We start from the raw sequence: 255,716 nt of genomic DNA on the forward strand, positions 1-255,716 counted from the left end.
ATGGATACAGTCTGGTCCTGAGTGTGAGTTATGGATACAGTCTGGCCCTGAGTGTGAGTTATGGATACAGTCTGGTCCTGAGTGTGAGTTATGGATACAGTCTGGCCCTGAGTGTGAGTTATTGATACAGTCTGGTCCTGAGTGTGAGTTATGGATACAGTCTGGTCCTGAGTGTGAGTTATGGATACAGTCTGGCCCTGAGTGTGAGTTATGGATACAGTCTGGCCCTGAGTGTGAGTTCATGATTTATCACACTCAAAATGTTCTACAGTTTCTTCTGGTTATCTATGATCTACTGGTACAGAAGAACAGGAACAGCACCTCTTGTCTTTGTAGATTAAAATGCCTTTATTGCAAAGTTTTTTGGAGCAAACAACAACAACAGGCTGCTGTTGTTGTTTGCCCCAAAAAACTTTGCAATAAAGGCATTTTAATCTACAAAGACAAGAGGTGCTGTTCCTGTTCTTCTGTACCAGGATATGCCGATGGAAAGTGGCCATTGGGGAACCTGCACTACTTCTAACTAATCACAAGGCTTGGTGCTGACTACTACTCTCCAAAATATCTATGATCTACTGACACACCTTTGTAATAAATGTAGAATTAGATATCCAAGGTTTGTATTTATCCAAAGCTCAGTTATTTTTTTTTAAAGGTCACCTGACTCCTCAAATGAGTAAAGACTGCATGGAGTGCTGGGAGTCAATGAAATGACTGAACATTCAACTATAATTTCTTAGATCAAATGTTATTGAGATTAACTAATTTTAGATCTTTCTAATATGCCGTCATATTTGAGGAAAATTGAGATTAAAATAAAGCGACAGTGCACAAAATTGTATGAGATTAAGCTTACAAATCCCCAAATGCTCCATTTTTTATGTAAGTGCCCCTTAGTATCAGCAGGTGTTACTTCTTCTTCCAACACTGCAAGTAGTTGTTGGTAGGAAATGTTTCCACCCCCACCAATAAAGCATAAATATTTGCTCACAGAATCATTTTGTTAATTCTAAGTCACATAACCAACAACCACCTTTCACTGACAGACACATCAGGCCACACTGATGAAGTTAGTCCAAAAGTTTATTGAAAACAACTACAGTGTTTCACTTGGGATTAAAACGTAAATAACATTCAGGTCTCTCAAACTGACAAAGGTTTGCTGTCTCATCTCTCCGAAACAAACCCACAAAATGACAGCATGATCTAGATTCAAGTACTGAGCAGTTGCAAACAAACGCTGAAAGCCTTTTACAAGCCCCTTGTGTCTTAGTAAGGAATGTCTTCCCCAGGGATATACCCTTTATAGAAAGCATTCATATGACTGATGTTATTTTCTGTTTCAATGCCTTGCAGTAACCCCAGCAGTAAAGGGCAGAATCAAAATGATTCCATAAAACCTCTTTACAAGTGTTTATATCGCCAAACAGCATATAGAAGAGGATCTTTTACGTCACAGATACAGGAGAGTCCACATTGTTACCTAGGCAATAGCTGACCCTCAAATCTTATCAACCTCAGCTGGCTACGGGTGGTCAGTAACAAACTATTAAAGATAATTTCCAGGGACAGCTGGAGTTCCTAAGGGTATGCATCCCCGTTTTATTCCTTTGGGTACCAGTATGTAAAGCAGTGTGTTTTCTTTTCAACCCCTATTGTCTGTGATTGCTGCAGCTAATTAGCATTGTTCACAGAAGTATGGGGTGATCTAATTAAGAGCCATTTTATATTAATACATGTAAAGATTTATTGTAACGCATTTTTTTAAATCTTTACTCAGACTATAGGGGGCACATTTATCAAATCGTATTTTTTCTGTTTTCATACTGTGCGTATTTTTTGGGACTTTTTAGTTAATTTGCATGACTTTTTCGTACTTTGCGACAATTTGTGCGACAGTCGTATTTGTCAGGCCGAGTACAAAGGTTTCGAATTCATTAAAGCTTCAGTTTGGTGACTTTCCTTGGAGCTGCAGAGTGCCATTGAGTCCTATGGGAGGCTTCTAAAGTCAGTAAGGTTTTCCCGCAGTTTACGATCGTTCAGATACGAAAATTGTGTGACTTTCAGATCCAATACGATATTATCGTGACTATTATGATTTTTTTGTAAGCATATTCGTGACATTTCCAATCACCAGAAATTATCGTATCTAATCCAAATTTTACCCATTTCGGGATTCAAACTCTTACTGATGAATCTGCCCCTAGGGATTCTCATCAAATTAATCTGCCAGGGTGTTTTGGAATGTTAACTAACCATTAGATATTTTAATTGTCTAAACTGTGGTCTTGTAGCTGTTAAAGGAAAAGTATACCCCCTGAACAATGAAGGTCTCTATAAAAATAAATCACATAAAACAGCTCTTATGCAAAACCCTGCTTAATCTACATAAACTGTTTTCATAAAAATACACTTTTTTAATAGTATGCGGCATTGGGTAATACTAAATAACAAAAATTGGCATTTTAAGTACTAAGGGCCACACAAACAAACCAAGGGCACACATACATGCTATGCCACATTAGCCAATTAATTGACTAAGTCTTTTACTTCCATACTTCTTCCTGTTACAGTTAGAGCTGCATTATTTCCTGTCAGGTGATCTCTGAGGGAGCACACAGCCCATCACTAAATGGCGGCTCAAAGGAAAAGGGGGAAAAGGGCAATATTTACTGATATAGATATTCCAGTTTGATGAGATTCTTTAGTAGGCCACTTAACATAAGAATCTGTTGGTTAAATATTCATTCTGGGGGTATAGTTTTCCTTTAAGGTGCAAATCCCAGCACCCAGCTTACAAACAAAAGTTTCAGTTTTGCTTTAGATGGATACCCCAGTGGTCCTGCAATTACAGGGGGTCTCTCAGACATTGTATTCACTCTTGCCTTGTTGCCGAGGAGGTGTGTGTAATTAGCTATTGATACACCTGTGGTTGGTCATATCTACCTTGGGCTTAAGTCTATATAATAAAGAGTTTTTGGGGCTTCCTTACCATTGCAAAGTGATTTAGACACTCAGTAACAGTCACAGATTTATTGTAAATATAAAGGTTTTAGGAGAGTATCAGAAGAAAATACCTGTATATCTGCAACAAGTATTGGACTATAGATGAGGCCATTTTTTATAGGCATAAGAGAGTTCCTTTTAAATCTAAGTACAAATGGGCTGGTAGATATGCAAGAAGATACACATGGGCACTGATGAATTTATTGGACTCATCGCCTGGATAATCACAAGTGTTCTTGTGCAGCACCTTGCCCCAAAAGCACAAATAGGTCATCAGGTAACAAGATTTTCACAAGTAATAATGATGTGACACTGACTGCCATCAGAATAGTAAGCTAATGATCCTATTTAGTTTCATAACTGATCAGTAAACATGAAGCAACCAAACTGACCATATTCCATCTCACTATGGGTGTGGCTAATGTTAGCCTTTTAGAAGTCATATAATGAAGAATGGCTGATACCAGAGGACAAGGCCACAAGCAATGTTCTGGCAAGTTCTGGGAGCATTTCCTTTAGTGACTTTTACAAACACATTTCCATGGTGGCTCAGATGCTACACTGATTTTTATCCTGGAAACATGATAAATGCCACTTGTAATTTGCAGTCGGGAGGTTCACTGGCCTTCTCTGAGTCAGCCAGAAGGGATCTTTCTGTTTACAGTTAAGCCCCTGGAGTACATGCTGCCAAATGTTTTACTATTCTTAAAATGTAATTTTAGCATTCATTTAAATTCAAATCATCATTGGGTTTGCTTCTGCATTTCTACTCCAATGCCAATGTTAGTGTCACTTGCCAGTAAACCAGCACCAGTATTGATGAACATGGTATGTTATGTTATTGTATGGCAATGTATATTTTGTGCAATATTTATTCCTAAAGCTTGACTTCAATGTCAGCCTCAGAACTTCACTAAGGCAAAATGGCTGCAAAGTGGATGTGGTATATCAGGCGCAGAGGCGCCATGTAATGCATTTACTGTGAGCACAATGAGAGTACCTGGACATAGAAGTTCAATTTCAGTGTAAATTTCAAAGCAAAAAGTATACAAATAGGCTTTCCTGCTAGTATCAGTAATTGTCTTGCTGCATTTGGGCATGGGTTAGAAATGGAACGCATATTTGTTATATAAACATGTGCGTCAGGCTGGTCTCATACATTATTTCAGGACACTGCCATATCTCACACATTCCGGAAACACATTAACTCCAAACTACAAATCCCTGCTTTTCAAGGAATCTAATATCTGAAATGCAAGGAGCTTTAACTACCACAAACTGGTAGATTCCATTTCCAGACCTGTTTGAGGAATTTCATGTCATTCAACTGCAATTAAACCAGTAAAAAACAGAGGGGTCTCACTGGCATCCCTCCAGTGACTTCTGAATTGCACCCCCCCCAACTTCAACTTTGGCATGGATTCTGTAGAGGTGCAGAATGTTGTAATGCAACAAGAGGGATGCAGGCTGTCTATCCTAGGCAGAAGACATTAGTAAAGGTCATGGTAATGGTGAAGCATAATGTTACAGGTACATCGTAAAAATGTGGAAACAGAAAATGTATTGATATTGACTAAAATACCCTGATTTGTCCAATTTCACTACAGCACAAAACCAGTTGGGTAAGTGCACGCCCTGCTTCACATAAAAATGGTGTACTTTTGACCAGTAGATGGTATTTTTGCTGATATATATATGCTGATATATATTACAGCCCCAACACAAATACCTGAATGCAAATAAGCAATGAAGGAAAATTTGTGCAACTTTAAAATTAATTTTTCTCTAACAACTCTGTGAAACCTTACACACTTTTGTTGACCCTGAGTAGTTTTAACAGGCTAAGGCTGGCGCATTCCTTCCCACAGGTAACTATACTGTTCCATCCTACTTTTGAAAACACCACTGTGTCTATGGATGGCGTGAACAGTGAACTTATTTTTTCAACAAAAAATGCCTATGGTATTTTGTGCTCCCCTGCATCTCAGATCATGGGAACTCTAGGGAATGTACTGCAGCAGTGGAGAACACACTGATCACGGAACTCTTTAGATTATCATTTTGGCCTTGGCACAGATGCCCATGACAGCATTTAATGCCATACATGAGTTAAAAAGGAAAAGCTGTGGAGTAGTTGTTAGCAATCGTTGTTAGCCTATGGGCTTTGATTTAGAATGGGCCCCATGCACCCCCAGTCTCTTCCACAATAGTCAAAATTCACTAAAAGGAGACAGGTAATAACTCCTATACTTAAACATGGTCCCCAGGTAAATTTATCTGGTGCCAACCACAAAAAAGCCTTATTATAGCGGTCTGCCAGTGTAAATTTTGGTACAAGCACACTATAACAGTATAAAGAACATCTAAAACACACAGAATACTGTGCTATGTGCTAGGTAATGCAGAGTAACATTTGCTAATGAATTAAAAATGCTGCTTCATAATTAATCCTGATCCACTTTGACTGGATCACTATAAATAGAGCCTGTATCTCCTTGAATGTTTTCACTGTTACTTGTGGAAATATAAAGTGCTACTAAAAAGATAGAAAAAATGCAGCAAAAAGGAATATGAATTAAGCATAGGAGAATTACTTTAGGAGGTTACTGTTTTTTTTTTAAAAAAATGTCAAATATTGGTTCATAGAAGGTGGCTTGAAAAGATTGCAGAAAAGTCCTCTTACATCCCAGACACCCACTAAGTGCAGTATTTTCTAGCTTAAGGGTGACAGCACACAGGGTGCTTTTGTCACCCGCACAAAATCACATTCTTAAATCACATAATCGTGTGACAATGCCTTCATGTAGCACAGATATTCAAGTTCTAGTTTTTGTAGTTTCACACAGTTGGTAGGCCCAGTTGGCAAAGCCACCTAAGCGGTGAATAGGAAACCTAACATGCTGCTATATTTTTTAGTTTAATTTTAGTGCTTGACCTTTGCAGCTATAAGACCTGACCACACGGGTTACTTTGTAGGTTGCAATTTGTTGCGGGCAGTTATGCAAGAATGCATTTTTTTCCACCACACAACTTACAGACATGGTGAGTGCAGTTCATTACAGGGATAAAGTCTCCAGTGTGAACAGGGCCTTTTCCAAAAGGGCCTAGACTGAAATCATATTGTTTTATTTTTCATGCACAAACAATGCCTTCCAAAAAATCACAAAAATAGGTATCAAAAGTACAGCACATGACATGCCTTCCCATTAGACTAAAAAAAACAAACAGAACAATTAAAAACATTGTGGTCAATGCTTTCCTAGAATACAAATAACCTTAGCAGAGTAAACTGGTTCTGAGTTCTGGCTAGCTCCCTATTACACACTGCGAGTGTTGGTTATAGTTCTACACTTCCTGCTGAGAAGATTATCCTTGTGCTACCCTAATGTAACAATGCACAATAATAAGAACACCATGGCAAATATATCCTGCAGCTAGAAATGACAATTTCATTTAAATTAAATATTATGCCCAAAATCCTTAAATATATGCATCAGAAACGGTTTGTCTCAAAAACAAAAGGAAAAAAAAAAGGGAAACAGTTTTAGAACTTAAAAATGACATAGCTTTTACTGTACATAATCTCCCTTCTCTAGTATGTATTATCATGATGTATTTCATGGTCTTTAACCTCCATGGTGACACATTTCTTTGGACATGTGTGCAAATGCAGCTCCCAGGCTTATCTTTATAAATGAATTCTCTAATAAATCTGCAGACTGCATGGGTCCATTGATGTTCCAAATTCTACATCAGTTTTCGGGGAGCCTGATCGCACAAAAGGTAGCTTCCGTTCTACAGGATGGCACAGAAAAACTTCTTCTCTCTAAATGGATTTTCTGATGCAGGCACTGGGGTAAGAAGTGGGTCTTCCTTGGCGTGAGCTTCACAGTAAGCCATCAAGTCAGCTGCTGCTTTCGATACCTTAAAAGACAAAGTGATAAACAGTTCAAATAACCTTTCAGATTTTAAAATGCACTTAAATCAAAAACCGATAGAGTACAATGGTAGCTGGGATAATAACACAGAACCCCTTCTTGTGATGACACAATAGCCTGTCTCTCTTTATCCCTCCTATTAATCCAATGTGTGTGCCATGAGTACAGTTTGCCATACACCATGAGATTTAAGGCTGAGACCAAAGGGGAGACATTTCTCTGGTTTAAAGGCCACAAATGCCAAGCCAGCCAATTTCCATGAATATACAATGGGGAGAGGATCAGGGGAATACACCTGTGATTACATAAGAAATGTGGCAAGCCATAAATCAGGGTTACATGGAGGAGCGATACCACTGGTGAATTTCTAACATACTGTAGGTGCTAAACTGCACCAATAGCAAGTAATCATTACAAGCTACGTAGGTAGAGAAAATAAAATCAAAGATCTGACATGTGGCTCTGGGCAACTACACTAATGTAGTGTAGCCCCTCTCCAAGATCTGTATATAAATTCAGTGTATTTGGGGGGGGGGGGGGGGGCATAGCACAGTATGTTTTGGGACAGCTAGTGAACTAGCTATAATCGTTTTTATACAGTCGTTTTTTAAACAGTTTTGTTCATTTAAGGGTAGAATTTACGATTGTTTGAACCTTTTTGGCTCAAGCAATCATAAAGAGAAAACCCTCATGAGTTAAGGAACTCACGCAGGGTTTTGGGTAAAAATATCTTGTTTTTCCCTGAGCGGGCTTTCCTAAATAATAAAATTTGTATCTATATAGGCACAAAGCTCATAGGGCCTAATTCTCTGGTAAATTTTGGCTGAACTAACACTGTTGGCAGAAAATAAAGTCAATGAAAAGTCATCTGACATTTCTCTGGTCAATTCTAAGCAGAGCAATACTTCACCAAATGCATGATTTGGCTATTCATGTTTGGCGGATTATAATGTAGGACTATGCAGACGTGTTGGGAGAGGGCCCAACAACTCTCTGATATAATCCTGGCCCAATGGTATTTTCTTACCTGTCTGATAGATATCTCCCTGATTTTCAGGAGCTAGTTGGGAGAACCCCCATGCACACTTGGTCTAAAGGGGTTGAGTTGGTGGCCTATATAAGTCTGTGTAGGACAAGCAGGTGAGGGAGGGCTAAAAAGGATTGTGCTCATAAGTTTTTATGAGTCAGATTTTGCTGTTCTAAGAAGTTTTCAGTTGATTTAAAGAGCCAAGTGAGAGATGAAAAGGGTAATTTGGTGATCTTATATTACTCATTTGATTTGTTTTTAACCCCTTTTAAATTAGACATACTTAAATGTGAGGTGAGAAGGCATATGCCCTATGTAAACCTCATTTCTTTGTGTTTTGTATGAGGCATATTTTATACTTCAATCTGACTGCAAAGTAATAAACTGAATTTAATATTATTGTAGTCTTTGATCATTTTTGCTTTACTGCCTCTCTACACTGGAAAGGTAATTCTTAGTGACTGCCTGTAAAACGATTTGCAGTCAATCATATGGGAGCACTAAAAGATTTCTGTGAGGTCTTTGTTCTACATGTAAATGGGTGTTATCAGTTTCACTTTAGGCTGATGCCACATGGGCTGATCTCGCCCCAGCAGAAAAAGCCAGGACTAGAATTATCCCCTACGCTGGCAGCCTTCTTCCTGGCTGATGCAATGCTTCTAGGTGCAGGAACAGGGAAAGGCTGATGCCAACATAGGGGCTGATTCTCGGTCAGTATTTTCGAGTGTCCAGTATGTAGCATTATCCTGGTTTAATATAGAATATATACAATATGAGTTTCCCTCCTGCAACCTCTTAAAATGTACATATTTCACAGTGTATATGTTGACAAGTGCAAAGTTATGCACTTTGGTAGAAATAATATAAACGCGAACTATCTACTGAAGTAGATGTTTTGGGGGCATCCTTAATGGAGAAGGATCTAGGGGTTTTTGTAGATCACAAGTTGTCTAATTCCAGGCAGTGTCATTCTGTGGCTACTACAGCAAATAAAGTGCTGTCTTGTATAAAAAAGGGCATTGACTCAAGGGATGAGAACATAATTTTGCCTCTTTATAGGTCCCTGGTAAGGCCTCACCTTGAGTATGCAGTGCAGTTTTGGGCTCCAGTCCTTAAGAAGGATATTAATGAGCTGGAGAAAGTGCAGAGACGTGCAACTAAACTGGTTAAGGGGATGGAAGATTTAAACTATGAGGTTAGACTGTCGAGGTTGGGGTTGTTTTCTCTGGAAAAGAGGCGCTTGCGAGGGGACATGATTACTCTGTACAAGTACATTAGAGGGGATTATAGGCAGTTGGGGGATGTTCTTTTTTCCCATAAAAACAATCAGAGGTCACCCCTATAGATTAGAGGAACGGAGCTTCCATTTGAAGCAGCGTAGGTGGTTTTTCACGGTGAGGGCAGTGAGGTTGTGGAATGCCCTTCCTAGTGATGTGGTAATGGCAGATTCTGTTAATGCCTTTAAGAGGGGCCTGGATGAGTTTTTGAACAAGCAGAATATCCAAGGCTATTGTGATACTAATATCTACAGTTAGTATTACTGGTTGTATATATATAGTTTATGTATGTGAGTGTATAGATTGGTTAGTATAGGTTGTGTGCTGGGTTTACTCGGATGGGTTGAACTTGATGGACAATGGTCTTTTTTCAACCCTATGTAACTATGTAACTATAAGATTAGAAATTGCTTGTTTAAAATAGTCTAATAATTCATAAATACTCTCCATGTCTTATTGACAAGAGCAAGGATATGCACAGCCTGTTGGGCATACCTGGAGAATGGCAAAAGCTGACATATGCTGTATGTCACTGGTACAGGATGAATTAAACATGCCACATTTTTTCCTTCATCTTTTATGTAAAATGTATGATTAACCCTGAAAACAGAGGCAGCGTTTGTCCATAGTTATGTTGGCCTTGCATAGTTGAATAGTTCAACAAATACAGAATCCGTGTCAGCAAAATGAAGAATTTTAAATCTTCCAAAAAAATACCAAAAATCCACAAATCTGAGTTCTCCAATAGGTGCCAGCTATTTTAAATTAAAATTTACCCCAGTTTTATTTAAGGTTTAAATGTTCCTACACATGCTCAGTAAAACATACTTCAGACATGTCAGAGTCACCCAGTTTTGACTTTGTTCCCACTGGTCTCCTTCTCCCTGTCATTTGCACCCAGATAGAATGAAACAAGTGCAGGCCTTGTAGCTGGATCAAATAATTTTGATATCAGCTTAAGCTGGCCATACACGTGGCGATCGGTCAGACAAAACATCGTCAGATCCGCCACACACCGTCAGGGCTGAAACAGCAGATAAGGAGGTAGAAACAATAGGATTTCTACCTCCTTCTGCCGATTCAGCCCTGACGGCAGATTTTGGTCAGGCGCCTTCTATGGCGCCCGATCAAAATTTTCTAACCTGGCCGATCGGCGAGTTGTCCGATATCAGCAGCTTCCTGCGATATCGGTCGACTTGCCGACATGCCATACACGCACCGAATATCGTACGAAACGAGGTTTCGTACGATAGTATCGGTGCGTGTATGGCCAGCTTTAGCCAAATAATCCTGCTCTTTTAGTGATTTGAATTCTGATACATTCCCTGCCCTTCTCTAAGTATTCATTATGATATCCAGGGCTTACTTTGAATAAGATTTAGAAAATGCATGGTTAGCGCATGCTTGAACCAAGCAAAATTACAGTTATTGAAAGTATATTCAATGGCTAACAATAGATCACCATAGCTGCCTTTCAGGAAACAAAGGCCATACAAACTAGAAAAGACACCTATATCTTTATCTTACTCCTGCAAAGAATTGGTTTGTGCCAGCCTATCTAACACAGCCCCAAGAGTTAAGCAGCTGCCTAATTACATTAATAGCTGCTAGCATGATGGCAGTGGGGGTGTGTTGCTGTGCAATGAATGCTGCAGAGCTAAGGACTAAATTCGCATCTGCATTGCTTTATATGATAAATAGTTCCTGTCTTTCACTGTTTGATGTACGTATCTCCGTTATTCCAGAAGCCATAGGTGGAAGACCTCTTACTGACAATGCACTCATTTTCTTCCTTATCATATTGTGTGGGAGTATTATATGTGTAATGCTCATTAGGCGTCATTGTGACTGTCCCAATAAAGCAAAATCAATGAATTTATTTATACACTGCTATTGCATTCTCCATTTATTTCTCACTAAGAAGTAGTACAGTTGTGGGATTGGACTACTATGTCTACAGAGCAATCATTTTGCTGCATATTTCAATGTATTTTCAAGATCTGCACACTTTCCACCACAGACCCTAAAGGGATACATCCACAATTAAGTGTTCAAAAGCTGAATGGGTATAGTAAAATGGACAGTAAACACCTAAAAAGACATTTGCTAAAGGTACTTGTGTTGAAATTACATCCTGCCTATTGTTTTAATTAAAAACATCCATATTTTTCGCCATTATAAAGCAAGTTGGTCTGTGTTTACTGATCTTACTGATCCCCCTTCCTTTATAAACAGGGCAATTTGTTCAAAGCTCCCTATCTACCATTAAACATACAAACCCCACCCTTGTCTAAGCAGCAGCTTTTAAGCAGCTCATTATTAGGGGCTTGCCAGTGCACCCAGCACCCAGTAAATATCAGAATAGTGCTCAATAGTAAGAAATCCAAGTCTGGCTTGGGACTCCTCCAGTTACATGGGAGTAGGAGAAACAATAGGTAACCTGAAAGCGGTTCTAATGTGTAGCACTGTCTCTTTCTGAAAGCTCAGACTCAGACACAATGCACTAAAATGGCTGCCTACACACCAATATTATAACTAAAAAAAAAAAAATTTGTTGGTTCAAGAATAAAATTTTAAATGGTGAATTATTTGCTATGCAAACAGTGTAATTTAGAAACAAAAAGAATATCATAAAAATTATGACAGTATTCTTTTACTAAAAATGCTGTTAAATGCAGAAAAACACTGTGTAAAATACAGAAAATATACCCACTGAAATTAGAATTGAAGGGGATTGCAAAAAATGGTGTACAATCTGGGAAAGCATAAGAGGAGGGAGCATAAAATTAAGGTTTCAATATATTGGAAACTAGGCACAGACCTAGCACACAGTTAAGAAAAGGTGCCAATTGTGGTACAGGGGAGCAGAACTACCTAGCAGGCAGAGACATGTATGTATATGTATGTATAACTTTATTTATAAAGCGCCACAAGGGTACGCAGCGCTGTACAATCTCCACCAAGGACAGGGTTGAGTAGACACAATCTATACTCCATCCATAATAGCAATATCATCATAAAGAAAAGAGTAAATAGTCTGAAAAATCATCAAAAAGAAATACACTCATTCATGAAATTTTTTTAGAACAAGATAAATGTAAATACAGGTATGGGACCTGTTATCCAGAATGCTCGGGCCTGGGGTTTTCCAGAGAAGGGATATTTCTGTAATTTGGATCTCCAGACCTTAAGTCTGCTAAAAAATCATTAATTAAATTCAATAGGGTTGTTTTGCCTCCATTAAGGTTTAAATATATCTCAGTTAGGATCATATACAAGGTACTGATTTATTATAACAGAGAAAAAGGGAATCTTTTTTTTTAAATTTAATTATTTAAATTAAATGGAGTCTATGGGAGATGGCCTTTCTATAATTCAGAGCTTTCTGGATAATGGGTTTCCAGATATTGGATCCTATACCTGTATATGTGTCTATTAATATTTCTGCCCAGCTTTTCATAGAGAAGTAGCTACCATTAAAATATTAACATTAGTACATTAGAATTCTAAACACTGGAATTTGTTACCTTTATTCTGTCAATATTGGCTTCCATTTTTAGCTGTTCCACCAGCTTTCTGGCTTGAGCTATACTGGCTGTGTTATTGCTGGCCATTAGAACTCTAAGGGGATTTGCTGAAAGAAACAAAATTGCAAAGTTCATTAGTTAATCTAGTGCATCATTAACATAACCAGCACATACCATAGTGCAAGATGTGCCACAAACAAACAGCATATGATTGCAATGATTTTAATAACCTGAACTGGTCCGTTAATGGTTCCTTTCTTAAACATAGATCAAGGTTGTGAAATAAGTTAATATGTTAATAATATATGATATAAGTGATTTTATTAGATGGATTGTGATTAATGGGAATATCTCAGGATGATGAGGAAGGTGCTCTGTATCAAATGTTACAAATGGACCTAGCCTTATGATGTTGATAACACCTACGGTACATAGGGTTCACATCCTCGTTTTCCAGGGACTTACCCCATTTTAGGACCTAGGTCCCCAGGAAGAAGTGTCCCTGTACAAAGTCCCTACTTGCAGCAAGAATGATCCTATTATTTGGCTCACCTACCCCCCAATTCTGATGAAGAATGGCGCTTTTGCCAGTAACAGCTGACAGTAACAGCATTGGTAACAGCAGCTGCAAAGTATAACATGCAACCATATTTATTATCTTATATGTTTTATATTATATGGGGGCGGGACCTGAAAAGGTAGCAGTGCAGGTATAGGTGTCTATAAATCTGGGAACCTTAAAATATCCAACAACTTTATTGGAGAGGTACAATAACATTTTTATATACAAGCAAAAATTTGAGAACAACAACAAGGCAGTAAACAAATATATGTAATGCAGCACATTATGAAGCAATCACATTGTGCTGCTTACATCTGAGTGTAAATATAAAATGGACTGTAATAAAAACTGAATCATGATAGTTTCCTTTTAAGCAGATTTATGGCAAGACGTCAATAGCACATTATAGCAAGAGTAATCTATCTGCCCTCGTACTCCACAGCAATATTATTCAGACCACAGGGCATTGATCCTTCGCAGGTCAGTTGTCAGTTGTATGCATAATCAGTTCTATATATAATCTTCTTTGTCAGATATTTATCTTTGATTCCTTATATTCATCACAGTGGAAATGACAAAGAATAGTCCATCTCAAATTTGTTTTTGAGGATTTATTTATCAAAGAGTCTTAGTTGTGGATCAGGATGTAGGCATTTAGCTCCCATCTATCAAGCTTGCCATCTACCCAGCTCACCATCTTTCCAGATTACTATCTACCAAGCTCGCCATCTATATCAGCAGTTTCTACACTTATGGGTTGCCGTTTCTCCTACAGAAGCTCAAAAGTAGTGGATGAGGTGACCTGCCCTAAAGGCCATGTAAGGAGAGATCTGGGGTGAACATAATTGTGGAAGCTCAGCTTGAATCCTATCTAGGGTTTGACCAAGGATGAACATAGAATACAATAATAGCTAGATGTAAGATGACTAATGGAATGTCTTTATATGTATCCATGTTATTGGCTAAAGGCAATGGTACATGGGGCAATATGGAGTATATCAACCTAGGGCTTTTTAGCCATGTAGGAAACATTGCCACTATTTGTTTGAAAAGAAAGTTATCTTAAAGTAATCAGTGCAAATTCATGCAGAAGAATATTGCTCAGGTGATTTCCATCCATAGTGAATCTAACCTTTATAAACTCAATGGTTTCAAAAGTTCCTATGTCCTGTTATTTAGGTGCCCATCATTACCTAATTATTGACCCCCCGCCCTGTACTATGTGTCTCCATCGATCTTTGGCCAGAACTCAGCTTGACTCCAACCCTTGACATTTCCTAGGCTTGACTGCTCTCTTTGTATTGCTCTTCCTAGCCCACTAGCCAACTGGGACTTAGCACTTCTACTAGCCATGGGGAAAGCAGCTGTCCCTGTCCCCAGAAGGCATAGAACTTATAGACAGTCAGCTGTAGGCCCCTAAATGAGTCTGAGATGCAGTATAACAGCACAAACCATCCTTAAGAGGCCTTCTGGTTTTTACATTTTTTGATTTACCATACAGCTCTAAACAGCTGTATGATTATGGTAACAACTATGCCAACATGGTGCAATTAAACAGCAGTTAAACCTCAATAAACCTCACAAAGGAAACCTGACCACTCAATTAAACAAATATTTCATTATAATTTATGAAAATTGTCATCTGTTTGCCATAAGATGATTTGCAATGAAAAAAAACATCTATCATACAATGTATTCCTTCATCTTCACAGTTCCATTCTGCCTGCTGCTGCCCAGCCCCCTACTAAATGCCAGATGCCAGAGGCAGACTTGCCATTGTGAGCAAGAGATCAATGCATTAGATCATCACAGAGAGTGAAACAACAGGGAGTCATACAATTAGTTTAGAATGGAGAAGAATATAATCAGTGCTGTGCTCTGCCACTGGGTTTTCTTAGGAATTTTCCCCTGTAATGATTAAATATTTAATAGAATTCTGCAATAAGCACTTATTTACTAGGTCAACATTTCAGCCTTAATCATGGTACTCACTAGAAGATCTCACTGAGCCATGATAGAGGATTTACAATACTTATATCAGCAAACCCGCGTGCTTGCAAACAAACATCTGATTGGTTGCTATGAGTTACTAAATGTGGGCAAAAGTAAGACTTTTTATCACCCCCTTAGCACTTAATCTTTGATGCAATTAATTGTATTTTGTATTTAATAAGTACTAACCACTGTTTGTTCTATTAATGTATTGCTCTACTCTACAAGTAGCACTTCATAAATAAAATATTACATGTATACATACATACATACATAGTTTGCCTTGTCAGCTAGAGCTGAGCTTTATGTCCCATGTGAAGGCTGTCAGGGGTTGCTGGAAATAGTAAGTCAGTAACAGCTGGAAGGTGACAGGTTGGACATTCCTAGTATAGACCTTCTGCACATGCACACTCTGCATGAATTACTGGAGCATGCTCTTCTTTCAACATGATGCTGCCATTATATATTATGTGTGCATGACATCAAGTAAGTTTTATCCAAGTACAACTTAAGCTTTTCTGTATGGTTTATCCATCCCATTATACTTGGCATTAACAAAGAAAATGGCTGAAATAGCAAAGAGGAAAATACTGAGGCATAGATGTTGGTATATTTGAAAAACCCATTCAATGCTTTTGTACAATAAATGAAAACAACATAAAATACCATCAGCCAGAAAAGCCAATTAGGTTTTGATACTGGGGCCTCTTCCTTTAAAAATACTCATTTTAAAAATGAGTATTTGATGAGAAAAGATCTCATTCAATTCCAGATTTTCCCATAGACTTCAATTGAGTTTTCTGGTGAAGAACCATGATGACATACGTTTTCTCATCAAATTGAATCTGGCCCTTTATCTGATGAATGATTAGAACCCACATACTATATGTATGTAGAACTATTTCTAAATTCAGGTATGGGATCGGTTATCCGGAAACCCGTTATCCAGAAAGCTCTGAATTACGGAAAGCCCGTCTTCCATAGAATCCATTTTAATCAAATGGTTCCGAATTTTAAAACTGGTTTGCTTTTTCTCTGTAGTAATAAAACAGTACTGTGTAATTGATCCCAACTAAGATATAATTAATCCTTTTTGGGTGTAAAACCATCCTATTAAGTTTAATCAATGTTTTATTGATTTTTTAGTAGACTATGGAGATCCAAATTACGGAAAGACCCCTTATCTGGAATAGCCTTGGTCCCGAGCATTCTGGATAATGGGTCCTATACCTGTATAGTTTTGTGCAGAACTATTTCTTTTTTCTTTTGAAGGTTATAGCTCCAATTTCAGTGGCTGTAAATGTTATAATTTCTTTTTATAGCTGCGATTACAAAAAATGAATGGCCAAAGATCACTTTACGGACCAGGATTTAATTTATGTGCTTTCCTTTTTTCCCATTTAGTGAGTCAACTAACTAAAAAATATGGCAAGTTGGCTTTTGTCAGAAAATAAGGTAAGTCCAAAAAGTCTTCAAGAAATAAGAGAATTTTAATTTAATGTATCAAAGCTTGAGATCAGGACCTTTCCGTTACTGCAATATGCAATAGGTCAAACAGGAAAAATGACCACCCATTGTACTATAAATTACAGCTCCCAGAATCCCCAGCACGTCTACTGATGCCCCTGCCCACCGCAGGTAATATTTAGCCAAAACCACAGACACTGTTACGGTGCTAAATGGAGCTTGGGTTAGATGCTACTAAAATATATTTTAAAAATTAAATACAGGTATGGGACCTGTTATCCAGAATGCTCGGGACCTGGGGTTTTCGGGATAATCTTTCTGCAATTCGGATCTCCATGCCTTAAGTCTACTAAAATATCATATAAACATTAATTAAACCCAAAAAGATTGTTTTGCCTCTAATAAGGATTAATTATATCTTAGTTGGGATCAAGTACAAGGCACTGTTTTATTATTACAGAGAAAGGAAATCATTTTCAAAAATTTGATGTATTTAATTAAAATGGAGTCTATGGGAGATTACCTCAGAGCTACTGGATAACGGGTTTCTGGATTACAGATGCTATACCTCTACAACTAAACAAAACTTACCCATTGCTAACTGTTATGGCTAAACTACACAGGAGATTTTGATCAGATTTTGTGGTTCAGATTTTATTTTGGGGCCCCTACATGCCACACATTCTACCATATTTTGAAAGCTTAGGTTGTCCGGAAAAAAAAACTAAATGTAGGCAATAAAAGTATGAAAAGCTCCCGAATCCTCTTGTATTGAAAGCGTTAACTCCTAGCTATCTCAGAGGAAGGCAAACAACTAATGGTAGACCCAATTTGTCTTAAAATGCTAAAATAAAGAGGTTTTCAGATGGCTATTAATGGCTTTAAAATAAAAAGCATTCTGCTTAAACACTTATATTTCCTAGAAACTGCAGTAACATTCATAGGCAAACGCTGCCCAGCAAGTTAGATTTAATGGCTGTGGGGATCAAAGTCATTAAAAGACAAAAACATTAAAACAATGTTAAAGTCATTGCTGATCATTAGAATCAGACTACAGCTGCTTACAGGAACTCTTAGCAGAAAGTATAAACACATTTGAGATTATTTGTGATGAATTACCCTTGCAGTGTGTGTGTACCTTTCTACATTAATGTGTGGATAATAAATCAGTAACACTTCAGCAGACAGAGACTATGCTCGCCAACGATGTATCTGCAAATTAACTCAGCCTGCACATGCCAAACCAGCAATATCTCATGCTCTTACTAATGACAGTCAGGGTAATGTCCCACGGAGAGATAAGTCGCCCCTGGTAGATCTCTGCTACTGTGGGGACTAATCTCTCTGAAATGCCTTTCCACCGGCAACAAAAGGAATCGCCATTGGAAAGGCCTATGTTTCACTTTGGTTTTCCGATGTTGTGTGACGTTTACCTGCAGTAGGAAACTTTGCAGCGATTCCCTTTGTTGCCAGTGAAAAGACATTTTGAAGAAATTAGTCATTTGTGGTAACAAATATCTATTGCGGTGACTAATCTCTCCATGGGACATTACCCTAACCCATACAGTTATCTACCTAATTCCCTTTAAATGCACATAGATAAGCAGATGAACAGACTTTCACACTAGCTGTCCGGTTCAAAACTGTCTGTCTGGGTCATTACAGCACACCCCTAAATATTGTTGCTTTGTCCCCAACCTTGTCAACTGCTCCAACACCCATGGCCAGACTGTGCAAAGAAAGATGCCAACCCTGGGTATGACAGTCCTCCAGAATCCATCCGAAAACACAATAACCATCCATTATTCTAGGGCACAAGGTTTCTGTTAAGAATCCTGTGCACATACAAGGAATAAGGAAGATTTAGAACCTTCCCAAAAAGAGACCAACTGCTATCTTTTAATATATAATTATATGTTCACCAAAGGTATGCCTTCTGTTGGAAGCCTCCCTAATCATACAGTTTACCCTCCTGAATTACTTCTGGGCCCCAGTTCTTCTCCAGTTGTGCAGTAGCTATACTGATAATATTTTCTTTTTTTAAAAGAAGAAAAGATACAAATGGTAGGGGTGCCTGTGTTCGGCAGCTCTGTATCTATGAGGGGCTGGCTGTGGGCGACATGTAGGCATTCTCTCTCTTGTCCTCACCCACTCCTTAGCTTGCACATCATTCAAGTGCTCAAGTTAGGGAGTACTAGCAGGTACAAGGGTCACTAGAGCACTGTATTTACAGCCCGCCTTTGATAACTTTGCACCACTTAATACTCCTGCACTTCTGTCCAGGACAGAAGTGACAGGTAAACTAGTAAATACTACTAACGTTTTATAATCCAGATGAACAGCTCTAGTGTAGGCAAGCTGTTTTTTTTTGTTTCAATATTTTTATGTCTATCTTGGGGCAGGTAAGTTAATTTAACTAAGCAAACTTGAGCATACAGTTACAAGAAAAAGGAAAGCTTTATTTACTAGGAGGTGCCAAAATCAATCACCTCCTAGTGCAAACCGGTGCTCTTGCGGTTGTAAATGATCCCTTAAGTCTATGAAGTAATGCAGGGAAAAATTAAGCCAGATGGTGGTGTAGCGCTACTTTTTTCCCCAGGCCAGTGCATTTTTTCCTATCAGCACCCCAAGTGAATAAGACTTTCCTTCTAGACTTTTGGAGTTGTAGATCAACAACAGGCTGATCATCTGTAGCAAGCAAAGAGAATCACAAGCTTGTATATATGTGGTGCCCCCTTCACACATTTACTGAGCAGTTGAAGACTGAACCACTAATTATGAAAGGAGACAGATGAGTAACAATATCTGAGTTGGAGAGCCGCCACACGCCCCCACCCATACAGACATCAAAAGTGGCCAAAAAGCAGTCAGTGTAGATGTACTAATTTCTTACAAAACAGCTCTCAGGCTCTTGTTCCGCTGTGAGAAATGCACAATTTGAGATGATTTTATAAGTCACACAAAATTTGCTAGTAAGGCACACATAGAACTCAGTTTATATACTAGTTGTTCTAGCAATTATGTGCAAACTGGAAGGAAAATATATTCTATGCAGAAGCATAGTTTCCTTAGACAGTAATGCATGACAGTAGTTTATTATGTGCACAGAATATATTTTCTGCATTCATAGATATATTTAAAAGCTGTCTTATTGCTTTCCTCAACCGAGGCATGCTCTGCAGCTATCAAATTAGTGGTACTGCTACTCCTGCTATCTGGTGACAATATAGTGCAGGTATGAGATACATCACTCATTGCTTCTAGGCAAGGATATCTATTTATATTTTAATCATAGTGTCCATTAAACTTATGAGTGCAAACAGGACCTGGCACACTCGCTCTATAGGGAATAGTGACACAAGTTAGCAGAGAATGGGGTAATAAAAGATGTAAACCTTGAATTAGATCTAGCAACCGACAGCAGTCATTAAGGTGTTTGCTTTTATTCAAGTGGCCATAAGGTGCTACCTCCTGATGGATAGGTGTTTTTTTACTAGACCTGGAGTAACCTTGGTTATATTACCCTCAAAGTATTCTAGCTTTTGGCGTTCTTATATGAAAGATTATAATTGGCGATGGTTCTGTGCCAACAGATGGGACTTGCAAAATTCTGACTCATTATCCAGTTACATGAATAAGATTTCCTCTGGGATCATTCATGCTTTACTGATTCTTCTGGGTTGCAACAAGATGTTAGAGCTTTCTCCTGCGTATTCAAACATTTTATTTTCCATTTTACACTCAGCAGGGAATATGAAGATTAATTGCTTTTAAAAAATTAAGATTCATGCTTCTTATACTTTTTTTTTAAGAAATTTAGATTCATGCTTCTTATTATCTCATTCATGTTGGCAGTGACAGGCTTGGATGGCCAATAGGGTAGTGCTTAGTTTTCTAGCTAGTAGTTCTTTGGTTTGTTCCCAAGGCAGACATCTTTATAGTGTTTTAAAATTGCTGAGTTTTTGCAGTGATAAAATAGCTTGTATGTTGTGTTCTTTTAAACAATTTGGAAATACATTAGCATATAAAAGGAACATTAAAACTGTGTCTCGGTGCTTCCAAAACTCCAAGCCAGAATTGTAAAAATGGGGACCTACTTTGAGGTCACTGGGAGCAACATTAAAAAGTGTGGTGAGCAATATGTTGCACATGAGCTACTGGTTGTAGATCACTGCTGTATATACCCTTTTTTGAATATTGGAATTAAATCACTTTTCCAATCTGAGAAGATAGAAAACTACTGCCTGGCTAAAACTGAACTAAGATTCTGAATCTTGTGTGTATTCAGTCTATACTGTTGGATTTAAATTTGTCTAAATATGTCTTTTCAAAGGTAAAAAATAGTCTTCTATAATACTAGAGCACAAGCACTCTAATATTGGTTGCTCTGTTGCATATGCTGAGCAAATTATTAGGAACACTTATTCCTATAATTCAGTTGGACCAACATTGTCCACTTGCTGTTTTTATTGCAGAAGAAGAGGTTAGGCAGACTGAAAGGTTTTAAAGTGCTTGGCTTAGATAGAGGTGCTTTTAACTTGCCTGAGGTATTACTCATTAACTTCTGGATATCTGGAATAGTTCTACAGGAACATGCTTAAATTGGGACCATTGATCTGAAGGAGATGCTATTTTAAGGAAGACAACACTTGCTTAGGTTAATAAAATGCACTTGTCTGATTTTTGTGTGCATTACGTTTGCAATTGCAGGAGACTGTGTTACTAGAACTATAGACTGATGCACAAAATGGGTTTTCTTTGCATCATAAAAAAATTCCAGCCTTTTTTGCACTTAGTACACTGTGTGGGGCACTGGAAACAGCCTATAGTGGTATAATGTTTTTATTAACTCCTTTCCATTATTACTCGTGGCATTTTTCAGTTGGACAGAGGTAGATGGCAGTTACTGGTAAATGCAGAACTAAAGTAAAAAATAGGCAATTTTGCCTTCATGAATTAAATTGGAAGGAAGGCCCTGCCAACAAGTAAAATAGGGGCCCCAATGAAAAAAACCCTCATATATAACAGCCATGCCCCTGATCTTCCCCAACCACACCACAATTCCACAATTTTGCCAACAACTCCACCCATCCCTTCCATAAACCCCAACCCTTTCGTGGTCCACATATCACATTTCTCAGGGCCCCTATCTGCCATAGGTCCCTGACTGCAGTACCATCAGTATATCTGATTTTTTCAGTTGCAGGTTGTTGCAATTATGTGCAAACTGGAAAGAAAATATATTCTATGCAGAAGCATAGTTTCCTTAGACAGTAATGCATGACAGTAGTTTATTATGTGCACAGAATATATTTTCTGCATTCATAGATATATTTAAAAGCTGTCTTATTGCTTTCCTCAACCGAGGCATGCTTTGCAGCTATCAAATTAGTGGTACTGCTACTCCTGCTATCTGGTGACAATATAGTGCAGGTATGAGATACATCACTCATTGCTTTTAGGCAAGGATATCTGTTTATATTTTAATCATAGTGTCCATTAAACTTATGAGTGCAAACAGGACCTGGCACACTCGCTCTATAGGGAATAGTGACACAAGTTAGCAGAGAATGGGGTAATAAAAGATGTAAACCTTGAATTAGATCTAGCAACCGACAGCAGCCATTAAGGTGTTTGCTTTTATTCAAGTGGCCATAAGGTGCTACCTCCTGATGGATAGGTGTTTTTTTACTAGACCTGGAGTAACCTTGGTGATATTACCCTCAAAGTATTCTAGCTTTTGGCGTTCTTATATGAAAGATTATAATTGGCGATGGTTCTGTGCCAACAGATGGGACTTGCAGAATTCTGACTCATTATCCAGTTACATGAATAAGATTTCCTCTGGGATCATTCATGCTTTACTGATTCTTCTGGGTTGCAACAAGATGTTAGAGCTTTCTCCTGCGTATTTGAACATTTTATTTTCCATTTTACACTCAGCAGGGAATATGAAGATTAATTGCTTTTAAAAAATTAAGATTCATGCTTCTTATACTTTGTTTTTAAGAAATTTAGATTCATGCTTCTTATGCTGATGGACTTGATTCCTTTATGTGTAGAAATCAGAAAACATTTCCTGTGCTAGGGATGTTGTATTGGCTGTGATCCTACCAGGTTTTATCTTACTTGAAAAAAGTATTTGTGTAATATATAAGTTTTGAGGACAATGGCACTACATTGAGTAACAAAATACAGCCACGGTATATGTTGCTCCTATATGATAGACCAATCACATGATTGTAGTATGCACAGATGCTTCTGACACCTTGACAGATTAGAAATGACATGAGCTCAAACGACATGCCACATTCTGACAACACTCTCAGCTGTAGGACTTCCTCTACATTTTTATTTTTGACTGCACCGAGGGCAGTTGCCTTTTGTGCATGGCATGCTCCTCTCTGTTTACTATATATATGTGTGGGTGTGGAGCTTCTCCTCCAAGAAAAAAATAAGAATTCACTTAATTTAGATAAACTAAAGGTATAAATATCATGATTATTCAGTTCTACATGCATAACCTTACATTAACCTAAATCAAATACCATCTGCCAATTAAATTGCTGGTTTGTCCTGATCCCCTACACAGGTTGTACACAAAACCACTGCTTTCAACACACAGATGTCGTCAATACCAGAGCTGTGGAGTCAGAAGCAATTTTGGGTACCTGAAGTTGGAGTCGGCAAAAATTGTATTTTACAATGTCCTATTTCACATATAATAGTCATAACTGTAAGTCATATGCTGTAAAAATAGAGCCCAGTGCATAGTTGTTTCACTAGTGTGAAGTCCAGCTAAGCTATTAGAACCTTATTGTACAGTACATTTTTTGTCTTTTGTTTAAACTTTAGGTATAAGGAATGTTTGTAATTAAAATAAATAAATAAAAAGCCACAATGACATAGGTTTAGTTGTAGATTTAGACTCAAACTTGAACAGTATCCTCATTCATGTTGGCAGTGACAGGCTTGGATGGCCAATAGGGTAGTGCTTAGTTTTCTAGCTAGTAGTTCTTTGGTTTGTTCCCAAGGCAGACATCTTTATAGTGTTTTAAAATTGCTGAGTTTTTGCAGTGATAAAATAGCTTGTATGTTGTGTTCTTTTAAACAATTTGGAAATACATTAGCATATAAAAGGAACATTAAAACTGTGTCTCGGTGCTTCCAAAACTCCAAGCCAGAATTGTAAAAATGGGGACCTACTTTGAGGTCATTGGGAGCAACATTAAAAAGTGTGGTGAGCAATATGTTGCACATGAGCTACTGGTTGTAGATCACTGCTGTATATACCCTTTTTTGAATATTGGAATTAAATCACTTTTCCAATCTGAGAAGATAGAAAACTACTGCCTGGCTAAAACTGAACTAAGATTCTAAATCTTGTGTGTATTCAGTCTATACTGTTGGATTTAAATTTGTCTAAATATGTCTTTTCAAAGGTAAAATATAGTCTTCTATAATACTAGAGCACAAGCACTCTAATATTGGTTGCTCTGCTGCATATGCTGAGCAAATTATTAGGAACACTTATGCCTATAATTCAGTTGGACCAACATTGTCCACTTGCTGTTTTTATTGCAGAAGAAGAGGTTAGGCAGACTGAAAGGTTTTAAAGTGCTTGGCTTAGATAGAGGTGCTTTTAACTTGCCTGAGGTATTACTCATTAACTTCTGGATATCTGGAATAGTTCTATAGGAACATGCTTAAATTGGGACCATTGATCTGAAGGAGATGCTATTTTAGGGCTCTGGCACACGGGGAGATTAGTCGCCTGCGGCAAAACTCCCTGTTCGCGGGCAAATAATCTCCCCGAGTTGCCTTCCCCTGCCATCCCATCGGCGACAATGTAAGTCGCCGGTGGGATGGCAGACGCAGCGGGCGATTTGCGCGAAATCACGCCGCCGCGTGTGCCATCCCGCCGGCGACTTACATGTTCGCCGGTGGGATGGCAGGGGAAGGCAACTCGGGGAGATTAGTCGCCCGCGAACAGGGAGTTTTGCCGCGGGCGACTAATCTCCCTGTGTGCCAGAGCCCTTAAGGAAGACAACACTTGCTTAGGTTAATAAAATGCACTTGTCTGATTTTTGTGTGCATTACGTTTATAATTGCAGGAGACTGTGTTACTAGAACTATAGACTGATGCACAAAATGGGTTTTCTTTGCATCATAAAAAAATTCCAGCCTTTTTTGCACTTAGTACACTGGAAACAGCCTATAGTGGTTATAATGTTTTTATTAACCCCTTTCCATTATTACTCATGGCATTTTTCAGTTGGACAGAGGTAAATGGCAGTTACTGGTAAATGCAGAACTGAAGTAAAAAATAGGCAATTTTGCCTTCATTTAAGCTGTCATTAAGGAATTAAATTGGAAGGAAGGCCCTGCCAACAAGTAAAATAGGGGCCCCAAAGAAAAAACCCTCATATATAACAGCCATGCCCCTGATCTTCCCCAACCACACCACAATTCCACAATTTTACCAACAACTCCACCCATCCCTTCCATAAACCCCAACCCTTTCGTGGTCCACATATCACATTTCTCAGGGCCCCTATCTGCCATAGGTCCCTGACTGCAGTACCATCAGTATATCTGATTTTTTCAGTTGCAGGTTGTTTTCAATGCCTTAGTGACAAGGGTATTACTTTTTAAAATAAATTTAAATTGAGAAGTTTTTCGGATCAGCGATGTTCTGCTTCAGTAGAATTAATATTGACAAAACATTTTAAAAAATGAACAATTGCAAAAATCATCACCTTTAATCACTGCTAGCTCTCTCTCTGGCATATTTTACATTACATTACATTAACATTTATTTATAAAGCGCCAACATATTCCGCAGCGCTGTACAATAAGTCATAGAATTTACAAATCCATATTACCCCAGCACTCCTTTAAGCCAGACCAGAGACTTGCCTTACCATGGTACAATATGCTTCACTTTTTTTTCTATTCAGATATTTCCCCAAACATTTTAAGTGTTGAGGTCTGGTGAGTGCTGAAGGAAAGCCAACACATTTTGCTTTTCCTTGGAAGAAAATAGACTTGGCACAGCTTTAATGTCTGTTTAGAATCATTGTTCTGCTGGAAAAATAAACCTTGTCTACACAACATGAAGTCAGATGGAATGGCATGCCTCAGCAGGACAGAGTTATACTTCTTTTTGTGTAGTTGATCCTGCACAAGTCACTAGCATTACAGAATAGTCAAAATATTGCCATTACATTTCCACCACCTTGTCTTATAAGCTCTTCAGCTGCAAACATTCTTCCTATCTTTAGCAATGACATTTCAGTTGGTCACCAGTGATGTTGGCTTACACACTATAATATATATGCCCCATGTATTTTTGCTATTGGTGGTGCAGCCTAATAATAAAACATACCTGTCTGAGGGAAAATGTGCTCAAGCACTTCTGGTCCTGGTTAGCTGATTGTATTGCTCTGTGGAAACAGAGAACAGCACAGGGTTATTCTGATGTGTAGAAATACAGACGGAGATCATATGGTTGCATAATAGCCCAGGAGTAAGAAGAGCTACTATGAAGTGATGCAATATATTAATATAAAGTATGTGTGCAAAACAATGAGAATGTTATCTCACTACTCATTAAATATCAGGCATTTTTACTGTATATTTGCATTTTAATGATACATTGTATGTTTAATGCTCTCCTGGATTGTCATAAATAACTACACATTTAGTTTTCCTGTTTAGGAAAACTATACCCCCAAACAATGTAGGTCTAAACAAACTCCTATGTAAAAACTGTTTCATCGAAATAAACAATTTTCATAAAAATATACTTTTTTAGTAGTATGTGCTATTGGGTAATCCTAAATAGAAAATTGTCATGTGGGATCATAAGATTCACAGTGCATTCAAACAAGCCAAGGCACACATACATGCTAGGCCACATCTGCCAATTAATGGACAGAGTTCTGTCTTTTGCTTTCACACTACTTCCTGTTACAGTTAAAGCTGCATTATGGTCATGTAATATCTGAGAGAACACATGACCATGGGAAAGGGTGTAATATTTACTGATATATATATATATATATATATATATATCTATATATATATATATATAGGATATTTATTGATATATATATTCCAGTTTGCCCAAATTCTTTAATAGGCCACTTAACATGATATAAACTATCTGTTGTTCATTCTGGGAGTATAGTTTTCCTTTAAATATAACATTGTAAGCCTTGCAAAAATAATGAATTGTATCAAATAAAATGTTATTTTCAAACTGTTTTTTAAAAGTTGTAACAATGATGTGTGAGCAGCCATCTGATTTTATTATGAATTATCCAGAGCTGCAGCCATTGCCTTAGCTATTCAATTCATGTCTCCAGGCTGTAAATGACACAGCTTCTCCTAGTTCTCCTGCTGGGTGCTATTTCCTTACCTACCACTGAGAGCATTTTTAGCAGTTCAGATTTTTTTAAGCAAATTATGACCCACAGTATGGTGAAACCTGCTCCAGCCCCATATGTGATACTCCTAATGGGAGGCAGTGAGGCCAGTTTTGATAATTTCTGTGCTAAAATATGACACAGTTTTACTAGCAGTGTTATGTGAAGCAGCACAGAAATATGGAACGCTTATCAGTTTAGGTAGCTTGGCTGAATCCTTCAATAGAGGTGTCAGAGAGAGCTGTTATTCAGAAACATGTTCTGTTGATAGCCTGAACAGACTCTATTTTGGAGCGAGACCTGTGACAAATGAGAAATGCGCTGGCTGGTTTTGGGCCTGTTTCACTTTCTATCCTGCCCTGCATTATTATATATATAATATATGATGTTTATCAACCAGAGCTTTCATGGAGCATGCACACTGTGATTCATCCACTTTTACACCTACTAACTGGTTCTATAAATAAGACTGATTTCTTTATATATAGAATAAAGTACATTTCCTGCTTGTAAAAAACAATTTGTATCACCTGACCACCATGTAGATTCTTGGCAAAATCCATGTGTAAAGCACACCGAGAATAATGCCTCATTTTCAGTAACATCATCTCTGCACAGATCACAATAAACCTCAGTAACATCATTATTACACAGTACACAATAAACCACAAAAACATATTGGTGAAGCCCAATTAATTTTTGGGACATATCTTTAAAGAAATTATTTAAAATTCCTCACTTATTTCCTGTGTTGTACTCTGATTTTCTTTGTCAGCAAGCAGAACTTGAATTTAAACACATGTGAACACTTACGAAAATAGCCAAAGTAGGAAAAATACATCAGAGTAAATGAATTTAGTATTATTAGGGGCTGATTTACTAACCCACGAACGGGTTGAAATGAGTCCGATTGCGTTTTTTTCGTAAAGATCGGTATTTTGCGATTTTTTCGTATGTTTTGCGATTTTTTCGGCGTCTTTACGAATTTTTCGTTACCAATACGATTTTTGCGTAAAAACGCGAGTTTTTCGTAGCCATTACGAAAGTTGCGTAAAATCTTGCGATTTTTCGTAGCGTTAAAACTTGTGCAAAAAGTTGCGCTTTTTTCGTAGCGTTAAAACTTACGCGAAACTTCGCACCTTTTAAGTTTTAACGCTACGAAAAAGGCGCAACTTTTCGCGTAAGTTTTAACGCTACGGAAAAATCGCAAGATTTTACGCAACTTTCGTAAAGGCTACGAAAAACTCGCGTTTTTACGCAAAAATCGTATTGGTAATGAAAAATTTGTAAAGACGCCGAAAAAGTTGCAAAACATACGAAGAAGTCGCAAAATGTTCGTTTTGAAGTCGGAACTTTTCCAATTCGGGTCGGATTCGTGGGTTAGTAAATCAGCCCCTAAGTATTGCAGACTCAACCCTCTAGTGGCCAAAAGAGGGAAAAAATTTAAATATTTAAAGATCAAGTCTGCAAAAGAGTCAAAGCTTAAAAATATGAATCTTTATTATAAATCCATTAAAACATTATACCCCATGTATGCAGCCTAACGCATTTCATGCTAATCTAGCACTTAATCATAGGCTCTATGATTGTGTAAGCACTTCCCACACTTAATACTATGAATAATTATTCTTTATGTGTTAACATAACATTGTTAAACAGATATTTTCATAATATTCTTTAGGAATGTCCAACCTACAGCCCTCCAACTGTTGTTGCAACAGCTGGGTTTGATATCCCTCATTTATGTAACTTTTCTGATGAAGCCTCAGCCTTCATACATTGCTAGGATAACCCCTCTTCTCTGTGGAACTGTGCAGCCGAAGGGAACACAAAAGGCCGGATCATAACATCAACTTTTAATGCACGTTAGCCAGCTTAAACCATCAGTAGCACCTTGAAATCTATAGTGGAGCAAGGTATTGGAAAGAGAATGCCCTGCTGTAATTACAAGCTTTTCTTTATTCTCAAAGGACTAGTCATTCATCCCTCTAAATTTAATCTCTAATCTGTATATTTGCATTTTAACAATCACATGGGAGCCCCCATACAGCTTATGCTAGCCAACTGGGTCATATTTGTGCATAACCCTGTCAATCTCTTCTAACCTAGTCTATTTCTCGAAATATGTGTATAAAATGTCCTGCACACCTAGGGCTACATTCATCAAATCACGAGTTTGAATCCCGACTGGGAAAAATTCGGATTGGATACAATAATTTCTGAAGATCGCAAATATCACGAAAATGCTTACAAAAAAATCGCATTAGTCACGATAATATCGTATTGGTGATCAGAAATTTTCGTACCGAACGATTGTAAACAGCGGGAAAACCTTTCCGACTTTGATCCTTCTGTGCATGATTTTGGAAGCCTCCCATAGGAATCAATGGCACTCTGCAGCTCCAACCTGGCCCAAGGAAAGTCATGATAAAGAAGCTTGAATGAATCCGAAACGTTTGCACTCGGCGCAACAATACGATTTTGTCACAAAAAATTTGTAGCAAGGTACGAAATTGTCGCACAAGGTACGAAATTGTCACGCAAAATACGCTCAGAGCGTTTGTGCCTTAATAAATGTCCCCCATAGTGTAGCTATATGGTTTAGGGGCATACATAATAACAGTACATGCCCCTAGTGTGTAATGCACTATAATCTCATCAGTATGGCTCGGTTTGGAGGATGGATACTCCAGCAGGAGAGTTTAGGATAGCTAATCCAGGTGTGTAAAACAAGGTCTGTAATGGGTTGTGGTCCATTGGATACAGCAGAGTCATGTGACCCCCCTAAAGGTATATGAGGGAAGATGTGTGTGTAAAGCCCAGGGTGATATAAGACCCAAAAGAGGTAAAAGTGGGAAGGTTATATAGTAAGGTACTAGCTAGTGCAGTTATTACAATTCTGCAATAGGTGCTACTTGGTAGAAAGTTTGCATCTGAGATTCCAACAAGAAGTGGTGGGGAGGTTTGTCCCCCCACTTTTTTTTACAGGGAAGCACATGAATTGCAATACTTCTGGGACATCTGTTCTCCCTCTTTCTGCATATATACAAAGCAAGAATACACCCGATCTTGCTGGCATTCATAAATGACAGCTTATTTACTGGGTAATCATTGAGTCAGGCATTTATCCCAAGCCATACTGCAAAATAATCACTTATGCCTGGGTATGATCATTAACAACAGCTTAATGGTCTCATGAAGTTATTTTGAGTTTCTCGTTTAGTGTGAATACTGAACTGAGATATATTAAATGGCATATAAAACACTGTGATTATTCATAAATGCAAAAACAGCACTATGGGAACCAAACTATACATCTGTGCTTTTACTTAACAGCTCATTGCAATCAGAACTCATTTATTATCAAGCTACTGTAGTTCTGTCTAATCACTGAATGCCAAAATACTGTACAGATAATGGGAAAGATAGAAGAGATGCAAAATCATATAAGACATTTTGTTATCAGAAGTCAACTCTGATTATCATTCTAGGGTATCTGCTAGTCATCTGCTCGCTTGACGAGATCGCCAAGCGAGCGGATCTGCACCCGATATCCCCACCTACGGGTGGGCGATATCGGGGAGCGTGTAGTTAAAAAAAAAATAATTCGATCATTTGGCCCTGGGGCCAAACGATCAAATTATACTGGCGGCAAGGGGCAGTCGGTTTGGGGACTGCATCAACGAGCCGATGCGGTCCCCGATCCGACTGAATTTTCTACCCTGGCCGATCGAGATCTGGACCGATATCGGCAGCTACAATCTGCCCGTGTATGGGGACCTTAGGGTAAGGACCCACAAGGCAGATTGCCAACCTGCGAATAAAGATCCCCATACATGCCGAGATCCACTCGCTTGCCCGTGTATGGGGACCTTAAGCGCACATTGGCAATCTACCTGTATGCTTCTTCAGCCAACATCCACCAACAAACACAAGACTCAAGTTTAACGGCAAAGGATAAAGGAGTAAAGTCATAAAGATCAGGATAAATGTTATTGTGGTCTCACTGTACTCCTGTACTTAAAAAAGTATCAGGATTGTTATAAGTTACTGCACTGGGGCAGATTTTGCCCTGTTACTACATAAACCCTAACACTACCAATATGAAACCCACAGACGAATTATTTTCGAATCTTAGGAATATGGTTACTGCACACTGACTCATTTAACCCCTTATAGTTATAACCCCACCATCTCTATAAATAGACCCTTCTCTTCTCGTGTCACTTTTAAGGCACAACTGAAACCTGCTAAGCCTGGGCTGATAAATATACATACTTAATAATACAGCTAATAATAGCAGAAAGCCCTTCTAGAAAGTTGTCTTTCTATTCTTTATTTTATAGAAGGCCTTGCCCAAATCAATTTTAGGCTTGTTGCTTCACCTGGCCTCATTAGAATAGATGTCCTATTTCATCTAAAATTAGCCACAACCTCTATGCTCTTCACATCGTTAACTGAGAAATTAATGAAATGAAGTCATTACAAAGATTCACATGGGTCTTTTTTCCTCTTTAATTGAATTAAGGGAAACATAGCAACATCACGATTCCACAGAAGAATAACTCAGACCACTTAACTGGGACAAAATTATCCCATGAGCTTTATCAGAGGTGAGCTGGTGAGGGTGAGTGATATTAAAATTATGTCCACAATCAGCTTTTGATAGCTCTTTCCAATAAGCTTTACAGCTGTACGGATTTCTAGAAATGATACAGCACAGGCTGAAATGGTGTATAACTAGAATCTCACATTCCTCACCATCAGTGCTGGAATTGGGGAGGGATGCCGGGGGATACCATCCCTCAACTTCTTTATTTCCGTAAAAAAGCATCTCCTCAGGGGGGAAGCAATGTTTTGAATCCCGGTACTTTTTATTTAATTGTAATTACGGAACTTTCTTTTGCTCCTCTCTATTTCTGCATGCAAATAAAATGGAGAGGTTAAAAAGTGCAATGGAGAAAAGTTTGCTGGGAGAGAAGTAGAAAAGAGATTGAGAAGTATTATAACTGGGAAATATTGGTGAGCGAGGTTTATTATTACAGTGGGTGTGGCTTCCAAATGTGGGAGATGCTTCTTTTGGCATGCTGCGCTATGCACAGCACACATAGGAGAAGACTTATTATGCTGTATAAAAAATGCAGACAAAATTCACATAAAATCTGCGTAATTTTTTGCGTGGTTTTCTTTGCAGGAACGTAAAATAGCAGCAAAAAATCTGGTGTTTGGACACCGAACTTGTACATTTATTTTACATAGCTTTTTACACCGGTTTTTCAACGTACACAGCATAATAAATAGGCCCCATGGCATCCCTCCAATCCCCCCCCCATCAATGTGAAATGACTTCCCTGGCATTGTATATACTTATCAAAAACTCTGTGCTACACCTATTAGCTTCAGTAAAGACAATGACAGCCAATGCCTAAATTTGATCAGGATCTAACTCTTTTTCAAATCCAATGGGTCTGATTATAGGGCAATCAATGAAAAGGGAAAAAGTTGAAGCAAAAGTGACATCTACCTAGTCAGGGTTTTAACAAACTGACATGCTGTGCCAAATAAGATGTATTTCTCTGGAGCCAAAGAACCTAATGTCTTGGGTTCAGAAGTTCCTGTGGTATAGGACAGGCTGTTTGAGACACATGATATGAAAATAGAATTGAAAAACCTCTGTGAAATGAATTTCAGAAATTCCACTTGTTTCTTTAGGTCAGATATTCTTAATGGGTCACCATGCCATTTAGGCTGGGTTTTCAGCAGAATTCAGATTTGGCCGAATCCACGCACCCTAGATTCTGCAACCTAACTTGGGTCATCTTTGTAATTTCTTCCCGTATTTTGTTGTCAGGTTTCTCTGACCTTAGCAATGGTCTCATTTACTGCAAACTAATTGACCCACCCCATTGCATCAAATTACTAGAGATAATCTATGTCCTGGTATTTGGTACACAAAACACTACATAGTGTTCAGATTGACAAAGCAAAATATTATTCCACCAGGAAGCCAATACACTACCACCCAATAGCACTTTAATACTGTTCCAAATCTCTGCCCTGTGCCAACAGCTTCTCATGCAATATCACCCAATCCTCACATTTTCAGTTCAGATACCTTCATTTCACTGACAAAATTATAAGGGGCCAATTACGTATTATATTGTTGAGAGACACAAAGGTATAAGGTAGCACTAATTTAATTTGCTGGGCAGGGGATTTCTTGGGAACTAAATATGTTTAAATTAACTGTAGAAATGCAGACTGGTCACCCCTAATTAGGGTGCCACCTTTTCTTTGGACCTGTACCAGCTGATGATATAAGGGATGGTGGGTGGGTGAGTCCGAGAAAGGGCGGAGCTGTGATGTCATGAGGCAGAGCCATGACGTCATGGGGTGGGAATCTGATGCAAATTCAGTAAGAAGGCAGGATTTAGGGGCATACAGGGGGAGGGAAGCAAGGGTATTGGTGTGGTTTGTAGGCGGGCCACAGGCAAAATTACCAACCAGGTGGCAACCCTGTCCCTGATATATATGCTTACAAATATCTAACAATTGTTATACCATGTAATATCCCATTTAGTAATTATTTTCTAAATTACTGCCCAAGAATTACTGTGATGCTTGGGGTCCCAGAATAAACACTACACTACAGAACTTATACACATTGTATTATACACTTTCCTACACTCTAAATGCAGCAAGAATAGAGATTATTTTGCACAAAATATTAATAACAGAGGAACACCGATATCAGAATCCAAATAGTACCCCAGAAATCAGGGGCAGAAGACACATTAAGGGGCATGTGGGTGCCTGGTTTGTACAGTTAATCAGCTATATATTCCAAAGGAAATGTAGAGTTAATTTTATCTGTAAACAAGCCTGGAATGTGACTAGGATATTGGCTGGAGAACAATTTACAAGAACACCAAATGTTGTTTTTGTGCATGTTTGGCAAAAATAATGTGTAGAGCTGTTGCTGGGATAAATATAATATAACGTCCTCAAGAGCAGTCAGATTTTTAATTAAAGAACATGCAGACAAATTAAGAAGGATTAATGCTGTTAGCGAATAACAAAGTCTTCCCACAAACACTGCCCGGAATAATATTCCAACTACTGTGTATAATAAAACCACACAGGTCAGAGTCAAGACCATAAACCTTAGATCGAAACTACTTTAAAGAGTCCCAAAGAACCATTTCATTAATGGCTTGTTTGTTTAACAGATGCATTTAAAGCAGAAAATATTTCCTGTATTAGCCAGGCGAGCATATAATCAATATGAATATGTAAGCAGAACCGTTTGGAGGACAAACACTACACTGTGATGCTGTTACACATAAGCACTTGTCTAAATTAAAGCTTTCTCTGTTTGTGCCTTATTGACCCCTGAAGGAACTTTTAGTGACCCAAATTCTAAGATGCTTCTATTTACACAGGCAGGAGAAAAGAGGCGATCTAAAAAAGCAGTTCATGGATAGCTGCAACTGCCCCTTCCTGACAGCGATGGGGAGGATTTTGCCTTCTGGTAATAGTAAATCTGCCCATTAAAGCAAGTGACAGAAAGCACTAATTTTCTAATACTGGGAAACTTGAGTAAACTTGGCTATAACAAGCAATGCCAGGCAGCAGGCAAGGTTTTGTGCTGTATTAAAAGGGGCATTGATTAGTGGGAGAAGGGGGTTATTCTTTCATTTTACTTTTTTACATTTTACTATTTACTTTCATTTTACTCTGGTAAGGCCCCATCTAGATATGCCATCCAGTTTTAATCTCCAGTGCTCAAAAGGGATATTATTGAATTAGAGAGAGTACAAAGAAGGGCAACTAAGCTAGTAAAGGGTATGAGAAGTCATAAAAAAAGACTTGCCAAGTTTGGGATGTTTATGGGCACTTTATGTAATAATAATAATAATATAATAACTATATATACATACATAAGGGGATAATATAATGAAGGATTTTTCAGCAGACACAAGGGCATCCATTCCAGTTGGAATGAAGACGGTTCCATCTTAATATTTGGAAAGGGTTTTCTACAGTGAGAGCTGTGAAGTTGTGGAATTCTCTCCCTGAATCAGTCCTACTGGATGATACATTATATAGCTTCAAGAAGGGGTTTGATGGCTGTTTTTTAGCAAATGAGGGAATACAGGGTTATGGGAGATAGCTCTTACTAGTACAAGTTGATCCAGGGACTGGCCCGATTGCCATCTTGGAGTCAGGAAGGAATTTTTTGCTGTAGTACTTCAGGAAGGGTTTTTGACAGTGGATCAACTAGCAGTTAGGCAGGTTTTCATATATAAAAGTTGAACTTAATATGTTACTATGCTTCCCATGGAAGTGTAGCAAGCTATTTTGTGAGTACATAGAGAAGTTCTGAAATGTAGGGTGGAGAAGTATTGTGAACTGCTTTGAATGACATTCGTTTAAATTGTATTCTGAAATGCACTGGAAGCCAGTGCAGAGATCGGGAGAATGGCTTAGTAGTGGTTTGTTAGGAGGATTTTGTTAATGGATATATTTCTGATTCTGAGTGTTAATTTTGCTTCCTTAGTTCTCCTGTTTCTTCACTGTTGCTTGCAGAAAATGTAGTGACTTGTGCCCTGTATCTGCCCTCTCAAACTGTCATTTTTCTACCACTTGAGAAATAATAGCACTACCTTGCTTAACTGCCATTTCCCTAGCACTTGTAAGATATTAGCACTGAGGAAATGTTAGCACTACTGCCTTCCCCATGCTAGGACTGAATATTTATGCAGCTGATTGAGAAAACCACAGCTTGGTTAACTAGTTAACCAGTTAGTCAGTGATCAAAGTAAGCAAGCAGTACAGGAAAGTGAAGTTTTATGACACCAGAAACACAATATGGGTATGTAAAATATTTCACAAAAGAGTGGCCACAGATGAAATGTGGAAATGTCTATTACAAATTCTAAATCAAAATGTGTGTAACAAATTGTCACTTAGGGTGGGGGGTAGATCCAAGCTAGAATAATATTAGTAGAAATTAAGTAGGTTTAGAGAGGGGCTGAAATACAATGGAGTATATAACAGTTTACAGCAGAGGGTTTAGAAAAGCAAAGGAAAATCCCAAGTTGTAATGATATGAAAATTGGGTATCATTTGTAACTACCAAACGCTAATTAGAAATGCACAAAGAATAAATGTAATATATATTTAAAAAGGAAACATGTTGATTTTAGAATCCCTACAAGCTAATTGGATTAGGCTGCTGATAAGATGGGTGTTTTTGCAGGGACAGCAATAAAAAACCTAAACAAAAATAAACTAGTAACCAATAAAGACCATATCATTCTGAACAGAGCCAAATAATCTTGTATCACGTGCTGTTTACCTGCTAATAAACCAGACAGATTCCTGTGACAATTAGGATTCCAATTATCTATTGAGTAAGAACGCCTGCCCAATGCAGACATGACTAACACATCCCTGGGCACCATTTACCTGGAGAGAATGCCTCAACATGCAAGACAGAACTTTTCAGGTTTAATGAGGTTTGGGATTAGAGGATCTCCCAGAAGGATTCCTTAGAGGGATCATGATGATACCTGGAAACAAAGTCTCAATTTATTGGCATGAGAACAACAGGAATAACAATTAGCAACCATGCCTGCATATTATGGGTAGCACATTTTGCTGTATACAATACTAGTACTATTGTCTGACAAATTAAAAACAAAATTTCTTTGGAAAATACCTATATTCATGTAGCACTCTAGCTATGAATTCCCTCATAAGCTTTTAATTGACACAAGCCTTCTCCTTTCAGCCCCAGCTAGATTCTGTAAGTTTCTCCTTACCTTTTCTTCAAATGCTCAGGCGTCTCATAGAGATCTGTTCCTTTCACCCCAAGCTACTCTAACCAGTCATCCCTACTAATTATTTGCTTGTTCCCTAGCCCTCTAAACTCAAACACATGGCCACTTTTTCCAGAGAGCCTCACAGGACTGCAGATAAATTGGTAAGTGGATGAATCATTCTGACAGATTTTCCTGCGCTGCTTATTAACCCGACGGTGCTCCTAGGAGGATACTTGCAAAACAGCCATGATTTCTCTGTGCGTGAGAGTGTTTTTTTATTCTGAGGGTTATCCCAGTTTGAACAACGGCTTGAGTATGTTTTTTCTTACCAAAATAATATACCTTTATTGTTCTTTTTAATATCATTTCAAATAGCAATGAAAGTCAATTTTTAAATTGTACCTTAGTCACTAGGGGCTCATTTTCCTACAGTGTAGAAATTTGCTCCTGGATAGTAACCCATATTAACCAACCAGTAATCAGCATTTGTAAAACACTTTTCAGGTAGAACAATAAAAAGCAAAAATTTGATTTGTTACCATGCTGTATTGCCCAGGTGCAAATAAGTGAGCCCCAGAATTTTAATTTCTTTTTTGCTACTTTCGACTCCCTTCATTGTGCAACATTGTAACGAGTCAATTCATGCTCTGCAGCAGTGTTTTTCAACCTTTTTTGGGCAAAGGCACACTTGTTTCATGAAAAAAATCACGAGGCACACCACCATTAGAAAATGTTAAAAAATGTAACTCTGTGCCCAGCAGCAGTGCCCCTCTAGTACATTGGTGCCCAGCAGCAGTGCCCCCTAGTACATTGGTGCCAAGAGCAGTGCCCCCCTAGTACATTGGTGCCCAGCAGCAGTGCCCCCCTAGTACATTGGTGCCAAGAGCAGTGCCCCCCTAGTACATTGGTGCCCTGCCTACGGCACACCAGGCAACATCTCGCGGCACACTAGTGTGCCGCGGAACAGTGGTTGAAAAACGCTGCTCTGCAGTACAGCTATTAAACTTCAATTCTCACAATCCCTTGCTCCATGGCCATAACTAGAGGGCGTCCCAGTAAGGACACCCATTACCTCCCCTGCTCCCTCCCTGCCTGTATGCAGGGGGGTGGGGGTGGGAGAATACAGGTTGCAGAATGCTGTGTTGTAGTCAAAACAGCCCTCACTGTACTAACACCATGAGAACACGTAGACTAACATTTACTATAAGCGCTTCACAAGTGCTTATGTTAGTACAGCATACATTTTTTTGCCACTGTATACAGAGCAGCCCTCTGCAACCCATGCTACCCCCCAAGGGTGGCCCCCAGGGTCATATAGTTATAGCCATAGAGCAGCGAGTCTGCTATCCTTGCTCTTGCCTATAAGCCAAACAGCCTTACCAACAAGTTTGGCAATTTCCCTCAGTATTTATTCATTGCCAGGAAGTCATCTTCTGTGACATCCCTGTTGTCAGCACCGCATCAGTAATCAGGGTGCTCCATAATATGATAACAGCCCCCCCAGGGGGGCACAAGTATAAATGCCCACTGGTAACCTAGACCCTAAGGATGGTGGGCCCTGCCAAGTAAAATGAGTACCCCCCCCAAAAAAATTGCATGCATGATATATGCCTGATCCCAATTATGCCAAATCACTGCCCAGGACACACCGGTACCGCACCAACTTCAGCCCCACCCCATTTGGAATGCAAAGATCACAGTTTTTCCATCTGGGACCTCTGACTGCCCCTCTACCCCCACCCCAATAGTGGTCATTGGCAATGACTATGGTAAGCATATTGTCCTGGTGACCAGATGGTTCTAAACCATTTAAACATGCCGTTAGCAGAGAGTGTTACCCATTTAATAAATCTGTGTTTCACAAACACTATTTTTCCTCACCATTTTCCTATGCATGGAGACACATAGCAGGCACATTTTCATTAGAGCAGTTATGTCAGCTAAGAACATTTTAACATTCATTGTACTCCCTGCAGCTGGCTGAAGAAAGCCAGTCACTGATTTGTTGTAATGGTTTACTATGCAGGTGCAAATTTGTGTTAGCTAATGAGCCCCAATGTTTTTTTCTATTGCAACTTGTCCTAGCCAAAGTCACAAGACACATTATCCTCATTCAATAAGCCTTAAGCTGATTTAACATACAGTGCAATGGTTTCTACAGGTCACCAAATATAGTTTATCTATAGGACAAGTATATCTGTGCCCAGTTTGGCCATTCAAGCCATGTGGTTTTAAAGTATAGTAACTTTTTTTTTAATATTTTTATTTTATTTTGAAAACAAAAGCTCATGCATTTGTACACTAGTGGAAGACTAATAGAATTCTACAAATTCAATTTTAACTTGTTAGCCCTGTGCTTTCATTTCAGAGCAATAGCAAATAATAACCCCCTTCTCCATTCACAGACTAATGCACTGATCTGACCTGCTTGGGTGTGGGACCAATATTTTTTCTATTTCTATTTTTTCATTCTTTGTTTGTTCTTTATTAGATGCTGTGCAAAATCATCCCATTGTGCAAACTTGTTTGGAAACATTCACTGCATATTGACTTATGAACTAATGTGACAATGTAAAGTATGTAATATCTAAATATAATACTGTACTTTCTGTATACACCACATAGTTTCTGCTAGTGTGCCAATATGTGCACATGGGAACACCCAGGAAAACATTTCATGACTACCAGCTAGGTGTAGTGGAGTGATGTACAACAAGTTATATGTTTCACCAAAATGCCGACTGCCAGTTGCCCATGTTTACAATGGTTTTCTCTGTTTAACATGGATAAGCAGACTGAGCAGGCTACAAATGAACTCTAACACAATGTTTTTTACACTTTTGTCTTCAAGTCTTCCTTTATGGTTCAAAATGTATTGTTTTAAATTTGACAACAATGTCAAATCAGTTATCCTACTATTATCATAAGAATATCTAGGATAGAAGATATTTATTATTAACCACACTGAAAGTGACCTTTGGACTGAACACCCCATTTTACTGCTTGGTGCCTTCCACTTCATCCAAGAAAAACAAGCCTTTACATTTAAACATAATGAATTATTTAGAAGTTATATTTACATTTTAATTTTTTCAAAGATCTGCAATATTAATGTATCAGAAACAAAGTTGCTTACTAGTTATTCTTGCAGTGATTGAAACCTGAGTCTTGCAAACACAGACCTGTATGCTTTACAAATTCGGGAAGTTTAAGTTACATTCGGCACAGTTGTAGGGTAAACACAGACAGTCAGATCAGGTGGCAAGTACTTGCAAGCAAGTACTTAATTAAGCTGACCATACATTATAAGATCTGCTTATGTGGTCACCAAACAAGTGGATCTTCCACCAATATGCCCACCTCAAGTGTTTGGCTCTCAGGCCAATGATTGGATAACAATTGCCCATCAGATTGAGGACCGCATCAACGCACAGATGCGCTCCTTGATCCAATGTGAAAGTCAAACCTGCCTGATTGACATATTGGTCACTTAGGCCCATCTGGTGCAGAAGGACAAAGTTGGCAGCTTGTATTGGCCCATGTATGGCCACCTTTATAAGAAGCCATTGCAATATGATATATTTGGATTTTGATAATGTATTTGACAAAATGACGACAGTTAATTGTAGTTGCATTTGTGTGATAACCACATTGTTTATTCAAAATTGGATTCATGACCTTTAGAATATCTTTTGGCCTGAGGACTTGCGCAATTCCTTTGAGTATTCCGGTATCCCAGGGTTCTGCAAGGGCCAATTTATGCCATCTATATTACATGAGAGCACAGTAGGGGGAACTTAAAACCATCTATAATTCAATGCGGACTGTAGAAAGTACTTCATCCTATCCTACATATAAACGACAAACATGGGCTGCAGACACAAGCAAAATTATGCCTAAAAAGCTCATCTTAATAATTGCAACAACAACATTTTAATATACACTTTATCCTCATGCGTAGACAGTACAAACCGTGCTTTTCTGGCTCTTTGCATTCGTAACTGCCGTATTACTACATTATTGCCATATTACTGCCATATTAGCTACAGTATTCTCTACACACTGTAAAAAATCAGCATCCCAAATGCTAATAAATAGACAGTAGGTAATGTGGCCATCACTAACCATAAAACATATTTATATTTAACTAAGCTGAACTAAAATAAGCTCTTCTGGGCACAGCCCACGTCACCTCTTGTATCGATTATTATTTGGTTGTAATAAAATGTGTATGTTTAATATGTTCACCCATTTATTGTACAGTGTTGCAGGATATGTTGGTGCTTTATAAATACATGTTAAAAATAATATAAAATAAAATATGTTCTAATGGACTGTACAGTAAGAGTAACAAATTGTAGACATAAGATGAACTTTTGCAATGTTCTAGACAAAATAGAGTGGACTATAATTTATGAGCACGTGGCATGAGTCGGACAAGAAGAGTATATCTAGTATAAATAAATTTGAAGCAACTGGACTTGTTTAGTAATCATTGAAGACGTTTCACTACTCATCCGAGCAGCTTCTTCAGTTCAACTGACTGGTATGGGAAGTCCTCAGCATATGTACTCTTCCACTAATCCAATCACAATGGCACTATGTAACTCTTCAAAAAGGTGACATCTGAAACTCACAGAGGTGTGAATGCTGTGGAGTTACTTTGAAAGGATTACCAAAGTATCATGCAACTCTTCAAACAGGTGTTACTTGTTAGAGTTGCATGAATGGATGTGTGAAGAGTTCTGAAACTGCCAAACTCAAGAAGAGTAACTGGAAAGGGAAGTTTGAGAACAAACTTCATGTTGGGTTGTAAAGGGTGAAGTCACTGAATTAAATCTGATCTATTGTTGGCTCCACCCATTTTTTCTAACCTTAGACCACAGTTATACAGTAAAAAACACTGTGCAAAGTTTGGGGACCCTGGTTTTAATAGTGTCTGAATGGCAGCAATTTAAATTTCCCCAAGTCAACGAGTGACATCTGATTGGTGGTTGGTGGCTCTGCCCACTTTTTCTAACCTGGAACTGCAGTTACCCAGTGATTAACTCTGCAAAGTTTAGGGACCCTAGGATTAATAGTTAAAGAACGGCAGTAGTTTAAATTTAAACCAGTAAAAGTCATTAGGTAAGTTGTGATTGGTGGTTGGTGGGTGTGCCCACTTTTTCTAACCTTTAGTTGAAGTTACCCTGGCATACATAGTGAGAGAATGACAGCATTTTAAATTTAAACCAATAAAATTCAATGGATGAAATCTGATTGGCTATTATTGGCTCAACCCACTTTTCCTATTTTTGAACTGCAGTCCCCCAGTGACCAACTTTGCAAACTTTGGGGATCTAGGCATAAAAATTGTGAGACTGATAGCATTTTACACTTCACCATTGAACGTAAATATGTAAATAGGCTCCACCCACTTTTTTCTAACTTTAAATGGCAAATACCCAGTGACTAACTCTGGAAAGTCTAACAACCCTGGAATTTATACTTAAATAATAACATCAGTTTAAATATAAACCAATTAAATTTAATGAGTGGAAATGGATTGGCTGTTGGCGCCTCTGCCCACTTTTTCTAACCCTGAGTACATAGTCAGCCAGTGACTGACTGTGCAAAGTTTGGGAACCCTGACATAAATAGTGTGAGAAAGGCAGCATTTTAAATTTAAACTAAAAAAATTCAATAAGTGAAGTCTGATTGGCTGTAGGTGACTCCACCCACCTTTTAAAACCTAAAAATGCAGTCCCCTAGTGACTCTGCTGCTAATACTGTGAGAATGGCAGCAGGTTGAATTTCCCCATTGAAAATCAATAGTTAAAATCTGATTGGCTGTTGGTGGCTCCACCTACTTTTTCTAACTCTGAACTGCAGTTACCTGGTGACTAGCTCTGCAAGTTTGGGGACCTTAGTATTAATATTTACAGAATGGCAGAAGTTTAAATTTAAATATATGAAGTCTATAGATGAAATCTGTTTGGCTGTTGTTGGCCCCGCCCACTTTTCTAAACTTGGATGTAGTCACCCAGTGACAAACTTCCCCACTGGAAACAATAAAAGAAATGTGATTGGCTTTTGGCGGCCCTGCCCATCCAGTGACTGACTGTGCAAAGTGTTGGGAACCCTGGCATCAAACCAATAGAATTCAATAGGTGAAATCTGATTGGTTGTTGGTGGCTCCGCCCACTTTTTCTAACCTTGAATCGCAGTTACCTAATCCTGCAAAGTTTGGGGACCCCGGTGTTATTGCTGAGAGAATGGCAGCAGGTTAAATTTCCGCGAAGTCAATTGGTAAAATCTGATTGGCTGTTCACAGCTCCGCCCACTTTTGGGCATCCAACAATCATCATATTTTCATTCAGGCTGACCCCATGACTATGTGATTCAAGTTTGGGGAGTGCAGCCTCAAAGCTGTAAGATTGGCAGCAGTTTCAATTTCCCCGTAAAAGTCAATGGGTGATATTTGATTTGCTGTTGTTGGCCCCTCCTACTTTGGGGTCATCCAACAAATGTTGCTGTTTCATTCAGGGTGACACCATTATTATGTTATTCAAGTTTGGGGGGTGTAGCTTCAAAGCTGTAAGTGTGGCAGCAGTTTGAAAATCTTCCCTGTCAAAGTCAAAGGGAAAATTGGGGTGTTTCAACCCAACATAATAAGCAGAGTGTTCGGTCAGTGATAACAACATTTACTTTAGAAAATTCCTATTATGGATATCATTCCTATTATGAACTAAAATATTTCTTACTGAAGAACATACTTCTTCTAAAAACATCCATATAAACTTGCATATTCTTACTCGTTACTTATATATATATATATATATATATATATATATATATAGGTGTAGGACACTACACCTATTAATTAAACTTTGATTTAACCGATTAATCAAAGTTGAGGCTCAGCAGAAACGCTCAGTTCTAGTATCATACATTCAGCACAAAGCTACAGTAAAATTGTTATGTTATCTAATAACCATGGACTTATTTCAAAGACATTATGCACTAATCTGCTTTTGGTAATAAATAAAACCAAATGCTAGTATAAGGCTTTATTCAAAATCTACAAAGTATAATTGTTGACACGTTCTATTTCAGTGTATTCGAAAAGGCTTCTTGGGCTTCAGACATACCTCCCAACTGTCCCGCTTTACGCAGAACAGTCCTAATTTCTCCACCCTGTCCCGCAGTCACGGATTTTTCTTTTTTAAATGTCCTGCTTTATTTCCCCTCTCTCTGCTCTTCTCCTCGTGACGTCACACTCATGTCTCTCAGGAGCGCTGCAGCTTCTACACCGCTCTGTTCCATTCTAACATTTTGAATGCTGTGCAGAAGCTGCGGTCCTCACGAGAGACGTGAGTGTGACGTCATGGAGAGAAGAAGAGTCGGGGGACACAGCCGGAGGAAGCAGGCGGACACAGCAGGTGGTGGGAGGAGCAGGGGGAGCCGCAGGAAGCAGGGGGATGCTGGAGAGGACATTGCGGGGGAGCTGAAGGATGTTTGGGAGGATGCTGGGGGGGAGCTGGAGGATACTAGGGGGGAGCTGGGGGAGATTAAGGGGGAGCTGGGGGATGCTGGAGAGGACGCTGGGAGGGAGCTGGAGGATGTAAGGGAGGAGGCTGGGGGGAGCTGAAGAATACTAGGGGGGAGCTGGAGGAAGTGCTGGGGGATGCTGGGGAGGATGCTGGGAGGGAGCTGGAGGATGTTGGGGAGAATACTAGGGGGGAGCTGGAGGATAATAGCGGGGAGCTGGAGCAAGTTAAGGGGGAGCTGGGGGATGCTTGGGAGGGAGCTGGAGGATGTTGGGGAGGATGCTGGGGGTAGCTGGAGGACACGGGTGTGGTTTTGTAAAATGGGCCTGTTTGGGGGAGTGGTCATAAAGTTGGCGTGGCTACGCACAGCAGATATTCTTGTCCCTCCTTCTACTTTTCAAATGTTGGGAGGTATGGACTATACAATGTGCATCTTACATCAATATTTGCATCTATATAGCTCATCATATTGAGAATACTTTAACCATGTCTTTGATCTGCTGCAATCACACCCCCATCGCACCTATCTAATAATACCACCAACACTTTCTAGTGAGACCAAATCCATTTTAGCTCCCTTACCTTGACTTTCTGGACTTTCCAAAAAAATAAAACAAGAAAATACAGGACACTTGGCAATGTCCAACTTACATTCCAGTACATGCTACTTACATACAGTTTCCAGGATCAATATTTTTACAACCCTCATATATTAAAATGGCCTGGTGAATATTACAGTTAAATGCAAGTGAGTCCAACCATCAGGACTTTAGACATTGCTGAACTATGAGAATGGAAAATGTATAGGTCAGCAAAATCTAGAGAGCTGTAGTGATACAAGATGTCACAGCAGAATACCCAAGATGAAGTTATTATGGATACATTATAGTACAGGTATAGGATCTGTTATCCAGAATGCTCGGGACCTGGGGTCTTCTGGAGAAGGGATCTTTCCGTAGTTTGGATCTCCGTGCTTTAAGTTTACTAAAAAATCATTTAAACATTAAATAAACCCGATAGGATTAATTATATCTTAGTTTGGATCAAGTACAAGGTACTGTTTTAATACTACAGAGATAAAGGAAATTATTTAAAAATTGGAATCATTTGTTTAAAATAGAGTCTATGGGAGATGGTCTTTTCCGTAATTCGGAACGTTGTGGATAATGAGTTTCTGGATAAAGGATCCTATACCTGTATTTATAAATGCTATAGTATGATCCAGTAGACTAATATTTGTTTACAAGAATAAATAGTTATGGGGCTTTGTGAGGACTGGGAAGGAGGTTACAATAAAACATTTATTTCTGTAATTGTTCTGGCTGCTCTGTCTCATGGTGTACACCACAAATAATACTTTGCACGCACTCCTGCCCAGACTGCTTTCTCCCAGACCCAATGCATGGCTAAAAGTCAACTAGAAACAGGTTCATAGTCAGCTGCATTAAACATGTATAAAGATTAAAACTTATAGCTTTAACCTTTTGCCCTAAAAGTACTGTAAACTGCAACTCCCACCTGCTGACCGTAGTTCTGAGAACATGACCAAATGCAGGACGCTATCACTTTTTCAGGTCAGCTTGGCCATTCATCATTATCATCACTTATCATAGAAACAATGACTTTATTGTTATTTCTGTACAGAGAAGCCCAATAATATCTGCTTCAGAACCATGGGGTGCAATGCAACAGTCTCTTCAACTTCTAGCCCTACTTGTAAACATGGGATATTATATAGCAGCCTCTTCAACTTTACCCCCACTGCTCCTATTGGTCTGCAACTCCTGAGAAAAGGAAATCAAGGATATCCAGGAGGTGCAATGCAGCAACTACAGCTGCTGAAGGTCCTTTAAAACTTTATCAACAAACTTGGTGACTGTCTATGAAGATTTTCATTCATCCAGGTCATGGTATATCTAGTATAAATAAATTTAAAGCAACTGGACTTGTTTGGTAATCATTGAAGACGTTTCACTACTCATCCGAGCAGCTTCTTCAGTTCAACTGACTGGTATGGGAAGTCCTCAGCATATATACTCTTCCACTAATCCAATCACAATGGCACTTTGTAACTCTTCAGAAAGGTGACATCTGAAACTCACAGAGGTGTGAATGCTGTGGAGTTACTTTCAAAGGATTACCAAAGTATCATGCAACTCTTCAAACAGTGTGTCAATTGCATGAATGGATGTGTGAAGAGTTTTTTCAGAGCACATTAACTCAGTGGACAATAACATCAAGTTCACAAGGGAGGATGTCCATGAGAACAAACTTGCTTTTTTGGACTGTTTGATATCCATCCAAGAGGGGGTATCTTGAAAACAGAAGTATACAGGAAACCCACTCATACGGATCAATATCTGTTGTTCGATTCCCACCATCTGCTGGAACACAAACTGGGTGTCATTAGAACTCTACCCCACAGGGCGGAAAGTGTGACAACCGAAACAGAGTCCAAGGACAAGGAATGTAAACATCTCAGAGGAGCACTGAAAGCTTGTGGCTAACCAGACTGGGCCTTTGTCAAAACAAGAGCAACTAAGCCGAACAGGAACACCAAAAGGAATAACCGTCCTGAGGCAGAGAGAAGGCACAATATAGTCATCCCATATGTAGCAGGAGTGTCGGAGAAACTCAGGAGAATTTTCAACAAACACCACATCCCAGTGTTTTTTAAACCTAGCAACACACTGAGACAAAAACTTGTACACGCAAAGGATCCAACACCAAAGGAAAAACAAAGCAATGTTGTATACGCAGTCCAGTGTAGCAAGGAGTGCACAGACCTTTACATTGGTGAGACAAAGCAACTGCTCTCCAAGCGAATGGCTCAGCATAGGAGGGCGAACACTACAGGCCAGGACTCTGCTGTATTTCTACACCTAAAAGACAAGGGACACTCCTTTGAAAATAGCAACGTCCACATTTTGGACAAAGAAGACCGCTGGTTTGAAAGAGGTGTAAAAGGAGGCCATTCATGTCAAAGTGGAGAAACCATCCCTAAACAGAGGCGGGGGACTTCGACACCATCTGTCTGCTTCATACAATGCTGTTCTAAAATCTGTACCCCGGCAGTTTCAAAACTCTCCACACATCCATTCATGCAACTCTAACAAGTAACACCTGTTTGAAGAGTTGCATGATACTTTGGTAATCCTTTCAAAGTAACTGCACAGCATTAACCCCTCTGTGAGTTTCAGATGATTACCAAACAAGTCCAATTGCTTTAAATTTATTTATACTAGATAAACTTGGTGACTGTTTAATATAGTGGTTTTGTGTGTGATTACATTCATTTATTATCTATTATCAACTAGGTGTATCACACAAAGCATTTAGGGCAAAAAAAATGTCACCAAAGACTTCTGTTATAATAATGGAAGAGGTGCCTATTGTGCATGCCTGACTGATTTCCACTGGAGCAGAGACAGCAAGCATGCCCAGTAGACACCTCATCGACAGTCACAGAGAGAAGAATAGTTCAGCAAAGAAAAGGGGAGGAGATTTACGCTAGACAAGGAAGTAGCTGAGAGAGCTAAAGTTGAGCTGCTTGTGATACAGAATCTTCATGAAACAGTGCAGGGAGAAAGGTATTCTATTTGGGGGGCTGTATAGAAATGGTTTACTTACTCTTTAAGGACAAATGTGTAGCAGGCAGTATACCCCTCTATGCCCACACAGGCACAGCATATACTAATCGATAAAGTCTTATCTTCAGGATCAGTTTTAAGGAAGCACTGTGAGGGCATTTATCTGGGTCCTCAATTTGAGAACTGAATTGTTATTATTCATAAAAGTGACCAACAACTGGGAGAATATTAAAATTATCAGCATGGATATGTATTTACGGCATGCACATTCCACATTTTATACTGATTTTAATTTCTGAAATATACTGTACTGTTATTAGCCTTATTAATATTAGGTTTACACATAAAGACCTTGCTGATTTCCACATATATAAAATAAGAAGGAAATTTCTCAAAAGGGAACTGAGATAGATTTACTCAACTGGAACGAGGACAAAACACAGATCCACCCAGTGACAGCGCTAACTGATGTCACAATGTAACAATTATCTCCAGTCAGGGTATACAATGAGGAGCGATTAATTCACAGTGCATCTCCAGAAACAAGTGTGACTTCTACTACATAGGAGACTTGCCCCCCGTGGCACTGAGTCTGATACAGCACATGCACTGCTGTATAACCCTTAAACAGAAAAAGTGATGTAGATTCAACTGTAATAAAACCTATACCTATGTTCTTCTGTTTCAGGCCTCAACTGCTTTATACAAAGGAATGAAACGTTAATGATTTCATTCAGTTCATTTACATACCAGATGGCAGGAAAGGGGATTACAATTTTAGCCTCAAAACATATTTACTGATGATCTGGCCAATAAACTGAATTATAACTGTAACCTTTTCAATGGCTTGTGATATATGATATCTGTATTAATAGAGTGAGAATCTATTTTGAGTCTGTTTCATGTTTAGATCAATAAGATTTGCTCCTCGAAACTGTAAGGATATATAGTTCACAAATAACTGAATTTCCGGTTCATGCTACTGTTACTGACTGCAAATGTTAGCTACAAAATTGTTTTAGCTGATTGAAAGTGAACATTTGTAACATTAAGATGCCAATTTAGGCTTATACTAATTCCCTTATACACATGATATCTCCGAATATGCCAGTTGGAGGGTCATGATGTATAAAAAACATGACATATCCCTGTGTTTCATGGGATCTTAAAGTTCCACCCTTCCTTTAGAAAATGTGTGTGAACTAAGGAAAATGCAAGAGAAGTGCCAATATTAAATCACACAAAGAGAAACTCTGAAGACTTTTTGTATCGAAAGTAAAATTAAGAAGACAAATACATGATTTATATAAGCAGCTTACTTTCCAATGCAGAATTAACACCCTTACACCTGTGCACACACAGGATATCCAAAAAAAGATGTGTAGACCACAGACTTAAACAAAAGCTGAAATGGAATATCTGGTATGTTAAAATGTGGCCCATCACACACCGTTGCCATGGCAATAACACCAAAGCAGATGAAGTTTAATGTAAAGGGACAATGCAGCTGATATGTAATGTAATTTTCTATTTTATTGGATATTGTCAATGCATTAATCACAGTGATATGGATCTGAATGCATATGTCTCCTTAGGAACAGTGCATTTCCAACTCCACCTTGAACAAAATTATCATCTGAAGGATTTTCTTGCAAATTTGCCCCATTGCAAGATTGTTGTCACATATTAGTTCTATTTCAACAAAAATTGTACCTCACTGTTCTCTGAATTCAGTGTAAATCTCATTCTTACAACAAGATGTCTGCTATGCAAACAAATCTCACAGAGAGAACATTGTACTAATGAATGGGAGTAGAATGAGAAAAAACTGAAATAAATGGGGGGTTTAGAGTGTAAGCCATTTACCATTCTTAGCTTGAATTTCTCACAATTACATTCTGCAAATATATACATAGGAACAAATATAAATATAAAACACCAAGCTTTTTCTGTTACTGAAATAGAGAATAGTGGGAGTGTTTATCTATTTATAAATTACACATTATAGGGCAAAATACTATGTACACCCCTTGGTAATATATAACATTATTTTCAATTAACCGGTTGTATTATAGCCCATAGGCTATTCATTTGTAACAATATATGGAAGAATTATTGTGTTGACATCTTGAAATTGCTGGTCACAGAGAATGAGGTTTCCAGTATCAACAGGGGAACTAACCGTCTACACAACACTCAGAATCAGAGTCTGGGCAAACAAAGCAACAAAGCATAACTACCACACCCACACACTTTAAATATATATATGTATGTTTTATATATATATATATATATATATATATATATATATATATATATATATATGTTTATATATATATATATAGTGTATATATATATATATATATATATAGTGTATATACATATGTAAGTAGGTTATGTTTTCGTTGAAAATGAAGAATGAATATTGACTAATAATATCAGAATAACAAGACAAGCAAATGACATTAAATGAAAGAATGGCAAGTAATAATAGTTATCTTACCGTGCTGATGTGAGGGTGCACAGATGCACAAGGCAGGCGGGTAGCCCTTAGAGCTGTGTGTGAGACTCTCCCAGCTCAGCAGCTGGAAGGGAAGCAGAAGCTTTAGAGAGCAGACTCCGCCCACAAGCATCGCACTCAATCTGCAGGAAACTACACATCGCCCACTTCCTCTGGCTATACTGGGGGGCTTCTGCAACATCATTCGTGTCTCTTTAAGTCAGTACCAGCTGGGCTTTTGCTGCTTCTCCCCGTGTGTGAGCTTGGCATTTATAATAACATGATGCCTCTCAGCCATGTGGCAGCAGCACATGATGTGGGAGAAAGCTACAGCATGGAGAAGTGTCAGGGAGCTTTTCCTCCCCAAAAGGACCCAATGATGAATGATTAACCCGCTGTTGGGGGCTGGCTTGTGCTCCTCACAGAGAAGCATATGGGCTTTGTTAGGCTGGCTGTTCCTTGCTAGTTAGCTAAGCGGCAGCAGCAGTGATTAAGGATCACTGCAACATCTGCTCAGATGGAATCTTTAAAGCTCTAGAACTGATTAATAAAACTGCTGCCCATTCTGAAACCCTGACTGGATAAAAGAACTGCTGTGCATTGTGAAAGTGTGGCCTAATTATAGCACTGCTCTGCTGTGCCTGGCAAAACCCTGACTGTATAATAATACTGCTTCCCATTCTGAAACCCTGACTGTATAATAATACTGCTTCCCATTCTGAAACCCTGACTGTATAATAATACTGCTTCCCATTCTGAAACCCTGACTGTATAATAATACTGCTTCCCATTCTGAAACCCTGACTGTATAATAATACTGCTTCCCATTCTGAAACCCTGACTGTATAATAGCACTTCTGTTCATTCACAAACTCTGACTGTATTATAGAACTGCTGTGTAATCTGAAACCCTGGTGATATAATAGCACTGCTCTGCTGTGCCTGTCAAAACCCTGGGTGTGTAATAATACTGCTTCCCATTCTGAAACCCTGACTGTATAATAGCACTCCTGTCCATTCACAAACCCTGACTGTATAATAGCACTCCTGTCCATTCACAAACCCTGACTGTATAATAGCACTCCTGTCCATTCACAAACCCTGACTGTATAATAGCACTCCTGTCCATTCACAAACTCTGACTGTATAATAGAACTGCTGTGCAATCTGAAACCCTGAAGGTTTAATAGCTGTGCCTGTCAAACCCCTGGCTGTATAATAAAGCTACTTCCCCCTGTGGAACCCTGGTAATATCACTGCTGTCTGTTCTAAAACCTTGACTGTATAATAGCACTGCTGGGTATTTGGAAATCTTTACTGTATAGAACTTCTGCCTCCCCCCAGGGCTGGCCTTAGGCCCAATAGGGCCCCGCACCCAGGGGAATAAAGAACATAAAGCTGTCCAGCCCACCCCCAGCAATGATTTCCCAATAATGTCGCTATGTGTTCTGGGACATTAAAGGAGAAGGAAAGGCAAAGTCACTTGGTGCCAAAATGTTAGGCACCCCCAAGTGACTTGAATCGCTTACCTTTTCCCCTGGGCTGGTGCCCCTGTTCGGAGAGAACAGCACCAGCCCAGGGTAGCTGCAGCTCTTCCGCCATCCTGCTTCGCTTGGGCGCGCATGCGCAGTAGAGTGAATAGTGGAACTTTAACAAATAAGTCGTCTTTTCACTCTACTGCGCATGCGCCTATTGTGTAGTCGCAGCGAAACGAAGCCGGAAAGAGGAAGCGCTCGCTACAGGTGCCCCGGGCTGGTGCTGTTCTCTCCTAACAGGGGCACCAGACTGGGGTACAAGGTAAGCGATTAAAGTCACTTGGGGGTGCCTAACATTTTAGCACCCCCAAGTGACTTAGCCTTTCCTTCTCCTTTAAGCACAAAGTGGGCACTGCACTCGTAGTGCTACCCCAGGGCACTGTCTGTCATTGTGTATAGTGTGCTTGGTGTGTCAGTGCCCAGTGCTTGGGGGCCACATTGTGCCATGAAATGTTGGGGCCAATGGAACAAGTGAAAGAGAGGTGAAAAGGCAGGGTTACACCATCAGTTACAGAGCGAGAGGCAGGTACTATTTGCCCAGGCAGGCAGAAGTACGTGCCTGATTACCCTCCACCTTTGCGCCCTAGGCATGTGCCTCTTTTGCCTACTCCTAATTCCAGATCTGCCATCAAAACTCTGGCTGTATAACATAGCTGCTTTCCTTTCTAAAAACCCTGGCTGTATAATAGCACTCCTTAATAGCTATCTGACCTAATAAAGCTTTGTCTAATAGATTAGCAGTCCTTCTGATATTGTTGAACATTCCATATGGCCAGGCCAGTGTTGTTCATGTTGTGCAGGATGGCTGACTTTCTCTACATGTAAATATGTTCTTTTATAAAGGTTTAAGACAGACTGGTTGTGGAGGATATTTGAGCCTCTGCCTGGGTGCTACAGTCTGCCTCTATGGCTCATGTTATTGCCTTTTGAGCTTCACTTGGTTATCTTTTGACCTGGAATCCTCCATGGGTAATGGGGTATTCTTGCTATGTTCTGCCATCTTGCAAGGGCCCTGTTTCCTTAGGTAGTCGCTATGGTTTCCCAAGGGTTTATCTTCCCAGGAGAGGAATTTGATTATGGTGTTAGTTGGGTTTCTTCTATATATACTATATAAGTGCTTTTGACCCTGGGAGGTTTTAGGTGCCCCTAACTCTGTTGTTTGGGGATCAATTTTCTGTTTGAACAAATCTGATTACACTAGGCATCTTTGTCTGCTTTCAATAGGGGTTTGTGGTACATGTCTTATGGGTACATCATAGTGCTTTAGCTACCTTGTGCTGATGAAAGTTCTGTTTAGATGGGTCATACCTGCAAAGGGTCTGTTTGGGGGTTTTGCACTCCTGCTTACTGTGCCTTACAGGCTCCTTGAGATCTGCACTGAGATAGGGCATTACATGAGGTATACTTTCTGGTGAGTAGGGGAGTAAGTATTTCACACTTTGTTACATTTCACTATGTCACTTGCTGTCTCCAGCTTTTTGGGAGTGTCAAGCTGTTATGTTTATGAGTATGAGTACTGACATGGAGTTCATCAGGTAAAAGGAAAGATTGTTTCATACTTACCCTGATCTTACCTTTCCATGACAAACTCTGTCAGCCCTTTTCTGGTAGTTTTTAGAAGCTTGGGCTGACCTTTTAAACATTAGGATATGGGAGAATCTTTCTGATGGAAGCAGGGGGGGAAAGCTATCCCCATGAGTATGGAGTTGGTCATGGAAAGGAAGATCAGGGGCAGTATGAAACAATCTTCCCTTATTCTGATTTCCCCCATTCATACCTTCCTTCTATTGTTGGAGAATTCTTCTCTACCACACCTTTCTGTCTTTTTTTGGTTAAATTTACTCAAAAATCTTTTCCCCATTCACTTTCTTTCAGCAGAAGTGTGTGTATCAATAGCCACCTTCTTAAGTACTTTGCCAACTTTGCCATATTTTTCACTCTCAGGTTGGGTTGTTAATTATATTAGCGATAAGTAACCTTAGACTACTGTACCTATCCCAGATGAACCCTCTTAAAGGAGAATGCAAGTCAAAATTTAAAAAGCACACTGCCCAATAGTCCTACTATTGTTTAGTAAAAACGCCACACTTTTGGCTCACCTAATCAAATATTTACTCAGTCACTTACTTCACATTTCTAGAACAGGCAGCCATCTCTAAAAAGGTATTCTCCCTTCCTTTCCCTCCTTGCTTCATACTGCACATGTGTTTCATTCCCTTCCCCCCCTCCCCTCTGCCAGATCCGCTTCTGATTGGCTGGAGGGCATGTGTAGCTCAGAACAGGAGACAGGATCAGGTTACACACATGCTCAGAGAATAGGAAGGCTGCCGCTGGCACCTACAGGAAGGGAAGAGAGATTTCAGTGATGTCACTGTAGTCTTCACACTGCTGTAGGCTGCCAGCACCATATCTCAGAGAAGCAAGCAGGGATCTGGGAATTCAGATATGCAGTAAGTACTTAATAAGAATGCCTTTAGATTTACTTTTAATTTATATTAACCTTTCATTGTCCTTTAAGGTAGTTTCCGATGGAATGAGCTAATCCCATCTCTTGATGAACTGGAGTAAGTCAAATATAACTATGTCCCTTCTTTGTCGCTACAAGAGATCGCCTTATACAGTTTAAAGTTATACATCAGATAGTGTACCAGGGCTGAGGAGAAGAGAGGAAGAAAGCTGAGACTGCCCAACAGACAGACACCCCAGAGAAGTACCCAAAGAGAAGAAATAGAAATCTACTGTATTACGTTGGTACATTTCTATTCTCTTCTCTTTTAAGGCCTGTGTGAAGCGGCCCGTTTGTTCGAATAGATTTATATACATATATATAACTGGATTTATGTTCTTTTAGATACCTTAGATACCCAGAACCCCAGTTCAGATCATTCTTCAAGGATTTTATTGTGTACAAAAATTAAAAAACGTATCGTTTTGTGTATTTTCCTGACAAAGATGCATAGCTTTCAATAGATTTCAGTTACATTCATGAATAAACAACTGAAATGGAGTGGACACAGAACAAAGCATGCCACTTGAAAACCTATACTATTTAGATAATGTTCCAGAACCTCCAGAGATCTAGTCCAGTGATTTGTTTGGTCAATGCCCATCTTACACCAGACCATGCTCTATTTATGCTCCTACCATGTCCCATGATGTTCCCTTGGGAGGGTTATGAACACAGGAGGAGAATTCCAGGACAACTTCAGACATGTTAGCCTCCTAGGAACCAGATCTGACCGATTTCTATCCATGCCCTGTTTCTCCCTGATACTTTTATACCCCCAGCTGTGTCTTTATGTGTCACTGTGAGCATTACCAAAGAAAAGTTGCTTTTGATTCTAAAGTATTTTAGAAGATGGACCAGCACGAAAATAACTCCACAAATTATATATTTAACATTGTAGAAAACATTGTTTACTTTCTTGTATTGTATTTCTTTTTACATGTGCAATGCTGTCCAACTTCTGTGGTACCGATGGCCGGAATTTTTCCGGCCTCCGTGGTGGAGGGCCGAAAATGGAACCTAGTTTTGACCACTCCCCTTTTTAATACCACACCCACTTGAAACCACACCCATGTTATCGCATGACCATAGCCATATTAATGGTGGTAGTACAGCAAAAACCTGCATACTCTGCCTTCCCTATCCTGCCTGTGTGTGCCATACTCTGCCTGCCCTACCCGGCCTGTGTGTGCCCTACCCGGCCTGTGTGTGCCATACTCTGCCTGTCCTATGCTGCCTGTGTGTATGGCACATACAGGCAGCATATGGCAGGCAGAGTATGGCACACACTGGCAGCATACAGTGACACAATACTGGCACTGCTCCTACAGTCTGCACTATAGCTATATTAAAAAAAAAATTTAATTGCAGTACCACCACAGTATATGTTCTTTTTATAGTGTGCAGGGTTTATTTGTGGGTTTCTACAGGAGAGGTGTGAACAGGAGAACAATGTGGGTGATTACAGCCTGAGCCTGAGGTGTGAAATGAGCCTGAGGTGTGAACACTGCAGGGGGTGAACAATGTAGGGATTAAAAGGTGTGAACAACACAGATTACATTTTTAAACAATACAGGGGGTTTACAGCCTGAATCTGAGGTGTTAACCATGCAGGGGGCCAGTACTGATACCATTTAAAGCTTACACAAAGGTAAGCCATCAAAGCAGCCAGACAGGTGGGGGGCCACACAGAGCGGGGTTGCAGGCCGCCAGTTGGACAGCACTGGTGTAGAGTAATGTGTTCATATTAGGATGGTTTTTAGCTATAAATTGAGTAAGGTTCTTGGAAATTATGCAGTTAGTGGTGATAAAATGGCTGTACACCACATTGCTATGGTAACCAAGGATGACTACTTTCCTGTGTTACCATATAAGAGTCATGTGATGTCTGCAATGAGCAAATGGTGATCACAATGATATCTTATTATCCTTTCACACGAGCACAAGTCTTATAACAATTCCTACAAAAGCATGTGCTTTTATATAACAGCACACATGAATAAATTTGTATTTAGACTTTGTGACGCTTTGTTTGCATATCGGAATTAAGGTCTAATTAAAAATAATATAAAGAAAAAATACATATAAAAAAAATATAGGTGTGCAGTGTGGTTTGTGGGCCCCATTTTTTACTTGATCACTTCTATTCCTTGGTTCCCTGGCAGTAATCACCAAACATAAGTATGCTCACTGGAATCAGAACTGCTCCTGGCAGCCAGAGCACATTCTCCTTGTTGGCAATCACTGAGAGAGCAAGGGATCAGAATGTCAGCTTCTTGAATCACCCCCTCTGTACAGGAGTCCAAAATCTCATATAGACGTAGTAGAACTACAGGACGCACACATTAAATAAAAACTATATAGTGCAGTAAGTTGATATAGATGTATTGATTGTGACATATGGAACGTCATATCCTCAGAAATAAAAATATTCCCTTTTGGTTCATTAGTAGTAATTTACTTAGAAGTCTATGCATTTATTCCTCTAAAGAGGGAGATCAGGAACACTAATATTTGTGATTTTTTTATTCTTATAATTTCTGTGTGTGTATATATATATATATATATATATATATATATATATATATATATATATATATATATATATATATATATATATATATAAATATACTGAATCAAACAGAACCAGCACCAAGGGTCTTGTGGTTCAAATAAATATTAGAGCATTATTATTGCATGTACAACCGACGTTTCGGTCCCTTTTGGGACCTGTTTCAAGGGGACCGAAACATCGGTTGTACATGCAATTATAATACACTAATATTTATTTGAACCACAAGACCCTTGGTGCTGGTTGTGTTTGATTCGGTGAAAAATCATTAGCAAGGTTCCTAATATATATATATATATATATATATATATATATTAGGAACCTTGCTAATGATTTTTCACTATTTCATAAGTCGAATGATTGCAACCCAGGTGGGGGATTTCTTTTCACTTCCCTTATCTCTTGCTCCCATTCTCATCAAGGTGGGATGAGTGGGATGCTGGCAATGGGAAGGGGCACACAACAGCTGTATTTGTACTGTTTACTTGCATAAAAGATTGGCAGTTCCTTGCTGCCATCTAATGGCAAATTGTTATATTTTTTTTAAAATACAGATTCTGAAGGAACTACTTGCGCAGGAGATTAGTAGTATTTTTTCACTAAAGCAAAACTTTGAGGTGTACTCTAGTCTGTGGATAGACTATTTGGTCTACTTCTGATAATAAGTTCTGAGGAAAGAAAGTACTGCTGAGTTTAATATTCACATACTCAATAGCATCATTCTAAACAAAGCTGATTGTAGGACGTTTTAAACACACAACGCAGTTCTGCTTACCTCACATACACAAGGCTCCTTTTGGCTTATTGTGTACTAGCAGTGGACCCAGGAGAAGCATAAAGATCCCCCATATAGAGAAGAAGTGCTAATTCAATGGAGCTGACCAACTTTACTCACATCAAATCAGTAAACAATGGTACAATTGTACATTTCCTTTGCTTTTTTCCCTTGGTAAAGACCCCATATGGGGCTGAAATATGTAGGACTATTTGTATAGCACTTTGATGATTTAAATAAACTGTTCTATTGTAATGAGTGTGCATTTTTACCATTATTTACAGGAGAAACCAGGGGTCAGGCATCCAAATACCATCTTTTACACCTCTTTGTAACGGTCTTTGTAGCAGGAACCCTGGGGACTGCTTGTAAGAGCACATCCCTGCCGGGACTGGTCTTAACCGATGCCCTTTTAGGGCCTGGAAAGAGTTAAAATCTGAAGTCAAGGCAGGAAGATAGTCAGGGCAGGCAATGAACAATCAAAGTCAGGAAACAGGCATGAGTCAAAAACCAAAAGATCAAATAGCCTAAATGGCTATAGTAGTAATAAGACTAAGATTTTATCCTTTTTCTTTTTTTACTAGAAATTTTGAATACCTTGCATATATATATCATGTTTGTCTTTTTGGTTGATGATAATTCTCTTTTTAAAGGAAAAATAAAGTCAAAGTCACTTGGGGGTGCCAAAATGTTAGGCACCCCCAAGTGACTTTGACCGCCTACCTTTTACCCCGGGCTGGTGCCCCTGTGAGGAAGGAACAGCACCAGCCCGGGGTAGCTGCCGGCGCTTCCTTTTCCTGATTCGCTGCGCGCGCATGCGCAGTAGAGTGAAAAGCCGAACTTTAAATGTTAAAGTCGGCTTTTCACTCTACTGCGCATGCGCCCACCGCTGGCACTCAGGAAAAGGAAGCGAGGAAGACGGAAGTGCTGCGCTCCAGGTGCCCCGGGCTGGTGCTGTTTTCTCCTAACAGGGGCACCAGCCCGGGGTACGAGGTAAGCGGTTAAAGTCACTTGGGGGTGCCTAACATTTTGGCACCCCCAAGTGACTTTGACTTTCGTTTCCCTTTAAAGGGTGTCCTTAAAAGGATGAGCTATGGCTGGTTTAAAGGAAAACTATACCCCCAAACAATGTAGGTCTCTTTAAAAATATATTGCATAAACAAGCTCATATGTAAAACCCTGCTTCATCTAAATAAGCCATTTTCATAAAAATTTACTTTTTAGTAGTATGTGCTATTGGGTAATTCTAAATAGAATACTGGCACTTTAAGAATGGGATCATAGGATTCAAAGTGCACACAAACAAGCCAAGGCACAGATACATGCTAGGCCCCATCAGTCAATTAATGGTCAGAGTTCTGCCTTTTGCTTCCACACTTCTTCCTGTTACAGTTAGAGCTGCATTATTTCATATTTCATTGGTCATATCATCTCTGAGGGAGCACCCAGCCCATCACTAAATGGTGGATCAAAGAAAAGGGCAAAACTTAGAGACTAAATTACACAAGTGCAGTTGTCACTAGCAACCAATCAGATCTTTGTTTCTGTCTTACAACAGTAGTTCACTGCTCAAAACTAATTGCTTATTGGTTGCTCTTGACAATTTAATTTGTGTAATTTAGCACCCATGTTTGTAAATTAACCATAGTCCATATGCTTTTTGCTACTTCCTAATGACCAATTAAGCCTGGCTCTTTACAACAGCAGTTGTACAGCAATACTAATAGATGATTAGGATGAGGAAGACTCCTCTGGGCTTGAATGATTCCTAGTAGGTCTGCTAGGACCTGTCTATCTGCTTAAACAGTGTACTGCCCTTATCACCTGACCTATGGGAATATATTTGTAATCCCTGTATTCGTTTCTGTGCATACATTTATACTGTGCACCTCTATTTTCTGCTTGCCCAAGGGGTGCTATAATAACATTGTCGTACAGTTGTAACTCTGGCCTCCGCCCTAGCTGGTGATTTACTGACTGGGCGGGACAAATACCAGTTGGTTGGTAACCCAAGGTGTAGCTACAGCTGCACAGGCCCTGGAGCAAAACAAGGTGGTATTGTTTGTTAAAGCCGTTGGGTAGATTTAACCATCAGACAACCATAGCAGGTCCTTCTACTCTTAATAAAGAAAGTATCTTTAATGGAGGCAAATAAGGTTTCATTACAAAATAGGAATGTGTCTTATCACACAGCAGTAGCAGAGTTAAATAATAACTGTTTACTTAGTTGTATCCCAGCTCACTGCATTTAAGGGACTAGCAAAGACTGGAACTACAAGCACCACAAGATAGACACTGTTTGTATTGTTAAGTGTTGGTCATTTAAAAGGCTCTTGAATGTTTACATTACAGTTGCCTAGGGTGGCTTTTGTTTCCCAGAGCTAGTATACCACCATGTAGAGGAGATTGCCTGGGGGGCACAGGTGGCATAGCTGATAGTTGAGCACCTTGTACTGAACTGTTATCACAGCTTAGGGTGAAACACATTCAAGGCACAATTGCACTGATATGGTCAAATGGGCAGGGCATTTCTTAGTGGCAGGAGGTCCACTATCAACCAAACTGTGGCTCACCAATGATTGTTGGACAGAAACTCCCATGTATAAGTTGGGCCCCTTAGTTCTCCAGCACTTGCACCCCTGCATGTAGTAAATGAAGCAATGACTGTTACTTAATTAGTTATAAAAATTGTTATGAACACTACTCTACTACCTTATATGAGACTATTCTCTCATTGCTACAGAGGAGCAAAAAGGATTTTCCTTTATGCTCCTACTGCATACGTTGGCTGCACTTCTAGGCCCCGTAGAAACTGCACAATTGTCTTGACTACAGGAGGAGCACAGCCCCAGCTAAAAGGTTGTCATTGCCTGATCAGTCAGTTCTCAGCCTTCACAACTAATACTTGGTTATTATTATTATAATTAACATTTATTTATAAAGCGCCAACTACCCCACATACCAGCCAAGCATCAAGCAATTTGGTTGATCCACCACACTGAGAAGGAATGCTTTTCTATATATTTATAATAACTGAAAAGAAATAGATACGGTTTGTATTTAAATATATTTTATACTTTTTTTTTTATTAATGCCCCATTCTGTCATATACTGAATCAGTGAATTCTTTTGCAGTGCATTATGGGGAAACACTAGATATCTCCTGTTACTTTCAATCCATCAATGTATGCATCATTCCTATTTGCAAGTGACAGAAGCATCATTCCTAGTCTGTATCCAGGGCTAATGACAAATGACGCAGGCTATGCCTGTCCATAGCTCTACTGGCTAAACATGATAGGAGTTGACATTCTCTGAAAGCAGCGGGTGAAGAGTTCAACCCTGATTAAAAATACTAAAGCAATTTTTTTGCTTGTGAAGGCAGATGCATAGCCACATCTGTGCCACCAAGGGCATATTCTCTAGCTATATAAGCTCTGTAGCTAAATAATGCCTTTCTATATAAAATCTGTGCCTATGTATATACATAGACAGAACAGTCCAACTGGCAGCCTGAAGCTGCCTGATAAGTTTAAAAACCTGGATTGTTCATACCTGTAAGATCTTTAGACTGTATGCTCCCACGTTGTTCACACCTCAGACTGGAGGAGCAGTGCCGGCATTGTGTCACTGTCACTGTATGTACTGCAGTACAAACTGTTCATCTTGGAGTGCTCATGATTACCTGCATAGTCATGATAACTTTCCCTGTCTCACTCCCTACTCTGCCTGTCCTGCCCTATGCTGCCTGTGTGTGCCATACTCTGCCTGCCCTATGCTGCCTGTGTGTGCCATACTCTAACCTGCATTATGCTGCCTGTGTGGGCCATACTGTCTGCGCTATGCCACCTGTCTGTGCCATACTCTGCCTGCCCTATCCTGCTTGTGTGCGCCATACTGAGCCTGCCTTATGCTGCCTGTGTATGCCATACTGTCTGTCCTTTGCCGCCTGTGTGTGCCATACGCTGCCTGCCCTATGCTGCCTGTGTGTCATACTCTGTCTGCCCTATGCTGCCTGTGTGTGCCATACTATACATGCATTATGCGGCCTGTGTGTGCCATATTTTGCCTGCCATACCCTGACTGTGTGTGCCATACTCTTTCTGCCCTATGCTGCCTGTGTGTGCACCATACTCTGCCTACCCTGTGGTGCCTGTGCAGGTGAACCTAGTGAGGGTTTGTTCTGGGAGATTGATAGCACTTGGAAATAGTTGTTAGGGGGTCCCTAAGGTGTGTAATTATTATGTGCTGGGGGTTGCTGTTCTACCCACAGGGAGGGAGAGAAGGCATATGCATTTAAGGGTGTGGCTTAATATGACTTAATAAACTTCTTTCATATATGAGTGATGGGGAATATCCCTGCCTGCTGGAGCCATGATTTTCATTTCCTTGCATATATTTACACAGTTATTCTGTATATGGTAATAAACACAAGAAGAAAGGACTCAAGACATGTTGTTACAGTACAGATCTGCCAGAATGTATTTGTTATAGATACACAATAAATAACAGCTTTATACACTGTAAAATCTTATACAAATATTTCAGCCATAAGAAATCATAGCATGGTACAAGTGTGTGTATGTATATATATATATATACACACACACACACACTTTTTTTCATCCAGAAACAATGGCAACATCTTTATCATTATTTCTGCTGTACTATATGAAATGGGGGGAGGGAGGACTATTTACTAAGATATTGTTGTAAACTCTGGAATATAATTCACTGGAAAAGTGATTGACTGTAAGATTCTGTAGCAGCAACTCTCCTTACGGGTGACTTTTAATCATAAGATTGTGCAGACTTTGCATATTAGCAGGGTGGTGCCAGCAGTTTAATGCACAGATCTTTCAAACTATTCCTGGCACATACTAGTTGTTATACACACTAGTTGTGACAATAACTAGTTGTTATACACACTCACACAGGCGTTCTACAACACACACTAAACTGGCTGAACATAGAGTTTGTCCCAAATCACACTTTCCAGGGCACCCTTTGGTGTTAGTACCAAATCTCCAACTTCATTAGGTGGCATGCACTCCCTTACTGGCACCACATGATGGGATACCTCCCCTTGAGGACAACATATACCACTGGTGAATCTTGCCTTCAATTACTTTTTTTAGCTGTGAGCTTTAGAAAACATATTTGATATGTGTGGGCAGCACAAATCTGTGCTGGTTTTATTTTGAGGCAGAGGGACACTCAATCCTAGGGCCCCAGTTTCAGTTGTGCAATAACCAATACATTGCAGAAATGTCCAACCTCATAGTTCTTTACAAGAAGGTTTTGATTCTCATGGCTGAAAGGGGACTCAATAATTGTGGTTTAGAGGCATGATGGGAAAGTGGCTGTGCTGACTGATGTCTGAGCTGGGTATATGGGCAGAATGCTTGTTTCATGAAACCTTAAACAACAGCACCACAACCTGTAACTGGCTACAGTCAGCAGAAAATTAATTCCCCAAGAAAAGGAACATGTGTAGTGATGAGCAAGGTTTTGCTGCAAAAAAACCCCCTATCAACTCCAATTGGCTGTAAAAAACATGTAGAACGGTAAAAAAATAATTGTCGCCATTTCAGTGCAATGCATTTTGCAGATTTTTGCCATTTTCGTAAAACGGGACAGATTCGCCCATCACTAGTCTTGCTCTGCCAAGTGACCACCAGGTTGCACTGTTGTTTCAAAGTCCATTATATTAATAGTTTTAAACACAAGGGTGAATTGCAAAAGTGCTTAGAAATGTACTTTGAGCAGTTTTACATTAGTTATGAGGCTTTACGTTCCATTGACTTAAATAAAAATGGGTGTGGTGTGTGATATTCTTGACAAATGTACAGGTTGATCTGTTCATCAGCAAGAATGTAGGAAGTCATCTTGCTTTTTTCCTGAACTCGAATACCAGTGATATAGTGAAGTTAGCCAACTGTTGTTCAAAATCCAAATTAAAGGTTAAGGAGAGACACATCTACAGAAAATCCACAGCAGCAGCATATAGTACTCACAATGCCATTTGGTTGGAAAGTGCTCTTTACTCTAGGAAACAGGTTAAACTGATTGGTTTCCTGCTTGTGGCGGCACCATGCGTGTAATTATAGAACAAAGAAATCCTATTTCACTGGTTTCCAGTTTTACTGAGTCTCCATGGGGAAGCAATGGCCTGCCGAAAAAATGTAGCAATTTGCCTAATATTCTATATACCAAACAATCAGCAGCCCCAAAAATACTGTACATATTGTACATATAGCCAAGGCTTTAAAATACACAAATCACTCGCCCATACAACCTGAGGAACTATATACATATATATATCTATATATATATATATCTATATATATATATATATATATATATATATATCTATCTATATATCTATATATATATCTATATATATATCTATATATATATATATATATATATATATATATATATATATATATATATATATATATAATCCTATGCAAACATCACTCTTAGTTACCTAAGCATTCCCACCTATTTACAAAGCTGTGTAGCTTCATTTATACCAGATACAGAATGACAAGAACAGCATGTACAAAGAAGTGTTGGTAGCAATATCCCACACTATACATAATCCTGCTTTTAACAGAACACTGTATTAACACTGATTATATGCAATGAATGATGTAAAAAAGCACTTGATACAAAACAATACAAAAATAGTTTTTTTTCCTTGTAAAAGACTGAAATTTAGAAAATGACAAAACTTAAGCATTTAGAAAAGACATTTAGTAAAAAAAAATATATATGAAATAGGTACTGTGCTGTAATTGGTTACATATGCTGCAGCTCTTAACAAGCACATTAATCAAAGTGATGATTTTTTTCTCCAGGCACAATTTCCATGAATCAGATTGGCCAATGGCAGTGCTACTAATGTCCCAGCCAGTCTAATAAACTAGCAGGCAGACCCAGACAGCGGCACAAAGACACATTTGCTGAAAAACAGCAGATCATTGGATGAAAGTACTCATACAAATGCGTCCACATGTATTGTCCCTATCCACCCCATTATATGCTGTCTCTCTCTCGCCTTCAGAAGGTACATATGCCAAAATGAATAGATCTGAACAGTTTTATCATTGCCCCACTATGCACCATGACAAAATAACACATGGATCATGTAGAAATATGTATCATCTGTCGTGCAATGCTTTAATAAATGACTCTTTAAAGAATTTTCACATAATGCTTTTAAAACTGGGGTGGAAGTGCATAAGGTTGTTAAAATACCTATGAAATGGAATTTCTAAATACGTGGAAAAATAGTTAATTTGCCTTTCTCTACACCAGGAAAGCACAAGTTCTGGCCCAACCAACTTTTGCTGAACTGAAATCCTCAGCATTCTTAGATATCTGGGGTTTGTGGTGCATTAAGGGCTACACAGCTAAATCATGAGTGGCCAGCACAAGTACTGATGGAGAATTTGTTAAGCCCTTCAATGTATCATTGTACTAACAAGCTAAAACTAGCATTTGAATAAAGAGCCTATAAGACCTATAGATGTATATATACAAGTAAAAATTCATATATTTTACAGGATATTTAATATATATAAAAATATTTAATGAGATCAAATGTCAAAAACTAAAAAAATTGATGTGTACCATTCATTCAGCACATACAATTTAGCACTGGCCAAAGCCAATGTTTGAGAATGATTGCCACTTAAAGGAAAACTTTCAGCTAGTTTGGTAGTTATTCATTCAAATGTTATTCTATATTCATAATATTAACTTCAGACCAAATCCAAGCTGGCACCACTCTTCTCTTGCAGCCTACTTCAGTAACTACATTTCAGCAATGTAGTCATTGTAATGTATCTGAAAATAGCTTTCTACTACTGAAATAACTTCTGGATGGAATATCTACCAGCAATCGAGAGAGCTAATGTTTTAATCAGCAGCAAAATATGTACAACATAAATAATTGTATATATTTTTATAAGAGCAAGAGTCATATAAGAGAGCTCTTCTGAGCACTTATGCAATTTACATTACCATTTTTTCTAGATTCCACGATAGTGTATTAGCAGTTTTTACACAGCCAAAATCATGTCTGCGTAACAAAAGCACCCTTTGCAGTTCTGTCTGGACAGGGACAGGAGAGACAGAACTGAGCAGGGAAGCATCAGGAGATGCTTCCTTAATCTTAATTTAAGCTTCTGCCTCTTTACAGCTCTTGCCTAAACAGAACAGCAGAGGGCTTAAAAGAGCACCCTGAGAAATGTACATTAGATTATACATTAGGTATATGACTCCTTTAAAGACGCAGTGCATCATATTTTTAACATATGTTCAATGACTAGGGCTTGTGCTGAACATACTTTTTGCCCATTGATAGATGAAACATCTATTGTTTTCTTGAGCTAAACAGGAAAACTAAAGCCACTCCATGTGTGATTAGTTTGCCTTAGATAATTAGATTACCACTGAACAGATAATAGCCTAGGATAATGGGCTCCCGCATGTCTGTTCACTGGGAATCAAATTATCTACCGTGCATGAACCCAACAAGGAGTTGCTTCCATTTCTCTGTTGGAGTTTTCATTATTAAAATGGTAGGCAGAATGTATGCTAAGCATAAGTCCTATTCATTAAAATCATGATGCATATTTAAGTGTCCAGAGTGCATTGGAGAATGTACAGATGAAGAATAAACACAAATCTATACCCTTCTCTGAACACATACAGTGATTATTCTAATTCTGCAAAGACACCAACAGAATAACCACAGCAAAGATTGGTGATAAATTCCTTTTTCCTATGATGACAACAAAGTAATTCCAAATATGCCTTCAAAGCTATTCAAGCTGCTGTATGCACAAATGAAAAGGCGTGAGAAGCATGTCTCTTCAGAAGAAAATAGGCTTCCATTGACAGGGCATTATTATTCCTTGGGTTTCACATAATGCACATGAGAAGCTTGACATGGCATTATTGCTGCTAGACTGGGATTACAAAAAATCATGTCCATTCTTCCTATAAGTGTGAAACATTTAACCACTCCTTTCTTCCTCCTGTTATTGGCAAGAGTTTTTCTTAGCTTTGGCTTCCATGTATTTCCAATGGCACTGAACTTCAGACATCTCACTTCTGATGTACATAAGATAAAAATATTCTGGATGCAAAAGTCACAAAAAATATGGTACCTTGGCTTTTCCAAATGTAAAAGAACATCATTTATGTTATTCAAAATAGGTCTGTACAAGTTTTAGAAGTCTGATTATTTATATCAAAGTTATTACAGAGATATTGCTCTTCCTATATTCTGTTTGGCAAAGCAGGCAGCCAGGCCTGGATATATAAAATCTGGGTTACACTACAAACTCTGGGAAGTCATCATGTGTGAGATCAAGTGAAAAATATTTACTTGCTTTCTTGCTTGAAAGAGGTTCTTTAATGTTGATGCATTGCTGAGCAAGACAGCCATTGCAGTAAAGGCCTCTCTCATGCAGGTCATGACCGCAGCCAAATGTATAGCTCTGTGCTGTTTCCTGATTGAGGCCCGCAATTTGTAAGAAGTCCTTCTGGTACAAACGGATGTCATCCAGACTTAAACTGTGCCGGTCTGTAGAAGTCTTTGGTTTTCTGCAAGCCGTCTGTAAAATAATGTCTGTATATTACCAATTACAATTGAAAATTAGATTCTAAGATAACATTGGTTAGGTGCAGTATAGGGGAGCTCCTGTGCAAGTCACTCATAAATGGAAATATAAAAAGTATAAACATAAATATTAGGCCAACAGCGGGTCTTCAGTGGAGTTTTTTTTTTATCAAACTGAATCTGGCCTATTATTCATATTGTTTCATTTACCAAGTAGCTTGTGTGTTGTTTATGTATGAATGTGTGTATGTAGGGACAATAGAAGAAAGAGGAATGGCACTAATAAGGAATAATACTAGCTGCTAGTTTGTGCTAATAGGGCTGGGGGTGCAACTGCCACCAATTGGGAGACTAAGATAAACACTTTAAAGCTGCAGGTCTCCCATAATAAAAAGTGCTACCCAAGAAAAGTGACACATCAAAAATCCCACAAAAAATGTACCTGTGGTATAGAGTCAATACTTTGGCCACGCAGCTTCACTACTGTTTCTGAGGAACTAGAAGTTGACGAGTTTACCTCTTTAACAACCAGACCTTAAAAAAGAAAAAAAAATATATATTATAGGGGGCAGTTGCCTCCTTCCTTTTCAGTTGTGTAACAATAGAGAAAGCAGACCCATGGCTGCGGGGGGAGGTTGACATTGATTGCAGATAGGTAGGAGAGTGGCCCAGGAGCAGGGATTTATATGCAAGCAAGCAAGCAGGGGTAAATGGGCAGGGTAGGATTATAAGGATACTAGAGTAGGGTAGAGTAGTTATGCCACTGTTCTGCATCCGCTTGTGAATTTTAAAACACTTCTCTTCATTTTTGTATAATAAATACTGAGGCTGGTTACCCCTGACAAGTACTTGAGAACTATAGCCCTGTGCAACGTCACTAACTGTACTGAATGAATGTAATACTTATTACTGTACTCTATGCTTGCTTAAATCTATGTAAATGTATTGTATGCAGTACAATACAGTTAAATACATGTATACCATTCTAATGGAACAGGGATTTACACCCTTTGCAAAGCTTTTCCTTTGCAGAAGCTTTATAGGTCATTAAGTAGCTTCACTGTGGATTGCTTTTATGTAAACCTACATCATTGGAATGTATGTTGACCACTTGGAATTTGACATTTAGTCAGTGACGTACAAAACAGTTATGACTATGGGGCCCCTTAATACCACTAGGACCCAGGGTGGTTACAACTCCCTCAGAAACTTTATTGCTGTACTATCTCAAATATTTTGCACAGTAAAGTTGGCTATAAGTTTACTTGAAATGATGCACCAAAGTCTACCCAGCCCACCCACAAACAATATTGTCATTTTTTTCATTAAACTGAGAATCTCTGCTCTACATGGCCAAAAACAAGAATAAAAGTGTGGCTACAACCCTAGGCACCCTACAGAGGCACCTGTACCACTGGGACACACAAAATGGCCCTATTTGCTTTACCTGGTTAAAAAAATGCAGTGTAGGGTAGTGCAGTTGGCAAGTGACAATTTGGTGCTGCTTAAGGTTCTCTACTTTGGTTTTTGATTTATTAGCAGTTTTAATACCAGGCTTTTGGCAAAAGAACCAGAGAGTTAGTGACACTATGTACTTTCTTCTCACTGCCTCTCTCTACTTTTTTTTGAAACAAAAGCAGTGTAAAACTGCTAATACCTTAAAAATATAAAATAAATGTAAATTGCAAAATGTTTACATTGCACTGCATGCATGCCAGATTCTATAGTAGTGCAATCTATAATATCAATCTGAAGATCTACATGATATATGTCTATATTTCTATCTGTCCTCAGACATGGGATAGGCTGAATATGCATGGGACCTAAATATATTTTTCTAAACCAATAAAACACCCACTAGATACATTCTGGGAATCCTTATGCAAGTTAAGTAACAAGGAAAATAAAGCAAAATACGGATACCTTGGTATGCCTAAAGCTAACTGGTGAATCAGAATATAGCAGCAACTTACCTGAATGTCCATTTAGTTGTTGGGAAACCAGCATGTCTTCTGTTATGTAAATACACAAGTCGGGGCTGATGTCCAGGGGCAGGTCAAGATCTTTTGGATCATCAACCAACATCTCTATTTCTATAAATAAAAGTTTTAGTTACACTCGTTAATATTCATCCATTGTACATACACTGATATCAATATGGTTGAAATATAATAACATTTCTGAAATAAATATTCTGTTTATGTACAAATTAAAATGTGGTTACTAGAGCTTCTGAATTATTTAATTAACCATATTTAAGTGTTTATTACAGTGTTCCCTAATGAAGAAAATCATTTATACAATGCAGTTGCTTTAGGGAACGGTTGGCAGGCTTAAGCAGTTTCCTAATACACAGCATATTTCCTCCCCACTGAAATCTAATAGGGCAAATTAACAACACTAGCGGATGAATGGAATGGAAAAGGCTCTTTGCACTATACAAAAGGATATTGTTTTTTGAAACTAGAGAAGTCTTTTTAATGAAAGAATATTAAATGTTCATTTAAATGGAATATACTGTACACAGAGGCACCGTTGCAGCTGCAGGAGCTGGGGGAGACAAAACTATACAAGTAAACATTCTTGCCAACAAGCTCTTCTGTCTACAGTTAAGTGAATCTGGGGCAAAAAGGGTTAAATTTAGTTCTGAATTTAGATGCCTAAACTTATTACTAAAGGACCAGCGTAAGGTAAAAATTGATTTTAGTGCTAAAAGCTAAAAGCAGTAAATATGGCAGTAAACCCTTAGCTATTTGTAAATCCTACTGTCAATAACATACCAAGATTTCAGAAAAAAAGAACTAAACTTATAGATAGATTTTGAATGGGTTTCTAAACCCAACTGTAAAATGTTGTAAATGTTATTCTGATCAAGTTACTAAAACAGAATCTGTATTTCCTTTATATTCTCTGCAAGGCTAGTTCTGAAATGATAAAGCAGTAGTGAACCGGAATCTTGGCTGGTGGAGAGCTCATGACTGTAAATTTGTTTTAATTGTCAAACCCAGTATTGCATTTATAAATAACATTCAATTATTAAAATTTGGAATTAATGTATCTTGGAATGTTATTTTGAAATACATTATGCAAAACTTTATATTTGGGTTTACAAACCTTTAAATCAATCAATATTCTAGACCTTCTAATTCTAACCTGCAGTTGGCAAGGGACAGAAGAAAGCTCAAGCAGCTTCCATAAAGCCATAGCAGATGGGAGAATAATTCTTCCTTCCCCCCTACTTAGCTTGACATCTCAGATTTGACCTAATTTTGTTTTCAGGACAGCAGATTTACTATGGATGGTCCAAGCACCACTTGGAGATCTAACAATACAATTAGTTATGGTTGGATGGACAGATTAAAGCCATTAACTGTCAAAGAAAAAAATACATCCTTTATTTGTTTATGTTTTCCATAGCACATATTTAATATGATCAATCAAATGATAGTAATGCTGCTATGGAGGGGAGGACAAGCATAACAAGCTGGCAGCTCCATCTACTGAAATTACCATCTTCTTGAGAGTCATCTTCCAGTCTGTCCTTGCCAGCACTCTCAGCCCCAGAAGTATGGGAGCTGCTGTTGCTCGTCATTGAGCTACAGGTTTTCAGCTTTCTGTGAAGCGATGTCCCCGAGAAACTGTCTTCTGGTCCAATGTCCCTGTGCTTGGTATCTGCCTCTATCCCTGAGGTGTGCGAGCTGCTGTGGCTTGCCGTCGAGTGCCTGGAGAGGCGTTTGTGCTTGACACTGCCTGCACTGCTGCCACTGGCACGAGAACGCTTCTCTAACTGATCCATGTCCTGATCAAGAGTGTCACTGATGTATGACTCCCTGTACTGTTTCTTTTCTGAAAGCCAAAGGGAGTAGTTTACTAGCAAATTTTTAACATTTAAGAAAATAAAAAAACATAAATCACTATTTCCCCAAAAAAAGCAAGCAGTCTGTAACTAATGGGACAACGGTGTTCCTTAAAACAATATCTCTAAACCCTAGGGGAAGACTGTTGAGACCCTATAGCAGTCATGTCGGCTACAAATCATATATCTGTATTTTATAGGGATGCAGCGAATCGATGATTTGGCTTTTTTAACCAGGGTTCGGTTTTCTGCAATTTTTATCCCTTCCCGATCCTAATTAGCATATGCTAATTAGGATTCGGGTTTGGTTCAGTATTTGGCAGAATCCATCGGGGTTGGTTCGGGGGTTCGACCGAACCCAAAAAAACTGGGTTTGGTGCATTCCTAGTATTTTACTAGACTACTGTGGATAATGTGCCCTTAACTGCAATTAATAAGGATATCGGCAGTATGAGGAGTTCCTTGACTATATAGTAGCATGGGGCTACTTTTATCCAGGGAACTGAACTTGTAGTTGAGTGCTAATAGCCTTTAGTACTTATAAATTTTAGTAATCCACACATTATTTGCACTCCAAAAAAAACTAGTGCAGTTACCCCAATCCCCCATTCTGCAGCCATCCTCAAACAAAAACTGCTCTCTCCCACAAACAACTTTTGTCATTACTTGCTAGTGCTGGCATTGCTTCACACAAAACATTGTGCTCCCTGGCACCGTGGGCAACTCAAAAAGCCAATCAGATCTTGCTCCTGCCATCGCATCACTTACATATGTTGGTTTTTGCATTTAATCCTTTTAGCGATGCTAGTTCAGACATGTTCAGTGTCTCACTGATGAATGTCCCTTTAGTTTGAGAACTGACCTAATAAATGCTTGCTATCACATCTGTAAAATCCTTGATTGCACCCACAGTTGACAAAAAAGTTATTAAAAGCAATCCTATGCGCCTAGCTAGTTGCCTGGGCACAAACCTTTCTTCTAGAAATATAAATCAACCACCTAAATTCTGAGAAGCAAGCTCACCTTAATGGCATGGTGTAAAGAAAGTAAATAAAAGCTGGCCAAAGCGAAGTCAAGTTCTTGGGTCCCTTAAGGACAAGATCAGAACAATATTATATGTGTATATAAATGAGTAAATTATATATATTATATATATATATATATATATATATATATATATATATATATATATATATATATATATATATATATATTACTATAAGGGGAATAAGACAGATCTAGGCACTTATCTCATTGGGTTACCTAAGGGAAAAAAACTGCTGTTCTTTCCTTTGAGCAGCAAAATACCCACGCACTCTTTTAGATTTCCATTCAGGCCTGGAATGGTAGGGTAGCCCTATGGGGATCTTACACTGCAATTTTATTCCTAACGAAGCTTACATTCCCTGCTGATGCCTGTTCTTCCACGGCCCTGCCATTCTCCTATTGCTATTTAATTTAAATAACTGCCTTCAATAAACAGAATGTACTTGTACTTTAGCTATACTGTATTGCAGGGAGGCCAGGAATATTTGGCTCCTTCTTAAAGAAAAATATCCTTTTTTTTGCTCTTTAAAAATGCAACCTACAAAACTGTGTTTTGTGTTGTTTTTAAACAAACACACCTTTTCTCCCTCCCTTATTTATACTATTAAAAAATCCCCATGCACATCATGGAGTAAAAACTGTTGCAGATAGCATAAATGCCCTGATCTAGGAGAACACAAAACCTTTATGAGCTAAGAAGGCACCTTGTGCCGATTCTCGTGACTCTTGGGGTGAAGACACACAGAGCTACTACAGGTATGGGACCTATTATCCAGAATGCTCGGGACCTGGGGTTTTCCGGATAAGGGATCTTTCCCTAATTTGGATCTCCATAACTTAAGTCTGATAAAAATCATTTAAATATTGAATAAACACAATAGGACTGTTCTGCCTCCAAATAGGATTAATTATATCTTAGTTGGGATCAAGTACAAGGTACTGTTTTCTAATTACAGGAAAAAAGGAAATCATTTTTATAAATTAGAATTATTTGCTTATAATGGAGTTTATGGGAGATGGCCTTTCTGTAATTCAGAACTTTCTGGATAATGGGTTTCCATATAAGGGATCCCATACCTGTAGTAGCATCTACTTGTTGTGCCTACTTGTGTTTTAGCAGAGGGAATTCTCAGTACTGTCTATAGCAGGGTATTTTCTGGCGTTTAGTAGCCCTAAAAAGTAGCTGCTACTAGTAGCTCCATATGTCTTCACCCTTATCAATGTCAAATAGCCACTCAACAAAATCATTTTTCTCTGCACTTACATCTCCGCTCTTCAGTAGCAGCTTCTCTTGTATGCTACATCCATTACTACATAACTCCACAGAAAGCTATATATCACCATGAACTATGCTTGATATCCTCTGCCAGAGCTACATTGTACAGCACCTGCAGATTTTATGACTGCACAGCAAATTGCACGAACAAGATTTTATGAACAAGATTACATAGCTTCTGGCACATCTTGTGGGAATATAATTCTATGAGCAAGATAAGTGCCATGACACCAGCCAAAATCCTAAACACTGTGAACACAAAAACAACTAATTAGCTGTTCTCCAGTGATTATAATCGCTTCCCTGATACCCCTGGTCGATGCTCCTGTTCGGTAAAAACTGAACCAGCCCAGGATATTTCTGTAGAACTCTCTTGCAAGTGGCAGATTAAGGGCTCTGGCACACGGGGGAGATTAGTCGCCCGCGACAAAACTCCCTGTTCGCGGACGACTAATCTCCCCGAGTTGCCTACCCCTGCCATCCCGCCGGCGAACATGTAAGTCACCGGCGGAATGGCAGACGCGGCGGCGCGATTTCGTTCAAATCGCCGAAAAAGACTCGTGAGTCTTTTTCGCCGATTTCCTGAAATCGCGCCGCCGCGTCTGCCATTCCGCCGGTGACTTACATGTTCGCCGGTGGGATGGCAGGGATAGGCAACTCGGGGAGATTAGTCGCCCACGAACAGGGAGTTTTGTCGCGGGCGACTAATCTCCCCCGTGTGCCAGAGCCCTAACTAGTAGGACAACAATATACAAATCAAATACCTTCATGTTCTTCTAACTTCCGGACTTGCCGCAGAACAGGTTGCAAGTTCATATAAAGGCGGTGGCTATTGCTAAGCAACTGAAGAAGATGCCGCGAGCGGACAGAGCAGCCAGTGTAGTAGATCAACTTCCTGGCTGAGGGTAAGCCATCTGGTAAAATTTCAAATTTCTTCCCCTATTTAAAACAAGGAAAGTAAAAACTAAAAAGAGGGAAATGATTTGTGAATGCACAGGAGAACCCCCCATCAGAAAAATTATATTAATAAACGATTCTACCATACTCCTGCTGCATGTTCTATCATAAAGCTAGTTTGAACATTTAATAATAATTATTATAGCATTATAATGAATAATATATTAAGGACAAAGTATTTATTATTTTTCCTAGAACCAAAGTACTGACTGAGTTTTGTACACATAACATTTAGAGTACTGATATATAAGGTCAGTGACAGCATATGGATCTTCTTCCTAGCTGTATGCTTTATTAAGGTGGCCAATGGCCATACATCTTAATCACACATGGATAATGTACAGTGAACCATACATGGTATCAATAATTCATTCATTTGTGCAGACACTCTAAACAATCTCCTGTATTTCCCCTTTACTTCTTTATGTTGATGTGCCATACAGTGGCAGATACGGTTCAACGACTATAAAACCTTCCCAATCTTTAAACTGACTGATATACAATGAGATATTTAATTGTAAGAAAACTCTGTTTGTGCAGTTTTATAGGTGTGTGTCTGGCCAGATTTACTGTTTAAAAGCAGCAGGAGGCATTCCTCCAAGAATGGCAGTGCTAATTTCAACAATGCTGTTTGCTTTGAAGTCATGTTTTCCACCAGAAATTTCCAGAATGTTTCTTTTTTTTTTTTTCAACAAGAAGTAACAGCAAAAAGTTGGAAGGTTTAGGGGTTACCTGTTGAAAAAGCCTCTTATTATGCTGTGAAAATAAGACCCTCTGTCATTTCTTTTTCTGATGGTTTTTATTTAACTTACCACAAATACTAGTTTTCCTACATTTGTCCAAGGGAAGTCATACAGCAATTGCTTCTCATCATCTGAACTCTGTAAAAAATTAAAGTAAGTGAGAATGACTTCTCCCATAAAAAAGCAGATCCAACTGCTCACATGGAGAACTAAAGCTTAACAAAAAAGTAGGGTAGAAATGCTACTTGGTTATGCTTTGGGCTTCTGTACCAGCCCAAAGCTAACACAAATTTGCAGCATACCCTAGTCTGATGTAAAATCCAACTGTGATTCCATTCACATAAATCCATTAAGGGGTTTTTAGCAATCTTTTGTCATCTTGCATTGAGATGCCCACTTCAAAACATGAATAACTTATCGGTTGTGTTTGCATTGCATAGGAAGTGACCCATTCTCAGTGTTGTGAGAATGGTAAGATCCTTGTGGATGTATTATACATCAGTATTTTGTGATGTGGGACACATATGGAGCCCAGCTGTGACATTTTTAAGAATTTGCCTGCTTGATTCCAAAATCACTTTCCAGTTTTCTAAGCCACTCACTAATAAATGCATGCATGTGCTCCCAATCTGTTTTTAAAAGTCATTGGATGTGTAAACAACCAAATACAGTATGACATGGCCTTATTTATCTGAATATTACATTTGAAACTGTATTCTGAACAAGCTCTTATCATAGGTAAACACAGGCAAATAATTTAATAATTCAAGTCAATGTGGCCAATTTTCATTCACACATCTCAACATTATCTGCGTGTTTGTGCCCAAAGCTCTAACGTCTAACTGAAATCTCATATGTTGGTAAATCCATTTGTCTGTATGTGTATAAGGCTTGGTGGCACACAGGGAAATTAGTTGCCCATGATAAATCTTTGCTACTGCGGCTGACTAATCTACCCAAAATGCCTTCTCACTAGTTGGATGCCTTGCGAGGAAACTTCTGGCGACTTCAGAAAACTGTGTATGCCATTCTACCGTACCGGCCATTTATATTCTTGACGGTGGAAAGGTATTGCGGGAAGATTAGTGTAAAGATTTATCGCGGGTGACTAAACTCCCCATGTGCCACTAGCCTAAACTCACTTTCCTGATCATTCGGGCAACTGTTGAATGATTGCAAGCAGGCCTGCATTGGGTACTTTAGCCTTCAAATTGACCCTCAACCATAATTCAATCAAATTAACTCAGTTCACTGATTTTACTATAACTTGTTACTGGTAAGTGAAGGAGTCACCTGGACAGCAGTTAATTCTGATATAAAGAGCGAGCCTGTAGAAGAGTCATGTCCTAAACTAAAAACCTCAACAGACTATCACAGCACTGACTGCACAAACCCTGTGCTGATGTGGATGATTTCTTTTATCAGAAATATACCTTTTTGGGATATTGTGCTGAGACAGTTAAGCCTTTCCTAAAGATGGACAGAGACGCGGTTTTGTTAAAACAAGGCAACATTTTGTCCGTGGGTGAGAATCATATATCCCTAGTAGAGGATCATATTTGAAGACTAGTACACGAACCCAACATATCTAACATGAAAATGACATAGTACACATACATTTCATAACATATATGAAAAGTAGAGGAGCAAACCTGAAAAATTTGGATTCCTCTTAATGTCAGCCCAAGCATCAGTGATGCTTCCATTTCTTTTTTATCCTTTGGAAAGAAAAATACATACTAAATATGTTATATATATCTGCAAGAGTACTTAGAGAATAGGGCCACTAGGTCAGAAAGGATATTGCCCCCACTCCCTTGACTGTAAAATATATTTCCTTTAAGTCAACACTGTATGTTATTTACTATGTGTGTGAAGTCTGTCCAGCCTCCAGCACTGGAAGCTAGGGGATTGCTCATGTGAGAGAGCACATGTGATCATCTACTCTATTATCTTGTCAATTTGTAAATAGCAATAACGTAGAGCACCATGGTTTAGGCTGGCCATACACAGAGAGATCCACTCATTTGGTGTCCTCTGCCCAATTTGGCCATCCATGCCCAAAGGTAAGGGTAAGGATATCCATTCACTACCACACACAAATTCATTGGCATATGCTAAATAGCAATACCGTAGGCTTAGTTACTATAACTTAACTATTAAACTGTCCTTATTACTGTGTCCATTTAATATTGCCGTTCATTTCTAAATGCCTATTCTTATATCAGAGCTGCAGAATATAGTGCCCCAAAGACCAGTTAAATCTTGTCTCTGTTAAATAAGCTGAAATTTCAAAGTCCTTTTGTAAAAACCATTCCCTTACTCAGTAAAATCCTACCAGTGCTCTCAATCTGTCACTTACCTTATACAATTTGTAGTAATGCACAGCAACATCATCAAGCCGGGCTGCCTCTTTAATATACATAAGGTGTGCTTCTGACACGGTCAGTGCAAATTGGTCACGATGTATGTTTGGAATGTGCTTTAGGATGTAGTCCTTCCCTCTCTTCTTTATTACCTGTAAGAAGAATCAGACCAATATAGTAACTATGCATACTTCTGCCAGAGAAAGTAATGAAGAAGGCGGTATTCTCACTAACGCAGTGATGGCTAAGGTTTGTTGATCTACACCAGTGACAACAGAACCTTGACAGTAACAGTATAATGTCACTGTAAGAGCAGGAGACCACTGTAGTTGTGACAAACAGAATGACAAGTAAAGAATTATCTACATATTCTGATTTATATTTATGGGCTGCTATATTTTAAATGTCTTTTTTTGCCAGGAATGATTCTATATTTTTCCCAGTTACGGTTTAGTATTTACCAGGGTTCTGATGCCTCAATGGACTGTGTGTCAAACACAAGAAGCTGTCAGCATCAGCTAATCTCCAAGGCCCTGTGTGTAGCTGTAACATTAATATTGTGAGACTATCCTCACGGATGTGAATATAGACACTGGCAGAGACACACTCCCTGCAGTTTGAATGCTGAAATTACTGGAGGTGATTGGGTAGAAATATATTCCAAACATATAGTATTTTTCTGCTGTGTTATTACTTCAGTTCCAGAATCTTCCCTTTAGCCTGAATTTACTAAATTCACATAATTGCATACATAAAAAACCAAAGCAGTTTTTGGATCAAGTTCCCATCATCCCAACGATAAAACTTCTGTACTCCTTATAAGAAACACATTGTCCCACTCACAGTGGGAGTGATACACAGAATATTACACTTTATGCAGAACAATGTTATTTACAGTGGGTGGCTCAGTAGGAGGACTGCTAAAGAAGCAAATACTGGAATCTATTTCCTTATGTACTGTTTTCTCATTGTGAAGGAGTAATATAGTCCTGAACACCTCTTTCTTGATCAATTAGCTACTGCCTGGCACCAAGAAACGACCCAGAAATTATAGGGTTCACCACATGCAGAGTTATGTGCACCTCACATTAAGTTATCTTCTTCTTGACATTGCCTTCTTGTTCATATGTCATTTACAAGCACAAGGGCAAAGCACAAAATGTGCAAACCTGTATGTCATTGCACCCAGCACTTTCCAATTGTCTTACTTAATAAGGAATATTTTCATTATGACGTTTTAAAAAATTCCTGCCTAAATTCACCAGTGTATTTTTCCATACATTTGTAGTTAGGATTTACTCCATAAAGAAATTATGTATATATTAACATCGAGAATATGACTGATAATGAATAGATCACCTTCCTGAACCTAGCAAAACTTCTTTTGGCAAAATTCAAAAAGCTTTTAAAGGTTAAGTATTCCGTGCAATATTAAAATGAGGATTAAAATGTGAAAATGCCATAAATCTAAGTTATATATTTCTGTAGCGCTATGCAGAAGAAACACTTCCAAGAAAACCCATCCCAGTGAAAATAACATGACTTGGCAGAGAAAAAGAAATACTTGCATGGAGCCTTACCCAAGAAGGGAAGTAGGCTTCTGGCTCAAAATATTTTCCGTAGTGCTTGTTCCTTTTGAAGTTGCCGAGATCAGCCTGAAGAGCAAAGGCAGCCAGTAGGAAGTAGGCCTCTTCTCTCTGCATGCACTGGGAGTGTAGCACTTGTTTTCTCAGGTGGCAGTAATAGTAATATCTCGCTGTTCTGTCACTGAAAAAAAGAAAGAGGAATAACTGGGAGTGAATTCATGGAGCGCTGTCAGTGAAATTCAGGCTACGCATGGAAAGACTCAAACTAAATACACTGGCCCTAGTACTGCAGTACTGACTCCGGACAGGTACTGCTATAAATCAGTTTATATATTAGGCCTGGCTCTTTATCTCATTGCATGTGTAATGGACAATCTTTCATAGATGATATTTGGACACCAGGCAGCTCTTTAAAAAATCATAATGTAGGAGTCTAGAGCAACAGCATAGCATATATTAGAATTTGCCTTATTTAATTGGGCAAAACGCTGCTTATGCTCTGGATATTCCTCCTGGTACAGCATTTTTGCTAAATTCACGAATACAGAGAGGTTACTGTAGGATAAAAATCTGCGTTATGTAGCCTACCAGCTGTTACTAAACAGAAGCCCCAGTTTTGCCCTACAGCCAGGACTGGGAGTTGTAGTTTAACAGCAACTGTTGAACCATGTCAGATTCCTGCATTATATGAAATAGATACTGCTCACACTAATCCCCACTTACAGATTGCCAGTTCCTGTTTTAGTAGGTGAAGGGAATACTAATGTGGGTGAGCACCTTGTAAACTGCAGATGGTGTACAATATTACATTGTTCATTTAAGACCTCAGATACAAAATAAACTAAGTTTAGTTTTTTTATTACCCCATGGAGAATAAAAACTTGCAATATAAAAAATAATAACATTGATTTAAAGGAGATGCCTTTATTGGGTAACTGGATAGAAAATAATTGCTACTACTTTACTGAATTCTTGCAGAAGGAATTGACTTATGGTGTCCCCTATAAACTGGGCTGTCTTTAGCAGTAGTGGAGCCTGGAGCAAACCAGACAACTAGGGATCCATTGTTTGATAAAGGTTGCCTACTCCATTGTCCTTCATTAACCACTACAGTAACCCTTGCTTATAACAAGCCAAAATCTGCCTGAAGTGTTCCCTGGCACCCACCTCAAGTGGCCTCGGTCTTACCTGAATAACAGTAAATATATATTTGTCTTAAGTAGCTAAAAGCTGGGAAAAGATTTCATAAGGAAAATGATATTCAATACATCTGTTTCCCTCAAATGAAACGTAGTTACCACATTTCCTGCAGAATATACCTCATTTATTTGATGAAAAACAGATGTTATTTGGAATTGTGCTGATGCCAGTAGCTTTCCAAAAAATGAAAATAGTGGGACTGTGATACAAGAAATGGCTACGCCCAAAGGCAAGAACATCTGCAAGGCACAGGCAGTGATGCACGCAATCATATGCTATATGAGGCTGCAAAGTGCTATCAATGGAAAAGCACAATGCAAACAAAAGCATTAGAAAGTTCTAGGGAATAGGCAACCACACTGCCTGCAACAGCACTAGTGGCACCAGTGTTAACTAAGTGCCTCCTGTAGCTCAGGATGCCGTCTGTGGCTACATACAGAGGCATATTTATTATACCAGTGATGTTGCCTTACACACAATAATAAATATTCCCACTAGTTTGTAGCCAAATTCAAATAGATGCCATTAATTCTGTTCAAGAGTTTCAGCTCATATGTTAGGACAGATTGTGTCTCTATGTAACAGTATCCCTTTAACTGAGTCTGAACACTTGTCACAATAGTAAACTACATGTCTGTGATGTGCAAAGGAAATTTTTTTCCTCCCAACCACTTTCAAGGTTTATGAGCTTTAATTAATCCTCTGTAAAAGTTGCAACATACTTGTTTGTGTGAAAGCAACATGTGTTTGTCTCCTGCCCCTTTAATGTGCCTGTTGGGCCATGATAACGCATTCCAAGCATAGTGTACATATCAGTGTTTGCGAGCACAGGTATGAGGAAATAAAGAGAACTTTAGGGCAGAACGTGTAGGAGAATAAGGGTGGGGGCATGGAAGTGAAAGCATAGTATAGTGCTCCACAGGGCTGCCATCGGAGGGGAGAGGAGGTCCTACTGTACAGGGCCTGGCAAATTGTTCTTTAGTATATGGGCCTGGCCTTGTTGTGAAAGTTACGAAATTGCGTAAGTTATATGTAAAGTTACGGCAAAACTTATGCAGTTTGTGTAAAAAAAAAAAAAAAAAAACCCAGCCGAGAAACTCAGGTAACTTGTGTATGAAGCAAAAGTCAATGCTTGACAGAGGCAAACTCCACTGACCACCTATGAATTACAAAAACTTAAGGTAAATCCCACTGCCCAATACATAAGTTAGCATTGAATTATGCAAACATTTAATGGTTCTACTTAATTACAAAAAATTAAACATACCATACCAAACGACATAAGAGTGAATCCCTATGCCACATGGTCCCCATACTCCGCCCTCCTCCACTGCCCCCAAATGAACTCACTGACTATTTAGAACATTAATTATTCATTTAACCTGAATTATACAAGCATGAACTCCTACATGAGCTTTTCTGCAGTGGGAATGACTGGTTATTGGGCTTAACAGCAACATCATTGGGCTCCTATGCTTACACAATTTAAATTATATACAGAGAACAGTGCTGAACGCAAGTATAGAAAATAAAACAAGGCATAAATTGAAGATTATGTAATAAAAGTCACTGGGGCTGTACGTGGTCACTTGTTTAAAAGTGCAGGTATAAAAGTCTGAAAAGAGGTCACCAAATGAGCGGAACTTTCCTTGGATTGCCCATCTTGAGGTGGGCGATGTCGTTTCACAGGATACAGGACTGTATCAACAAGCTGATGTACTCCCAACTTCTGGGGGGAATATTCAAACCTGCCTGATCAACATCTGTTCAATTTTTCCCAGATATCAGTTGGGTACACCCATCAGAGGGCCCCATACATGCTGACGATGCCCACTTTATTATACTGCAATATGTGTGTGTTTATTCACACATATGTGCTTTAGCGGGGCACAAAAAGAGTAAAATAGCATGGCTGGGCCTCTCTGTGGTAAACCTTTGTTTCTACACAAACCGGTGTGTGCAGGGATAGCAAGCATGAATGGCATTGACAAAAGAACATAGTGGTGTTCCAGTGCAGTGGCTTTCTGTTGCTTTGCACTGTACAAATAAGTTAATGGAACCCATTCTACATAAATCTAGAAACATTTTAGGGTAGAGTAAGAAAACCTACACTTTTCTCCAACTTAACTCCAAATTCATCATAACTACACCTTTGTAAATTCCCCTGGTGTAACAGCGACTCTGAAACTGGTAAGCGAAAACTGTGACTCAGTTACTATGTTGCTATTAATGGATGACTACATTTTATGTTTTATCTTTCCTTTGCATTTAAAATTAATGTCTTTCCATGAACTCTCTGCCACCTTGCTGTGAGTGTGACAGACATCTTTCAAAACCACCAGGGACGTGGCAAGTCATGGCAAAGACCAAGCAGAGCAACATCAGGAATAAATACAAAGCATACTCAGAACTTTTACAGAGAGAGTATAAGATTATATTTTGTGTAGGTATTCCTCTGTACTAATTACAGTTCAGCAGGAAAATAATAGCTTTTAGTGCTCCTTTAAAACTCAGTTACCACACAAAAAAACAAAACTAATTAATAGTTGCAAAAAGTTGGGAGAAATGATTATAACTTCTAGGAGGACTATGTCTACATGACTGGTAGCTCTAATCAAGAAAATGTCCCTGTCCACAACAGAGGCTGCAGCTGAGATTTGCTGTTCAAGTCAATTTAATTAAGAGTTGTCCCAACATTAAACATTGCTTGTGACTATTTTATCTTTCTCTTTTCAATCAAAGCATAGGCCAGTATTTTACCTTGACAAAGGAATAATTGTGGAAACCACAAGAATCTGGTATTCCAGAAATGGAGTACAAGAACAGGGTGCTGCACAGCTATAACTGGGACTAATGGGATTAACAAATGATTTCACTTTGGCCATAAAGGTCTCATTATGCTACAAGAAACACATGTGCCTGTTTATTTATCTTAGGCTCCAGGGAGTGTGCAATAATGATTATACATGGACTATCGTTCTTCGTCATGACCTAAACAAAACACTAGTTTGTACAATTACCAGAATTTGCTATGGTGAAATCCATAGGACATTGGTGTAACAGGATCCCACAGACTGCTGTAACCTGTCCACTTTTGAAGTATAAATGATTGGCCTATAAAAAATGGTAGCTTCACATATCACAGACTGTAAGTGTAAGGCAAGTATCTAGCCGGCAGATCCTTCAGCTCTTGTTGAATTACATATCTTGACAGTTCCACATCAGCCTTAAGGTGGCCAATACACTTTGTTTCGTACAACAATGAGTGCGAGTATGGTGGGAGACGGGGCGACCAATATTTGTAAAAGCCTTGGATATCTGTCACCTCATAGGTCTGGCAGGACGTAAAATTTTGACTGGGCATCTTTGCATCTTTGAAGGTGCCTGAACATCTTTATCGACAGATGGGGTAAAGAATACCTTTGTTTGTACCTGCATATCCGACGATTCAGCTCTTAACATTAGTAAAGTGAATGAACAATCTTTCCTATGACCAACTGTAGTGGGAATGATCGTAATTGTAGCGTGTATGGCCACCTTAAGATATTGAAAGACTTTGGTTAACAAACTCAAAAAGATATATAACCTATGCTTCAGCAACTGGCAACCACAGGTTTGCAATCTGTGGGGCTGCTGTGAGATGTCATATTTATGGGGTTTGGGGCGCTGTTTGGGACTCTGGGTACTTGAAATGCAAGTAACTTGCATTGGGCATTTGAGAGTATCTATTACGTTACGGTTGTTATCTCAATGCAGCTAATAAATTGCTCTCAGGTCAACTTACTAAATTCTGGACACCCCCCCACCACCCATCCATCAGAACACTACAATTTCCATAGTTGAATTGGAATGCACAAGTGTCTGCCCCAGGTGTTTATCTAATCCGACCCCTTAAACCCAGGACATTTATTTTAAAGAAGCACCCAGTGAGCAAGCCCTGTATCTCCTGGAGAGCATATTTTTTAAGTTACCCTAGATACACACAACCATGAAATTAAGCATAACAAAGATAAAATGGAAGGATTCCACATGTCTGAAGTGGAACTAAACCTTTCCTTTCTTATTTCTTTAGTAAATATAACAATATTATACTTGCCTCCTGACAGGTGCTGATAATCAAAAGCATTTATATAGTTATGTAAAATATCAGCTCAGCTTTAGGAAATATGAGAATAGTTTATTTATCACAGGGACAATTTACCAGTGTAAATTGATTTATTGGTAAAAGATACATGCACTGTAATGAATGCAACACAAGATATATTCACAACAATTATTTTAGATGAGAAGGTGATTTTGACAGCCTGCCCCTCCTAAATACTGTTATATTTAAAGGAAAAAAAACCTTTTCTCAGAAGCACTGGAGTCAGTAACTTTTCCTGATTTCCAAAGCTTCAAAAAGGCACCAAATTAACTGTTGAAGACTTTCTGTAATGTACCCACAAGCTGCTGCTGCTGCATGTTGCAGGTGGTGCTGGCACAGATGAGGTGGGGCTCATTTATCAACACTGGGCAAATTTGCCCATGGGCAGTAACCCATAGCAACCAATCAATGATTGGCTTTTTTCAGATAGCTGCAGGTAGAACAATGAATGCAAAATGTTGACTGGCTGCCATTGTTTACTGCCCATGGGCAAATATGCCCAGTGTGTCCTCATATGTAAGACAACCAACTATAAGGATCTCTACCGGCAGCAGTTAATCCTCTAAAAATCATTTTGCATCAAATGTCAAAAATATTTCATGGCTTACTTGACATTAATACAGCTGGATACAAATATTGTAACCCTGTAAGGGTACAGTAACTTGACAACACTGGATACCTAATGATGATCAGCATTAACAAAGCTACGGCTGGCCTGGTAATGGATTGCAGCCACCCCAGTGGTGTCAGAACTTTCCCTTGCCTATAAAAGGAAGTGTACGTTGCTACTTTCTAATATGAATATTGGTTGTCAGACTCACAATTCTAAACGTACTAGCTATTAATGATAATTTGCTATATAAATTAAGTTTGGGTTACATCCAACAATGTATTTTAAATACCAGCAATTAGGCATTAAATTGATCTTACACAGTAAAGTATGGGGCACACAGCTTGCCAACAGGAAATGGCTATCTAGAGGTCTATTTGTATAAATGCAAGTATAAAGTAAAGTGCTATTCGGTCAATGTCATTATAAAATAACCTGTAAATAAATTTACTGCCATGTTACATAGCATGTTTTTCGCTATATAGCTGCAGCCTACCCTTGTATTCTAGCTTTAGAAAATGTTTGATATTAAGCCCTTGGGTCCGCCACAGCATGCTGGGAGCTGCATTTCAGCTTTGCTGGATAACAACCAGTTATCCCTAATACAACAGGAAGTGTAATGTGACACTAATTTGTCACTAATTCTATCATAGTACAAAACAGCTAAGGCTTCATTAAAGGGAAAAATTTCCCCCATTTTAACATGTGCTCATTCAGTTGGGCATATGTACAAAAGGTATATAAACATCTAAACTTCCAGATCTAATTATAAATGTATTTTTATACAGGTACTATACAGACATACTTGATTCCAGAGACTGAAAGGAAATCATACTCATATGGTGCATACTCATATGTCCCTCTACTTTTCATTGCAGAGGGACTTCAAGTCATAGAATCCATTATTTTGCAATGGAACAAGGTGAGGTGTTGGGTCACTCTGTGAGCCTAAAGGTGGCCATACACGCACCGATATTATCGTACGAAACCTCGTTTCGTACGATAATCGGTGCGTGTATGGCATGTCGGCGAGTCGACCGATATCGCAGGAAGCTGCTGATATCGGACGACTCGCCGATCGGACCAGTTTGAAAATTTTGATCGGGCGCCATAGAAGGCACCTGACCAAAATTCTCCCTTCAGAGCTGAATCGGCAGAAGGAGGTAGAAATCCTATTGTTTCTACCTCCTTACTTGCCGATTCAGCCCTGAATGGTGTGTGGCGGATCTTACGATGTTTCGTGCGACCGATGGTCGTACGAAACATCGTCAGATCGCCACGTGTATGGCCAGCTTAAGGAGGGTGGGGAATTGGTCCCAGTGAGAACAGAGACAGGCTATCAATTTCCCTTTAATCTGTGAATTCACGTATGTCCTTGTTTTCTAAGCTCAATTTAAAAATTGGTATAATTTCCCTTTAATATCAGGATTAGGATACTATACAAATGCAGCATCTCTCCCTATTGCTTTTGCTCATATTGCTGTGGCATTTTTTCCTGGCCTTCCACCATTTTTAGAGCAATGATTTCCCACCAGCAATCCATGTCATATTCCAGGCTGCTCTCATATTTATAAACCACTTTTTTATTCTCTTGAAAGTCCTCATGAAAGACATTTACTAATGCACATGCAGCAGGTTACACAGAAGATTATTTAGCATACTGTGTGTGCAGCTTTTACTAAAGGCACAGTAAGAATTAGCATGAATGTGTTCTTTTACAAGCTCAAGTTATGACAAGCATTGCTATATAAGAATCCAAAGGAGAATATGCTGTTTGTATTTATGTTAAACAACCGGGGGCAAGAACAGGTGTTTTAGTAATGTTGCAAAATTAAAAGAATGTTACATGACCTGCTCTATGCAATATAAGCATGTCCTCTTGTTTTGAGAAAAATGTTTGCATTAACTACGTGCTAAAACATACAACTCTTCTCACTTGTCTTTAAGACAATGAAACAACAGCTTTTAATAAATGACAATGTGTCAGCTGTCTGTCAAGCATAAACTATTGTAGGAAATATAATTTCCCCTACAGATTTCTGTAACATAGCACAGACAGTTTCCCATATCTTTTGTTATCTTTATCTACATGTGTGTTTTAAAGCAGTCTTCCATGTAAAAACAATTTAAGGCTGTGTGTCTATCATACTGTCCCGACTTCATGCTCAGCCTACACAGATGTATTAGTTATCATCCTTACCTTATTAATCTACCATTTTCCACATAATATTGAACTCGGAAATGAATAATCATCGGTGGGCCAAACTGGTCAATACCCTAAAGGGGAAAAAAAAACAAGTTTTATAAGAACATGCTTGTTATAGGTTACTGATGGAAACTTAAAAAGCATAACGCAGCGGTAACTACACAGACATCAAGCCCCTTTGCCTGGCTGCACCAATTTCTGCACACACACATGCAAAGCCTTCTCCTCCCCCGAGAAAAGGTATTAAGCATCTGTTCCGTTTCTACTATCTGTAGCTCTCTTCAGAAGTCCGTCACTGCAGATTTGAATTATTAACATTGTTGCTAAATTGCACTAGTCCAGTTACCAATGGTTACCGATCAACTTTAAACATTCTCAAAGCAAAGACCTTATTGATTGCTATGGGTAACTACACCGGTTTAATTTAGCGCCCATGTTAGCCCCTGTGTCTCTATTTTACTGTGTAAAGTATTATCTAGACGTTTTATTATAATGGCAATAAAATATACTATTATTATACCAGCAACAAATCTACAGCAAAATCCCAACTTCAAAATGGGCACAATTTGCCAATATTTTTTTTTTTCACAATGCATTTTACACACACATTTTACAGCCCTGTTCACAAACTGCATTGTGTCAATATGGGCACAACACAAAGAGTGTCATGGATATTCTTCTACATGCCTTCCAATTCAGTCAGCACAAAAAAGCAGGACAGTCCCTTGCACTTCAGTCACACTAATAGACACTGAGCTGGCGCAGCAATAATGCCTCTAACTGCTAGAGAGAAATGGCAGAGAGAAAGTACTCACTAAATGCTGTTTATACAGACATAACTTGCACCTGATTTGGTACTTATCATTGCACCCACAGTAAAATGAGGCTGAATATGCCTTTTGGGCTTTGATCAGCATTTCTGAACCTGGGTGAAACTACTTCTACCCCCTATTAAACTGGCCCTGATATAAAAGACAGCACCAGAAGTTTTTAACATAGAAGAACTCATGCAAACCAGTGTCTTTCCCAGTGAGCTTATAACCAGTATTGGTGCCGCGTCTGGCACCGACACATCAAATAACTTGGCAAATAACACCAACTTCAAAGAAAGCTCTTAGTCTGATGGCCATGTGCATACCAACTGTGTTCCTCCCCAAAATCAATGTCACACAGCAGCTGATTTCTTATTGCACCAAGGATATTTCCAAGATTTATGCCTGGGGCTCTGCTGAATAAACAACCTTGGCTTGTAACAGAGGTCCTTAGGCCACAACTCAGTTCTGTACTAACATATTCAAATGTGGTCTGAAAACTCACATGGCAAGAAGCCTGCTCTTTAGATTGTAAGCTCAAATGAGCAGAGCCCTCTTTACATCAAGTATTGGTCAGTATTTATATGTAATCTGCTTATCTTATGTTTACACCTTGATACAGTATACAGTTGCAGAATATGCTGGTGTTTTATAAATGCTTGTTAATAATAATGGCCATGGTACAATAGCCATGTGGTAGTATACAAAGGTATGTACACTACGTGAAATAATTTTTGTACCCTGATTAAAGCTATGCCAGTAGAATATGTAGTAGTGTGACTTATTAGCAACATGCACCCAACTATTCATAACTAAATGCACATTTGGCAGGAATTTACAGGTGCAGTATACAACAATTCAAAAGTAGTTTGCGTACTGAACACATCTATATTAGATGCTCTGAGGAGCGCTATGTGAACTACATGGTTCCCGTTCTTACGGTGTTCTTATCGCTTCCTTGTGCCCCAAGTCGCCAGCCTACCTATGTGTATGAGAGTATTACTTAACAGTATGGATAAACGTATACAAATTACTACGGCGCCCTTCTAATTATAGCGGGTATTGGGAGTTGCATTTCAGTCTCACAGTGATTCCAGCGCCCTTTCTTCCTTTCTTTGCACACTTGTTGCATTTTATTTATTTCACTGGGATTTCCCACTCCTTTTACACAGGGTGATTCACTTCTCTTGCACTTTCTACTCATTTTTTATGGTGTCCTTTGTGTTTGTTTTATTCAAATTGTGTCTGTACAGTGTCTCGTGTTTAGACACGCCCACTATGATGTCATCAAGCCTTGCCACTGCTGGGTTTATCAGGGGGGTTTGATTGCCACATCTGCACTTTGAGAAAGGCTGCTTGTGCGGCCAAAACGTCAGTCCTTGATACAAATAAAACATTTGTTTTGTTTTTTGCATCTAAGACCTGTGTGTGCGGCATATTCTTTCTAGTTTTGTATGCTCACTTTATACTGCACCCAGGCAAATTATTACTTCGTTATACGTGAGTGCCTGCTTTGACCTGTTCCTGCATATCTATATTTGCATATGTTTTGTATTAAACATGACACAATTTGAATATGAAAGTACAGTTACATTCTACTTCCTGGTCTTACCAGCACAATCAAAACATATCAGCAGCCCATCTAAAAGCCCTGTGTATAAACAACCCCCTCCCTTTCCCAGGTGAAGGGGAAGGGAAGCCTTTGTTAGGCTTTCTGATACAGTAGCTCATTATAAAGAGAGCTTCTCAGTAGACTACTGATTTGTTTTGATTGTGCTCAGTAGAATGTGAGTTTAACTAATGTTGAAAAACGGGGAATAATGCCCCTTTAAAAAAAATAATTTACATTCAGTCTCTTTTAACGCCTCCCTGCACACGTCCCATGTTTTTATAATCTGCACATTTACCTGTGCTCATATGCTTTATGAACCAACCTGTGCAAATATAGTCTGTACACCAACCTGTGCTGAATTTGCCTATGTCTATATGGACTGTGCATTTTGTTTGTGCTTTGGCTACTTTCTATATGGCTTACCCAAGGGACTATTGCCCATGTGGTTTAGAAACCAGCCAGTTTGGTTCATGAACTGACCTGTGCTGATGTGGTCTGTGCATTAGGCTGTGACTGTATGGTTTGTTTACTGTTTGGTGCCCATAAAGTTCAAGTGTTGCACTTTTCCTATATGGTTTGTGATCTAACAAGTGTGAATATAGTTTGGAATTTGCCAGCACCTACATGATTCTTGCATTAATATCTGACACTTTAATGAGAGTATTTTACAGCAGTCAAGTTCACTTTCTTCTTAACTTTTTCTCTATCACATTTTGCCATCCACCACTCAAGGCATGATTCTGAAAACAGCTGAGCATCTGACTTCCTACGATACTATCCACACACACATTTCTTTCATTTTATGCCAACAGCAAAATTCCTCAGGAATCCAAGCCAAGAAATTTGTTGAACAAACACAGCTAGATGGACTTACTTTGCTAGCTTCTTTCTTCCACTCCTTGGGGCAGTACTTATAAAGCTTCTGTGAAAGCTCCATATAAACATGCTCATTGTCTGTGCAGAAGAAAAAAAGGGGGGAAGAGATGAATTTAATCTATTTACACAAATACATTTTGCATGAGACACTGTGGCGTCAGTGCAGGGGCCCAATCAAGGTATGAAAACCAAAAATCCTTGCGACAGGCATCACCACACTTTTGCTCTGCAGCTGTTGTTAAACTATAACTCCAACTATTTTCATGTTCAGATACAATTAGGCATGATGATAATTCCGGATTTAACAACTTACGTGTCACAGCTACCCAGGAAGGCAGAGGCCCCTATTTTTAAACATGTTAAACTATGTAAATCAGGAATATCTAACCATACACACAGACACAGATTTTATCTGTTATTGGATACTAGGATTCCAACAACTACTAGGTGGCTGCAGGTTGAATTATTATTAAGATATATTGCATGTTATTTTTTATCTAAAGGAGAACTAGAGCTTAGCTAAAGAAATAAGCTAGAAATGTTGTACATTATGTTTTGGGCTTCTGTCCCAGCCATAGGCAACCATAGCTGTTTAGCAGGGAAGATCTGTGCCTCCAAAAGATGCTCCATAGCTCCCCATCTTCTTTTCTGCTGACTCCCTGTCCATGCTCTGTGCTGCTGTCCGTTACTGAGCTTAGGGACTTATGCACAATATACTGTATATATAGAATATATATGTAACAGTATAAGGCTGATTAGTAATTTATTTGGATTCACATAACGTGGCAGCTCTGAAACCAGTGCAATTAGCATCAGAATTCAATAATTAGACCTGAAGCATCAGCTTATGACAGACCAGCCTCATTATTTTCTTGATAATTTGCAATGACCCCTCAGCTCAGCTGCTCAGAACACAATGAGCATGTACACTGTCCCAGACAGTTCTAATAGAATCCAAGATGGGGTGCTCCTGTGACAAATGTAAAAATGTAAGACCTATATTATTACTACTATAGAGATGCTAAAATTTTTGGCTAGTGCAGTCAGTTTAGTATAGTATATTAAATATGGCATTTCTAGCCACATTCATTTTTAGGGTTTACTTCTCCTTTAAGCAAAAATGTTTGTTGGTCATGAGGTCCCTAAGTGTGTGGGAAGCAACATCAAAACACTCCTTGCTCTTCCTTTAGAAAGTATGCTTGTATGTGAGGTCATCTTTGCTGCCTCTCTAACACCATAGTTACTTATTTAGGGTATTTTAAATGGTACATTATATCCATGCAAAGATGTAAGACAGTCACAATTTACAGTGTAATGAAAGGTGACTTGCTGAAACACAGTAAGAACAGAACTTGTATCTGTGCTGATGAACCTGCACAGGTTACACTGTAAATTGTGACTGTCTAACATCTTTACCTGGATATAATGTACCATTTAAAATACCCAAAAGAAGAACTAAGGTGTTAGGGAGGCAGGAGAGGACAAACCTCCGTCTATGGCAAAGATGACCTTAAAAGCCAACTACTTAGGTATTTGTGCTTAAGTAGTAAAGCTGGCCATACACGTGGCGATCCGACGATGTTTCGTACGACCATCGGTCGCACGAAACATCGTCAGATCCGCCACACACCATTCAGGGCTGAATCGGCAGGTAAGGAGGTAGAAACAATAGGATTTCTACCTCCTTCTGCCGATTCAGCTCTGAAGGGAGAATTTTGGTCAGGCGCCTTCTATGGCGCCCGATCAAAATTTTCTAACCTGGCCTATCGACGAGCCGACCGATTTCAGCAGCTTCCTGCGACATCGGTCGGCTCGCTGACATACCATACACGCACCGATTATCGTACGAAACGAGGTTTCGTACGATAATATCGGTGCGTGTATGGCCACCTTAAGTTCTAAACTAACTTTCAGCGTTTATATATCTTAGTGTTTCAATAAGTGCAATATGTTTAGATACAAAGAAGTTTTGCAGCAGTTGCCATTTTGCCCTCTGGAACATATATTGATGCATGAATGATAGGGGAACATTAGCATTTATACAACCCCCATAGGACGTTTCTTGTCCCCATCGCCTGATCGATTTCACCATGAGTTCAACGTCATGCTTTTTAGGCAAGACAGCTGTTAATTATGTTAAATTGCATACTGTGAGTTGTTTCGGCTGATTGGCATCTTGGGCTTCATTTCATCTATGCCCAGTCCTGTTAGCGAACGTTACAAAGGAGTCACCAGTGTGGCTTGTTTATTGTAGCATTGTGACACCCTTTTGTTTTTTCACATATCTAAAACAAATGTGTGTGTGCGTGCTTGATGTTAATGCCTCACCAGTCTGTCAGGAGGAATGTGTGTGTTGTGAGGAATGTGGCTCCTGCAGAATGCATCTATTGGGGCTGCCTCAGCTGTCCCCACTGCTCACACTGGGCTCAGCATGCTAAAGTCATGGCTTCCAGCATGGCAAGAAGGAAAAGAAGGAGCTGGAAGGACAATTGCAAATTGAAGGTTTTGCTTGTCTGGGCCGTTTGTAGGGCAGGACACCTCTGGTCCATTTATTTTATTAAATTTTATTCTATATTCAAATTCTTTGTAAACCATGTAACTTTCACCTGTAGATCATCTCTAACAGACATCTGTTGTGCCACCATGAAAGCACCAAACTTGTAATTTACTCTCATGATGTATACTGAACAGTTTATTCCCCCACTGACTTTTCATACCACATGATCATATATGCAATTTCTTAATTCCTAGAATACGTGAATGTGATTTGGTGTGTTTTGTGCCAATTACAGTTTATCTGAAAGAGAAAGGCAAGGGGGGATTTAAAGGGGTGAAGTACTTTTGGCATGTTGTTAAATTAATATATTTGTTTTAATATTGAAGTACAGTGTGTTTAAATGTTGACATTATGTACTTGAAACACCACGTTGGTTACATTTTTGATACAGCTTTAAATGTCCCATCTTTTGTGAAGGCATAATGCATATGCAGAAACACCATACTTCAGAAAAATAAATTTATGCCACTGGAAAAATATATGGCTTAAGGATTTACAAGTCCTAACAGTGGTTTGCTAAATCTATTTTGCATAAAGATAATTTTAATATCCTAAAAAAAAAAAATAGATAGATACATAGATAGGTGGATACAGGATAGGAATTTACAGAGAAGGGGTCGTTTTTAGGTTCTAGTCAGGTATTTTAATTCTTTTTAAAATTTTAAACAACAGCAAATTTTATCTCCTAGCAGGCATAACACGAACTAAGACTGCAGTTCCAGGGAATTCTGTTTGACAGAGCACAACTTATAGTAGACAAGCAAAGTATTTATTCATTGTGTGTAAAAAGCATTTCAACTACTCAAATGTCAGTCAGAAATTGTTGGAACTCCTTCTGGTGATGAGAGGTCACGTAAATGATATATCCAGACATGTTCAGATGTGCAAAAATGTGACCCACAGAGAGAGAAGAAAATAACCCACAATGCCTATTTATTTTAGTTTGGCGAGATGTGCAATTGACTGTTGAAATGACAGAAGCTTGAAATTTGTATGACCACTATAACAAGACAATACATATATATATATATATACACATATATCCTATTAGGGCTTTCTGGCTATAGCACATGTGACTTACTTTGTATTACGCTCAGGCCAAAGAGATGACAGTCTCTCAAATGCAGGAGGTCACAGACTTGCTCCAGTAACTCCTGACAAAGTGCTTTAACCTGCAATAGACAACACATACTGAATGGATATCACATACCTATACCTAAGTATTTGGTTTTGTTGATTAGTATTTTAAGGTCCTATGGACACGTAAGAAACAGCCAAACCATTTGCTCCTCCTGTGTCTGCATTAACAGGCACTGTGCTGCCCTGTTTGCAGAAATACAGAGCTGACGTTTGGGTGAAAATGCATACTCACATGTTTCTGCGCCGAAATCCATTTCATGTGTCTGCATGCAAGCCAACTCAGTGTTATGTTAAGGCAGACACAGGAGCGATAGGTTTCACTGTTTCTCACCCTGCCCTCATTCACATACAGCTACACGTTACTGTAGCCTAGGGCTAATGGCGCATGGGGAGATTTGTCACCCGCAGTTAAATCTGGGCAAATCTCCCCAAAATGCTTCTCCATCGGCAATAAAGTAAATCTCCAGTGGGAAAACATTTGCAGTGCTTTGTATTCTAAAGTTGCCTGAGGCTTCAAATCTCCCTGTGTGCAATTAGCCTTAAGGTTGCCCATTTTGAGAACCCAGAAAAGACTATTTTATTTATTTAGAATACTTTGCCCCCACAAAGATTAGTCACTGTGGTAAACAAATTTTAACCCTCTATAAACCAACTGATAATTTTAAATAAACAGTTGATTTTTTTTTTTTTTTTTTTTTACAGGTAGCATTGTTTCTAGGTAGCCAGGTAGTGTTACGACATTGGCTTTAGATAACTATATGGGACTCTAATTAATGAGCAATGTTCCATGGGTGGCAAACATTTATATTAATGAAAATTCCACCCAACTGGGAACATTTGCTGCTGCCATGCCGATCAGCATGCCACTGCTTGTTAGACAGCTAAGATGAGACAAAGCCACCTCCGTTGTTAATAATTTTTAATTATTATTATTATTAGGTCTTCAAGGCCTTTTGGTTAATGGATGTGTCAGTCAACATTTACATTTGAAGTGCTCTGCCTGGGCTTCAATAAGCAAAAGGACTGCTTATAGCTGTGTTTCTCCATAGGTTCTGGAACAGCTGTTGTAGTGTAGTGGTGTACACTACAGAATTACAGCTTCATTGCATATTACTAAAATGCCATTTACACAGGTAGGACCTTATAGCTAGGCAGGCAATCTACATTATAATAAGTTCAAGAATAAAAACTGTTCTTTACTGATAATAGTTTCTAATTGCAGTTTTTTAAGCATTTTGCATTAGCAGTATTTAGTAGGCATGGCTCATTATTAAATACATATATACCAGATCCATAAAAATTCAGATTTGGTTTGGCTAAACACACAATGATGCATACTAATTACGTATAATTGTGGCCAAGAATGTAAATTACTGCCATTCAACAGCCATGACAGTATCTCCTTTGTCTTATCCAGGTACTGATTTTTTCAATTAGCAACCTTTTCAATGCATTTATTTAAACAAGAGTTCTAAACTCTCAGATCTTCAATGACCTAAGCATCATAACAATGGGCCCGGACCACTATACATTTACCCTGGGGATAAGGAACACAAGCATTCATGATAGCAATGTGCGTAAAAAACACCGACCAAAAGTACTGCAGCCTACACAATGTCTAACACTGCATTAAGCTCTTTTAAACTACAATTCCCTGCAGTTGCTGAGAGTCAGTTGTCAAAAGGAGTAGATGATTGCAGCAATGCTATTTTGAGCTCCAGACCTTGGCTATTGGCCTTTAAAGACCCTGCATTCCTCTGGACATACTCACATTTATAATGATATTCAAAGTATCATCATTTGGTAGGAAGACACAAACGCTCCGTCGGTCCTGCATGACTCGATTGTTCTGGAAGTTCAGTTTGCTCATTTTGTTTTGGGCTTCTCTGGGGGTCACTGTGGCGCTCCAAGCCTTCGCAGACACCGCAGACTGGGATTCCCTGATCTCTTGGGGATTCTCATTATTAGGCTGTATCTGGGAGGAGTACTCCTCTATCCAAGAACTATCTCTGCAAGAGAAGCGAACACTAGCATCAGACAAGTGTACCTTTCACAGATTTGCTTTCCTAGAGTTCAGCATTCTCAACTGATATACAGAATGTAGTTTTCAGAGAATTTGCATGCTCCTTTACTATGAAATGAGCTGTAGTTCAGATTAAAAAAAAAAAAGAGTTGCCTATGGATTATTGCTCTGTGTTGTCACTTTACTGGAATTATTACGACAAAACTTAATTGCTCCTTTTAAACAGCCTCGGGGAACAGGTTTTGCACAACTCACTTCCTAACAAATGAGCCATGCTAAAGAGACAACAAAATTATTACAAATTATTAACAAGTTATTTATGTTTGTGCTACTGGCTGCACTTGGTTTTATCTGGCAGGGAGAAACGTTTCTACACTGGTACATGCTTTGCCACAAACAACTTCACGTGACACAAATGCTAGCTTCAGTTTTTGCCACAGCCGATAACAGAATGTTTAACAGGATTATTAATTAAGGAGATGTTCAAACAAAATGCTTAGTACAAAATTAAATATATTTAGAGAATTTAAACTGCCACAATGATTTCCAGAACTCTCTGCCAACAGTCACCTAAATGACTCCAGAAATCCTTAGGAAAATAAAGGCACAGCAGTCAGTCTGTTAGGTGCCAGCTGAGCTCACTTTGGCATGAGCGACAGACTACTTCTAGGAAAAAAGCAGCGGGAAACATAGGCCTGCTTAAATCTAGCAACATATGCCTTTTGGCTGGCATGTAGAACACCTGTAAATGAGGAATCGTTCTTTGTCTGTATGCAACTTTATTTGCAAAATAAGCCCCAGAACAGTATCTTTAATTATTTTCTTTAAATTTTCAGAAACAGGAGTCAGAAAATGTAATCCCTGCTTATCTGCTTATTTTATTTATTAATATGTGTGGAAGCTTTCTTTGACTGGTAAAAATAAATTAATAAAAAATCTCCAAAGAACTCAACGAAACTGTAACTAAATATTCATTTCATTCATTTATTATCTGTTATTTATAAAGCTCTGACACATTTCCACAACAGGTTACAGAGATTATAGGCCATTTACATCAGTCCCTGCCCACAAAGGACTGTACAGTCTAAGGTCCCTATCACATTAACACATAGTAGGGTCATTTTAACCAGGAGCCAATTAACCAGCTTCTATGTTTTTGGAGTGTGGGAGGAAAATGAAGTACCTAGAGGAAACCCACACAGACATGGGGAGAACATAAAATCTGGGAGACCCTGTAACAAAAAGCAATAATACTGTAATTAAAGTAAGCATCTCTCAGACATAGAAAGAAGACAAGTGCTGTCCTTGGTCAAAAAAATGACCCTTAAAGTGTCCTGACTTTCAGGTGATATTTTGGCATGTCATTGTGAAACCTACAGAAATGAGTAGTTCTAAAAACAACCACACGCAGAGTTATATTAAGTCTGACATACATGGAAACCAGCCAAATCAGGTAATCACCAACATCCATGTGTTGGAGCTCCAAGCTAATCTAATGCATTATTCTAAATTACAGTATATTACTTTTCATAAACCATAAACCTGGTGTAACAACTGGTCTAGCCACGTATAGTCTTTTCTTGCCAGGCTCTGTTAGTCATGGTGAAAGTGGCCAGCAGGACAATTTATTTTCCTCAGGCTAATGGTTTCCCAAGTGAGCAAAGCATTTGTCCGACACACCCGTTCAGCAGAGTCTACTGAAATTTATTCCACTAAATAGAAGCAGCCCTTTCCAGTATGAGGGGAAAAAAAACTATATTATATATATATATATATATATATATATATATATATATATATATATATATATATATATATATATTGCAAAAAAAGACCAGCAACACCGGATCTATTGTGAATAGTAGATTATATTAAAAAATGCATGAACAGCCAACGTTACGTTTCGATCCCCATCGGGACCTTTCTCAAGGCAATATATATATATATATATATGTGCATTCTTATACTTTATAGTTACACTTATAGACATACATAAATACGCAGTTCAGTCAGCAGCATGGCATCGCTTCCTCTTTGTATTTTCATTGGTTGATGTTTAGTTTTGAGATCAAAACATCAGTGAATAAATATTAACAATTTATGCACTTTATGAGTATTCACCTATTTTACACAACTCACTCACATGCCCACTTTTGCCATCAGCTAATGATCAATGCAATGAGGGCATGGATGTAGATGTTTAAACCATACAATACATGACACATATAGCCTAAATCAAATTGGTTAAATGCCAGTATATTGCTACCCTTATAGATGCATTAAATCGTTTTAAATATCATAGATGAGCATCTCACCCCATTGTTCCATTGGACCTTCTTCTATAACAGTAGTTATCTAGAGCATATAGGGTTTTACTGTTGCCCCTTTACCATTTACCATGTAGTTCCTTGCCTTGCTAAAGGGCTTTCTCAACAGAACAACCAAGTTAGTGGTTCCTTTAATGTTTTAATAGACAGACTTAATATTTGCAGTTTTCTGCAGGATTACAACCTCTGTTCTTGTATTATTCTAAAAAGATCTTACTTTTAAACTGAGGTCAGGGGTTGGCCGTAAACAGAGCAGGCACTCAGGGAGCAGTATGTATATTTGTTTTCCAGATTTCTTTCGGAGATCACTACTCTGACTTACTCTAGTGCCACCCAAGAATGCCTTTGGCTAATACAGGCATTTTAAGAAACAGTAGTTTGCCAGTAATACTTTCCTATCGCAGCAGGATTTCCATGCTGCATTTTATTTTAAAGTACGGTCATCCAAAACCAACTGAAAGTACATATCAGAATATTCATGACAACCAGTTGAAAGAAGGAGCCCTACCTGCTTATTTTAAGAGAGATTTGTGGATCATCTGTCAAGGCACATTTACACAATATGTCTAAAGCAACACAAAACAAATATGGCACACAGGCCTCTTTTATTGACTGTACCTAGCACATACTACCAAAGTGGCATATGTGTGAGTTACACCTTATAATACTCAGAAAACACCTTTTAATAATTCAAAAGACAAACCTAGAGGCCCAGAAAGATGGAGACATATTAATGAAGCAGGGAGAACAAAGCAAGAGGAAACAGAAGAAAGATACAAGGGCTAAAGAGCAGCAAAGAAACTGTCAAGGGCAGAATGAACTGCAGAGGTCAGGGAGATGAGTGGAAGTAAAAGATGCAGTGCAGGGATGTAAGGGGTTAAGGAAGAGGCGAGAAAACGAACTAGAAAATAATGAGTTACTGGTGGATGAGCTGAAAGAAGGTAGAAAACAGAAATTGGAAACAGGGAGGGGGGTTGAAAGATGATGTAAAAAGAGGCAAAGTGAAAATAGAAATTAAAGGAAAGGTAGGCAATGAAAACCTTAGCCCAGAAAGTTCCAAATACTGCTTTTGGGAGAACTTAACAGTTTGAAAGTTCTACTGTAATTAATAATGAAGGTCTTTATATCAATGGCAGGTGCCATTTTTCTGATCAAATCAATGCACACTAGTGCATGGCTAAACTAAATGATGTGAAGATTAAGCATAACAAATTTTTGTTGCTATTTTTGTATTTGCACAGTCTCCCAAAATGGCAAATTCAGCTTGAATCAAAGCAGCATTTTGATAAGACTACCTCAAAAAATTCCAACCTTGAATGGCAAATATGCCAAAAACACAACTGAGGGCAGAAATGTGTTACTTGTCTTTCTAAGGACGTGTCAGATTCAGCAAGTAGGCACCAAAATGCTTTTTACACTCATTGCATAATACAAAATGTTCTCGGGAAAATGTTCCGAATTCCTGCTGTAACTCCATAAAATAGCTTCCATTCTATCAGAGCCACTGGTTAAAAAACACAATAGATAGAAACAATTTATTTTATGTAAGCCTTCATGCTGTAATCTTTCTGTACATTTAATTCCTTGATTTCAGATTGTTGGCAGATGTGGAAGTAATTACAATGTAGTAAGGCATTTGTAATTCCCTGAGACACACATTGCGGTGTAATTCACTGAACAATACATGCTATGGAAAAGAGCTTTCGACCCGAAAGCTGCAATTCATGTTTTTGCAACAATTACTGAACCTGGAGTTGTACTTATCCTCCTCTGGTGCAGATATGCCTAGAAAAGAATGACTAAAAGTTTCTCTAGAAAGGGAAAGTCATATTACCTACCAGGCTTTAGAACAATGGTTCCCAAACTCTTGGGCTGATGGTTGGGAGCCTGAAGATCAATTAGGGCTCTGGCACACGGGGAGATTAGTCGCCCGCAACAAATCTCCCTGTTCGCGGGTGACTAATCTCCCCGAGTTGCCTTCACCTGCCATCCCACCGGTGACAATGTAAGTTGCCGGTGGGATGGCACATGCGGCGGTGCGATTTCGGGAAATCGCCGAAAAAGACTTGCGAGGCTTTCTCGCCGATTTGCGCAAAATCGCGCCACCGCGTGTGCTATCCCACCGGCAACTTACATTGTCGCCGGTGGGATGGCAGGTGAAGGCAACTCGTAGGCGACTAATCTCCCCCGCGAACAGGGAGTTTTGTCGCGGGCGACTAATCTCCTGGTGTGCCAGAGCCCTTAAGGTAAAAGGGAGAATATCTATTTGCTGTCCCAGTTTCTTTTACAACAGCTAGACTTAGGTGAGATTTGAGACAAGTGATTATTAGCTGTACTACTAATACTAGCTATGGCTAAAGGAATGAGAGAATACTGTTTCATATGAAATATGTTGGGGTTCTTGATCATCTTTTCCAAACTAAAGTTCTTGTTAGAGCTTGTCACTTGTTTTCTGTTAAGCAATCATGAGGTCAGTTGAGTGACGGTTCACACCCGTACCTCACAAGATTAAAACCACTCAAATTTTAAATCAGCCTTGCAGTAAAGGTGATTAGCAGGACCCCAATAGGTGAACACTAGATTACAAAACTTTTTGGGTTCCCTTTTGTTGTTATATTACAATATGATCACCTTGTTAGAGTTATAGGGACAACCAAAGCATTAAACAAAAACTCACCAAAAAAATCACATCACAACAACTCAACAGGTTGCTCCCTCCCCAGCCAATGTTGTATACTGGTTATCTAATTATCTACTTTGCAAGAGCCAAACACGGAGTAGCTTCAGTTTCCCTGTTTGTCCGGGTTAGCTGAAGAAGTAAAAAAACTTTTTTTTACCGAATTAAACTATAGAAAGAAGTATTTTTAACACAAACTCTATTATTTGCGCTCATGTTAAACAAAGGAGTATACTGCCTCCTTTAACCCCATTTTCAAACATCATTTATTCTGAAACACATAATGGGCAATATATAATTATGATGGTTAGTTTATAAAGTGCGCAAACTGGTAGAATATAGAACAGCAAGTGCTGCTGTGCAGTCAACACAAAGGGTAATAAGTAAGCAGACTGAATACAAAAGGGGTTTCTAACAATGACAATAATAGAAACGTTAAGGCACCCCTAACAACCCCAAACTACTGTGACATTGCTACATGATTACTCAGCAATGGAACATTCAACCACTACACCATGTAATAGAGCTTTTAAACTTTTCTAAATGTAACTTTCAAAACACTTACTCAATCCATTTGCTAACAAGTTGTAGTCAGTGGCAAGAAGTGCAACGTTATTCTGCTCCAGGTTGGTCTCTAACCTGATACGTGGGTCATTCGTCAAACAGCTTTTTTATCCAGTAATACACTCCAAAGCAAATGCATCAATATGCGACTGTTCAAAATGAACTTAGCTAAACTTTATGTAACCAGGCCAAAATGAACCAAATGGATTGTACTCATACATGTAAGCATACAAGAACATAAAGGAGGGTTGCTTTATACACACATTACACATTACCTCCCATACTTAAGCATACATACAGTGGATATCAAAAGTCTACACACCCCTGGTAAAATGTCAGGTTCCTGTGCTGTATAAAAATGAGACAAAGAAATAATTTTAGAACTTTTTCCACCTTTAATGTGACCTATAAACTGTACCACTCAATTGAAAAACAAACTGAAATATTTTAGGTGGAGGGAAGAAAACCAAAAAAACTAAAATAATGTGGTTGCTTAAGTGTGCACACCCTCTTCTAACTGGGGATGTAGCTGTATTCAGAATTAAGCAATCACATTCAAAATAATGTTAAATAGGAGTCAGCATACACCTTCCATCATTTAAAGTGCCTCTGATTAACCCCAAATAAAGTTCAGCTGCTCTAGTTGGTCTTTCCTGACATTTTTTTAGTGGCATCCCACAGCAAAGCCATGGTCCACAAAGAGCTTCCAAAGCATCAGAGGGATCTCATTGTTAAAAGATATCAGTCAGGAGAAGGGTAGAAAAGAATTTCCAAGGCATTAGATATACCATGGAACACAGTGAAGACGGTCATCATCAAGTGGAGAAAATATGGTACAACAGTGACATTACCAAGAACTGGACGTCCCTCCAAAATTGATGAAAAGACGAGAAGAAAACTGGTCAGGGAGGCTACTAAGAGGCCTACAGCAACATTAAAGGAGCTGCAGGAATATCTGGCAAGTACTGGCTGTGTGGTACATGTGACAACAATCTCCCGTATTCTTCATATGTCTGGGCTATGGGGTAGAGTGGCAAGACGAAAGCCTTTTCTTACGAAGAAAAACATCCAAGCCAGGCTACATTTTGCAAAAACACATCTGAAGTCTCCCAAAAGCATGTGGGAAAAGGTGTTATGGTCTGATGAAACCAAGGTTGAACTTTTTGGCCATAATTCCAAAAAATATGTTTGGCGCAAAAACAATACTGCACATCACCAAAAGAACACCATACCCACAGTGATGCATGGTGGTGGCAGCATCATGCTTTGGGGCTGTTTTTCTTCAGCTGGAACTGGGGCCTTAGTTAAGATAGAGGGAATTATGAACAGTTCCAAATACCAGTCAATATTGGCACAAAACCCTCAGGCTTCTGCTAGAAAGGTGAACATGAGGAGGAACTTCATCTTTCAGCATGACAACGACCCAAAGGATACATCCAAATCAACAAAGGAATGGCTTCACCGGAAGAAGATTAAAGTTTTGGAATGGCCCAGCCAGAGCCCAGACCTGAATCCGATTGAAAATCTGTGGGTTGATCTGAAGAGGGCTGTGCACAGGAGATGCCCTCACAATCTGACAGATTTGGAGTGTTTCTGCAAAGAAGAGTGTGCAAATCTTGCAAAGTCAAAATGCGCCATGCTGATAGACTCATACCCAAAAAGACTGAGTGCTGTAATAAAATCAAAAGGTGCTTCAACAAAGTATTAGTTTAAGGGTGTGCACACTTATGCAACCACATTATTTTAGTTTTTTTGGTTTTCTTCCCTCCGCCTAAAAGATTTCAGTTTATTTTTCAATTGAGTGGTACAGTTTATAGGTCACATTAAAGGTGGAAAAAGTTCTGAAATTATTTATCTTTGTCTCATTTTTATACAGCACAGGAACCTGACATTTTACCAGGGGTGTGTAGACTTTTTATATCCATTGTACAAATATATCCAGTGGTAACAGTTAAACAAGCCAAACCAAAACAGTTAATCAAGCCAAAACAGGAAATACTTATTTATTACAGTTTTCCCACTTAACATCCAAGACAAATTACAAATTAAATAACGTTTGTATTGATGCATTTTTCCCTTTAATTACTATTTTTTATCCCTCCTAAATCCAGCCCTGAATGCTTGTTTGCACTGAATTATCATTACCCAGAGCATTTTGTCTAAGATTAAGAGACGTTGAGGCTCTTCAGATGTAGCGCTGCCAAATCACTAACAGACTTCCTTTCTTCATCAGCTGACACAAGTCACAAGGACCCAAAGGCACAGTGAAGAAGAAACAACCTGGTGTTTGAGTTAAGGCTATGCTAACCAGGAGATTTATCACCCACCATAAACCTGTGCTACTGTGAGTGACAAGTGTCCTGGAAATGCCTTCCCTTTGTCTAACATACAGATCGCTGCATTTAAAATTTTTTACACACAGCAATCCAGCTTAGTCCTGGGAAAATAAGACTTTCCTGTGATTAAGCTAGCTTGCTGTGTGTTATATGTTTTACATGTGGTGATCCACAGGGGAGGGTATTTCAAGGAAATTTGTCACCCACGGTAACCCAAATTTATCACTGTCAATCAATCTCTTGCCGGCGCAATTTCGCGCAAATCGGCGAAAAAGCCTTGCAAGTCTTTTTCGGCGATTTCCCGAAATCGCGCCGCCGCGTGTGCCATCCCACCGGCCACTTACATTGTTGCCGGTGGGATGGCAGGGTAAGGCAACTCGGGGAGATTAGTCGCCCGCGAACAGGGAGTTTTGTCGCAGGCGACTAATCTCCCCGTGTGCCAGAGCCCTTAGGGCAGTGGTACACAGGGAGATAGTCAACCACAGTTAATCTTGGCTAATCTTATCGAAATGCCTTCCCACTGTCAATAAAGTGAGTCATCGGTGGGAAGGCATACGCATTGCTTTGTTTTCTGAAGTCGCCCAAATTTTCCTGTGCATGAAACTTCAGCAACTTCGAAAATGAAGTGCCACCCACACCTTCCCACTGGCGATTCAACTGATAAAAGAGGCAATTATCTGTTTGTCTCTGAATTCATTACTAAATAGACCCAACCCAAGACAATTACATCCATGTAGTGCATCAGATTAATATATCTGACCATATGGCAGCCTAGGGCATTACAATCTGAAATGTTACCTTTACTGCATTATGGCTTAACTGGCTTTTTGAGGGACACTCTAGGACAGTACAAGCATTACAGTCAGTTCTATCTCCAGTTAAAATACTGAATGCTCTTTAATGAAGATTTTATAAGGTGCTAGACAGTCGTAGTTGGAATTATATTCTGAGAACGTTTGCAGCTTTGCAGTTGGTCTTTCTAAGTTTTCAGTTATTTAGCAATTTGTTTAGCAGCTTTCAAGTTTGATATTTCAGCAGCTATCTAGTTATGCTAGCTATGGTCCTATTACCTAGTAACCAGGCAGTGGTTTAAATAAGAGACTGGAGTAAGTATAGAAAATAAGTAATAAAAAGGAACAATAACAATAAAATTGTAGCCATTACAAGTGACAGTTATTTTGCTTGCTGGAGTCAGTGACCCCCACTTGAAAGCTGGAAAGAGGAAGGCAAATAATAAAAAACTCAAAGAATAAATATTAACAACTAATTGCAAAGTTACAAGGAATAGGACATTCTATAATATACTAAGGGGCTGATTTACTTACCCACGAACGGGTCGAATGGAGTCCGATTGCGTTTTTTTCGTAATGATCGGTATTTTGCGATTTTTTCGTATGTTTTGCGATTTTTTCGGATTCTTTACGAATTTTTCGTTACCAATACGATTTTTGCGTAAAAACGCGAGTTTTTCGTATCCATTACGAAAGTTGCGTAAAAAGTTGCGCATTTTTCGCGTAAGTTTTAACGCTACGAAAAATGCGCAACTTTTTACGCAACTTTCGTAATGGATACGAAAAACTCGCGTTTTTACGCAAAAATCGTATTGGTAACGAAAAATTCGTACAGAATCCGAAAAAATCGCAAAACATACGAAAAAGTCGCAAAATGTTCGTTTTCAAGTCGGAACTTTTCCAATTCGGGTCGGATTCGTGGGTTAGTAAATCAGCCCCTAAGAGTTAACTTCAAGGTAAACCACCCCTATTGTCATTAGTCCTTCTAGGAAGTCACAAACAGGGTTTTCTCCCCCACGCACTGGGTGAATTTCAGCAAGCAAACAAATTTTCTGGTCAAAATCCAGCCCTTGTGCACAGTAACAGGTGGATGTCATTCTGTTCATTGTCTGTACACGTGGGACTGTATCAGGCTATATTGGTATTACAGCTGGAGCTAGTCTTTCTCTTGGTGTGTTGCAGCCTACTGCTGATTACTTGACACGCCATGTTTGAGGCCTGGATTATAATAAAACTATAATATCATTCAGACAAGTCTATAGATCACCATAGCGGACAGGGAGAGCCGTATAAAATCCCAACATCACACGGCCCTGTTTCACAGCAAGAAACTGAATTTAAAGTCTAATGAACAACTATGCTTTGTATTAAGACATTTCCTAACAAAGATGTTGGAGGAGCTAAGTCATTTTCAATCCTTTTTAATAAATTAGCTGAGTAAGTGGATCAGTGCAATTTGTATGTACATATCCAATGTTCATTACCACATACCATGAGTGGTTGGTATGTGGCTGCCTTTAGATTCTCCATCCATCACAAGTTAAATTATTATTATTTATTAGTATATGTTATGTATACAGCACTGACACATTTAAATTACTTATTTAGGTTGTTAATCCTCTAAGAAAAGAAGTGTTTTCAGTGTGCATGATATTTGCAGGGTTTCTTTCTTGATGTTGTTGACTCTCAACTATTGTATAGTACTACAATAGTTGAGAGTCAACAAAATCAAGAAAGAAACCCTGCACATGTAAAACAGGTTGAAAATCTTAAGGTCAATATGAATTAATATATATGCATTGGCTTTTATATATTGTAGAAGTATTGTTCATCTGCAGATGTTAGCTTATCAAAAGTCACACATCTGTGAGAAAAACGGCATCAGGCAGAAAAAAATTCTTCAATTACAGTACAATGTAGACAATTAGAACTCGGTCAGTAAGAAACTGTAGGGTCCACAAAAATGTACTTGACACAGATGCCGCCAGATACAAGCAAATGGAGTGTATACATAATAATAGTAAATTTCTCCTGTCTGATCTTTATTCAGCTAAAGGAAGCCCCTTTCAGCCTCATCATACAGGGGATCTATCACATGACGTAAATCATATTTTAATTACAAAAAGAAATTTATTTTGCGCATATTTAGTACACTGGGGTGCCTTCATGACATAAAGGCTTCCAGCACAGAGTTGCACAGCACTATGTAAGTGCCTGGAGGCACCTAAATAGTACCAAAGCCAGGCAGGCATATGCCTCAGCACTGACTCACTGCAGTTTACTTTAGCAAAACAGCTGACTTAACCTTGTAAGTAATAAAAAAAGCAATAAAAAGCTGGCACATGAGTATGCAAGGATCACTAGTCCCCATGCTGATTACATGCGTTTATATATATATACAGTGGTGTGAAAAACTATTTGCCCCCTTCCTGATTTCTTATTCTTTTGCATGTTTGTCACACAAAATGTTTCTGATCATCAAACACATTTAACTATTAGTCAAAGATAACACAAGTTAACACAAAATGCAGTTTTTAAATGAGGGTTTTTATTATTTAGGGAGAAAAAAATCCAAACCTACATGGCCCTGTGTGAAAAAGTAATTGCCCCCTGAACCTAATAACTGGTTGGGCCACCCTTAGCAGCAATAACTGCAATCAAGCGTTTGCGATAACTTGCAACGAGTCTTTTACAGCGCTCTGGAGGAATTTTGGCCCACTCATCTTTGCAGAATTGTTGTAATTCAGCTTTATTTGAGGGTTTTCTAGCATGAACCACCTTTTTAAGGTCATGCCACAACATCTCAATAGGATTGAGGTCAGGATTTTGACTAGGCCACTCCAAAGTCTTCATTTTGTTTTTCTTCAGCCATTCAGAGGTGGATTTGCTGGTGTGTTTTGGGTCATTGTCCTGCTGCAGCACCCAAGATCGCTTCAGCTTGAGTTGACGAACAAATGGCCGGACATTCTCCTTCAGGATTTTTTGGTAGACAGTAGAATTCATGGTTCCATCTATCACAGCAAGCCTTCCAGGTCCTGAAGCAGCAAAACAACCCCAGACCATCACACTGCCACCACCATATTTTACTGTTGGTATGATGTTTTTTTTCTGAAATGCTGTGTTACTTTTACGCCAGATGTAACGGGACACGCACCTTCCAAAAAGTTCAACTTTTGTCTCGTCGGTCCACAAGGTATTTTCCCAAAAGTCTTGACAATCATTGAGATGTTTTTTAGCAAAATTGAGACGAGCCTTAATGTTCTTTTTGCTTAAAAGTGGTTTGCGCCTTGGAAATCTGCCATGCAGGCCGTTTTTGCCCAGTCTCTTTCTTATGGTGGAGTCGTGAACACTGACCTTAATTGAGGCAAGTGAGGCCTGCAGTTCTTTAGATGTTGTCCTGGGGTCTTTTGTGGCCTCTCAGATGAGTTGTCTCTGCGCTCTTGGGGTAATTTTGGCCGGCCGGCCACTCTTGGGAAGGTTCACCACTGTTCCATGTTTTTGCCATTTGTGGATAATGGCTCTCACTGTGGTTCGCTGGAGTCCCAAAGCTTTAGAAATGGCTTTATAACCTTTACCAGACTGATAGATCTCAATTACTTTTGTTCTCATTTGTTCCTGAATTTCTTTGGATCTTGGCATGATGTCTAGCTTTTGAGGTGCTTTTGGTCTACTTCTCTGTGTCAGGTAGCTCCTATTTAAGTGATTTCTTGATTGAAACAGGTGTGGCAGTAATCAGGCCTGGGGGTGACTACAGAAATTGATATTGAAATTGAAAATTGAAATTGATAAACCACAGTTAAGTTATTTTTTAACAAGGGGGGCAATCACTTTTTCACACAGGGCCATGTAGATTTGGAGTTTTTTTCTCCCTTAATAACGTAAACCTTCATTTATAAACTGCATTTTGTGTTCAATTATGTTATCTTTGACTAATAGTTAACGGTTTTTGATGAGCAGAAACATTTAAGTGTGACAAACATGCAAAAGAATAAGAAATCAGGAAGGGGGCAAATAGTTTTTCACACCACTGTGTATATATATATATATATATATATATATATATATATATACATACTTAAAGGACCCGAAGGGGACCTAAACGTTGGGTAATGCAGTGAAATATATTAGCAATATTGCTGTGCGCTGCTGACCCTCTTTTGCAAGTATTTACAATATTTGGTCAATAGCACCCATTTTTTAAATTTGGTATTAGAATGCAGACACACACTTGGACTATATACACACATACATATATATATTCAGGTTCAAAAGTATTACAGTCTAATAAATCACTTCAAGGTCTATGGCACACAGAGTGGAGCGGTAACGGGGCAGAGTGCCACTTAGAAATGCTCAAGTAAGTGTTATTTGAGTGGAGGTCTAAAATTTAAATCCAGGCCTATGAAATACAGGCATTTTAACCGTGCCGGGCATAAGTATTAGCTGGCATCGTGGCCAATCCTGTCAGTGGGCTGTCTATGGGTCCAAAATAATGGTTGCCCAATATTTATCCATCCAGATATCCAAATGACGATTTGCCCAGCCACACTTATTAAAAATCTAGCACAAGGAGCAGAGTGCAGAATAAAAAGGCACAGCTGAACCCGTGGCAATTTGCACAAAGCAGATTGTGCCCTTTTTTTATTATTTTGTACACTGCTTTCTGCATTGTAAACAACCCTCTTTTTTAATAGGGTGATTTTACAAGACCCTATTAAAAGTATTTAGGTATCTACAATGTACGAGTCAATATAATATTGAATGCATATAAAATTATTACAGATAAGGAAGAAACCAGTGGGGTTGTTTAATTTCATATTTGAACCCATATACAAATACAGTTAGGAAAAAAAAAAAACTCTGCATATTGATGGTCCTTGTAATGGAATGGTATGCTGCTTTAAAAGCTGCAATTAAAGAAAAAGCATCATTATAAGTTTGGCGTGTGTTTGTAATTATTCCGGACGCTCTGCTTTCATGCCTAAAGGAAAGCATTCTTAAGTTTAATCGTTGTGTTCGCAAGTATTTTTATCACTAAATAGACATAAATTCCCCAGAACTCCACTGGTATCATGACTTGGCTATGCTGTAACTTGAGGGCATGCAGAACTGGCAGCAGTTGAGTCTGATGAAGTTAAGATCAGCATTTCTGAACAGTGCAGCAAAAAATAAATCCTTTATTCTGCATGTTTGGTAACCACAGTCTATAATCTGTCTATCCCATCTGGGGTCCCAACGTTACACAAAAAACAGCTGAAATCATCCGTACGTGAAAGTCACATACATCTCTGCATCTGGTACAAATTAGCAATAATGTGGACTTAGCTTTCCATTTTTCCCAAACCTTTGCTTGAAATGCTACATGTCTACATTCATAAAAAGCCAGTTTGTTGCCAGTCTTGTTTCCCTAGGGTGCAGATACAATAAGGTCAGACTCATGGCCCTCTAGCACACTACTACCTAAAACCCAATGCATTGCTAATTGTATATAATCTAAAACAATCCACAGTAACATTCTTGATACTGTAGAAAATAATGTACCCCCCATCCCTTGTAAAATATAAGGATATTAGAAGTCAAGAAGGTTTGTGGCCATATAAAAGCATGAGGCCACATTTATATACAGGTAATGGAACCCCAGGGATATCTTTAAAATCTTGACATTTTAGAACAGGGGTACAATATTTTTTTATAATATACAAGTTACAATGAGTCATGTGACACAAGTTGTAACAGTTACTGATGATACCACAGAGCATCATTAAGAATATCAAATAGGAATAAATAAAATAAAATGCTCTAAAAGGAGGAAAAATATTGTTCTACATTGCCATGTTTCATATCTATGCATTCCTTTCCTCTGATTCTTTCCTGATATTTTTGTGAAAAAGCATTTCAGTAACAATAGCTCAACCTATTCCCTTTCTAGGCTAGAATGCAGTCAACATTTGAAATCAATGCAACAGTGTTCTGACCATCACTAATTTATGTCACAATGGGATCAGTAATCGAGTGATGTATTACTACATACCACTGTTGTCAATGTAAAGCCAATGTTCAGTCAGTTGTATAGGCAGCCAAACACTAGTAATGAGGATTGGCTGGAAAATTGTGCTGACATTGCAATATACACCTGTACCAAAAATAATAATATGAGTACCTATTTGGGTTTATATATAACAGAATCTGTAGAAATTTAGAAAAAAAATAGGGTCAGACTAATAGAATATACTATGTTATTGAAGTTAATTTTATTGTTGATTTATTTGAAATCGTATACAGCAGACTAAACCATATATCCCAAGGGGAGTTCTGAATGGTGATGTAATAATCACAGGTCACAGTGAAAATTACCCTATCCACCTATTATTGTGATGGTGATGACACATGAGAAATGTACTGCGAAAGACAGACATGACTATTCACACTTGTATGTCCAAGGTGGTTGCATGCATAGACAATGATAGTAAAAATAGTAAAATCACAGGAAAATTTTGGTTGCCCACCACCACTGCAGGCTTTGCAATGGCTTTATCTAAAATGTGTTAATGAAGGATATGCAAAGCACTAGGAAATCCGGGATTTCCTGCCTCCTTTCTACAATATATCCGCCAACTGTTTGCTTGTGCACATGCCTTGCTCACTGGTTACATTTAGGCTCCTTGAATTTCAGAATAGCGGGCCCAGGAGTAACCAAACACAATCATACTACAGCAGCCTACAAAAGGTGCCCAAATGGGCAGAGTTGACACAAAAGCAGTGCAGTGCATCACCAGTCCCAAGGTCTTACCATGTTTGTCTGTAATCCCACAAGAACAGGCGGGGATCCTTAATTGCTATAATTATAACCTAACTTAATTTACTTTTTTCTGTTGCATGCCTGAGTGCATGAGTTGGGTAGATGGGAATTTAATGCACTTGTGTACTTTGGTGCTCTAGTGTTCTGCAAAAATGTCTATATACAATGCCATGCCCCAGGTATTACCTGCAGGAATATGTCTATGAAGATTCTCATTCATTCAGGTCATGATATACAGAATCTAGTAGAATTAAGTCTAAAACAACTAAACTTATCATGAGTTTTTCTTGAAAATGTTTCACCACTCATCCAAGTGGCTTCTTCAGTTCCAGTAATATATTTCCAAGTAACATATCTTTTAATTCATATCTTTAAATAATCATAGTTAGTGCTTTCTAGATTTTAGTTGGTTTTGCTCAGTATTTATTTTGTGTGTTTTGTAAGTATCAGCCTTCCAAAATTTCTACCTGCAACTACAATTGCTGTCTGGTAATCATGGTCACTGATCATGTGAATCAATAAAGGCTTGGCTACAAAGTTTGATTTTGTTGTAACTGGATTGTAAGACTTCTCTTTCTATTCAGGTACTACTACTCAGCTTCCAGTTGACTTCCCAAATGCAGCACTGTTAAGGTAGCCACACACGTGGCAATTTGCGATGGTCGCACGAAAGATCGTTAAAACCTTCAGGGCTGAAACGGCAGATAAGGAGGTAGAAACAATAGGATTTCTACCTCCTTCTGCCGATTCAGCCCTGACGGCAGATTTTGCTCAGGCGTCTTCTATGGCGCCCGATCAAAATCTTTTTACCTGTCCAATCGGGGAGTCGACCGATATCAGCAGCGTCCTGCGAGGTTTCGTACAATATTATCGGTGCGTGTATGGCCAGCTTTAGGCTAATGTCCCAGAGATTAGTCATCCGTGATAGGGAATCACTAGTGGGAAGGCCTATGCATCATTTTGGTTTCTCCAAAGTCACATGAAGTTGTCTGCAGGAGGAAACTTTCCATCAGCATTTCAGAGAGATTAGTCATCCACTGTAGCAGAGCTCTATCATGGCCAACTGGTCTCTCCATGGGACAATAGCCTTAGGGTAATTAAGCCCTAGCCACCAGATGGCAGTTTACATTTGAAGGCTTATGCCACACTTATGTTTTTACCACCAGTGGAGATAACAATGATGCTGCCCCAAATGTGTAAAAATATTTAGGGCTGTGGTAGACAAGGAGATTAGTCGCCCCCCTTGTTGCGGGTGACTAATCTCCCTGATATGCCATCCCTTCCTCTCAAGGCAACTTCCGCAATCTCAGGAAATCGCGTTGCCGCATATGCCATCCCACCAGCAATTTACATTCAAGCCGGTGGGATGGCATATTGGGGAGATTAGTTGCGGGCGACTAATCTCCCTGTCTACCACGGCTCTTAAGAATAGGATCTGCCTGGCACTGCACACATGGGCCAAAATTTAAACCACATGCACAGTTATGGCGGCTCAGGGATATGAACTTTGCAGTTCTGGGAGTTTGATTTTAACTATTGGCATGGAGCCGGTATAATCTCCCTGTTTTTGTGTGGGTTACTTGATACAAAGACTACCAAAAAACAAGGTTAAGTGATACTACAGATCGTAGAGTGGATGCGCTGTGCGAATATAATAGGGAACTTACACTGAATGCTTCACTGGGGCAGAAACTGATGTGAACGATAAACATTCATAGTAAAATGTGTTGGTGCTATATAAATTAAGGATAATAAATGCAATTATAATGAAGGCGAAGCTATAATTGCCTAAAGAGCAAGTCAGTACCATTGCTTGATTAGTGGTTTCATAGCAAAAATTGTGTAATACTGAACTGATACTTCTTCTAATGATACTTCTTCTTTGAGTGAAAGGCAGACAGTTGGACAGAATTAGACAGAGACACATTCACCAAGCATTCCAAAGGTCCCCATTATTTTAGCCATAAGCCACATGTAAAATCAAATGTAAAAAGAGTTGGGGAGCAACACAAGCATATAAAAGTTCCCCAGGGTGCCAAATATGAGCCACTGGTTGGGGATCACTGTTCAATTCAATCAGAACAAGGAAAGAAAAGAGCCATAGGACTTTATGGACAACACCAGATCTTAACCCAAATTACATAATTGGTTCATTGGAGGAAGTGGTGCATCCTTATTGTCACTTAGATCCTACTGCTCATTTAGTTGTGAAAATGTTTCAAGCCCAGAACAAGGAATGCCTTGCAAAAACCTAAAATATTTCTGATTTAAAAAGCAATGTTTGTTTAGTAATGTTCAAACATCTTGTAATGACAAACAAAAAACTGTCAAAAAAGAGAAGTTTCAATGAATCCAAAGGGTATAGTTTTGGACTGATGATGTCTGATCCAAATACAGAATATATTTGCCAAGGCGGCCCCTTACCAGAGAACAGAAGAATCCAGCTGTGTCATCTCAAATTTCAGCTGCACAAGCAATTTAGTGACAAGCAGGCATCACAACACAGTGCACATGTACCACAAATGGCTTAGCCATAGATGCAGAATCCCAGGACTACAACCCCCATCAAACTAAGTCAGCAAGGACAGGTAGGAGTAGCAAACAACTGTCCCAAGTTTGGCCATAAAGTCCCGCTAATAAGAATAGTGCATATATAACCACCAGGCATAGTAAATCTAGATCATGTTCCTCATTATTCAGGACTTAACTAGAATATGGCATTTTTTTTTTTTTTTAAATGAATGTCTTGAACCAGAACGGTTTGTAAAAACATTTCAGTATCCCAGATGCACATATGAAAACATTCTGTTTGGATTTAATGCCCTGAAACATCAGTATCCTGAAAGGAAATGACTAACATTCTTGCACAGTGAAATAGTATTCCAGGCCCTTAGTAATCCTACAAACGTCTTCACCCTGTGGCTATTTGAATGCAATAAACGGTAAATGAGAATGCAAAGCACAAGGGGACCAAGGACAGCTAAAAACACAAGGAAATGCCATAACTTTTGTGTATAAACTGGTAATAGTCTTAAATTTTACTTACCACCAAAGGAAAAAATTTAGCTTTTTATTTTACAGAAAATAATAGAAGGCATATGTAAATCTCACTGTGGTTAAACTACAGCTCCCATGAATGGTATTTGACCTATGTGTGAGAGTGTTACACTCTTTCATATGATAATAAACTGTACTTTAGGCCTTAATGACAGAGTATAATTACTTTACAGTGGTGTACAATGGGGATGTACCGAAACTAGGCATACTTCTCTAGAAAGGGAAAGTTGTCCTTAGCCTGACCCATTATAAAAGGAACCCCATGAGGTCTCATTAACAAGAGATAGCTCATCCTGGGAACAAACTGCTGTATGTAGAATTTAAATGAAAATCCTGCAGTGATAATTGTTTACATGATAAATCCTCCTAATTCTTCTTACTTACCTTAAGACACCATATTGTACAGCACACTAGCATATGTTGGAGATGTTGGACAGGGGAGCAGAAGGGGTATAAATAACGTATATAAGTTTCACAGTCTGCACAGCCATAGAATGCACCCACTGCTCAGGCTCCCATAGAGCTTACAATCTAAATTTTGCTGCCTGAGGCTCAGAAAGATGAAGTGATTACCCTAAGATCACAAAGTTTAATCAGATATACAGTACCACCTTAAACAGCCAAAATAGCAGTTCCTTAGAAAAAAAAACTTCAAAAACTCCACAATTACTCTTACAGTTAATCAGGAACAGCAAAGTAAAATGTAAGTGAAATCAGCAATACATACACTGGGACCACAAAGATACAACATATGCCAACACTTTTTGCTAACATTTTCTTAAAACAGTAAAAACATTATTGGGGAGGAAAGTATACTTGCACACAATTTCTTCCTGCAGTTCTCCCATGCACCATCAGTTCAACCCTAGCACCAATGCTAAACACACCAGCAGAGCTGTGCCTCAACATAAACAGAATGACTGAAGTGTTTGGATGAAGCACTCTCCATATTTATAACATTTATATATTGTTGCAGCTGTTTCTTCCAAGACACTAAACTCCTTCAACCCACACAGGGGTTAAACATATTCAAGGTGGAATAATTAGAAAAGCTCCAGGGGCAGGTATAGCCATGCTGGGAGCAGCACTGGTGGGGCAGACTGGGGGCAGCCATTAATGTCACATTCCCATTAGGCACAGCTATGAGGGGAACATTTGTCAGACATCCTTTAATACGGTATTTCACGCCTCAGTGAACTAATCACACTAATAGTGCTCGGAATCCAATGGCTGCCCAGTGAAAATGCCTAGTGATTTTTCACTTACACAAAGCTGCAGCTCAGGGTTCTGGATTGTGATATTGTGTATTTGATAAAGTTCCCTAAAGCACTGCTATAATTATTACCAGAAACACAGTGTATACATTCATGCCTGATATAATTACCCAGCCAGAAGTACTCAGACTCTAAGGCAGACATGTGTTAAGTCACACCATCCCTAATACAGCTTGTCCATAGGAGAAACATACCAACTGTGTGTTAAATGTTTGTAAGTTTTCCCTTACTGACATGTCTGTGACTGAGGTCTGGGAGAGCTGTACAGAGCCAGGCAGATGCTGCCCAATAAGCAATTACAGGGCAGAGCATGTGCAATTCCATACAAGCTGTCAGGGGCACTGCTTGGCATTCCTAAGCAATCTCTGTGCCCATCTCCCATAAGAGGGTAACACATTCCCAGTGTCTGACAGCTCAAGCTCCTTATCCACTAGCAAAGAATTTCCGAATGAGAGAATAAGGACAGCTTCCCGGGATGCCATCGAGAGGCTGTAGAGCAGCAGCTGAGTGCAGAAGTCAGTAGAACACGAAGGAAAGTCACTTACTAGTATCCCTGGGGAGAGCGCAGCACGCTGCATGTCCGTACAGGAGGGAGTTATCCTTAGGGGAAACAGGAGCGACGCGGAGAAGGGAAATCTGATAAAAGTTTCCCACTCACACAGTCTATCCGCGCCTCACTGATGCCGAGTCTCTCTGCCTGGAGCCGACTAAACGCTCCTCACTGGCTGGGTCCTATCGCTGCACATTCCCATCCCCTCCCTGTGCCGAACTCCCACCCCCTGCCCTGCCTCCCCCGGCTGCCTCAGGCTCAGCAGAGACATGTTTTGTTTGGGTTTTTTTTAAACCAGGAAAATACTTTATTGAACATTTACAAGAGAGAACAGTGGGAAACCAAGTTAGAACAACCAATTTTTATAAACATTTTGGTGAACTCCAGCTCCCAAAAGCGTTTGCAGACAAAGGTGGTTATTAACCCTATAGGTAATTAGCTTGAAAAAAAGCAACCAAATGTTCTGAAAGCTTGCTATGATTATCTTAGAGTTAGCCAATAAAGGTATCACCTTTATACCACTTTTGTTATTTTATATTTCAAAAGGGTTACCCTGATAACCCTATAGCAAAGCTGTTCGACCATATTGAGAGTCTTTTGCTTGACATATTTTGATGTATCAGCCGATATTGTAATAAAAAGAAAAGCATATATTATCAATTATCATATAATCATTTTAAGCATTCATTGTGTGTCTGCCCTATTATATGTACCTGTGTGCGCATAACCCTTGTGGGTTCTAGCATCTGGTTATATGCAGCCTGTGCCATAGCATCGTTGTGATAATCTCTGTATGTGCTCAGCACATTATCTGGTACACATTAACACTCACAGTGCAATACTACATTAATACAATGTGATACATTTAAATTCTATGGCCCTAATTTACTAACTAATGCCCCAGTCTGCATTGATACAGAAATTTCCTTTAGTCCATAGCAATTTGTTTGCCCTAGCAAAGTCAGACATGAAAGCAAATGTCTGACTGGTTGCCATGTGTTTTTGCACAGGTACTAAATTGTTCATATTTTTACAAATAAATTTATAGACCTAAAAATTGGTTTTCATACAACTGCTCAATGGCAGGTAAAAGGTAACATAGTTATAATAAAAGTCAACCATGAAGACATTTCATTTTTGACTTGTAAGAATGAAGCTGCCAGTTAGTAAACACCATGATGGTGTTAAAGGAGAAGGAAAGCCATTTTGGCATTTTACTGCCAATAGATTTGCCACATTAGTGCCACCTAGAATGCTATATTTATTCTGGAGAAAACTTTATCTTCATCACCTGAGACCGCCAATGTCCTCCCTTGACGCATTGTCAGGATGTTGGGCGGGTGACGGTGGCCCCTACGGCGGGTAAGGGGGTGCGGTGGGGGCCTCTGCAGGGGGTAAGGGGGACTCTGCCAGCAGGGACTTATTAATCACCCAAGTGAAGTAAAGGTGAGCACAACACTTGGGCTTATTCTTTTGGGTTTTACTGAATAATCAAGCCTGCAGGGTGTTGAATTTCACTTCCATATTATGCAGTTTGAATGTCCATATTGCAAAGCTTCAATTAGTCATACTGGCCCTCTGATCACCTAACTACACATAGTCCAGTGCTACCCTAGCCCAGTTTGGACAGTGATTCCATACATCTTTTTACAGGGGTCATTGGTCAGCCCAAATGTAAGTAACTCTAAGAGCAAAGACACACAGAGCTACTTGCCACAGCTACTAAATGGCAGAAAATACCCTGCCAAAGACAATACTGAGAATCGCTAAAACACGAGACAGTTATCAGTAAATAACTGCTGCTCCGTCCGTCTTTTGTGTGTCTTCACCTAAAAGCAGCTGATTATTCATAATGCATGTGAAAGTCCTACTTCTATGGTCTACCAGTTTGGTTACAGATGACCAAAATGGCTTCCTTGTGTTTCATCGTTTACACCTTGCCATGTTTTTTTATAGGTGTATGATAAGAAACAAGACTGACGAGGGAAAACGCAAATAAAATGCACGAATAACCCAGAAAGGTTGAGCGAATATACTGTAGCCTTAAAAAATTAATCTTTTAACAGAGGTAGCATTGCCATCTACAGAACTAACATAGGGGTGGGGGTGGGAAGTGGACCATCCACAATATTGAAATTATAGCAAGTATATCTTGTTCTGCATTTTATTCACAACATTAGAACTTAACAGACCCCAGCACTGCTTTGTGTTTTTCCTTTGTATTTTTAGTTAATCACATGTGTTGGGAATTAGGATCAACTTCCATACCCAAAGGAATTAGGATATCCAAAGAAAACTATAGACAATCTCCTCTCTAATGACGCACATCCTTCTTTAGCTGTTTTATCTGCATCTGCACAATTTTTTTCCCACTGCACTTCCAGAGCAGGGGCATAAATACTTATTCCTGGGGGAATACATATATTCCCCCAGGTCTATTGATAATCTCATTCATAGACATATGAGTAACTACCCCTACAATCTCCCTTTTACATATACATACTTCCTCTTCATAGTCAGAGATTCCTTCCTGACACTCAGGTGTTTAATCTTTGTTAATATAGATAATTTCATAATGTTTGATACCCCACACTATATTATTGGTTAGTGCATATAGATTAATAGCAACCAAGCAAGATAAGAGTGATCCTTAACCATTAGACAATACAGCTATCATTTGATGTGTTAACACAGGATACAAAAAAGTATACACTCCCACACACACAAAAGCAAATGTGGACAAATAATTGTATAAATTATCACTGTGCAGTCACCAGATTTAAAAAACCAAAAATAGTCAAACAAATGCAAATTGTAAAGAGGATGATGCTTATCTGTACTGAGTAATGAAGCATGTAATGAGAGAAAGACTGAATAGGTACCTGTTCTTGGTTGTGCCAATTTCATGCAAAATTCGTCCATGCTTGAGGCAGGCCCCAGGCAGGAAACTGATAAGATAAATCAGAGGTGAAGTGCCCAGTAAAGCAAAACAAGTCAGAAATGGTAGAGCTTGTTATTCACTGATATATACACAATACCTGTTTATGTCCTGTTAGATTTTGAGTTGCTGCTTTAATTCTCCTGTCTGTAAGGTTTTGTGGGTGTAAATGAGCCTTAATATGTTTCTTATGTGTCAGTATTATCCTTAAAATGTTTCTGTTGGTTCAGGCAACATAATTCTTCATATCTTATTCTGTTTTACAGCTACAAGGCAAGATAAAGGGGCACTATTCTTGCCAGTTTTATAAAATTTCTGCAGTATTTTGCCAGCTAACACTCTAACCCCAGTGCCGTGTCACTGGTCAGCATGTTAAATGTTTGGTAAGGTAATAGAAATGTAATGTAATAGCTGCAAAGTACTAAAGAATCTCCCAGTGAGTTCAGGCCCTAGTAGGCCCCATTCTGTGAAAATTCCCATTTCCTATTTCCACCATAAGTCTTCATAACCTCTATAACGCTGTCTTGATCTGTCTAGATCGAATTGTTGTGTAAGTGGGACCTTTATGTGAGGTTCTCTTTCGTGGGCCCTAGGAAGCCCAGTCTGATAATTAATATTCTCTGAACTATATTTGTATAGATGTTTCTTAGTTATGTCTTCAATAATCAGCATTTAGTGAAGTTATTATAAATAACATATACCCACTATTGTAAAAAATAAGGATGTTATAAGTTACCAAGGAGTTCCATGACCATATAAAGATGCAAAGCTGTAATATTTATGTAGTGAATAATGTATCTTCTATTTTAAAATATAAGGATATTAAATGTCACCGCAGAGTTCCATGACCATATAAAGCACAAGCCGAGTGCTTTTATACAGGTCATAGACAATGGATGTCAGGTGTTCACTGTTGGTAGCAATGTGAATTGCTGCATGTATCCTTGCATTTGTGCCTGTAACCTACTCACTTTAACTGTGAGCTCTTTAGGGCTGGAATCTTGCATCACTGGAACTGCCCTCTTACTATTTAATCATTTGTAGTATTTTAAGTAATTACTTCCTTGTCATAATATTTAGCAGTATGTTTTTGGCCAAAAGTGCTGAGTAAATGTGGGGCTACATAAATAACAGATAATAAAAAATAAATGAAACAATGTGACTAAGAAGCAGGTTGCAAATAAAATGGCCCAGTGATTTACAGACCTAATAAAAACAAGACATCATTTTACATTGGTTATATTTTCTTTTTCTTTCTTAATTATTATGTTTTTATAAATAAACTAAAAAAGTTATGTCTACAGATGGGCTATGTTGATTTATGACATAAACAGTATATGATAGCTTGTATGTACCTCAGGCACGCCCAACTGTTTGACACTACACCAAAGGAACAATTTGCGTGGACATTTATTTTATGGGAGAACACTGAGCAAGTGTCTGATCTCAGGCAAAAGCCTTTGGTAAATGACCTTAATTAGTTTCTTTGCTGTGAAGTTTGAGATGCTGTTACAGGTCTTTATTCATCACTTGTAACCCAAGGGCAATGCATTTATGCCTCAGTCACACGTGCCTTAGTAATTACAGGCTACATCTAGGCTGTTCTTGTGATGCAGATTATCATTTGAAATCTGTACACAATATTAGTGTATCAGTGTTCATGAAGAATAAACTACCATAAGATGTGTATATATGCAGAGATTACATATACTGAGGGGCCCATTTACTAGCTATCGGATTTTTTTTTTTTCTTGATTCGGATTTTTAGAGCTAAAAGTCACAGAGATTTACTATGCGTCTAAATGACGCATCAATTCGTCATCTAAAACTTGCCAAGTTCATGTAGATGGCAGATGTCCCTTCACTCTCCTGGAAGATCATTCTTTTGTCTAAAAACGTATGAGTTTTTGGACTTTTGGCGCTGGTTTTTGTACAAAAACAGTTTCAGTTTCGGAGGGACAACTCAACTAAATTCAAGTTTTTTGCAACTTTCTTTCCTATTGAATTTTTTAGGATATTAGTTTAGTTGAGTTTAAAAATTAAAAAAAATTTGAGTAAATATTTTGTTTGCACTTACTTTAGCAACCAATTATTGGTTTGAATGGAACATGAATGATGGATAGATGAATTGAAGAGGACCTGAACAAAAGCCTAAGTAATAAAACATGTGATTGAGCAACAAATATCTAACATCAGGAATAATCATTTACATTTTTGTTGAAGCTAGACATTGCTAAGAAACATTTTTTACCATAGGATAATTAGAAATTGTAAACATAGAATTTATGGCCCTATCAAATGCAGTAGATTCAACAGCATTTAAAGGGTTAAAATGTTATCTGGTTGCTGGTGTCCTTGGTATTAAGTTTCTGTTTCTTGAGAGGAAGAACAAAACTGCAAAAAAACACAAAATAAAGACCAATTGCAAATTGCCTCACGTAAACTAGACAGGCAGAAATAGACAGAAAAACTTGCATACTATTTAGCTACATTACTCAAAAGTTTAAAGCCCCTTGTCCATTTGACCTGATGTAATGCTATATGCTCCTTTTGCTGTTAATATTTTTAACCTATTACCCCTGCTGTCTGCTTTTTCCAAATACATTGACAGTGCGTCTCTTCAGGTTACTAGCCTCTTTCTTTCTTAACATGGAACATATTTTAAGGGGAACTCCACCCAAAAACAAATTAAGCATTTGAAAAGAAAACATAATTTCAAGCAACTTTGCAATATACATCAATTACATATATGCAGCCTTTTCATGATTTGTAATGTACTAATATAGTTTAGGACAGTTACCTAAGTCTGCCCCCTATTTTTCTGCTGATCTGGCTGACTACTTTGACACAACAGGTTTGATATAACCATAGCTGACTGTCCTTAGCCTGCCTTAATTCTGCATCCTTCAAATCCCACAATTCCCAACATGTGTGATGTCAATAAGAAAAGGAATATCACAGTGCAATGCATTGTGGGTTATGTAGTTCCTGTCTGTAAGCTGTGGCGAAGTTGCTACAATTTGTAACATCAGTGTTTTAGCCCCTCCTTCCCAGGCAGGATTTCAAATGATGCAGAAAGAGCACTGTTTTGCAGCTGGATTTCAACATATAAAAATGGTATTTATTCATACTTTTTGAAGGATCAGGTTACAGTGACAGGTATATTAGGGGTTTCTGTGTTGTGTGGTGCTCATTTTTAAATTTTGGTTTGGAAGCCGAAGTTCCCCTTTTATGTAAAGAAGCCAAGGCCCAATACTAGGGTTGAAAGCAAACACAATTCCCAAGTTCCATGCACAGAGCCTTAGTTATTATAAACCTGTTGCAGTTATCTTGTTTTCTTTCTCCTTTTCCTTGACTTTTTTGTGGTTGGAGATATTTAAAGTGGCTTTACAGATATTTGCATTTTATAGGAGTAAAGAAACTATATTGAAAAACATTTAAATGACTTTTATATAAATTTAATTTCTATATTTGCTGCAGATGTCTGCACTGCCATTTTCTCACTAATTGGGTGTACATTAAGTAGATTAAGTTTTTTCTTTAAAAAAAATTCCTGTACTGTGCATAAAGGAGCTCAAGGAGCCACAAAGGATACTTGTCTACAATCAAATAGCCTGAGACAACCGCAAGCACAGTGGGCAAACTGCAATTTTCCCCCTAATGAGTTGCGCCTAAAACCAATTTCATTGAAGTTACTTGTGTCAAAATGTGCTCTTTGCATGTCCCTATAGTTGCACTTGACGCTGCTCAGTTCTTCCAATTTGAATCAGACGCTGCTGTGGCTTTTGACACATGGGAACCCTAGAGCCAGGGTCCTACCAACATGATGCTGCATTAAGATAATTACCCATTTGCTTGTTGGTGAAACAGGATGCTATTTGCATGAAAACATTTCTTACAACATTATTGATTATATCTAATAGCAATGGGGTGCTTTGTCACATGCATTTGCTTGCTCGCCTGCAATCTGCCAACAAATACCCATCTATCGGCTATCCATGTAAGCATTCTGACCTTGACAGTGTAATCATGTTATTGCATGAAAAGGCGGCAGTGAGCAAAGAGCCCAAGAAGGACAAAACTCCCTGTGTGCCATTGCCTTAATGCAATGTATTTCAACAGAAATATATTCTATATTTAGCTTCTCTGGCTATTAGTGTTATTAAGCAAGGCCCTCTTTACTTTTTTTTTTGTTACCTCAGTTTTTGTATGTTATATGTATGTTCAGTGTATATACCCATCTATTGTACAGGGATGTGGAAATGTTTAATATTTTGATGCTTTATAAATATGTGTTCATAATAGTACTTTTCCATTACATTTTGAAATACAAAAGCTCATTTATGAAAGCTATTTGTGAATTTTTATGCGCAATACGATTTGCAAAAAAAGGAAAGATGGGCACAGCAGTGCAAAATGTTACTGTTTAGGGGAAAACATGAGTAAAACAACTGTATGCAAAATAATATGCACTGTTTCAACTTTGTAAATGACCCCCACAGTTTCAATGCTGGGCAGGCTGTATAAGTCAGTTCTCACTAATAGCAGCAGACCCTGTATTTATCTCCCCTACATGCTTACATGATTGAAACAATTATTCAGCCAAAGACAATTAATGTAAAATACCTGTCATGGAGGCACCCCTATGCATGAAATAAATACTAAACTAAGCATTTAAATGTAATAGAATACTAATAACACATGATGAATTGACTGTAAGGCTAATGCCAAACCATACGTATGGCGTATATTTTCGGCAAGCCGAAAAACGCTTGCTGGAAATACCCGCTATGCTTTCCTACCTGTGCCTGCATCCGAATGAATTGAATACGCTCCGGTGCAGGCACATGTAGCCGAAATCCACAGAAAAACGCGATTATCTCAAGTTTTTTATGCAGATTTCAGTTACATTTGCCTGCACCTGAGCATATTCAATTCATTCAGGTGCAGGCACAGGTTGGAGCATATGGCGTGTATTTTCAGCAGGCATTTTCAGCTTGCTGAAAATATACACCATATGCATGGTGTGGCATTAGCCTAAAGTTTAAGCAAAAAAAAAAAGCACAAACATTTGAAAAAATCCTTAAACAAAAAGAAATCAAAGGGAAATGAGGGGCCTTCCAATAAGAATCCAGGACTGCAGACTGAGCTGTTAAAATCGTGACTGTCTCATGAAAATCAGGATAGATGGGAGGTGTAAACAGGTACTAGTGTCACCAAACAAGCTGTGTGAGAGCAGGGAGGCCCATACACGTTCTGTTCAATTGCTCAGCCCTGGCAAATAATCTAAATGGCACAACTGAGACTTTACAAAGGCTTCCTCCTGCTGTATTCTTTTAGTTAAATATCACACCACTTCTTATGGAACAGTTCTAAATGTCTGATATTGAATCCTTTACATTACCATTAATTTATATGTGATTACATACGGATAGGTTGGATCAGCTGCACTTGAAATATCTAAAATCCTGTACCTTTTTCACTGCTTATGAAACTAAGAAGCTAAGTAAGACTTGAGGAAGTGAATGTTGTGGACAGGTACAACAACACAGAGCCTGTGCTAAAAACCTTTTATTCACATGTTTTAAACAGTGGCTCTTAGGCTAAGGGCACACAAGGCACATGCTGATATCTGCATGTCAGTGTTTATGGCTCATCTAAGCAGGTTTATTTTTTTAACTCTATGTGATGATACATCTCACAACAACTTACAGTTTAATAACTTTTTCATACTTCAATGAAATAAAAAATATGAGCATATTAGAAAGCCAATAAAATGTAGTTTGTGGGATAATGAGTTCTGGTAAATGTGTTGTTTTGCCACCAATAAGGAGCTCTTTTAAGGGAGCAATCACATAGTCCAGATGTGGTATTTAGAATCCCAGAATGAATAAACCCTTCATGTAAGGCTATTTGAGTCCATGCGTTTCTGATCTGAGACTTTCAGGGTGCTATATAATAAAGAACAGGCTTCATTTTTTTATTCATAACAAATTCTGCTGGAGATCTCTGTTCAAAGATTTTGGAGAGGGACAGAGAAATGCTGAGGCCCTAGGGCCCACTTAATATTTGCATGAAATATAAGTCCCAGCAGTTGGCCTTTTTTTTTAGCCTTAAGAAATAAAAAGAACTACATTTTAGCTCTGTAAATTATGCTCATACAGTATACAAAAACATGCTGGAACATAGTTATTATTGCAGCTATTTTTAAGGGGTGTTGCTGTCAAAATATGACATTTAATGGAAAATTGAATGGGTCAGAAGATGATTGATAGGAACGGGGTCTCATTTTAAAGAATGTACTAGAAATGGAGATATTTGACAAAGTCAGCTGAATACATAAAATTCTGAAATAGCCATAACTTATGGCAGCGGGTATGTATTTGTGCATTTGTGAATGGTTGGAAGCAATTTTTTATTTTAAATTAGCTTATTGTTAACTACACTTCTTAAAACATGTGAATGTCAAGCACTGACAAAAAGTGATGAAAATGTATAGCCCCTTATTGTTTGAATTCTTGTAGCTTCCTGAAATTTATTTTAATGGAATTGTTACCAGTACCGTCAGCAGACCTGTTATGTTTGCACTCCTACATCTGAATAGAATCCTCTATTAAAAAACGAGGCAGCTTTTGATCAAAGTCCCAGGAACTGGAGCAGATTTCTTTCCACTTGTAATGCTTTATGAAAATTACACATACATACATACTGTACATACATACATACATACATACACTGACTTCAGCTGAAGGCACCATAACTGGATCCTGACCTGTGATTGTTGCTTAACTGCATCTATGTGAGTTAACTTCAGCGATGGTCAATGATAAGTGTCCTGCTTTGATCACCAATGGTCTGTAACATACTTGCTTATTTGAACAGTAAAGTGGAAGAGCAAATGTCAAAACAATTTAAAGGTATGGGCATTAATGGAAAAAAAGCATATTCTGTTTTTAAAAATGCATTAGCTTCCACTCACTGTGAAGTAGGGGGTGCAGAAGCTGGTGGTAGTTTATCTGAAAGTGTATATCATCTGTATAGATGCATGTCTTTGACATGAAATAACCAAAATATAAGTAGACAAGTAAATGGAGTTTTGCCCGTATATATATATATATACAGTATATATATATATAATCAATGTATATATGTATGTTTATAAAATATATTCTGGTAATTCATTTTATATAAATCCTCCCTATGCCATCCCACAGCCCAGCTTAAACACATTCTACCATGGATAAGCTGGGAGAGCAGTTCAGTCATTCTTGATGGGAGCTTTTCTATACTTCTATAGGGTGGTCTAGAAAATTAAACAGTAGGACACTAGGAAATGTTGGGGGGAATATCACCAGATCCTCTCTTTAGAAACACTTATGAATACACTGTATGTTGTTTTGGGGGAGAAATGTACAAACTAGTTGTATTTATGCTTTAGGTTAGGTTACGTTAAGTATACATTATACATAGCTCTACAGAGTCATATTTGCAGAATACATAAAAACATTGAACACAGAAACAGAGCTTAATGGCCATGACTGATTTTCTAACCTGTAAAGTAGTCATGTTTAAGGGTCCCATTCAATTAAATCGCCAACTGTCAACTAGAAGTTAATGGGCGTCTAAGAAAGGGAACAGTGTTGTCAACCCTTCATGACCCTGCTGAAAATCACCATTGCTTTTTGCCCATCTGGTCTGCCCATCTGCCCACTGACTATCTGACAGAAAAAGATCATGCAATAAAGTTTCCATCTTTCTGCATGCTCATCATAGCCCTCTGTCAATTTTGAGGTTTACTGAAATTTCCTGCTGCTTGCCGTTGCTTCTTAACTATTCCTGGCATCCACAACCCATTCTTATAATGCCGCTCTCAAGCCTATCAACCATTCACCCTTCTTATTGCTTTGCTTTGTTCTAAACTGTATATATCCTTTTGGAGACCTGAACTGTGGCTAGGGGAATTTATTCTTCCCTCTGCTTGTACTGTATGTACATTTTCTGGTGCTGGAAAGATTTGTTGCCTGCAGTGGTGCGGATATAACCATGGATGACAAATTTCCTGTGTGCCATAAGCCTCTATTACATGATCCCTTTAATTTAAACATTAGCACATCATAGGCTCAGTCTGCTAGCTTTACTAGTCCCAAATAATTTGTGGTTGACATTTGGATTGCAACCACTTTGCCTCTTTCTACCTCTTCCCACCATTAGTAAAAATAAAGCTATTGAAGCTTAATGTAAACTGTAAATAAACTTGATTTAAAGGAAAAGGAAAGGCTAATAAAGAGTTAATCTCAAGATGCAGGCATACCTTCAGTTCTCTCAATAGTGCCCTTAAGTCTGCCCATATTTCACCTGTTCAGATGAACAGAGGCCAAACAGGAAGAAAAAACGCTGAGCTGTGTAAAGAAAGTTCCCATAATGCCTAGCTCCTACACCAAGAGCAAGACCCGTGTACATGCTCAGTTTGTAAGACTATGAGGAAACTTCCTGCTGATTGGTTCAGATCCACATTTCTAAGGGGGGGAGTGAGTTCTTAGCATTCTTGAGGGAGGGGGGAGCAGGAGAGGGGAGAGAGCTGCATGTCTCTGGCACAGCAAAACAGACACAACAAATCTTTTGACAGAGGACCTTTCTGATAAAGCTTACTTAGTTTTTACCTTTTTATCATGCTTTTATCATTTTTATCTGTTTTGGTTGATAACACTGATTGAAACATTTTTCAGTATTGCCCGTATTCACAGAATAGTTCCAAAAACACTTAAATAAGGTGTGGCTTTGTGTGCAAAGCATTAAAAACAGGACTGGGTAGAGCTGCCACTTTTCAATTTGTAGTATGTTTGGGAAGCACTAAGATGCACTAAGAAGCTCTAAAATAAGCAGCTGAATTACATAACTGTAGAACTTCTAATCTGAGCCATTGCAGGTAAAAGCAAGCAATGCAGAATGGTGATGCAGGTATTATTTTGATCAAAGTATTTGCAACTACTTACCTTTAATGGAAACTACCTAATATATGCTACAAGGAAGATATTAAAACCTAAATTGCCAGGCTTGGCCTTTGCACGAATTTAAGATATTTCATCCAAAGGGGCCACATGTCCACAGCAGGCACACAAAATGATACAGACTGGGCCCTGTAATTAAAGCTGGGTCACTTCGAAAAATCATGTATATTTAATTTAGGGACAGAGACATATTTTACCATTCCTTCTGTATTTTGCTTTCATATATTTGTTTGCAAGCTGCTATTTTGCACCCAAAATATTCTTGAACCAAAACACCTAGTGGTCAAAAATTGATAATGCTTTTTTATGTGATGTATGTGTGTAACTGCCAAAGTAAACCCTGTGGCAGCCTTTACTGATACTGAAAAGCAGAAAAGCTTTTTTTTTTACTCATAATAAGCTATTATTAGTAGTACAGGTATGTGATATGTTATCCGGAACACTTGGGACCTGGGGTTTTCCGGATAAGGGATCTTTCCGTAATTTGGATCCCCATAACTTTAGTCTGCTAAAACTCATTTAAATATTAAACAAACCCAATAGGCTTGTTTTGCCTCCAATAAGGATTAATTATATCTTAGTTTGGATCAAGTACAAAGTACTGTTTTATTATTGCAAAGAAAAAGGGAATCATTTTTAAAAATTAGAATTATTTGCTTATAATGGAGTCTATGGGAGATGGGCTTTCCGTAATTCGGAACTTTCTGGATAACAGGTTTCCAGATAAAGGATCCCATACCTGTAGTAATAAATATTAATAGTATAAAAGAAGTAAGATGAACCATACCTCATAGTGTTTTCAGGCACCCCCTTTAAAATGAAGTAAGTGTAAAGAGTTGTATACAATATACTCTTTAGGGCTCTGGCACACGGGGAGATTAGTCACCCGCAACAAATCTCGCTGTTCGCGGGCGACTAATCTCCCCAAAATGCCATCAGTGAAATCACGGAAGTTGCCTTGAGAGGAGGCGACTAATCTCCCCGTGTGCCAGAGCCCTTATATATGTCAATGTTAGATGCAAAGGTCCTGTTATCTTTGTTTTGAGAAGTATGCTATTGTTTTACACAGTTTAGGGCAATAGTTTTTGTACTGTTTTAGGGTCAAACACCTCTTTTTACAGTTCAATATTTGGTGAAGTCCCCCTTTTTTATCATAGTGGCGTTACAGATAAAAGCATTGTTATAAATATTTAAAATGTATCTATAAAATAACCAATATCCAGAAAATAACCAGAAAAATAACCAAATCACTGCCATTCATCCCCAAAGTTTGGAAGCCACTGGTACAGGTAGATCACTGATAGCAGTTAATAGAAATATGTGCAGTAGTTAGGTGTGACTGCCTTAGATTACTAACCTGGGAAAAAGCTTGATAGAAAGAGCCCGTAATGATTAGATTCCAATTTTAGCTAACATTTTCAGCTCCATTCCATAGCACATTATTTGCATACCTTGGCCCCAATGCTCAGATGGATGTTCAAACCATTTTCTAAAGAGTTTGTGAATGGTTTACAATAAACATTGAATGCTGTGGCCTTATTAACCCAATTTCTCATTCTGTTTCATTGCCAAATAGACTGAAACATTTAATCAAAAGTAATTGCTGATTTAATGATTACAGTCAATTTAGTTTTCAGAAGTAATGGACACTTATATTCGAAAGCCCTTTAAAATCTTAGTTATGAGACATTATTTTGTATTAGATTATTTGGTTGAGGAAAGAGGACAAGATAAAAATCTAAATATACAGCGGTCCCTTGACTACTTAGTGAGACTGCAGTTTTGTGATTCCATGTTATTGCCTAAAGCTATGAACGGATATTATATTACCCACGCATAAGCATTTTGCGATCGTAAGTGATAACAGTTTTTAAATCAAGTGAGCAAGTAGAGGGACAGTGATGAGAAGAATAAAAATGTACAAATGAAACCTTCTATACCTTGAATATGTATCTCTATCTATCTATCTACATATGTATATTGTATTAGCTATACCTTCTATACATATGTATAATTTATTATCTATAACTTTTGGCCCCTTGTTGAATGGACTTCATCAGTAACATTCAGAGGGCTATAGGTTAACACCTCTTGGGTATCCAGTCCTTTTGAATATTTAGACAGTGCCATAATTGTATATGGTACATACAATTTCACTCTAGATTAAGTAATCACGCAGTGGAGTAGTGGTGCTCACCATGGTTGCATAGAGGTTAAAACAGAAGCTGTGATTCACAAATTTTAGCAAGTGAAAACCACCCTGGAAGTTGAGCAAATATGTTCTACATTATTTGTTTCATACACAGCCCCAGTGCTCCAAGTTATTTCAGAAAGTGGATGCCAGTGTGTGTTTTGTTAATCCTTTGCTCTTGGGTGGGCGATTGTTGTTAGAGACTAGAGAATATTGCATGGATGTACCAGGTTTCCTAAATTCCACATTAATGAGAACATCAGTTACGGAAACACACTATAAAAAAAAATAGTCAAAATATATATATTACACTGGAGCCTTGAATAACCTGTAAATTCCACCCTTAGAAATGGTACTTATTGATGTTGTCAGTTATAACCAGTGCTTATTGATTTAATTTGTGTCATATAATTGACTAAAACTTGAGTATTATAAAAAAATAATGTTTCCTCATTTGTAAGATATAATATGATATTAGGCATTCCATGACCTCTATGTACTTTGTAGTTGTGGAACTCCTCTGTGACTTATGCAGGCAGCAGGAGGTATATTATTTCATGTGTGTATATATATATATAATTTTTTTTATAAGATTTATAGTGAAAGTATATATATATATATATATATATATATAAACCCTCTCTTGTTAGCCTCTAAGGGGCCCATTTACTTACTCACGAACCGGCCGAATGAGTGCGATTGCGTTTTTTTCGTAATGATCGGTATTTGGCGATTTTTTCGGAAAATTATCGCAACTTTTTCGTTGCCATCCGAATGTTGCGCAAAATCTGGCGATTTTTTCGTAGCGTTAAAACTTGCGCGAAAAGTCGCGCCTTTTTCGTAGCCATTCCGAAAGCAAAATGTTGCGATTTTTTCGTAGCGTTCGGATTCATTCAAGCTTCAGTATGGTGACTTTTCTTGGGCCAGGTTGGAGCTGCAGGGTGCCATTGAGTCCTATGGGAGGCTTCCAAAATCATGCTAAGTCTGAAAGTTTCGGCCGCCGCTTACGAGCGCTCAATACGAAAAAGTCGCGACAAGATACGAGCGAATCGTAATGGCTACGAAAAACTCGCGTTTTTTCACGAAAATCGTATTGGTAACGAAAAAGTCGCAACAATTTCCGAAAAGTCGTAAAGGCGCCGAAAAAAATCGCGAAAAATACGAAAAAGACGCAAAATGTTCGTTTTCCAATGGGAATTTTTCCAATTCGGATTCGAATTCGTGTCTTAGTAAATCAGCCCCTAAGTCTTATGGCATGCAAAGTGTAGAAAAGCTGATCTGCTTCCTTCTGTTGGATTGAGCGTAAGTACGTACTCAAAGCAAATTTTGATATGGTTACCGTACGCATGCATTTTCATTCCAAAATCCACTATCTGCTGACAGGGTGATCCTCTGCCTGTTAGCACACATGCATTCTCTAGCATTTTACTGTACGCCAGCAGCCAAAATGATCTGTGTGCCATTAGGTTCTGCAGTTATGTAAGTCACCCCTGGCTGAGCTGTGCTGCCATTTAGCTCTTAGAAAAAGGAATATCTTTTATTTTCATCTAGCTGGCAGTGAGCAGTCACAGTAGCATTCCTTTGATATATTACATACTTCACTCTTTCTAGTGATGTAGATTATTACAAAATGCCCATTTCACATTTGGACAGCTGATGTGCAAACCATAAGCATTAAATGTGTTATATATGTTATACAAGAGATAAAATACATAAGAAGTTTGGTGCCCAAGGCGAATTGCAATTGGAAGGTACATCATTGTATTTAGGATGACAGACACAGCTTCCATTCACATAACTATTAAATAATTAATCAAATGAGAGAAAGTAAATTTTTGTCACATTCAAATTATAACAGAATAACAAAGACTTAATCAAGTCTGACATAATTTTTCCACATGCTAAAATATTACAAATGCTTCATTGCAAGTAGCTCAGCAGATGCAAGGGAAACTTTGTCTTTGAAATATGATCTTGGGTTCCACTTCATAAATCAAAGCCATAAATTTATCTGGAAAAGAAAGTTCATGCTTCAGAATCACAGAAACCCCATGGTATCAAAGGGAAGAAGAGAGTTCACTGTTTTTAAAGTTTCTTTGAAAGTACTATATCAATAATATACACACTCAGCTTAAATGCACAAAAACAGTTTATAAGGTCTTGCATGTACAAACCCTTATATTTTTGTTGATGCAATAAACAGGTAATATAGAAAATATTAAAAGTATTACTTGTCTAAGTACTATAATCTATTCCAGCCCATGAACATAATGTGAAGTAAGCTTTATCTGTACAGTGCAGTGCACAGTGGGTGGCAATGGATTGTAACAGCAATAGAGGTCTATCATTAAATTTCATTATCTGTGATTTAATGGATATATAAGGTTAATGAATAAGCATCAGTTTAATAATACAAGGAAAGTGATGTATATGAGTGTTCCGTAAATATATATATATATATTTATTTATTTTTCCCCAATAACAGTAAGTATGCTTCTGCTCTGTTTTTATTTGTAAGTGCCAGATGGAGCATGGAATGCTAAAGTCTTTGATCCTCATTAAATGTAAACCTACTTTATTTATCATGTTCTGCTGTTTCAAAGAATCCCAGTTATACATTTGACTCTATGTTCGAGGTTACATTGAAAGGGAAGCCCTTTCTGTTTTTTCCTGTAAGAGACAGGTCTTTCACAAAGATTCTGTAAGAAGCCTTTATTGTATGTTTAGTCTACAAACCAAATCCTCTTTCCCCAAAAATAAACAAAACAATAAGAAATGCCAAAGTTATCTTATCAAAAGCCCTATTTCCAAATGACTTACATGGCTTCATTTTATTGTCACTATTAGATGGACACAGTAACTGATTAGTTATATAAATTTTTTATAAAACATTACTTAGGGGCACATTTACTAATCCACGAATCCGAATTCGACATTTTGCGAATTTTTCGTATTTTTTGCGATTTTTTCATCGCCGTTACGACTTTTTCGTAAATTGTTGCGACTTTTTCGGAGCCGTTACGATTTGCTCGTATATTGTCGCGACTTTTTTGTATTGAGCGCTCGTAAACGGCGGGCAAAACTTTCAGACTTTGCATGATTTTGGAAGCCTCCCATAGGACTCAATGGCACTCTGCAGCTCCAACCTGGCCCAAGGAAAGTCACGATACTGAAGCTTGAATGAATCTGAAACTTTCATACTCGGCACGATGGCTACGACAAAGTCGCGACAAAGTCGCGACAATTCGCTCGTCGTAACGCTACGAAAAAGTCGCAACGGCTACAAAAAAATTGCAAAATACCTATCATTACGAAAAAACGCATTCAGGCGCTTTTCGGACATCTGTGGATTATTAAATGTGCCCCTTAGAATATGTAAGACTATTGAAATTAAGATATCACAACACAGAAAGATAACTAACACCACAAGCTTAAAAAAAAAAAATAAAAGAACCTTGTAAATTCTATTCAATTACAGAAGATGGCACCTGAAAAAAATGTGTTCATCTGCATATTTCCCAAGTGATCTAATTGTAGGTTTGCTTTAAGGTTGTGGGCTAAAGGATTTATACCCAGTGCCATATGTTCTCTTGCATATGGCATGTCTGTGTGGTTTGTTGATGTGTTATTGGGGTAGATGCATGAAAACTCTTATTTTATGAAATGCTATAAGGAAATTATAGTGATGCCCACAAAAAGAGCCAGAAATATGTGCATTAAAAGGTGTTATCTTTGAGTGAGTGGGTAAATAACTGGGATATCCAGCCTTCCAATCCGTCACTGTACTGGAGTGACTATAAAAGCAAATCTCTATTTTCTTGTTGTGGAGTGTGAATAGGCATAAACCCATACACAAGCCATGGAAGTACAGTCTTCCACTCAAATAGTAGCCAATTTCAGTATATTTTTTAGTACAGAAAACACATTTTTGAAATGTTTGCATAACCCTTTCACTGTCAGATGAACCCCATTCCCTTTGGAATGGATAAGAAGTGGCACAGTGACTATCTGGAGCAGACTGTCTCCAACAACAACTCTGAAATGCCTGGATATCTGCCTCTTTGTAACACTATCCAGTGCACCTTGGAGATTAGACAACAACACAGAGAGAAAAGGAAATCATAAACAGCTTCCTATCAGTTCATTTCTTACTTTACTTCCTCTCATTGTTGATTTCTTTAGTCATGAAATCTCTTGCTCAGGAGTTGGGGAGAGCAGAATGGTTTTATTTTACTAGGCAAACAAAGGCATCTTTTAACAAGACTTTCATAAAAATGTAAGTTAACAAATGGCATTAATAATATTACTAGATGGCAAAGTTCCACCACCCCCAGTACATAGACATAGAATCTAGGGCCTTTAATGGTGATTGCAAACGAAACCAAATGGATGTCTTTTAAAGGTAACAGCTTGTTAATCTGATTTTTTCCATTTAAACACAGACTGAAAAAGAATCATTATTATTTATGGAAATCAACAGGTTTGACTGCCTGTGTTTAAGCAACAATTCCTCTTACTGTGAGTAGGAAACTCAAAGAGCACATTTTAAGTCTTTGATTATTTTGGCTATTAGTTTTCAATATTTCTGGACTCTAGACTGGTAACAGTCACCTAACCCAACTTTAACGTTTTTGTATCTTGTGCTCAAATATGTTTTCATGTGTATTTAAGTGTGGCTATGTGTGTTTATATTACTATTATATGCAAATAAACGAAAGAGTAGCAATCAGTCAAATTATGCTTACAATTGGTAGGGTGAATAGAACATGTGAGCTGTGGGTATATTTAACATCAGCTCACAAAGAGGGGATTATTAAATAATCTTATATTGGAGTTTATAACATAATAGCTTGTGTCCAGTCAGCCTGAGACAGAGGCACATTAGGCAAGGCAAAACTAAAGATTAGGCAAGAACACATTCATAGAGGCTGGGGAGTGGAAAGCATTCATCTCAGCCAAATAAGGCATGTTGGCTGCTTAGGTACATTTCTGCCAGCCACAGTAAGAGGCAGAGGCCTGCGGTCATTCTTCAAATGCCACCTGCAGTGTGCAAAGTGCAAAAAAATGCTACATTGTAAACTGAGTAGGAAATTGTAATCCCTAAAGAATGCTAAAATATAGATTATTATTGTAGAGCTTTGTTAGAAGCCCACTAAAGAAGGGGGCCGGCAGGAGATTCAGGTTAGTCTATTCCTTACTAAGTTACTGATATAGGCCTAGCCTTAACAAAAAAGTTGCTTTATACAGTACATACTACTATTGGTGGTCAGGCAATACAAACCAATATTTACAATATTTCAATGTGTCATGTTTACCTTGGAAAAAAGTGACCTTATGAGAGAAGCCCTGGCTAGGGATGGGCGAAATGATTTGTGCGCTGAAAAAATTAAAAGCCGACTTGTGCGTCATAGAAAACAATGCCCGCATCAAAGGAAGTGACGCGCAGCGAATTTTACTGTCACGTGACTAAACAGGAAAACAATTATTTTCTAAAAATGATTAAAACCACAGCAGATGTGTGAAATAATTAAAATATCCATCAACATCTATGTATTACTATAATTGTTGTTTTTATAGTATTTAGTTAAACATATTATTACAAGTATGTATAAAGTGGCAACATACTCATCAGTACTATGCAATAAATGGGTGTATACATTGAAGATGTAGAATTTAAATACAAAGCAACCAAAAACTGATATAAAGAGGGCATTGCTCAAAAGAGCTTTAATTGAGGCTTATCTGTGCCCATCTGACTTCAAGACATGCCTGACAATGTGAACACAAATATTCCATTCACAGTACTGGATCTTTAGTATTATATTCTAATATTATTGTAACCCAGAAAACAAAGGGACAGGTAAAAATGTAGTTTGGAATCATGTATCCGTTCTTTTCAATGTTTTCAGTGTATGACCCCTACTAGACTTAAAGTAAGTAGTACTGTATATAGGATTTAGTTCTAGACCTTCATGATTTTACCTGATGCATCAGTTGATGATTGTTCTCATTGGCCATTCCAGGCACATTTTAATGCAGCTTTGCACGGATAGATAAGGGACCTGTTATCCAGAATGCTCAGGACCTGGGGTTTTCCAAATAAGAGGTCTTTCTGTAATTTGGATCTCCATACCTTAAATTTGCTAAAAATCATTTAAACATTAAATAAACCCAATAGGATTGTTTTGCCTCCAATAAGGATTAATTATATCTTAGTTTATATGAAAAACAAGGTATTGTTTGATTACAGAGATAAAGGGAATAATTTTAAAAAATTCGAATGGAATATATAGGAGATGGCCTTCCGGTAATTATGAATGTTCTGGATAATAGGTTCCAGATAACGGATCCCATTCCTGTACTAGTGTGCTTTAACAATGAAGTTAGTATAGCTAATAATAAAATGTTTGATTTGTGGTATTCTAGTTTTTTTATTCAAATGAGTTTACCACAATAATAAATAAATAAGTATTCGAAGTTTGAAGTTTGATTTAGAAAACCAAACTCAAATTCACAAACATTGTTAAATAAGCCCACTATTGTTGACGTTTCTTGAAGTCATCATTTTACAGGTTGAAATACACTGCTCAAAAAAATAAAGGGAACACAAAAATAAGACATCCTAGATCTGAATGAAAGAAATATTCTTATTAAACACTTCGTTCTTTACATAATTGAATGTGCTGACAACAAAATCACACAAAAATTATCAATGGAAATCAAATTTATCAACCCATGGAGGTCTGGACTTGGAGTCCCACTCAAAATTAAAGTGGAAAAAAAACACTACAGGCTGATTCAGCTTTGATGTATTGTCCTTAAAACAAGTCAAAATGAGGCTTAGTAGTGTGTGTGGCCTGTATGACCTCCCTACAATGCCTGGGCATGCTCCTGGTGAGGTGGCGGATGGTCTCCTGAGGGATCTCCTCCCAGACCTGGACTAAAGCATCCAGCAACTCCTGGATAGTCTGTGGTGCAACGTGGCGTTGGTGGATGGAGCGAGACATGATGTCCCAGATGTGCTCAATTGGATTCAGGTCTGGGGAATGGGCGGGCCAGTCCATAGCATCAATGCCTTTGTCTTGCATGAACTGCTGACACACTCCAGCCACATGAGGTCTAGCATTATCTTGCATTTGGAGGAACCCAGGGCCAACCGCACCAGCATATGGTCTCACAAGGGGTCTGAGGATCTCATCTCGGTACCTAATGGCAATCAGGCTAGCAGTGGTGAGGGGAGAGACTTGGTCCATAGTACATAACTAACCTAGAGTCTCTAGTTAATGGAATTTGGGAACACACTACACCTTGGCTTATCATGAAATAAAGAACCAATACACAAGGGAATATAACAAATAGCAACTTTATTTAAAATGGAAATTAAATTGCTATAAATATACAACCAACTGTAATGAATATTAGAAATTGGTTTTATGAATACCTTTTCTTTTGCTATAGCCGTTGTGCTACTTAATTCAGTCAACTCATGCATGCTCTACATCTCAAACTCAGAAATGAGCCCTCTGTATAGTAAATAAACCCCATGGCCTCTGGGGAAGAGGAAGAAATGTAAATGCTATATAAATTGTGTGCATAAATTGCATAAACAGGAAATCATTTTTAATTTTGGGGGCTACTGCCCATTTATTAGTCTTGTGTCTCTGCTAATAACTCTCTTGCTAAAGCCGTTAGAAATTGAGTATCTCTGGGTAACACAAGACAACTAGTCCTTATTTCTAATAGCCACCGGCTATTCCATAACTAACAATATCTTTCATCTTCAAATTTAACAACCACAATAATTTATCAACTATTTTTTAACAAATGAGCATAAGAAGAGATTTAAAGATGAGAGGGGGCAGCATGATTATCTTTTATACATGCTATGTAATTATTCTCTTTGCCAGAGCACAAATAGTTTTGTCCTGCATTATTAATAGTGACAGATAAGGATCCTTTCATTTAATATTGCTGTTGGGTGTAAATTTGGGGTGTAATGCAGAATGACTTTTATTAAATGACACACATACACACACACATTATTGTGGCAATTGATATAAATGCTAAAGACACAAATTAATATGACATTCACATATATTTATGTGGCCTAAGGCGGCACACATTTAGGGGCAGCATGCCACCCAAGCTGCGCTGGAACTATACTTAGTGCTCCTCCTGCTAACCAATCCATGTCAAAAAATGCTGATAAATTTAACTTGGCTTCTACATGTCAGCGGAAAAGAAAAGAAAATGGAGGGGAAATCACTTAAATGGGTTGTTCAACTTTGAGTTAGCTTTTAGTATAATGTAGAGACTGTTAACTTTATAGGAGAGGACCTGAACTGAAACACAAGTAGCAAAAAGTAACAACAAGAATAAAATTGTAGCCTCACACACTAAGAGTTTTTTGGCTGCAGCATTTGAAAGTTGGAAAGAATTAGAAGAAGAAAGCAAATAATTCAACTATAAAAAAAATAATTTGGTGTAATTTGAAATGACCTTATAGTATTTTAAAGTGTTAAAGTGGTGCATATAAATATATATATGTACTTAATCTGTGCATAGGATAAGTCATTGCTTGAATTGGGGTGAAAAAAGTGGAGGAATGCTATGTGCGCTGTGCATAGCCCTAGCACTATACGCCATACCCACTGTTATAAAATACTCACCCACCAACACTTTTTGGTTTCACCCACTTTAAAGCAAAGCCATTTTGATATTTCCTTTTAATGCACAGTTTGATGGCCAGTATGCCCATATCTACCTATGTATGTGGCCTGTAGGCATCCCAAAATGAAAATTGGGCATATGAATTTTTTTGGCTGCCAATTCAGCTTCAGCACAGCACCTTGCCTGTGTAATGTGTGTCTTAACACAGCACAGCCTCAGCATATTCTATATTACCTACTATTACTATTATTTCTACATTATTTCATAAATACCATCCTTTCAGTATTCCTCAATCTACTAATCTTTCTCTACCTTTATTTTCTCTTTTTGTTTCCCCTTATTTTTCTTTGCTCCTGTTCTCTATAACTGATGCCTTCACCTTCTTCATCTGTATAACACTTCTCCAAGTTATATACATATTCTAACTGGAATAAGTATATAGCACAATTTGAAATGAGCTGGAAAAGTACAAAAGTGCATTATAATATTTTTTCATTCATACTTATTAATGTCTTACCCCCATATATAATAAAAGGTGCTATCTTTTGCTCTGGAGCCCATAGCACCAGTTAAGTGATGGTTGCTTTTAAATAGGTGACCAGTTAATACTACCTGCTGATTGGTTTCAATAAGTTACTGCTCCTTGGCAAACTTTGTGCCTTTTATTACATAATCCTAAAAATCAGTGCATGTGGGTGTCCATGAGCATGCCTTTGTCATGTGTGAATAGACACACACATATTTAATACAGTTTTTACCTGTATCTAATTTCCTTTTGTTGATATAACAAATCAATGCTGTACCCTATAGGAGAGAGGTGGGGATATGGCTAAATGTACAAATGTATGCAAGGTCTGTTGGCTATAAGACATCTGATTAGAGTGCATTCACTGAGGCTGGAGGAAAAGAGATTTCATTGTCAGAATAGGAAGGGATTATTTGCCTTTCTAGCAAGAAATGTCAAATACAGTTCTGAGTTGTCAAACAATGGTAATAGATCCAAAATAATTAAAATCTTTGGTTTAAAAGGGTAAACTGACTAAATGCCCTGTTTGGGGCTATCTTAATAGATGAGCAAAAAGAATATTTGCTGTAGGCCCCCTACAATATGAGTCCATCAACTATCATAAAATAATCATGAAATAACTTTTAAATGAAACAACCCCTAAAAATGGCAAATCCCCGTCTGGAGAAACTCTACAACATTACCTTTTAATTTATTATTTGTTTTCTTTATTTCTCTTACTTAAACTTGAAAAAAGTTTAAGGTCCTGTCCAGTTGCCCTTAAAGGGGACCTGTCACCTTGAGAAATAATTCCAAATTGTTTTCTATTGTGTTTGTCAAGCAAAATAAACTTTACTTACACTATATAAATTATTTTAATCATATTTTCTTCAGCCTTGGAATTCACAAATGCAGTAAGCAGGCAGGGGCCATTTTGTGGACACTGTTATCAAAGCAGGCATTGCAATCCTGCTAAAATCTTGTTTCTGTGCCAGTATGGGGGGACCTGGTGCTCATATCCATGCACTGGTTACATAATTACATGGTGAGGAGGGAGGGGGGATGTGAGGAGTGCAGCAACATCTAAGAAGTTCTGAATTGAAAGTGAAAGTATCTCTCTGCCCCACCTCTATGCCTAAGGCATAGAGGCGGGGCAGGCAATATATGATTGACAGCTGGGATTTTTAAATGCTTTTATAATGGGTATGGATGTGTTAATAAAAAAATGATTTGGGGTTTCTTGTTTAATTTGAAAAGGGCTTTTATTATACAGCTTTTTATGTCTGGGTGACAGGTCCTCTTTAAGCACACAGCACCTACAAGGAAGAAATAGTCAATATATTATGGTGCTAGGAACTGCACAAACAAGGTACAGAATAGATGAATCCAATTAAATATGATTTCTTTTAACTAGAAAACTTGCTCTTCTCTGCTCCACAAACATATATGTTGTACTTGCATGATGATTTGTAGGCCCATTGTTAATAATTAAAATCAAGATAAGAAAGATACTACAAAGAGTATTGATTCTTAAAGAAACATTGGATATTTCATTTAGTCAAGTTCTAGATTTTCTAGCTGAGGTTATGTCTTAGAAAGAAAGAAGTGTGCATAAAACAAAATGAGTGCAGTACTGACACAACTCTTTGGGGGCCCACCAATGGTATTGTTGCCCTGGGCCCAGCAGTACCTTTCCTCTGGAGCAACATAGGGTGTTTGGAAGGGTTAAGCTTGATGAACATATTTCTTTTTTTTATAACATGTCTTGCTTTATATTATATTCTGTATACATCTGTAATTTTCCAATGTTCTGTTTGAACATACATTCCATCACCTCCCCAGAGTGTTGTAGTATTTCACTTAGCAGTACTTGGCTTCTCGTTACAGGTGAACATTTTAATACCACTCTCAGACTGCAGGTCTTAGTTACCTATTAATGTTGTAAAAGTTGAATTCTTGTGGTTTAAATCTGTGTCACAAATATAAATTGGAGCCTTTGAAAAAGCCCTATTGAGAGGCCCTAAAGCTATGCTATTGACTGCAGTTCTCAAGCAGGCCGAGGGCTGCCTAGCATTTGTCATTAACAGAGAGCTTTAAAATCAACAGTAGAACAAAGACCCTGCAGTTTGCCATTCGTGCTGCAAGTCAGCCCAGGTGTTTCTGATTTTCCACAGCAACCTTTCATTCATTGGAGCTCTGCTCCGGCGCACTGAGATGCTATTGTGTTGAGCCTTATTTAAGCACTTTCCCCATGGAAGAAGGAAAAGGCATCTTTGTGACTTCTTCAGTTCATTCATCCTTAACGTAATGTTTTTTAGACTGAATGTGATTTTCAATCCACATTCCAAAAGCTGAATAAATATACAGTAAGATCTTTGCTAGTGATAAAGGCTTAAGCTAGCAGAAGCTGTTAAAAGGACAAATGCATGCTGATTTTGAGTTGAGTTTTTAGCTTACATAGAAAATAACACATGAGGGTGAAGGTTCATTTGTTGCACATTTGAATGTACAAGAACTGCCATATCAATTACTTCAACCAATGTATTCTCTACAAATATGACCAAACTAGTGTTAAGTATGCAGCTGCTATGCAAATTCACCACATTGTGCCACCAAGCTCTGCCCTACTTCTAGGTGACCAAAGAAAAGAGCTTTTTCCCCCCTATGCTTTGTGAGTTTAGCCTTTGTCTCATGCAGAGAGTGGGAGGTAATTTGTGACGCCTAGGTATCATGTATGATGGGTGTGTAGCATAATTACAGAAATAGGTGTTGCATTTATTTTTTATTTATTCTTCGTAACATATCCTGCTTCACCTGCGTGGGCCTTACACTGCCAACATTGGGTGGCCTCTTCAACCCTGTGCAGATTATTTCTGTAGTGAGATCTGAATTATAGCAGTATACAATACAGGCCAAGTACAAAACATATTTAAGTAAACTATATAACATTGCAGCTATTACAAGCAGTGAAGCAATATTTAGCAAAAATGATTCCACCTAAAAGCATCAGTCCAACGTCTCCCCACAATCCAGTTTGACTTTTCGTCTGCTTATGTAGACTGTCCTGGTGCACTTGTGGACCACTTCCATGACAAACGTGAGGGCAATGTAATAAAAGGCAAAGTACTGGGCTACTATTATCTTTTTGGATATGATTGGCAGTAGTATTAGAAATAATAATAATATTCTGAAATTTGTAAGCACCACTCATTTATTAAGGGGTGGCATGGTGCCTACATGTCTACTGTTTACCGACTGCAGCATTGTAAATAAGCCCTATAATGTGCTACATGCTGTATAATATAAAGAGATTAGTTACCTCAGTATTAAAGCCTTGGTCAGTGCTTTTGTGTGATAATTTATCATTTATCTCTTCAGTGACTTATATTTTAGACGTTATATTATCCTGTACATAAACAGTAATCTAACATTAAGTCTTTATCCATATTACTCTACTGAATCAAAACAATAAAAGAGCTCTAGACTGTACACATTGTACAGCAGACATCTGAAACCACATATTTCCATTTCAATTAATTTCTGCTTTCATCTTGAATTGCAGCACAAAGCCGGCACACACTGTTATCATTTATTTACATGAGGACTGGTTAACTTTTTTTAGGGATTCAAGTTTTGTGAGAGGAATGCTGATCAAAATCAAATGTATAACATAAAATATGTTGGTTTGATGCTGGATGCTTCTCTATAGACAATTTTATTAAAGGATTTTCTTTTAAATCTTTGCACTTGGTTACTGTGATACATGATTAAAATGATAAAAAAATATTATTTGCTTTAAACCTTACTGTTATTGGTAAAAAATTGTATACAGTGGCTTAACAATACGCCATTGGGCTCCCCTGCGACTTATCTTTGGGGGGGCCCGGTGTGTGCCAAACCCTACCTGCCCTCACACATGCTCACGCGAGCCCGCTGTGCACAGATCTTTAGTAGCTATAGAGGAAGCAGACCCTGTGATCCGTCCCCCCCCCCCATGACTGAGGGGGCTGCTTCCTCTATAGTTACACCACGGATTGTATATGTTACTTAACTCCAAGAAAAAGTGTGAGTTTGACCATGTTTAATGGTAGCTTTACAGGTGATTGCAGGCCCGCAGCTGGGGGGGGGGGGGGGGGGAACAGTCCCATTATTTACTGGGTGCTGAAAAACAATATTTGGTTATAATAATAACTAATATTTGGTTATTATAATAAGTTACAGTGGCAGGACAGGTGTGGTTGTCAAATGAGCAGGAGCACATGTGCACTTTGTGCACTTTCCCTGTTGCAAGCATATGCTCTTTGTTTTGAAGCACAAAGATTTGCTTTTCCCCATGAATATAGCACTGCCAGCATTCAGGGGCAAAGGACTGGATCCTATATAAAGACCTGTCAAGAGAGGACTTCATTAACACAACATTGTAGTACTCCCCAACAGGCCTTTCAAACCTGTCTAATAGATATCTGGCCAATTTTCAGCCATAGCCAAGTTGTCAGGTTTTATAGGCCTGTTTGTGGGGGTGGGGGTTAGGGTGCAGAGGTTGATGTCATTTGTGGTGGAAGGGATAGCAGGCATAGCAGAAATGGCGTCACCTGCAGCCGTGGGGGGCACTGTTAGTTCTGGTGCCTAGGCTGGCAGCAGACCTAAATACAGCCCTGGGTACAATATCAGTTGTACTGTTCCTAAGGCTAGTAGTAGCACACAGGGCTAAAAATCAGCCTGTCCGCTGGCTTCTGCTCGCTCCTGTGTCTGCACCAGCCCTGTGTGGCATTACCCTAATAGCTGAGCTATAAAGCCTGATGCCCTGAGAGCCATTGGAATCTATCATTTTCTTCCCTAATGCATTGATTCTACAGCAGGGATCCCCAACCTTTCTTACTCGTGAGCCACAGTCAAATGCAAAAAGACTTGGGGTGCAACACAAGCACCATAAAAGTTCATGGAGGTGCCAAATTAGGGCTAAGATTGGCTATTAGGTAGCCTCTATGCACACTATCAGCTTACAGGAGGCTTTGTTTGGTAGTAAATCTTGTTTTCATTTAACCAAAACTTGCCACCAAGTCAGGAATTCAAAAATAACTACCTGGTTTGGGGGCACTGAGAGAAACATCCAAGGTGTTGGTGAGCAACATGCTGCCCCCAAGCCACTGGTTGGGGATCACTGGTCTATAGCATAACCCAAATTGTATTTCAATAGCTTTCTCAAATTCTTGATCCATGAACACATGCTACTGTCTAGTTTTGCTATATTTACCCAATCTACCTGAATTACTCAAAGGCCCACAGCCAATGATTAACAGGCCTAAAACAGAGCAACCGAGAAAACTGTGTTGATCTTTTTGTGATAAATCAACCACTGTATGTCTATTTTTAAAAGAAAATGACTTCTGTGCTTCTCTGATGTGTAGGAACATGTTTTAAAATTAGCCTGAAGGGAAAGTCACACAGGATATTTTGCCACCCATGTGAAATCACTTCCCACACGGACGATTCAAAAATACCTTCTTGTTTTGATTCACGAAAACTATACAGATACAGCTTATAGTGTTACTGTAATGATTGTGATTAATGATTATACACATATTTATATATATATATATATATATGTGTATATATACATACAGTATATAGTTACAGCTTGGTTGTGCAGTTGGTAAACTTTTCTTCTATCACCACTTTTTTATTTGGAAAAGAAAAAAAGGAACTAATGAGGTAAGTTTGTCCACATCTAGTGACCCATAGGAACCAATCAGATGTTTGTTTTGAAACTGCTGAGCAGTAAATGCTCCCTGTTGGTCTGTTGCTATGGGTTACTAGACAAGTAGCAATCTTTAGACCATTTATTACATGACTCCCTAAGTTTGCCCAGGTGCATTACCTCATACCTCAGCAGGTTGCTGAAAATATTGTTATTAGGGATGTACAACAATATAGATGGAACCTTTGGCACTGAGTTAAGGTACCCCGAACAGCTGGCAGCACTAATAAAACAATTTAAAACATTCTCTTCCCAAACCAACCATCTATAGAGCAGTTTGTGCAGAGTGACGGCTGGCTTGCCATTATTCACTGCAGCTGCTGCTGGGCTTTCTAAAGCTTCACATTGCGCACAGCTAAGCATGGTGTACATCTCAATTCATATGCTAGATGATTATTTCACTTGTTCAGTTCAGTGGGTTTCAATGCATTGTTTAGGGATGATTTTAATATAAGTTCCATATTATTAGCGCAACAAATATGTTTATAATTAGCATTTATATAGTCACTTAAAATGTAAAAAATTGCAACTGAGACAATCCAGACGCTTAATCTCTGCATAGTCTTAACTAAACATTCAGAAATAAGTAAGATCAACTATGATTGTGCCACTGTACATGACCCAGTAGATTACCACTGACATATGGATGCACTATTTGTTTTTGTCTGCAATAATAAAACCGTTCATTGTACTTGATAGCAACTAAGCTGCATAAATTCATATTTGTAGTATTCTATTGGATTTATGTACTGTTTAAATGATTTTAGCACACTTTACATATGGAGATCCAAATTATGCAAAGATCCATTATTTAGAAAACCCCAGGTCCCAAGCATTCTGGATAATAGATCCTATACCTGTATTCTAAAACCAAACACTTTTCTGTAAAATATGCAGATTTCTTTTCATTACTAGTGGGCTTTTTTATAATGAAAGGCAAATTGTGTATCAGGTACTTTGCATTTATTTGTAACAGATAACATTTTTAAAATGAAACCCTCCCACTACAGAAGCCAAACCTTCCCCAAACTCCTGTAACTTTTTAAGAAGCTGAGAGGCTTAACAGACCAAGAGCAAGTAGAGAAACCAATTCCTGTTTCTCCCTTTCTACATAGGCTCGCTGAATGCCACTTTAAATTGTGAATAAAACAAATATTTTAATATTTCCATGGAACAACGGCAGACGAAAAGCACTTTTAGTGTCAACATAAGACAAGCTATTCAAAGAGAGATCCAGCTGGCCAACTTTATTGCAGTCCTTCCATCATCAACAACTATTAATTGACGCTGAGGGGGAGGAAGTACAAACAGAGGGAAATTAAATACTAGTTTGAGAATGCTAATATATTTGGGAGCAGATATTAAAAAGATGTATATTTACTCCCACCACATTCTGTAGAAAGCACTTAAAAGGAATGAATAATGTTAATGATACCTAACAGTTCCTGTTGGTTCATGATCTAATACGATATATGTGCACTTCCTGTTTGTTTAGGCCTTAAAAAATTATAATATGAAATAAGGTCTCAAAGGGGCCTGGAATGGATCATTATCTCTCTCATGACATGGGGCAGCACTGTGTTCCCTGAATTACTAAATCAAGGTATATAGATAAAGGGTCACATTTACATAGACAGCTCAACTGAAATTGGAGTTATAATAAAGTAGAATTATCACCATTATTATGTTTAATCCATATTGCTCTAACTTGTTTACAATGGTCATACATTTTTTACTTTGGTGCCTTCCCCAGTGGAGCATACAATCTCACGTTTGCTATAACATATTCACACTAGGGGCAATTTCACCAGGAACCAATTAGCCTAACTGTATATTTTTTTGATTGTGGGAGTAATGCACATTTGAACCAGAATATGGCCTGCTGACACATTCACGTATATGTTAACATCGTTATGAAATATTTAAAGCCTCCTTTGCCAAAATGTCTTTTAGAACTCCCAAAAGTTATTAACAAAAGGAAAATGTTGTTAGTACTGCCAGAAATCTATTGCCAACTGTAATTTATCATAATTTGTTCTGACAAGAAGCAATGTTATATTTGACTTTCATCTTACAGAAGTCATTTCTTGAAGGACTCTCAAAAATCGATTTTTTTTATTTACATAGCACATAGTCATTTTAATGCAACAGTTGCAGCTATTTCATTAGTGTAAAAGCTATGGGGAATGCCAGTGTAGTTAGTGAGAAACGTGCTGTTACTGTGTTCATATAATACACAACAGACATTTATATTACTGTAACTGATGTCTGGATACAGGACAGAATGGGGATTTATGTTCTGGAGCCAGATGGGTCTGACGCAGGCAATGCCATTCCCAGCACTATATTGTTTAAATAAACAATTGTTTCTTCTTTCCTGATCCACTTTGCCACTCTGGTCACAAGAAAATGCCATGTTACCAATATTAACTAATCCAGCATAAATTCTTCACCATGATAAAAAAACTGCATTACATATTTATGTCTAGATGTCCAAACTTTTTAAATACCACATCCCTTCAGCCAACCAAGTAGCATTGGTCCTCAAGGCAATATTATATGGCATAACACCCTCACTGTTTGCTTGCCATTCATCCCCCACCACTCGGTCCACAATCCCTACCCTCCAGCTGTCACTCACAGTCCACATGTTCCCCTTGGCTTTCAATTTCCCTATGTGTGCAGCCCCCAGCTATCACTTCCTTGGTAATTGCACCAAAGGCACGTGCCTAGCCTGCCTACCCCAAGGTATAAGCTCCTTTTAGATTGTCAACTCTTTTGAGCAGGACCCTTTTTGCCTCTTGAATCAGTTACAGTGGTGTAACTATAGAGCAGATCCCATGATTGCAGGGGACCAAGGGGTCTGCTATCTCTATTGGTCTTAGAAGTCCCCTCTCCCCAGCCACTATTACCTACTCAACACGAGTGGCTGGGGAGCAGGGCACAAGTGCGGACTGGTAGGAGAGGGCAGGGTAGCTGCATGCCAGGCCTCTCTGAAGATTTTGTTTTCTGTGGGGGGTTGTTGCTCCTGCACAACTGATCAGGTTGTTCTTGCATTTGTGTATGTGATCTGTATGTTCAATATCCACTAGCACCTACAGCGCTTCAGAATATGTTGGTGCTTTATAAATATGTGTTAATAATAATTATACCATACCATATTACAGGTGCTGTTTTTTATAAGAGCGCACATCTGTGAAATATATAAACTGACCAGGTTCTGACTGAAGTTTATACAATAAAGAATCAAAAGGACCTTGTTCTGTTGAAAAGTTTTGCTCCAAAATTTTATTGCCGGGTTTGTGAAAATTGGGTTTGAATCATGTTGCTTCTTTATTGTATTGGTTTATTTACTGGTGGAGGATGAATCCAGAATAAGTACCATTTATTGAAACTGTAACAATATTCTCCTATGTGATTGAATATGTCAAGTGGATGAACATGTCTGTGCCATAATATCTGTTTTCAGATAACATGCGTCAGTGCAACCCCTACAGAATCACTCACTGATGGTTTTACTGTTATTACTTGCAGCTTAAGGGAACATATTAGGTGCATGTGACTTCTTATGATGGAAGTTTCATTGACTGCAAATGGGATAAAATGCTTCCTCTGAGGCGAGGTAGATTGCTGATTGCTTGATGAGGCATACTAAAGCATTAGCAGTTGTACTTTTTAAGAGGGAAATGAAATCAGAGGTGCCTACATGTGGCAGATCCTCAATGTCCCATTTATGAGGTTTCTTTGTTAAGGACAGTAAGAATAATAAGCTGTTGTGCACAGATACATATGGAACCGGATTAATTGAAGCATCTGGCAAACATAGCCACACTGGTTTCCTGTTAAAATAATTAGTGTGCTGTGTGCATCAGTAAAGCTTACTCCTACTACAAAGACAGAGATTCTTAACCTATATGTGAACACACTAAAATGGGTCCCCATGCTGTTTAGGGAGGGTCTCTGTCATTCTAACTAGTAAGATTATTCCTGGAGTCCATGTAGTAAGTAATTACTTTCTCTTTCAGGTGTTCCAGCAAAACCTTAATATTTTATATGCTACCCATCTATTATTCAATAAGGTTTTTGTAATTTGTTGCTACGGATATTGGCTGAAAGATAAATAAGCCAGCCAGCCATATATCAGAGGGATCTCAGGACAAACATGTCATTTTTTCTTCATCTAAAAGCCATTGTACCTGCAATGTGAATGAAGCGAAGCGCATCCAATTGTCCTCTGGTTCAGTTTTGTTGGTTAAAGTAAAATGATTTTATGTACACTCATTCATGACCAGACTCCCTGGTGAGACAGAGCAAGCTTGGAGGATTTCCTTTGTGCCACTTGCAGGGCTTACATTTTCTTAGCTTTATATGTTGTCAACTATAAAAAAGACACGCTAATTGTCATTTGCAGTTTCTCATTTCCATCAAATGAAAAGCAAAATCAATGTTATTGTGATAAATCTATATCATTATTTTTCACCAAAAAAGCCTCATGTGGCAGAAGAGTTTACACAGTGATGAACAATATTCTTGAAGCAGCATTAACATTAGATAAAACACTAATGCGTTTGTATATGACATTTACTGTGGCAGCTGTTACAATGCCATTCTCTTAGTTGGGAGTCTCATAAGAAGGGTAGGTAAGTGCATAGTGAGTAAACTGGCACAAATGCTGCTTCTAACATATTCTGACTGAACACTGCAAAAGGGGGATAAGTGCATTGCAGGCATATTTATGGCAGTATTTTTGTGCTTTGTGTCCAATGCAATTCATATAGCAATTTCTCCTTCCACAGCTTGTATGCATACATTTTGCACATCAGGTAGAAGACCCAGAGTAGCTCTGAGCCCAATTGCTCCTTGCGTTCACAGGCATTCTAAAGGTGCACCTTGTGAAAGATATGCAGGTACGAGGTTTCAAGGGGATGTCCATGCCCCATGCATTATAGCTCTAATGTAGATATCCAAAAGATCATGCTTTTAATGAGCCCAATATGCCACATATGTCTCCATGCTGCAGTTTATTTTCATAGCTTTTGTTGAGGTTTTTACATGGAACAAGTAACATTTTTACTTAAACAATGGTGAACTTGAAAAACACTGACTGACAGAAAACAATATATTCAATACTGTGGGATAGTTTTTATTTCGTAGCAGATTCCCGCTAAATGTTCTGGATCGGATTTAGTGATATCCTACACCGTTGCAATGTGATTAAAATATTCTCCTGTTCCAATTTTTGAGCCAGAGTACTGGCAGTGTTGAACCTGTGTTACCTTAAATGCCCCAATCCTAGGCATTTCTGTGCAGGATTGTAATAAAGTCATGGTGAAAACCACTTCATTTATGTATTCCAAAAGCAGCTGTGCCCCATCACATGCCTTGTATTGCGCTTGGTTGTCTACAGGAAAATGTACACAACTTATAAACAGTAAATGCATGTGGATACATCTCTGCCATCTTTATTGAAGCGAGAGAGATTATACAGAATGAAGAAAAAATTAATCATATCCTTGCAGGAAACCTATAGCCAGGTCAGAGGCAAAGAAAGGGATGCTGAAAAGCTAGCACTGCAACTAGAAGTGGTGCTGCAAAACACAATTTGCCATGTTTTACTGCTCACAATGCAGCATTCTATTTTAGCTTAGGTAAGAAAATAGTATGCAACATAACTTGTCAACTTGTGGGAGCAAAGTTTTGTAATATCTTGCCAAATGGAGTTTGTGCAGCAGTGAACTGTAGGAGTGAGCACACAGCCTCCCTCGTGCTATAGATCACTGCACCTTGCACCCTGCATGGGCAACTGGATTTTGGGAAACAGTAGGCACTGTATCAAAAACATTTAAAAAGTTATTTTGACCATCATGATTTCCTTGTGTCCCTTTGATGAAGTGCTGCTCAGTATGTTTGCGTATTGTTCTTTCTTTTTATAAACATGCTTGATTCCTCTGCTGAAACCGTTTTCATAATACTCAGCATCCCAGGGCCGTGTCAGCAATAATCACAAAGGCAGATTTAAAATTCCAGTTATCTAATTTACAAGTCAGTGTGTGTTCTGAGATCATAGGGCCAGAAAAAAGGAAACTAATGTTACAGCCCTTTTTTCCCCCTCTATTTATATATATATTTGGTGGCATATATAGCATATTGGACTTAAAGATTTTGTTTTACATATAAGTGGAAAGGTAGTTATGACAAAACAGCTTGTTATAATTTGCTCCCTAACCAGTGATTAAAGTTATCCATGCTGTGGTACACTATTCTGAATGGCATCTGCCAAGGCAGGGTTTATCAATTTTGTGAATTAAGTGATCCAGTTATTGTCTAACTAAGCCATATTATTTATTAAAAATCAAATCGAGATAGAGTTGCAACAGTTTAGTTTATATTAATATTAATATTAGATTCAGTTAGATACAATACTATCCCCTGCTAAAGACACGGTTTTAGCTCTGCTTTCTCTCTGGGTTAGCTGCAGGTTCTGTACATGCATTTAAAGGGACAGTATACCCCCAACATGAGTTAAAAGAATAGTACTTGTGCTCAGCATCCTTTTTGTCTGTTGATTCATCAAGTTATTACTTGAGCTAAACATGAAAAACAGGGCAATTAAAGCTACTCCATGGTTGCAAGGTAGATAATTAAATTATCAGTATTTAACCCCACCCCTTCCCCCTCTGTTATGTCTCCACCCTCATTATACAGGCTGATTATCTGAGCAACGGTAATCTAATTATCTACCTTGCAAGTACCAAACACAGAGTAGCTTGCTCCAAGCCATTGATTTTCTGTGACTAAAACAATAGGCAAAATGTACATTCAGCACAAGCCCTATTGCACTCATGTTGAACAAGGGGGCATACTGCCGTAATAAGTCTCTTATTTGAACATTGCCGATGGAAAGGCTGGGGATTTACTGACTATATATATGATTTTTATGACTTTCCCCATGTGGATTGAAGAACTGAATTATTTTTAACAACTTTTCACAGTTTACGCAGTAAATAATCATACACCCTGCTTACACATCTATAATATAAGCTGTATGTAGATTTTTTTTACTATTGTTCATAATAAGATTTCATCAAAATAAATCCCATATTGTAACAAGTACATAAAGATTACCATCCTGCTTACTTTCAAATGTACTCTTTGTGATCCACAGGGAGTCAGCTGAATTATAGGGCCTGCAGCTTATGGTTTTATTAAACCACTCTCATTGGACTCACAGGAACATAAACTACCATATGAAGGAATATTGTTCTAGGAATTTATGATTGCAGATAAAGCTTTGTTTTATAATGAATGCCTGGTGTCCATGAGAAGTTGGAGAACTTTCTTTTATACTTTTTATGGAAAAATAAACATACGGCTAGGGTTATTTAGCATTATGACAACAAGTGGGGATTCTGCAACAAATGAAATACATGGTAACACTATATTAATTCTTTCTGCTGAGCTGCAGATATAACACAATGGGAAGCTGAGTTCAATTCCAACTTTGTTCAATCTGAACAAAGTTAAGATGCATGGTATATAAAATCAAGTCATATTTATATATTATTGCTGCTGGAGCGAAAAAAACCCCATAAAAATATGAGGTTGCTTATTTATAGATACACAATATATATAGTTTTATGGGAAATCATCTTCCATGAAAATTGCAGTTGTTTTAACCCATTCGCAGGCTCTGTAGTAACAAAGATAAATTTGCTGAGGTCCAGTAACCCATAGCAACCAACCTGCAGCTTAAAAAGGGGACCTGTTATAAATACAGTACATCCATACCTGTTATAAATGGATTTAAAAATCTGAGCTGCCAGTCACGTATATCTTTCCCCAAGGCACAGACGTGGGACAGGCAATTACTTTCACTTTCCATTCAGCACTTCCTAAATGTCATTGCATTTATGTATCTTGTAAATGGGTATGGCCATCAGGTGCCAGATTGTGGAGCATAAACAAGATTTTGGTATGATACAAAGCTTGTCTTAATAACAGTACAAAATAGAAGCTTATTGCTTGCTATGATTGCTCACTTGCAAGACTGAGAGAAACAAGATTTATATAACTTATGTAGTGTAAGTAAAGTTTATTTTGTTCGACTAGCATAATAAAAAAAGATTTGGAATTGAGGTGACAGGTCCCCTTTAAACTGTCTTGCAGACAGGATAGTAAAATTAAGCATCAGGCTGGTATGGATATTTATTAAAAAAGGTAACAAATGACAATAGATTTAGTTTTGCCCATGGGGAGTCTGTTGAGAAGCTTCTAGGAAAATATGGGTTAATCTGGACTAAACTTGGCCATATGTTGTTCCATAAAGGCTGCCAACTTGGCAACTAATTGGCCTGAGCACTATAACATACAGATTACATAAGAACACAACTGATAACTGATACAAGAGTTATACAGGTGAACTTACAATTTTTTTTTGCTATCACTTTACAATGTGTAAAATAAAGTGTACTTTTTAATTGCTTCCCACGAACTCATGCCTGGCACTTGAGTAGGTAGGTACAATCAAACTGATCACTCTTTTGGAAGGTTCTATTTTCCATGTTTTTCACAATATTCTACTTCCCCCACACTGATTCATTATGAGATTATGACAACCATCCTGAATCTTCCTGTAAGTTAGTGTGAGTATACAAACAACTCCACACTATAATAATATGAGTAAAGAGTGAAGGTGATTATATGTTGTAAGGTTTCAGTGAGAATATTGCTAATTAGGGCAGCTAAATATGTGCCTCCTATAGTGCACACCATCATTTGTATCTGGAGGATGTAATCTATGCAGACACTGAAAAGATTTACCTGTTGATCCTGTCAGATGTGATGTCAGATATTTATTTTCTCTCTCATTAATGTCTTTCAATGAAATCAAATCCTCCGCCCTCCAGGGTAACTTAGTACTTTGCTTGGGAAACATTAAATCTTGTTGAAAGACCATAAAACTGCTTTTGCACATAAGCTACCATCTGCTGCCTTCGCATTTCTGCGTACATTATTATGGCTAGCTTGTATGTGTAGATATGAAGGGTTCCAACATTTTATAACTGAAAACATTACAATATTCTTTTTTTTACTTATGAAATGGATCAAATGTATGATCCCTGTATGTTGTATGTATTATGGCACCATACTACCTACATACCACCATCATACCATGTTACAATGCCTTTCTAATATTAAGCATCCTTTGATGCAAGCAAAAGGTCCATAGATAAAATGTACAAGACAGCATCACATACACAAATTGAAACTGGATTAAGATGCTACATACATGGTAATGTATTAAAAGTCAGAAAATTAGCACCAGGTCTTGTATGCTATAGCAACCAATTAGCCGGTATCATTTACTGGTGTCTGATTGTAAGCAAACATCTAATTGTTGCTATTGGTTACCAAACCTGGTGCAGTCCTTGCAATATGTGGTATGCAAGGAAAAGATATGTTTAACCAGCACAGTGGACTAAGGCTGAGGTCATACAGAGTATTTTTTTCTGCAGGCCGAGAGGAGCAGATTGGCTCCCTTATGCACCTCGGTAAAACTGCATTAACAGGTAAAACGTCTGCCTCTGCTCGGCTACATGAAGCAAACCCTTGGCCCAGAAAACACAATGAAAATGTTATAGCTGTATTTCTTTATGTTTCCTTTGAGGTGAATGTGTAATTACTTCCCCGTTGAACTAATAAGGAAGTAATTTCCCTGGGCTTTACCAACTCAGACAGCATATTCTGTCTTACACAGGACCTCCTTTGTTCACTCCCTTACTGTTACAACCTTCCATGTGCCCTCTTATAGTCCTCTTATAATAGGATAATTCCTTTACAAAATACATGACCAGACAAACTTGACTGAACATGAATAGACAATGATACAGCAGCAGTAGCACAATTCCAATGTGTGATGAAAATACTAAAAGAGATATGAATAAACAGTATCTAGCATATTTATTCTCTTGTAATGAGAATGCAAGAAGAAATGGTCATTTTAATTTCCTTTTATTTGGATTAGAATTTGTAAAACAAGACCAAACAGAGGTTTTACGGAAACTTCACTAATTTCGACTTTTTCATATTTCATAATTTCATATTCCTTATGCTTGAATTATCTCTTTACCCTTAAGATCGTAAGCTCTTGCATGTAGGGACCTCTAATCCTACTTTTATTCTGTAATTCTGTAACTTGTTTGTTAAATTATTGTAAGACCTCTGTTTGTTATAAATGAAAATGCTGTTCAACTGGCTGGTGCTATATAAATAAATAATAATGATGATTATAATAATGATTTACTTTTGATATATTTGAATTTTTTTCATTGTTTTGTTTTTGTTTGTTAACCAAACTTTAGGGGGAGTGGCATTTGCTGACACTGAAAAAAGTTGCAAACCCCGAGAAAGTCACGGGAAAAAAAGTTGCAACTTTTTCAAAATGTATTATGGGTTTTTTTTTCTGCGACAATTCCAAATCTCAAAGACTTGCCGCCTTAAACTTGTCAAGGTCATGTAGAACAAAATGGCAGATGTCACATATCACAAAGACTATTCCTAAAAACAATTAGTTCTAGACATATTGGTTCCGTGATGCAGAATTATGCCTGTGTGGACATTAGATTTCAGGTAAAACACCGTAGATCTTCTCTGACTGATAAAGTAAATATTGAAGAGAGTAGATAGAATGCCATTAGTGACAAAGCAGGCACACTGGAAGTACTGTATGTAGGATTTGGGTCACCTGTTTGTGACCCATTAAGAAAATTTCTAATGTTTTTAGAGAGGTGAAGCTCAGGCAACAAGACGTCCCGTGTGCCATTTTCCTTAGGGCCGTGACAGACGGGGAGATTAGTCACGGTGCGACAAATCTCCCTTGTCGCGAGCGACTAATTTCCCTGACATGCCATCCCACCGGCTGCAATGTAAATTTCCGGTGGGAAGGCATATGCGGCGCGGCGATTTGCCGAAATCGACGATGTTGCCTTGAGAGGAAACTTAGACGATATCGACGCAGCGTATGCCATCCCACCGGCGATTTACATTCTAGCCCTTAAAAAGCAGTATCTATCTTGCTGTTTACATTCTTTACGCTCCTTGGCTCTGACTTCTGAAATAATGTAGCACAAACCAGCTGATTAACATTGTTTGAAGAGTCAGTCCCAAAAAAAAGAAAAGGATGAAGAAATACTGCTAGAACATTTTTGATTAAAGTATATAACATATAGGGGGATAACCCCTTTAATAAAAAAAAAAAAGCTAAAAAAGCTCATTGGCACATAGAAAGACTTTGGAAGCTATAAAATAAGTCTGGTGTAGCAATGATAGAAGCTCTTTTACTTAGATACAACAAATGATTTCCACTCCAGTTGGGCATGGTACAGGTTATTTTAAACTTAAAAAGCACACGATTTTGTATAATGTCCTTTCTTGTGTCTCTAAAGCAGAAGTGATGCAATTATTCATCTTTGTTTACAGAATATTACCACATTGTTGTGGGCATGTTATAAATTCATATGCTGAAGCCACACCTTGCACAATGTACTCTCACGACCTAATAGAATCATACAATGTGGGTGCTACCATGAATACCCAACCCTTTAAGCATTTGTTCCACACTGTGCTTCTGCCCCTGTCATGCAATGACTAAATGCAGCAAGGCCAGACATGCCCAGCGGATGCGCCCTTTTAGGGAATGTACATAAGCAGCAACTGATCCAAGCAAATGACTACATTTGCAAAACTTTCTAATACCCACTATCATGTACTGCCTAGGTACACTGGTATCAAACAAACAAAAAAGTACAATACTTTTAAATTAAAGAAAATTCAAGCCTGGTTCTAGAGAATCATATTTAGACATGTAAAAAGTGTATTCGATTTTTAAATACTCAAAAAATAATTATATGTTAGCTATCAAGATCAGTAGCACTGGCATAATATGGTAACAAAAGGCCAACTGTCATGCTAAAATGACAATTATAGAATAAAAAGGGCTTTTGTGTATAGGATTAATGCCATACAGGATAAATGCAGGTAAATGCAGGCCAAGAATCACCCCCTCCCCTGGCATCATACTCATACAAATACATATTCACTCGTTTCCTTGCCGAAATCCATCTGTGTGCCTATACCCGGCCCGATTCAGTGGCTTTGGGTGTATGCACAGGAGAAAGCTAATGCTAGCATAGGGCCTGCGTTTATCCACAGGCTGAGAATCAGCCCCATGTGGCAGTAGCCTACAGAAATGAATAACATATGTTTATTTAGGGAGCAGCAGACACATTTTCCTGAGAATTATTCACAGTACAGGGGAATACCTCTACTGACTGCAAACAAAGGGGTTGTTCCTTTTGCAGCTATGCTTGTATATACCTCACACCCATGACAACCTGTTGCTAAAATAGTAAATCTACACCTGATGTTTTATAGTAAGATTTAAATGCAAAATGAAGACATGGGAGAGATTATTGGGCTGGCTAGGAAATTCATAGATTTTCTGACATCATTTTTTATAGGATCTGGCACACCAGCAGATGGGTTAAGGATGAAAAGAGCAGAAGTAATAGTCTGTAACTCTTTATCATGGACTATCTTATTTCCATTTATAGCTCTGCCCTCTGCTCCAAGACAGAACACAAACATATTCAATCTGTCAATTAGAACAATCACAGGTCAACCAGACTTCCCCACGATTCCTCCCATGCAACAAGGGTTGAGTGCTTATGTATACCTCAGAGTTATTTTTTGTTTGTTAATGATAGATTGGCCATTTCAGACAGTATAGAATTTCTCAGCACATAAGAATGTTCGTAAGTATGATGTCTGGAAAAGATGAACAGTTTGTGCCCAAATGTCACTGTATTTTAAATATACTGTTGCCAATAACTAGGCTTTTTTCCGAAGTAATAAATTTTTTCTTTCTCTCTATTTCTAGCAAAAGAGTGAAACCGTGCATCCTTATGCTTTTAATATATTGTCCTTGAGTTGCAATAAATACTTTTATAAATTAATACAAAGACATGGGTTTATTACTAATTAATGATTGGTTGTGGATGTAAAACTACAATACGAATTACTGCCTGTGGATACTGGCACTTGGACTGTTGGATGTAGACCTACCATTGCTTACTGAATAACAGGTTTTATGAGTATTTCACCTTTGTTAGAGCAGTGTTCCCCCACCATGTTGCTCACCAACCCCTTGGATGTTGCTCCCAGTTTACTTGAAGCAGGTGTTTTTTTTCCATTCCTGGCTTCAAGTCAAGTTTTGGTTGCATAAAAACTAGTTGGACTGACAAACAGAGCCTCCTGTGGGCTGCTAGTGTCCATAAGGGCTACCAAATAGCCAATCACAGCCCTTATGTGGCACCCCAGGAATTTTTTCATGCTTTTATTGCTCCCCAGCTCTTTTTATATTTGAAAGTGGTCCACAGCTAATAACACATTGGTGACCTCTGTATTAGAGTGTATACTGATCCATGCTCTGTGTATTACTGTCTAATGCCCTTTGTCACTTCTATGTCAGCAGCTATTACTAGGCCTAAAAACCCAGGGAATATTACCCAGTGTCACATGCCATATTAACCATTTCAAAATTAAATTGAGATAATTAAACTCTTGGTTGGTGGCTTTGCTGTAAGTATGCAGTACACAGCCATGCCCTCTGGGTGTTAGAAGGTCATATATGTTTGGTTAAATGCATAGCCAGTGCCCTTTGATAAGCTATAAACTCCCAGCATACATCAAAGATGCATAGTTGCACAGGGGTTTCTGGGAATTATAGTAAGACAAATTTGGTTTGACAAAGTTGTCTAAGGCTGCTAGGAAAAAGGAAAAGACCACACAAAAAGGGATAAGTACAAGCAAAGTACAAGTTTTTTTCCCTAAAATTGCAGCATTGTTGCCCTTGCTAGGGGAAGTTGGGCCTGACATTATTGTGGGTAGTGATGAGTGAATTTTTTCACCAGACATGGATTTACAGCAAAATTCCACATTTTGCCATTGGCAAATTGTTTTGCGAAACAGGGAGCCGGGGGTACTGATCAGCACTGAGTGCCACTATACAAAAGTGCAAAGAGCATGTATTGATGCACAAATACCTTTAATGAATGGGACTTTATGCACAACTAACTGCAGGGAAACTGCAAATTCCATTGTAGTCTTAACTGGCCCCTAAACTTATTTACATTTTTATACAATCCTCAATCATACCTTTGTATAAAATATCACCAGAAAAGTGTCTATGCATTTTCTGATTTGCTGATGTTTGTACCTCTCTGATTTTCATTTTCAATTATTTGTTTTTTTGCCTTTTAAATTGTTTCACACATCTATTTCATATATCTATAAAGCAGAGCAAAAAAACCTGTTTGTCCATACATGACAAAGCACATGCATAGGCAGCATCTAAATCTAATAATCTAAATCTGGAAAAAGTCTATATTTTCCAGACAGGTTTAAACTCTAAATCAGACTAATAGACATATAAACACTAACTTTACAGGGTAAATGGCAATTACATTACATAGATGAAATAGCGTGAGCACACACATTAATCAAAATCTCAAGTCTTAAATACTTATAATTGCTGGCATTAGGTAAAAGGCTGATTGTTCAAACCTGTTTGTAAGGTACATGTAGGGTCTTTTTTACCTATTATGATACTAATGGAAAAATATTTGTGACAAAAATATGTAATTTTATTATACAATAAGTTCGATTGTTCTATATCTCCATAATACAAAAGCGCACAGCTGCTGAGTTGGATTAGGCTGGTCTTTAAAGAGGTGGACATTTCAGAGAGTTGAGAAAACAGTGTCAGTGGAACAGTGAGGAAGTGGAGTAGAATTTATTGTTAGCAATATGAATAGCATGTAATACATTACTTTTTAAATGATTTTAAGATTTAATATAAACTATGGTTTTACACATATGCATCCCACCCTTTTCTCAATCAGTGTGGAGAAATGCTAAGAAATACATGTTTTTGCAAGGCAGACACATACAGGAAAGTTTGGAGAGCACAGATCTATGGGTTTATGTTTGTAGTTAATCCCATCACCTGCCAAGTACTTGCAGAAGTATTTTCAAGCAATTACAATGTGAGTGAATTGGGGGACAATTCTAGCCAGCTTACAGATGCATTTTGAGACTGCTTAGAAATGCAGCACTTCTACGCACCTTTTCTCCCTATTGCTAAGCAGATTTGCAATCCATTCTTTATAAATGTCATGACGGAAAGTAATTGTTGAAGCTAGCAGAGGGAACCTCATATCTACTTCAAAGCTCAATTAAAGACGTAAAAAGTACAATATGCTGACAGAGGCGCCCAGATGTACTGTATATCGCTCTCATGAGCTTCAGTGTCCAAGGTATAGTTATCCTTAAGATAAAACAGCTTTTAATAAAAATGTGCAAAATACTTGGAATCTCCGAAATTGTGAATCAAGGGCACATGAAGCCACAAATATAAAGGTGATCATTAGTATGCATGGATGTGTCTCCTAGAGACATTTTCCAATTTGCTCCAATTCCAATTAATTTTCTATTGAAATCTAGGAGAGCAGATTATTCCAAAACAAAGTTAGATATATTTAGAAGACATTACTGTGGAACATTTACAAGAACCAGATGTTTATATAGATCAGGATTCTGTCCTGAAGCAAAGGCTGATAGGTGTTTTGGGGTTATTTGATCCCCATAGAACAGACTTGAAAAGGGGAGCTAAAGTCGGGTATTCACGGGCCATTGCTGTAATTTATGCAGTCCGTGGCAGGTAAGCAGCCCTATCTTTAGACATGTACATAGATGTATCATCATGGATAGGTAGAATTTCTGCACTAACTTGAAATAGATTTTAGGAAAGGACTGAAACTATAGAATGGGATTGGACTGACATTTTAGTAGAAAGCCTACCAGTAATACGACCTTTTCTTTTTAAAAAGTACTGTAAAATACATTAGTAGTCTTTACCCTGTGGTGAACATACATTGCCAGGGCTTCTCCACAACCACAAACATGAAAGATTCCCCCTCATGGTCCTTCATGGTATTTTCCCTGGAACCCCAGCCCCAAAGGAGATCATGTTACCACAAAATATCCTTGACAGACTTTGTGAAATACTTATCAGATACTTTTAGTATTGCCATCATAGCAGAAAACTGTTTGGGAATTCTGGGACTTATAGTGCAGCAATAGCTAAATAGTCACAATTTTTAGACAACTTTATAGCAAATTGTAAAAAAATAAACCCTAGAATTTTGTACTCAGACACCAAATATCTGTGCACTTTAGTGGCTGTTTATGTTTATCCGTTAATTTGTAATTAATGTTTATGGGGCTAAATTAGCTTACAGTGTTGTTTGTCTTCACAAAAATGCTTGATAGGGTTCTTTGAAATTGGAACAATGAATATCCACTGTGTCAGCATTTTTACCATGTAAAAACTGAAAATAAATCTGGAAAGCGGGGTTGGTTCTATGAATGCCCTTAGTGGCTGGGAATCTATGTGACCTCAGGTAGCAGGTTCTGTAGATCTTTCTAATTGTAGTTAACTGTCAAAACTAAAAGTTTAATCTGCCAATGCACTTTGTAGGCACATAGGCACATAGGTACGTGCTTGGTTCATTGGCAGATGATGAAATAAAAGATGTTAACAGCTGCTCTTCATTTCCTGTCAGATTCAAACACATGAAACAATGAATGTGGCCATGCCTGTTTATTGGCCCCTTATGCCAGTGCCAACTAATCATGACCAATATGGAAAGAACAAATAAGGTCCAAGTTATCTACAGTAGCCCATATCAAACAACCAGTGCTTGATTCATTATTCTAGTTCTATTAAAGTTAATGAATTACCGGTTGCTATGGGTCACTGTACTACCATAAAGTTGTACCTATGCCAATAAAGAAAACAGTTTGTAGGCATCTGAAAGCATATTTAAGCAATATACACTTTGCAAAGACTAAAGGTCCCCATACACTGGCAGATGTACCCCAAGTATTAAAAGGTTATACTGTATCAGTCTGGGGTTGGTGTGAAACAAGAAACCACTCCCCATAGTAGAGGTACATAATTAGATACTCTGTGGCCTGCTGCCAAGGCTTGAGATCCCGCCATTGATCTAACATGGAAATCTGCTGCAAAATAAAATCTGTTGCTGAACTAAGTTGACTGCTAGTTGTTCTGTGTTCATGAAGGGAAATAGCAATCTGAATAAAAACCACAACTGTGTCAGAATGTAAGGATGTAGTGTTAGGGGGAGACTCTTTTATAATACTGGCACCTGCACTGTATTACTTTCTATCATATATATGCATATATATTTATATCATGACCCTGAATGAGAAGAGGAAGGCAAGTCTGTGGAAACGCTGGAAATGTTAGGATTTCATGCACACAAAACTGCCTTATTTTAAAACACAATCTCATATTTAGATTTGTTACCTAATAACTGATTTTAGTTCCTTGACTCCCAAAAGAGGGCAATGCTAAAATACTTGGATTAAACTCAGTATGATCCACCCAAGCACCATTGGGATCTTTCTCTCTATTTTCATATTACTTCACAGAAAATGTGTTCAACACCATATTCCTTATTCATTATACAAACCGGATTCCAAAAAAGTTGGGACACTAAACAAATTGTGAATAAAAACTGAATGCAATGATGTGGAGGTGCCAACTTCTAATATTTTATTCAGAATAGAACATAAATCATGGAACAAAAGTTTAAACTGAGAAAATGTACCATTTTAAGGGAAAAATATGTTGATTCAGAATTTCATGGTGTCAACAAATCCCAAAAAAGTTGAGACAAGGCCATTTTCACCACTGTGTGGCATCTCCCCTTCTTCTTACAACACTCAACAGACGTCTGGGGACCGAGGAGACCAGTTTCTCAAGTTTAGGAATAGGAATGCTCTCCCATTCTTGTCTAATACAGGCCTCTAACTGTTCAATCGTCTTGGGCCTTCTTTGTCGCACCTTCCTCTTTATGATGCGCCAAATGTTCTCTATAGGTGAAAGATCTGGACTGCAGACTGGCCATTTCAGTACCAGGATCCTTCTCCTACGCAGCCATGATGTTGTGATTGATGCAGAATGTGGTCTGGCATTATCTTGTTGAAAAATGCAGAGTCTTCCCTGAAAGAGATGACGTCTGGATGGGAGCATATGTTGTTCTAGAACCTGAATTTATTTTTCTGCATTGATGCTGCCTTTCCAGACATGCAAGCTGCCCATGCCACACGCATTCATGCAACCCCATACCATCAGAGATGCAGGCTTCTGAACTGAGCGTTGATAACAACTTGGGTTGTCCTTGTCCTCTTTGGTCCGGATGACATGGCGTCCCAGATTTCCAAAAAGAACTTCGAATCGTGACTCGTCTGACCACAGAACAGTCTTCCATTTTGCCACACTCCATTTTAAATGATCCCTGAGCTTGTGGATCTTGCTAAGAAATGGCTTCTTCTTTGCACTGTAGAGTTTCAGCTGGCAATGGCGGATGGCACGGTGGATTGTGTTCACTGACAATGGTTTCTGGAAGTATTCCTGAGCCCATTCTGTGATTTCCTTTACAGTAGCATTCCTGTTTGTGGTGCAGTGTCATTTAAGGGCCCGGAGATCGCGGGCATCCAGTAAGGTTTTACGGCCTTGACCCTTACGCACAGAGATTGTTCCAGATTCTCTGAATCTTCGGATGATGTTATGCACAGTTGATGATGATAGATGCAAAATCTTTGCAATTTTTCGCTGGGTAACACCTTTCTCATATTGCTCCACTATCTTTCTGCGCAACATTGTGGGAATTGGTGATCCTCTACCCATCTTGGCTTCTGAGAGACACTGCCACTCTGAGAAGCTCTTTTTATACCCAATCATGTTGCCAATTGACCTAATTAGTGTTATTTGGTCTTGCAGCTCTTCGTTATGCTCAAATTTACTTTTTCCAGCCTCTTATTGCTACTTGTCCCAACTTTTTTGGGATTTGTTGACACCATGAAATTCTGAATCAACATATTTTTCCCTTAAAATGGTACATTTTCTCAGTTTAAACTTTTGTTCCGTGATTTATGTTCTATTCTGAATAAAATATTAGAAGTTGGCACCTCCACATCATTGCGTTCAGTTTTTATTCACAATTTGTTTAGTGTCCCAACTTTTTTGGAATCTGGTTTGTACATGGTAAGCCAATATTCCAGTTATTATCTCGAAAGGATAAGAGGAATGGGAAATCTGTGTCCTTTTAAACCTCAAGTCCAGTGGTGTAACTAGAATTTACTGGGCCTACAGCAAAATGACTTTATATTTGCCTACACACTAAGAAAATAATTAGTATTGCAGTTGTACTGTAGACATGACCCCAACCTGGCCCTCTTTATTCAAACTCCTAGAAGGTCTCTATTGTTACAGACCTATGGCCACTCCTAGCTTAGAATATTCATAGGTAAAAATAATGAATGTGAATTACTTACTCCCCATTTTGCCTGTCACACAAGAAATCTGTTTACTTTATGCAACACTATATATAACACTATACATTCAGACTGGTAAGTTAACAAGAAGAGATTGATTTAAATCGTAAGACATTTTCCTTATAACAGATTAAATAGGGAAGGAACTGGATGTCCTGTTCTTACCTTTGCTGTTTGAGTGTTTTACATGCTACATTTACTCCATATTAAACCTTTCTCAGCTTTGCCCTCCCATCAGAATGGAACGTCCATGGTGCTACATAGGATCCAACATTCAAAGCTGCAAATAATACTCTTGGTCTGTGATCTGTCCCAAAAAGTCAGAACAATATTATCTTCTTTCCCTTCCCTGGAACAATAGTATTGTGCAATGGATGGGCTGTGAAGCGCGTTGATCAGCACAAATGACATGCCCTGCTTGTATGTAACCACATGTCCTTACCTGCCTGCAGGTTAGAGCTATAATATATGCTTGCTCTTCCAGTCAATCCAAACAGGCAGAAGGGTGCAAACCAGCTCTGGAAGCTGTTGAGCCCACACGATACAACATTACAATAAAAACTGCTCAGTATGCGTTGTTTGAGGCTAGTATGTAAGCTGTTGAGTAGCTGAAAATGAATCATGCTCAAACTTGCATTTTACCAGAGAAAGGCAGTCACAGACTAGTAAGAATTCAGCTTTCATAATAAGGACACCAGCTCCAGCATTATACAAGCTGGCAAATGGGCACATACCTGTCTCTTGGGTTGAACAGCAGAACAGTCACATTTACCAGTGGCTCATTCATTAAAGTGGATGTCCACCCAAAAACTGTTTTGCATGTTAACTTCATAGGGACAGGGACTGATGTGAATCATGAATAATGCTTTAAAAGTATTGCAGGATATCTTGGTGCTATATAATAATAAATGAAATGTTATTGAATGCAATTTTCCAAGACTTGTGCATATGGCTTAGAGGTCTACTCTATTTAGAATTGTTCCCCAGCGAGTTCTAGTCAGGTTTGCCGAGTAAAAAATGGCGTAATATTTTTCTTAAAGTGACTTCAGCCAGAAAATAATGGCATCAAATCTGCAGTGTAAATGGCATAAAATAAAACACACCTTGATAAATTTGTTTTTTTTTTTTTACACAGTTTTTTACATCTTTTTTTGGCAAATTTACACAGCATAATAAATAGACCCCCTAACACTTAACTTAAAGGTAAACCACCCCTTTAAGCACAACCTTCATTATCTGAAAATAACATACACATTTTTAGGTAAAAACATGTTTTTATTTGTTGATCAAGAAGCAGCAACTACTAACTGTAACTGCTTTCAGCTAGGCCGCCAGCCTTCTTCAGAACATGGAAAAAACTGTTGTAGCATGTGTCAAACTAAATGACAAATATTCAGAATATGAACCCTATTGGCCAACAGAAATTTGTTTTTGTTAAACTCCAGTCTGGATATGCCCATGCTCCTCGGTCATTTCCCATGTATAAACAGAGCAACACACTGGGCTACTGTGCCATGAAACTCTGTGCAGGGTCAAAAATAGTACATTTGTTGAAACATTTGCTTTTAATGCCCTAAGCCATTTGTAACATATTTTTGCTGTCTTTAAATATTATGTAACTATGAAGTGTGTGGAATTTGTTTTTCCACTCTAAAAAGAATCGTTTAGTAATACCTGTACCTAGAGAGACACATATCTCTTTATAGTAATTTATTTGCAGCAATGCAAACACAATCTCACATGATCTAAGGAAAGGTGAAGCTGGAAATATCCATTTTGATGTTGTGAGTCATGAAAGCCTTGGGCAAATTGCCTACACACATTAGGACTGACATCGCAATGCCCTGACTCATTCTGTCACATAAACACAGCATGGGGGGAAGGAGGATTTCATAATAATTAAATTGTACCTAAAGGACAACTAAATCACAAAAATAAGAATCTGATCTGATCTCATAACCAGTGGTTTAATAGACCTATTGGACTGAAGAAAATAGATCCTTCCTTCAGCCTTCCCCAATCCTATAACCACTATAAGTTTTCATCATCATCATCAGCACCTAAAATGGCCTGTTGGGCAGGTGTCTACCTGCAGAGTTATACTTTTGCTCAGCATAATTGGAAGCAAGAGTCAAAACCAAATACAATGTACTTTTCCTTTAAGAGCATTATTATTAATTAACATGTATTTATAAAGCCCCAATATATTCGGCAGCACTGTACAATAAGTGGGATTCATACATTGGGCATACAGAGTAACATAAAGCAACCAATAACCAATACAAGAGGTGAGGAGGGCCCTGCCCAAAATAGCTAACAATCTACAGTATATGGAGGAAGGGTTGAGACACAAGGTGTGGGAATGGGCAAGATCATTCACCCACACCTGCAGGCCCTGTTCCCCCTGCACCAGCACTTGCTGATATAAATGCTAGGGGGGGTAGGAATATGGGTGTATATGGGCAGGGTGTAAAATGTCATGAGTCTTTTGCAGACCCCCCCCCCCCCCCATGTTTGCTGTCCCTTTGTGGTTGCTCCACTACAAGCAGCTGATATATTTCCCCTCATGAGATGTTATGGGTAGGTCTTATAGCGTTATGGGCAGATTTTACAGTGAGCATTTACTTTTTAGAAGAAATGCTCCATATCTCACTATTAACAATATTAATAGCTATAAGCTTTGTTCATCTTTATTACTTAATATTTTATTATTATTGTTTTATAGCTCCGGTGCATTTCCAGCATTTCCACAGCACTCTATAGAGATTATACATCATCCACTTAAGCCCAATGGAGTTTACTATATAAGGTCCCTATCACATTCACACTATGGTCAATTTCAGAAGGAGCCAATAAGCCTGCCTGTATGTTTTTGGAGTAACAGAGGAAACTGGGGTACCTGAAGGAAACCTACAGACACATTGAGAACATAGAAACCACATGCAGATAGTGCCCTGCTTGGAATAGGACATAGGACGCCAGTGCTTATGATATTTTATTGTTTTCATTATTTCGAAAACCCCTTTTAAGGTCGTATGTGCGCAGAGTAGAGATCCACTTTCATGGGAAAGTGATTATGATCATTTTGATGCCACATTTGAAGTGAATAAAAAAACTGCAACTATGCCACTGCCCTTACCTTAGGCAAAGTGAAGCGGGCTGTAAAATAGTGGCCCATGAGAGTCACCTGTCTGGAAGTACTATTAGGAATGAAACAGTAGTAACATTTTGGGTGATGAACTAATAGGATTTTTGATATTAATACTATTACTATAGAAAGCATACAGATACCCCTGAGGACAAATAAAACTTTGACACAAACAGGAAAGAGTCAATAAAATACTTACAGGGCCCTTTGCAAGAGCACTTATACGTTAGTCCTTTTTAACTTCATTCTAAATTGGTCTGGGACACTGAACAGTTCCTATTTAATTTGATTGCTTCCTGTGAAAAGCTGCTGTTCTGAGATGTCAGGAAGTTAATAAACATCATTTCTGTTTCAAGTCATGTGTATTATTTACTTTTCCCAATCCGTACAACTGAGAAGTTTATAATTAGAATTACCCATGTACCTGACAGATAAAACTGCCAAAGTTGATTCCCACAGGGCAAGAACAGCCTGAATAGTCTAACGCTGATTTTAATTACAGAATTTATATATTAAGGATACTCTGGACTAATTAGATCATTCATATTTAATCGGCACATTTTATGATTTATGAATAATTACATGGTATCAAACAGCAAAGCAGAGTGGTTGAACGATAGTGGATTTAGTGTTTGTAGCTAATATTTAGTGGTGTTTGAAGCTTTCTCTTAGCAATAGGAAATTGTGGCCTAGGCAGATAAGTTTGTTTTATATATGCTTAAACTTTATCTAGAAGATTACAGAAAAAACAAATCCTCTCCCAAGCATCTCATATGCAAACTGAAACAGCAGAACACTAATAAGTCCAGGGGATTTAAAAGTGAAAAAGGAGCAAAGCTTGTCCTGGTCTAGTAACAAATCCGATAACATGTTTGTTCTATGGAGTATAGCTATACTAGTATGGTCAAATACTTACATTTTTTGGTTAATATAGTTTAGTTGATCATAGTAAAATGTGTCACAAAATAATCCCAGGATCTTTGGTGCTGAGGAGAAGGATGGGCCATGATGGTTATCTGGCTACTATTATGGTGAACCAAATCCTTGTACAGGCAGCTAATTGATGGTCAAGTATATTTAATTTAGCAATGTTTTCTATTTTTATTATTCAAATTCCTCTTTGTCTTCAGTCTAAAAACTTGGTTTATAATAAAATAATGTAAAAAGTGTCACCTTTTTCCATGGTTATCTAGATTAGTATATCAGTATGCACTCCACATTTTACCCCTAGACTTGGTTATGCTATCTATTGCTTTAAAGGACAAGGAAAGGTTAATATAAATTAGTAAGTAAGACTAAAGGCATTCTTTTTAAGTACTTACTGCATATCTAAATTCCCAGATCCCTGCTTGCTTCTCTGAGATATGGTGCTGGCAGCCTACAGCAGTGTGAAGGCTACAGTGACATCACTGAAATCTCTCTCGCCTTCCTGTAGGATGCCAGTGGCAATGCACATGTGCGTAACTTGATCCTGTCTCCTGTTCTGAGCTACACTTGCCCACCAGCCAATCAGAAGCAGATCTGCCGGGGGGGGGGGGGGGATGAAACACATGTGCAAGGAGAATGCAAGTCAAAATAGTCCTCCTATTGTTTAGTGAAAACACCACACTTTTGGCTCACCTAATCAAATATTTACTCAGTCACACTTACTTCACATTTTCTAGAACAGGCAGCCATCTCTAAAAAGGTATTCTCCCTTCCTTTCCCTCCTTGCTTCATGCTGCACATGTGTTTCATTCCCTCCCCTCTGCCAGATCTGCTTCTGATTGGCTGGTGGGCATGTGTAGCTCAGAACAGGAGACAGGATCAAGTTTCACACATGCTCAGAGAATAGGAAGGTTGCCGCTGGCACCTACAGGAAGGGGAGAGAGATTTCAGTGATGTCACTGTAGTCTTCACACTGCTGTAGGCTGCCAGCACCATATCTCAGAGAAGCAAGCAGGGATCTGGGAATTTAGATATGCAGTAAGTACTTAAAAAGAATGCCTTTAGTCTTACTTTTAATTTATATTAACCTTTCATTGTCCTTTAAAGACCAGGCCCACAGTTTTGCAACCTCTGTGACTGGGCGTCCAATATTAGCAGAAAGGCTACTGAAAAGGCTGATCTGAAGGAATCTTACTTTGTCAAGTGAAGACTTTGAAGACCATGAACAACTCGTAAATCTAAAGCTATTTTAAGTTTTTAGCTCCCGAACAGCATATGCAATGAACTATCTAGCTATTAGATAATGGCTGAGTAAGCCTTAACGATATCATTAACAAAACATTAGAAAGGGCATTGAGTTCAAATGGCATAACCTGATATTTAAATAGGACATAATGAGAATGGAAGACAGATTTGTCATTCATCCCCTTCTCTAGATTATAGGTATTTCTAAGGTCAAGTCTAAAGAAACATTTTAATGCAGCAAAGCCTTTGAAATAGTTCAGGTATTAAGGGGGGCTATTTTTTCAGTTTATGTTAACAGAGACAAGAGTGTATGGGCCTTTTTTTCTGTAAAGAAAATTCCTGCCATGCCAGAGAAGTAGAGGGGAAAAGTAAAGTCTTTTTGAAGATTTTAATTAAGATAGTCTATAAGCAAGGATTATTGAGACATGTTAATACTATAGGCAGCTAAATGGGAGGGCAGCCCCTCAATGCATGTCAGTAAGCCAGTAATAACCACAGTAAGGAGTTTATGGAAAAAACTCTAGGTATTTGTGAGAGATTTCTGCACAGGTTCCCATATTAAAAGAAATTAGTTTTATTGTGGTAGGCAAATATAGGCACGAGCCAATATCTCAGCCCTGAGTCAAGAAAGCCCAATCATATAAAAACAAGAGTGTAAATGTGTTCATGTGTAACCTCTTAAAGGAATAGTAGCACTTAAAAATAAAAGTGTATAATAGTAATTACAATATAATGTACTGTTGCTCTGCACTAGTATAACTGGTATGTTTGCCTCAGAAAGACTACTATAGTTTATAGCAACAAAGCTGCTGTGTAGCCATGGGGACAGCCATTTAAAGGAGAAAACAGGTTACTTAGCAGATAACAGATAACATCCCATTGTATTCTACAGAGCTTATCGGTTATCTGCTATGTAACCTGTATCTTTTCTCCTTTTTTCCAGCTTAAATGGCTGCCCCCGTGGCTACACAGTAGCTTAAGTATATAAACTATAGCATTCTTTCTGTAGCAAACTCACAACTTTTACCAGTGCAGGCCAACAATACATGATATTTTAAAAACACTTTTATTTTTTGGTGTTACAGTTCCTTTAAAATGAAGTTCACAAAGTAATGTACTCCTCTGCATGCTGGGTCCTTTGATAGGGTAAATCATAAATGATTAAAGTATCAGAAACTAAACGTATTGTTAGACAGACTGGTAAAGCTGGTTAAAAAAAGTCTAGAGTTCCAGGTGTATAGGGAGAAGGTTCCAAGTTTATCCAAAGATTTGAAAAAGGAGACTAGGGATGAACTAGGTTACTATCAGGGCTCACAGATTCAGGATAAACATAAACAGCAATGAAAAGTTTTTTTTTAACAGAACCCTCTTTATTATTATTATTATTATTATTAACATTTATTTATAAAGCGCCAACATATTCCGCAGCGCTGTACAATAGGTGGTTTACATACATTGGACATACAGAGTAACATATAAAGCAATCAATAACCAATACAAGAGGTGAAGAGGGCCCTGCCCAAAAGAGTTACAATCTACTCTTTACCTCTTTATTGGTTGTATTTTTATATGTAACCTGTACATTCAATGTATATACCCTTTTATTATAAAGAATTGTGGAATATGTTAGTACTTTATTAATATGTGACAATAATAACAATAAAAAGTAATACAGGTATGGGATCCCTTATCCGGAAACCCATTATGCAGAAAGTTCCGAATTACGGAAAGGCCATCTCCCATAAGACTATAAGCAAATAATTCAAATGTTTTTAAATGATTTCCCTTTACTCTTTAATCATAAAACAGAACCTTGTACTTGATCCTAAATAAGATAATTAATCCTTATTGGAGGCAAAACAAGCCTATTGGGTTTAATCAATATTTGAATGATTTTTTGCATACTTAAGTTATGGAGATCCAAATTACGGAAAGATCCCTTATCCGGAAAACCTCAGGTCCCGAGCATTCTGGATAACAGGTCCTTTACCTGTACTGATATATTTCTTCATGTCTGTAAGACACATACCTTGTGCTTTACACGTGTGATGATAATATGAAAAATGATCACTGCATAATAACACAGTATCAGTAATAGAGACAGGCTAAAAGAAGCCTTTTTGAGTCTATGTATTATATATTTAATCCCGAGTCTAATATGCTATTTAAATGTATTGTGTGTCATAAACTAGTTGGTTATTCAGGTTTTCACTATCCATTTCTCATTTATACTAATATGGCAGCTTTCTTAAAGCTCAAGGAAGAATATGTTCCTTTAGTGGTGGGATCCAGAGTTCTAAATTGCCTAGAGGAAATAAAGCTGAGCTGTTTATGATTGATAGCGGGTGTTATTTTTTCACATAGCTGACATAGTTGAGTGTTTGGAATGCAATGACAAAGGCATGGCTTTACAATCTAGCTGATAAGACAGAAATGTGCCAGAAAAAAGGCACACAATCTTTACCATCCCGATGAAGTCCCTACATTCAGTGCCGGTCCAGTGATTTCCAATCACACATAACCAAGGAAAGCCTATCACTAATAATTGAATGCATTATACACTGATTATTGACTTGCATTATGTTCCTGGCCCATAAATCCTATAATCTGTTTGATGCCAAAAGCAATATCCTGAAAGTGCTAATGAGCTTTGAGCATCTGATTGTCGCTTTAAAACACGCCAGTGAGTGTTTTTAAGCCATAATCACCAGTCCAGAATGTGCACCAGGCCTTTTAGGCAATTGCCATTCATTGGAAATGGTTGGTAATTTCAATTTTTATTTCCCCCACCCACAGAGCTACAAACACGTGGGTGACAAAACAATTTAAATTGCCTTGTGCACCATCAGCCTTCAAGCACAGACAGAGTCATTTGACTAGGGCCACTAGGAGGTGACAGAGCAGGCGACAGCAGAATTTAATTTCTCAGCCAATGTTAAGTGAATCAAGGGCTGAGCCAATGATTAAAAAGAACTAGCGATAAAGGGATAAAGCAGCTAAAGTAGCAATGGGGAGGAAATTACTATTGAAGATAGTGCTACATTCTCCTACTTATTAATTGTGTTCCTTGATAGTGCCTGCCCCATTTCCTACATCAGTGATACCCAACCAGTGGTTCATGTTGCTCCCCAACCCCTTGGATGTTGCTCCTAGCAGCCTCAAAGCAGGTGCTTATTTTTGAATTCCTGAGTTGGTGGCAAGTTTTGGCATAAAAACCAGGTGTACTGCCAAATACAGCCTCAATTTGGCTGCTTGTCCAGATAGGAGCTACCAAATAGCCAATCACAGCCCTTATTTGGCACCCTTATGAACATTGCTCATGCTTGTGTTGCTCTCCAACTCTTTTTTACATCTGAGTGTGCCACACTGGTAAAAAAGGTTGGGGATCCCTGTCCTACATATAGATACCTTCTGGCCCAGGAGCACCAGCTGATGCAAGATGCTCACCTCCCCTCAAGGAAGTAAACCTTGGTGTTACTTTTTGCCAATTTGCCATTGTATTATGTTGTGTAACAGGGTGAAGGAACTATATGCCAAATGGATTTTTAGTGATAGGATTGTAAGCTCTTTTGGGCAGGGCCCTCTTCACCTCTTGTATCGGTTATTGATTGCTTTATATGTTACTCTGTATGTCCAATGTATGTAACCCACTTATTGTACAGCGCTGCGGAATATGTTGGCGCTTTATAAATAAATGTTAATGTAATGTTAATGTAATAGGATGACAAACAGACACAAGGAGCAAGGGCAATGCAATGGAAGGGTCACACCATCTACTTTACTTAAACAAATAGTGATTGGAACCACTAATTAGGTGCCTAATATTAAAGCACAAGTGCATTGTAGTAATAAGGCAAAGTGAGAACCTGAGGTGGCATACCCCCTGGTAACTATAAGGGGCAAATTTATTAAAATGTGAGTTTAGAGCTTAATACATAGGAACTCACCCATGTTCTACTTATTCCTATGGGATTTTTAGAAGCCTGTTTATCAATGGGTGAAATTTAGAGTTTACCATTTGATAAATACACTAGGGATGCACCAAATCCACTTTTTTGGATTCAGTTGAACCCCCAAATCCTACGTAAAGGATTTGGCCGAGTACCGAACAGAATCCCAATTAGCATATGCTAATTAGGTTTTGGAAGGGTTAAATCTGGGGAAAATTTAAAACTGTGTTTACATGACAAAAAGTCATGTGATTTTCAGGCTTCATATTTGGTCCGACCAGAGGCATGGATTCAGCCAAATCCTGATGAAAAAGGCTGAATCTTGGGCAAATTCCTAAAATACACTTCCAGAGGAATGAGTAGTTTTTCTCACATTTTGATAAATCTGCCCCTAAGAGGTAAGTTTCAATATTTTTTTTGTCTCTTCTAGGGTAGAGTATATTATCTGCACTAGCAATTCTGCCCCACTTGACCAAAATCACCCTTGTAAGGCACTCATCATTTACAAGTACAAGGCAAATTACATTTATATACAGTTCTTTGCATGTCTGAACTGGAGTGAGCAATCTCAGAGGTTTTACGATTTTTCTTTTGTTTCTGTTAATTATTCATGAAGTAAACCCCCTTTAGTGTAAATTCCATAATGCATAAGCAATATGCTTAGTGAAAAGTTATGAAACAAGCCGCAACGACATTTAGTTAACTTGTCAATATTGCCATGGGCTATGTGTAAGTTTAACCCCACACATAACTGGAGTTAAAATGCAAGTGAAGCAGCCACACAGAGAAACCATTGCTCAATAGACTATTGTTGCACATGTATTTAATTAATCAACAAGCAGCACGTCTGGGCATTTATTCCCTGAAATAGTTCTTAGCCAATCGAAAGCATTTCTGAAATGATGCCAAAATCACAATACAAAGATACCCATTGATAACTGTGGCTTCAAGGAAATGCCCTACAATGGAGGGTTATTATTTTCTATAATTATACATTTGTTGGTTATTGACTGCAAGAAAGTTAAAATGCTGTTATGAAATTAGAAACAGACATTTCGGAGGACCCTTTCTTTCCCCATATTTTGTATGGAAAAATTAAGTAATACTCAACAGCAAGACATTTTTATTATGCCGTGAGTGCATTGTATCACTTGATGGCTATGCTGCCATTGCTGTGTGTGGCAGTGCCTGTGAGGAGAGCTTGTAGTGTTGGAATGGTGGAAATATTAATAAAAACCAGTTAGAAAAGGTTTTCTTTCCTACATTAATTCTCTACCCATCCCATCTCTTCTATAAATCTTTATCATTATTTTTCCTATGTTAGTATTAAAAGCAAAGTATTACAATTAGCTAAAGAAACCTTGAAGCCACCAGAAGCTACAGGTGTCAGTTCTCTTGTTTGTGTTGGGGAGAGAATAATATGAAGCAGATTTCTCCTTTGTTCAGTGAAAAATCTCTTTTCATGGTTCAAACATTCACCAATAACTTTAAAGGATCTTATTTGCTAGGGAGGTGCTATCCAACACACCAACTGAATTACAGCAACTGACCGCAATGTATGGGTGGTAGATCAGCTCCCAGGAGGCTCAATAAGTTTGGGGCATTTGTATTTCACACATGGTACTGTGCACAGTGGTGCAAAATAATCCTCCAGAGGCTTATATTGCAATATGTGCAGCAACCAGAACATATGCTTATTCTCTCCTTATAGATGCAAAAAAAAGCTATTAATTTAATTTTAAAGTCAAACTGTCTATAACATCTGACATTTTTATAACTCATAAGAGTTATGTTTTAGATTTTCTGCTGGCAATATATAGGGATAAGGTCACTGATGTAAACAATACATGGGGGGAAGGGTCTTTTCTCTCTATTTCATAGTTTATGCAGTCTGCAAGCTCACTATGCTTTGCATATTTGAAAGAAAACATAAAGACTATAAGAAAAACTTATTTAAACAATAATTAAACCCAATAGGATTGTTTACCTTCAATAAAGATTCATTATATGTTAGTTGTAATCAAGTACAAGGTACTGTGTTATCAATACAGAGAAAAAGGAAATCATTTTTAAATATCCGTATAATAAAATATCCGGGTTTCCAGATAACAAATCACATACCAGTACTATGACTGATAGATGAGTGAGTTTGTGTGCAGATAGCCAAAGCGAACCTCATATTTTTGTAGAGATTGCATGGATTTTTAGTCATTTTTCTATAGGGTGCTAGGTTTGAGGTTGGGCCCTTGTGGTTCATACAGTTTCTTTGATTTTGTTCTCTGGTGAGCCATTTCTTTGTCTCTGTAAACTATAGATGCCTGTTTAAATGCTAATGTTATTATTTTTGTGCTTTATCTTTAAGTACCAATGCACAACCAAGAGTGACAGGAGCACACTGACTAGTCATGATACAACATACAGAGTTGTGTTTACAATGCAATTAACATGGTTGGCGTAGAGCTGCGATCAAAATGTTTTCATTTATCCTGATTGGGTCCTAGAAAATTCCTGAAAATCCACATAAACTCTAAAAAGCTCTTTTGAAAGGTAGAGAACAATAGCAATGAAAGTTGTTCCGGTAACTGTGCAATAAAAGATTTAGTTCCCATCCCCCCTCCCAGTATTGCCCTGACTGTGTACATGGCTAGGTTTTCAGCTCTTTCTAATCAATCTAGGATCAATCTAGTATCAAGCTAGGACTTTCAGTTACCAGGGTTTCTTTATAACTAAAAATCCAGTCAAAACCAATATATCTCCAACACTAATGGGGTAAAATGAAACATTGTTGTCAGTTTTGTTTAGTTCTACAGTCTTTAATGTGAAGAATAGCAAGTAATATTTCTCTTGACACATCATCTTGCATTATTCTGATTTGTTTTTGGCATGAAAATAGACAAATTCATATGGAGCCCAGTGGACTGAGTTCCCCAAACCATTTTAGCTATATAAAAAAAAGTTACTCTATTTCCACCTTAACTGTTGAATGACTGCTCTCTGCCTTGGAAGAGGTCATTTAAAATAGAAGAAAGCACACTGGTCTTTCTGCAATACATAATATAATCATGGAGGTAGTGAAGATACAGTCTGATGAGTGGGGCAATCACTAGGATGAATAGGGTCTGTTCAGAGGGAAAAACAGGATTCTCCACAGGCACTAAACAAACTGTTTATAACTGCTACTGTTTATTAAATGCTAACCCATTTCCTGCAACCATAAACCCTTTTCAAAGTAACAGTGTAAAAATGCAGTGTATGTGGACCTTTTCCCTGGCTTTTCTGCTTATTAGAACTAATCGTAGCGCCTTCATCATTGCCTGCCAATCACAGCATTGTCCTGTGTGGTTGAACCCCTTCTTGTTTTGTGCTCATTGCCCAAGCTAGGCTCTGATTCCAATCCTTGCTGAAGTCTTCTGTTGCTGCATGTGTCTACATGGCTTTCAACTTTGTTAGTGTTTTGCCTGCCCTGACCTCTGCCTGGAATACCAACTAAGCAGACTTTGCACCTGCCCCAGCCTTGGATTGCCTGACTATGATTCCTATCTACTCAGAACAGCACTCTGTGTCCCTGTGTCACTGTAGGGTGCTGTTACACAATCTTCTGTTACAAGGTTTTATAACACTTACAACATCTCAAATGATGTGTAGAGACATCCAATTCTTTATCCAAAATGAGCAGCTATATATATATATTTTTACTGTAGTTACATTATCATCTTATGATGACAGATTGCATATTTTGGTCTGTTCTTACAAAAAAAGGAGTTCTATAATTGTGCTTAAATTCTAAACATATTATAAACAATGTCAGATGTATAAGACTTACAGATAAATGGCCTGTTGAGTGCAAAGAGTTTCTAGCTGAGACACACAATTTCTTGACCATTAAACTTCCTCCTACTGTAACACACAACTCTGTTGTATAGCTTTTTAATTAGATCCTGTTATAAGAAAGTTTTCATTCAAAGGATTTGCATTTTCAGCAAACATACAGAAACTGTAGTTTTCCTCATTTATTTCAAAATATGCCCTGTCTCCACTGCAAATTCTCTCTGATTGCCATACACTGCCTGAAATTCTCAATTCTCTGTTTCGTATCAGTTAAAATATCTGATCATTTGTGTGCTGTGATTTGGAAATTACAGCTGAAAAAAAATAAAGTCATAAATAAAATTTGAAATATAGATAATTATATATTGGGGCTTTAAAGTAATGTAAACACACACTTTAACCCAATTCATCAATACAATTCTGTAAAATAGCCAAGTATTATGCATGTCCCATCACATGTGCATCTGCTGCAACAATGGTAGCTCCACACCCACAGGAGGTTGCATATATGAGTAGTATTGCTAGTAATAATTATGACTTAACAATAGCACCTGTTTGTGGTACTAGAACAGAAACAACTGCTTTTTCTCCATAATTATTGGCAAGATATTGATTTTTGGGAGTGATAGATTCAGAGATGACATAAGAGTTATATTTAGGACTAAGACCAGAGCTACATTGTGGTTTAGGCTTGGCCAGTATGTAGATAAGATTCAGGAAGCATTTAGAGTAGCTTAGACATATCTGAAGGGACCTGGGAAGTGTGCAGATTTATTATGTTTTACCCTTGTAACTTTCCTCACTTAGGTTATGGATATTGTAGATTTACACCCTCTGATATGGTAGAGCATATAGCTATATTCTATATAGCCAAGGCAGAATAAACTGTAGAGACCAATATCTGAATGCTCAGGCCAAGAATTGGGCAAAAAAACCTAATATAGGCAGTTACTTGGAAAACTACTGTGTTAAAGGGATTCTGTTGTGATTTGAAATGGAGTACTTTTTGTTTTCTAAATTACACTGTTTTCATAGCAAATAATTTACTCTACCATTTAAATTTTATTCTTGAACCAACAAATGTATTTTTGTAGTTGTAATATTGTTGTGTAGGCAGCCATCTCAGTGCATTGTGCCTGAGTCTGAGCTTTCAGAAAGAGCCAGCACTACACCTTAGAACTGCTTTTGGGTAAGCTCTTATTTCTCCTACTCCCATGTAACTGGAGGAGTCCCCTATTGAGTACTATTCTACTGGGAGCTGCTATCTTGCTACCTTCCAATTTTTCTGCTGATCGGCTGCTGGGAGGGGGGGGGTGATATCACTCCAACTTGCAGCGCAGCAGTAAAGTGTGACTGAAGTTTATCAGAGTACAGGTCACATGGCTGTGGCACCCTGGGAAATGAAGAATATGGCTAGCCCCATGTGAAATTTCATTGAATAACAGATTTCAATGCAGGATTCTGCTGGAGAAGTTCCATTAACTGAAAACATGTTTTTTTCCATGACAGTATTCCTTTAAGCACCTTCAAAAGAACTGTGTGTTAAAGGGGCCGTGATAGTTTAAAGAAAGACTGTTTATGTGATTCTGCAAGGCAAACCCAGGGCAGGGGTAACTGTGAATAATGCCACTCTAACCAAAAATGTTTCTTTGGGATGTGATTTTTTGTTTTGGTTATCAGTGAGAAGAGATATAGCACCAATTCTCCATAGTATGTAAGATCTAAAACAGCTAGAAATAATGATTTAAAGACACAAGTGCAAATATCAAACAGGCAAAACACAGTTTTTCCCTTTTAATTGCTGAAATTTCTGAAATAATATCCAAAGAGCAATGTAACCTTAAAAAGAACAGATAATCCATGCAGCTAATCCTTATATAGTAATTAAATCAGTTATGAAATGAGACTACAGCTCATTAGTGTTATTGCTAGGCACAGTGCACCCAGCAATAAAGATTTTCACTATAACCTCTTTTGCATCTATTTGCGAGTGATATTTGATAGCCTCAGCACTACAAAATGTTTATTAGCCCTGTGCCAAGCTCATTTGATATTTATAATTAAAGCAGTTAAGTCACTGTTCAGTAATAAAATAAACTTCACTGCATTGGAATTTGCACGTAATTATATTAGCAGCAAAGCAAATAGAATTCTTTTCATGACTGGAGTGGTTCAAAAGCATATAGCTTAAATGTATTGGGATTGTAAGGGTGCCATTAAGGTGCTCTATTAATTGCTCTGGTAAGTGGTCCTATTATAAAGTAAGCTCTTAGTATGCATGACTGGGACTGCGGCTTATTACTCATGCATGAAGTACTGCGTCCTCTGTTACCAAAGTTTATTGATTACAGCCAGAGATATATCTAGTTAAAGTGCCCCATAGGAAATCATGGCAGGTGCCCTCTTATATATTGTTAAAATCAGTCAGGACCACCAGTGGGCCCTTTTATACTGCTTAGCCCTCCAATAACAGCTCAGTAAGCTGCCTTAGTGTTTAAACCCTTAATAAGAAGAACAAATTGAAGTGTTAGGAATTATTGGGGGGGGTGTTGCAAATATATTGCACTAAAACTTACAGTTTTCCTAATTGCACACAACAGTTCCTAAAGTTTATTTTAGCAATAAGTATAGTCACTTTGCCCTCACTATGGTGCTCCCTGCCTCCATACTTCTCAACACTTTTTTAAGTACTGAGATGCTGTCACTGCAGTTAATTTGGTGCCTTGGAACCAACCATCCCTGGATAAAGAAACTCCCACTGTAACTAGATCAAATGTGGCAGGGGTTTCAGCTTCTATTTCTTTTTTAAGAGCTGCTTCAAAATGGCATGTTTTTTCCCCCTGTCTCAAAAGTACCAGTTTCAGGAGTATTATTACATAAACTGTACTATAGAGCAAATTCTAAGATACACAATCTTTTTCCTCCAGTGTTGTTAAATATCATTGATATATTCACTTTGTTGACATTGTGCTTATAATTCCATTAACAACATTTATAACAACCCCCTATTAGTCTGCAATGCCTGGAATTGCTGGTATCCAAAGAATATCTGATACGAAAGCTCCTTCGTGTCTTTACCACTCTTTTACCACAAACAATGAGAAGTACAGACAAACAGATGAAAGCAAGAAAATCTCCAGACACCCAATATACTGGTACATTCATCTCTTCACCAGAAAGGCAAAAATAGCTTTCTATACAACCAGCTATTTGTATCCTCCTTGGTGGATGGTACTGTATACTTTTCTGTAATTCTAATTTCACTTTAGCTGATTTTACTTAACTAGCACTGTCTATGATCAGGAATATTTACAAATAATACCTATACCCTACTAGCTTGTCCTGCTAGAACACACACTAGAATCCATATAACCATACAATAATTGGTTGATTTCAGTTATTCAGTATTCATTTTTTAATGACATTTATTTATTACATTTTCAAAATATACTTTATAATGGATAAGCATGTGACTTTATCTCTGGATATTTTAAAGCAATAATTTTATAATATTTTGTATAAAGTGTAAATATCATCCTTGCTACTATATAAAGGGAAGACAGGGAATTTGCCCAGACAGGAGAGTTTTAGGGGCCCATTCATTAAAGCACAAATTTTTGCTAGTTAAAAACACGATTGGAATAAATTCGGAGTAACCACAATCATTTCTGATGTGCGAAAATTGCGCAAAAATGTTTTTCTTGGTCGTTCTGGACCTTTCTGGCTTTGAAACGTCAATGCATGATTTTGGAAGCCTTCTACAGGACTCAATGGCACTCTGCAGCGCCAACCTGGCCAAAAGATAGTCACCATACCAAAGCTTCAATGAATTCCGAAATGGTCATAGTCTTTGCGAAAAATATGACTTTTTCGTGGACGTGAACGAAAACCACAAAAAAGTTGTGCAATTTTAACAAGTTCTAAAAATGAGAAAAAAATACGTTTTTTTCAGGAAAAAAAAATTGTGGTAGGCATTGCAAAAAGAGCTGTCCAGGCAAATATCATTTAGGCCACAGGCTGAAAAATCAAGACTAAATGAAGAATAATTGGGTTTTCATTCTGTTCTTCTGGGTTTTTAAAAAAAGCAATTTAACAGCAACTACTGTTGCAGACAAAGGAAATGCTCAACAATTTTCTTTGCCATCATAGAAAGCCATCAACTAAATATTTTTGACTACCGTGGAAAAGACCTGACATTTAAAGGGACAGTATTGCCCTTGCCCAAAATGAGTTCAGTAAATAGGGCTTTCTCTGAACATATTTGTTGCCTGTGGTTTTACTAAAATCTGTTTTTTGTTATGCTATGGTCTTCTTATTATCTGTGTACTGGTAATCTAATTACCTTTGTAGATTGTAAGCTCTTTTGGGCAGGGCCCTCTTCACCTCATGTATCGGTTATTTATTGCTTTATATATTACTCTGTATGTCCAATGTATGAAACCCACTTATTGTACAGCGCTGCGGAATATGTTGGCGCTTTATAAATAAATGTTAATAATAATAATAATAATATCTTGCAAGGACCGAACAGGGAGTAGCTTTAGTTTACCTGTTTGTCCTGTTTAGCTGAAGAAATATAAAAAACGTAGAAATGTAAAAAAAGGAATTTAAGGAAAACTATACCCCCAAACAATGTAGGTCTTTATAAAAATATATAAACAAGCTCATATGTAAAACTCTGCTTCATCTAAATAAACTAGTTTCATAAAAAATATACTTTTTTAGTAGTATCTGTTGGTTAAGTATTCATTCTGGGGTTATAGTTTTCCTTTTAAGCAATAGGCAAAAAGTAAAGCTGGCCATGCATGCTAAGATTCCCTTGGTTGGCGAGGTTGGCAAATCTTTCCCCGATATGTGCACCTTGGGTAGATGATATTGGTTAGATAATTTGGGCCTAGGGCCAGGTGTTCAAATTACAACAACGGGCATAGTAGCCGTTGGACTGAGGACCGCATCAATGAGCCAATGCAGCCACTATTACGATTAGGAAAATCAAACCTGTCTGATCGACACCTGGACGATTTTTTTTAACCTGACCAGGACTTGACTATAGTGACGATATCCAGATCATGACCTTCTGGATATCTATACAATCTATTTCTAGTGACCATGTCCCCAGATAAGTTGAAGGTTAAATTGGAACTGGTTTTATGCCAGTAGTAAGAAACAGGCCTACTCTGTATCATAGTGTTACACCTCATCCCCTCATCACAAAAAAATATTTAAGCACCTCAATGTGACCATGCACACACCAGGTTTCTACCTGCATACTTCATGGTTCAGTTCTAGTGAAGTGGATGACCAATGGTCACAGGAAAGATCGTAATTGTAATATGTATGGCCACCTTTAAATATGGAGGGAATGGGTAACAGAGAAGAAAAACATCATGGAGCTAATTAATAATGGGACAGAGATGAAAGAATATCTAAGCTAAAGTATTATTAGCAGCCTTGCAAATACTGGAACAGGCATGGGTGGAGAATACTGAAGGAGTAAGACAAAAGTATTTTAAATTTGTGTGGGTTATTCAGAGATCTAAATTAAATCCCTGAAATTAGAGCAGAATTACAAACAAACTTTATACTTCAATAGCTTTATTCCAAGTCACAAGACCTCTTTATGTACAACTTGCCTAAACAATAAGATATGCCTGTTTGCTTCAGCTACAGCATTCATGCTAACGTGGGTGATGGGAAAGAAGAACACTGATTTACATATTTCATTGAGGCATTGTTGATTTATATGTATAGCCATATTCTTTTAAAGCAAATTTAGACTGTTTATACAAAGGTCAGCAGACTCAGCTGACCAGCTGATATCAGGGGTTTTCTTATTATGGATGTTTGCTTGGCACTGCTGGCAAGGACAACCATACAGATTTATCCACTGTTAAAGCTTTGTCTTTCTGTGAATTTGCATGTAGAGACAAGCTAGTAATTCATTGTGTGTGAGTGGGAAGCTACTGTGAGCTATGCTTATGTCACACATTGCAATTAGGTCTGTATATATTCCAAGCAACTCAGGTTGAAAGATGGCCAAAGACAGAGGGAGTTGTAACCCAGACATTGATTCACTATATCTTATCCTATATACTGTAATCAGGCTGTAGGCTGAAAATAACAGATATAAAGTGGTTATAATTATAAATGGGAAGGTAGTATGTAAGATGTAATACATGGCATTAGCAAACTGATGGATGTATAATAGGTGTCAGTCCTACTGATGCAGTTTCTATTAGTTCTCAGTCCTATTCAGGTCCGGACTGGCAATCTTGCCATGTTTCTTTTACTTCTTAGTCCTACTGATGTAGTTTCTATTAGTTCTCAGTCCTACTGATGCAGGTGCAATGAGGTCTCTACTAATAAAAATGTTCTCAGGACTCTTAAACAACTCTTTTAACAACTTTTATTGCTAGTACAGTGTGTATCCTTAGGGGTCATTTACGACTCCCACAAATTTCCCTGCAGTCAGTTGCATTTAAAACCACTTTCACTAAAGAATCAGGGGCAGACATTGCACGTACGCCAGATGGACTTCCGCACAAGTGTGCCTGATTTGCTATGAAATGCATGCAGTTGCATTAACTATGGTGAAGTGGACACATTTGCATCATCTGCAGCACTATTGTCTCAAGCAAATCATCTTCTTGTGCCTGAATTGGTGCTGGAATTCTGAGAAAACCCTGCATTGTGATTGTGATCAAGAATGCACTTTGCTTACTGCACTTATTGACATAAATTATCCCTCTTTTCTTTCCCAGTATTTCCAGTATTATCTGCAGGCCAAGAATATTCAAGGCAGTATCCTCCAGTCTACTCTAACCAGTGCCTATATTGCTGCTAGGAGTCTATAACAGTTTCTTTAAAGCAAGAATCCTGTTTATTACAGTGTGTTTGTTGTACGCTCTAGTGTAGAGGGTATGTTTAATCCCATAAATCAGTTCCTAAACTGGCTTGCCTGAAGCTAATTCATTTCCTTGCAGCAATATGGAGATGGTTTTGCAAAGAATTAACTTTTTTTAACATCTTGTGCTTAATTAGAAGAAAAAAAGACATGGAGGGAAATGTTTAAGTGATCTTTTCAGCCAGAGGATTTTGCTAAACATTATATCTAAGAATGTCAGATGTTTTGGAATTTTTGAGGCCAGCCTCAGGCAAGGTATATGTCCACTGTTTTTTTTATGGGTCTTTTCACCAAACCACCTCACCGTATACTGTATGTAAGTATATAACATACATACAAGAGCAGTACACACAGGAACTGGAATTTGAACAATATGTGAACTGGAATATGTTTCAATTGTGTGGCCTAGAAGATAATGGGGGGTTATTTTAGTGTCTTAGTATCATATTGTTATTTTCACAATATAACAAAAAGATGCAGAGGTTACATCTTCCATTTGTTTGATGTCATTAACAAGTTTGATTCATTCCTTTATAGGTGGGTATGGTTTCTTTCTCCAGTACTTGGGGATTAAGAATGTTCAGTAGCTGCTAAAAGAAGAAATGGGATTAATTCATGATTTACCTGGTGAGTATCTGTTATGGGGAAATTTAGGAAAATATTTAATGGGTTTGCTTCTGACTTTACCCCTTCCTTAACCCCTTTAGAATGATAGATCTTATGAACAGGGCCTTCCGATACTATTTTCATCCTTTAACCATTGAAAGAATACTGTAATGGAAAAACATGTTTTTTTTTTTCAAAACACGTCAGATAATAGAGCTTCTCCAGCAGAATCCTTCATTGAAATATGTTTTTTAAAAACCCAAACAGATTTTTTAATATTTAATTTTGAAATTTCACATGGGGCTTGTCATATTCACGTGGTGTGCCACAGCCATGTGACTTGTGCTCTGAAAAACTTCAGTCAGACTTTACTGCTGAGCTGCAAGTTGGAATGATATCACCCCCCTCCCAGCAGCCAATCAGCAGAACAATGGGGAGGGAGCAAGATAGCAGCTCCCAGTAGATATCAGAATAGCACTCAATAGTAAGAAATCCAAGTCCGGCTTGGGACTCCTCCAGTTACATGGGAGTAAGAGAAACAATAGGTTACCTAAAAGCAGTTCTAATGTGTAGTGCTGGCACCTTCTGAAAGCTCAGACTCAGGCACAATGCACTGAGATGGCGCCTACGCACCAATATTACAGCTACAAAAATACATTTGTTGGTTCAAGAGTACCATTTGAAATGGTGAATTATTTGCTATGTAAACAGTGAAATTTACAAATTTACAGAAATTTAAGAAGTAAGTCATAAAAATCATGACAGTATCCCTTTAACTGTTAAATTATTATAAGACCCCTGTCTGCCAATAGATTTGTACAAAAGTTCTAGAGGCATTGCAAATTATAACTAAAGGACCAATTCTGGACCAAAAGCAAGAATTGGAAAGGTATACAGAGCTCTCCCACGGACTTATCATAATCTAAACAGAGTGTAAAACTGTGTCTTTTATATGTATTCTCCCAAGGTAATCAAGCAAAGTTAACGATAGTATGCCTTTAAGTGTGGACCAAGTAGTTTTTAGTAGGGTTTCATTATTACATCTCTGGTGTAGTTCATGGTGCCAGCTTTTATTTGGACAATTCGGTAGGTATTAGTACATTTAGTTTATAGTACCTAATAGCTTGCACCAGCAATAACCTGTGCAGTGCTTGCCTACATAACCATTACAGCATCAGGTTTGATCTCTCTACTGTTCTGAGGCTACTCTAGGGCTAGGGTTGCCAACTTTTCTGGAACAAAATGTAAATGTCTAACAAATCTTAAACAATATATGTCTTTTTTTTACAATTTTATCCCTTTGGTGCTGGAGTTTTGGGGCAAATACATCCTTCCCTGCTCTAACATAAAACTGATTCTGTCACCATTTAAAAACTGAATAGTTTGTACATAAGCTGAAGTAATAGTTTGCCATTGGGGTTTCATGTTCACCACAGAGCAGCCCGTTGCTATAGCAAGATTCTCTCCAAGCAATGGAAAGTCACTGTGTCAGCCAAAGAATAACCATATGAGGTGAATAGCATTTAGGCCACATCCTGAGCTGGAAGAGGTTGAATTACTGAACATGGAATATGTTCCATCTGTATAAACTGTTGTTCCTGTTCCTATGAACACAAAAAGAGACATGGATTTGATTTTCCCAAGAGGTGAGCTAATGTGGGAAAAGCATTCATAAAAAATTAAAGTCATTTTTTCGAATTCCAAAAATAAATCGCAAGTAGATATTTCCTGTAGCAGTAATAACTAAATAATTCTCATTTCTGGTCTCCTCTAAAAATAGAGATATTATAATGTAAAGACGTTGCCTTAAAAGAGGGATTTGCAAATATATAAAGGAATATTTAGCAAGGCTGTGGGTGGTATTTCTGAAGGTAAAATCAAAATTATGGTGCAGCTCTGAAAATAACTGCAGTGTGTGCTTTTCAGAGCTGCTGTAAGTTTTCTCGTGTATGGCAGCCCCCTGTGTTCATATTTGCAGTGAGCGGATTTCTTTTGTATCTGTGGCATTTTGTGAACCCTGGCATGATGCTTATGCTCAGTTAATCTTACCCTTGCAGTGATAATAATGGTTCAGTATAATGTACTGCACTTAATAGTTAGAATTAAAAGTATTTCTTTTTAAGGACATGGAAACCCCCAACATACAGAGGGATGGCAATGTGTTCAGCAACCCGCCCCCCCATGAATTAAATTGCTATGCATATTATTTAATCATGCATTAAAAAAGAATATGTACCATTTAAATTGCAAAATAACAGCAGGACTATGGATACCCTTCCAAAAAGGATTACTTTAGTGCACTAATGCAGTCCCTGTCGACTGACCAGCTTAACTCTTTGAGCAATGTTCTGATCATCCACCTACACCATCCATCCACCTTCGGCTGAAGTTTTATGTATGACTTTTCCCAAAACTAGTTTACAGAGCATGGAGCTTGACATAATAACTGAATTTTCCATGTACATTATCTAATTTTTCATGTGTCTACATATATAACATTAGTCTGTATTTAACCGCAAATTAATGCTGGAATTCAGACTGAAAGCAACATGATTGTCAAATGGAGATAACAGAGTTCACCACATTTTGCCAGAGGGGTACACCTAGGGTTGCCTCCTGTTTGGTTGTGTTTCTTTAGGCAGTTTGGGTCTCAACTGTCTGTTCGGTTTTCAGCCTTGTGAAACCCGAACAATAATCTGGCCAATAAATAAGAAACAATTAAATATTAACATATTCATTTATTGTACAGCGCTGCGGAATATGTTGGCTCTTTACAAATAAATGTTAATGATAATAATTCACTGTGTTCTATCAACATGGATTAGCTATCATCAAGTACAGCAGTACAAGCATTTCAGAGCTTTCTGGATAACTGGTTTCTGTATAATTGATCCAATATCTTTTATTAAAGGGTTGGACTTACTTATCAGGCAGATAGTAGATAGACTTAGGTTTGCCACCTATCTGATTTTCAACCAGACATCCCAATTTTTCAAGGGGCTGTCCCTTCAAAACTTTCTGTCCAGTTTAAAACACTGACAAAACTGGACAGAAATCCAGCCAATAGCTCCTAAGTAAAGCAATGACCCCACTCTGGTATCATAACCCCACCTGACATTGTCATACCCTCCTCTGATGTCATCTTGCCCACTCCCAGCATCACTGCCCCACCCCGGATACCATCAGCCCCATCCCCTTTGTTCTGGTTTAGCCACTGGCAAAAGTGGCATCCCTAGGTACACGGCAGCTCTCTATTATTTTTTCTAGGATTTCTAGAAGCATATTTATCAAAGGATAATTATTATGTATTTATAAAGCGCCAACATATTCTGCAGCACTGTACAATAAGGGGGTTCAGTGTCGGACTGGCCCAACAGGATACCAGGAAAACTCCCGGTGGGTCCAGGTGTCTGTGGGCCCTCCTGCTCCTGACCATTTGGCCCGTTTCATGGTCATTCCCTATTTCTGTAATAAATGAGGCAAGGAGAATAAAGAGATTGGGTGAGGAAAGGAGGAAAAATAGTTTGGAAAGCGGGCCTATGGTCTAAGGTTTTTTTGGTGGGCCCCTGGGTTCCCAATCCGACACTGAGTGGGTTTATACATTGGACATACAAGATTACATACAAAGCAACCAATACAAGAGGTGAAGAGGGCCCTGTCCAAAGGAGCTTACAATCTATAAGGATGATTCTGTTTAATAAATATGCCTTAAAATGTCTATTGTTTTGCTACAGGGCCTGGTTTGCAAAGACATAATATATATCAATATACAAAATATTCATTTATACCTATATAAACCCTTACGAAGTTACCATATAGATGAGCAGAAACATAGCACACAATTCTGGCCGTCACAGAGCTGGAGAAGCCAGATCCACCCAGTCACTAGAGATTACAGAAATGAACTTTCTTAACTGAAGCCAGATTTTGGCACAAACACATCTGGCTTGGAAACAAGAATTTGAGTATATTCCGAACTCTCCCAAATCTTTTCTGCCTCAGAAATATTCTTATATTTATCGACCTCTCAACTTGGCTCGAGAAGCACCTTTTAGCTCTGCTGAAACATGATCGGAGATTTCTTTGATAACATATGGAAATGATCTTAACGTCACAATAATGCTATATTTCGCATTAACCTCAAATGGTATGTTGTATACAGGTACGTGTGATTGTAGCAGGATGCACTTTCAATTAAGAACAATTAGCTCTTTTCTTTAGATCTTTTCCTTGTAAACATTGCATAGCTAGTTTCAAGCTCACACTTTGAGGGTTACATAGATGATGTAATGAGTAATGAGTATGGAACATGCTTAAAGATTGCACATACAGCTAGCAAGATATCACTAACACATCTGGAGCTCCATGAAATAAACACACATGTAAGTGATTTCTCCTACCACTGCAGGAAGTGAGACTTTACAGTGTGAATTTGGTCATAGATCCAGCCCTAAACAGGTATGGGAAATCACTTTCTATAATACCATTTACACTAATGTGCATGATTAATCTGATGATTTACTTGAAGAATTTAGTCCATTGAAAAAAAAGGCTTCTTATTTGCTGTCTCTTGCTATTCTGAATTTTAAGCTTTCAGAAGACCAGAATGTAATCTAATCACCAAGTTTGCCCACAGAAGGTACAAAGTAGTTTGCAAAGCCTTACTTACAGTATTTTTAGATGCAAGAGTTGCTTTGTTTCCTGAGCCCAGGGGTCCCCAAACTTTTTTTTACCTGTGAGCCACTATAAAATGTAAAAAAAAGTTGGGGAGCAATGCAAGCATGAAAAAAGTTCCTGGGATGCCAAATAAGAGCTGTAATTGGTTATTTGGTAGCCACATGGACTGGCAGCCTACATGAGATTCTGTTTTTTATTTAACTAAAACTTGACACCAAACCAGTTATTCAAAAATAAGCAGCTGCTTTGAGGCCACTGGGAGCAACGGAGGTTGGTGTGCAACATGTTTGCACCTGTGCCACTGGTTGGGGATCACTGCCATAGCCTGTAGTTAACAAATTCAAGTCAGTGTTCGCCAAGCCCAGATTTCTACATTTACTCTTCAGGTTCCAACCAAATTAGAAAGCTACACTTTGTGGGGGGGGGGGGGGAACTGGTATTGTGCAGAGGTCCCTTATACTTGTGATCTAATCACCTTAACCACAATTAGATCAGTGCCCGCTTTGGTAAAACTAGTGCAAGTCCAGTTTGCAGCTTTTTTGGAATTACTATGTGTGTGAATATATATTTCATCAAATATAAAAGAGATAACACCCATTACATATTTGTTTTTTATAAATGATCAGAAAAAAACAGGATAATAGTGTTTATAGTACTCTTGGTTACTCCAACTTGTAGGGGCCTTATTTTTTATGGTTGATGAGATCCTACTGGCTTTTTTTGTACCTGGTTATGAATAAGGTTATTCCCCTGGTTATAAATAAGGTCACATATACCTCTTCACATATACCCCCTGAGAATCAGGTGCTAATGCATGTTTTAACATGGGCAGCAGAATTGACCCCCGCTCCCCCCGCATGCAATAACATGCATTTTGGTGCATTGCTAGCAATTACTGACACAGCTTGAGGATTTGTATATATTACCAAGCCATATAATTATTACAGAATCCCAAAAAATTGTGCAAAATCAGGGAAAATTTAAAATCAGAGAACAGCATTTTGCATTATATATTGGTGAGACCTCAAAAACCAGTGTAAAATAAGGGAAAACTTAAAATCAGGGGAGGTAAAATTGGGGTTTCACTGTATTTATTGGAAGCATGGGTTGCACATGATTCTCCAGTATAAAAATCAATATGCAATTTAATCAGGAATGAAACCAGTTTGAGGGCAAATTGGTTTGGAGCTTTGAGTTATATTGTGAATGTCAGGAAACAATGATTCTTTGCTTCGGTGCCAAAACAAGCATAAATAACTCCAAAGTAGGTGTCACATATGGGTGTTTGTTTATGAAGCAGATAAATATGCATAAAATGCCACTCCCAGTAATAGTAAAATTACATATTCCAGCACAGAAAGATAATCAATATAATTTCTGCTGGCAAAATTCAGACTTGGGCGTAGTTACACTGTTGTTCTTGACTACACCAACACATGGGTGGGTCTGTATTTCCATTAGCTTAGAAAGTCAGGTCTACTGAGTTCTCAGAACAAGTTGCTAATACTGCATACAAGTAAAAGGAAAAGTGTTTATACTTTATTCTCTTTTTTCTTTATTAGCACTTTACAGATAACTAAGCAAGAGTTATTTGCTATGAATGTCATTATAATGCATTTGAGATTATGCAGCTTGGAATTTAGGTGATTCTGTCCAAGGGAATCTGTGTTTACTCACATTATTGTGGGATCTGAGTTGCCCCCCTGTATGCAAGATTAGATTCTAAACAGCTTTAAAGAGCCTTATGCTCCCTAAAAAAGACCGGCAATTTTTTTTGTGAAGTTTCTAGACACCAGAAATTTCACAAACCAGAGACCAAATCAGTTGACTCACCGGTAATTGCTGTGTCACCTCCTGTTAGCAGTTCCATCTCAGTCACAGTTCCATCTTAATGTAATAGGTTTTTGGCCACAAAGCAATAGGGATGTTTTAATGGTTCAGCAAATTTAAAGTTTCAGTTGTAAACTATTTGTTGGATTTGCCAATCTTTACATCTAGTGAGACTGATCAAGTAGGCATTTATCCACTTTGTTGTTTCCAATGTTCCAAGTATGAAGGGCTTTGTAATTTGTTTGACAATAGACTCCAATAACAAAAAATGTTCTGGGTATTCAGTTTTTAAAATGTGGCCACCTAATTTGCTTGGTTAAAAATAGCCAACATTTTTGGACTGTCTGTGCTTTATAACTTCAAAGAGCCTGCTTTAGATAAATCAGTCAGGTTATTGTACACAGACAATCAAACAAGCTGCACAGGTTCTTAGATGTATCTGCTTGCTGTCTATATATTCCTGGGTTTTAAAATGAAAGTAGTAGGTTAAGCAAATATTTGGATTGTGGCTTGAAAGAAACATATGTATGCACTTTTTTCATACTTCAGGAATTTAATTAACTGTGCTATTCCCTGAAGCGTGGGTCCTATGTACCAATACAGCTAACTAAAAGTACAAAATGATCATTTGCTGTTAGCAAAACAGGCCATTGGGCTGGATATAGCCATGCAGAAGAAATATCTACTTATGTAGCCTAGTCAAGAGCAGGCAGGTTAAAAGGGGTCCCCAATAACATATAAATAAATATTACAATAATCTCCCTGAGAAGGAACCAAAACCAATAACCTCGGGAGATTACTGTAACTCGTGAGGATGTCTATGGTCTGTTTAAATTAAGCAACATTTTAAAATAGTTGGATAAATATTGAGAGTAGGAACATGTTACCACACTGTTTGCTGGTAATCAAATGACATCTAAGGGTAAATAGCAGGTCAGCAAAGCTATGAAGAAAACTGTGGATGGGACAGAATTTCACATTAAAAAAGCACAGAAAAATGTGGCACAAATTCAAACAGGAAAAGTGCAGTGAGAGACAACCACAGCTGCTTATGATGTCACTGAGTAAACTGTTCATGGAACCACGACTATCATTTTGTGTGTGTGTTTCAAAATTATACTGTTTTGTTAAACCACCTACATTTGCAACATCATGAGAACTTCATTCAGATGGAACATTCAAGAGGTACAATTATGCCCTGCCATGTTTCTTCCATGGGATGATTGTTTCCTGTCCTTTTCTGAACATGTATTATCATCATAAGACATAAATTGTACATACTAATTATTATGCATTATAACAAAAAAGATTCCCATAGCACTGTGTATATTTGTGTAGCTTCTGAAAACCAAATATCTTGTTTGGAATTAACATTTAAAAATTAAAATCAATTGTGAACTCTGACCTTTGTTTATTACCTATTCATGTCACAATATGGTAGAACCAAAGCAGTAAGGGGCCTACATTATAAAAGTTGCAAAGTTTTTGCACCAGGCCAAGTAACCTACAGCAACCAATCAGATGTTTGCTTTCAAACAGATACCAGTAAATGCTACCTACTATGGGTTACCTGCTACAGTGAAAACTTTGTTAGGTTAAACAGTAAATTTGTTTCATAATTCATTCAAAATATTGTTTGAATTGTTTGTTTCAGTTGTTTAAATACACAGTTTGAAACAATCATTGCACCATCAAAACTAACCTACAACAACATATGGGTGTTAACACATCTAGAAAGTTTTACAAAATCAGCTACTTTTAAAAATACGTACTTATAACACATATGTCAGCCAAAGGCAGAGTTCAAAACAAATAAGGACAATCCTGTTTCGTTAAAGGGGTTTTTCACCTCTAAAATGTACTTTTTGTTAGTGATAATCTGAGACAATATGCAATTGGTCTTCATTTTTTATTATTTGTGTTTTTTTAATTATTTAGCTTTTTTGGGCAGTAACTATTCAGTCTGGAATTTCAGCACCTATCTGGTTGCTATGGTCTAAATTACCCAAGTAACCAGACTGGACTATGAATTGGTTAGGACCTGAATAGAAACATAAGTAATAAAAAGTAACCACAATAATATAATTGTAGCCTCACAGAGCAATAGCTTTTGGCTGCAGGAGGTCAGTGACCCCCATTTGAAAGCTGGAAAGAGGCAGAAGAAGAACGCAAATAGTTAAAAAAAACTATACAAAATAAAAAACAAAGACTAATTGAAAAGCCGCTAAGAATTGGTCATACTATAACATACTAAAAGTTAACTTAAAGGTGAACTCTTCTTTAAAGTCTGTGCACATTCTGAATTTTACCAAGTGTACAGTTAAATCGACAAGCAGGAAGTCCCATAATAGTTGATACTCTGAGATCCTGACCCCAGTTTCTGATTTAATACTTGAGGAACTTCCTTCTTGCTCACCTACAGTAGGTGTTTGATGTACAGAGGACATTTTCACACCCGGTTAGGTGCAGCAAACCTTAAACATGCATGCCATTGCCATATTCTTTGAGAATGTATTGAATGTTTCGAGTTGTGGACATAGTCAAAGTACATAACAATACATAACATAACAATTTCCTTTTACACATCTACCTGTTTAACAATGCTGTGCCACTGCATATTCCTATTGGGTATCTACACACACTAATATTATTTGCACACAATTACTCTGCCCTAACATATCAGGGGTTAATCCATTCATCAGGTAAATACCTAGTAGTCATCCTTATTGCTAAATGTGAAGTTGCTGAGGGGGTTGATTCATCTTCAGGTTAATATTTAGTATGTTCTAGAATGGCCAATTCCTAGCAACTTTCAACTGGTCTATATTTTTAATTTTTAATAGTTTTTGAATTATTTGCCTTCCTCTTCTGAATCTTTCTATTTTTCAAATGGGGGTCACTAACCCTAGCAGCCAAACAACTATTGCTCTTTGAGGCTATTTTTACTTTTCATTATTTATCTTTCCATTCAGGTCCTCTCTCTCTCTCTCTCTCTCTCTATTTATATACCAGCCTTTCAATCAAACCATTGCATGGTTACTAGGTTAAATTGGGCCATAGCAATTCATGAAGGTTAACGTTACTCCTGACTGTACTGCAGGGGTCCTACCGCAATGAACTACCTGTGTGTAGATAATGGTCTAGCTGTATAGGAGCATCAAAAAATTCCATGATGACCATGAAATATGTCAAAATGGTTGCCCAGCAGGTAACATTGGTCACTGGTCACCTGTTTAAAAGCAAACATCTTATTGATTTACTGTACCTGGGCAGAATGAGTGCCTTTTATTACATATGGGGGTAAATGGTTGATTAACTGTCTTCCAGGCAAATTAAATCACGGACCCCTGCATGGTACTTCCTCGACATGTCAGAGCTTGTAAGAAAATGTTTCATTGTAGAACATGCCTTTTTACCAAAATAAGTTACTAACCTATTTATCAAAGTAGTAGTTGATTTGTAGGAAACAATAAGGGTGAAGACACACATAGCTACTTTCAGAAAATTCCCTGCCATAGACAATACTGAGAATTGCCTCTGCTAAAACACACATAGGGACAATGATCAGTAGATGATCAGCATTGTCTATTTTAGTAGCCATGACAAGTAGCTGCTACTAGTAGCTCTGTGTGTCTTCACCCTAAGGGTGACTAATCGGCACTACCTTGAAAAAAAGGCGATCATGGTGAGTAATCAGCATGACGTCCCTGCGTAGGTTTTTATAGCATAGGTTGCCTCAAATAGGTCGGGGTTGCATCCAATAAAAGTTGTGCATGTCAAAAAAAGTCATGTGGTAGCCGCATTTTGCTTTTTTTTTGCTGTCTTGTGAATTTTTTAGCTGTTCCGTGGATTTTTCATTGAAACTGGACAGATTCGCTAATCACGAGCAGCAAAGTATATTTAATAATCGTAAGTTAATATTTCAGTGCCTTTATTAACAAACATTTCAATTAAAAGTAAATGAACAATTGTAATTAAATGTAACAACTGTATGTAATAAAATTACACTCAAACATGTTTGTTTTTGTTTTGAATTCTGTGAGTCTGTTGAAATACCATGAAGTAATGTTAACACAAAGTATAATGAGCAGTGCCTAAAAGCCTCTAAGGGCTCTGGCACATGGGGAGATTAGTCGCCCGCGAACAGGGAGTTTTGTCGCGGGTGACTAATTTCCCTGTGTGCCAGAGCCCTAAACATAATGTTCTCTCTCTGTGTCTAGTGAACTGTGCAGGTAGCTTTAGGAAATAAAGGGTCGATACAGGGTCTTTACAGGGTTTTATCTCAGTCTCTACCATATCAATACATTTTCTTTTAAAAGTCATACAGTGCCTAGGAACTGATGTACTTAACATTATTATTATTATTGGATTTTACACTGTCTTGCCTGCCTGCTGACTATTTGTTTTAATTAACATTACGTTCATTCTCAGCAAACTAATCAAATTGCCCTGTAGATAAAGACATTGCCACCCTGAAACACACTGCATCAGTACAAATAAAAATAGTGTCTATGATAGAGTGCAAGTGATAGTACTGTCATTGCCTTTAGGGGACAAGTTTAGAAAAACAGTAGAACAAGGAATGGGTTTGATTGGATCCTACTGGTATTTACACTAGTGCCATTTAGCTCTTAAGTGTGCTCTACTAAATCAGTTTGTCATTTAAATCACATAGTCTCAGACTTAAGCAGTAGGAGCATCTGTAATTTAATAACAACAATAGTGGAGGCTAATCAATAACAAGGGTCCACTTATACACTATTAAACTTAGCACAAAAAAACACATTTTGGGTTTCTGTTCACCTTTTATATGGAGATGTATTAAGTAAGAATTGCTAAAAGAACAATACTAAAACCTGTATATTGGCACAAAACAAGATACACCAGTAGCACTGAGTGGTCCCTTTAACAGTGGTCCCAATTTTTGGTATGAAAGTATCTGAAGTGCATTTTTCTGTGAAGACTTCAGCACAACCATTTCCTTTCCTTCTGTGACTTAAATAACAAAAGCTATTGCTAATACTAGTTAAAATATTAGTGTATGAATAAATAAGACTGATTGTAAATAAGAGGCAAGGTCGGAGTGCAACTCCTTGGGAGAGGTGCTGGCAAGGGGTGAGGTAGGCCTGTGGACCTTACTCCAGACAGGTAACCAAAGACAATAGGGGATGTTTTAACTTACTTCTTTACCCTTGCTGGAATTTGTTTCTGATTTGCTTCTGTTCAAGATGCCTTAGCCATCACCAGAGAACAAAGGGAAGATGTAGGTGGGAAACACTGGGCCACCAGGATACCAGTCTTCATGAATACCCCTTCCACTATAGACTAAAGTCACAATGTTGGCAGCAAAAAGTGGTGCAGTGCTCACAACACAATGCGTACTAAAAGGACATGTATCAGGACCACTAGTGCACCTAGTCTCCACACATATCCAGGGTAGAGACAAATAATGCAGGCAGTATGGTTTCTTGAGGTCTAACAAGGATGCAGTCAACACTAGTGCTGGACAGATGTGGATTCTATTACAGGGACATTGCTGAGCCCTTGTTTAATGATCTGACTTTAACTGGTCAACCCCCTTTCACAATCATCCCCTGGATAATCTAATTGTCACTATCAACTTATGCTTGCCACTTTATTTTTTTATCAATTTGAGGTAAAATGTTCCAATTACACACATGCATTATACACATGCATTCAAAGGTCAAAAGACCAGACAGTTAAAGACATATAGATTCCTTGGAGCAAAAATAGGGCACACTGAGCTTGACATGAAAGTACATACTTACAAAGTAAGGGTCACATCATATCACAAATTTGCATCAGTGTCTTTATCTGTTCTATTAACCATCTTATAGAAAATCACACATCACCAACTGCACTAGGAAAACAAGTAATAAATGGCATCTGGAAAAAAGTAACAACAGTGCAATTATATTTGCTTGGTCAATGACAGTAATGGGGTTAATGTCCAATAGTTTAACCCAACTGTGGCTTAAGAATTGTACCATACGCATTACAGGGAAAATAATGCAAAGGTGGCAAACTGTAAATGTACCTTTCCTAATCCAATTAGTTTAAATCCTGCAGAGTCTGGTCTTGTCTCAGCAGATATTGGTCCAAACAAAGCAAATGGCACAGCCCCCGCCGTTGCACTAAACTGGACAGAGTAAGCAGTATTTGCAAGGCTTTTCTCTGGAGTTGTGCACTAAACATGACAAGTCTGTAGCATAAGAATTTTTATCTACCATAATCCAAACTCTATCCAATCAAAGCACAACTGGAACTGCAGCTACGATGGGGGAAGTCAGCAAACATGCATACGACAACAAAAAATCCTAATGTCCCAAATGCCATGTTAACTAACTAAGCTTATCAATCACTTCTAACCTATTAGCTGTGTTAACCTTTATCCATTTATGTTTTTAGTCACGTTTATACTGTCAAACTTATATAACCTGGCATAATGCAATATACCCCACAGTACTGTTTCTATAAATATCACACCCAATTCTAATTTTATAAAAAAAATTTGAACTTTTTCAGGTGGCTGTCTATGTGTTTGCCAATGAGAGCAATATGCAGTCGTAGCCTAATACATACAAGGGCTATTTATCAACACTGGGCAACTTTGCACCAATCAAATTATTGATTTCATTGATCTACCTGCACCTGGCTGAATGCAGTGGTGTAGCTAGAAGTAATTGGGTCCTAAAACAAATTCATTTTATAGTCTGAGAACTCTGAGAATACAACATTTATAATAATAATACTCAGTTCTGGGTGGTGCTGTGACATCCAGGTATATTTTGGTGCTGTCAGCATAAAGGTAATATTAAGGTCCAAAATGCTATAGGTTTTCCCAGAGATACAGACATGCAGTTGCTGGGTGGCATTGAAGTATATTGAGCCCAGTGACAAACCTGACTGAGGCACAAAACTGTATTTATATATTCCTCAATGTTTTGGATGTGGGGTATGGCCCTAAAATATATTTTTGTTGTTCCCAGTATGCCACATGTGTTGTAATTAACATGCAATAGCCTATTTACAATAATTTGCAAAGTGTTATATCCCTGAGACTCTTAATAGAAATAACATATAATGCCAATTTAAACAAATGTGTCAAAATACAAAGCTTGGAGTTTTTCTTAGATGAAAAGGGATAGGATTCAGTTGTGCTGAGCCATTACCGTGTTTTTCCACTGTACAGTAATGCAGCTGTCCCTTGAAAATTCTCTGTTTAACTAATACATTTTAGAGCCCACAATAAAGACTTGGCATGGTGGCATGAATCTGTATAATGAATAGGTAGCTTTTCTCCAGCCTGTTAAAAATCAAATGGAACACAATGGTTGATGATAAATCTAACAGGGTAGATTTAGTGCAGAACATAAAGGTGATTTATGGCCACACAAGCTGCCTGGTATATGCATCTGGCTAAATTAGGTAAGAGATGAGTTCACTGTTAGAAAAAGGAATGTTTTTCTTGTCAATAAAAATGTTCAAGAATGGCTCTTGATCTCATGTTTAGACATCAGCTTTATTTTATGTAAACATAAAAGAGAAAAGACACATAAGTGCCTCTGAAGTACTGAATTTGTATACAAAATACTGCAAATTAACACAACCTAAATGGGAATTTGTGGCTAATAGTTCCTTGTATACATAACTTTACCCTGCTAGGCATTTTAAGGATTAACTCATTCATGCCTACATAAGCTAGAGCTAGCTGCTCTCCTGATGGCTCTGTGCACACACAATACAGTTATTACATGGATCATAGGTTTATATTTTCCACTCATTTCATTTTTATTATTACAAATCTCATAAAATTCTGCATTCATTACTGCTTCTCTTCTCTGGTGTTTAATCTCTGCAAATTATTCCACCTATATTAAAAATAGTTCTCAGAAGAATACAACATACTGTTATATCAAAACTTTGTTTTGATATCACATGGCTCACACATCACAACACAGAACAATTTGTTTCAATGGAAAAAGCATCTGACAATGTCCGATTTTAAACATTGAGATAAGTGCACAGAAATCCAGCCAATTGCGTCATGCAATATCCCCACCCCAGGGTCATAACCCCACCTGACATTGTCATGGCCTCCCCTGACATCATCATGCCCACCCCCAGCATTACTGCCTACCCCATATGCCATCAGCCCCACCCCCTTTGTTCAGGTTAAGCCACCGGCAAAGGTGGCAACCCTATGAGCCATTCTCCTGACGTGTGTGGTGCCTTGTTTTAACAGTGATCATCCAATGTATTGGCTTCCCACCCATTTTTGATAATATGAGGAATGCCCAATGTTTGTCTTTGCCTGTGACACACAATGTTTATAATGAAATGATCATTTATTTACATTCTTTTGTTGAATGAGAAGGAGTTTCCTCTACATGTAAATCAGTTGTAGTTGTAATATACTGCTCTATACTATAGAATAAAACGCCTTCTGGCAGGGCTGTGGAATGACCCACATTAACATGAAAAGGGAAACATATGGCTGAAATGGAATTTAATGTTATATACAAAGAGCATAAAGTTCCTTGGCCACACATGAAATGCCTGCTATTTACAATCCATTTGTTTTGTTATGTCTTTAGGTTACTTTAGTGCCATTTGATGGTGATTTTATATTATTAGCTAACAAGGCATCATCTCACCGATCTTATCATCTTTGTTCCTAACAGAAGAAAATGTGGTTGAAACTGAAGGAAGATAACTTGATACATGATAAAATGGAAGAAGATGTCAGAGATGCTTTACCTATAACACTTTTTATAGTAAACTGAGGGGTCCCCCTGTCTCCACAGGGCCTATAGCACCATCATTTTTACTTATACCCTTTATATACACAAATATTTAGGTTTAAATCTTTGTTGTCTGTATGAAACCTGCTTAACTCCTAGTCCATTCAGAAATGGTTAGTTAAAGGGGTGGTTCATCTTTCAGGTAACTTTGTAATAGAATTGCTAGTTCTAAGCAACTTTTCAGTTGGTCTTCATTATTAATTTTTTGCCTTCTTATTTTGACTCTTTTTAGCTTTTAAATGAGGGTAACTGACCCTAGCAGCTAAAAATCTATCTGTGAGGCTACTATTTTATTGTTATTGTTGTTTATTTTTCCATTCAAGCCCCTACATTAAATATATCAGTCTCTCATTTAAACCACTTCCACTTCATTTTTTATGGTAATTTAAACCCTGACAACCAGATTACTGCTAAAATTCCAAACTAGAGAGCTGCTGAACAAAAAGAGAAATAATTAAAAATAAATAAATAAAACATGAAGGTCAGTTGAAAATTATCTCAGAAAAGTACTCTTATTGAAAGTTAATTTAAAAATGAATAACCCCTTTAAAGCTGATGGTTTGGTACTTTTTTTCCTGATACTGTCATGATTTTTATGATATACTTTTTATTTCTAAATTACACTGGTCACATAGCAAATAATTCATTCTTCCATTTAAAAAGTTATTCTTGAACCAACAAATATATTTTGTTTAGTTGTAGTACTGGTGTGTAGGCGCCATCTCAGTGCATTGTGCCTGAGTCTGAGCTTTCAGAAAGAGCCAACTGCTTTCAGGTAACCTATTGTTCCTCCTACTCCCATGTAACTAGAGGAGTCCCAAGCCGGACTTGGATTTCTTACTATTGAGTGCTATTCTGATATCTACTGGGAGCTGCTATCTTGCTCCCTACGTTCTGCTGATCGGCTGCTGGGGGGAGAGTGATATCACTCCAACTTGCAGCTCAGCAGTAAAGTGTAACTGATGTTTTTCAGAGCACAGGTCACATGGCTGTGGCACCCTGGGAAATGAAGAATATGACTAGCCCCATGTGAAATTTCAAAATAAATATAAAAAAAATCTGTTTGTGTTTTTGAAAAACGGATTTCAATGCAGTATTCTGCTGGAGAAGCTCTATTAACTGATCTGTTTTGAAAAAAACATGTTCCATGACAGTATCCCTAATATGATGATGATACAGTGAAGTTGTCACAGCATGAATTCTTATGTTTAGCATCTGATTTTAATGGTTACAGATAGATGTGCTCACTTCTGCTAGAGATCAGTTTTGTTTGCCCATCACAAATGTAATCTAGGGAAAACAAGAAATTCCAGGAGATTTTCAGATAGTGGAAGGAGAGAGATGAGAAGGTAATTAAAGAGATTAGAGGGGTCAAGAGTACCTCTGTTAAGATGTGACTTAAAGCAGGCACATTTAAATGAGATGTGGGAACTAACAGGAGATACAGTGAACTGAATGTGTGTTAATGTAGGAGTATAGGCTGCAACAATTGGATGGGTGGGCGTTGGATCAAGAGAGCAAGTGGGATCATGAGACCCTTGCAAATGCCACAAGGATAAGGCAAAACAGACAAGATGGGGTGGGGATCAGTGGGAATTGTATCTACTCATACAATAAGCGAGGAAGAGTACAGAGTAGTAAGAAGGGGGGGGGGGGCTTGGTATGCAGATAGTAATTAGTTGGTGTTGCCCTTTGTAAATACAGTCATTTACTTGGCTTTAGATAACTGGTATGGTAACTTAAAGGTGCACAGTCAAATAAAAAGGACACAATAGAATTTTAAGAGGCTAAATGCATAAACTGAATTATTGCACTGTCCGTATGTACTTTGTACATTTTTTATGGGGACAAATGGTTGTCTCAGTTGTAAAGTGCATTGGCTAAGGTTGAATGACTTAGGTCAGCAAAGGAATGCGACAAGCTAAAGGACAACAAGAATTTGTAGAAGAGCCATGGTGCTGATCAGCATGGAACTCAAGTGACCTCTAAAGGATCAGCAGGACTTTGTTAATTTTGGTGACAGCACAGGTCTGCCTGCTGTCAAGGAAAGGCTTGTAAAAGCTGATTTAGAAAATCAACTACTAACAGCTACTTCCTAATATCCATATTTCTGGCCCAGGTTTGAGATTAGGAACATCAAATGATCTACAAACTTTATTTTGCTTTGGTCAGCCCTTTTGATAGAATAACATTTAGCCCTCTCCCAGCTCATAAGAGAATGGATAATGAAGATCCTCCCTAAAAAGAGATCACCAGTTATATATATGTGTTTGTCAGTGGAGAGCCCTCTCTCTTTTCAGCTCATTTATTTTATACTCAGTTGCAGCCATAGGCCAGCACTCAGCATGGGGATTCAGAGTTTGCTAGTGCTGATCCGAAAAATGCTGTCTCTTACATGCCCTACAAATGTCTCCGTTGACACCCATATGGCTACAATATTGCTACAGTCATAGGAGGACACTGCAGGCACATTAAAGTAATGAATGAATATCTTTCATGTGGCACAGGCCTTAGGCTACATTTAAACTGTACAAGGAGTCTCTATTCAGTATACAGACAGATGCAGAGAGTTGTATGGCTCCATCTGGCAGTAATTGGTTAGGACATACCAAAATAGATTTGTCTTGATGTTGTTCATAAGCTTTATACCCTGTAATGCCATAAGGTATAGAATGTATTTAATGTATTAAAAATGAATCTTCACTAATGTTCTGGGTTATAGTTTGCATGAACATGGTCATAGTAGCAAATAAAGGCATATTTAGTATACAATACTTCTGGAATGTTCTGTCCAACTTTTTAAACTGTATTGCCGTGAATATGACTAGTGATCCACAAGCAATGCCTTGCCTCACAGAACATACTGGTGTCTAAGGATGCACAAGCCTTATGGCAATAGAAATGACATGTGTGGGTATTTTGACAGAAATAACCCAGCACAGATTCTGCTGCCCCGGAAGTATAGCTAAGTATTAAAACATGAATCTTATCTATAAACCGCTGTATTTCTCAATAATAAGCAATTGAAAGTATAAATTAATTGGGTGCCAGGGTGGAGACATTTAGAAATTTAATTCAATACTTATGGAGATCCCTTCACCTGTATGCATGAGCTGTTTCAGCACATCTAACCTGAGTTACAAAGTGCCCTAACTTTCAGCACAGGAATTCCCTCTCCTCTCTCCTCTCTTCTTCTTTTACTCTCACCTTGGGTTATAAATTAGACTGTTACGGCCTGGAAAAAAGTGGACAATAAGTCACCCTGAAGAGGGTTACTAATGCTCATACTATTTCTTGGGTGATATTGTAGCTTATTACGTAAAACACTCTACCCCTCAGCAAGCAATGAGTAGCCGTACACTGCAGACTGTCTAGGACAGAGGCAACGCAGGGTGACTTCACTGAGCAAACAGTGGATATGTGCCTTATCTCTGGTATTCCCCTTGCGTTTAGCAGAAATGTCACATCTGAGTGATAGCAGATACTGGAGAGGTTTCATTCAGCAGCATATGAAACTGAATGCTAATACAGCCCACACAGCAGTGTATTATGACTTTTGGGCCAAATTAGCCTGGTGGCATCATCCCAGTAACTGATACATGTTTCTGGATCCAGCTGGAACCGTGCTCCACACAAGGCTAAAGGTTTTAGGCAACAAACCTGCACTTCTATTAATAACTACTTTGGGGTGGGGGGGCTTTTTTCAGACTTGTCCCCACAAATATGCAGCTTAGCCAAACCAAATGAGTTGCAGTCTTTATATGCACTCCATCGCCCAAAAAAGAGTGCAAATCACCTTGCAGAAATGGGAGCTAGCAAGTTCTGAACTGGAATCGAGTGGAGCAATAGCTGATGAATTTTATGCATCAATGATACCTAGTCCTTATCCATTGCCAAGTGAGCTGCATTATGACATTACCTTAGCAATGCAACCACAGCAATCCATGCATCCTCCCTCTCCATTACACTATAACAATTTTTTGGTTCAGATATGTCCAGTGAGTAGGGCTTCTACATACTTATATGTAGTTCTTATAATATAATTTTTTATAACAATAGACAAAATGTAAGCACAAGACCTATTTACTGAACTCACTGGGGAGTATGCTGCCTCTTTCATTTCTGTTATTTCTTGAGCTAAACAGGGCAAACAGGTAAACTGAAGATACTCCTGTATGGCCCTTGCAAAGGTTGATAATTATATCACCAGGTTAAAACCCCCTTCCACATATCTTTTATTGTGGCTGTTTTGTTAGCAGGAGTGCCTAATGCAGAGGGATTATCTGTTCAATCTAATTATCAATCAAAAATACCACTTTTAATTACAAATAATTATAATTTCTCTATTTTGCATTAAGAGCTTTGATAGATATCCTTTTCTCAAGTTATTCCCCCTGCCAAGATTCGGGAGACTTATGGTGGCAAAAACCTTTAAATGAACTATACGTATGCCATAGGATTGAACATATGTATCAGCAGAAAGCAACAATTTTAGACCAAGTACAACAAAGTGTGCAGCAAGTTTCAACTCACTAATGCAGATAAGAAAAAGAAATGACACGAGCCATCAGATATTGGCTGATGAGGGTGATTGTGACTTGAGGGTATATTAAATAAGGAAGTCGCTCAAAGTTCTCTTTTGTTTTATCCAGTCAGATTTAATTCAGTGATCTGGCTATATCAACATTCCTTATTCTAGTTTGTGTCAGGCTCAAAAGACTGCTTGATACATATAAAGCTGATGCCTATACAGGCATTCAAGGTTTATTAACCTTCATCAAAAGGTATACCTTCTAGCCATTAACAAAGTGGCTCAGCAGGTAGCACTTCTGCCTTGCGGCCTTGAGTTTGATTCTGGCTTTGGCACAATGTCAAAGGAGTTTACCCTGTGTCTGCATGGGTTTCCTCTGGATTCCTCCTACAAACATACAGACAGGTTAATTGGCTACTGATAAAGTGACCACAGTGTGTTTGAATGTAAAGTGCTCTGAAAATTTGTCAATGTTATGTAAATGCAGGTATAGAATCTGGGGTTTTTCAGATAAGGTACCTTTCCATAGTATCCGTGAATATTTTGCCACCAATATGGATTCATGCAGCTTAGTTAGGCTGAAGTTCACACTTTTATAATTATAGAGAAATTATGCTCAAATCGTGCTTAAAAATGACTCTATGGGGTATGGCCTTCCTGTAATTCAGAGGTTTCTGTATAATGGGTTTCTGGGGATCCCATACCTGTACCAGGAAATAAATAAATGATGGCTCTTATAGCTAGTGATCCCATTGTTATACTGTATTTTCCAATCATGTCGTTTTAGTTCGTGTTCAAAATTAAGCTAATAATATATGAAGAGTAACCCCTTAAGCAGCCACTTATTATTATTATCTTTTATTTGTATAGCACCAACATGAATGTAGCAGCTTTGATCTCAGCCGGTTCCCATTCATGTGTGTATAAAGCCTTATTTCATAACACATTTAAGAGAAAAATGCCCTGTAATTTCCCAATTGTTAATCCTTTTAAAAGTGTTTTTAGTGCTATAACAGGAAAGGTGTCTTGCCTCGCCTGCCCATATGTATTGGGTGCCTGATGGTGACCCACCTTTATTACTCATTTATTGAACTTCAAACAGAACAAGCCACTTTCTTGGAGTAGCAGAAAAAGCAGACATAGACTTTTCAGTGGCTCTCAAATCTTTTCATGAAGGGGTTATCAGTTTATGAGCCAGCCAACCAAAACATCCCTATCAAAATTAGAATTAGGCCAATGGCACACATGATACTTTCTGCTCTGGTGTCTCCAAGGCCAGTCTGCAACCTCCTTTAAGTAAATTCCAGGCATTTTTTACTACCTCGATTTACACCCACATTTCCGCCTAGCACAGTATATAAATCTGGGTAACTCCTAAAAATCTAGAAGGGTTGACAGCTCTGTCTCTGCAGATATTTTAATTCAATTTACCCATTTTAATTATGCAAGTCTGGGTAGAGTGTAGATGGGTACTGTAGATGCCACAAAAAGTGTGTACTTTTGTGTACGCTTAGGGGCATATTCATCAAAGTAAGAGTATGAATCCCGAAATGGGTAAAATTCGGATTAGATACAATAATTTCTGATGATCGGAAATGCCACGAAAATGCTTCAGAAAAAATTGTAATAGTCACGATAATATCGTATTGGCGATACGAAAGTCACAAAAATTTCGTATCCGACTTGACTTTTGATCCTTCTGTGTTTGTGGAAGCCTCCCATAGGGCTCAATGGCACTCTGCAGCTCCAACCTGGCCCAAGGAAAGTCTCCCATAGGGCTCAATGGCACTCTGCAGCTCCAACCTGGCCCAAGAAAAGTCTCCCATAGGACTCAATGGCACTCTGCAGCTCCAACCCGGCCCAAGGAAAGTCTCCCATAGGGCTCAATGGCACTCTGTAGCTCCAACCTGGCCCAAGGAAAGTCTCCCATAGGGCTCAATGGCACTCTGCAGCTCCAACCTAGCCAAAGGAAAGTCATGATAACGAAGCTTTAATGAATCCGAAACCTTCGTAGTCGTTGCGACAAATTTGTCACAAAGTACGAAAAAGTCACACAAATAAGCGACAAAAAATGCAGAAAATACACACAGTTCTATAAATTAGAAAAATATGAATTTTTGTATTCAGAAGCAATCGTACTTTGATAAATGTGCCCCTTAGTATCACTAAATTACCCAGAAAGTTTCTTTTCAGCATGCATTGAGAGGTAGAGAGTTATACTCTATGTAAAATGTATTAAGTGGTTATGACAGGGCTTGTAAACTACTTGTTTTCTTGCTACCCTTAGCTAGCACTCTTCATTGGCCCAAGGTACTTTCTTCTGAAAGCCATCTTCAGGGCTTCAGCTGCTTAACAAATTGGAACCCACATTTTGATTTTTCCTTTACTTCTCCTTAAAATACTTAAAGTGATACTGACACGAAAAAACGACTTTTTAAATTATGAATCTACATAAAATGTTACCTATAGGTCATGTTGATCTTTTTTCACTGTTGGGGCTGGTTTTGTATGTAAATGTTGCTTGAAGTTCCTAAACCTGACTGTTTTGCCAACCTGTCCCTTCTCAGCCTGTCAGTTATAGCTTCTAATGCTAACAGCCTACTGCTGCACAAACATGGCCGCCCCCTCATAGAGGAACATGGGGGATCAGATAAGGAATGGAAAAGCATCAGCAAATACTTTTATGGCAAAATTATAAAGCTCGTTAAAGACAATGTTTTGATAGATGTAAAAACGTTTTCATTTCTGGTGTCAGTATCTCTTTAATGGCCACGTGCTATAATAATAAAATTCTCATATTTACGAGACAAGTGCTGTTAATTTTGCAGATTTAAAAATGTACAGAAAATATGTGAGTTAAAGGAATTCTGTCATTATGGTGTACTTTTTTATTTCTAAATTACACTGCAAATAATTTACTCTACCATTTACAATTTTATTTGTAATATTGGTGTGTAGGCAGCCATCTCAGTGCATTGTGCTTGAGTCTGAGCTTTCAGAAAGAGCCAGCGCTACACATTAGAACTGCTTTCTGGTAACCTATTGATTCTCCTACTCACGTGTAACTGGAGGAGTCCCAAGCGGGACTTGGGTTTCTTACTATTGAGTGCTATTCTGGTATCTACTGGGAGCTGCTATCTTGCTACCTTCCCATTGTTCTGCTGATCGGCTGCTGGGAGGGGGGTGATATCATTCCAACTTGCAGCTCAGCAGTAAAGTGTGACTGAAGTTTATCAGAGTACAGGTCACATGGCTGTGGCACCCTGGGAAATGAAGAATACGACTAGCCCCATGTGAAATTTGAAAATTAAATATTAAAAAAAATCTGTTTGTGTTTTTGAAAAATGGATTTCGATACAGGATTCTGCTGGAGAAGCTCTATTAACTGAAAAAAAACATGTTTTCCCATGACAGTATTCCTTTAATATTGTTAGATATCATTTGTATGCTTTATAAATATGTGGTAATAATAATATTTGTAGGAAGGCCATAAAACACATGTTGGCTCAGTGTAAGCTCTTGCGAGCAGGGCACTCCCCCTAGTGTCTCCAATCCTCATTAAATGTAACTGCAAACCATTTTTGTGAATTGTTTATATGTACATGTTAACTGTTCTGTCTTTTGTACCCCTCTATTCTGTAAAGGGCAGGGTAAATTGATGGCACTATATAAATAATAATAATAATGGGCAGGCCTTGCAATGCCAGAGTCTTGAGTTTTATTCCAGTCTGAGCACTATCTGTTTATATGTTCTCCCCGTGTCACTGTGGGTTTCCTCCGGGTACATTGTTTCCTCCCACACTTCAATAGCATACAGGCAGGTTAACTGACTCGTGGTTAAAATGACCCTACTGCGTGTGAATATGATAGAGACCTTAAGATTAAAATGTCTGCACTATATAAATAAAACATAATAACAAATAAAAGAAACAACGTCAAATTTGCTGATTTTCAAGTTTATATGAAGCAGAGCTTCAGAACCTCAGAACAATCCCTGACAAGTCAGTGTGAGATCAGTGCACATCCTCGTAGGTTGCAGGTTATCTGAGATCAATGTGCGGGCGGCTGCTGGACAGCTGGCAGTGGGTTATAGAGATGCAGTCAGGCTTCATGCCCTCCAGGATTACTGTTATTAAATGCAGTGATTCACATTGTTTAGCACTTCCACATAATGTGACTACAGGGTTATACAAATTAGGGCCACTGGAACAAACAAGCACATCCAGAGACCCAAAACAGGCAAAAAAAAAATTGCCCAATTAGGTTCCCTACCTGCAGTGTGTTTTTAAAGGAGAGTTAAAGTTTAAATCACCGGGGGATGCCAAAATGTTAGGTGCCTCTCAGTGATTAAAATCACTTTGCTAAAATCTACACTGGCCCAGGGTGTTTCTGCAGAAGAATCTCATGCCATCTTCTTTAGATTCTTCCATCTTCTTTACATTCCAGTTTGGGCAGGCACATGCACGGAAGAGTGAAAGCCAAATGTTGAAATGAAGCCAATTCTTTAGGGTGAAGACACACAGAGCTACTGGTAGCAGCTAATTGTCATGGATACTAAAATAGACAATGCTGATCATATACTGATAATTGTCTCTGTGTGTTTTAGCAGAGGTATTTCTTAGCATTGTCTATGGCAGGGTATTTTCTGGCGTTAAGTAGCCGCGAAAAAGTAGCTGCTACTAGTAGCTCCGTGTGTCTTCACCCTTACTCTAGTGTGCATGTGCGTACCTGTGCAAAAAGAAATGAGAAGAAGAAGAAAGATCACTTTGAAGAAGTTCTGCAGAAACACTCCGGGCCAGGGCAGTTTTTGGCTTAAACGTCTGGGGGTAAGTGATTACAATTACTGGGGGGTGCCTAACTTTTGTTACCTTCCAGTGATTAAAAGTTTCCTTCTGCTTTAAGCAATTTGACCCTTATTTTCCCCTTGCTTATGCAACAATGATGTTTTTGGCAGAATTTGGGGTGCCTTTCTTAATAGCAGATTTATTTTATAAGTATAGTTTGTGATTCTGCTTTTAGCATTAAATGCTTGTTATATTTTAAAGTATAGTTTATTTAATAAAGTATTGACCAGGTACTAAGTGTTTTTTCTGATAAGGAACACCTAACGCTATAGAGCACCATGCACACAATTTTTCAGGCAGAGGCCCTTCCCCTACAGAGCTTAACATCAGACACTGGGAGATTAAAGGAGAAGGAAAGGCTAAGTTACTTGGGGGTGACAAAATGTTAGGCACCCCCAAGTGACTTTAATTGCTTACCCAGGGTACCTGTAGAGAGTGCTTCCTTTGCTGACCCAAAGGCTACACAGCAGCTTATTTACAGTAAATAAACTATAACAGCATTTCTGTAGCCAACACGCCAGTTTTACCAGTGCAGGGCAATAATACATTATATTTTAATTACTTTAAAACACTTTCATTTTGTTACTGTTCCTTTAATAGGTAGGTTTTAAAAGTAAAGTCTTTAAGTGGAGAACTTAGAAATGAGAAGCAAATGAAAGTTAAATAGATTAATAATATGCACCTTGCACTTTCACATGACATTTTCTAGCTTCGATAAACCTCTCAAAATGGGAGTCCACGGCAAATCCCTTGCTTGGCTTCTAAGCCTACTCCCTTTCTCATTGGTACGATCCTGGTGTGATCTAACATGCAAACAGACTGCCCATGTATAGCTGCTATTCTGTCATCCTGTCTTGTTTTTCTAGAGACCTTTAAACATCGCTAAATTGCCCACCCCACTCACTGCTAAATAACATCAACCAAAAAAAAAAAACCTAAATGTGCATAAGTTTGATGCTATTCCCTAGTTGAAAAATAACCTCAGAGACTGTGTAGCTAAGTAACTTTAGTATCTTTTGCAATATTCTGCTGCCCTCTAATGGTCCAGATTAACACTGCAAGTATATTACATACAAATCGAATATAGGGTTTTTGTCTTCTGTTTTATAATTATGCAAAATTACTACATTTGCTCAATTGTTTCTGTTGATAACTATATATAACTATATAGGAGTAGTTTCTCCAAATTGCCTAGGAAATTGGATTCTATAGGGGTAATGTAATAAATGGTCCATAATCCTATATCAGCTTTGGACAGTCACTATTAACAATATGAGTATGATTTCTTCCAATCAGTCTCTCATTACCAGAATGCAGTCTTCACAGCCATATTGTGGGAATTTACATGTAAAATGTTTGTGTATTAAATAATTTTCTGTAACTTTGTTGTAGAACTTTATATAACATTAATCCAAAACGCTTATGTTTATTAAAATATAATGTAATTCACCAAAGCAGCAGCATAAAGCAAAACAAAGTTTATTTATTGCAGCATGTTACAAAAATACAAAATATATTTTCAAACAAACTGATTTACACAGACTATGTGGTTTAGCTTTGCAAAAAGTGCTCCCTGACCTTAAACTAACTCCCCCCAAAACAGAATCTAAATGAAAGCAGCCATATGGAATCACTGCACACTGCAAATTCAACACTGCATCCCATATACATGTTGTGGCTCTTCACCAGTGTTACACCCCAAAAACTAAAAGAGGAAAAAAATATATTACCCAAGCTTGCGTTGTTACTGGGTCAACAGTGCCATCAATAATAATAAAAGAAAGGTCTGTGCATACACTGTAATTTGTCTGTCCAACACCTGGACAATAGTCTAGCTAAAACCCACAGAAAACTGTCTACATGGCCTCCATCAGCTGACCCCAAAACATAAGAGTACTGAAAATAATGGGCACAAATGCATTTCTCATATAACACTAAGGCTGGTAACAGTCTTATAATGAAGCTATTCAGAATAAAATTAGATTCACATTTGAGCAGTTTGCAAGATGCAGTCATGATGTAGCTTTGCTTGCTCCCCATATGGAGCTGTAATATGCAACTCAACTTAGGCCCCAGACTAACTTGGTTCTCTTTCCTTGGAGGTTTAGTACATGGAAATCAATGTACTGATGATCAGACAGTTGTGTAGTGGGTCATATTTGAGTTGCATAGTTCTGCTGTATATGGTTGTTTTGCTAGTGATACAATAATTTTTTCAGACACTAATTATTTTATGGCCAATTGTATTAAAGAAATGTGATTTTAAACCAAACCATTATTATACTTTAAAGCCTTAAAATACTTAGAATGCATTATGATGCCCCTAAAGTGTTACAGGTATTGTAGTTACAATAACCGTATGGAAAGACATGTTAGTAGCAGTAATCTTTGAAAAGCCCATTTCCTTTATGAAATCAGGCATCCCATGCAGGAAAACAGGGAAAGATCACATTAATGCACCACAAGGAGAAGAATATCATACCTAAATAATTGTAGGGAGTTGGAATAAATTGGAGAAGAGGCAGAATTCTTGAAAGATGGCATGAAGAAATGTTCCTGTATGGGGTCCAAGGATCTGTGGCATGTGTTCTGACCTAGTAAGAAAAGTGACAATCCATTTGTACCTCAGTTGTAAAGTGCAGCAGAGAAGGCTGTGAAATCCTTTAACGCTTACTATGGATTCAGTGAGGGGCCCTGCATACTGCAATGACAAACTAGGCTTCTCCCATGATGACTTGTCCATGATTAGAATAACACAAGACTGCAGGCTACAGACCTAAGAATGAAAGGTGGTGAGAAAGGTACAAATGCAGGATTGGAATTTCGCTGTGATTAGATGATGCTTCTGTAGGCAACTATAAATAGAGGAGTTGTGGCCACTCTGGACTCTTGGCCTATGGCTGGAAACAGAACACTTTCCTAGCCACATTTTGTGCTGCTGGGGAACAGACAATATTTTATGTGAGCTACTGAGTCAACTTCGGTATTGTGTATTGGCCCACTGATAAATACTGATTTCATTTTCCAGCAGTGATTGCCAGGAAACAGACTACCTAAAAACACATTCTGGTCATGGAATGCCTGTATAAATGATTATGGTGTAAGCCTATGAAGTATCTTTGAACTAGGTACCGGTACTTTTACTTGAGATCCTCAAATGGAGCAAAATGTACCAGCATATTGGCTCAAATAGATCACCATGAACCCCACCATGATATTATGGGTGGGGTGCATGCTACAACATATTGTACTGTTGTACACTGTGTGAGCCAAGCAATATCAAAACAATATTTTCTTTATCTGTGGGTCATGCAAAGAATGCATAGTCAGATGAAATTCTGAATGACTTCTAAATGACCCAAAGGATATTAGACACTTTGCCATTACACACCTTATAAGTAGAAACTGTATAAGCATCAAGACTTTGCAGTACGTTTCCTTAGTTTGTCCTGAGGGGCATCACGTGCTTCTTTGTCTCCAAGCTTGGTATTTTCAAATTCATTCACTTCTTCCTTTAGTTCATCTTCCAGTTCCTTCCTATCAGCAGGTACAGTGGGCAGGTTTTCTACAGAAACAATAATGGCAGAAATCAAATGCCGAACTCAAGGAGCTTACTTTTGGCTTCTGTATTACTTTTATCACAGAAGTTTAAAGTAAAGCTAGTCGTACAGTGCCATCTGCTAGCAAAGTGAGAGGTTCTTGTCCTGATTTGGTCACACAAGCACAGGATCAGATCGGGCTGACAATTGGATTATATAGCCTGCCTAAGGGCTCTGGCACACGGGGAGATTTGTCTCTGGCGACTAATCTCCCTGGATTGCCATCCCACCGGCGAAAATGTAAATCGCCGGTGAGATGGCATACGTGGCAGCGCGATTTCAGTGAGATTGCGCAAGTTTCCTCTTTCGCCCGTGGGATGGCAGGTTATGGCAACTCGGGGAGATTAGTCGCCTGAGACACGGGAGATTTGTCGCGGGCGACTAATCTCCCCGTGTGCCAGAGCCCTAAAGAGACCCTGTCAGATAAGGATGCATCAACACAAAAATTTTAAACTTGCCTGATAAGATAGCTGGCTGAAAATCAGGCAGATATCTGATAAGCTGGTCCTCATGAAGACCCCATACAGAGGCCAAAAGGCTGCTGTATGGACAGCTTTAGGGCAAATGTAAATTGCCGGTGGGATGGCAAACGCTGCCTTGAGAGGAAACTTCCGCGATTTCACTGAAATCGCGCTGCCATTTATATCTTCAATTTACAGCTATTTGTCTTCTCATCCCCCACCATACACACATTGTACACAACAATATCGGTGCATGCATGGCCAATTTCAGAAAGGTATGAGTTGGTTATTTTTCAGAAGATTAAGATTATTTAATGTTTGTAATACAATCCTCTTAATATTTCATAATTTGGTAGTGGCCAGTGTAATGTTTTATGGTGTAGTATGCTGGGGCAATCCGTTAGAGGCTTCTGATGCAAATACACTTAATTGCAAGTTCTGTTTCAAGAATGAGATTGGAGACTTTAGAAGTGGTGTTGGAGAGGAGGATGTTATCTAATGTAATGAGTATTTTGGAAAACACCAGAGCGTATCTCATTCATTCGGGTGCAGGCACAAGTAGCAGGTGTAGGGCTGTATTTTTGGCAAGTGTTTTTCTGCTTGCCGAAAATATCAGCCCTACGCTACGTCTGGCATCAGCCTAAAGTAGACTGGAGTGCCAAGTCTTTAGATCTATCTATCATCTGTGATATCATCTGTGTATTAATTATTCTCTAATTCTCCTTTCAAAATGGCTACAAACTCTTCACTTACTAGGGTATTGGTATCCTTGGGGTCTGTGCCTTTTGGATGGACAAAGGAAGTCTGCCACAAACACCAAAATCTGAAACAAACAAGCACAGTAACTCTGTGTGATGAAAAGGTACCAACTCTACACAAAATATGATACTATACATAATAGAAAGTAGTCACTATGAACTGCCCCTAGCCCCTTGCAAATATCTGTTTAACTTCCATAAAAAGCATAATGGGTAAACATGAACATATTTATCAACACTGGGCAAATCTGCACATGGGAACTAACCCATAGCAAACATTCATTAATTAACTATGTTCAGCCAGCTGCAGGAACAATAATGAAAGCAAAAATGCGATTGGTTGCCATAGGTCACCGCAGTAGTGCTAATTTAGCCCTGTTACTAAATAAGCCCCAGTGTATTTTTAAAATGCAAAGCAGCACAAATGTAAGTTAATAATATGTCTATAATCACCAAGGTACATAACAGTCAGTAAGGTAATTCAATTACAGGAATGGGATCCCTTATGCGGAAACCCGTTATCTAGAAAGTTCTAAATTACGGAAAGGCCATCTCCCATAGACTCCATTATAAGCAAATAATTGGTTTAAAAAATGATTTCCTTTTTCTCTGTAATAATAAAACAGAACGTTGTAATTGATCACAACTAAGATACAATTAATCCTTATTGGAGGCAAAACAAGTCTATTGGGTTTATTCAATATTTAAATGGTTTTTAGCAGACTTAATTTATGGAGATCCAAATTACAGAAAGATCCCTTATCTGGAAAATCCCAGATCCCGAGCATTCTGGATAACAGGTCCCATACCTGTACTATACTTAGTTACGTACAAACATGAAGTAAGCTTGTGCTGTTGCAGTTACCTAAAGTATACAATCAGGTTTTGATTTCATTGCCATTGATCGGTTTTGTGCAAAAAGAATAAACAAGGAGACTGCCTGGCTGCTACAGGTAACAGCAGTGAGGCATTTTTTACCAAAATGCCCTGTCATTTTGAACAAATGTAAGCAGAGGGGACAGGTATATAAATCATGAAAGTAGAAAAACACAGCAGAAACTTCTTCAGAATACAGTTAAATAGTTTTTTACTTACCAAACCCAACATTAGACCTAAAAACAGGGTCATCAATCCAAATATAATGTAGGATCCCCACACAGGAATGGCCAGGTCTTCAACAAAATAATTGTGGCATTGCTGAAAAAAATTGTTTATATATGCTGAACGCAAACATTTACACACTTCTGTACAGTCGTTGATTACAGTAGTGAACACAAGAAGGAAAAAGGCACACAAAAACGAATTGCTGGTGTAAAAAAATACCTCCAACCTGTTTATTGCGGAGTGCACATACAGACCAAACATTTCAAGAGCTACATGCTCTCTTCATCAGTGGAAGTACTTTTTCCACTGATGAAGAGGGCATGTAGCTCTTGAAATGTTTCGTCTGTATGTGCACTCCGCAATAAACAGGTTGGAGGTATTTTTTTACACCAGCAATTCGTTTTGCGTGCCTTTTTCCCCACTTTCTTCTTGTGCTCATTACTATAGGAACCTGGCCAGGTGCATCAGGAGGATTTGCACCAGTGGATAATGGACTGAGTTTACAAGGAACCATGAGTGTATGGACTTACTTTGTTTGCTATATTGATTACAGTAGTGACAATAAAAATGAAAAACATACATGAGGGATAGCGGTGTGCGGAACTTGCAACAAAAGAAAAGGTAGTATAGTTATGGAAAAGAGAATAATGCAAGGGTTATCATATAGGAGAGGGAATTAATTAAGGGATCTAGAAAGTGAATTTAGTGGTCACATTACTCTATGACAGTGGTTGTCAAACTTATTTACTTCAAGCTCCACTTGAGGGCCCAGCCTTTAACGAGCACCTTACTTGGAGGTCCAACCTTTGGACAGGTCTCCCCTTAGTTAATGAAATGAGTACAGATATAGGAAAATAGGTGTTTTGGTTATTCAGTCATAGTTTTAAGAATATCTGGGACTGCACATTCATATTCACCCCAAATCTCACAATAACTGACTTTCAAGTTGGGCTTTCAGCAGTATACAGTATTCTAACCCAAACTATAGCCTTGAGGATAAACTCCCCCTCTCCCGCTACTGCTTCAAGCACCCAGCCCTCAGCATGGAAACTACAGATCTACACACATAGAAGATAATAATGCAAAATTACACTTCTAACTCCACCCCAATACTGTCAGCATATATTTGACTTCATAAAAAATGGTTAACTTTCGCACACCCTAAGGAAAAACATAACTTGTGTTCCACATACCCTGATCCACATGGATAGCTGGAACAAAGCAGACATGCCACTCATCCTATAAAGAAAGCAAGAAAGCATTAGTAAAGTATTTAAGAGGTGTATATAATCAAGATGGAGTATAATCTGGATACCTTCCCAGGGCTTCTAAAGTTCATTATTCAGAGGAAATCACTTAGATTGTAAGCTCTATGGGGCAGGGACCTCCTTCCTACTGTGTCTCATACCACATGGCACTTATTCCCTGTGCATTTACATATATATAAATATATATATTTATTGTATTTATTATATCACTTGTCCTCCCTGTGTGTAATTTTGTATTTTGTAAGATTGTACAGTGCTGCGTACCCTTGTGGCGCTTTATAAATAAAGTTATACAAACAAATAACCATCAGGTTAGAGAGGCAAGTTTACAGTAAAATGTGAAGTAGCACATGTACGGTTAGAAGCTCCTAAACCTGCTTTTTCTAAATCCTTTTTACTCGTGGCTCCAATAGGAAAGGTTGTGGCTGAATTGCCTGAATTGGTAGAAGTTCAGTATAGGGGTGCAACATTTTAAAGGCAATTTGATTTAATATAACCTGGCATTTCATCAGAGAGCTAACCAATATCTTGGTAGTTATTTGTAAAATTTACATTAGTTCTTTAAATTAAATAACCTGAAAAATACATAATTTAAGTCACTATTAAAACCAAGTTTCTACAATGACTTGTTAAAAACAAGTAAGGGGCATTTTTCTTCTCGGAAAGAAGAGGAGCTCCTCATAAGTTTTTTCCAAATATTGTGCCTTTGTTTTTTGTGGATGAAATGTGAATGAGGGACTTTACTATATTAAAGAGGCATGAGTGATAAACTGTTGGTCTGCTATTGGTAAAGTGTAGTAGAGGTTTCTCTAGATCCTTTCATGTACTTTTTCCTGCCAGCACAATCACATGAGAAGGGGCCACACAGACAAGACACAGTACTGCCCCTAGTTGTATTTAAGGGTCAGACGAGCCCCAGGTTATGTTTTTTAGCATATCAGCTGCAGCCTTCAAATATGGAAAGTCTTTCAGAATAAATTAAGCATTAAAAAAAAATTAAAACAGCTAACAAGGAAAAAAAAATGTCATACGTACAGAAAAGAATCTGGGCCAACCCATGATGATACAGGTTCAATGGCTTCCCATTCCCTCTCACTGATGAAATTGATAAAATCCTTGTGTGTCCTAGATCCTTGGTACTTTCTGAAAACTCCATCTTTGCAGCTATAAAGAAATAAAACAGGGAGAGCAAATTCAGGACCAGCATTAAGGCATTTTGATTTGAAAAATAAAAAAACACCACAAGAATGCATTGTAACCATACCATAAAGGATGTATGCATGGAAATTAAAACAAAACCATAGTATAGATATGCAGAAAAAATATGTATAGTTATAGCTAACAATCACACTTACACAAATTTTGGGTCTTAGCAGTGTAATATGTAGAAAAGTCACTAGTTTGGTCTGAGAACATTGTTTTCCCAAAAAAAACGTGAAGCTTACTAATTTGTATTAATAGTTTCTGAAAAGTTTTGATGAATTAATTTTAGACATTTGCACATTACAGAACACTTTCCATACAACAGTTTGCAATCTAACATCATTTTAAAAATACTTTGAATTGTCTCCCACTATAAAGCAGTACTTACTGGTATATTGTTGGCAGTGCTGTAATGATAAATCTGCCGCTCAGTCCTAAAAACAAAAGAGAAGTTGCTAATCATCACATTTACAACTGCAAGTGTGACACTGTATATAAAGTACAGTTTTTCAAGACGTAAAAGGCAAACAATTGTAAATAATCATAATACTGGTGTGTAGGCAGCCATCTCAGTGCATTGTGAGTCTGAGATTTCAGAAGGAGTCAGCATTACACATTAGAACTGCTTTCAGATAACCTATCATTTCTCCTACTCCCATGTAACTGGAGGAGTTTGAAAAAAACATGTTTTCCCATAACCGTATTCCTTTAACTTGACCCTGATCAAAAGACACATTTAGAAACATTACAAGCAGTATAAATGAACAGCAATGAAGCATATATTTAAGAATTTTTAAGCTGCAGTGGAGTTTTGGATGGAAGAACCCTTGGCTGATTCATACTTCAAGATGCCCCTAGTACTTAAAGTTTATACAAGATATTAGCAACATGATTTCAAAGATTTGCAGTCTGCACTAAGAAGTTAAATTGATTATTTACCTTGCAATAATAACATATAATTTCCATATTTCATTAAAAACCTGCTAAAACGCAATATACACAACAGATATATACATGCTTAAAATTGCATGTTACACTACAGCTGGAATTGCCATGCTATGGGTTACAATCTGCCCCAACTTTGTGACAAGAGTGCAAAGAAGCAAATTTCTAGATGAAATAAGACATGTTATACACAGAGTGAAAAGTGTTTATTAGCTGTCTTTTAAAGGACCAGTAAGACAAAAAAAGGTATTTCTTTGTATATAAATATGTTGTTCTTTTACTCTCTGTGTGTTTATTAAACTCAAATATAATCTATAAAATAAATTGCTATGTAGCCATGAGGGCAGCTATTCGAGTTGAATAGTTATACTTCTTAACCAGCGAGATAAGTATGGGTCAAATATTATACATGGATTTCTACAGAAGTGCAGAATGAAGGCTTTTTGTTTGATTCAATAGCATATTTATTTCTCAAAATGAAGGGTCAGTGTTCAAAAACAAAAGAAAACACTAAAAAGTGATAAAATCTTTAAGTATGTCTCTACAACTGCGCAAGATTGTTACAAACTGACATTTCATTTTGTAATAAAATAATATGCATTAAGGACACAATGTATTTTAATTGCAGGTAATGCTCTTATATTTGTAACAGTTAGTAAAGAAATACAATCTAAAGCTATTTACCATATGTCTCATTGTATCTTTAGCTAGATAAGTACCTGCCTTGCTGCTTTCCTCACCTACAAATAAATTCCTATGGTTGTTGCATGGGTCCTTTCAAACCAAATTTCGGTCAGTTCCCTACTTAATCAGTGAGGGTAGAGCTGGGCGGTATGACCAAAAATTTATATCATGGTATTTTTCAAAATTATATCGGTGTCACTGTATTTGACGGTATTTTTTTTTTCCATGCATGATTAGGTGTTAACCCCATTTCCTAATAAATTAGAGAATAATTACTGCAGTATTGAAAATCAGAGTCAGGCAAGCGAAGGATCGGCAATAGAAAGTCGTAAGGTAAATCAGGCTTAGTTTCCCAGGCAAGGCAGCAGACAACATAGCACAGGAGGAGGCGTTTGATAGCTTTAAATACCCCCCACGCATGCGCAGAACCGGCGCCGTCAGCGCGTCACGGACGTGCACGCTTTGACATGTACGTGCGCTTTGACGCACACGCACCTGGACGCACGTGCGCAATGTCCCGTGGACGACCTGCACGGGTGAGTACCCTGACACCCCGGTATTGCGTTATCTGAAAAATGAATATAGTTTTAAAAAAAAACACCGGTATTCGGTATTAAACGGTATATAGCCCTAAGTGAGGGCAGGCAAAAATAGACATATAGGCATATGCATTCTCAGGCACTTCTGAGAAGAAAATGCAGTGTTATTGAAGGTTTACCTGGCTGAGCTGTAACATCCACTTTGGCGATATTCACATTAAGGTCTTCTCCCCAGTCTGCAAGTTCATTCCACTCAGGCTGCAGTTTATGACAAGCAGGACACCAAGGGGCATAACTATAATTAAATTAAAACAATGAAAATAAATTAAATGGAAGATAGAAGTGGATAACAGACAAATCAATTGCTATATATGTCTGGCATATAAGTAATGGTACTTATTTGGAAAGGAAATGCTGCTTAAAGGGATACTACTGCTATTTATTATAAGTAGAGCCATGCCAAAAATTTTAAAAGTTCTTAAATTCAAATGAAAATTGTTAACTTAGGCCTGCGACTGTCGCTGTGTGACAAATCTCCCTTGTCGCGGGTGACTAATCTCCCTGAAATGCCATCCCACCGCCTAGAATGTAAATCGAGGAAACTTCCGCGATTTCGGGGAAATCGCGGCGCTGCATATGCTAACCCACCGGCAATTTACATTCTAGCCTGTGGGATGGCATTTCGGGGAGATTAGTCACCTGCGACTAATCTCCCTGTGTGTCACATCCCTAAAATGGCAAGGGTTGGTAAGGCATAACAAGTCATTTCTGCTACAAACTGAAAATAGACAGTGTAAACATACGCCCCCCTTGCTGAAGGAGTACTGCACCAATTAAATGACTTTTAGTATGATGTAGTCAGTGATACTGTGAAAATTTTCAAATGGCCTTCATTTTGTCATTTAAATAATTTAGCTTTTCCTTTAGTATCCTCCTGTGGAATTTAAGACACTATCTGGTTGCTAGGGTTCAATGTACCCTAGCAATAAGGCAGTGGTTTGAACAAGAACCTGGAATAGTAGGGCCAGAGTAGGCACAGGCAGCTGCCTAGGGTGCAAAAGCTGAGTGGGCATAATTCAAAAAGATATCAAAAAGTTCTCCATTAGACTGGAGTAATTTTCTGGTGTTCAAACCTTATTATAGTGGTTTCCTATAAACCAGACAAGATAAAGGACACTTCCTCCAGATTCATAGCAACTAATAAAATGATCAGGGGCACACTGGAGGCTAGCTCACCCAAATGTACCTACGTGATCTTATGTGTAACCTATAAAAGCTAAACTATCTGCATGTTGTCATGATTTCAGTTGCTGATCTATAAAAGAGTACCACCTATGCTTACTCTGGATAACACCCAGTGCTGCCTTTGTCTAACAACGGAAACTGGAATTATAGAATTACATCAAAATTAAGCCATATTATTTTACAGGAGTATCAAATTATCACAGTACTAGAGTACTAGAAATGTCTGTGAGGAAGAGCCTAGATGCTACAGTCAGATCTGTCCAGAAAACTTTTATCGTAACATTTTAACACAGTACATAAAAAATCTCGGAAGCCCTGAACAATGTTATGTCATATGCATGGGCATAATGAGTGAGCTGGGACACCCTCTTATTATGCGGATACCTGTGTCCCAATCTATCTATTGACCGCAGACTATGGTGTAACAACAGCTAAAACACCCAAACTCTGGCAGATGCTGACCCACATCATGCAGATTACACAGTTTGCACACTTACAATTTGATCATCCACTCCCCCTCCAAGACTTCATTCCAGTTGCTGTCTGTAATGTCTATCACATCCCCTTTTTTCGCCAGCACTTCTGAGGAGCACAGTATCAGTCCCAAGCATAAAAATAACAGGCGTGTCATGGCACTGGTATGGTTAGATTGTCCAGTAAACCACTGCAGATTTGGTTTTTTTTTTGTTTTGCACAGTCAGAGAATTTCAGTCTGATCCACTGCTGCAAGGCTCAGTGTCAGGTCAGGTTTAGATGAGATGCACCTCAAAATGAACAGTCTCTGAGATGAATCCTCTGAAGATACGTAAGCTGGGTGTGGTAATGAACAGTCTCTGAGATGAATCTTCTGGAGATACGTAAGCTGGGTGTAGTAGAGGTAACCAGGGTTGCTTTGTAACCTTTCGCTTCTGTGGGATCTTATTATAGACAAAACAATTATCAACATTTATTAACAGATAATTAGGAAAATGTAAAATGTTACATTCAGTTAAACATTTGTGCACACTTCTATGGTATATGCATTCATCTGTAGGTAATCCTTGAGCACAGGCAGGAGAGTTGGGTTTGTATAGTTTATATCTTAGCAAATCAATGATATTAAAGAAAAAGCCCTTTTATCCTTCCTTCCAGTAGAGGCTGTGCAGAAAATGTATAAACTCAGAGTCCCACTGGATGTTAAAAGTTTAGACACCCTTTGAAGAAAGGAAAAGCAAATTGGAAAAATAATGTTATTAACAAAATACTACTGCCTTGTGTTAAACAGCCTTGCACCTTTGTAAATCAGGCTAAGATTTAGTAGGGAAACAGGGGTATCGGTTATGTAGGTCTGTGCCTTATACAGTAATATAGACAGAATCTTCAGCATTTAAATATTAGTGCTCTTCTTCTGACAGAGGCTCTTTCTGACTTCTCGGGGTGGGTGGGTAAAACTTCGAGTACCCCTATGTTAATAATACTTACGAGGCCTTTTCATACAGCCAGCTGTCTCACCTGCTGGGTCTGATGAGAATAATAAATTCTTCGTCTCGTCTTTTTCACGCGTGTCAGGGCCAGGACTGGGCAGCAACTTCAGCAACTCTCTGCAGCTCTTCCGGTTCCTTCTCCACTCCTTACATGTTAGATTTGAGGGGGTGACAGGAAGAGAGAAGCCGCAGTCATGTGATCAGTAGGAGTGGGCGGAGCTGCACATGGCGATATCAGGGTAGTGAAAGGGCACGTATTGTTGTGAGGTGTATAACGGGCTGTAGGTAAGACTGCTTAGGGGGAGCTGCAGTGCAAACTGATACTTTTGCTGTTTACATTAATGTGTCAGGGTAGTGTGTAGGCAGCGTGAGGTGACAGTGTCAAATGTAGTACTGAATGCTTGGATTGGTTATAGAGCATGAAACGGTGCAGTGAAAAACATGGCAAAATTGCATAGTGATGCCCAGCATTAAAGAAGGAGGAAAGATAAAAATCACTGGAGGTGCGAAGTGTTAGGCACCTCTTCCTCCCCAGTAATTGTAATCACAGCTACTCCAGGCTGGTGCAGATTTCTCCAAACAGGAGCACCAGCCTGTGCCTAATATTTGGCACCCCCCAGTGATTTTAAGTGCTATAGTGACATCAGTATATGGCTAAAGGTCCCCGTACACCGGCCGATTCTAGCTGCCGATATTGGTCCCTTACACCAATTCAGCAGCTAATCGGCCCGTGTATGGGCATTACCGATCTGGCATGAAATCAGCCAGATCTCGATCGGGCAGGTTTAAAAATCTAGTCGGATCAGGGACCGCATCGGCTTGTTGATGCCGTCCCCGGACCGACTGCCCCATTGCTGCCAATATAATTCGATAAAACGATCAAATTAGCCTACACGTTCCCCTATATCACCCACCCCATAGGTGGGGATATCAGGTAAAGATCCACTCGCTTGGTGATCTCGCCAAGTGAGCGGATCTTCACGTGTATGGGGACCTTTAGTTTAATTTTCCCATGTAAGCCTTTTTTTTTAACAAACTCCCATAGAATGGGATCACACTCTTTTCTTTGCAAACCTTTTTGCTTATTTGAAAGATACAGGGCAACTGGGAATTATAGCGCAGTGCCTCCACCTTATATAAGGCTAAATGAAGCATGAACAGTATTTACTATAACAGAAATCTTGCCCTGGGGAACCTGTGTGGTCTTTAACCCCTGGCAGTCTCAAGGTGCTGCAGCCCCACACGCCCCTCTGGATGGACAAAGCAATTGCTCAGTTCAGTCCCTGTCAATATGTCCCTTCCTCAACAATATGTTTGTTCCCCAAGTAGTGTTACCTGCCCCAAAGTACCTCTCTTTGGATAAGGTAGTAGTTCCCATGTAGTAGGCACACAATCAACACCTGTCCTTACACAGGGGACCAAAACTGGAGCATTACAATACCTTCCCTCAGATGGATCACTCACTGGGGGCACAGTGATAAAGGCATCCAACGGCAGCTAAGCTGAACTCTCTCTCTTTATACGGCTGGAGCTCAATGCTTCTATCAAGCAGAGCATGTGCATCCCTTTTTACAATTCAGATTACAAGGCATCTCCTTCACTCTCCTTGCTGCCTCTCTCTGGATATGACTGGTTGCTGCAGCTGGGTTCTTTTATAACCTCTGCTGGCAGCCCCACTGGTTTTGGCTCCGAACCCTGCACTGGGGATCCTAGCCAATCAGAGGTAACCTATTGTTTCTCCTACTCCCATGTAACTAGTGGAGTCCCACGCCAGACTTGGCTTGCTTACTATTGAGTTCTATTCTGATTTTCTGGGAGCTGCTATGCTGGAAGGGAGGATGTGATATCACTCCAATTTGAAGCGCAGCAGTAATGTGTGACTTTATCAGAGCACAGGTAACATGGCTGAAAGACCCTGGGAAATGAAAATATTCCAGCCCCATGCAAAATTTAAGAAATAAATATAAAAAAATCTGTTAGTGTTTTGAAAAATGGATTTCAATGCAGGGTTCTGCTGAGGAAGCTCTTTTAACTGATGCGTTTCAAAAAGAACATGTTTTCCCATGACAGTATTTCTTAAGCAATAAAAAAACCATAGATTTTTTGCTATGAAAACAATTGGTAAAAAGTATGTCCAGCATAAGCCGTATTCATTAAAATCATGTTTAGAAGGGGGTATACTGTCCCTTATGAAAGTAACATCACTTAGCACCATTTATATATATATATTTTACAGATTATTTCTTCATGTTTTGTGTTATATAGAGGTATAATGTACCCCCTATTTTAAAATATAAAGATATTTGGAAAAACCTGTAAAGGCATGCGTTCTTAGGTCAAGTGCTTTTATACAGGTTGTGAAAAACAAATGTAATTTCTAATATGTTTACTGTATATTTTTAAAACAGGGGCCCTTATTTATTTTAATGCAGCTCTGTTCAATACTAAAGTATAGGCCCTATATAAATTAGTGTTATTCTGGAAACAGTACAGCAGGTGGTGCTATATTCAGAATCTTTGCAATTAATCTACACATCATTTGTATACCCTTTCCTAAGCATTTATTTTTTCATTTTATCAGTTTTTTTTTACTTTTACTTTTATTTTTCCTCTTTTCATATAATGTGGAGTGTACCTTCTTTTCCCAGCTAATGTGTCAAAAATAAGATGTTGCATTGTTCTATTTACTGTAATAGGGAGAGGGGTGTAAAAGGACCTTCTTTAAACTGTTGCCACAAAGTAGAAAGCACATAAGTTCACCTAGTTTGGAACTTGGCAGTGAGGACATTTATTTTAGATGGAGTGGCAGGATACGTTCGGCCATATTTTGTATGTTAATAACATCCCTTTTGTGAAAGTAAAACAGCCCCAATAACCAGCACCATATTGTAGTTAACATTGAGTTAATGTAATACTCTATACTTGTCTCATTTGTGCATATGTGGAATTTTTAATGTGTGTACTTTTTATTTATTTGTACTTATTATTGTACTCTGTATTTATCTATTATTGTAATGACAACCTACTTGTTTATTTATTGTTCTGCTGTACAGTGCTGCATACATCAGTATTACTATATAAATAAAAGTGTACATACATACATGTCCATATGTGTCAGCAGTACATCACCCAACAATGTACTAGGTGGCATTGGAGCTTGTTAAAACATGGGCCCCTTAGTGGTGCCAAGCACAATTATGTGGGGATGCAAGTAGCACCTTTCCTTGAGTCCAGACAACCGCCAAGCACCATGTGGTTCTAAGCAGAATCATGAGGTGGCCCTACATTGGTAGATTTAAGCTGCCGATTTGAACCCTTCATGTTGGTAGCTTTCCTGTGTAAGGTCCCTCTAAGAGGGCCAACCTATATTTGTCCAAAAATCCTGTGTAGTGGAAAATGTTATACATTTGCTTTAAGCCATTCTTGCAGATTTGCAGCATACTAACTCACCACCATACAAGGTTTCATCAGTTTAATAGTAAATAATTTTTCCAGTACTTTTTTAATGCATAAAAATCTCTTTAAATTCATTTCATCTCATTTATAGTCTTTTCGTTGGACTCCATCTCTAACAAACTGCTACAAAGTAGATTACACAGGATAATGAAAGAATGATAAATGATTTAGGAAGAGCGGTGATTAGGTTGAAATGCTTGTTTTCTTTGTAAAAAAGGAAATAATGAGAATTTAGAAGAATGAGCTATAACACTTTCTTTATGAGGCATATATGGATGCCAGGAAATAGCTCTATTTAAAGATACTGAAGTGAAAATTCAAGAATGAAGCATTGTAAATTGCAAGTTCTGACTGTGCAAGACAGTCACTACCCACTGTGTAACTATGGGGAAAAAGTCTGTGGGCTGGAGAAAAACAAATGCTCGCCCACATTTATGTATGATCAGTGTTATCACAGTCTGATTTAATTATAAGATTGCTGGCATTTCCACATTTAAACATAGAGAACAAAATAAAATACTATACTCACAGTAACTTTATGCCAAACAGCTTTATTATGGACATGCAAACTTTAGGTTATTGTGCGTAACGGAAAACTGGCCCCCAAAATAGTTTCTTTAAAATTGTTTCTATGTCAGTTATACTTGCATCATGAAAAAGTTTTTTAGACAAATAGTTCAATGATGAGACAAACACAGATACAAATGAAATATATTATTGTTATTTATTATATTGAATGCAGCATTATGATTTACTTTAAACTTCCACTCATTATAATATGTAAATAGTTTAGTGAAAAATTGCAGGTCCCTTCTATGACAGATTCTGTCAGTAAAAAGTATAACACTGTGCTGAAGCGGGCAGTGCCTTATTACCATCAGTATCTGTGCCTGAGCATGTCGTTTCCCTTCTTTTCAATAGGAAGTGGTCTCAGGCAGGGTTGGGTGTTTTAACTGCCATGGTAAGCACCTTGGTGGTTTAAGGCCATTATCAATTTTAAACACCATCTAAACACACATTTTACTTACGTGAACTGAACATAATCAGATCAGTGTGGAAGGTTGTAGCAGCTGAGGTACTTAGTTAAAAAGTACAAGGGTAGGGAAACACTGGAAGCTAAACAAGCAAAATAGATCCAGTTTAGCATTTTAGGGATTAGTACAACCTATGCATGTAAAGAAATAAGTAATAAAAATACTAAACAGAAGAAAAGTCAAAATGTAGGTTTCAGGAATAGGGGTAGAACAAACAGGAAGGCAATGGTAACATGAATATAATAAACACATAGGAAAAGACAGGTTAGGCAAGAGAAGATAAAAAATAAATCGTTAGCTCTTGTGAATAGAAACCATCTTGCCTTTGAGGTACTCATTTATGACAGTACATGATGGAGTAGGTTGAATGATTATGGGACAATGAATCAATGATCTATAGGTGTAATTGGTGAAATGATAGGGTGACAACATGATTTATTGTGGAGGAAGCCACAGTTCCCATTAGATGATTTTCTCCAGTAATTTTATACATTATGTTATGTAAAGATGCTGAATGAATGTGAATGAGGTTAGCAGAGTGAGAATAGTGAGATTGCAGGAAAATAATGCTGAGTCAAGGAAAACATTTAAGTATCCACAAAAATGTTAAGATCAGAATTAAAAAAAAAGGTGAAATAGATTACAGGGGTTATTCACCTTCAAACATGTTTTCAGTTCGGTTATTTTCAGATAATACAAAGATAGATTTTTTCAATTGCTTTCTATTTTTATTTTTGACAAATAAAATTGTTAGCTTCATTAGTTAATACATTTCTCAGCAGCACCAGCTATGCAAAATTTGCAACAATTGTATCAACTTTAACAGCTGTTTTACAATTCTCTAATTAATGAGAACAGTACAGGTATGCTGGCAGCTACAGATATATATATATATATATATATATATATATATATATATATATATATATATATATATAGGTAAGAGAACAAAACGAAGGTTGATGTCCCCAGGGCAAGGAGTAGTAGAGATAAATAGAGCTGTCATTTAATTTGTTTTTAAAGCTGGTAAATAGAAAGATTACTTTTTGTAATTATATATGAACGGAACTAATTTCAAATTAAGGGATAAAGTTTATAAAAAGCATAGAAAACACCTTAATCTCTCATTTACTAAACTAAAGGTGGCCATACATGGAAAGGTGAGGTTGCCAAGTGAGCGGATCTTCTCCCGATATCCCCACCTACAGGTGGGCTATATTGGAATAATTTGGTCATTTGGCCTTGAGGCCAACTGATCAAATTAAAACAATGGGTATAGGCACTCGTTGACTCAGGGACCGCATCAACGAGTGGATGCTGTCCCTGATCAGACGAAAAATCAAACCTGCCCGATCGAGATCTGGTTGATTTCAGACCCGTTGTTAGTGCCCATACACGGGCCGTGTATGGGCACCTTTAGATTGTAAACTCTACTGGACATGGCATTGTCTGAATGTGTATAGCAATGAAACCAATAACACTACCATGCAGGTTGGCAGATACAACACAGCAGGGCTTTATGTTTTGGATGTTAGCCCAGACCTGTTCTGGTTACATTTTAACAGTTAGGAGTGAAGAAAAAGATATAATGAACATATTTCAGTATATTGTAGGCGCTGCCATTATCTACAGTCGCTTACAAAAACCTTTCTCTGCAGCTGTGAGTTCATATTAGGTCAGTTTGCCATGTGCTGCATCCTCCAGGGTGCTTTTTGTTTGCCTGTATCTGGGCCAAGAAAACAATACTTGACTCTGTAAGCTAAGAGGAATGATTCAGCATTGTTGACAGATGCATTAAAACTGACAGAAATAATCTAAACTTGGATGCGGAAGTAACTCTGTATGCTCATTAGAAACCATTCAATTTATAAGGAATTATATACAGAAGCATACTGTACATTGTATAGAAGAACCTTCTAGGAACCTTGAAGCAAGATTAGCTAAATAAACATTTTTAGCATATCAATACAGTGCTGTCGTTGTGCCACCAAAGGGGAAGCAACAGCACTTACAGTTTGTATAATTTCCAAAAATTAAAGATAAGAAGTCACAGAGGAGTTAAATGATCATGTAAAGATCATTTAACTTACTGTTAAAAACATTTTTCAAAAATTTGCAAATTAATTTATCTAAACCACAGAGAATGACCTTTGTCCTTTGACTCTTGATATCTTACCTTAAAGGAGAACTAAGGCCTAGCTAAAGAAGTAGGGTAGAAATGTTGTACATTACGTTTTGGGCTTCTGTACCAGCCCCAGGCAACCATAGCCCATTAGTAGGGAAGATCTGTGCCCCCAAAGATGCCCCCAGTAGCTCCCCATCTTATTTTCGGTTGATTCCCTGCACATGCTCTGTGCAGCTGTCAGTTACTGAGGTTAGGGACTCACTCACAATATACTGTATATACAGAAAATAAATGTCACAATATAAGGCTGATTAGTAATTAATACATATGATTACTACATGGCAGTGCAATAGTATGGGTTGGCCTGCACTCCTTTATTTAGGTAATGCCCGGTGCAAATCAGATAAGGGATCTGCTCCGTTTCCCTTGCTGCTGTCCTGAGGAAGACACCCCTCTGTGGTGTTAAAAATGTTGACTAGAGATGACTTTAATAAAGTAGGGTTTTTTTGTAGTCCGGAATGCATTAGTGTATTTTTTGTTTACTCAGAAACCAGTGCAATTAGCATCAGATTTTAAAAAGCAGCCCTGTACCTCTGCTTGAAAATCTGTGAAGACCCCAAAGCTTAGCTTCTCAACAGCTGCTCACAGCACACTGAGCACGAGGCTGTCAGTACTGGAGGAAGAAGACACATTGATAAATCATTCCATTTTTACTATAGCTAATTATATTGCAGTAACATCACTAAAATATAAAAAATAGATGGAACTGAGCTATGCGTCAGAGATTTACTGCCATAGCAACCTGTTATACGTATGTAATTGCAAACGCAGCTTCAGTGTGTTATAAGAAAAGATTCAGTTCCATTACCTTTTATTAGTCAGAGATACTCAAAAAATATGTTATTAAAGACAAACTATAGATTAAGGGAGAGATTTATAAAAATGTGAGATTAGCACTTAATACATAAAAACTTACACACATTCTATTCTTTCCTATGGGATTTTTAGAAGCACATTTATTAATGGGTGACAATTAAAGTTCACCATTTTATGCTTCTAAAAATCCCAGAGGAATTTACAGAATGTGAGTTTTAATCTATTAAGCTCTAAACTCACGTTTTGATATATCTGCCCCTACATGTGAGTTATTTACTTGCTAAGCATTATTACTAACATTTCAATATATTCAGTAAAGTAAACCTGAAGATATTCATATTCTCCTCTTGCACTGGTGGCAAATAGCTATGCATAGAAGAAGTTGCACTTTCTGTCATACAGGGCAGGTAAGTTTCAAAGCTGGGATCTGGGCATCTAGACAGTGTGGCAGCATGGGGTTGTCTCCTCAGGAGTGGATGTGGGTTGCCACTTTTTTTTTCTTGTAATACTGGCCTTTGGGTTGGGAAGGAGTAGGCAGAGGCTTAACATGGAGCAAGGCAATGAATTCACAGGGTGGGGAAATGGGTGAAGTGGATGGGGAATGGGCATGGAATGAGCAGCATGGGTGGGGAATAGGCAGGTATGTACTTATAAGGAGTAATCTTTTAATAGAGAGGGTCAGGGAAGGTAAAATGGATAGACTGTGCAAAATAAAAATGTTTTCGATATAGTTTTCGAAAAAGTAATCTATAAGGGCTGGAGCAGGCAGATGTCTTAGGGCTCTGGTACACGGGGAAATTAGTCGCCCGCGGCAAAACTCCCTGCTCGCGGGCGACTAATCTCCCCGAGTTGCCTTCCCCCTGCCATCCCACCGGCGAACATGTAAGTCGCCGGCGGGATGGCAGACGCGGCGGCGCGATTTCGCGCAAACGAGGCTTTTTCGGCGATTTCCCGAAATCGTCCCGCCGCGTCAGTGACTTGAGAGGGTTGCCACATGGGACATAACTGTTCAGTTAGTTTGTATTTAAATCTGACCTGCGTGCTCACAAACTAACTGATTAGTTATGTCTAGTGATGGGCGAAAAGTTTCGCCAGGCATGGATTCCGCGTTTCGCCATTGGCGGATTGTTTCGCGAAACGGATGAAAAATTTCGCAGCGGAAAAATTCGCCGCACGTCCAAAAATTGTCGCCGGCGTCAAAAAAGAATAGTCGCGGGCGACAAAATAATAGCCGCGTGTGACGAAACAATAGCCGTGCGACAAAACAATAGTCGCGGGCGACGAAACAATAGCCGCGCGACAAAATAATAGCCGCGTGCGACGAAACAATAGCCGTGCGACAAAACAATAGCCGCGGGCGACGAAACAATAGCCGCGGGCGACGAAACAATAGCCGCGCGAAAATAATAGCCGCGTGCGACGAAACACTAGCCGTGCGACAAAACAATAGTCGCGGGCGACGAAACAATAGCCGCGTGCAACGAAACAATAGCCGTGCGACAAAACAATAGCCGCGGGCGACAAAACAATAGCCGCGCGACAAAATAATAGCCGCGTGCATCAATTTTTTTTGTCGCACAACATTTTCGCCGTTTCGTGAATTTTTCGCCGTTTCACGGATCTTTTGAAAGATTCGCGAATTTTTCGGCGAAGCGAAACGGAACAGATTCGCTCATCACTAGTTATGTCCCATGTGGCCCCCCTAAAGTCACTCACTAACTTAGAGGTTAGAGAGCTGGAAGCAGAAGTAGAGTTCTGGCCATTATGTTAGACAGCTGTCCACTCCAGCCTTTATAGATACATATTTGTCTAACTAATTATATTGCCAATATTTTTTATTTTGTGCAGGCTATCCATTTTTCATGTTTAATTTTTACGCCGGACTATTCCTTTAAGTTAACTTTTAGTATGTTAAAGAATGGCCAATTCTATGCAACTTTTCAATTGGTCTTTATTATTTATATTTATAGTTTATTTTATAATTTGCCTTCTTGTAATTCTTTGCAGCTTTCAAATGGGGGTCACTGACCGCAGCAGCTAAAAACGATTGCTCTGTGAGGCTACGGTTTTATTGTTATTGTTACTTTTTATTACTTATTTTTCTATTCAGTCACTATTTTGCAGAAAGTATTTTTAAAACAAGCATTGCATTATTCCAAAATGTAATTTATGTACCAGAAAGGAGAACATGATGCCAATGCACAGGCTATGCCATTTTAGACAGTGAGAATGGCAGTAACATCTAGGAAGTGCAGAAATGTAAGTGAAAGTGATTGCTGTGCCTTAAAGGCATAGAGGCAGGAAAGGAAATATATGATTGAGAGCTGAGATTTTCAAATGAGTTTAAATTAATTAAATGTAATTAAAAAATTATTTGGATTTAATTTAATGTTTAATTTGAAAAGGGCTTTTATTATACATCTTTTTATGTCTGGGTGACAGGTCCCCTTTTAGTCTTAATAGCAAAGTATACCAATATGCGTGTAACACCATTTAGTATCTATAGTACCTCCACTCTGTATAACCTTCAGATGGATTACCTTGGACTTGTCTAACAAGGCCAAGTTACCGGTAGAGCACGTTACATGGGACTTTCTATCTCAGGTGGGTTGCAGTTGGTGGAGGAAGTGTTTAATTAACAGTAACACCACATTATTAAAGTGTTTTATAGTAAGTATAATGTGCTGTTGCCCTGCACTGGTAAAACTGATATGTTTGCTTCAGAAACACTTCTATAATTTATATGAATAAGTTTCTGTGTAGCCATGGGGGTAGCCATTTAGTCCAACATACAGCTAAATGGCAAAAGTTAAATAGCAAAGAGGGAATATGCTCTGTAGAATACAATGGGTTTAGTTCTTACACAGAAATCTAAACCCTTTGTATTCTTCAGAGTTTATCTCTGCTATGTAACATGTGCCTTTTCTCCTTTTGTAGACTGAATGGCTGCCCCTGTGGCTAAACAACAATTTATTTATATCAACTATAGTAGCATTTTTCCTTTAACTTCACTGAATCACATATACTGATTTCTTGGGCACCAGGGGTTCTTGAAACAAATAAGCTTTTTTTGTGGATGTTACACAATCTCTTAGGTGGTACTGTTCAGAATGTACTGTTAGTTTTAATAATTTCATCCCTTGGATGTTTTTTTTACACAGTAATAGTATTTGCAACACCCCAGAGGTAGTATTCATTTATGAGTGCACTTGTCCCCAATAATGATGAACAAATTTCTTCGGCAGCCACTGATTCAATTTGTTGCAACAAAAATCATGCAGTAGCCATGTTTTGCAATTTTTTTGCGATTTCACAAAATTTTCATAAGCTCCCCAGTGCTATACCAATGCTCAGAGTGATTCCTTGTGCTAGGAATCTCCCATTCCTAAGCCTAACCACTAGTGAGCAAGCTATTACAGAAATTGTCCTCACACTGTCTTCTCAGTATTAGGAGAAAAAAAGCACATGGTAACTTCCCTGGCCAACTACTAAACTACAACTAATAACCTACAACTAATAACCAATATAGAGTCAGCATGGATAAATGTGTATTTGCTCTCTTACCTGTACAAGGGACCTTACCAGAGCATGCTATGTTATAAATGAATGTAACTACCACTCTAAAATGAAGCACATCATTACAAACACTGTTATTCAAGCCATGGGGACTTAGCAAATGGAATCATGTAGCTATACTTTGTGGCTTGCTTTGTCTCACAGAATATGTTGCATGATGAATCACTAAAAGTGAGTTGCACTTATTATGTGACTATTTTAAATATAATATATAGCAATTTTCTCAAATATACCTCTGATTATGAGTTATATGAGGTGCATACTCCATTACTCTATTGAGAGCAGAAAAAAAGCAAGTATGCACATTATGGAAAACTGAGCTTCTCTTTGCAAGGTTGTGTGCACCTGTATAGCTCATTTCACAATAGTCATCTGCTTAGAGAGAAGTAATTGTCTGATATTCTCCATTAGTAGTGTATGGTTGTCATAGAAATTACATAGGTATCTGTAAAAAAAATCTCATTCTTCATGAATAAATGTGTGATTTCTTAACCTTAATTTATTGCTTAGGATGGTATTTTCTAAGTGGGCCTTTTCATCACTGAGATTTATGTTCATTAGGAGCCCGAGAGTTGAAGTGAAGGATTTATACAAAGCTCTTTTTGAAGCTTAAAGTATGGTATAGTGGAAAATTGCTTAGGACTAAATTTTCTTTCATTTGGACAGAGATCCTCAATGGATTTGCCTGTCCCTTTCTGTGTTTGTGTGGCTCATGGGGCAACAGTGCTTTGTGGTAATAGTATCTTAATTGCGTATATGTAAGGACATATCTGTAAATGGCCACTTGCTTTACATAAGAGCAAGGAGTGATGTATACTAGGGGGCAGGAGCTATTTTGGAAGTGAAGTGAGCAAAGCACATTTTTCTTATCCCATTTCCTTAAATTAGAACTTAAAAGTTTTCACTTTGGGTCATGGAAGCAATTTTAAATTGAAGTGCCCTGTAGAGCAACAGTTCCTTTCTAGCATTTCAGTGGACTTAATGCAGTGAAGCATTTCCAAACCTTTGCCATAGGCTTCCAAGAGATGGAGTGTGTCATCTTTCCAAAATATTGTGTGCCATGGGATATATTAATTGTATTTCTAACTAATTAGCAGTTAGTGTTTGATAAAAGCCCAGCCAATGTTAGCTATTTTTAATAAAGCTTTCTTAATTGGGATATTGCATTTGTATTTCTTTTGGGTGAAAGTTTCCTTTTGTTAATGCTCACAAGCAACAACCTTTTAGCCTTTGTTTCATAAAAACCTACAAATAGACTAAATCTATCTATAAGTTAGGCTTTAATAAGCAATAAGTCTATTGTGTTCTGAAACACTCTACAAACTAAAATAGAATCCCTCCTAAGAGGCCAGTCACTCACATAGGAAATAAACCTTTTGTGACACCAATATGGCTGATGGTAAGATTTACTTTCTGCCTGGATCCCAAGATGTTTTCGTTATCATGTTCTCGTGCTGTCTTATGACAGGGGAACAACCCAAGTCTAACTATATTTTTATATATAAATACACATATTTGTGACATTTGCTGCTCGCTTGTGCATACTAATGAAAAAGGTATCCAGTCCAGTGTCAGGTGTTTCCTGTTTTTTATCCTGCCTATGTGATTGGTTACTAGCCCTATGTTTTGCTTTATTAGGGCTCATTTAGGTACACAAGCGCAGTGGGCAACTTTCCCTTTTCCCCACCGTGAGGTACTTGCATCTGAATGCACTCCTTGTACTTACGTGTAGTTGCAATCAGCACTACTCAGCCATTCCTGCCTTCTGTTCCAAATCAAGCCCTGCTACAGCTATTGTCAACTGTGGAAAAATATGTACATTGTGGGAAAAAAAACATGGCAGTTGCGCTCAGAATTGCACATTGCTCACTACATTTGCAGACATAAATGAGCCCTTTTGTTGAAAACACTGTGCTTTATTTTTTAAACAGATTACTTTTAATACTCTCATATTTATTTAAATAAAATCCACTTTCTCTCTTTTTTCTCCACCAAATATTTCATACAGTGGAGGAGAAATTAGTATTTAATAATAAAAAAAAAAAACTAATCAATTCTCTTTCTCCATGTGTGTTCTGTTACATTAAATGCAGAATAACATCTATTGAAATCTACTGTGAACCTTTTAGACATAATCAAGTTTAGTATGGTGCAAATATATCATGTGCAAATCACTCTCATTCAATGCATGATCATTTTGCAGCTATACACTACATGATTATTGGTGGAGCAGAGTGCTCACAGATCACAGCATGACATTCATTTTAATAAAACTATGGTGTGCTATTATGTGCAGTTATTATCCAGATCATGTAAAAAGCTCCATTCCACATAAATCAAAATGATGGTACAGGATGAACTTGGTCGAATGATAAGTGATATGTAACAGAACCCTATACAGGACAGGGAATACCCAGTGTCTTTAAAGGAAAATAAAAATACATAAGGTACTTAATGGATATGCTAAGAAAGTAGGTTCTAATACCAAAAGTTGGCTTTTGATACTAATTATAACAGGGCCAGTCACTATGTGGCCCGGTCGGTACAGCGACATTAACTCCTACCTTGGCAAACATACCCACAGATTAACAAGTATCAAACTTTTTTGTTTGTGTCATATCAGAAATCATGTATGATATGGGATAAATTAGTTAAATCTGCTGTACCTATACCAAAGAAAGTTAGGTTCACATTTTTGGGTCCCCCTAAAATGTGATGTTCAAGTGTGGATTTTGTACTCTTTTTATTCCATTTTGTGTAAATATGTGCTAGTGTACTTTGGAGCCATTGTGGTCTCCTGTGTATGAGTGAAACCATGCAAAAAGTATGGGATATATTTTCCCAATATAGATCTTTTATTAAGTGCAAGTAAATATCTCCCGTTCCAAGACACTATGCAAACTGTGCACATAATCCTAATGATATCCAGTTCTGCGTCCTGGAACAGTTACAGATTCCAAATGGAGGAGGAGATATACTCAGATGTCTGAAATGCAGGGAAGTCTAGATTAAAAACTTCACCACTGACTGGGCTAAATAGAGACTGATTTACATGTGTTTCTCTAAGTATAATTTAAAATTTGTACAGTTATTCCTGATTCCTGAGGTCCATGCACCCCCAGCAGTAAGGCAATGAACTGTGTATGTGTGACTTGGCCCATAGGATATAATAGTACAGAATTTAAAATGACTGTTTGCCTTTATATAATGGGAGTTGGGATTACCATGTCATTATGTCATGTGATTTCTTTAGTGTTTAAATGTTTGTTATGTTTGTAAGTCAGTATGGCTTGGGGAAGGGGTGGATACCTCCTTAACATTTTTTTTAATAAATATATTTTGAGAGAACAGTGCTGTGCTGTGCTGTGTGTGTAAAAAGTTCATAATTGATGTTTTTCCTTTTCCTGCATTTCTTGTCTTCCAGTGTAGCCTTTACCAAGGTCATTTGTGTCTACTGCTTTCCTTATGGCCTTTTGTGATGGAATCCTCACCAAATAAATGACAAGGGTGAGTTGTGAGAACAAATGAGGAGTTTATGAACCAGTTCTTGGAGCTGTTCGTTGAGTACAAGAATACTACTGCAGAAGAGGAATTACAATCAATTCCATGGCTGAAATAACCCATTAATTTCTGTGGCTATGGAAACAAGCTGACAACCACTTACGCTAATATTTATGGCTCACAAGTCTTTCAACAATTCTAGCACATGTAAATGGATATTACCTACTGTAGGGTTTTATAATGCTACATGTTGTTTTTAAAACACAGCTTCATTCCAGTTTATCCTAAAGGCCTTGCCTGTCACCATTCTCTCATCTTGTTTGTATTGTACATTGTGTGTTATTCCTAGGGGCTGATTTACTAAGACACGAATTCCGACCGAATTGGAAAAATTCCGATTGGAAAACGAACATTTTGCGACTTTTTCGTATTTTTTGCGATTTTTTCGGCGCCTTTACGACTTTTCGGAAATTATCGCGACTTTTTCGTTACCAATACGATTTGCGCGAAAAAACGCGAGTTTTTCGTAGCCATTCCGAAAGTTGCGATTTTTTCGTAGCGTTAAAACTTGCGCGAAAAGTTGCGCTTTTTTCGTAGCGTTAAAACTTAAAAGGCGCGACGTTTTGCGCAAGTTTTAACACTACGAAAAAATCGCAACTTTCGGAATGGCTACGAAAAACTCGCTTTTTTCCGCAAAAATCGTATTGGTAACGAAAAAGTCGCGATAAATTTCCGAAAAAATCGCAAAATACTGATCATTACGAAAAAAACGCAATCGGACGCATTCGGCCCGTTCGTGAGTAAGTAAATGGGGGCCCCCTAGTGTGCGCACAGAGACAAAGGGTATCTAACTCCTACTCTCCATCTCTGTTTGAATACATTTGGTTCTCAAGCTGTTCTCCACAGCAAAAAACATACATTTTCAATAATTTAAGTCCACATATTAAAATAACAAGTCCTATTCATTTTTGATTAAATGGTTTTTATTGACAAACATCCTTAAATTGGACATTCACCTTTCCATAAAATGTTCTTGAATGTCACCTCCTCCTATGCATTCATTAGCAATTACCAAGATAAGGTTCCCACAAACATATATGAAACCACATGATGCTCCACGGAAAGGGACTGCCAACACCCTATTCCATTTTCAGGCTTTTATCTTTGCTCTGAGTACATCTTGTGTGGAGACAGTGGAAAAGAATATAAAAAGCCACTTGCTATACAGAAAGGGCATAAGACAAAGATGCTATTGTGGCTTGCCTTATGGTAAGTCAAGCCCTTCTTTTTTCATAAATGCTGCTCTACCATGTCATCTGCCATTAGCACAATAATTTATATGTATTACTGGGCAATAGGTATAAAAGGTAAACATCCTCTTTAAAACAGCCTGATGCTTTTCTTGCAACCAATACTGTTGGCCTGGATTCACCAGGATACTGTGAAAAATCCTGGTGGACCCTGCCACCAACATTCTTTTCTACCTTCTCTTTTCCTTGTGTTACTTGTGTAATTATTTGCCTAGTTATTTGCTAACTAGAAGTAGCAGCTACAAAAATAGACAATGCTGATCATTTACTGATAATTGTCTCTACATGTGTATTAGCAGAGGCAATTCCCACTATTGTCTATGGCAGGTTATTTTCTGGAATTGGGAAGGAGATATACCTTTGAAACTCCTACCTATGTTAGGAAACAGCTGTATCACTCACTTTCATATTGGATGGCCACAGTGATTTTTTTATGACATGGTCAGAATATTTCCCAGCCATCAAAAAAGATCAAGCCCAGTGTAGAGGCTTCTGTGAAAATAAAGGAAGTCTCTAAGCAGGAGCCAAAGGCTAGTAAAACTAGCTTTGTATATATGTATATGTATGTATATCTTTATTTATAAAGTGCTACTTATGTACGCAGCGCTGTACAGTAGAATACATTAATACAAACAGGGGGTTAAAGATAATGGATAAATACAAAGTACAACAATAAATACAAATAAATACAAGGTACAGTTGCAATAAGAGTCAGAAACAAGATGAACGAGGTCCCTGCCCCGTAGAGCTTACAATCTATATGGGAGGGGTAAGTGCTGTAAGTGCTGTAGGTCACAGTGGGTGACACTACAATATAAGTGCCAGTTCCCAGATCAGGTGCTGGGTGAGTGCTCCAAAAGGTAGTCTTTAAGTTTAGATTTAAAAAGACTTAGGGAGGATTCTCTCCGGAAGAAATCAGGGAGGGCATTCCAAATGTAAGGGGCAGCAAGGCAGAAAGGTTTAAGGCGGGAAACAGCAATAGTAGTGGGGGGCGCAACCAAATGGTTGCTCTGCGAGGAACGAAGGAGTCGGCCAGGAACGTACGGAGACACAAGGGAAGAGATGTAGTGAGGGGCAGAGGAATGGAGGGCTTTGAAGGTTAAGAGAAGGAGTTTGTACACTATTCTTTGTTTAATAGGAAGCCACGATAAGGACTTTAGCAGGGGAAGGGCCTGAACTCTCCTGGATGAGAGGAGGAGAATTCTGGCATAGTGGTATGTTAAGGTGAAAAATACACAAGTCAGCATTTCCAAAAAACTTTTCAAATTTACCTAGTGGGAGGCACACAAAAATCCCATTGGACTGCTGATTCTGCCTTACATAAATACCTCCTGGCCCTACTGCAGGAAGGTAACTGCGATACTGACTACTGAACATGTCAGGCAGCCTCTTTTTTGTATAGAGGTCTCTACTGCCAGTCTGTATGTGAGCACATCCTGAATGTTTAATGCAGCATAATTACATATGCTCTTTTTTTACTAAAGGGTAGCCAACAAGTTTTTATAACCCCACCAATAAATCTCTTGTTACTGCCTCTCTTGGTGGGGAATTCAATAACTTGCACTTACAGTACGGGATCAAATGACAAATCCTCTTGCAGCTTAGCAAAGCATGTTAACAGAAAATCATTTATAGGTTATTGGCAGTCATACTGTGTTCCACTGACCCAGATAGCAGAAAATAGTCTGGAAGATTATTGTGCCATTATTGGGCCTAGATTGCCAGCTTCTGCATGTCACATGGTTAGGCCATTCATCACATATAGTCAGTAGACAGTAAAGCTCTGATGCTGGCTCGGGTTTTGCAGATGAATTCTCTTTAAACTAACTGGTGTATTACAGAATGCAGATTAGTGAACCTCTACTGGAGACCTTTAGTCTTTCATTAGAAGTGCAAAAAATCTAATCACTATAGTTTTTATCTGACTAACTGTAAACTTAATTTTAATAGGAACGGTAACTAGTTCAAAGCAGTCTGGGATTTTGAAATATGAAGCAACAGAATGGGGTTATACTGCACTCCCACATAACTTGATGATATTGTAAAAAATATTAGATTAGCCCCTCACCATGAATAAGTAAGAAATCTAGGAACAATGTATACCCCATTTACTGCTTTCCCAGCCAGTGCATTATATATATATATATTTATGTATAAAATACATATTATACTGCATGTGGCGATTGACACTTTGTTGCCAGTTGTTTCGGAGAGGGTACCTGTCTTTGTGCAGTTTAGTAATATTGCTTAATAATTATATTTACTCACATAATTTCCAATGAGTAACAAAGAGTTCTAGCTACTGAAACCCTTGTCATTTTAAAAAGAGTTCTAATCACAGGAAGTGAAGTTTTATATTCTTTCTCTAAATCAGGCATGCAGCAACATCTGTTAGTCAATAAAGATATCATCTAGCACACCCGCTGTTGGCTTCCAATTAAAATAAATATATCATTGATGTCACCTTTTAATTGAAGTAATATGCAAATATATTTAAATCAGGCATATTTGCATCCTGTTAAATTGGGAATACAAAATGCTTGATTAAGGCACTTTATAGCTTGATACTGTAGCTTTGGGTTCTGCTTACCACTGGGATCTGGGATCTTGTGCTTACGAGTCCTATAAATTCCACTTTGTAAAAATGAATGAATCATCATACTAAGATTTCCATAGCAATTCAAATGAGTAACTTTTGTGACGTGACATAGGGAGCATATAGAAATAGCACTGCAGTGGGAGGCTGGTTTCCTTTCTGATTTTCTTTCTTGCAATATGCAGAAACGAGGTTTTGTACGATACGTGTATGGGCACCTTAAATGGGAGAGCAAGAGATAATAGACTTCTTAAACAACCATATAGTATGAGCTGTAAGTAGCACAGGGATAGAGATTAGTGATGTGAGGGTCGACAAAAAGTCGAGTAAAGCACAGTTCAATTGTTAAGTATATAGCTCTCTTACCCCTTGTATTTTGTGGAGCTTCCATATCTGCTAGTGGATGCGCATGTGCTGCCCACCACTTTATCCCTATGAATACAGGAGTGCAGCATTACTGTGGAAGGCTCAGTTCTTTGTGCTCCATTCTGGGAGGCCAATGAGCTTCATTTTGCATAGCAACCTACAGAAGTTGTGCAAGAAAACATGAGATTTTGCATACTCTTTTTTTGTTTTTTTACACCCTGTTTGTGCCATGAGTCAAGGTCAGAAGAAGATGGAACAATATTTATGTTGTTTTTATTTTATAAAGAATCCCTCACTAAATTGCCATGCGTTTAAATTACATAAAAATATACAATAGGTGTTTTACATTTACACTGCTCCAGTGATAGTTTCCAGTTAAATGGCAGATGATTTGGTCTAGTGAAACGCAGCAATAGTATATAACTATACCCAAAGAAAGCTAATCTAATATACTGTGCTATATTAGAAACCAAACTCATTTTGTATATGTCACAATAATCTGTTATGATCTATGATAATGCCAGAATGATTTTACAATGCGTTTTCAGAAGACCAATGGCTTGTCTTGAAAATAAGGATGCCATATTTGGCAGTTAGCATGAACAAGCCAGAGAGTCAGCTTCTTTGCTTTCTGACTCCTTGCTTACCTCTTGAATGAGGAAACTGTGCATAGATCTTTTGCAGGGCCTCTATCCCTGTCTAATAAATTCTCATGCAGTGTACTCAGACTGGATTAAACAATGAATTAGCACAAAGGCAATTAAGAGGCTAATCCAGATCACTGTAAAATATTACTTGCTTGTCAGATAGAAGCTCTGCCATGGCAGCAAATTATTATGAGTTTTATCACAGTTTTGCTGTTTCTGCTAAGTATTAGATAAATAGTTGTGGGAATTATTAATATTATTGTTTGTGTATGTATTCTCAATTGCATTTATCCTAACTTTCCTTGACCCTAAATATTTCTGTAGTACTTTATCTGAATCCCAAAAGCCACTGAACTACCCTTCACTCTTTATAGCCAATTTATAATTGTGTGTAGGTGTTCTGTAAAACAAGCACAGATGGTTATATGGGAGGAGGATTGTTTGCACCGATCTGATTCATATGCTCTTGTTCACTTGGTATGTTTTTAAGTTTTTATTTCTCTGTTGCATTGTCAACATGTTGGTTCTAAATTCAGAATCGTTTTCACAGGACAAGTTTTTGTGTTTCATGATTTATAATTACAATATCTTGGAATACTGTTCTGTTTTTTCGTATTGGGATGAGTAAATGGTAAACAGTAATGTTTACAGTAAAAACGTCTGCTGTTCTCATTTGATGTAGAAGTTATCCTGAATCCCTGCTTTGATTATTTTTCCACCAGGGCCTTGCCCTTAAAGGAACAGTAACACCAAAAAATGAAAGTGTATAAAAGTAATAAGAATAAAATATACTGCTGCCCTGCACTGGTACAACTGGTGTGTTTGCCCCAGAAATTTATATAAACAAAGCTGCTGTTTAGCCACAGGGGCAGCCATTCAAAGGAGAAAAGGCACAGGCACATAGGAGATAACAGAACACTATTGTATTCTAGAGAGGTCATCTGTTATCTGCTATGTAACCTGTGCCTTTTCTCCTTTTTTCCAACTTAAATGGCTGCCCCCATGGCTACACAGCAGCTTATTTATATAAACTATAGTAGTATTACTGTAGCAAACACAACTTTTACCAGTGCAGGGCAACAGTACATTATATTTTAATTACTAAAAACTTTCATTTTTTGGTGTTACTGTTCCTTTAAAAGTTATTGTAAGACCCTTATTATTGTAAAGTACAGCTGTTACTTGACCTTTTCTCCACCCCACTTAAGTTGGCCACACACGTAGCAATTTCGATCTTTTGTGCGACCATTGGTCGCACAAAAGATCGTTCCCACCCTCCACTGACGTTCAGGGCTGAATTTTCAGTGTTTCAGGTTTTTGTCCTTTCCTTATACTCACCATCACCCATCATCTGCCCACTATAACTTCCAGAATGTCTCCTGGGTTTCTAGTATGTGTCCTACTTTTACAGAATGTAAATATTATGCTGCCTTAAGTGACCATAAAACACAAAGATATGGTGTTGTGGCAGATTTTTAAGAAGTAGGCATTTCTAAAAATGTGCCCCTATATTCTAATATATACCTAATATCGGTAGTTTTAAGCTGGTCATACATCTGGTTATACTATTAATAAATTACATTTGGAGGATGTAACCAATATTTTTGTGTTATGAACAATAGCATTATCTGCTTTTAGACAAATAGAGAAAGATTTATTTTTATAACAATGCTAGGGCTAAATTGCAAGGCAGTACTGTACTGGGACAACTAATAAAGCTTCCACTGTAACCTAAATGAAGTATTAGTGCTGCAAAAAATGCAACAGTATAGGTACATGACTGAAACACTCAAAGAACACTAACACTTACTAGACTGTGCTTAGTATAGAGGCTAATCACATAGTTTTTTAGTTCTATGGACCTATAAAATATAAAGAAATGTTCCAGACATCCCCTACATCACATTTTAAGCAATTTTCGATTTCTTATATCCACATTCAATCAGACAATGCTTACAATATTGATGTCACAGTATGCCCTGCGACTTGGCCCTATGTTTTACTGTATGACAGTATATTGTGCAGGAGAGGCTTGGGAAGAGAGGGCAGGAGAGGCAATTCTTATAGAAGCAAGAGAAATTCTGGAAAAATGTCATTATAACTTGGGCAAATTCCTTTAAAATGTAGCACATTGCTAGAATGAAGTGTTTGGATACTGGCAGGAAAATAAACTGGAATAAGGCATCCATAACACAAATGAATCATACACACATATAATCATGTAGTGTGTGATTTGTGAATTGTTATTACACCTGATGATTACCAAAAAATAGGTCTGAGCACTTTGATCTTGCCAGCCTATGTGATTACTACCATTTAGCATATCTGAATCGGAAAATCTACAGAACTGGCACACAAATTTGTTATTACCAGTACTGTATATTTTATGACAGTGGCACATAAAAGGTTAATAAATATTAGCACTCCTGATCTGGGGCTATACGAAGACCCAATCTTGTACCAGATGAGTAAATATGCAAGCTTAATGAATTCCATTCTACATCATAGGTCAACTGCCCTGTAATAGAATTACCCTAGGAGACACTTATATCCTAAGATTCAATATTCTTCATGTAAATGGGTCTAAATTACAGCATTAATTGATTCTGACACAACTGAAAATATTATCCACAGTGGGTGTTTTCACCAGTTTTCTATTATTCCTACACTTAGGGATTTCAGGAAAGGCAAGGCCGTGACTAGAATCTATACATGTTGCTATGGCAGCAAATGAAATACATGGGGCACCAGAGACCATTTGCCTTAAGCCACTACCACACATCAACCAGCGATGCAGAACATACAAAAAAAAAACCCAAGACTTTTTTATTCTGAGAATCTATTGCTGGCAGCAATCAGCGTACAGTCATTCTGTTTGGTTGTAATCCATCTGTGTACAGCTGGCAGTGAAATATTAATGCACACATCTACTGAACCTAATCCTCCGGGATTGCTTTAAATTGAAATCTAACCAGCACTCTTTTTCTATTTGTATTACAGATGGTTGACCTACAAGCACTGTGTGGATTTGTTTGAAACTGTATAGATTGCTATATAAATATTAACTAAAGTGTGTGAGTAAAGCATGAGTTTGGTCAAATGAAATGGATAATTTTAGGGAAAACAATAATAATCTATACGAGTTCAGAAAAACTCCATATAGTGGCGAAAAGTCAGTCCTCTCAAACGGTCAGACTATGATGGTAACTCTAAAGCTGGCCATACACGTACTGATAAAATTGTACAGTATAAAACTAAGTTTCATACGTGTTTCGGACCGTGTGCGCTCCAAATTATCATCCCAATAATTTTGGTACCATGGCGATTGGTCGTTTACCGTTTGGCCAGGTTAGAAAATTTTGGTCGGATTACGATAAAATCTGCGCTTGTATTGTGTATTGGACAATATCCCTGGGGGACCTACAATGGAAGTCATTTTCGTACGATTGGTGTCTGCCAACTATTTCATGTTCAGAACATCCTCCAATTTGTATTTTAAGGGTTTTATCCTTCAGTCTAAATATTAGTTTTAGATTGTTGCATTTAAACATATGCCCAATATCTGAACATTTGTTGGAAGAAGACTAAAATCTGAACATGTATGGCCATCATAAGTATAAATATAAAAGCATATCATGGAATTTTGGAATTTTCCTCCGTGGAGATAGGCTCTTTGCTGTTTGGTTATTTTCAGTCAGATGCAAGCTTGCAGGCTACACTTTTCAAAGTCAGGGCCATCTTTAGTGTTGGTGATATTCAGGGCAAAATACATATTGCTGGGCCCTATTAATTTATGTAAAGTAGGGTCCAAGCCAAAGGTTTTTGTTGAAAACTGTAAAGGTAGCTGTACATTGAAAGAGCCACTCATTTGCCATTCCCCAATATGCCCACCTTGAAGCCAAACGATCAGATCATAATTGCCACTATATAGGTCGTCAGATTAAATACTGCATCAATGTGCAGACCTCAATCCAATGGAAAAATCAAACCAGCATGATCAAAATCTGGGTGATTTTTGGATAGCCCCATCAGAGAGCCCCATAGACAGGGCCACAAGGCTGCCGACTCAGTCTGCCTGCATAAGAACATTTATGGCCACCTTAAAGGAGTTGTTTACCTTTAAGATAAGTTTTAGTATGTTATAGAATGGCTATTTCTAAACAACTTTTCAACTGGTCTTCAATTTTTTTCTTTTTTATAGTTTTTGAATTATTTGCCTTCTTATTCTGCCTTTTTCCAACTTTCAAATGGGGTCACTGACTACGGAAGCCAAAACACTATTGCTACAATTTTATTGTTACTTTTCCATTCTCCATTCAGTCTCAAAGCCTGATTGCTATGGCAAATGAAGACCAAATGCAAATTGTCTCAATAGCACTCTCTATATCATACTAAAAGTTAAGTTTAAGGTAAACAACCCCTTTAACTTGCAACACTGTCCGACAACCATTAGTGGTTACTGGAAGTTATAACAACAACTGAAGAGCCTCAGGATGGACAGAATAAACATAAAGAATGCATTGCCATGTGGGCTTATCTCTCACTGCCACATCCTTTTCTATAAAAAAGGCACCACCATTTCTTAGTATAATCTGCTGTCCATCAGCCACAGCTATTATCTTCTGCTGTACTGACTGCACACCATACAGCAGGGCTAGGGCACTCACACCTACCCGAAAACCCTAAACAAAAGTCAACTTTCTTTATGCGGGGCTCATTAGCTAACCATACCCCACCATGATCCAGTGAGATCTGACCACACTAATTTGCCAGTTACAGTTTTGCAGTTCTTTGGTCTGGTGACTGGTTGTTAAATTATAAGGATATTTTTCCCTTTTCTGTGATCACAATCTGTGCTCTTATTTCTCTATATAGGAGAATATAATAAACATGATTTCCTCACGGTTATCTTATACATCATATACATATAGCATGCATTTTAACATCAGCATCCCTAAAGCCGGCCATACACGCACCGATATTATCGTACAAAACCTTGTTTCATACAATATTCGGTGCCTGTATGGCGGCTCAAAGAGGCGACCAGTATCGCAAAGGCTGCGGATATTGGTTGTCTAGTCGATCGACGTTTAGGGCTGAATCGGCAGGTGGAGGTAGAATTTCTATTGTTTCTACCCCCATATCTGACAATTCAGCACTGAATGTCAGTGGAGGGTGGGAACGATCTTTCGTGCGCCCATTGGTTGCACAAAAGATCGATATTGCTACGTGTATGGCCACCTTTACTCTGTTGTTTCCTTCCCAGCCCTTATGACTAAATTGGCTTCTACCCTGGCTAAATTCCCGAGGAGATGTCAGCATGATATGTGGCAAAACATGAGACTTAGGTACAGATTCTTTAAGTAATAATAATCAGAAGCTAGAAAATAATACAGGTGAGTTTTAATAAAGTGGTATGAGACATAAATTCTATATATCTTATCAAAACACAAATTTCATATATCTTATCTACAAACTTGAGATGTATCTCAAAAAGTACTTTATTAAAGACATGGCAGGTCTTATAGATCCTTTTGTTACACAGAGCTAGTTAAGTAATTAAATGCAAAGCAAAGTTTTTTTCTATGGAAGCAGAATAGTGTATTCATTAGAATGTTTTTCCTCAGTTTTTATATTTGAAATGTTATGAATTTTCACTTTAAGATGAAAGAGTCCTGCATCAGATCAGGTACCTGCATGTTAGCCACAAAAAAGTGGGTATTTTAAAGGTTGCAGGTAAGACTTGGGGGCTGATTTACTTACCCACGAACGGGTCGAATGGAGTCCGATTGCGTTTTTTTCGTAATGATCGGTACTTTGCGATTTTTTCGTATGTTTTGCGATTTTTTCGGATTCTGTACGAATTTTTCGGATCCAATACGATTTTTGCGTAAAAACGCGAGTTTTCCTATCCATTACGAAAGTTGCGTAAAAAGTTGCGCAATTTGCGTAGCGTTAAAACTTACGCGAAAAGTTGCGCATTTTTCGTAGCGTTAAGTTTTAACGCTACGAAAAATGCGCAACTTTTCGCGTAAGTTTTAACGCTACGCAAAATGCGCAACTTTTTACGCAACTTTCGTAATGGATACGAAAAACTCGCGTTTTTACGCAAAAATCGTAATGGATCCGAAAAATTCGTACAGAATCCGAAAAAATCGCAAAACATACGAAAAAGTCGCAAAATATTCGTTTTCAAGTCGGAACTTTTCCAATTCGGGTCGGATTCGTGGGTTAGTAAATCAGCCCCTAGGAATGAAGGTAACTTGTGTCAGTGTTAGCTAATTTTGCTCATTTACATTTTCTGTTTTTACCCTTTTCTGATGACGTCCCTTCCAGTTTGCTATGACATGATTTCTGGTTTCATGGTGGCCGCAAGGTAGTGGGTTTCGAATGGATGTGAATAAGGCAGTTGCAGGGAATATCCAAGCAATCGAGGTTGGGTCTGGGTTTCAGGAATTTGACCAACACAAGAGCATAGAAATGGCAGCAAATACTAAAAACACAGAGGTACAAAGTGATGGCAGTGGCTTTATCTAAATTCTTCCAATAGAGGTCTACCCTAATTTAAAGTGGTGGGTTACCTTTAAATGATCTTATAATGCTTTTAGTATGGTGTAGACTGCAATTAGTCTTGTATTACTTTTTTGAGTTTCTTACTCTCTCCATACTGCTTCTATTACAGTTAATATCTGAAAGCAAAGCTTAGTAATAAGAAGTTTTATAGGAATATACATACAATATGCATGTCTGTAACTACCCTTCACTCATGTGTCACAGGCACTGGCAATCTTTTCTCATGCTGAATGATTAGCAGCCTTGGATTTGTTCTAATAATTACATAGAACAATGCCAGTGAGTGACATTTTATGTGTCACTGCAGTTAACTCACTGCCACCCCCACATCATGTAGGAGGGCATCTACTTGGAAAATAACTGCACTATTTTTTTTTTAACAATTATTACTCCTCCTAAACTACTGCCTCCTTCCAATCATTTCCATATGTCACAGTATACTTAAGTGCTGTCCAATGTCAACTCATCACACAACAAACATTAAATAAAAAATAATGTGTTGGTCAGTGTTATCCTCTTGTAAATAAGGAAGAGATGGGCTCATGCATTTTCTCATGTCCTCTTTCCCTACCCAATGTACTATGGGGGATGCAGATTTCTGTAAAGGCAGGCATACTGATTTACGATGACCTGGGTCTCTTTCAGCAGCCTTCTTCTTGGTCAGAATCTCATTTTCCCAGCATATATTCTTATGCAATCAACTGCCACTAATTGTAGTCATATATGTACAGATTTGGTTGGGCAGTTTCATGCCTGACCATCTGGAAATGCATGGAACATAATTTTTGGCCATACTGTTGTCTGTCTGTTCAAACTAATCAGGGGAAGCAGACCATGCGGTTGCAGGGGGGCCAGAAGTGTAGGGGGCCCAGTGAGGTCCTAATTAATGAGCAATTTCAATAGATCATTGTAAGAATATTTTGGGGCCCTAAATTATATTTGCTGTGGGGCCCAGTGACATCTAGTTACCTAGTTACGCCACTGAAACTAAGAAGAGGATGAATGGGGCATCAGTAGATGCCAAACTGAAAAGCTGCAGTCCTTAGCCCAAACAAACTTATAAATACTATTAGGCCATCTATGTGTATGGGCAAACCATGTATAGTTTCAAACAGAAGGCTTTAAGGACCGAAATTTTTTTTATAATTTGCAGGAAAACCACTATAAACTAGGATTCTTTCTGTGCAGATTTTAACAAGAACTAGAGATTGCATTCTATTTTTACATTGGTTCTTAGGGGCTGATTTACTTACCCACGAACGGGTCGAATGGAGTCCGATTGCGTTTTTTTCGTAATGATCGGTACTTTGCGATTTTTTCGTATGTTTTGCGATTTTTTCGGATTCTGTACGAATTTTTCGTTACCAATACGATTTTTGCGTAAAAACGCGAGTTTTTCGTATCCATTACGAAAGTTGCGTAAAAAGTTGCGCATTTTGCGTAGCGTTAAAACTTACGCGAAAAGTTGCGCATTTTTCGCGTAAGTTTTAACGCTACGCAAAATGCGCAACTTTTTACGCAACTTTCGTAATGGATACGAAAAACTCGCGTTTTTACGCAAAAATCGTATTGGTAACGAAAAATTCGTACAGAATCCGAAAAAATCGCAAAACATACGAAAAAGTCGCAAAATGTTCGTTTTCAAGTCGGAACTTTTCCAATTCGGGTCGGATTCGTGGGTTAGTAAATCAGCCCCTTAGTGTGGTCACCTGAATTTGGCTTCATAATATGCTCTATATGAGCTTTTCCGAAATTGTGGAGTGCTTTCCTCTGAGTGGGTCTAGAAATAATTTGCCATATTCCCGAATGTCCAGCTAGAAGGCCAATGAATGGTAGAATTTAGGGCAATCACTTGTTTTTTGTCATATATGTTATTGGATTTATGGCTGATTGATACACTGATACACGTTTTTTCTCCTAAACTGGTTGCTTTAAATGGCATCTGGAATTCAAGTATTGTAACCTAAGAGCATGGAAATGGTTAAATAAAATGTATGAATACTAAAAAATATACTTTTTCATATAGGGATAACGTACAATTAATTTCCATGTGAATCCCCAGGTCCCGAGCATTATGGATAACAGGTTCTATAGCTATAGTATACTTAATAAGTATACTAGCATAAAGCCTAACAATACCTTACATAATGCCAAGCATCAGTGGGAATGATGTTAAGGTCACTACCACCACTGGACTTTGGCTTAGTGGCAATATGTTCTCTGGATGATGAATCAGTTTCCTGATAAGTTTGAGGGAGAAGAAATAAAGGACTATGGCTATTTTCCATGATTTGTGCTAGGGCTCCTGGTTCCAGTAAAAGAATTACATTTAACAAAAGATAAGAAGCAAGCAACATTTATCATCTCTGAATATCCCAAAGAAAAGAATGTTGTTTTAAGAATGGCTGTTATAAATGAAAGAAAACACAATTTGAGCTAAGCCTTTATCTCATTATCTATGTGATAAGAGGTCCATATATATATATTATTCTGTGTGAGGCCCAAAACCTCTATTTCCAACACTGACTGGGCATACTTTGCTTCAAATAATAATAATGTAAGGTGCTCGAAGTGAGACAAATTATGGAAGCGTAAATGTGATTGTTTCCACCACAGATATTGAGTAAGCACATCTTCTACATAATACAGTGGGTATAAGAGAAAAGGCCAGGCTTGGAAATGAGTTGGCATATCTTCACTTATGTGTAGTGTATGTAAATGTCATTTGTGTCCTGACAAATTTTTTTGTTGTGCCATAGTGTATAGGTGTCACATCTGGTGGAGTACAAAAGGTTTCAGGGTACCACAATTTGCTAGCAATATTCTATTATTAATATAATAATTGTTAATATAATAATAATCATTAATATAATAGAATTTCATCATTGGCATGATAACATTATTATAGCATATTAAAATGGACTAGGTTGCATGACTAAGATATTTTTATTAATTCATAAAAAGCTTTAAGATTACAACCCATTGTAATGTATTCTGCTAATGTTTTAAGTACTCTTAAAATTTATACAACAATCCTTTTTTTTTAAATAAAGAAGATGTAACATTCATTTCTTCTAGAAAATGGGGCCAAATGTATTATTAAATAAATGTATATTTATAATTAAAATATACTCTGAAAATTATTAATCAAGTTCACTAATGTGCAACAGTGCAAGTGACCTCTTTACACTATTAAGCAAATTAAAATATCAAACTCCTTAAATATCTCTTACTGCCAAATTACAGATAACTGATTTTTATACAGGAACAATAAAGTTATGCTTTAAAAAGATGATTCTTTGAGAGAAAGAACTCATGTGTTAGCACTTGCAATGCAAATCTTACCTTGCAACAGCCTTTTTGGGGTGGCCACTGAAATGATTTTTACTAGCAGAGATTACACAGAATGCAGAGAATTTGCTAAAGCATCAAAATACATGAACAATCCATACTTGGCCACCCCAGAGACGCAACAGTTTATTGGCCCATGTATGGAGCAAAGACAACAGTTTTCCTGAATAATATCTGGCTGCTCTTTATAGAAAAGAAACCCTCAGGCAAGTCAACAGTATAACAGTTTATATTCATATTTATAAAGGTAAGTACTAGGGATCAAAATGATCTAGGATTTCAGGCATTTCCCCACATTTTTTTGCAAGAATAATTGTGGCTGTTCTCTGAGTTATGCCACTGCAGTTATGTCCTATATATCAAAATGGGCACAATTGTGTCTAGCATTTTCAGAGTGGGTATGTGTCACTTCTGGAGTGCTCATTAAGAAAGGTATATGCATTGATTTATTGGATGCAGGATGCAAGTTAGGTGTACCAGTTGAAGCAACCTGCTTTGGAAACCCTAGAGCTGTGGCTAGGTTCAAGGTGTCAGTAGCTCCAGGGTTTTTCAATGCCAATAAGTGTAGTTGCGCACCTTCATCAGAAGAGGCAGGATATAGGCATTGGGAACCACAAGGAAGTGCAGGAACATGTTAGACACAAGTACCTTAATGAATTGTTTCAATATATGCACCAACATATTCTGCAGCACCGTACAACAGCAAGGTGTATATATCAAATATATATATATGCGTATTTACATATCTCTTGTCATTTTATTTAACTTTCAACTTCTAGTAACAAATTCTTGTTACTAGAAACTGCCATTTGATAAGAATTAACACTTTTTATGAATCTTTTTGGTGAACTGAATTGTTGGCTTGGGTGCATAGTGCCCAATTGGAAACCTGACATCAGGAGAGGATCTGGAAATCCCTTTGGAAAGCCCTTTCTTATTTCCAGCATATGCTAATAAACATTACCATCTGACACTGTCTTCATCTAATTTTTGTAAGAATGGAACCTGGATGCCCTGTTCTCTTGTAGGCACTGGGATGCCCAGTCCAGCACTAACTGATAGAATGATGAGTTTAATTTTAAAATTAAAATTGAAAAGTATATGTTTATTTTTCTAATGCTTCAATGTAGCAGCTCAGTAATACAGGGGCAGACTAGTAACTGTTACAGTTTGCTGCATTACTCAATACATTTCTCAGCTTCCTTTGATGAAACTCTAGGATTATGTTCAGCAGATCCAAATGAAACTAATGTATTGAAACAGAACAATTTACAGTTGGTAACTCTCCCTCCTCCTTACAGAGTTGCTCCTGGGAGACATAAGGAGGTGAAAATGAAACTTTAAACTTCAAAATTAGAAAAATGGTCTTTAGTGTTAATTTGGTGCACTATCTAAAACCACCTGAACTGAAATTGAGTGCTTGGAACGCTTCAGACATGAAGGAATCTCTTGAAAGACAGCACAAGGACACAAAATACTTTGAATGACAATACAATTAACATGATGTGTATAGGACTAAACTGTGGATGTTGCCCTTTCTTTTTCTACGAAATACTAAGCTAAAGCTAGCTCATAAAGACATAGCTATTATCTAATAGAGAATTAATGTGGGATATAGGCTTTACATGGGTCATTAACTTTTCTCATTTTAGAGGCAGATCGAGATAACCAAGTACTCCGAAATGATTACTAACAAATGTATTGTGATTAAGCACCCATCTTAGCTATTCCATGATACAAACTCTAGCAGTGGGAATCAAAGCCTACATTCCCTGCAGCAAGCATCATACTTTATAACAAAGGAAATTGTGTTTTACAATGACTACCCAATCATAATTGGTATAATAGATAAACGATTTAAGCACACACACAAATAATTGGTATGACAGGATATACAGGTGGACCACCATCTGGGGGTGGGGAAACAAAGGGTACTTAAGTCAGTGGCCCCATGTCAGAGGAGCTGGAAAGGTGCAGTTCTCAGGTCATTAAATTGGTAGGGTTTTGGTGGTTTGTGAACAAATTTTGAAACAATGGAGTGTGCTAACTTAGTACTGCAGAGCCTCGTGATTACTGATGGTGA

The 255,716-nt window shown here is 38.1% G+C and overlaps 3 protein-coding genes across 12 annotated transcripts; all 3 read right to left on the minus strand.

Annotated features, from left to right (window-relative positions):
- Positions 1–5,667: 5,667 nt before the first annotated feature.
- On the minus strand, positions 5,668–51,032 carry gng2 (guanine nucleotide binding protein (G protein), gamma 2). Of its 5 annotated transcripts, none has more exons than XM_018096220.2 (4): positions 37,054–37,195; positions 26,185–26,242; positions 12,776–12,882; positions 5,668–6,930 (listed from the first exon to the last, which is right to left on the minus strand). In XM_018096220.2, exons 3-4 carry the CDS (start codon positions 12,860–12,862, stop codon positions 6,802–6,804), a joined length of 216 nt encoding a protein of 71 aa, XP_017951709.1. In that variant the 5' UTR covers positions 12,863–12,882; positions 26,185–26,242; positions 37,054–37,195; the 3' UTR covers positions 5,668–6,801. The 5 variants fall into 5 exon arrangements, with proteins under 5 accessions (XP_017951709.1, XP_031746225.1, XP_031746226.1 ...); XM_031890365.1 differs by lacking the exon at positions 37,054–37,195 and adding an exon at positions 36,698–36,778; XM_031890366.1 differs by lacking the exon at positions 37,054–37,195 and adding an exon at positions 36,588–36,666.
- An 11,481-nt stretch (positions 51,033–62,513) lies between these two features.
- Positions 62,514–166,024, minus strand: frmd6 (FERM domain containing 6). Of its 4 annotated transcripts, none has more exons than XM_031890861.1 (14): positions 165,804–166,024; positions 96,460–96,697; positions 94,630–94,720; positions 90,990–91,069; positions 87,686–87,762; positions 79,526–79,712; positions 77,942–78,097; positions 77,232–77,297; positions 75,649–75,717; positions 74,644–74,818; positions 71,211–71,546; positions 69,674–69,793; positions 68,143–68,234; positions 62,514–67,695 (listed from the first exon to the last, which is right to left on the minus strand). In XM_031890861.1, exons 2-14 carry the CDS (start codon positions 96,556–96,558, stop codon positions 67,411–67,413), a joined length of 1,833 nt encoding a protein of 610 aa, XP_031746721.1. In that variant the 5' UTR covers positions 96,559–96,697; positions 165,804–166,024; the 3' UTR covers positions 62,514–67,410. The 4 variants fall into 4 exon arrangements, with proteins under 4 accessions (XP_031746721.1, XP_012824779.1, XP_012824780.1 ...); XM_012969325.3 differs by lacking the exon at positions 165,804–166,024 and adding an exon at positions 117,082–117,303; XM_012969326.3 differs by lacking the exons at positions 69,674–69,793; positions 165,804–166,024 and adding an exon at positions 117,082–117,304.
- A 46,391-nt stretch (positions 166,025–212,415) lies between these two features.
- On the minus strand, positions 212,416–224,404 carry tmx1 (thioredoxin-related transmembrane protein 1). Of its 3 annotated transcripts, none has more exons than XM_031890474.1 (10): positions 224,221–224,403; positions 223,257–223,676; positions 221,694–221,809; positions 219,735–219,780; positions 219,179–219,307; positions 218,069–218,114; positions 216,867–216,968; positions 215,767–215,836; positions 214,345–214,518; positions 212,416–213,547 (listed from the first exon to the last, which is right to left on the minus strand). In XM_031890474.1, the coding sequence occupies exons 2-9, from the start codon at positions 223,388–223,390 to the stop codon at positions 214,370–214,372; spliced, it is 792 nt and encodes a 263-aa protein (XP_031746334.1). In that variant the 5' UTR covers positions 223,391–223,676; positions 224,221–224,403; the 3' UTR covers positions 212,416–213,547; positions 214,345–214,369. The 3 variants fall into 3 exon arrangements, with proteins under 3 accessions (XP_031746334.1, NP_001016906.1, XP_031746335.1); NM_001016906.2 differs by having other exon boundaries at positions 224,251–224,332; XM_031890475.1 differs by lacking the exon at positions 212,416–213,547 and adding an exon at positions 213,554–213,729 and having other exon boundaries at positions 224,221–224,404.
- Positions 224,405–255,716: the final 31,312 nt, after the last annotated feature.

The sequence above is a fragment of the Xenopus tropicalis genome, chromosome 8 (assembly GCF_000004195.4).
Source record: "Xenopus tropicalis strain Nigerian chromosome 8, UCB_Xtro_10.0, whole genome shotgun sequence".
NCBI lineage: Eukaryota > Metazoa > Chordata > Amphibia > Anura > Pipidae > Xenopus > Xenopus tropicalis.

Bases quoted from the DNA above. Each gene is read 5' to 3' on its own strand.
- gng2 (XM_012968240.3), bottom strand. From the start codon at position 50,877: ATGATGTTGCAGAAGCCCCCCAGTATAGCCAGAGGAAGTGGGCGATGT. The intron at 12,883-50,675 runs GTAAGATAACTA...TGTTTCTTTCAG, and splicing joins TGCACCCTCACATCAGCACG to CAAATCCCCTTAGAGTTCTA. The intron at 6,931-12,775 runs GTAACAAATTCC...TTGTCTTTTAAG, and splicing joins CCAATATTGACAGAATAAAG to GTATCGAAAGCAGCAGCTGA.
- frmd6 (XM_031890861.1), bottom strand. From the start codon at position 96,558: ATGAGCAAACTGAACTTCCAGAACAATCGAGTCATGCAGGACCGACGG. The intron at 87,763-90,989 runs GTAAGTCCATCT...TTTCCCCTTTAG, and splicing joins GGAAGAAAGAAGCTAGCAAA to GGTATTGACCAGTTTGGCCC. The intron at 78,098-79,525 runs GTAAGGCTCCAT...TTCTTCTTACAG, and splicing joins AAGCCTACTTCCCTTCTTGG to GTAATAAAGAAGAGAGGGAA.
- tmx1 (XM_031890474.1), bottom strand. From the start codon at position 223,390: ATGACACGCCTGTTATTTTTATGCTTGGGACTGATACTGTGCTCCTCA. The intron at 219,781-221,693 runs GTAAACCTTCAA...TTTTGTTTTTAG, and splicing joins GGATGTTACAGCTCAGCCAG to GACTGAGCGGCAGATTTATC. The intron at 218,115-219,178 runs GTACGTATGACA...CTTTCTTTATAG, and splicing joins GTTGGCCCAGATTCTTTTCT to GATGAGTGGCATGTCTGCTT.